The sequence below is a fragment of the Pipra filicauda genome, unplaced genomic scaffold (genome assembly GCF_003945595.2).
Source record: "Pipra filicauda isolate LSUMZ 115617 unplaced genomic scaffold, ASM394559v2 scaffold8_size5757611_pilon, whole genome shotgun sequence".
Classification (NCBI taxonomy): Eukaryota; Metazoa; Chordata; class Aves; order Passeriformes; family Pipridae; genus Pipra; species Pipra filicauda.
Window position 1 is genome coordinate 3,622,381 of NW_024105087.1, and position 226,371 is coordinate 3,848,751.

The window sequence follows — 226,371 nt, forward strand, 5'->3', positions numbered from 1 at the left end:
CCGCGCAGCGCCGCGCCCGGGGCCCGCGGGGAGCGGGGGCACCGTCCCCTCTTGCCCCGCCGGGGCGCGCGTGTGTCGGTGCGTGTGCCCGCGCGTGTGCCCGCCCGCCGGGGCTGTGCGGGGGTGTGCGCGGGTGTCCCTGCCCGCCCGCGGGCGCGCCGGGAGCGCCGCCGCCGCTGCCCTTTGATCCCGGCGTTAGTGTTAGTTAGGGGCCGGCAGGAGCGCGGGGCGCAGCTCTCGGCACCGCCGCGCCAGCCCCCTCGCCCCGGCACGGCGCCCGCCCGCCCGCCGGGAAACACATCCCCGGCCGCTGAGGGATACTGCGACCGGGGACAAGCCAGGTGCACGACCGGGTTGCGGGGGGGGGGGGGTGGGTAGGGGGGGTGGGGGGTGGGGGGGAGAGGAAAAGAAAGAGAGAGAAGGGGGAGAGGGAGCCCTTCGCGGTGGCTCCGGGAAAACCGGCTTCAAGCCCCCTTTCCCCCGGCGAAGAGGGGAAAACCCGCCCCGGTTAGCAGCTCCCCCGGGGGCCCCGGCTTTGTGCCCGTCCGTGCCCCCCCCTCCCGGTCTTATTTGATCTCCCGTTAAACCAAGGAGGAGAATGTGAAAAAAGGGGGAAAATGCCCAGGAGGAAGCAGGAGCAGCCCAAGCGCCTCTCTTCACGTAAGTGCCCCCTCTTTTTGCCATTTTCTCCTTCCTCCTCTCCCCGTCTCCTTCCCCTCTGCAGCCGCCTCCGTCGTTTCGTGCATTAGTTTAGGGTTACAGAGGTGAAACTGACAAAGACACAGCCTGGGTTATTCCTCTTTTAGGTCTGAGCTAAGGCAGCCATGTTGGTGATGAACAGCCTTGTGCCCTTTTAATTTTTCCTCTCTCTCCTTTCCCCCCTTCTTTCTTCGCGTCTCTCGCCCTTTCCTCCCTCTCCCTCCCCTCGCCCGTGATTGTGCATTTGTGCTGAGGGTGGGGGGGCGGGGGGGGCGGTGTGGGTTTCTCTTTGGGGCCGGAGGGAGGGGGGGGTCTGTTTTATTGGGGTGGGGAGGGGGGCTAAACACCGGAGGGGAGGGCGGCGAGAGGGGAAGCGGCTGCTGGCGTCTTGTGCGGAACCAGCCGAGAGGTCCGTCCCCGGCTAAAGGTTGCGGCGGGGCTGGGCGGCCCGGGAGCGGGGCGCAGGCGGGCAGCGGCCGCGGAGGGGGCCGGCGGGGGCACCCGCACCGACCCCGGGGCCACTCCGGAGGGGGCCGCGGCCGCCGGCGGCGGCGTGGGAGGGGGCGGCGGGGAGGCAGACCGTGGCAGGCGAGGTCCCTGCAGAGCAGGGAGAGGAGGCGGCGGCGGGCTCCGGGCTCCTCCTGGCCGCAGTGAAATGAAGGGTCAGGCGAACCAGGCGAGACTCAGGCTCCGGCGGCGCTGCCCCAGACGAGAGCAGCAGAGCACAGGGCTAAAGTGCATCCGATCCTCCGCCCGCGGGCACCCCCTGCGCTTACACACACACAGACACACACACACACATACAGACACACACACATCCTCTGACACGGCTCACCCTGCCCTGCTGGCTCCCTCCTCCCTCCCTGCCTCTTTTCTCCCCTCTTTGCAAAACAGTTAACTTTTCTGCCGCTCGCTCTCCACCCTCTCCTCGTATTCAGCGCTCGGCAGCTATTGAGAGGGAGGCGGAGGGGAAGGGAAGAGACCTAAAAATACCCTGCCCCTGCGTGGCCCCAGGGCTGGTTTAAGGAGAGCGGGGGGTGGATGGAGGGGTCATTTGCCTGTTTGTCTGTCCCCGGCACATCTGCTCGGAGCGTGCCTGCGGCCCTTCCGCGCCGTGCTCGGGGCAGGGCGAGGGCTGAGCCGCCGGTGCCGGAGCCGGGCTCGGTCACCGGGAGTTCACCGGGGCGGCTCCTGCCCCTGCCCGCGGGGCGCCGCTGCGGGCGGAGCGCGGCGCGTCCCCCGCCCCGCTCTGCGGGCGGAGGGGCCGGGGCAGCGCTCCCAGCGCCCTTCCAGCGCCGGGATGGGGGTGTCGGCGAGGGGGGGCGCCGGGCTGGGGGCGAGGCGGGGGGGCGGCACTTGCAGCCCCGCAGATATTTGTCACTCCTTTCCCTTTCCTCCCGAGTCGAGTCAAAAGGGCTTGAGTTGCGGTGGGCTTTGCTTGTGGGGGGATTGATGTTTGGGTTTTTGGGCGGGGAGGTTATTCCCCCGTCTCCCCCATCCCTTCCTATTGCCGTTTGCCCCCGCGTAGCCCTTCGGCGGAGGAGCCGAGCCGGTAACGCCGATTCCCCGCGCAGAGCGCGGCTGGCACGGCTCGGCTGGGCTCGGCTCGGCTCGGGGGGGGGCAGCGGGAGCTCGGCGCCCGCCTCTGCAGCGCCCCGGCCCCGGCGCGGCGGGCGGGGGCAGGGGCCAAGCCCGGGCGCGCAGGGCCGTGCGCGGCCGTGGAGGGGCGGTGATGGGGAGGGAGGTGGGGGGGGAACCGGCTCGGCAGGAGCCCCGCGGGGGCTCTCGGGGCGGGCGGAGGCGGCGGGGCCGCGCCGGGCTGGCGGCTGACCTTGCCCTCGCCCCCGCCCCGGCGCTGCCCTCCGCCCGCCCCTGGGGCTGACATCAAACCTGGGCTCCATCTTGGCTCGCCCGGGCGCGCCGCGGATGAGGCGGCGGAGGGGGCTCCGCTCGGCCCCGGGGGCTCCGCTCGGCCCCGCGGCCCCGGCCCCGCGCTGCCCCCGCCACCGGGTTGCGGCTGCGGCCGCCCGCGGCCCCGACCTCCTGACCGCCGCGCCGGGGGAAGCCACGGCTTTTTTTGGGCCGACGAACAATTGCCTTCATTGTGCGAATAGAGTTCGGCGTGTGTTGCTGTTTTTTTTTTTTTTTTTAAATTACACGGCCTAATCTGTACTTCTTTCGGATTAATTTTTTTAGTTCAGTTCACTGGAGGAGTTTGGGTGGGTTGTTTTTTTTTTTTTTTCTGGTGTGTGATACGCAAACACACCGTATGTCCCACGTGAACGCTACTTTTCGGTGGGATTTATTTATTTTAATTTCTTTTGCAACTGAATCAAAAAGCTGTTATTTGACAATAATAACACTTCAGGTCACTCAGAATAATAGTGTTCTAGATTCAGCAAATGCCTTGGAATTCAGTGTACAGATGCTGTAAATAGTGATCAGGGATCTTACTTTGGGGTTTAGGGGGGGGGTTTGTGGTTTTTTAGGGGGGTTTTGTTGTTGTTTTAGCAACATGTTGCTTTAATGGATGCTCAGTGTAAAAACCATTTTTATTCCACAGTTCTCGCTGGTTTTAGCAATACATTTCTTAGCGGGACAGAGTGCATATTTCACCTTGAAGTATTAACAGTGGCAGAACTGTAAAGTGCACCACGGGCATCCCAAAAGAAGCTGGCTAATGCTGTGCTCAACCTTAACTCTGCCCCATTGAGGGCATCGCTGTTGTGATTCACTCCTGAGTTACGTGACAGGTTGCTGCTGGTTCCTGAATGGTCTCCAGTACACCTAAGCGATGTAGCACCTTACTGAAACTCCCTGTGGTATTTTGGATTCTGTTGCAGTTGTTTGGGAAAATAAATAGTCAGATGTTGATACACAGAATAATTTACCAGTGTTACAGTGTAACTGAGCAAATGTAACTTGGTCTGGCAAGTCCTTGTCAACTCTAGTACGGCTTGAGTAGGAAGCTGTGTTCTCAGGATTTCTAGGCCTTAATTAGTTTCTTATAAATTGTTATGTACCCTGAAATGCACCTGAGGAACACTATCAGGCTGCTTGCAGTGATAGTACGGAGCTGCTGGTGACCCAGACCCTGATTTTATACTTCTGTCCATTGACTTCACTGGACAGCCCTCATGTAAATTTAGAGGTAATTCCACATGAGAAGACTGCACTGCCAAAACACACACCATGGTGAAGAAGTCCTCTGTGCAAGAGTTTGCTAGAGATGTATGAGGCTGCTCCGAGAGTTTAGTTCATTTTCAAGGGAGTTGCTGGATACTGACGCTTCAGTGTTTGAAGGAAGAGAAGGATTGATATAATTAGATGCAATAATAGTGTGTTTTGGTGGCATCTGCTTAAAAGGGCAGAGTTAAGGTTGAGCTTTCAGTCATTGCAGTTGTTTACAACATAATTTAGTTTGGAAGGGTCCTTTAGAGGTCGTCTGGCCTAGCCCCCTGCTCGAAGCAGGGTGAACCTCAGGGTTCAGTCAGATGGATGGGCCCTTTGAGACTCCAATATTTACATGTATTGTAAGTGGAGTTTTCATGTGTAAAGAAGTCAGTTTTAGGGAACTGTTTAGCCACATATGGCAGCAGAATGTCCTCACGCTCTGTGAAATAAAAAGGAAAGTGCATCCTTCTTAATTTAAGATACAAAGGAATGAGGAAAGGATTTTAGGAGTTCCTGGATAGACAATGGCTCATTCATATCCAAACTAAATACTACAGCAGTGTAGACTCAGTTTAAAATGACAGAGTTAGGTCTATAGCTTACAAGTTTGCCCAGTACACATTTGTCCTATGATTATTTTTGGATGTGACTACCTTGGACAAGTCAATTCATTTGCACTGGAATGTTTAAAGGAATTTTGCTCATTCCTGTGTGTACGTGTGTTGGAGGTTTTTCCCTCCCATTCAGCCACTTCAGCACTTAAATACTTGTTTCTCATTTATTGAATTAGCATAAGAATCTTTAAAAATACATGTATAAATACAACTTTACCTTGTTTTTATTCTCCTTGTTGCTTCACTTTCCATTCTACCTCAGACTATTATTTTCTTTACTGAAAATTCCTGAAAGTCTGTTACCTTTGAACTGCTCCATGTGACTTGAAAGAGCTCAGCCTGAAAAGTAGAAGTTTTGGGAAGTCTTGAGGCACTCGAGTAAATGTTTAAGATCTAGATCACTACATTGCCTTAAGTGTAGCAATCGATACTCCTTGGGGTTTGATTCTGTCTGGGAGGCTTGTCAGCAATGCAATTTGTGAATGAATGCCACAATTCTATTTATTCAGAGCTTGCATTTGTTACAGAGTAGCAGATGCTACACTGAGAAGTTTGAACTCCTGCTAGTTTCTGAGGAATGCTTTTAATGTAGGACAAACTGCAGTGGAATTTTCTGTTAGATTTATTTTGTTAAAGAAGGAGATGTGGAATTGATACAACATTAGTTTCAATATCAAAAGCTAGATAAGTGATAATAAGGGGGCATAACTCTTCTTGCTTTCGTGGTCAGGTGCAGTGTTAGATGTTCCAGATACCCTGTTGAAGTGTTAGCTCTTTCTATACAGTAAAAAACCACTTGAACTCTGTGAAGCTTTTTATTATATTGGTTTTTTATTGCTCGATTATATCATCAGAGGACAAAGAAAATACTGTCAAACAAGTAAATTAATAGTGATTTAGAGCTTCCTTCTTTTTTATTTCTGTAGCTTGCTTCATTTGATACTTTCTGATAGCAAGAGAGGAAGTGTGTTGGATAGGTTTTTCAAAAGACTTCCCAATGTCAGGAAAGCCTTTACTGTCATTTAGCATTAAAGAGTTGCCTCCAAGACAAAATACTTTTGCCAGGAACAGGAATCTTTCTCTTTTAAATGATTTTATTACTTTACTAGCACACATTGCATGTTTAAGGGGAAGTTTTTATTTGTCCTTCTAACATATTTACTATTTTTAACCTCTTAACCACTGCAGGTATCATGATCTAGCACGTAGTCGACAAGAGGATCCATGTGGGGAGAATTATTGTTATTAGTAGTATGATTAGGTTAATAACACCTCTCAAATGAACAGCAGCCTTTTGGTGGATTGAGTAACATTCCCATTATTCCATCTGAGGATATTGTTCTTACTTTGTCCCTGTTGTGCTAGTGAAGTTGTCCCAAACTTCTCAGAAATACCGTCTCCCTTCATGGTGATCCTGTCTGATGTGTAAAGTCTCTGTCTCCTTAAATTTGCTTGCTAATTTTCTTTTTTATTACGCAAACTAAGTCAGTCTTATAAGAATCATTCAGTCATAAATGTCTACAGCAAATCAATGGTAGACTATGTTTTAGTGTTGTCTGATAGTACAAAATATAAATAAATCACACTGGAGGATAGATTGGACACCAAAAAGTTAGTGTTGTGCTTATTAAACTGGTTTAGTCTTTAGGTTCTTATGAATTAGATTTTAGAGAGGGTAGGGGTGCCAAAGATTTAAAACAAAACTGCAAACTTTTTAGTTGACCAAACAGGAAAACCTGCAGGTAGAGCAGTGGAATGGGAAATGTAAGAACATGCAGACAGAAAGAATTTTTACTTTTAAAATGGATGAAGAAGAGGATGACTTAATCTTTGTAACAGAGGAATTGTTGCCTTTTTCATATGTAAGAAGGCAGGAGTAGGAGGAATTAAGTTTAGAAAAAAAAGAAGGAAGAAGAGGAGCCAGGAGGAGCTGGCTGTTCAAAGTGAAGTATTAGTAATTTCCTATAATTTAATCAGACCAGATCCCAGAGCAAGATAATGAGAGCATGACCTACAAAAGAGGACTTTTTGGAAGTTAAAAGGTTTTCTAACATGAAGCATCACAAGGCATGTGATTTGTCATGGAGCACTGTATAGAGGACTCTTTTTTTTCTTTCACATTGCAAAGAAATCATGATACAGACATAAGTTCAGATGGTTAGGAAATGCTAATATGGGTTGTGCCTGGAATCCTTTTACTGTTACAGCTGTTAAAGTGCTCCAGAGTGATGCTCGAAAAGTGTATCTTCTCAATAATATTTTGTCTTCACTTCTAGTACACCATTTTTTGTTGCCTAGTTTGCCATTCATGGTATTTGTATCATTTGGGTTTATGCATACAAAACCCTTGAGGATGTATGAAGGCTAAAGTATCATGTACCTTACAAAAATAATAATATGCAAGATATCTGGACTACAAAGTTACCAGCAGCATGTAATAGGATCCAGTTTTCATGGGGGTGGGGGAGTTCTCTTCCTTTCTCTATCTTTCTGCTCCTCAAAGAAAAGTTTTATTTTTGTTCTACTTTAAGTGTTCTCTCTCAAGAACAGTAAATGCTATGGGATGATATGGCCATGAAGGATAATAAATTACATTGGGCTGAAGGAAAAAAAAACCAACCAACCTCTAAAAGGTGGATAATATCCCTTTCTCCAAGGATTTTCTTTTTAAAATGTTGATTCATACTTCTTTTGAAAGGATGCATGCTGCAGGGTTCAGGCAGCATTGATGGGTGCAACTATACACTGCATTGTGGCTACTTTAATGAAGGATTCAGCATCTTGTAACCCATAAACTCACATGAGAACTTGCCTTTTAGTTTTTCCTCTTCTCCAGACTAACTTAGGGTCACAATTATGGCAGTGTTATGCTCCCAAAAACAATTTCTCTTTTCCTCACATATCTTCAGTAGCATTTACAGCCTGGTGTCCTCCTTGGTCTAGATGACAAATATTCTCAACCCGAACTTGTCAGCTTAGTAGTTAGCTCTGTTCCTTAAAATTTTTTCTGCTTTTCAAGGGGTTTCCTTGTTTGTGGTGTAATTATACTGAGTAGTAGAATTCCAAGTTAAGCCTAACAGTAAGACAAGCCTGTTCCATTTTGCAGGTTAAAAATTCACATGGAGTACAAGTTTGGGTAATTTGGAATGACAAAAGAGTTATGGCTTTTGAGAAACATGCAGTAAAGGTAGAAAAACTGGGCTGCATAAATAATCCTTTTCCTTGTTCTTTTCAGTACTTTGGCAACAGGATTGGAAGTAGAGGGGAAAGAGCGAGTAGTGCTGATAGCACAGTAGATAGTTTTTATGCAAGACTGATGATTTAGTTGCTGTTTAGAATAAATTCCATTAAAAATTAAAGGGTTACCAAGTGGTAGAGGTCTCGTCATGAGTAGTATAATCAGCAGAAAATGAAATTAGGTTCCAAACATCTGCACTGTTTTGTTTCTTTTGTTAGGGATGCTCTCACTAGGGTAGAAATAAAATTTTTGAAGCAACTCAAAGCCAAACTGCTGTCATCATCCCTTTGAATTCTGCATGGTCCTACCTCTAGGGATTCCCTTTCTCAGGAAGGGCTTATAGCTCTTCTGGCCCTCATCTGGGGTTTACTGCCTGGATGTGGTTTCCCTCTATGGCGGGGCTTTCTGTGCAGGTACAAAGAATTCTTCCCTGCATGGTCCCAAGTTTTATGTGAAAGTTTCTCTAAGGGAGAAGATTTGGCACAAGCTTGCTTTAAAATTACAACTTCCTGTTCTGAATGAATGTTTTGGACGTATCATGAATATTGGTGCCTGTTAGATTTTGTAAGATGCTGTATCAGGGCAAGTAACTTATAGAAAAGTGCATTAAAACAACTGATGGTTTTAATAAGTGTGTATTTAGCTTAATGAGTAATCCCCATGTGTGTCTGCAATGGACATTCTTTGCAAGCTTCTATACTTCACTTGACTGGTGTAGTCATACAAATAATTACTCATCTCGAAAATTAAAATACAAACACACACCACCAGCTGATCGTTACCTAGAGTGAAAAGTAAGGAACTGAGAGAGTGGCAGGCAAGTGTATCTAGATAGCAGGTGGTGGTGTAGCTGTGTTTGCTTGCTTTCCTGAAGCACAGCCAGAGTCTCTTGCTTTATAAACCACTGTGCCAAGTCTAGACCTGGTAACTAACGACTGAGGACCCATTCCTTTATGTGTTTGGAGCAGAACTTCCTCTTATCTACCCCTGTATTTCTAGGACTTTGAGCCCGTGAAGAGCCCTTCTCAGGCACCAGTGTAAGCATAACAGCCTAGAGCTGCTCTAATTTCTGCTACCCCCAGGCTCTCACCCTGCTCCTTGTTCTGGGAAGGAAAGGCTGACATAATCCTTTTGTCAATTCTGCGTTGCCAAAGGGAGTTCTTTGCACAGTGAATAACTCTGCAGGGGGCTCTTCTGCCCACCTTGAGGTACTTGAACATTGCCCATAACGCCTAAATAGACTTCATCATAATTGTTTATATTGTCTTCCTGCACAGTGCTGTGCCACATTGAGATAACAAAGCAAGCTCTAAATAAGCTACCTTGTGTATGGGAGGCCGTTATCACAGCAGTCTACCCAGGTTAATTCAGCTCTACTACTTGTGGGTATACTCAAGCTGGCTCAGGTATCACTACACAGCACTGCGTTATTTAGTAGAGACATGCTCTCATGAGAATCAGAGTTGTTGTCTTTGAAGGCATTTATTGGCCTGCACAAAAAAAGTGTTGGTAAAGCTCACAAGAGTTTCCATCTGAGAAATGCACTTTGGGAAAATAAAATCAAATCCCACTGCCATTGTCACACTTGTTTGTTTGTTCAGCAGAAAGAGCCAGGAATGGAATGGACATGAACGTGAAACTTCCACTTTGCTTCTAGCTATTCCTTTACGTCTGAATTTTAGGTGGATTTTTAGGCAGAATGTCAAAACTGGTTACTGCCATTTATGCTGTGTCTGTGCCCTAAGTAGCCACAGCATTAGTTTCTTGTACCAGGAGCTTGGCACAGAATCCTAGATTTCTTTAAAATAAGATTTGAGGAATGCCTACTTCTTGTTCAGTGCTTGCATGTTAATTATGTGACCTCTGACTTCTTAATGTTGAAAGCTGAGGCAGTGCCTAAAACTGTGTGCCTGGAATTGAGGAGTGCCTGTTCCACATGGTCTGCTTCTGTGTGTTCGCCTACCACTAGGAGAAGCATCCTAATCCTCTCTTATTTGGCTTCGCTTGTTAACCCCAAGCAATCCTCTCAGGGACACAGAAAGCAGCTGTCTTTGGTAGCAAACACAGCACGACAAAACAAACACTTCTTGAAGCTTCCCTTAGATACGTTACCATAATATCATGCATGTGGGAGGAATTAGAAACACAGAGAATATAATTTGCCATGTTTTAATCTGACTTCAGGAGAGAGGGAAAAAATTAAATTATAGGGAAGTAGATTCCCATGGCATGTACAGGAAGGAATAATTTCAGTATCTGAAACCTAAACCTTTTGTTTCTGAACCAGTTGGAAAGCTAATGAGCATCAGCACTTCAGGCAGAATATAATGGTAAATGAGGAGCACGTTATTTACCAAAAGTAGAGCAGAAGCTGCTTATAGCAAAAGTAAACAGAAACTAGTCAAAACTATAAGAGATCTTAGTTAAAGCAGGTACACTGGTCTGTTATTACCTGCTGTGGTTGAACATTGCCATACATACAGTTTGTGAGCTCTTCCCTTTGCTTTGTGACCCCTTGATAGGAGTTGTAAACTCAATAGGGATAATTACAGGCACTGTTGATCTGAGGTTTCCCACGTTTTGGGGTTTTTTTGCCAGCTACGTATTAAGGTGACAGGGATTTCTAGTTGACTTTTTTTAATTTATTGATCCCTGAAACAACTTTAATAAATGTGTTCTAAAGCAACACTTCCATATATTTTAAAAGTCCTTTCCTAAGAGTCAGTATTTTGAGTGCTTACTGTGGGTTTTTCTCTTTCTGTATGTTAATAAAAGGTAAAGAAAGTTCACAGCATTTGCTTTCACACTACCTTTCTGAGTTCAATATTTAGAATGATTTAAGATGACCTCACTGAGTTCCACTTAACATTATTTTTAAGATTGAACTTAATGTTTATTATCAGGAAAGGGCCATCTTTGCAGCTTTCCTTTGATCTCCCTTGTGCTGTTAGGGTAATGCAAATGTTACAGAAGTTGCCTTGGCCTTCCCAGACCAGGATTCTTATTGCATGGGAGTGGGGGATGTTTCTAGGGGAGAAATAATACTGTTATTTCATACATCTTCATAGCACTAAAACTTAGAATAGCCTATGAATCAGAGATGGAAAGAGTTAGAGATGAAGCCATGGCTGGAACGCATTCAGATCTAGTTATTGCTGGTTAACAGCCATTTCCAGCTGCTGTTGGTAAGCCAGTGTCCAGGCTCTGTCTAGGTTAGAAAACACAAGGGAGAATCAGAGCGCATCCTTTGCCAAATACTCACATGCCACACAGGAGAGAATGTGGCCCTACACATAAACTGAAGTGTTTGGATTATTGAATATGTAGCAGTAGTGATTCTTCCCAATCGAGCAGAATGAAATGCTTTTGCCGGAATGCCACGGGGACCGTTGGGAAGGTGAGATGTCTTATTCATGCTCAGAGAAGGAAATAATGAGCTAACCAAAAAAATCAGAGTATGCATAGGTCAGGGTGTACAACACCACATCATCTCATCAAGGTAGGCAAATATAACCAGTTCTTTGACAGTTTTTCAAGCTCTAATATGTCCTTTATATGGAGAGCAGACAGCCAGACTCCTGCAGGAATAAAGAGACAGAGATAGAGATGCTGTGCTTGTCTTCCTTCCTTAGAAGCTACTTGGGTTAACTTCGTGCTGGGGAGGTGAAACCCACCCTTTGGCCAGCAAGAATTTTTCTCATGCTGTTTTACTGGTGCTGTGAGCTGTATCTGTGTTCAGTTTTTGTGTCCAAGAGCTCTAGACTGCAATGACAGAGCTGTTGGGGTTATATGATGATTGTGGGGATGTCTGGAGCCTTGGCAGCGTAGTTTACAGACATGAGATCTCTGGCATTTTGAGTGCTTGTTTGGGTGGTTGGTTTTTGGTTTTTTAACGTGTGGCTCAACAGGGAGTTTTCTTTAGAGAATCTTCACACCTATCAGCAGAGCTTCACACACAGCCTTTTTCAGCTTTAATTCTCGTGTAGGACTGCTACACTGATGAGGACTAGTTTTCTTCTGTCTCTCTGTCTATTTCTTCAAAACCACTTGTGGTGTAATCACTGCTTTTATCACTGATGATTTTTCTCTTTTTCACCTTTTGCCAGTCAATATTTATGATAAGTTTTCTATACCAGCTGAAGAAGATTGGTCAGGAAAGGTAGGAAAGTGGAGAAATAGTCATTTTTCATTTTGTTAATATCAGTGCTTTATCAGTGTCACTCCCTGAAGACTACTGGCGGTTTCAGAAGTTAATAGAATGAGAAGTTATTTGGAACTGGTTCAAGAGAAGACACAGCATGCCTTTAAGCACTGGAGAGAAGAGGAAAAGTGAAGGTTGCCATTTGTATTATCCTCAACATTGATGGCCTGGCTCAGGAAATTAGAGACAGTAGTCATGGAGAAAGCAGCTCAAAAATACCATGTTCTTCTGTAGGGCTTCTGATTGCTCTTTCAGCTGAATGTCTCCTGAAGTTCTCTTTTCTACAGTAGTACTTAGACATCAGGAAGTAGTTAGACATCAGAAAGAGACAAGGAAATATTGTTTTCTCCACCTTTGTTGGTTATGTATATTGCTTAGGAGTATGAGCCAGGGATTCAACCTGCTGTCCCAGGCACCTGTGACCCAACAGAAAAATAGTTTCAGCCTGAAACAGAGCCTGTATTCTAATTAGGTCCTGTAGGAAAGATACACCTAGCAGTTTCTCGAGGAAACTGAGGTAGTAGTTATTGAGGTTGTTTGAGCATCTGTAGAGCAGTTTTCCCTCAGGATGATGCTACAGGGGGAACAGAAGTAAGTAGGGAGAAAGTTGGAAAGCATGCTCCTTGAAATGACTGGATGTGTTCTGGTGCTGCTGTATGTTTTTGCAGTGCTGCTGAAAACTTCTAATAGAGCTTTTCTCAAGTATTGGAGCTATGCTAGGCTTACATTAGTCTGCCTCTGTACAAACCCTGGTGGGAGTTTACCACCTCTCAATTCCAAACTTTGACTATGCCTTTGAAGAGATACAGGAAACCAGATCTATTGCATGGTCCATTGTGTTTAATAACTTCTGTGTGTAGAGGAAGAAGAATGATATATAATTGTACTTCTGGTTTCAGTGTCTGTATTAGGTATTTTCTCTTCTCCTGTTCTGGAAATCTCTTACCAGTGAGAGAGGAAGCATGGAAAGTGAAATTTTACCTGAGCTCACATGCATCTACCTTGCCGTAGATTTAATATTCCATTTTTAGCCCAGATCAGCCCACTGGCAAGGATGATAGCCTGTGGTTTTTCCACACTCTCCTGCCACCTGCGAGCATTGGACTGTTCTTTAGATTCCCACCAGGAACACTGAAGCAGCTCTGCCTTGAAGATAAAGTCAGTAACTGCAGGTCTTTAATAGTATTTGTTTGTCTTACCTTCCTCTGGTACATTAATGATTTCTTCCTACTTTATAATGTGTAGGGAGCACGTGGCTTGGGGAGGAAGGTGGTTTGGACCTCATAGGAGATGCTGAGAGGAGACTGGGAACCTCATGCCCTGTGTACATGCTCAGCCATGCAAGGAGTAGCGATGGAGAGACAGCAGGTGCTCTTGCTGTGGCATTCAGGTGGGCTGAGGGAGCACCGAGGGTCGTACACAGAGCAAGAGTAAATGTGGAGACAGCAACCTCGAACAGTGACAGCAAGGGAGCTTTATTTTCTGGAGCTATCACTTTGCTGTTTAGAAACCTTTTTTAAATAAGCCTGTTGTAATCTTGTTTATAGTAATTAAGGATTTGTTAGTAATTTAAATAGTTGGTTTTGGCAATGTGCAGGTCGTCTTCTCACACGTACTGGTAATGTCAAGTTGAAAACATTTACACAAGGATAAAAGTCAAGGAAGCAGGTAATTGACTGATTTATCAACCTTAGCAGACAATTTTTTCTGATACATGATGGTGGCTATGGTAAATTTACTCTGGATTGCCTAAGGGCATGATACTATATGGTGTGCACAACACACCAGGGCAGCTCTTTGAAATGAATGGGTGAAGGAGTGGGTAATCAGCCAGTGTGGTTTTGGTGCCTTGATTAGCCTCTTGGTCAATGGTTCGTCCTGTAGGAAAGTTGGGAATTGCTCTGCACAGCACAGCACAGCTCAGAACACAGGTGATTGTGGCTTTTTTCTGGAGCTTTTAGATCAATTTTAATCTTTCAGGTAATGGGAACTTCTTGTATACTTATGGTTATCCCCAAGCCATAATAATGAATTACAGTAGTGATCAGTAAGTTATTTTCATTGCAAATTGTTTGTATGCAACAAAGCATACATGTTTGAATACTTTTCTCACTTTTTTTGCCAGCTGAATTGACACTTGCAGCTTCTCATCCGCTTCCTTTCCAACTGTAAGGGTTACTAAAATCACGTTGCTGTGGTGACCCTGTCAATTTTGAATGACTAACCACAATAAAACGAGTTGCATATATTGAGGGTTAATCAGTGTTACAATAGTCTACAGCATAAACTTTATTCTTGGCTGCTGTAAATTGTGAGGAATATATGAGGATTTCCATGCCTCCTTTTTTACTGTTGGGGTTGTGACTGCCGAGGCTTGCAGTGCATTTCAGTGAATGAAGATGTGTTTTGTTGCAGTAAAGAGTTGCGACAGCTATCACTGCAGCCAGTTCTGGGGAGGTGGCAGGTCAGGTGCAGGCCTTAATTAAGATGAATTGTTTGCTGATGAAGGCACTCAGTAAGAATAGGCAGTTTATAGACGTAGCTCAAGACCAGAGAACACAGGTATGCAAAACACCAATTTTGTTACCAAGTTAAATGAAGATTAATAAGCAAAGCTTTCTCACATTTTTTGATACCTAGATCATACAAAATGTGATGTAAAAACCTGTACTATTCATAATTACTTCAGTTTTGGTATGGAGGTTTCTTTTCTTGGGTAGATCTTGCTACATAAAAGCGATACCGTTAAGGGTGCTTCTCCCAGTTTTCCTCCAGTGCTTACCAAAGCTTTGTGGATACCACTGGCAGCCAAGAAGAATATAATCATTTTAAAATACCTTGAGCCATGGAGTCAATAAATAGATTCTCTAAGCATGTCTTATACTTACCCTTCGTTTTGGAGACTGATCATCACAGCACCAAAAAGCTTTGTAGGGTACGCAGAAAACTTCCTCTGGTCTTACTTGAGCCATTTGAGGGAGAGGCTTACCTCTCTGAAATGGATAAATTTCCTTTATTTCTGAGCCTTTTATTCCAGGTCATAGGTCAAGTTTTTGTCTAATTCCATAACCATTCACATTTGCCCACCTCTTTTCTTGAACTCCATTACGTTTTAAGGGATGATAGTTGTAAAGAACTGAGGTTGTTATTCTGCTTTTTTTGTTTTAGATATATTAATAACATTTTCTCAAGCAGAACTGTCCAAGTGAATGGATCTTGTCTTCCATAACACCTCAACAGAACTGTATGATGATAGATTGAGAGTGTTGAGTTACTTCCTCGCTTGAACTCATTCAGATTGTCTAATCTGATAATGGGTGTCCTTCCTTCTATCTCTTTTTTGTTTGTAAGTCAGGGAGAATTGCAACCTGTGATTTTGTAAGGGAAAAAAAAAAAGAGAAATTCTGTGTGTTGATGTCTTCTGCCTCAAATATACAATAGAAAACTATGACCGAGAACCGGACTACTACAAAGCACGTAGCCATTTGGAAATGAGTAACTGAGCCTCTGGTTTGCAAATAGACTATGTTTAAGATAAGGTAGTTTTGTGTTTCTGCTTAGAATTTCCTAATAGAGACACTAGTTCTGTGTTCCATAAGCAACTTCTCAAAGAAGGTTTCATTAATGACCAGCCAAGGGAATAAAATCTCATTCATGGAGTTAAATGTTATTGAATGATGGCTTTAAAATATTATGGATTTCTATAGTGAACATTGGCATTCAAGTGATTATCTCCCAGAATAATTTGATCTAGCGTGGAAACTAAATTTCCTTATTTAGGGATTTTGTGGTTGTAGCCAGCTTTTCCAAATTGTTAGCTTGAATTGTTTGGTGTTTCATTTCTAGTGAAGGCCCATGTTGGGAAATTTCAGGATATTTTCCCTCCTTTGTGAGGTAGGCTGACATGATAGGTCTTGTCTCTGTTATGAGGAGATATGCTAAGGATAATGGAAGCTTTGAGAATGGTGTTTAGCTCTTCTTATTTTGGCGGTGCCAGCATCCCTGTTACCTTTTGTGATTTGATATTTTCCCATTGCAAAAACCTATTGCCTTAGACATCTCTCTAGAGTGAAACAAATGAACAAGCAAAGTAAATTTTGGCTAGCTAAAAGTAATTTTAAGGAGGTTTTGTAGTTCCTTATACCTAAGAAAAGGTAGACCTTCCAGTTGCTGTACGGAACTTAACACGTAAGTGAGCCCACAATAATAAATGTGCACTGATGCAAATGATATACTGCCATTCCAGGTGCAGTGTAGACTGTGTGTAGACTGAGATAGTTCAATTTGAACCATCAAAGATTGTTAAAGCTGTTCCCCATTTCCACCAGAACTGTGGGAATAACAGTTGAGCTCCTGAATATATAGTTTGTCCTCAAATTTATAATAATCTGTGAGAGTATTAAACTGATATCATAGCTGGGTTTAAAAGACCAAGAGAAGCCTGAAATGCCTGATAAGGGACTTCAATCTGCCTCAGAAGTTGCTGTCTAAAAAAGTATTTGGTTTTATAGCAAATAGTTTATCATCCTCTCTGTTTACATTGGGCAGAAGAGGTGTATTCCTTTGAAATGTTAATGTACAGACTTCAGGTTTTCAGTTGGCCACATTCCTTTAGTGTATAAATCAGTCCGATCACTATCTTGTGCTTTACGAAACATGTGCCCAGCCTCAGTTGTAGGTTATTACAGGATATTTGTGAGGGCCTGTGGAAGAAACTTTCAATAAGTCTGGCTGTGGTATTTTACTCAGTCTCCATAAAACTGTTACAAGAACATTGGTAACATAAAATATGTTTTGTAAGGAACATGATTTTCTATTGTTTTACTGACACTTTGTGTGTTTTATGAACCTGTCTTGGGGCTACTAGCCAGCCTTTGCAGCATAAGCTGGCTTTAGAAATATTTGTTTCTTCTGAAAACCTCAATCATAAAAATCAACTGTCTTTGTCTACCTTCTCTCCAGTTATTTGAGGTGTTGATCACAGAATCAGAGAATGGGTAAGGTTGGAAGGAACCACAGTGGGTCATCTGGTCCAGCCTCCCTGCTCAAGCAGGGTCATCCCAGAGCACATGGCACAGGATTGTGTCCAGACAGTTCTTGAATATCTCCAGTGAGGGAGACTCCACAGCCTCCCTGGGCAATCTGTTCCAGTACGTGGTCACCCACACAGTAAAGAAGTTCTTCCTCATATTCCAGTGGAACTTCCTGTGCATCAGTTTCTGCCCGTTGCCTCTTGTCTTATTGCTTGGTACCGCTAAGAAAAGCCTGGGTCCATCCTCTTGGCACCCTCCCTTCATATAGTAGTATATATTGATGAGGACCCCTCTCAGTTGTCTCTTCTCAAGGCTGAACAGGCCCAGCTCCCTCAGCCTTTCCTCCTACGAGATGCCCCAGTCTGTTCATCACCTTTGTAACCCTCCACTAGACCCGGTCCAAGAAATCTATGTCTCTCTTATCCCGAGGAGCACAGAACTGCACACAGTATTCCAGAAGCAACCTCACTAGGGCTGAGTAGAGTGGCAGGATTGCCTGCCTGGTGAACAAGTCGGGTCAAGACAGCTGATGAAAGCTTTTTGTGTAGGATGCTATTCTGTGGTATGCCGCTTGAGAAACGGTCTTCAGAAGTATTCCCCTCCTCTAAGGCCATGTGTGTTCCATTCTGTTTCATGCACACACCACGAGTACTTCGGATCACTGAGCCTCAAACTGCGGCAAAATCCAGCTATAACCAAGTAATTAGAAATTATAGTGAGGCATATTATACATGTTATATACATGTATACATATTATATATATATAAATATACATATTATACATATTATACATGTATTCTAATACACATATACTATTTATGTGTAACATTGTTATTTATTACTTTATAAGTCATCCTGCTCTGCCCACCTACTTTTCATGGTTGCTGATTACTGGGACTCACTGTAAAGGTCTATAGAACTTTTCTTCTGCCAGGAAGATGCTGCCAGCCAATTCGAGAGAAGACTTTTTTTAATTAGTATCAGAGTCTGTGGGGGCCAGCCCAGCTGCAGGTATCCCAGATAAGGCTTCTAAAGCAGTCTAAAGCATCATATTGTGGCCATCCTGACTGCATGGGCCAACTCTTCCCTGAGAGGTGTAGTATGTTGTCAAGGTTTGGGATGGGAGAGAGAATCCTCTGGTGTTTTTCACTGACAAGACATGATATACTTTGCACCCCACAAGACCAAAGGAGATAGGTGGCTCAGATTATTCACTCCTCCTGTTTTCTCGTTCCTGCCTCCTTTACATCAATTTTCTGATGATTTTTTGACAGAGTGAGTAGTTTTCTGCCAGATTAGTGAGTTGAAATTCTTTAATTCTTGGCTCATCAAGCAGTCAAACAACAGAGCCAATCTAAGAGAGGGCACAGGACCACTTCTTCTCTCAGTCTTGAGCTTTTGATACCTCAGTATTCTCACTGCACTGTAAGGTGATGCCTATTCCTTTGGTGCTTAAAATCTCTGAGTCCCAGTGGAAGTGACACTCCTCAAACACTAATCCCGTTGCTACTAACTATAACCTCTTGTCTAGAACAGAAGAATAGGTAATCTTTCTTGGAGGCAATATGTCAAACATCCATCGTTCTAGGAGTTATCTTTTGAACTTGTTTTGGGGGGAGGTCAGAGTTGTTGTCACCATAAGGCCCTATCTTGTGGTCTGTCAGCCAGCCCTGAGAATCTTCATCAGGTCGTGACAGCTCTTCTCAGGAGAAACCGTGTACTTCTGTCCTCTTCCGTGGATACTTGCTGGTAAAAGATGGATCTTTTTGGCAGCTAATGAAACCCACTTGACACATTTATTCTGGGCCTTGTGGTTGAAAGTAGAAGGCCACTGCCTCTGTTTCCCATCTACCATAAAATTCCTCTCCTTTGAGGGACAGGAAATAAAGACAGTTTTATGTTATCTGTGATAAGCATTTTCAGTAATCTGTCCTGATTCCCTTGTTCCTTGGAAGAGTCCATCACACCTGAATTCTACCTTTGAAAGGAAACTGAGATGCTGTACATTCATTTTGATATTCTATGACTGTCTAGCAGTTGACAAACCTGAATGCACGATACTTGTGCGCATTCAGTTGTTTGTGCACATAGGCAAAACATCTGGAAGAGTTCTAGTTACTGAAGGGTAATTAATGTTCTCTAATCTTGTCCATTTTGCAGTTGTCTTTCAAAAAAGCAGTACTAGAGAAATTGTTAGGTGAATATTATGGGGCTTTCTTGTACATGGATTTTTTTCAAAGTCATTTAAGTTAGGGATAAAAGCAGAGAATATATGCCCTGTCTTTAAAAACTGTGCCTTGCTTTTCTCCTCCCCTCCTTCCCTCCAGTTAGGAAAATTATTATCTTAGAAGATGTGGAGATGAAATACAGAGTCCTACCTAGGGCTTCTTTCCCTATCTAATTGTGTGAGTATTTTCACACAACTTAAACACAGGGGAGAAGGACAGAACAGAAGAGCTGTGGCTCTTTGGCAGTTCCTTCTTGCAGCCGTGCTGCTCTCTCTAGGTCAGCCTGCAGCAGAGAAATTTGGTTCAAGCACCAGCAACACTGCTAAACCATTTTGTGAGGAGGTCAAGAGTTGAACAATCATCCCGTTGATAAGGGAGCGAGCCAGAAATTCCATTCAAAGAGGACAGTGACTTCCTGTGCTGCTTACCTATTATAGGTCACAGAAATCATGAAGGGAAAATGGGGGACCAAGGGCACTCTAGCACATGACTGTTTATATAACTGTGACTTTGAAGTTTTATTTGCTGCTGTAGATATATTAAAAGGAGTTAAGGCAGGCCTTTGTGTCTTTATTAAAATCATGATTTTCTAGTAAGCATCCCTATGGGAAAATCAACGTAGCTGCTGCACTGGATATACACTCTAATCAAGTGTGGCTGTAAGTGCTTTTTAGAGGTGGAGGCTGTGGGGTGTTGGTGCACAGCGTGCCCAGCTTTTTGGAGGTAGTCCTACTACACACGCATCTGCATGGTCTGTTGGATGTGGGAACCCACAAAAGTTGTTCAGCCCAAAGAAATTACATGCACCGTTTTTTATTTGAAATGCTTAAAGATCAGTCTGAATACCAAAAGGGTAGTTTGTAGGCAGGCAGCTAGACTCAGCAATTTATATAGGATACCACAGAATAGACTTCCCAGATACAACTGTCATTTTTGGACCTGTGCCTTCTGGTTTCTATAGTACCTGATTGTGAAATCAGCAAGGGTTTATGTGCAGCTGACAGCCAGAGAAAATGTGAATTAGAAAGTGATGTGTTATTAGCAAGTGGTCTCTTGTAATTATTTTTTACCATTGCTAAAGTGATGCACTTACACAGTGTAGATAATTTATCTGAAGGTATCTATTGTATTCAGTCTTTAGCTCCTTCATTCTTTTCTCCTGTGTATTATCTGGTCTGCGCTAAATTCTGAGTGTGACACTTTTGTGGCTGATAGTCCTCATGAAAGGTGCTGTTTGCAGTTAGGACGTTGAGTTCCTCTCCTAATTTCATCCTGGAGCTTCTCTATTATGTCTTTTTCTTTCCTGGTTCCCCTGAAACTGTTCTGCCCAGGGTGACTAGCAACCAGTCTCTGGCAAATGTCAAGGCTTCTGTACCAGTGATACTTACTGGATTTGGCTGAAGTGAGGATCCTTCTGTATTCCAGTTCTAGAGGGTGTAAGTTGGCTGACTGTTGCAGAGGTAAGATGGAGACATTGTGAGCCTGTGTTAAACTTGAATGTACACCCATCATGTGTCAGAAAACTTGTTTTGTTTGGAGATGATGCTGATGGTAACAATCATGATGGAACCTGGGCTACAGCACCTGTAAAGAGAGGGTATTCTGATATGGACTGCCAGGAGAGTGAATTTTAGCCTGTGGCTTGATTCCCTAATCCTCATTTGAGAGTTCTGAGAAAGCAACCAGGAAGGAATAGAACATGACAACCCATCCTGGAGGCCAAATATGAACATACCAGTTTACTATTTGTCTCACCTCTATCTTGTCCGTGACTAGTTAAAACCTGTTACAGTTGTCCATGCCTTCTTGGTCACTGACTGTTCTTTCTCTTCATTCATTCATTCCACTTTTCTTGCTGTCACTGATAAAAGTCACATGAGACTAAGTCCTAGGTTGCTCAAGTGTTGTCTCTGCCTTGGTTTTGATGCATTTGCCTATTTTCTTGGCCTTAAACTGATTGCTCAACCGAGTCGGTGTTTCCTGAGAACTCCTTTTGGATGGCTTACTGCTTCATTTAAGTTTAATGTGTTCTTTTAAATTCTTTAGGTATCTTTGCAGAGCTCCTCAGTTCCCTAGTGTAAACCTATCACTTAATCCAAGCTCTTTCAGTAGGCCTAGGTACAGTGTTTAGTATAAAATAATACAGAGAATGATTTATGGTAAGTGTTAGAGATGGAATGATAGAGCTGTTGGGGCAGCAAATTAGGAAGATGACCTGTGGTCAAATAGACAGCAAATGCAATTGTAATTTTAAGTTTAGATTGACACAAACTTGAATGATGATATCTGAAATCCTTATGTAGATGAAGACAATTGATATCAATAAATATGAGTTTTGGCTCTCCTGTATCTTTAAATCCTGGTCCTGTAGACTCCCAGTTTTTCCTTGAAATGTAACTGTTGAAAAAAGGGCAATTTTGCTTAATTTATCTCATCAGCAATTTTCCTGTGTGCATTTCTTTGAAATTATTCAACTTCTACCTACTTTTGTATTTGCTTTAATTTTCATTCTGTAATCCCATCATTTCAGTTTTCATATGTTTCATATCACTGTAGCATATGGATTTCTGTATTGAAGTTCTTTAATTTACTCATTACAGTGAATGATTAAAGTGGAATTTTGTTCCACTTAGCGTGAAAATTCAGTCTCTTTGGGGTGGGTTCCTTAGCCATAGCCTCTTCTCAGATAATTCCTGGTGGTCCAAATGGTGTTCTTTCCATCATGTTTTCACTACCCGTGTCTGTTGCTCTGTGCCATGATTTGAAGGCTCTTCCCTTTTCTGTAGATCTAGCCTGCTACGTTCATATTTCTCCACTCCAAGACCTACAAAGTGGAGTTTGTGGATCATTTCACACTTGCCTCTTTCAGGAATGGCAGGTGTACATTACCTTGGGTAACAGTTAAAGTTTCCAGCATTTGAATTGGGTGGCTCAGTGTATAAATCAACAAACATGTTTGTCTTTTTCAGTTTTCAGATGTAAGTAGTTTGAGCAAGTTAATATTTACATTTCTATTGGCACCAGGGTCAGATTCTAATCAGCACTCTAAATAAAAGGGCACATGGTCACAAAGTGAAATAACACACTTTGGGATCAATAAGATTTGTCTGTCAGACTGATCTCTTGCAGAGGAAAATGAACTTCTCTGTATTTGATAACAAGCAGATGAGTTGGCAAGCAAGGGAAACTGGCACTTCTTCAAACAGTGCTTCTGCACACACTTGTGGCTTTGCCAGAGATGGATATTGGGCTACATCAGTGGCAGCAGTCACCCAACAGTACTTTGGTGCCTTTTGTCATTGCTGACAGGAGTGGAAAACACTTTTGTGAGGCTCCGGGGTGCTGTGTGATGTGATAGTCCCAAAACATGCAGACATCTGTAACTTCCATTAGCCTCTGCCAGTGGCAAAAGGTTTGGGAAGCAGTTCTCCTTCCAGAACTGCTGTGGAAATCAGGAAAAAGCAGCATTTGCAAGTCTTGACTCTTGTATCATGTTGAGAAGAGGCAAGCTGTTGAGCAGTTCCTTGGTAAAAGCTGGTGAGATTCCCAGCCAGGTCTTGTTCCAAAGGAAGTCAGTGAGAATTTGCCTCTAACTCTGAAGTACCTTTTCCTGCTTTACAACTTCCATGTTGTTTCTTACCCATGTTTAGCATTTCAAGCTGCAATAGAAATGAAATGCCAGTAGCTTAAAGTAATTCTGTAATAATGAACTGTAGTGTGTTTATGGTGGAGAGAAGAAATTTAAATGTGATATTACATTTCTATTCCTATCTTTCAAGGACTCTCACTGGAGCTCTATAGCTGTGTTGTGAGAAAAGGGAAAAACATGACATTTGGGTCTTCTGCCACAGATGTGAAATACAGCTGATGTTTCTTGCCAGACATGTGGAGGTTGCCTCCTGTTTCAGACAAACCTGGTCTGGGTGACCCATGAACCCTCTGTGTTGAGGGAAAGTTTCATATAATTTGAATTCATAAGGAAGCTGGTGGATTGGGATGATTTCTCCTGGAGTTCTCAAGCTTGTTCAAACTCACAGGCTCACAAGTCAATGTGAATTAAAATTCTACCCTGAAGGCCTTGAATGGCAACTTCGCTTAGAAATTAAATTGCCAGGCTTCAACATTACGCTTCTAAATCAATTCACTGCTGTTTGAAAGGAGAGTTGACTGAGCTCATGATAAGACCCTGATGCTGGCTTTTTCAGCATTAACCTTACAGCCTTAAAATACAGTGGGCTTGATACTGCAGCAACTGGGAATTACTAAGAAGTGGAAAATTAGAACTGTGTCAGCAGTTAGAGGTCTGGTTTCTGGGCACAGAAAGAAACTGCACTGGTGAGGAAGAAAAGTATCCAGCTGGCTTTTGGGATAGTGATGCTGCAAAGGAAATTTGCCTTTTATTATAGAGACTGCATGGAGCCTTGAGAGGGCTTGAGTGGTTACAGGTAGATTAGCAACAGGAGAGGGAGCTCTCACTGCGTTCCCAAAGAGGAGGGAAATTCTGGGCTTGGGAGCAGGCCTTGATGAAGAGTCCTGCGCTCCTGCTGCTCCCTGTCAATACCATGTTGGCGGCTACTCTTTCATATAGGCAAGACCAGTGGAGAATGTGCTTGTCTGAAAAAAAAAGGCAACCCGTGTCCTGTTCCCACATCTCTCCAGCTGTTCTTCCCCCCTCCCTTTGTACCATTAACTTAAAATACCAGTGTCCTGTTCTTCAGCTACTGTGAGTGTTCTCTGAGATGTCAGCTTTAGAGAGGAGGAATAGTAATGTTCCACATATATTCTCACTATCTTTTGTAGTAGGAGCAAGAACTGGTGCAGGTGAGAATGAAGAATTCCTTTCCAGTGCAAGCAGAATGAGCAAAATTGAGATATTGGTAAAATAGTGTCATTTAACTGGTATTTTAAAGACTGGTTGCAACTAGGAAGCTTATAAACACTAAGAAATTGAGGTACGTGGCAAGGAACAGAGAAGTTTGGGGGGTTAGTAAGCTGTAGATTTCTCTAAAACCAAAATCTACCTCCTCTTGTGTTCATTTACACTTAAATATCTCTCAAACTAATGTTTGAATGGCTTTCTGAGTGAAGGGGAATGCAATTCTCCCTATTCGTGGATGGGAAGTAGAGACACAGTGAGTAGGTTTTGCAGGGGAGAGGAGGGATTGTTTCAACACAGACATGCAATGTTAGTGGTAGGAAGCAGGCTTGCCCTGGTTCAGAAGTGGTGTCAGCTCTAGGTTGTGTCCCAGAGGATGTGCCCTGCACTTGGTGTATCAGTTCAGACAAAGTGCCAGCAAGATGCTTTTCTGGCTTCCAGTCCAGAACTTGTTTGCATCTGGGATGAGTGAACAGATCTCTCATCTCAGTGCTCCCAGCTGTACAGATATGTTCAAGTTACTTTTTAATGTTCACAGGGTGAAGAGTGAATACATTCAGTTCTCCTTTGACCTACATAAGTGCTGGTTCAACTGGTTAGCATCTATCTTTATTGGAATGGACATGGTACTGGCCTTTATGCACATGTTATTGTAAATCTTGCTGTGCCTATGATGCTAACTTTGACAATATCAAAAAAATTTAGGCAAGTGCTTGGGGTTTTACTTGGCTTTTGTTTGTTTGGAATAGGGAAGATGCTAATCCTCTTCTGCTTGAATTACTAATCAAAGGTAACCAAGTAGGTTGACTGTGGGCTCTTAAAATATTGCGTGAATTTTTCTCCAGAGGGTTTTGAGTAAAAGAAACTTTCTCTGAGAGACTGTTCTTTATATTCTCTATAACACCAAATAAATCTTTGCTTTCAGAGTGTATGTTGGTATCTCTATACTCATGATACATTTGGTTGGGGTTTTCCTCCTTAAATTCGTTGTATCAAAGCAATAACATAAATCTAAGTTTTTATTCATCAGCTTCTCTCCAAGTTTTGTAATTTGCTAGAATTAAATTGGGAATCTGGGAATAATATATGATCATAGATACAGTGCGTATCATGCAGGCTTATTTCCAGAATGTCAGTAGAGAGTTATACTAAATACTTTTGTTTTATATGATTGCAAAGATTCTTTTGTAGCTTGGGACATTGAGTCTAAAAGCAAGAAATGTGAGAGGTATCTGGCAAGAGAAGATAACACGAATTTAATTCTAGCATTGCTGCTGTTCTTTACTACGTTCTGATTGGTCAGGAAGATCTGCAAAAAGAGTCTTGGTCACGACTGTATGACTTTGAATACCTGTCAGGGAGAAGAGCAATCCAGGGTCACAGTGCTTTAAACACTGGCAGTTGGGTCTCAGGAGAGGCTGGATGTGTTGCAGTTACCGGAGTGGAGAAAATGTAACTTAACTGCAGTGAGACCAATATTTTTTTTCTTTCTTTTCAGCTAAACTAAGTTCAGTTTAGGTTGGTCTTTAAAGATTTATTAGACAGTGGCAAACAAATGACAAGCAGGTAGTGTTTGTATAAGACGACACTGTGTGTATGATACTCCTTTCCCAAATAGTTGGAAAGCTTCAGCCCTGCATTCATGTATTAGTCATTTCAGCTATTCAGGAATGAACTGTGGATTATCAGTACACATATTTTCTTTTAGATAGGGGTCACTGCAGGACTGGGCTGAGATTTGAGTAGCTGCACACCTGATCTGCTTTTGAAGGTGCACCTGTGCTAGCTGTACAAATATACAAGCACTTGTGTATTTTTGGACCTGAGAAATCCCTGCTTTATACCAGAGAGTTCATAATATTTGGCAGGATGTACGGACTATGCCAGTAAAGAATTATTTGTGATATGTGAATATATATTATGTTTATATGTATTGTTGCAGTTTTAGCTGTTTTAGTTATGCTGTCTGAAAGATGACAAGCTTGTCATGATTTTGGCTTCTAAGAAAGATTTATTCATTTTCAAAAAACATTTTATGTGGTCACTCAGTCCAGGCTGATTCCAAGCCCGGGCACTTTAGGGGGGTGTTCTGTGACTGTTCAGGAGGGTCATGCAAAGGTCAAGCATGCTTCATTCTAAGAAACTGTTTTACAAGGCAGAGGTCAGGCATGCTTCGTGCTAGGAAACTATTTTACGCAGATTTGGGAATAATACTGTTGTTCGTGGTTCCACACAGATGGTACCAGACAGGAAGAAGTGGAAGGGGAACTCAGTGAAGAAGAACGCTGGTTTGGAAATTCTTCAGAAACTCCTTCAGAAGCATCATATGGAGAAGTCCAGGAGAACTTTAAGTTGTCTCTCGAGGACAGAATCCAAGAGCAGTCCACTTCCCCGGATACCTCTTTGGGAAGTGCAACGCCGAGCAGCAACACAGCGGAGCTGGGATCCATTGAAAATGAGGCACTAAGAGACACGTTACAGAGCAAAGAGCACCTTTCTCCTGATGTGTCATCTCTGTGTGAAGAAGAACCTCCTGGTCCAAATAAGCCACTGAGCAGTAACCTGAGGCGGCTCCTGGAGGCTGGCTCCCTCAAGCTGGATGCCGCTGTTACAGTCAATGGCAGAGTTGAGTCCCCCGTAAACCTCGGCTCGAACGTCTCCTTCTCTCCACCTGCTCATCACGCCCAGCAGCTGAGTGTTCTTGCCAGAAAGCTCGCTGAGAAACAGGAACAAAGTGACCAATACAATGCAAGCAGTCACTTTATATGGAATCAAGGTAAGTGGTTGCCAAACTCAACCACCACCTGTGGTTTGTCCCCTGATTCAGCTATCCTGAAACTGAAAGCCGCAGCCAATGCCGTTCTGCAGGACAAATCTTTTTCGAGGACTGAAGACCCTATAAGATTTGAATCCTTTTCCTCACCTTTCAGTTCTCAGTCAGCCAGCTCCACGTTAGCAGCTTTATCTAAGAAAGTGAGTGAAAGAAGCATGACTCCTGGGCAGGAGCACCCGCCTCCGGCAAGTTCTTTCCTTTCTCTGGCTTCCATGACCTCTTCAGCTGCCCTTCTCAAGGAGGTTGCTGCAAGGGCTGCAGGCACCCTCTTGGCTGAGAAGAAGAAGTCGCTGGTTCCTGAGGATCCCCTGCAGCTTTCGGAGATGAAACAAGAGAAAGCAACTCCGCCACAGTCTTTGGAATTATTGTTACTACCAGTCCCTAAGGGAAGAGCATCCAAAACCGCTAGTACAGGTATGAATACAATTTGAGCCACTAAGTAGAATGTATTTGTTTTGCTATAGGCTTCTATAACATCTCTTCAATGGGTCTGGATTTGGTTTGATTCCATGTCTTATGAGAATAAGAAATAGATACTTTAGGTGAACAATAGAAAAGCTTTTTAAGATACCACTTTGAGACCAAGCTGTCACAAATTTTTCCATATTTGAAAGATAGGAGTGTACAGTTCAGTACTTTTTTTCTCTTTTATTCCGTACAATAGTATTTTCTTCTCTTACCAAGTTTAGAATAAGTCCACAAAACATTTAATAGAGAAGATCAAAGAATCCCTGTTAGGGAGCTCACAGTATCAGTGAGCATGTACAAAACTAGTGCTTTTGAAATACTGGACAAGGGAGAATTCTCCCTCCTGCTGTCTCTGTCACAAATGGACTTTTGTATAATCGCTTACTACCCTGTCCTAATTTACCAGAGTATATTATTATGTTGCCACTTTTCATTAAATTTTTTTTACAACCCTTTGTTGTTAACAAGCAAACCCCAACTAAACTGCATTTCTCTAATTTGCTCAACAAGAACCATTTTACACTTCTGACTTCCCTCCACCAGTTCCAGCTGTTGACGGTCAAGGAATGAGGCTCATAGGGAAGAAGAAGAAGAAACTCTCTGGGTAACAAAAGCTTTAAAGAACTGACAAGCCATGCAGGGGAATTTAAATGATCCATCTTCAAACTAAGGAATAATAATTTTTCTTTCATCTCTTTCTATAAAAAGTTCCCATCATGGATTCATATTTCTGGTAGAACATATGACTTCAAGTCATCAGTGTTCTCCCTGGGGTGGATTTCTGCTGCAAAGGGAGAAGAAGCGTGGCAGCCATCTTCACCAGATGCACAATGTGGTTTAGTATATTAGAGCTTTGTCAGGAATACTAGCTTGGCTGTGCAAGTGTAGCAAGGCAGTGTACAGGTATGAAGCCTGACATGGATGTTACATAATTGCACTGCCTTCTCTCTTGACCTAACCTTTTTCTTTAGGGGTATTATGAGGTCTGATCTGTCCCTGTGCAGCTCAGGTCAAAACTCATAGGATAGAAGCTATTGGATGGACAGCAATGCTCATCCCTCCCTTGAAAGAGAGGAGGGAGGGATGCAATAAGTTGCAGCCAGAACCAGTTTTTTACTCTGTGTTACATGTGTTCTGCAAATGCTTTGCTGGTGTGCTTTGCCAAGGCCATTAAAGTGGCAAACTATTCTTGGCATGGATCTAGCCTAAGGTTTTCATTAGTTTAGATGAAGTCCTTTTTGGACTAGCATAAGCTAAACCAGTAAAAGGTCCTTTCATGTGGGAATAGGAGTACCCACGCTGGCTACACCAGTGTGAAAGTAGTCATTAATTTAATGTAACTCTCCCCACAAAGACTGGCCTTCATATAAGAAAGGCAGCAATGTATAGAAAGGAAGTAAGGTTAAAATTTATTTGAAGCTCTTACTTTATTTCCTGCAAGGGGAAAAAGTTGTTCACATCATAAGTTTTTACTGGGGAAAAGTACATGGTTGTAGTAAAACCCAGGCTCTGTGTTTGACCAAAAAACTGGGATTTGTCTGTGCACCTTGTACTAGGGGAGTGCTCTGTTACCGATGTGCCTGTTAAGTACTGGCACTGTACAAACTAGCTCTGATGCAGCAAATTTCAAGAAACTATTCTCTTTGCTGAAGGCCCAAGCATACTGTGCTGGTAGAAGATAACAATGGGGGCTGATTGCCTCAGGTCCTTGGTAACCAAGGAACAACTGCTTATTTTTTATGATATATGGGACCAGTATCCCAAGGGGAAGGGTGTTTCCTTTCAGTTCATACGCACTGGGCCAACACCAGTTGACATCCAAGAAAACTCTAACATTTCATAACATTTCTGAAAGTTCATTTTCTGATATGCTTTTAAGTTTTTCCTTCCTAAATAGTTAACTGACTGAAAATAAAAAACAAGCTGTTGGTTAGCATATCTGGATGTTGATTATGGTAAGCCCGACTCCTCCCTCAGCCATGGAGAAATACATCTTGTGAAAAGAGGTCACTGTTTAGTGACCTTTGGTTGAAGACTTCACTTTTGTAAAAGTTGAGTAAAGCGGCTGAATGCGTATATTTGCCATGAAAATAAATGTCATGCATTCCTGATTCCTTTTGCGCACAGAACCTTATGGCACTAAACCCAAAAAATAGTATTTAATCTTATAGTGCTTTATCTTTTTGTGTCTGTCTGGTTGCTCCTTGAGACTTTTTTTTTTATCTTGTTCCCAGAGAGAAACATCTTTTCCCAGTAGGCATAGCTTGAGTGGTCTTTTTTTTCCCCCTCTCATACTTTGAACTTCTAATGCACTGATGAGTTTGCTTTACTGTTATGAATCTGATTCACTTACCCACCAGCAACATCTAGCTTTGGTTATGAGATCAATACTCAGTGAGATTAATTAGATGTCGACAAGTAAGGAACAGCAAAGATGGAGGCTATTTAAAGAGGAATAAGTTAATAACAAGGGTATGCCTGCTGCTCTTTTGTCCACCACGTTGAGCTATTTGCTCAGAATTATTTCAGGCAAAAAGCTGGAGTCATGGCTTATCCGAGTGTAATTGCCTCTGAAATGGCATGTCAGGTTTGGTCAACCTAATCATTAAGTGCATTTTTTTTTTTTGTAGTGAAGTGGTACAGAGAAGACTAACTTTTATATCAATCGGTTAATGTTGCCAATTTTATAAACTGCTCACACCTTTGGGATGAAATTTAAAAAGAAGTGTGGAATCTCTATTCTGATTGTTTTTGAAGGACCGTGGGTGGCAGACCTTTATTTTACTGACTGAGTGCTTGTTTGGTGTAACTTTTTGCCTGTGGTGCTTGCAATTTTGTTCCCGAAACTTCTTTGGGAAGCACTGACTGATTCTCTCCTCACTGGAATAACTCTTTCCAACCAAATGGCACTGTGTGATATAAAATAGACATCAATATAAATGAAGGGAAGCTGAAGCCCATGTTTTTTTTATTCTGAGCTTTATGCAGTATAGTATAGAGCTAACGCGGTTCAGCTTCGGAGCGCATTGGCATAATTCCTGTGTAATGCTAATTGTTAGTTATCACTGGAATCACATGCATTCATCCCAGTTCTTTGTATATTTTGTAATGTGCTAAACCACTGATCCATCTTGTTTGCCGACTTATTTTTAAGGGGGTCAGAAAGAGGTAATACCTTGTAACACATTTCTTTTCTGGGTGATAACCAGAGGCTGGAGAAAAGATGTGGTAGAAGAAAAAGAAGTGATAGGTAAAAATGCTACCCATTAATTTTTTTTCTGTGGTTTGTCTTTCTCCTGCCTTTTGTGAGGAAGTAAAAATGTTTAAAAACTGAAACACAAGTAATTATAGCATTGGTTTTGTCTTACTCTTTAGAGGTGCAGAGAGGAGAACAATTTGATATGTTAAGTACGATAGAATATTTCACAAGGAGAATTTCTGAACTTGTAATAGTGCACACTGACATTGTGTCCTTTTTCTGTACTTACATAATGACTACCTAATCAGTTGAACTACAGTGGTTTTGTTTCCCACTTAATAGCAAGAATTATATTTTAGGATGTGACAGATCTTTCTGGGGGTTTTTATCACTTAGTTCCTCATCGAGGGAATTTGATGTTTGCTATATCCTTATCAGTAGAAAAAGACCCTGATAATAATGAAATTAAATAGTCTGAGGGAATTTTTGAATAGCAATATGCACATTGCTGAGCTCTGAATCTTGTCTTTTAAAGTGAGGAAAAAGGCGTCCAATTCCTCTGTAATAGTAGGACCTTTCTTTATAATAAAGAAGGGGAAACCATGGTGAGAAGATGGATGGATGGTTGGTTGTGCAAAGTCAACCACGAGGAATTTCTCTTTCCTTTCAACTTATGACTAACCATATTTGCCTGATCGATGCCACCAAATCCTTTCCTTATCTTAGGTGAACTGGGCAGTAAAGTCAAGTGCAGACATTTAGGAAGGCAGATTTAAAGCCCTGGCAATTAGAGGAGCAGAAGAAAACCTACGACCCGAAGACCTTTGATGGCTGACATAGCAGCAGTATCTGCTCAAGCCATAACTAAACAATTTCAGCAGCAGGGCTTCTGAAGTCATTCGCTTCTGGTGTTAAATGTATCTGATATGCAATACCAGCATGCTTTTCAGTGAAGCTGTGGATTCTCCTATGCTTTATATCCTGCTTTCCTGCTGGCTGACCATCAGATATGGAAATGGATCATTTTTTAACAGTTAAGCATATTTTCCATACCCTACTACAGCCAGCCTTTGATAGGAAATGAAGCTGCAAAGTGATGATTATAAGAGGCATTCATCTCAGTTCAGTTAAATTATAAAGAACATTAGGACCAGGTGAGGTAGAGTAGCATCCTCTACTGATTAGTGAAAGGATGTTTGGGGCATTAACCTTTATAAATTACGGTGACCTTTCTTAGAGGGATAATAACTAGATAAAGGGGAAGAGGCATATGCGACGGGGAGGAACTGAAATTTCTGGTACCCGTTGTTGTTTAACTAATATGTCTCTTTACAGATGAAACTCTAGCATTGAAAAATGATATCTTGACTATGTTTGCAAGGGAAAAGTATTTGCCAAGTGGCTGTAAAGGATCCTCTCTTTTTCTTCCCCCTTCTGCTAAGCCTCAGAAGAGGAAGGGGGAAAACCTTTCCAGTGTCCGATCTGTGGTTTGGTTATCAAGAGGAAGAGTTACTGGAAACGGCACATGGTGATTCACACAGGTTTGAAGAGTCATCAGTGCCCACTCTGTCCATTTCGCTGTGCACGCAAGGACAATCTCAAGTCACACATGAAGGTAAGAGAAGTGTTTTCTGACAACCAAAGTACTCGAAACATCAGTCAAAAAATGATGGTATAACAAACCTATTTCATTTGCATTTACAAGAACAAAATTTCCTTAGTTGTACTATGAATTATGCCTTTATTTAAGCAAAGAGGCCATAAAAAGATAAAGAAATAACTTTTATTCCCATGCTTGCCTTTCCGTTTTATGCAATGTGGAAAACTGCCTTGAGTTATGTCAACTTGGTGCAGCACAAGCTGTCTGTGACTGACTCACTTCTGGACCTGGAACCACCAGATGCAGGGGTGTTGGGTTGGGATGTGGCACGCAATCACATCAGTGCTGCTTTTCAGGATGCCAGCTAGTAACTCTGCGTGCCATTGCATCACACTAAGTGGGCAAACCAACTTGGCCAGCTCTAACAGAAAACTCCATTGCTTTCTACAGACAGGCCTGCAGTATTAACTTTTTTCTTGTTGTGGGTTTTAACTGCGGGCAGCTCAGCAGTGAATCATCCGAACCAAAATGAACGACAGATTATTCTGTAATGTTTTGTTTTCAAGTGTTTCCATTAAGTTTAGAGTGTACTCTTAACTCAGCCTAAGTTTCAGGCTCAAACTGAAGATGACCTTTTGAAGGAATCTGTATCTGTGTTGATACAGAAAAATATAAAAATGTAAAGAAACTCGGTGTCTGCTTAGCTGAAGTACTACATGGTTGCAACATAAAGAATGCCAGGTCTTGCAAGCCATATAATATGCTTGATGAAGTAAAAATGATGCCTGTCCTATTAGCCCTTCAATGAAGAAGCTGAAGTTCAAAAAAATTTCCCTTGTTAATGAAGTTGAGTTTTATAGTAATAGTAAAATGGTTTATTATAATTAGCATTTTATCTGTTTTAGACAAATGTGTGTAACAGACACTGGTGTGAAGGGGGACAGAAATACCTGTGCAGGTTTCTTAGAGGCTATTGCAGAATCTGAACTCACTAGAGAGGAGTCTGACCTTCCTTACACTCAAGTAACTATTCACTTCAGTTTAAGTTATTCAGATTCCACTGATCACAACAGCAGATCTTACCGTGGTTTAGGTCATTGCTGGGTCTGAAATCATCCCTCTAAAGTCTGAAGGCTCATTCCTTAACACTTTAACTGTGAATCAGTGCACTACTCCCAGGCATCCTTGGTGTATCATGCTAATCCTTGTCAAGTAGGCTTGGTGTTTATGGCTCTTTCTTTTAGGACTTGGTGTTCTGTGTTGACTAGAGGGCACAGATGGCTATCCTAAGTAGAAGATGAATGGATAGAATGGGAACACAGCATGAAAAGAAAGTGTTTTGGTTTGGGTTTTTTTTTTGTTGTTGTCATTTTGGGTTTTTTTTATTGTTTTCAGCTGTTGACAGCCTGCACAAAAGCATGCATCACCTACAAGCTTGCTATTCCCTGCCAAAGACCTGTTGTTTTCCCCTGCTTTGTAAAGGACATCCCTGCAGAGATACAGATACTTGTTCTCTGCTTTTTTTTGCCTTTTTGGCAAAAATTGTTTGCAGATTGAGGGCCTATCCCTTCCTTTATGGCATGGTGATTTCCACAGGTGGTCACTGGTAGGACATTGGAGAAAACTGGGGGCTTTTTCACTGTCTCTGTGTGCTCTCAGATTGGTGGCTCTCTGAGGCCTTTGTGCTCCTTTCTGCTCCCCTACCAACATTAATCCTTTCATTAACTGAGCCTGCATCAGCTTAAAACAGACCTCATTGTACAGCCATGTAACATGTAGTGTTAATTATTTGGTAATATGGAAATTATGACCAAGTAGTGCTCAGTTAGAAAACACTGAGGTCAGAATCAGGCCCAAAGCTGCTTGACTCGATGTAAGATTACAACCTCCTTTAGCCTTACTGTGAAGGCAATATCTGAAGTCTCCTCAGTCAATGCAGTCCAGTCATGCAGGTCATGATGGAGTTGGGAGTCTTCTTCTGGTAAAACTGCTCCCTATTTGAGATGAAAGTAATTGTCTTTAAAAACTATGTGGTCTGCATTTTCATTTTGTCCTTGTTATAGTCTCATGGATAGATGTAAAGAATCACAAGGACAACAGTCTGAAAGTTTTATGTTTCACCTTAATGTCAATCAGTTTCATACACACTTTCTCAATTGACTAGGCCATTTGTAAAAATATTTTCTATCACATCAAAATTGAAGCAGGTGAATGAGGTAAGGATGTGTTAGTCATGTGTCCAGAAGTGACAGACATAATTTGAGGGTTTTTTGGTGGAAGTATAAATAATTGATAAGCAAATTAAAAATAAAAAGTACCAGATTTCTTTTTCATTATAAAACAGTGCTCCTTTTGAATCTGTGTGTATATGAGATGATAATACCTGGCACATATATAAGCCAACAGCGTTCAAAATGGAATGAATACACATCAGAAATGGTACAGCACAGCTGGGAGCTACTTAGGATGGAGTGTTCTGGTTATGCCAGTAGGTTGTTTCGGTTGTCTTCATTGTCTTACTATCCTTTGGGAACCACCTGGCCTATCTCCTTCCTGGCAGGCAACTTGTGAAGGCAGAGCTGCTTCCAGCTCTCCAGCCCTGTCTCCCTCCCCATGAGGCAACTGTGGCTACAAGTGAAGACGCATTTTTCAAAACTAAAAATGCTACTCAAAATTAAGGTACTGGGTTGGTGTTTGTTGTTCATTATAAGCCAATTTTTTTATTCCAGAATGCTATCACAAATCAAGCTTTTTTCCTTTAGTGCTGCTCTTCAGTTTTCATGTTTTATGCTCTATTGATAAAGGATGACAGGCAAAACCTGTTGAGGTGTTCTTCCCAGCTGCAGTCCTCAAAAAAAGTCTAGTTGTCTTATCTGTCTTTCTTCCTAGGCAGCATAGGCAAGAGTTTGAACCACCTCGTCTTTTTTCTAGGTTCTTCTTAGGTATTCTCCTTGAAACTGATTATTCAGTGATTTAATTTCCATGAGTGGTTTGTGCGAGTCCATATGGGCCTTCCTTACTGTCTGTATCTTTAGGTTAATGACAATAGCTACATAATATAAATACTGTGTAATTTCATGGTAATTATAACATATCTAACTGACTGACCCAGAATACAACGTTGCCAATGTTTTTGGTGTCTTGTCACCTGCTATAGAGAAAATCTTAATAGAGAGCTGGAATGATTCCAGCCCTGACCCATATTCGGATCTACATGTGCTACCCACCACGCTGATGGAGCATTCTTCCAGCAGGGGCACTTTGCCAGAACCAACTCACAATTGGAGGCGAGGAAGTGAAAGGCACAAGAAGGGAAACAGAAGGAAGGTTTCCACACAGACACACAAGGAACAAGGGTGGCTGAGTAGCCTGCCTTTTAAGGCACGCAGTGTTATCTGTAATTGTCATATTGTGTTTAGATTCCACTGTGATAGGCACCTTAGAAAAATCCTAAAATAGACACAGTACAGAATTTTATTAGTCTGTTTTGGAGGCAAATTATAGTGCACGCATAACCACAAGTTCTGGCCCTTATTCCCAGGAATCTTGAGGGGAGCATCTCAGGACCCAATTCTGGTATCATAGTGTGGTTTCCAGGGATTCTGAGAATACTGAGCTGAAAATGAAGCTGGAAAAAATGAATGGGTAACTCAGAGAGGTGTCTTGTCCAAGCAGGCCACAAGTATTGTACTTGAGTTCTTCTCTCTGTTTATCTAAATATATATTCAGTTGGAATATGTTTTCTTCTTGAGAGAGTGAGTATCTTATGGACTTTTTCTGCAGAAAGCAATGGAAAGTTGTCGTGCAGTTCAGCGAGATGTGTTCAGACTTTTCTGTTTTTCCTGGTAGGGATTAAATTTACCTCAGAGCAATACTGCAAGCACCAGTCAGACTTTGGCCAGTTTGTGTCTTTGGATCATGCACATACCTTCCTCAGCAATTGGTGGACAGATAGGCTGTGAGATCATACAGATATGTTCCAAGAAAGCAACAGGATATTAGCCTGAGCACTTGGAAGGGGGAATGAGGAAGAGGAGCATATGGCCAAAACCAATATCTATAAATGTTCCTTGTGCTGCTATATAGACCTAAGGCAGAAATGGGTGAGCTAGCCTTTCTAGCAGAGGAAAAGAAGTTTAGCATTGTGAACACATGCTGAAGCATGATGGTATGACAGCAAACGAGGAAAGAGAAGATGAAGCTTAGCAGAAAAGTTAGATGCAGTGGTAGGCAGGTCATGTGATGCTCAACCACAGGATTTTCCTGCATTTGTTGCTTATGAAGAGGGACCATGTGGTGAGGTCTCAGATTGATGCTCCTGTGTAATATGAAGAGGGTTATAATCAGCTTCTCAGTTAGGGAGAGGCTACATGACAGTGGGAATCAGGAAAGGCCCTGAAGAATGTAGCCAGGTGCTCACTGCCCCTTCCTGATTTGTAGGTGCTCACTGCCCCTTTTCCCCTTTTTGTTCCTCAGCTAGTGTCAGACAACTGAATAAGCATTCCTAATCCATTTTTGTGAAGTATAGGACAAGTTATTTTAAAGCATCTTCACCATATTGGGAGAGGAAGTTGACTGTGTTTTATGAGTGCTTTTTTAGTTTGATTTAAGTTACGCTTAAAGAGCCCTGGGAGCCACCTGTGATTCCATCAGCTGAGGGGAGGCAATACAAACTTGCACAGCTTTTCAACATGTTAAATCTTTGCCCAGAGTCTCAGACAGGTGCCAAAAGTGACTTCAAGTATTTCCTTTTTAATCTTGTTACTTTTTGCATATGAGAAAAGGATAAGACAGGATATGCATTGATACCTTAAATCTCTAAGGAAAAAAAATACTGTTTTTTGAACACCTAGTCCAGTCTAGCACTGCAGAGAGGCTTTTTTTTCCCTCCCCTTTGCTTTCAAGCGAAGCAAAGAAGTAGTTTCAAAAAGAAAATACTATATAAATAACGTGTGTGTCCTGAGGGGAAGGATCATATCAAAACTAACACCATAGCACTAAACTTTTGAAAATACAATACTTTAAAAATTAGGGAACTTGTCAGAAAATAGCATGAAATGAAAGAGCAGAGGGCACATGATAGATGCAAAATGGAAAGTGTAATCGAATGCAGTTGCAGAAGGTGGCATTTTACTAAAAGAGAGTTAAAACAAAAACAAACCCAGAAAAAAAACAGTACATAGGCAGGTATGACTGACTGGCTAGGATGTAGTAGCTTTTGATTGTAGTAGTTGCTTAAACAGCTGCCCCTCATGGAAATGTTAATCCTCTTGAAAGTTGGTGAGAAAAACAAAACTTACAGGAGGCAAAGAAAGAAGTGATAATTAGGTCACAGAAAGTAAATAAAGAGTGAATAGCCAGAAGCAAATATAGCAGTGAATAGATTCAGCAGCCCAACCACCTTATGGTCTGCTCTTGCTTAGGAATGAAAGTTCTCAAAAAAAAAATTCCTCTTACTCTGAGTATTTTTAAAATAATAATTAAAAAACCCTGTTAAATCCCACAAAAGAAAGGTGAATGCCTTTGTCTCATAACTAGAAGGGAGAGTTTGTGGAAAGCATTACCCCAGTTTTAAGGAAGGGGAAAAGAAAAGTTCTACCACAGCAATACTACAAAATTGCAGGACGTGCCTATGTCACTGTATTGCTCATCCCTACTCCCTGGTGTATCCTGTTGGGTGGGATCACATGTATTTGTGACTGTGGTACATCTATATGGCTGGTGAATCACCAGGGATGTTAATTTTAAGTATGAAAAGATGACCTAGGAAACGTCTTATTATGATACCAGAAAAGTTAGTATGTCAACAAAAAATGTAACAGAAAAGATCCCAATACAGTGCTACAAATGATGTGGTACGATAGGGACATGTGGTTTCTGTAAAAGAAAATCATGTGTTCTTATACTAAGATGTTTTGAGCATGTCAGGAGAATCATGAACTTAAGAATCAGTTGAAATTTATTTGGTCTATAAAAAAGCCTTTGGCAAAGCTTCTCACAGAGAAGCTGCCAAATAAATTAAGCAATATGATGTACTATGGCAAATTAGAAATCCACCAAGAGACAGTAAAACAAAGGGTAGGAAGGAATTAGCAATTTTAAGCATGACAAAAGGCTAACAGAGGGGTGTTCCATTACTAAAAGTGGAATTGTGCATATTTTAACAAATGTGATCTGCACAAAATGATGACTGTGGGTAAGAAAATTGTAGATGATACAACCTTATGTGCACGAATCAAGATTAGAAAAGGCAAAGATTGAAAGGGAAAAAAAAAGATTGACTGACTGATAAGCAAGGGGGCAAATGAAGTTATTGTTGACGAATACAAGGTACTGTACCTTGGAAACCAGAGTCTAATAATGCACCTGGCTGTCTGATATAATGAACTGTAAATGCTCAGGAAAAATATCTGGATATCATTGTAGACAGTTCAATGAAAACCTTTTCTTGACATGCACAGGAGTAGTTAAAAAGTACACTAAATATTTCAGTGTCTGGAGAATAAAACAGAAGTAACACTGAAAATATGACAATGCCATTATTACCATATGGTATGCTGCCACTTCTGGTCACTGCATCAAAAGAGACATATCAGAAATAGAAGGGATTTTAAAAGTTGGCAGTGAAAATTATTAGTGGGTTAGCAAAGAAAGAACTCCCTTTGAAGAAAGAAGCTGAAAAGAATGGGACTGCCAGGAGGGTAAGAGAGGTGTGATCAAAGGTGGGAGGTGTGATAAGAATAATGCATGTGATAGAGAAGAAGAATCCAATTGCCTCTTTTTTTCTTTCTTGTAATTTGAGAATGAGGAGGTAGAAAGAGAAACTGAAAGAAACAAAACTTAAAAACTGTGACCAATGGATTACTTGTATCGAAGTCCTCAAACCAGCCTGAAGTTTGTAAGCACTGTATAGTTTTGTTGAAAAGATCGAGCACACGCTGAAATAACTGTAGAAACACAAAATATCATTTGAGAGTTGGCAGACTGTAGGGTTAATAAAGATAATAGAAGTACTTTGCCCAGACAAGGAGAACATCCGTAGTTAAAGGAAATAAACTCAGAAGCCAGAAGCCTGTAAGTGTTTCCGACATAAGTCAAACAGTAGTTTTATGGGATTTTGAAAGAAGCATTCTCTATGAGCAGGTTGTGCACTGTGGTTTGTTGCAGTGTAATTCAGAGAGATCCAAATCTGGCAGCAGCTGGGCTCAGACTGGGACTTTGGGGAAAACCTGCCAGCTGCACTCTTGTCTCCTCCTGCCTGTGATTCTTGCAGGAATGGCCTATTTGAGTCTAAAGAAGACATCTGATGGTTTGAGTAGCATTAACACAGTGTAAGAGCCATTCTCTGTCTCATGGAGGGAGAAGGCAGCTCTTTGGACTGCAACATTGTGTGGCCTAGATCTTCCCTGTGGCTTTCTGTGTAGCTCTACGGGGTTTCTTGTTTTTCATTCTGCAGCAAGTAGTTACTGCCTTGACTTTTCCCTCCAAATAGCATAGAATGGCCAATTCTTGGCTCTTTCAACTGCTGTTGAATTAGAAAATAAGGGACAGTTTTTTCTTTAGAGGGACTTTCGCTTCGGTTTCTAATAGTGTTCAAATTTTTAAATGAAAAATATTATGTATTTTTGAAAATAAAATAATAAAAATATGTTAAAATCTTCTGGTGGCAGTGGACTTTGGACATTGTAGGCTAAATATTGGGCTTGATGTTTTTTCATATGTTTTTTGTTTTCTAGATCTAAAATTTTTCCTTTCAATACGAAAATATTTGGGCTTGAATTCTGTCGCTCCTTCGGCTGCAAGTTATAAACGTACTTTGTTTTATGAGAAATCCATACATTTTTTCAGCTGTTACTCTCTTTGGGCAGGAAAAAAATCCAAATGAAATGAATCAGTCACTCCTATTTTCATCCATTCTCAAAAGATATTGCAGGGGTGGCATGCCATACTCCCAAGAAGAGTAGGTGGGCTCCCACATTGACTCAGCCTTCTGAAGGCATCGTATTGATGATAGTGATAAGGGCCTCTAGAAGAAGTGGTTAAATATGTAGGCAGGGAAATGTTGATTGAAGGGGATCCTGGAGAGAAATCCTGACACAGAATCTCAGTGGGTGTAAGAGATAGAGTTGCCATGGTGAGAGTGCTTGCTACCATCAGTACATCTTGGTGCTCTTCATGAAGAGTGCTGTGAATACTAACTGCTGTGCTTACAGACCATCCTGTTTCCAGTAGTGTAGACAGGCAATCTGCTTGGCATTTCCATTGTAACCTGTTAATATTTAGGATTTATTGTGCTGCTATTCTTCTGTGAGGTTGCTTTAAATCTGTTAGGTTACCATTAGCTTCTCTCTTCTTTTTTTTTTTTTTTTTTTTTTTTTGTTGTCAGGTGCAGTTATAAGATTCCAGAATTACTTTGTCTGTAAATGTCATGCTTATAAAATACTGAGAATGTCATTCTGTGAAACAGCTGGCCAAGAGAAGTTCTCTCTTGCTGTGTGTTTGTCTAGTACTATTCTCTGGAGCCCTGGAAGAATTGCTGAATGAAAAGTTATACAGCACTAGTGAAATGTGTCTTCCCTGAATGCAAAAAGCACAAAAAGAGGGACATCTCCCAGCTTCATGTTTTAGCAGACCAGAATTGAGGTCTTGTGTATGTAGAGCTAGGGAATCCTGGATTGTGACCGAATTCCTCTTACTACACAGAAAATTAACTGGGCCAAGTCTACAACCATGGGAAACTCCAGCCTGAATTTTGTCAGGGCTGTGTTTGGGAAATGCTACTGTAACCCCAGAGCTCTGCAGTGTCTGCACTAGGACTCTTGGGATGTAGATCTCAGCTCTGCAGGAAACTGGAAAGTGCCGAAAGCCTTAGCTAAAGCTGGGTTTTCTAAGCTCCCTGGTGTAGAGCTGAGCTTTGATTACAGCTGGAACTCTCAGGGCTTTTGGACTCCCAAATTGTAGCAGCAAGTCTTGGATCCCTGGCACAGCTGGCTGCTACTGAGCCAAGCCCAGGGAGCAAGGGAAAGAGTGCCACTCAGTAGGGTAGGGGAATCACGCCTCGTTTGCCAAGAGTTCATTAAACCTTTCCATGTTTCAGGTGAAATATTTTGCTTACAACAAATTGCCATTTTCCAACAGAAATCTGTCTCACTGAAATGTTTCCAACCAACTCGAGTCACAAGTGAAAGCTCAGTCTGGTGCCAGTTTGCCCTGATCACATGTTCATCAATTAGTAAGGAGCAAATGTATATATTTGCCAGTCTTTTTGCAGAGACTAGCCCAGAATGCCAGTGTCAGGATTTCAAATTTATTTGTGAAGTCACAGTGAAAAAACTTTTCAATAGAACTGCTGCTATTACTCTGGGCTCAGTTGTTCCTTCCCTGTAACGAGTACTGTATTAAACAAAAAATTGTATAATTATATGTGTGTAATTTATATAGTTTGAGTGTGTCTGCTCATGTAATGTGTTAGCCATTACATATGGGTGGATGGAGTTCTCTTTAAAAGGTAATCAGGATCAAACCTAGTACCTAGGATACTAGGCATTGTGTTCATACTGGAGCATGCAGGCTCTGTGAGAAAGAGCCTGCAGTCAGAGTATGAGGACAGTAAGATTAACTGTGATTCTTAATAGACTGTTAGAATAAATTGCAAACACCCTATTTTATGTTTGTATTTTATCATAACAGAGCTGTTTATTTTCTGGTAGAATTAATTTGCAGCAAACTATTTCAGTAACTCCTTGGTATTGCCAGGTGCTGTGTTTTTACCCTAATGATACATAAATCAATGAAAGACATTGCTATGCAGGTTGGTTTGGTTTTTTTGTTGGGTTGCTCTGAACAATTTTTATTTGTGAGGTTGCAAAGAATGATGTGGTTTTTTTTAATCAAGAAAGCTACTAGTTACAGTTTGGAAGTCTTTATGTACTGACAGGTAATCAGGATCTGGTTGTAAGGACTGTTTGATCCAAAGCAGACTTCATCATTTCCAAGCTGCAAAAACAGATGTTCCTGATTTTTCTGTTTTCAGTTGAGCCTGATGTTTGTGTTCTTTGACTTACATGTGAAAGAATCCTACTGTTCTTAGTGCCTGACTGCTTTCCAAGTGCTCACAATGAAGAGTTGACTCATTAGTTAGCATCATCTTTTTTATTTAAAATAGCATGAAAAATGTAGAGTTGAGATTTCTACAATGCTATTAATATGTTTTGCTTAACACATGCTTTTATATCTTTCACCTCTTGAACCAGGTTCATCAGCACCAAGACAGGGGTGAGACCTTTCAATGCCAGCTTTGCCCTTTTACCTCCTCCCGCCACTTCAGCCTGAAACTCCATATGCGTTGCCATCAACATTTCCTCAGGACAGAATCTAAAGTGAAGGAGGAAATACCAGAAACTGAGGTGAAGGGATCACCACAGCTAAACAGTGACTCCTGCCCGGGACCACAGAGGGAAGGAGGTGGACCTGACCTCACGGGATCAGCATCTGTATCTAAAACACCTGATGTGGCTGGGCAGCCTGGTGGGGGTGTTCCACCTTTACTAGTGAAAGAAGAGCCCAAAGACGACAGTGGTGTCTCCGCTGCACCTTTTGCTCTTAGCACTGTTGACAGAGCCCCCAACAACACAAAGCTGAAAGACTCCTCTGACTTTGTGGCCAACACAGCATCGGCACTATTCAGCCAAGACATCTCTGTCAAGATGGCATCAGATTTTCTTATGAAGCTGTCAGGTAATTGAGCAGCAAGCAGCAGCATCAGCTGCTCCTTCACGGGCTAAGAAACACTTTGCCTTGGGTTTGCTAAGTCAAAGAATTGCAAGGAGGGTAACCTTTTAGCTTCTTAACCTAAAATTTCTTGTTTCTTTTGATAGGAGAGGTGCATGACGGGGGGAGGAGGGGAAACAGTGAGAAAAGAGAGTGATTTTGCTGTTCAGTTGCTGGGATTGGGAGTCAGATCTTTTTATCCAGGCTTTGAAGTTCATTGACGATTACCTTGGCAAATCTCATTTGGTGTGTTTTTAAGGTATGCTCAATACCTGCAGTTCTGGTTTGAAATCACACTGGTTTGAATATTCAGCTAAGTTCTCTACCTTTACACCCCTGTTAAAAAGGACCAATAAAGTACTGGTCACCTTCCTTTCAGAGTAGTATTTGAGGTCTAAGTATAAATACGTATGAAGTATGAGTGTTATTGCATTTCTTGGTTATTAACACTTTTTTTAAAAGGGTGGTCCCTGATTCATGAACAGCTTTTAATTTTTTTATTATTTTAATTGAAATCCCTTTCTAATGCAAAGCATGTGTTTACCGGTTTTTTTACTGCCAGATTATTGCTGAATGATATTCATATGTGAGACTCTGAAGTGGAGGATGTGTTTAGGGTGAATCTATTGTATTTTATGTGCTCTTCTATTGATATGACTGAATACTTCAGGATTGTCGATATGCTGGGGAGGTGCTCTATACCAAAGTTTTTCAAAATTGGCCTTGAATTTTTAAAGAGAAAGAAGTCAGGAAAATGTTACTGAAGAAACTTCTGTTTCACAAGGAGATGTCAGTTCCTAGGGCAAGTTTTAGACTTTGGAGATAGAAGATAATCTTGTCAATAGAGAATGATTAGTCACCTTCCTCTTTTAAATGGAAAGTAAGTTACATTTTAGCAAATTTTATTGTCACGTAAACTAAGGAATTAAGTCTGTCTTAATGCCATTGCCTTGGTGGAACCACAGCCATTTATGGTGAGGCTTGCAGTCCTCATCTGTCCAGACTTTTATACCTCTGGGATCACAGTTCTGTGAGGAATTGAGTACAATGGGTAAACACAAAAAATCAAGACTGAGGCTTCACAGAGCCAAGCTGGAAAACAGAAAAGAGCTAAGGGCAATCAGGAGTTGAATTGGGCTGGCACAAATGTTTTGCTGTGTGGGTTGGAAGAAGCCATAGAACCCGCCCTTTAAAAAAAATTAATAATCCATTGATATAATTTATTGCTATGACTAACAAAAAGCGGGCAGGATGAGTCTGTTTTGATTTGCTTGTACATTTTTTTTACTTGAGTTTCAAATTTGGCCTCTATGTGAAATCCATTTCGCATTGTCTAAGAGCTGTCCCACACATGGGGTTGTTCTGATGTCAATCTTTAGATTTGGGTTGCTGTGCACGAAGTGGCTCCTGCACATCAGCAGTACTGACCTGGAGATGGTAGTGCTCATGATGGCTGCATGTAGCAGAAAGCAGGAGGGGGGGGGGAAAGCCTGAAAGCTGAGAAAACATACAACATTTTGATGTGCTGCTTTTCGTGTAGCAGTTGATGGGAAGCTGTTTACAGTTTGGCAGACGGTCGTGTTTTCAATGTCTGATCTATTGGCATCAGAAAAAGGACACATAATGTACGTTATTCATGCAAAAGGCCTATGCAGTTATTTTATGGTGACTTACTAAAGGTCTTCAAACCTGACTTGTATGCACTGTTACCTAGCAACATGTTATAAAGTCACTGGGGGAGCGAGATGTATGTGTAATTTTGTATGTCCGCATATTTGGATTAAAATGTGCTGCCAGTCACCAAGTTTGGTACGGAAGAAGAGCAACGTCTAAAGGAAAGGAATTTCTTTTCTTCTGAGATTTATTTTGTTACATACGTTTACTGCGTGCTTTCCTCCATATAGTGTGCATAAATTTAGAGGAGAAGTAATTCTCTTTTAGCAAGTTGGCTAAGTATTAGCTGCATTTTAACAGTTTGCTGTGCTGAACGAAGTTCCTTTGAGTGATTTCTTTATTACCACAGTCTTGTTAGGCCCATCACAGCTTCAATTATTTGCCCTACCTTTCCAATGATATAAATCTTTTGACATCTCAAATTGTATATGCCAATTGTAACAGCCAGCACAGATTTGTGAGACCAAATTATGTCAAAACAATCTAATTTTCTTCTCTGACAGGCCTTGTGGCTAAGAAAGAAGCAGTAGATGGATACACAGACTTTTAGAATTTGGCGTTTATTCATATTGAATATTGATGGTTTAAATGAACGTTTATTTTTGCTTGCCAATGCTTATTGCTCCTCTTCTTGGAGGGGGCCTGTTGGTTCTCATTTCTGTGCAGTTTCAGCCTCTGCTTTTTCTAAGTGTGTGACTCAGAGGAGCGCTTGTCTCCCCTCAGACCTGAGTTCCAGTTTCCAAAAGTTTAACTGGCACACCGAGGGTGAAAGACGGTGCAAAATTGGTGTTTATTAAGTGTTGGGAATTTTAAAACTGAATCTTAATAAGCATGTGTATAATCTTGACACTCAGTATTATTTCTGAGTGTACAGTGCAGCACCTCTCTAGTCTAGATGAAGTGGATGTCAGATGGTTGGAAAACAGTACACTGAAAGTAGTCCACAATCAAAAGAGAAGAGTTGCAATCAAAAGAGATCTGTGAAAAATGTGCAACTGTTCAACAACCAGTTGCACAAAACACGAGACCAGGAACAACTATCTAGGTAGCAGTTCTGTGGGAAAGGAACAGGAGTTAACAGCATCATACTGGTGCTAAAAAGGGCATAATTGTACTGGGGTACAATAGAGAAATAGCCTCGAAGAAGGGGGAAACAGTCCTGTTCTTCTCAGTCTTGCTGAAGCCCAAGGTTTTGGCACTATAGCTTATAAAGAGTGCAGATAGATAGAAAGATTTAAAAGGATACAGTGGAAATGACTGGGAGGTTTAGAAAACATGTCCAATGAGGAGAGCTAAAAGGGAGTAGACTGTGAAGCCCATAGAGAAGACTAAGGAGAGTCATTAATGACCCTTTAATGCATTAAAATGTTTGTCATAGGGAGAAGGAAATAATCTGTTGATGATTCATCATAGAACCATAGAATTAGTTGGGTTGGAAAAGACCTTAAAGATAACCTAGTCCCAACCCCTGTGCCATGGGGCAGGGACACCTCCCACCAGACCACATTTCTCAAAGCCCCATCCAATGTGGCCTTGAAAACTGCCAGGGATGGGGCATCCATAACTTCTCTGGGCAACCTGTTCCAGTGCCTCAGCACCCTCACAGTAAAGAATTTCTTCTGTATATTGAACCTAAATTTCCCCTCTTTCCATTTGAACCTGTTACTCCTTGTCCTGTCACTACAGTTCCTGATGAACAGTCCCTCTCTGACTTCCCTGTAGACAGATGTATGCAGATGATGTCTATCCACGCATATCCACCAATGCTTAGCCCTGTCATAGAAGGCCACCAAATTTGTCAGGCATTATTTTTCCCTTAGTTAAGCTATGTGGGTTTGACAGTTATCACCTCTTTGTTTCCTATGTGCCTTAGCACAGTTTCCAGGAGAATGGAAATTATTGTAATTAATCATAAAATCATAGTTAGGACAAAAATTAAGAGGATTATATTATATTGCTGTAAGTTTTAAGTTAGCATTAGGAAAGTCTTTCCACAGTTAAGCTATTTAAACCTCTGGGATAGTTTGGCTGGAGAGACTGAGGCATCTCTGCCACTGGACAAATTTAAAAACATGTTCAGAACAGGTTAGGGGAGCTTTAGATTTAAAGAGGTTGAGAAATACTGGTGTGGGTGACCTGTTGAGACCCCTTCATCCCCAATTCTGTGCCATTGCTTGCCAGAAAGATATGTAATTACATGTTTTATGAAATAAGGCATAACACAAATCACCAAATGTAAACCTAAAAGTTAAAACAAATCTTGAATTTTTTTTTTCCAGATTCCATTCTCCAGGTCCTAGTTTAAATTAGGAGAGGCTTTCAAATTCACAGGAAATTTAAAAGAGTTCTCTGAAATTTTATTTAAATTTGTTTGTAAAGGGAATTAGCAGATGACTGAACATATAAACAGAGGAATATTTGAGCATGGACATGTTTTTACGTTCAAATCTTCCCTCTCCTATTTCAGTAGAACTGCTTACATGGCTTTAAGTTGCCCGAGTACTTTGCGGTATCAGTGCTTTGCCAGAATGTTTTCTTCCCCCAGTCCATTAATTCCATATTGAAACTTTGTAACAGCATTCATATCTTAATTTGAAGAGTATTTGCTTTTCCTGTTTTGAAGGTTTCAGTGGCAGACATTATACAACCCATCTCTTTAAATACTGATGTCCTTCCACCCACTTTTAAGGCTTGGGGTTTTTTTGTAATAAAAAAGTGTCTTTCACAATGATCCAAATTACAATGGCCAGTGTACCCTAGTGGTGTTATTATTGTGCCTGTGTTATGTGCTGCAGTTACTTTTAACATTTGAAAATAAATGAATCCCAACAAAATGAATGGGATTCTTGCACTATTGCTCTCAAAGGGATTCTGTGTGGAAACAGTAATTGTAACACATACTTCACTGCTGGCCTCTCTCCCCCACCACTCTGTGTTAAACAAGTGTATTACTCTGGAAAGCATGTCTCTTCATCTTTTGAAGTGTTATCAAGTGGGCCCTGCTTCTGGCATTCTTTTTATGTTCCCCAAGTTACTCACGTGGAAGAACTTTAAAAAAGAGAGGAAGAAGGAGCTAACATGCTGAGGGTTTGGGGCTGGCCACGTTAAACAAACGAGAAAATATGTTTTCTCCCGAAGTCATATCTGCTGTCACTGTCTTGTGAGAAGTCAAATCTTTATTTTGGAAAACCATGCCACTGTGGGACTTTGGTGACTGTCCAAAGTATTGGGACTTTGCATTCTTGTTTTATTAGCTGATTCCATTAATGGAATAATGAAAGAGTAAGACATCAGACAGCTACATACAACGTATTAGTAGTTAAGCTAAGTAATCACTTGGATTATTTGTCCTGTTTGGCTCTTGAAAATTGCTGCATTCCTGAAAGGTAACACAAGTAATTTGAAATGTTTTAGCATTTGCCACTGATAGTACTGAACTGACTGGCTTGAACTCTTCAAAGAGCTCTTTTTAATAAAATAAAAGCATGTCCAATAAAATTGTCGTAATTGATGTATTTGTGTTGCAAGTTCCAAAGAAAAGACTACTGCCTATATTTAGGTTTCATAGTTTATGCCAGAATGTAAAATTTCAATTAGAATATGTAAGTGCACAGGACTGGCAATTGTTGAGCCATGTCCTTAATTTAAAAATACTGTGAATTCCAAAAAGCTGCTGTCAATGCAAATACTTCTGATGTCATGAAGATCTCTCTTTGAAGTGTGTCTCCAGATTCACATTTGAATAATTTCCATATAGACCTTTAATTAAAAATAAAATTGTGAAGGGGCAATAGCGCAACTACTTGCAACTTGGACAAATAAAAGCTTGTACTAAACTTTGCTACTGATATATCACCACCCTTATAATCTCTTTTCACTCTTACACTTGGAGTATAAGACTAGACTAGACTGATGGCTCTTTTGCTTCCGTGATTACACCATTACTCTGGGCAGAAGTCCGAGCTCATGAGCCTTTCTCTCACATCTATCCAAAATGGGAATTGAAAACACTGTTAGTTCAATTATCTCTGATTGTTTGTCAGTCTCCTGGTGTTTCTCGCCTCTGTTTCTGTTCCTTTGTAGAGAGAAGACATTTCCATATTGCAAGCAATTCTTTCCTATCAGCAAGATTTCCCTTTGCTCCTTTCACTGTCCTCCATCTCTTTTCTCCAGCTTTCCCAGAATTTTACCTATTCTGCTGCTGTTTTGATTTTTACCTGGAAAGGAGAAGATGGGCTGGCAGAGATTACAACCTTATTTAGCCTGTGGGACTTTAGCTGTATAACAGACATCTTGGGGCATGGAGGGATGTGAGGTCCTACAGGTGCCTTAGCAATTTGCCTAATTCCACCATTGGTCATTCTCCAATACTGTGTCTCATTTTGCTTGACTCCAGCTCCCTAAATACAGAGCAGCTTTAGAGAAAATCAGGATAGTTAGCTGCCCTATTCTTAACCCCTGCTTACAATTTTTAACATACTTAAGCAAGATGGTTTGGAAGATCTCGTATTTTAAGTGCTCTCTGGAAGCCCAGGGGTATCAAGTCACGGCATCATTGTATTTATGATTGCCTATTCTGACATTCCACTGCATTGATAAAAAGAAACTTTGTAATGCTGAGCACCCTTGAGTCATAAGTAGCTTTTTCATTGATAATACCCATCCTGTTCCTTATAGCGCTATAGGTTACTTTGTTTGGCTGAGGGCAGAGTAGAGGGCTTTAAAACTGAGGTGTTTTAGAATTCCCAGGAGGGTTAGGTAACATGAGGTGCTCTGGCACAGATTAATGCTCCAGGGCAGAAGGTGCTAAAAAGAGCCCAGCTAGACTGGCCTGCTAGAACAGTATTTCTCCTTTTGGGCTGCTTAGTGTATACAGCCTCTGTGTTTAATAAGTTGAGCATAATATATCAGCCTAATTGGATTTTAGTCTGGAGATTCTCTAACAAGTTCCAATTCCATAGATTTTTCTTGCAAAATAATTCTTTCACCGGTGGCTGCTTCTGCAGTTTGTACCCCTTCCTCAGTTCTTGAATGTCATCAAATATGAGCCATAGTCTCCATGCAGAATTCCAACACCCACCTGCACATTTCAATTACTAGAAAAAAACCAGTAGATGACCCAAGTTATACCCTTTATTGACCACAGCTGCCTTCAGGATGATGTGATGCTCACTGTCGCGGGCCTGTGTCTTCCAAATACTGCAGAACTGATCTGTCAAAGGTCCTTGGTTTCTCTTAACCACCCCAACTCACAACTTACCATCTGGAATGGAAGGCTTTTTGTCATTCAGATTCTCTAACTCCAGTAAGACCTGGATAAAACACTGCCCTTTCTTCCTCAGGTAGAAGTCATGCCATGGTTCTTTTGCCATACTGGCTCTGAGGAAAATCTCAAGGAGACAGTTCAATTTGCAGTACCTTTGGAATGTGTCCTCAGTTTCCCTTTTCCCTCAGCCATGACTGCCCTGCTCTCTCATCTGTGTAGCTGTAGTCAGGCATCACTGGTAAAATAACATGATGGTGCACACACATTTTCCTCACAATTCCTTTTGATCCAGACTGTATAGATGCTTTACCTTATGGCCTCTATTGTGTGGCAGCATTTTTGTTGTGGATGCTGTTTTCTTTCTCATGTTCTTCGCTCAGACAGATGGAATAGTGACCAACTCCGTGCTGATTGTGACTTGTAATACTGAGCTTGCAGTAATCAGCCCATTTTTGCTCTTTCAATTATAAACGTTTTGAGCATTTAGAATCCTTGTAAGTGGACTGATGCAGTTAGCAGCTTCTATCAGAGTGTTTCAGATTAGTGGCAGATGCCCAAAGCTTTTCTTGTGGCATTTGGCAGTTTGAGGAAAGTGGTGTAACTTTCATCGTCTACTTTTGCCAAATGACTCAAATGATTCCAGTTGCCAGGAAGATAAAAATCAGCAGTCTGGAATATTCTTTGATCTATGTTTTTTCTGGATATGGAATGGAACAAATGGAGCATTATCAACCCTGCTTGAGAGACTCCTGCCTGTTGGTTGCATTTGCTGGGTGGGTTTGTTTTTTTAACTTGCTATGTATTTCAAAATTAAATTGCTGGGTTTTTTGGATTCAGTCTGCAGGCAACACATCCTTCATTCTGTTCTCATTGCTGTTCAGAATGAATGTAAATTAAATACAAGTTTAAGTATTTGTATGTGTATCCATTTTTGTATGTAGATAGAAGATACTGTTCCTTCTGGGGAGTAATAATTTTGTCATTCACATTACTTTATTAGACTTCAACATAATCTTTTTAGTTCTTGTCTAGTTCTAATTTTTTTAAACATTCCTCAGTCATGGTTTTTTTTAAAAAACTGGTCATAGTAAACTTTTATTTCTCTTATTTGCAATGTTTTTTCTTACATCTGTTTAGTGTTTTGCCTAATATGACTAGTGGATGCATCATAGTTGCTATATCCCATGTGTTAGCAATTTTGTCCATAGTTGTGGATCCAAGATGGGAGAGAGGCAAGAGTGGTGGGGACTTTTGTTGCTTAGGGGCTTATTTGTTTTTTTTTGTTTTGTGTGGTGTTTAGTTTTCCCTCTAGTTTTAATGTATGGATCTGATAGACTGGACAACATCCCCTTTCTTTACATGTCCTTCTATTTTAGATTTCCCTTACATTAGAACCTACTTTAGAACAAAAACCCTATTAATTGTAGCCATTGGGTTGAAACTGACCCAGTAGTTGTCTGATTTTGTTTTTATTTTCTGGAGGAAGAAAAATGAGGCTCAGTGATTTATCTACAATTAAAATGTTTAATCTACAATTAAAATGTTTGATTTTTCGAAAACATGGTCAATTCAAGGAATGTGCTGCCGGTTAATTAAAGAAATAAAACTTTCCTAATTTATTCATTCCCTCTTCTGTCCAAAACAAAGCAGCTAGAGTAGGCAGAATCAGGAACATAGTTAGGAACAATAGTCTGGGATTCTTTTCCCCTTCATATAGTACTGCCAAATGCACATCTTCAGAGCTTCCTCTGGACTGTGGGACCCTGACCTTGTTTTGTATTTCTCATAGGTGACACACATAGGTGACAGTGTACATATCTCACGAAGAGCTCACTTAGATTGTCTGCTGCCGTGCTGGTAGACTTGTTATCAACATAGTTGTATCCTTGTTATCCTGGGTGATGGCTCAAAAGTGTGAGGAAGCCGTGGCTTAGAGCAGCACGTGCTGTCACAGGAGAGCTCATGTATGGGGTAGGGAAAGGGGGACATAGGAAAGGACGGAAAGTTGGTGTTCAAGTCATTCTGGATGTGTCACTATCACTAAATTATTTAAACTCTGCTATAATCTACCTTGAATTTCTGCTTCTCTGAGCTATTAAAGCTTGGCTTTGTCTTAGGAGGGTTTGAAGATGCTCTTTATGGATGGGATGAAGAGCATAGAGGCACCACTTTACACTTGCCCTTGAATCGGGTCAAGTTGGCTGCTGAGTTGTGTCGTGGTGATAAGAGATTTTAATAAATGCTAATTTCTTCCAAAAGCACCCCTTTTGATCCTCCTTCCCGTGGCAGAATAATCCAGTAAGCATTTGCCACTGCACATTATAGTGCTTGACTCTTGAAAAAAGTTCCTAGTTTAAGTCTGTGATATTATGTGAGTTCTGTTACAGTGATTGTATTTGTGTGTGGATGTTTTTACATTGTTCTAAAGCTGTCTTATAATGGACCATAATGTATTGTTGTAAACTTACACTGATCTGCGTATGTGAGTTTAATATCACCTCTGTATTTTAAATGGTAAGAGAGTATGCTGACCTGGTCTATAGTACTTCCTCTACCTGGTTCATTTTCTGCCCTGATTCATGGGCAGAGACAAGGCTGGATCCACAGGTTAATGATTGTTCTCACTGGGTTGTATTTATCTCCTCACTTGGACTTCTTTTATTTTCTGGGACAGTTCAAAATTCAAAATTTTTATTCAGAATTTAAATTCAAAAGATATTTTATTTTCCTCCATGTTCTCTGAAAGTTTAGGAAGAATGCTTCCTATCAGGTGCTCTCAGATCCTGGTGGAGGTATTTTTTGTATCAGTAGCAGCTGCAGTGGCATGACTTAAAAGTGAAGGAAAGCAGAAGGTAATTTGGTGTGGAAGGTTTGGGTCTTTTTTTTGGTGACCATTCATCACCCCAGGTCAAACCCCAGAATAGACTGAGGCCTGGATAAAGAAGATAGATGAAATTCTTTTGTTAGTACCTTGGTAAAGCTAAGATTGAATTGAGAGCTTTAACCTGTATTTTTATGGGTTAAAGCATGCTTTAATGGTTCATATTTCTGCTTTTGCTCTTTCTTTTTTTTTTTTTAAATAAGGGGGAAATGCAATTCTTAATACTGGTAAAAGTGCCTATAGGTCATGTTAAAAATTACACATATGAGGTAATTTCATTTCTGAAGCAGTGAATAGAACCAATGTGTATGTACATGTTGCTTATGTGTATGCTCTTTATACCACTTGCTTTAATGCTGTTCTTTGGTAATGGCTTGCCAGCCAACAAGAAAGGAGGAAAATCAAACAACTCTGCAATATAAACTGAAAAAATGTGTTGTGTTATAGGGTAATATAGTAGCTTTAAAAATTATTTAAAAAAAAAAACAAAACCAAAAACAAACAACAACAACAAACAAAAAAAAATGCAAACACCAGAAAACCACAAAAAATGGACTGTGTGAAAATGAACAAAGCTTAAAGTAACAAATGTAAGTGTCTAGCTCTGATAAAGATGGGAATTGCACCTCATATTTTAGGGTTCACGTCTCTGGGAAATGCTGAGCACTTCACAGTGGGATGCAGGAATTCAGGTTCTCTAGGAGTCGCATTTTGGGGGAACTGCTGAGAAAGAGAATATCTGAGGAAATAAGGCAGAAGAGTGAGGAGACTGAGAGTAGGTAAGAAGTAGTGAAGTGGAGAAGAAAGTAGACCAAGGGCTTAAGCAGGTAAATGTTGCCAGGTTTTGCTGGGTTGATTTGATGTGTTAGTTCCTTGCCCCTTCAGTCGGATGTTATCATCCCTGTGATATGCCAGGCTTTCCCTGTCCATGTAATGGGTTTGTATAACAAACAGATCTCTGCATCAGGCAGTGATGCACGTGGGCTTCTAATGCCCCCATATGAGGGGCAGCTGGGTGTACATCCATCTTCCATGGTCCAAGTGAGATTTGACAGAGATCATAGGCAAGAGACATGAGGGTAGTCAGGGGATTGCCATATGGAAGGAGGAAGATATGTAAGAGAAATAGTAAGGTGAGTTATGAGAGAGCTTGCTTACAAAGATAACAAAATGGGGACAGTGCTCTATCTTTCATGTTTGTGGAGACAGAATTTTTGAGAGGTGGGAAAGATGTAAACTCGTCGAAGTTTATGGCACTGAACATGTCATCTGGTGTGTTACTGGGAATTCAAAGTGATATTTTGATTGAGAAAAAGTCACTAAGAGACAGGGAAGAAGTATCTCTTCATGGTTAAACATACAAAATTACAAGAAGAGCTGCTGAAATTTAGTGCAACTTCCTTAGCCTTCTGCTTGTTTTGCGGTCTGCCCGTGAATTCATATTGCTTGGGCTTGGAAGTGTTGTTTAAGAGCTGGAATTGGTTTTATCTGTTCAGCCAAATGCAGTGCAAAGGATCTACTGTTGTCGAGGGCTATTGGAAAGACCCTTCAAGAGCAACATTGCTCAGTGTGTAGATTTTAAACAGCACCCCAAGGTCTCTGTACCCTTCTCTGTGGAGCTGCTTACATGGAGTATTTGAATGGATTATTTTAAACTTACTCTCTTTCTTTCTATGCATATAGAACTTGAAACAGTGCGGAACTGTCTTCTGAAAATCCCTCTGCTCCCTTTTTTAACGTAACAACTTTTAGGACCTAAGAATTTGCTGTCTTTTCCCTTTTACCCCCCTCTTAGATTTTGTATCTTTCTACTCTTCATCTCTTGCCTCTTTTCCGTGCTCTAAGAACTTAATATGTCATACCCATGGGCTTTGCCAAATTTACTCCGCATAAGGTGAAATGATATTTTAAATTTCCACCAAGCCTATAGAAGACCTACAAACCAGGGGACCAGGGAAGTGCTTTTAGGAGGAGAAGGGGCAAAAAAATAAGACGAGCAGATGTTTTCATGAGCTTTGGTACATGCAGTTTTTGTGTTCCAGAACTGCCCCTTTGTACAAAAGGTGCAGAAGTTTGTTTGCCCCTTGAAGCATCTTTGAACAGTTTGACATGCCTGCTTCCAGTACCTGCTCTAGCACTTCTCAGGTTATGGTTTCTTCCTGTTACTAGCTGCTCCAGGATTATACATTACCTGAAGTCTCACTTCTTTCCTTCTCTTGACAGCTGCAAATCAAAAAGAGCCTTTGACTCCTAATTTTAAAGTGAAAGAGGAGCCTAAGGATGAGGAAGCTGCAAGTTCAGCCGTGTCTCAGTCCAGCTATGTGTTCAGCCAAGAATCTGAAGCCTCAGCTCCAAACATCCCTGAGGAGAAACTCAAGCCACAGGAAGCACAGGCAAATGTGATGAGGCAGGACATGTCAGTCAAGGCAGCGTCTGAGCTCCTCATGAAGCTCTCAGGTAGATATTTAATTTAATAATATTGAACTTCTTAACTGTTTTTTTTCATGTGTGCTAACAGGGTTACCTTGCAAGGAGGTACGTTTAGCTTTAGTAGCAAGTCAAGGAACAATTGAAAAGGCCTGTCTGCACAGTTGCACTTACATAAAGCATGTTGGTCTGTCACTATAGTATCCAATTATCTCTGTTCTGTTTTTCAAATTAATGACTATGGAATAAGTCAAAAGAAATGATACCTTAAAGCTTTCAGATGCTATAATTTTTAAAATGTACAAAACATGTTAATACCAATTTATTCACGTGTCACTTCATTAACACTTCATTATAAGAGTGTGTGTCTGTACTGAACTGTACCTGACAGAGCTTTATAAAACATGACTTTTAAAGCCTTTTATTTCTTCTGACAGTATCTTGTACTCAAAATGACAAGATACACTGTTAAAAAAATGATATAAACTGAGACAGCTTTCTGCATTTAGTGAGCACACTTGAACTTGCCTACATTGCCTTAGTGATACATCCTACTGCCAGACAAGTAGACAGTGTGCATGTGTACACACAGAGGTAATGTTAAAGCTGGAGGGAGTCAAATAATGTGTGTTCTGCTAATTATGCTTTATGTAACTGTCAGAATCGAGGTTTAAATTTAAGGGAAAGTAAAAGGGTTGAATTATTGCTGCTGGGAACAGGTTAAGTGAATGACAAAAAAGGCTTTGAACTTCTGACAGATCAATGTTTAGGACCAAGACATGACAGTCAGCCTAGCAATTTGGGTTTGTACTTCCACACCTGAACTGCATCTGTTAGTTTTTAAGTCAGAATTCTCGAAAACTTATTATGCCAAAGTCATGCAAGAAGTGCAAGTGGAAATGCTTACAAGTTTAGTAACTTCTGAGATCCCTGTCAAACCTACCTGAAATTATTTGTCTTGATTAGATCCTGTAAACATTGAATTTGGACTCAAATTTATATTTGAAAGACTCCGACTGACCAGGATCTCCCCAATAAAACATGTAATTAATTCACTCCTGTTCATACCTGCACACTTTAATTTGAAGAATTTGCATCATCGATTTGTAACCCTTTTGTATTAATGGTTCAAAAAATACTTTCCAAGTACAAAAGTTGATCAGAGCAGAAGTTTCCAGACTTTTCACAGACTCCCAAATAGTAAACATTTGGTTATTGCTAAAGTTCACTGTTGCTGCTGGTAACTGGTTTGAGTGTGGTGTTTTGGTAACAAAACTTTGCAGCTTAAGGAATGCTAACCTGTGACTCCATTTTGCTTGGTGCATATAAATTTAGGTAACTATTTTTATAAAGAAAGAGCTCAGTAACTTAACGTTTTCTTGGGTACTTCAGAGACATAAAGGTTCTGGGTTGTACATCTTGAATTCAGCATTTGGAGGCTGTGTTCGAATAGGTTTATTACTGACTATTATGTTAGAATATTTATGCCTTAAATATCTGTTTGTATGAGTGAAATCTTGCATGTATAAAATATTGATCAAGTCTTCAGTCCCTTCTGTTGGGACCTCCCAGACTTCAAAGGCTGTAGGAAGAAATACACTGCTGTGACATTTCTCTTACAATCTCTTAGTGACTGAGCAGTTTTTGCTGGCAGTGGGCTTTTTGGTGAATCTGTAGGTTAGAAGGTGAAGAATGACTAGGATTTACTGAGTCAGTGTTGCTGCAGGTGGTATTCCTGCATCAGCCAGTGGGTGGGGTTACACCAAGTTTATCACATACAGTTTTTCAATTTCCACTGAATTACCTGAAATACTGAATTACCATATAAGGCAGAAACTATAAAGGAGGTAAATACTAAGATACAATTTAATGTAGGACAAATATATGAAGAAAATCTAAAATGAATAGCCTCTTCAGTGTTTTGGTTTTTGGGGTTATTTAATCTTTATCTGGTCGAATACTCGCAGGTCACTGTTGACTTCTCACCTTATCTTAAGCAATTCTGTGGCCTGGTTTTGGTGATTTAAAACTTAAACAATTAAGCCACTTCTTCGTAGAATGCTTTTGGTTGGAAAGGACCTTAAAGATCACAGAAATATTTAGGCTGGAAAAGACAACCAAGATCATCCACTCCAACCATTGACTGATCACCACCTTGTCATCTGGACCATGGCACTAGGTGCCATGTCCAGTTGTTTTTTGAACACCTCCAGGGATGGTGACTCCACCTCCTTGGGCAGCCTGTTCCAATGTTTGACAACCCTATCCATGAAGGAATTCTTCCTGATGTCCAACCTGAACCTCCCCTTTGTTATTTTCACTTTCTACTGTGTAATACTAATTACAGAAACCTGCACCACATACAAAGTCAGCAAGGGATTTCCAGCATAATAGCATTTTGCTTTCTGCATTCCTGATGTATATGCTGCCGTTATCCTCTGAGCAAGAGTATTGCTGATTGTTTCAGCCCCAGGGGAGCCTCTTGGGATTTAGGCATAGACCTTGCTCTCTCCTCCATGTAAAAATATGCTGGTTTATATTTTTCACTGGGAAATCTATTTTCCCAAGATGTGTTGCCAGCTCTTAGCTCTACAGTGTAGTGGAAGGGCTTTCTAGCTCTGGATCCTAATTTGGTTTACTGGATACTGTAAAGTAGACTTCAAATCACCAGCGCCTGTAATGGAGGGACTTGTCAGCCACTCAAAGTATTCTAAAGTTAGGAAAAGTTAGAAAAATAAACTTACTTTACTGTAGTAGAACATCAACAGAACATTTGTTAGTTGTCATTGTAGAAGTAGATGCAGAGAAACAAGAAAATCACACACAGTTGTCTATTTTAGTTCTACCACACATGGCTCTCTCATTCAAGCTAAAGGGCTTTTGGGACACTTACAGGCTTCTAGCAACACACAACCAGTGTTTAGTTTCAGGCCCTTACCTCACATATTACTTTGGTGTAGTTGGACATGCTATGCCCTTTTATACCATCTTTTTCTCTACTGTGTTCCAATTGGATTCAGGTCTTCTACCCCACAATTCACAGACTTGCTACCTAATCACCTGATACCTACTCACACTTCTTCCAAAGGATTATCCAAGCTAAGAAGGCTAATGTCTCTTGAGCAGGTGTAGGCAGAACCCATTTCCACCCAGACAGTCAGAACAAAACTTCCCAATAGCTGAACTACTATTTAAAAGTAAATCAAATGCCCATTTGAAAGAAATGGTATTTGGGGATTAGCAGGCAAAGTTTGAGCCTCAGTGCTGACTTTCAACCTACATTTTACAGAAGAAAATAAAATGACTAGTAAATGATATCTATGAGTGTACAAAGGTGAGCTGTGAATTGTCTGTTACTAAGTCTTGACTGAGACTAGAGCCAATGGTAAGGAAATAGATTTGAGGAGATAGTGGAGTGGGGCAAATTGCTCTCATCTCTGTTTGGAAGGGTGCCATCCCTGCAAGTTTTTGAATTCCTTATATTAAACATTGCATAAAATCAATTATAAGAAATGAAAGTAATATATTTCAGATACATCTGTTTTCTACATTCTTACCAGTTCTCTTTCATGGAAAAGCTAATTTATTTCTTAAAATGTTTAATGAAGTGGTGTACCCGGCGATACCTGGTCAGTTTTATACACTCAGTCTTGTAAATTGAAAGGTAGGTTTCAGAGGAGACTGAAATTTAAAATAAATATTTGCATTTACGTGCCAGTGTTTGAGCCTAAAAGTTCATTTTCTGTTGAGTTGTGCTGCTAATGTGTTTGGGGCATGTATTAGCTTTCAGAAGCATAGAGTGTTTTGCCTTCTTGTCCGAAAATGAATGCATAGGTGGAAGTGTATAAAATAGATATTAGGAAGAAATTCTTTACAGAGAGGGTAGTCAGGCATTGGACTGGGCTGCCCAGGGAGGTGGTGGATTCACCATCCCTGGAGGTTTTTAAGATGAGACTGGATGTGGCACTGAGTGCCATGGTCTGGTAACCACGGCGGTAGTGGATCGATCAAGGGTTGGACTTGGTGATCTCAGAGGTCCCTTCCAACCTGGCTGATTCTATGTTTCTGTGAAAATCTATTGCAGGTACTAGCACTTCGTGAATAGTATTTTACCCTCGTGCCTTGAACTTGACATTAGGATGTCCCTGTCTTTCCTACAATTTTGTCTGAATTACATTTGCCTTTAGTTCAGATGAATACATTTCACAAATAGGACATATTTTGCATTTCAGCAGTAACTCGGCTTGTTTTCCTCCTCTCTTTTTTCAGTTGGTCAATTCCCCCTGTATTGCACATATCCTTGTTATCACTAGCAAATGCATGACCTTTGTGCTATTTAGGATTTTCTGTACTTCAGTCCTCAGGTCACACAGTGCTGCTTGTAGTAGACCGGTACCAACAATATGTCTTAATTTTGGGTTATCAACAGATGCAATTAGTGCATGTTTACTTCATGACCTCAACACACAAAGTAAAATGTTGCCTACAATTGATTCCAAAAGCATTCTTGATCAATTCCATTTATTATCACCTAATTATATGACAGTTCCTCTTTCAGCACAACTGGTTATTACCAGGGGGGTGGGGTGGGGAGTGTTTGCCTTTTTTTGATTAAGCCATTATCTACTTGAAAGTGTTTATGCTGATTTCCTGTTTCATGCCTTGTAGTTAATTTTTTTGACACTATATCATATATTTAACTGAAATCACGGGGATTAGAACTTCTATTTAAAAAGAATAAGACGAAGGAAAAAGAATGATAGTACAATTCTATATAAGATGAAGGCCAGAACACCTTAATGCCATGCCCATCCCAGAAAATGACACATGGTGCATTAGGCCACAGTGAGTTGAAGGACTGTCTGAGAAGTATCTGTCAAAACAGCACAGAATTCCAGAGGAACTAAATAACAGTATGACTTTTAAAAGTCTGCTAACCAGGGAACGCTATCAGAGACAGAGAAAGTAACCTTGCTACATATTTCTTTTTCATGAATTTGGGGACTGTTAAGGGAAGTGCTCGTGTGGAGTTAGGCTGTTGTCTTTGGAGATGGCCATTGTCGGTTCCTGGGAAGAGTCTCTGCACCTGGATTGCAGGAGAGCTGTCAAGAGTGCTTTCATCCCTGCTTAGAAAGCCTTGATAATGGGCAGTGGAGAGAAAATACAGGGAAGTCTTTTGTTCCTTGGTCTCATTAGGAAGATCTGGGCAGCAGCAGGTGGTTCTGTAGAAGCCCAGAAAAGTAAGCGTGGAAGTGTGTGATTCAAAATAAGACTGTCTTTTGATGAAACTAGAGAAATGGCAAACCATGGCAAGTCACATTACCGGATTAAATCCTGCTACTGGCCAAGTGATTGCTGTTGGTTTTGGGAGGCTTTTTTTTTGTGATTTTGGTTTTGGTTTTTTTTTTTTAACCAACAGAAACGTGAAATTGATGGTGAATGGTCAGAGCAAAGCTGTGTTTTCACTACTGTATGGGCTAGGATACAAGTTTCTAGATAGTTAGATTTGTTATTCAATGTGTTACGTTTCAGATTTTTTTTTTCAAGATTTTGAGACCCTCCTGCCAGTGCTGTACCACGTGAAGTTTGTATCAGGCCACAGAATGTTCATTCAGTTTAATAGGCTTTTCCATGACATCTGTATAACATAATCCCAAAAGTACTCAACTAGTAATGGATTCTTACCTGTTGATGGGTTTTACCATGTTCATGACAACATTGCTGTTTAAACCCAAAAGCAGGAAAACTGTGAAAAAATACTGCTCTTTCACAGGAAAAGTATAGGCTGGGAAGTATGGAAGTCTACAAAGTCTAAATTGTTTTTTTTTTTAATCCTATAGGTCTTAAAAAATCCACAAAACAAGTATCACAGAAAAACAAGCATAACAAAGCTGAGCTTTTATTTCAGTAGATGCTATACTGTGCTTTTAAGTTACTGCAATTCATCTTCCTTTTTTCCACATCAAGGTAGTGGGAGTGGCCACAGAGCTATGAAAAGTGGGCATGTGAGTTTTGTTCAGTGTCAGGTGATTGTGGATGCACAGGGTTTGCAAAGGCCTCTTGAAGTCCCCCCTTGCCTTTGGAGAGTCAGCATGTAAAGACAGGATAACTGGAACTAGGCTCCCTGCAAAGGTACAGCTTGCTGCAGAATACTGGACTAGAGTTCTCTTGAACTGTGAGACTGGGATATATTGGAACATGTTGTAAAATAAGAATTCACTGCACATGTAGACTTTTTATCAAATTCTTCTTGAACTGTTTTGAGGAGTCAGCCGTGTTCTGCAAGTAAGGGTCTTGCAGGTAAGCACCATAATTGTACCATTTAAATTGAAAGAGCAGCAGATGTGTATCACGACTCTAATTAGTCTATTGCTTTAATTTGCTCCTTTTTTTTTTTCCTTGGCTTGTATATCTGTGAAACAGCTTGTAGCTGCAAAATTCTGTAACATGGGAGTTCAGAGGTTCCACTTTAACAAATACAAGCCATTTTATGATTATTTTTTTAACGACGGATCCTGTTACATTGATTCATTGACATTGTCTTATATAAAACAGCAGTTTGAAAAAAACATACTAGCAAAATAAAGCGTCAGGCACAGCGCCCTAGGGAACGTCAGATGTTACTTGTTGTGTCTCTGTAGCAGAACCTTCAGGGCTTGCCAACTGTTCCCTACCTCTGAGGTTTTATTTAAGCTGTTTTAGGGCATGTTTATTTCTAGCAAATCAGAACAATTAGCATAACAAAATGCCTGATTCTCCGTACTGAAAGCTTTTGAAGACGGTACAAGTTGACCCACTAGTTACCCCTGTCTGCTTCATTGTGGAAACTAGTACATGAGTCCAATTTATGAGGCATATGGGAGAGGCTTTCTTTTCTAAGTTGATTCATAAAGTTGATTTGTAAAGCTCATAGGCATTTCAGCAAATATGAGCAACTTAGAACTTTAGTTGCAGGATAAAGTTTTAAATAAAATGGTGAGGAGAAGCGTGAATGATTTAGCAAGTATTCATTTGATTTCAGCAATGGAAAGTCATTGGACAGCTGTTGTATCAGCAAAAGCCATATTTACTTGCATGAATTGTGGGGTTTTTTTTCTGAAATCTGTGCACTTGCTTTTGACTTTCATCTCAAAGGGAAAAGCAGACTGTGCTGCATTAGAAGAGCGTGTTCAGTGTGTCCTCTCTAGAAGAGGTGAGTGGTCACAGACTATCACAGAATGATCTGGGTTGGAATAGACCTTTAAAGGTCATCAAGTTCAACCCCCCAGCAAAGGGCAGGGACATCTTCAACCAGATCAGGTTGCTCAGAGTCCTATCCAACCTGACCTCGAATGTCTCCAGGGATGGGGCATCCACCACCTCTCTGGGCAACCCATTCCCATGTTTCATCAGTCATAATGTAAAAAATTCCTTCCTTATATCTAGTCTGAATCTACACTCTTTTAGTTTAAAAACATTACCCCTTTCCTGTCACAGCAGGCCCTGCTAAATAGTCTGTCCTCATCTTTCTTACAAGCCCACTGTAAGTACTGAAAAGTTGCTATGAGGTCTCGCCAGAGCCTTCTCTTCTCCAGGGTAAACAACCCCAGCTCTCCCAGCCTGTCTTCACAGGAGAGGTGTTCCAACCTTCTGACCAGGTCCATGTCTTTCCTGTGCAGGGAGGCATTGAGGGAACTGAACCTGTTCAGTCAGGCAAAGGGGAACTAAAGGCTAATCTAATCACAGCCTGCACCTACTTGAAGGAAACTTAGAAAAGCAGTGGAGTCAAACTCTTCTCCCTAGTGCAGATGGTAAAGAAAGGGGTGACAGCTGCCAGCTGCAGCTTGGAAAGTTCAGAGTGGACTAGAGAAAAATTTCTAGTGCTGCATTAGAAGTGTTACCCAAGGATGCTGTAGCTTTCCCTTCCTTGGAGATTTTGAAAGTTCAGCAAGATAAACCTGCAGCTGACCTAGTACTGAAGGTTCATGAATTAATTTAGTTTGGAGGGGACTTCCAGGGTTCATCTAATCCAGACTTTTGCTCAAAGCACATCCAACAACAGCAGGTTGCCGAGGGTCTTACTAAGTTTTGAACGTGTTCAAGAAAGGAGAACCCAACCTTTCTCAGCAATGTAGGCCAGTATTTCACTGTCCCAATAGTGATTTTTTTTTTCTTGTATGTACAGACAGAATTCCCCATGTTCCAACTTGTCTGTCAATTCATACTATCACTGTGCACTTCTGAGAGAAGCCTGACTCTATCTTCTCTTTACCTTCTCTTTATACCTTAGAGAGTTGTTGACAGCAGTAAATGTCCCCTTTAATGTTGTTTTCTTAAGGCTGAACAAGCCCAGTTCGCTTAGCTGTTCTACTCTTATGTCTTGCAGCAGCCCTCTAACTGTCTTGGTGACCTTCCACTGATCTGGGATATCAGTGTCTGTCCTGTACTGAGGACCCTCAAATTGGACACAGCACTCTAAACGCAGCCCCATAAGTGCAGAACAGAGGGCAAGAATCTCCTCCCTCTACCTGGTGGCTACAGATTTCTTATGTGTCCTGGAATATGGTTGGCCTTGGTTGCCACAAGGACACTTTGCTGACTTGTGCACACTTTGGGTTGGATGTGGTAGTCTGAACTCTGAGAGAAGTAGCTTTAATAAGCTCTTTCTAAAACTTGCCAGCTTCTGTCTTAGGCTGTACAGGGGTGTTGTGTAAGACTAAATTTCAGAGGTGCTCTTACTGCTGCACCTTATTGAGGTGACACTGTCAGACCTTCAGGGATGAATGCTGTACCCTGAACTTTTAGGTAGCACAAGTATTGCTCAATGTTTCTGTTGTGTTCGGCTTTTTTTTTTTTTGTTAGCAGGTACCCCTACTTTGTGATTCCTTGCTCTTCCTCCTGGAACAAGCCTGCCCAGTACTCCATTTTTCACAGCTGATGTGGAAAATTGTCTCACTCAATGTGAATAGGATGAAGTTCATTAAGGCTTTTATAAATCAGCTGATTAAAAGTTATACTGCTCTGTAAAGAAATAGCATCTCTGTGGCTTGATGAAAGCACATCCATGCATAAAATAACTTATTTTGTTAAGGTGGTTTTGTTAACAGCAAAAGTTAACAGCAGAAAAAGACATAGTGGGTGATTTATTTCATCTTTTGCCGGATGAACTGTCCCAGCACTGCTGTACTGTTGTTTGGAGCTTCATCCAGGTTAGTTTTGATTGAGTAGCAGACCATGTTTAGAAGATCATGGTCTGGATACTCCAGAACTACTTGTGTCTTTATACCCCACTGATTTTTCCTAGGAATTACAAGTCTGTGCTATTATAAAAATTAGACATGAAGGAAAAAAAAAGGCTATCATATACTAACTTTGTATTCTGATACATTGCAGATTATTTAACCTAGCTCATTTAGTATGTCTGCTATGAAAGTCAAAGATATCATGATGTTCTTTATTTGAACCAGAAGACCTTTTGGTGTACCTGTCCTTCACTTGAAAAACTTTAGCTGCACTTTGACCATGTGAGATACCTACGTAAGGAAATAAGTGGTGTCACTTCATTCCACACATGAACAGTCTGTAACACAGACTGGAACATAATCTTCAAGAAGTTATAGTTTGACTGCCTGTATGGCGAGATGGGTATGGGCATAACCTTAATTACAGTCTTTACCAGCACGGAATCTAGCACAGTGGGGTTTTATGCCTGTGATTGCTGCTCGTGGGACAGACTGACTGTGTTTCCCTTTCATTAGCTCTTGTAAAATTATCAGAAACCCCCCTTCAATCTTCTCTGTGTGTGTTTGCTTTTGGGAATCGGAGTATGACAGAATTCACATTTGGCAGTCATTCTGTCCCATCAGAAGGGTACAGCTGGGAAGATAAAGGTCAAAGGAAATGATCAAATATGTAGATTCAGTGAGGGCCTTGTGAATGCTCACTGATGATGAGGGAGAGAAGGTCACCGGTATTGCTTGACTCTTGCCTTAGTTGGGGTCGTATCAGTTTGTCTGATACAAAAGCATTTGCAGTGCAGGGAATTAAACTGTGTGGAACAGGAACAGAAATAGAAAGAATATTTTAAAAGCAGAGAGGGCAGCAGAGGTCAGCTTACTCTGCACCTAAATTTGGCAGCTGGGTGCAGAGCTCAGTCTGTCAGACATCTAAAGAACTCATTTGTTTGCGGAGTTACCTGAGCTTTTGATTGACAGCGTTACCTGATGTGTTCCTTTGCTGTTCTGTGTTCACTTTCAATGCACAGCATGCTATTTTTACACTTTTGAACACAGATGCAATGTTCTGTGGTTTTGTAATAAGGGACTAATGGAAGCTTTAAATAAAATAAAGAAAAATAAAAAATCTGTTTAACAGTACAAAAAAAAGGGCATTATATGTTATTTCTACCTATAAAAATTTCTGAAGTCTGAAATGTATCTGTGGATAGTAGATGGTAAAGATTTTTATCAATGTTTATGTGTTTCTTTTAAAGGTCAAGAAATGTCATAAGAAAAGATTGAAAGCACTTCATGTAAATTGTTCCTGGAGTGTACCCAAGTGGCTCTTATCTCCTGGGTTCTTTTTTTTTTTTTTAAGAGCTGTAGGAAGTAATAACACTTTTTCTCTATACCAGGAATTCAAGAAGGATAAACCAGGGTAATGAAGAGGGACTTGGTGACACATATCAGTTTAATTTTAGATAGAATGCTTATGCCTTCATGATAAAGGGATTCTGTTCATCTATCACTAGAGAATAAAAGATGACACCAACTGGTTGACTAGCTTGAGGGGATAACCAAACCGTGTTTTGGTACCTCTGAGATTCATTGTAACATTGAGTAATTGAAAACAAAAGGCCTGGTGGTGTTTGAAACTTTCACACTTAAATTAAGATCTGTGCAGCTGACACAGTCATATGTGAGTTAGAGAGGATAGGAAAAACAGAGCAGCAACAGATTAATTGATCAGGTGAAGTTAGTGGAAACCCACCCCCACCCTCCTTACTGACCTGAAGTCAGTAATGCTGCTTGTGTTTAGGCTTTTTCTTACCAACCAGTACTCTTTTTTTTTTTTTCTTTTTAATATCAGAGCCTTCAAAGTAGTAAAATTTGACAGATGACAAAGAAACTTCCATTTGAGAAAACTCATTGTGCAGAGTGCCTCCCTCCCTCAGTGACCTGATGCTCTCGGGGTGGCCAGCCCCTGTCTGCACCAGTTAACATGTTGGCCCATGGTCATAGAGCTGATCACATCTCCCCAATCTGGACAAGGGCCAGACTGTGCTCTCACTTACTAATCCACTCAGCATCCAAGCCCTCTGCTTCCCTGGCTCTGTGTGCTGCAGTGTGTCTGTCCCTGCCCTCTACTGTGGCCTCTTTTCCTGGGTGCCTTTTCCTCCTGGCTCGGGAAGTTTGAGTAATTCAGACTTTCCCTTTCCTCCAACTGTGGAGGCTACGCAAGTGACCATTTAGTGCTAATCATGAGTGAAAAGAAGCGGATTTTCCTGAAGGTTTTCACTATTTCAGCTAGTACCAGAAGTATGTGTACATGTTTAGGCAAAATTAATAAATCCCATATACAATTTCGTCGTAATGTTTCCTTATCTGAATGTACCTCCTGGTATTTAATTGTGTTCATGCATTTATTTATTTTCTTGATTCTCCAGGCATATTGCCTTTCTTAGGCTACCTGTTTCTGGAGTTTCTGGTCAGCATCCAGCCAGCAGAGGCAACACATACTTGGACAGTTCTGCTATGGTACCAAGTGTCCTTTTAGGAGTGCTCTGAATGAAAATCATTAGAAAAAAAATAATCATCTTTCTCTGAAACTAAATTGAGAATAAATTCTGTGGGTTTTCATTGTCCCTTTTCACAACAGAAAGTCTGAATCAAAAGGGCTGTATAGGTATTTGGGGTGTGGTAGACAAATTACCTTGGAGCCTTGATTTTGAGGTTTCAGAGCTTTTACTCTGAAGAAAAAATTATCACTTTCTTTGCAGCCAAACCAGAGAATTCAGCAACACCCAAGGAATCTCAAGTGTAGAAAGTGAACTACAAATTGGCTTCTAGAATATGGTTTTGTTTGCTAGACTTGAGACACTGGAGAGGAAAGTAAGGAGGGAGGGGAGAATATGGACTTACGAAAACTGGTCATTAAGTTAATGGATCCTGTAATGTATGAAGGAATATCTATCAGACTTTAGAAAAACATGAGCCCCAGAATACACCTCTTATCTTGAAAGCATATGCAGGTATAAGAAATAGGGTCTTCACATAGTTGTCTGGAATTTTCCATAAAAGAGAAAGAGAGAGGAAAAGCAGCAGATTAAGTTTCCTCCTCCAATCCTGTCACCATACCAATACTTCTGACTATCTGTGCTGGTACTTCTGCTGATAAAGAGTAATTTAGAGTTTGGAAGAGGTCTTCAGTGCCCACCTTAGGAGAGCTGGTGTGTAGTTGCAACTCCATTTATTAAATAGAAATGAAGCTTCACGAACTGCTGTGTGATCACACAGTATTCATAGAAAGTGATACAACTCTCATGTTTACAAATATGCAACTGTTTTCTGCTCTCTAGTTTGAAAAATTATTTTCAAGAGATTGCTTCTATTTATAAGTGCCAGAAGAATACTGAGGCAGTCAGCTGCTTGCTTCTCTTACCATTTGCAGTGATATGGTATACAAATTATAACTTTGTAATTGTGATTCCTGCTTCGAGTGCTCTGAAAAATTGTAGCCTAATTAAATAATTGTGGTGGTTGTTTGTTGTTTTTTTCTTTAAATACATATTTGCAGCTGAGAGTTTCAAGGAAACCCAGATGGTAAAGATAAAGGAAGAACCAATGGAAGTTGACATTCATGAGTCGCAGGCTTCAGCGTCCCCCAGCCAACCCAGCCAAAATGTTGGCTACAGCACTTTATTAGGGAGAGACATTAGTGAACGGATACAGAAGGCACCAGAAGGCCGTGTGCTCCCAGAAAGAAATCTATTCAGCCAAGATATATCAGTGAAGATGGCATCTGAGCTGCTCTTCCAGTTATCAGGTAAAAGCAATGGAACTAATCAGTTAGTTGAATTTAAAGAACGAAACGAGACTTCTGTATTAACCATTACAGTGCTATGAAAGTGTGAGATCACTAAGGCTGAAAAGTAATGGGAATTAGAGCCCTTCTGCCCTCCCATTTGAAATACAGAAGCCTTGCCAAGTGTCCCCCATAATCAGCATATGCTTTAAAGCACTGTGCCAGTCAGCTCAGGTTCACAGCATTTGAACTGAGTTGGAAAAGCCGGAGTTCAACTCCTGTATTTTTGTAAGCTAATTAAGTCATTTGTGATGACTGGTTTGATCCAGGCCTTGGACTACAGGGAAACCTATACTCCAAGTATAGGCAGTTACTGGCCTAAATGGCCAGTGGCTGCAGGAGGCATTGCTCCTGGGTCTGCACTGTCCAATTCTCTTGGCAGAGAAGGTGAAGCTCAGCTATCACACAAAGGCAGTGGTACCAGCACTCTGTTTAATGAACACTTGTATTGCACACTTTGCATGGAGCACTAACACCGATATATGAAACTGAAAAAATGTGTTGGGCGTTAGTTTAAATAAAGTCATACCCGTTCTCTAATCATGCTTGAACCATTTGCCCTAAACTACTCTGGGTTATGCTGTTATCTGAAAGCATTAAAATAGTTCGGATGAGTAAAATCTGACAGGGGAATATATGTTACATGCTAATCACAGAAAAACACATATGTTCCTCTGCAGAAAAGGTGAGCAAAGAGCACAACCACAATAAAGACAACACCATCAGAACTACAGCCAGGTAAGTACAGTCCATTGTTATTTGCAAAGCTGTTCTGTAGATAGCATTGCTTCATTTTGCCTCATGAACTCAAATGTGTCTGTCTCCTGCAAATGTGACCTGATACTATAAATGTAAGATATTTTCATGAGTAACGTAACCTATATCTGAAAAATTACAACTACAGAGCTGATTGCTTAGAGTTAAAGCACTTTGGGCCAAAATGCATGTTCTCCTCTGATGAAGTATTTACACATCATTTCAAGAATTATTTATTCTATTTTTTTTAACAAAAACTGAAACTTAAAAGAAACTGCATGGTATGTGCAGTGCTTGAGTGCAGACCAAGCTGATAACTGGATTTTAAGACATGGACCAATGTAAGAAGAGGTGATTTTGATTGTCTACTGCCAAACTTGATTTCTTTAGAAAAATTTCGGTTTAGTATTTCTGTCATCTCAATACGTTCTAGGGATGACTTTTTAAAAGCAAGACCGTACTATCAAAACATTTGTTAAAGATTGTTAAAGGTTGTTAAAGATTCCAGTCACATTAACACGATTTAAATTATCCAGGAATTAAAAACATGATCCAATTGTAGCATGTGCTGTTAAAGAAATATGCACTTAACAGTGCCGTGGCTGGGAACAAGCCCATGAGTTGTCTACATGTATGTGAGCTGCAAGGTGAGGTGTCTCTGTGGGAGTATTCAAAGCTCATGCAATAAGTGGTAGCTGGAATTGTTAGAGACTTAGGTGCCCATGATGAGGAGCAGGCAGGAATTGGTACGGATACATTTCTTTCCTACCTGAAAGTTCCCTAATTATTTTGGATGGGTTGGAAACTGAGCACACTGAAGTGACAAAGAATTCCTTCAAAGATAGAGTCGGATTTTCAGTGCCTCTGCAGCCCCTTCTACAGAAGTTCCCAGAGTGTTCAGTGCCTGCTAACTTTAAACAACCTTGTCCAGACAGAATTGAAAAGCATTTCAGTTGCAAAGAAAAGATCTCTAAAATATATTGTCCCTAAATTTCTAGGCCTATCACATTCATTCATGGTAGCTGCAATAAATAAATAATTTGTTTTTAATAAACTGACCAACTCAGTAAATGTACATCAGGGACTTTTTTATGTTACAAGTTGAAAGATAATGAAATTGAGCATTTAGCTTCTGGTCATAGTGAATGCTTCCCATATTTGCTAGTTTGGGAATTTGTGGGATACTCAGCCTGCATAGCATTTCTGTGACTACTTAAAAAGCATAAGCTTGAGATACAAATGGAGATAAATGCACATATTGTCCAACTGCTCATTAACCATCCAGTGTGCATTGCAGAGAAGGGGTGACAAATAGTTGAAAATAGATTTCAGTGTCCCATGATGTTACCAGCAGGACTGGTGTGAGAATCCAGAACTACTTTTGGATCTATCAAAGATAATTCAAATTGGTAGGGTTGAGGACAGCTCAAGGATAACTTCCCCTTCTTCTGGCTGCCGGCTTTTAAGAGGGTAGCAGAGTTGGCTGTTGTCAAACTTGTGCTGAGTTTTACTGAGATGTCCTTATAATGGCTGCTACCTATCAGGGCACAAAATGCTGAGTGCCTGCTTCTGTTTTTCTGAGTGCTTTTCTTATCTCGCCTATTTATCAACAGAAGAAGACATGAATGAGGTGAGCTTCTAAAGGGGAAGTGAGTCAGTCTACTAGCTCCTGCTAGTTCAAACAGATTGACTTGAAAGACCTTGCCAAAAAAAACCCCACCCAAACCCAAACAGCTGGAAGTCTTTACTGGTGAGGGTATGACGCCTTCTCAAAAATAGAATGTGATGGAGCAGCCAGTGGAGGATAGAGGCACTTGGACTGCATTAGGAAAACATGTGGTGTTGCAGTTTGGCTCACCAACCCACATCTGGAGTAATGACAAAAAGGCATTTGAATCACAATTGCTGTGTGAAATTTGCTGACAGCTGCAGAGAGCCAAGGTGAGGTCAGTGTTGTCCACTTGTAAGTAACTGGGGAGCAGAAAGATTAAACTGTGTCATTGGTGAGTCTTAAATCAGCAAAACCCAGCAAGATGGGGTACACAGGCACTTTTTGCTGTCTTATTCCTTATTAACATTTCTAACTGTCACCTATCTGTTGCTGTTCCTCCTGTGAGTATTCCTGGACTTTGTGAGCACATACTTCCATATGACTTTGCTTAAGCAGCCGAAACTGGCAAGGATTCCTCACAGTTCAATGGCTGAGTGAGATGGTAGAGCCTGCCATCTGTGATAAGAAGACAAAGTGGAGAAGCAAAAGTGATGTGGAAGTGAGTACGCCAGCGTAAGATGCCAAGATAAGTTTCTTTCATCTAGAGAACTGTGTAGCCATGAAACTGGAAAAGTGCAGCCAGAGGAAAAAAAAATCCTAAAGCTTAATCTTCATCAGAAAGGACTTTGCACAGTGATTGAGAACAATTTATGTTATTTCTTACTATGAAGCAGGAGCTCCTCCCTCCATACTTTGCACTGGAAATTGGGGGACATATCTGCTGAAATAGAAATAATAATAGGGCCAACAGTGAAGAGACTCAGCTGCCATTCTAGAGGAAGGCAGAAAAGAGGTATCCAAGGATGGTTCTGTAACTCACCAGAGGCCGATGGCGGAGAGGGAAATCCTTGGGATATGCCACCATGCAACCTTCTACAGCAACCTGCTCATGATATATGGCCTAGCCTGAAATAGATAAGCCCTGCGTCATCCATTTTGCTTAGAACCAGCAATGAGCAGTGTCCCAGTGACTGAATCTCAGGCACAAACAGGACAGCCAAGAAGGAAACCTGAGTGGATTACAAGATTTTGAAGAGTTACAATAGTAATAAAACATTTTTTATTGATGTTTTTCTTTCAAATCATTATTAAACCAGTGAGAGGAATGTTGCAATAAATCGTGCCATATTTTTATACAGTGTCAGTCTGTTTCGTATTATGTCACCCCTGAGTGGGAGTGTGAGTCTTGGAAGAAGTTAAGTTTTGCACATATGGGTTGGAGCCGTTTTGTTTTATCCTGTTCACTTGTTTTCTTGAGTATTATGCATTGTTCAGCTATCAGCATACACTGAGCTGTTCAGGTCTGGGGCAACTTCGTGCCTTACCCTTCAGCACAACCTAACGTTGACTGTTCGCAGTTACTGTCCAAAAAGACTTAATGAGAAAGTAAACAATGTGATTGCCAGAAGTGTTTCATGATCAAGTTAACTAATCATCAACTTTCCCAAAGGCAGATGAAATCTGACTGAGAATACAAGTGACTTGGTGGAGAACACGTTGTTCCCCCTCTGCAGAAAAACTGCATAAGGGACAACATAGGCAAGTGCCATTATTGAGGCAGACACCTTGGGTATCTGGACTGGTAGGGTCAACTTGGTTGGTGCTGCTGGTATGTACTTTCTGAGTCTGGGCTACCCACTGTGCAATGGTTCATAAGACCTCGTAGTATGTTCTTTATCCCGAAAAAGTTCTTGGATTTTGTTACTGAATAAGAACAGGCTGCAGAAATGATCTGGCCTCCTGCCTTGAACCTTTAGAACACACTACTATACACCAGCCTGTTAAGGATTCTCTATGTGAGAGAGATCAGATTTAACGTAATTCTCACTTTGAAGAAATTGATAGCTTGCATGCAGATGGAATACACTGCCTTAGAAAACAGTTTTCCAAGAAATACTGTCATTTTCCGTTTTTATTTTTTTATGTACCTCTTCCCTATGTCTGTCTGTACTGTAGACAAGAAATTCTTATTTCTGTTGCAATCTTTAATTGAGTAGAAAACAAATACTTCAACAGAAATGCCATTTCACTATTGAAATTAACTTTTTCCTGACTATTAAATAAAATCAAAGCAAGATATGCTTTTTGGAATCAAGTAGCTGATAATTTTTGTAGTTAATACTCTTTGGGAAGTACCCATTCATTTAGGTTATATGAATTGTTTCCTGCTGTAAAAATTAAACTCAGGGAGTTAATTTCGTTCGTGGAATGCCGTGTCAGAATAGAGCTATTAAGCATCTTAACCTAAAATTTGAAAAGTTTTTTGCTTTAAAGATAACTTCTGTATGCCTCAGATTATTAAATAATATTTTTTACCTTTTCTGATTGCCTTCTCCAGATATGACAGTATAAATTTTTGAAGTGTTAATTTTAATGATCCATATTGAATTGTGATATATAGCAAATCTAAGATGTTGAAATGCAGCTAAAAGACTTTTGTGAGGACTTCAGTTTTCACTCTGAGGTGCAATTTTACTAAAGCATTCTGCTTCTCCACAACTTGCCTCATGGTCTGCCTATTTTTCAGCATGAATTCTGTAAATGAGACAGGGCTTTTAATAAGGTGGTATTTGTTATAACATTAAGATGCTGGGGTCAAAAGTCGTATTTACTTCTTCTGTTAACTGCTGTTTTCTTTAAAAAAAGGCATCTTGTTTTTTCCTATAGCCCTTTCTTTTCTGAAGACACATTTAGACAATCACCATTCACTTCCAACTCAAAAGATCTCCTGCCTAATGAAACTACTCTTCATGGAAGGACGTCTGCGTCAGGTCAGACACCTTTTTCTTTCATTACTTCCAGTTAATGTATCTTTTTAAAATTTTCTTACTGTAAACTCCACCACCTGACCAATGCTCTTAAAATGTAGTTCGCTTGTCAAAAGGCAACTATCTCTCCATAAGTGCTTATTATTAAAAAGAAAAAAGTTAAATATTGCTGAAGCATTTGCACTAATAGTCTTTAGGCTACTATTTCTATGAATTGTGAATAGTCTGTAACAGATTTAACTCAACAGTACCAACAGAGGTTGGGGGGGGGGTGGGTTGTGTGTGTGTATCCCCAATGTGAAGGAACTGTACTGATGTCGAATTCCTGTCTGCTCTTCTCCTGTTCCTGGCCATTTCCATCTCTCAGAGTACAGATGAAATGTTTGTAGTACATGTACCAGGGTGGCTGAGCTTGGCAATACAATTTTCCTGCCTTTAGCAGTAATTTAGAACCTTTCTGGAAGGATGTGGAGTTCTTCAAATGTACTGAAAAGCCTCAGTACATTATCTGTGGGTACGTTCCCATGGATCTTCTGAACTAGTTGACAGGCATTTTATGTCCAGATGTAGCTTGGGATTTATTCTGCATTAAAATGGAAAATATAGGCATGTAACAGTACTATTCAAGGTCGCACTGAACACATGCAAAAACTTGATACGTGCCTTTACTGTCCTGTTGCAAAATAACTCGTTTGCTAGTTCACTGCTATCTCTTCTTAAATTAATAGCTCTCGGGTTCTAAAGGTCAGTAATTACACAGTCAGCCATAGGGGGGGTTATTCACCTTTTCTTAGCAATCAATAAAGTTTTGGGCACGTTACTGCTAATTTTCAGCTATAGACTGTCATTTAATTTACAACTTAACAGACCCTTCATTTTTTTTAATGCTTGAATAGTCATTTGACAGCTTGTGAAGTGGCAGATGAGGGTAAGAGCTAGATGCTGTCTAAGGGTAAATATGCATAGCACGAAGAAAAAAATTTGTAGCATAAGGACAAGGGTCTTCAGGCTAGCTGCAGACACAGTTCTGAAAGGAAGTAGTGGATTTTTTAACTCTAGGTGAGGAGAACCAGATCGGGTGTGGTGCTTTTAAGTATTAAAATATAAACCAGGTTAGCACTTCAATCCTGGCTTTTGACCTTGGCATAGCATGGAATATTCATATGCCCATATGCCCATATGAAAGATGAGAACTCATAGACTCCTCAGGCAGTGCTCGATACCTCAGAGGACGTGGCCTCTAGCAGCAATAGTCTTACATCATACCAAGATGAATGCAATTTTAATTCTCTCTAAGACTTCATTTTAAGTGAGGCTGCTAGAACTGTGGATGGGTTTTGGTGACATGTTTGATCTTCTGCTTAAAAGATGTAAAGTATCTAGTTGGTTAGATCGTCCTGGAGTGTCAGAATGGCTTCTGAGGAACCGGGTTTTTGTATGCTTATGTTGCTCCACAATCTGTTCTATGGAATATAAGTATTACCTTGATAGGTCTGTGTATTATAACACATTGTGGTGATAAGACTCTTGATATATAATAGGAGCATGTATATTGAAAATTTTTAAAATGCCAATGGTTTTTTCTGCATTTTTATTTTTGGAACAACTCCATCGTTCCAAATATGTTGGTTTTTTCTCAGCTTCATAACAAATTCTTGGACCTGAAGTGCACCTTCACAGTAGCACCAAGAATGTGATTTAAATTTTTAATCGGTTATAACTATGATATTCATGTAAAAGAACAGCAGAATACACTCAGGTAAATTTCCTACTAGTGTCAACCTTGCAAGAAGAAATAGCACGGAAGAAACGTTATCTCTTAAAAGAGCAGCATAAAGGAAAAGTAACAAAGAACTGTAAAAGGTCTTACAGAAAACGCTGTGAAAATGTGCATGCGGTCTCCCATGGAAAAGTGCTTTCAGTTGGGTTGGGTTACTTTGTCCTTGAAACAGGACAGTAAGAAGCAGAAAAGAACAGCACAAGAAAATGACAGGAAATGCCAAGTTCAGTGTCACCTTCAAGCCATCAACTAAAATCCAAGCAGATTAACTGCTGATGGCCAAGAGTGTTCATTAAGCAGTGTCCATGTCAAACAGTGCGACTCCTGCTCCTGTCACCACATCCAGCAGAGTCTGGTGCACAAGTCTGGGTCCTGAGCTGCTGCTCTGTGCTGGCTCTCTGCAGCCAGCCTTGGCTCAGGCAGGCAGAGTGGCGCAGGGAAGGCTGTCCTGCTACTTGGTCTGGGTGGCCTTGGTGGAACCCCGTGTACACGATGCTTCTTTTCAAGCAAGGCACCACTATGGGCGGTTGTATCCCCAGACTCCTGCCAGCTTTCTGTCTGCAGACTTTTTTGCACCCTAGCTGCAGAGGAATTGGGAAAAGTGACAGGAACATAGGACAGTAAGATATTTCATGTATCACATTCAATTCTTTTCTGTAATAGGTAGCATTATGCAATCTTATTCATTACCAAGCTCCATCTTAAACCCCGTTGCCCTTATATTTGTATGAGGGTGCCGTTTCAGAAGCTCATTCTTTGAAGAGCTGGGACCATTCTCTTTTCAGCCTAAATTTATTCACAGCAAGTTCTGCTTTTGTTGTTTCACCAGTGCTGTCCTTCAGCTTTGATAATTCTCCCTTGTGATGTTCACCACCTCATGTGCCATCTTGCCTTCCTCTAATCCTATCTTCATCTTGGAAAAGTAAGCCAGCCAGTGTCTTTTAGTCTCTTTTAGTATGATAGGGTTTCCATTTCCTAGCCTATTTCTGCCTCTGTTTAGGGAAACTTATTTCTGCAAATATGATTAGTCAGAACTATATATGCTCTTTCATAGGAGGTTTTACCAGTGACTTTTTCAGTGACATGCAATCTTCTATATGTGTATTAGAAATGCCTCTCCTTTGTAACTAGAACATGCCGATGACTCTCTTGCTAATCAAATAGTAACATGTTTTTTCTTTCCTTTATAATTTCAGTTGATGATTTCAGCATGCAACAGAAATTCCTGTTCCTATATTCTAGGCATATGACCTTGTAATCTGAATTGTTTCACTTGTTACTCTAGCTCTCAAGATTATTTCTTTAATACTGTGAAATCTCTGCATATTGATATTGCTTTCATTAATGCAATTCTGCTTCGGGTTTTTTGTGTTAAAGCTATTAAAGAGTATTTTTGAGTACAGTGGGTACAAAGTTCAGTCCTTGAGATTTAAGCTTAGTGGCCTCCTCTGTGCAAACCACTTCCCTTCATAGCCAATTTTATAAGAAAATTGCAACATTGTGTATTTAAGTGGAAAAGCACTCTTTGTAGGGCATTAAGTATATAAGATCCCCAAGGAGTACAAAATAATTAGGAAAGATTATTAAAAGATGTGTGAAAGTAATGCAGTGATCAGAGCATTTAGTGGAGAGAAAAAAAAAAAAACAACCCCAAAAAAAAAAACCCCAAAAAACCCAAAAAACCCCCACTAAATAACTAATGATATATTGATGGATTTGGCCTGAAATAAAGGTGAAGTACTCCTGATCAGTAGCAGTATCACAGGCAGGAAAGTCAATTCTCATGGGTAAGCTGTTAGGTCTGGTACCCAAGGAAATAACAGTGAAATCTCCAACAGCTGTCAGAAAGGGACTCATCGGACCCATAGAAGTCATGGTATCTCCCTGATAATCTGTGGTGAATTCCTAATACTCTGAGAAGGGAAGAAAGTTGTTTCCTATAGTCTATAGATGTGGGGAATTGCTCCCCTTACTTTTTCAGGTATTTTGTATGTTAATAACACATTTCTGTCCAAATAAGCTCACTTTTACTCAAAAATGGAAATAAAATAGTTTTGATGTCCACATTAATCAAACTCACTTTGCTCAAAAATTACCATAGTATCAAAGTAATATCTAATACAAAGCCATATCCAAAACAATTCAATAATTTCAGCTGTCCCCTGTAAGAATAGCAAAATGGCCTTTTCTACCCTAGCAAAAGTGAGGGAGAAGAAATTAATATTTTCATTTCAAACAGTCACTTTAAAAGGACACTTTATCTTCTGTTTTATAAGACTCTTCTTTTGACAGAATAGAGTTTGGTTTTATGTCAGACTATCCAGTTCAGTTCAGATCACTAGATAAATTAAAAACCTGATCTTATGCTGATGTTCCTGACCCTTAGCCAATCTTTAATGTGTTTTAATAGTTTTCCACTATGTCATTGACTTCTGCAAATCAAACCTGCCTTCATGAAATCCAGATGAGTGATATTCCCTACTCCATTTCTGTCTGGTTCATTAATATTGGTGAAAACTCTAGCCATGGGTTTTTGAGAATATTTTTTCTCCATGTATATCTGTGTGTCACATAATATTTCATTATTTTCTCTCCTGTTCACCAAAGACCTGGTATTCTCCTTCATGTACACTGACAGTGCTAAATATTGAAACAATCCCATCTGTAGTGGATTAAATTTAAAACAAAAAAAAAAACAAAAAACAAACAACATCTTTTTGTGTAAATTTACTACTACTTGCAAAACTGTAATTTTGATGGTCATAAATGAATTTCACATGGCTAAAATAAACTTTTGGAACTGGAGGATATAGGATTTGGGGAGTTGTAGTCCATAAATAGCCCTCGTTTATTAAATTTTGCCACAGCTAAATTTACTGGTGGTGTTTGTTTCAATAAAACAAAGCCAGTAAATCTTCTGTGCTCTAGTACCTTTCTGAAATGCATCAGAGCCTCCTCTGTCATGTGTGTCCACACTCTTTACTGACCTGTAAGATGACAGATAGGCCATTCTTCTTATTCAGAAATGTCCAGAATCAGTAGCACGATACTTAGTTCAGTAGAAATCTGGAAACATAGCGCAGAAGTTTTGGGATTTTGGTACTGTCAGTTGTTCTTTCATGGAATTAGTGACATTTTCCCATCTTTATGCTTACTGAACTGGGGTAATATGTGTAACAAAGTTTCCAGTATTTTCAGAACTACATGCTATTCAGCACACCTTTCTCCTGTTCATACTCACACCATCCTTTTCACTTAGAGGTGAACACCTGCCTGCTCCCAAGGCCTCCTCTTTGCACATTCTCCAGCACAGCAGTACTAACATCTGTGTGGCCACATTGTCAGCCAGATCAGGGGAAGCAGTGAGCTAATCTCCTGGGTTTTTTTCCTGAGAATTTGTGGGAGTGTTGGGGTGTGAGCAGAGCAAAGGCAAGGCTGTACCTTTTGGCCATGTGAAATTTCAGCATTTGTGTGAGACTGATGTGTCTGTGACTAAACTTAATCTTTACTTTCTTCTGTTAGTGTAGTTGGAAAATACCTCCTGATGGTTTAGAGTTTGAATCATTTATCACTTGAATGTGATAAATAGTCAAGCTGGTGATGTTGTGCAGATACCACGTTATTTAATATGAGTTTGCATGTGTCTTCCTGCCTAATTCCTTTTTAAAGATGCTTTAAAGTCAATATGACTTTATTGAGTATAAGATTAGAGTGAATCCAGCCACAGTTTCCATTTCTTCCCATGTTGCTGGTGATAGTTACCTTTTTTGGTCTCTTTTAGCCTGCTGCTAGACTTTCTCCTTTTAACTTAACCTTACAATGTCCCCGAGACCACTGTAACCACACAGCAGAAATGAAGGGACAGCTTGAGGGTTCAATTTCTGTGTAGGGGACTGTTGCCACTTCTGTCACCCTGGAAAATGTCCTTAGGTCTTAGGGGACTGTGAATCACACAAACCTTGAGGATTTCTGCTAAAGTGATCAGATGAAATGTTGGCATTTAAATTGCCCTTGTGTAGCTTCCCAGCTATGCACCCATGGAGTTAATTAGAATGATTCACACCTTCTTATAGTTGTTTGCTTACATCTGCCAAAAAAGCTTCTAACCTCACATTGTGAGTAATCCTCTGTTTACTGTAGGAAGACTTTCTTCGCAGTCCTAAATGGTAGAATTTGTAAAGGAAAGCTAGGGTTTAAGAGTATGATTACAAGCAATTGATTTCTAATTCATTCAGGACAGCAGAACCTGCAGAATATTATTTTTGAGAGAATCACAGAATGGTTGAGGTACGAAGTCTAGTTCCACCACTTCCTCACAGCAGTTAGCTTGTTGCTCAAGGCTATGTCCAGTCAGGTTTTGAATATCTCCAGGAATGGAGACTCTGGGCAACCTGTGTTTGACCTCGCTCACCATAAAAAAAAGTGTTTTCTTATGTTTAAATGGAATTTTCTGTGTTTTAATTTATGTCCCTGCCTCCTCTTCACTGTCATCACTAAGAAGAGCCTGACTTTACCTTCTTAGTCCCCCCACATCAGGTATACATACAGGTTGGAAAGATACCACCAAGTCACCTTTTTTCCAGGCCAAACAGCCCTAGCTCTCTCAGGCTATCCTTGTATGACAGATTCTCCATTTCTTTAATCATATTTGCCAGACTTCAGACTTCTTTGAAAGTCTAAAAGAATATTTCCAGTTCTTGGCAGTTGTTTCTGTCCCTGTGATGGAACAGCAATTTTTATTGCCAGTGTAGTTGCAAAGGGGGAGTGCACATGCATGTGAATTGGCTTACAAAGTGATTTTTTTTTTCCCCTCTTGCTTATAAGCATAAGCATTATTAGTGCTTATGATCATTTTATTTGCTTTCAGTTTTGGTCTGAGTTATGAGCTCTGCCCACCCAAGACATTAGATATCCCCTTCATTTTCCTGGTGATGAGAGTGCCTGACCCCTATTGGCTTCCTGACAGGGTGGAAAAGTGAGAGTGGCACTTAATTCACTCCTGAGGCATGTTCCATCAGGCACTTGGTCCTGCTGTTCCTTTCTATCTTGGTATTTCTGTGAAATGTGCTCCGTGGAAGCGGCACTGGAGGTAGATGCCACACAGTCGTCACTGCCCAGAGAGCACAATGGTAGGTTCTCTCAGTCCTCAAAAGAGACCTTTTAATTTTATTCTTCTTCTGGTACTTGTCTTGGCTTAAGATTCAACCAGATACTCTTCTTTTTCTGTATGTGTTTGCACGGGTGTGCATGTGTATGTATGTTTGTGTAAAAATCCATGCAGATGCATGAAAAAAGAGTATTGGAGAGATGTCCCTCTGACAAATCCAACCTGTGTGACAGCCGAAGCTGATGGATGGAAAGTTTTTGTGACAGAGTGGCAGATTGATTTGAGTAACTGATTTTAGTTCCTCATCTCTAACATCCAATTTACTTTAATTCTTCACACAAAGAGAATGTCCTGTGGGTACACATTGACTGGTGGACACTCTGTGCTCTCTAGAAGACTGTGAGCCATTGTGGTGGCTCTCTGCAGTCTGATAGCAAGAGACAGATAGCTGGTGAGTTGTGGAAAGTGATTCTAGGAAGGTAAAATAGTTGGACTGCTCTAGAAGTGGGCTGTGCTTGGCACAGTTCTCCAAAGCAAGACAGATTTTGCAGAATTTGTTCAACATAATTCAGTGCTAAACTGCATGATAGCAGTTCTGGCTCTAGCATGTTTTTTATCTGTCGCATCCTGTCTTCAGATTCCCATGACTGTCTGCCTGGGTGCAGCCTTCCCTCTCTGTGCACCCAGCTGCCTTGACAACCACTCGGCACCACAGCCATCGAGCAGAGGGTTCCAAATTCCCGGTTCATTTCATGGGATCATAACCACACATTGGCTGCAACTGATTACAGCATTGCGTTTCCTTTGCAGCTTTTTCTGGGTCTGCTGCCAAGCAGGTTTGCATCTCGTGCATGTGTGTTGCAGATCTGTGGCACAGTAATAGAGACTATGTCCTGAGCAGCCACACAGTTTTCATAACTAGCGAAGTCCCTCTCAGAACGGAAAATATTATTACACAGAACAAACCACTTCAAAGCATCAAACGGCCTCTTGCTCCAGCATGCACGGTGTGTTCTCTGGCTAAAATAGAAGTGAAATGTGCAGCATGTGCATAGTTGTTCGTGCCTTAGGTTTTTTTCAGCAATCAGTATTTATTGGCCATTCCCACAGCAACTGAGGGGAATGTGATCAGATCCTTCTGAGGAACCTGTGAAACTCCCGGTCAGTTGGCCAGTCTCTCTCTTGGTGAAGCACAGGCTAAATAGCAGGGCTTTGCATGAATTGCTGTGGGCATATGGAGTTTGCTGCACTAATTATTTTGCCAATTGTTTACAGGGCCTTCAAGATGAAAGGCGTTAATTAGTACAAATAGAAAGACACACATTCAGGTCCATGTCTAATGGCTGCCTCGAAAGGCACTTGACATCTGTCTGAAAACTTGTGTTTCTTGTGTTATTATGGGCTGCCTCTATGCAGGATAAATTTTATTTTCCCTCTAATACTGTGCAGTCTTCTCATACAGACAAAAATACTAATTTTTTATTTCATTTCCCTTTTGTGTTTGTTCCTCCTAAAGCACAATCAACTTATGGTAAAGGACAGAAAAACAAAGTAATTTCACTCAAAACAAATACCTTCTGGTTTCATTTAGAATAAACCCAAACTAGACCCCCTTCATTAAACCCAGCAAACCAAAAGCTGTTGAGAAATATCACCAGCATGAAATCCAAACCAAAATGACCAAAGTTAACAGTTTCATCCCATGTGACAAATAAAACTTAGCATTTGAATTTTTTTACCCTTTCAAACAGCAGATTTTGGCATTTCTTATCATTTTTTGATAAGTTTTCTGAATCTCTAATAGTTACTCAATAGCAAGTGACATTTTAAAAAGTAAAATAATTGTTGCTATAAATATTTGTAAATATATAACACAAGTGGAGGTCAAATTTGAGAAGGGTTTCCTGAGCAGCTACACTCATCCAAAGTACTCATTGGGAAATGTGGGATTTTTGTCTACCATGTATTTCTTCTGGGAAGTGAATTTGGGACAACTCAGGGCTGTCCAGCAAGTTCTTGGGACCTGTGTTTTGATGCAGGTGACAGAAGATAATTTGGGACAAGAATGACCACGAAGTGGGGTTTAGGAAAGGAAGAGGGGAAAACAGCAAAATAACACATTGGCTTCAGGAAGGACAACTGTAACCAGCTTGGAGATTTGTACGGAAAGAAGTCTTAACAACAGCTAATGACCTCTTGAGTTGAATGAGGCTTTGGGGGCTGCCTCCCACAACATGCTCATGGTAAACAGGGAAACCAAGGGTAGGCACAACTGTAACTATGTGGTTAAGTGTAGCTGTCAAACCCTAGGGACCACATGCAGCTCTGAAAGAGTCTGTGCTCGCTCTGGTATTCATCATTCCTTTTATTGATGTTGTGGTTGATGGAAGAGAAGGCCTGTTTATTAAATGTCTGGGTGACACCATGCACAGACGTGCCATAAGCACTTCAGAGGACAGAACTAGAGTTCAGTCTTACCTTGAGGAACTGAAGAAACAGCCTGAAAAATAGCAGCCAATGCAGTGAGGACAAACTCTTGTGCCTGGGGGAATGGGGAGTGTCACAAAGAAAGGGGAGGGATGAAAGCCCTTAAGTGCAACTTAAGGGAGGGATGTGGATTAGTCTTGGTCAGACACTGTGTGTAAAACTGACATTGTAGGCATTGCAGAAAGGGCAAACATCCGGCTGAGATGTTGGGAATGTAAGGCAGACTTGGTCATTCTGCTCTGCAGCTGGAGCCCTGAGTTCAATTTTGGGCTCTGTAATCCAAGAACAATGTGGAGAACAGCAGTGGTCAGAGGTTTAGAAAACATAAGCTGTGCACAGAGGTTTAAGAGTTTTGCCAATTTATTTAGTCTGGAGAAGAAAAGAGGGGAGACATGATAATGGCATTCAGATATGTAAAATGACAGCTTTGAGAGGAAAATAATAAACCTTGCCTGTGTTAATGTGAGCAGAATAAGGAATAACAGACTTAAATGACAGCAGAGGAGATTGAAGTTAAACACCAAGTAAAATTTTCTAGCAATGGGATGGTTTTGCACTGGCACAAATGTTACAGGAAGCTGTGGAGCCCCTGTCATGGGAGAGTTTTTAAAATAATGTTAGACAAGCAGCTGTCGGGACTGATGGGTAAGTCTGGTGTGCGGCTGGTGTGTCTCCAGGCGAGGGAGAGACAACCTGGCCTCCTGAGGACCCTTCCAGCTCTAATTCTGTGATATCAATTCAGTAGCAAAGGTATAATGGTGATTAAATAACCTCTTCAGAGAGACTTGATAGATGAGGTATTTGGTTTATAGATACTCAGCATGCTGTGTTTTAGACTCTGCGTCTTATTCAAACCCATCTCTAGTTTCATAACCTCTTTTGTCTTTCTTAATATCAGAATCTTTTGTAAACTTGAACATCAGCATCGAATCAGACTGTTTCCTGAATATGAAACTTTTCCAAATGCAAGATCAACATGAAATAGAAAGACGGGTTTTAAAATTACTTTTCTTGCTCTGCAAAAGAAATCGGAACACATCACTCCTGACATTTCTTTTTAGAGTTACCTTGGGATTCTCCAGACCTCACCTATCTTGCCTTGTACAAGTTTGTCTTCTATAACATTTGTCTGCCTAAGAGTAAATTAGATATAGAATTCATTAGCTATTTGGACAGATGGATAAATGGATATAATGACTTTTGTTTAAAAATAATCTAAGCAAAGCTGAGGACAAGTTTGGGGTTTTTTCTTCTACAGCATGATTTCAATCAGAGTAAAAATTTGCCCTAAGTTGTTGCTGGGTGTTTTAGTTGAATTTGGGGCAGTCGTGGTGCTCACTGGTGCCCTGAAAATGCAACCCAAGCAGATGGGAGAATTATGCAGAAAGAAAGGATGTTTTGCAGGGATGGATGTGCTGGTGATAGGAGAGAGAGCAAGGAGAGATGTGAATATCTAAAAAGAGTGAGTTAAGGGCTCCAAGGCAATGGCAGATTCACTGCTTATCACTCAGGGAATCTGCAATAAAAGCAGTAAGAATGTTTTCTTTCACAGCAGCAACCATAAGCAGCTTGCTGAAACAGGTAAAGGTGGATCTGGCCAAATGTTTGTAGTTACTTGTTCATCTTGTGTTAATTCTTTCATGTGAGTACAGTCGGCTCAGGAAGAGGGACTCTGTCTGCATTTGGAGCTTTGTTTTCTATTCCCCCCTCTGAGGTTTCTGGTCATCAGCTTCCTCCAGTACAGAAGCTTTCGCATCACTAAAAAAAGATGCAGAAGGCTGGAAAGAAAACAAGGAAAATTTTTAAATGCCTCATAATGGTCCTAACTGTTTGAGTGATTTTTAAAAGGGTTTCTTGGAACTGTGTCCTAAGCAGAATTGTAGGAAAGAAATTAAAAAGGTAGAAACCTATTGGCCTTATGGAAATGAATTAATTTTGGTTTAAAAATAACAATAGGAGCAAATTATCCTTTCATAAGTTCATATGAACTCAGTGTTGTAGCACCCAAAAAAAAAAGTGTTACAAGCAGTGTAAATGCTTGAGATAAATGTGAGGGCCACCTGCTTGGGAGTGAATTAGAGAGAACTTACCTAAGTCCATTATGGTACATCTTACTGTTGTCAGGAAGATACTTTCAGGAGGAAATGAAATAAAGTATATTATGCAAAAATAACAGAGAACATATTACCACGTTTTTCTCTCAATTTGATGTCATAGTGTACATGGTGTAAAAATATTTTCCAATAAATGACTGCAATATTATTGCAACTTTAGGTTCCTTAAAAATCTGCAACTCCAGCCACCTTGCACAGAATTTACATACTCATTTAAGTTTTGAACTGGGGATTTTCTCTCTTCTTGGTTGTTTCTTAAGTTTTGAGCTTAAGAAAACAGGTGACAAAAGCAAATTTCAGAGCTTTGTAATGCAGATGAAGGTTATCACAAGCTGGGTGGTTTGCTCAGAAGTTGACTGTTGTAACAGCTAAGTTAAAATAGGTGTGAGTTTTGCCACAAAGGTGGAAGGTGGGGAGTGGCTTTTGAAGTCAGTGTGTCCCAGTCTTGTCTTTGCCCTGACTTCCATCACCCTGCTTCTGACTGTCCATTTTTGAGCAATGGGCCCAGTCTTAGCAGTGCAGTGGGCTTCACTGTTCTCCCGTGTTTCTCTATGAAGTCGACTTTTTATGAATGTCCATCTTTCAACTGTTTTTATTCTTTTCCCAAACTCCAACATCTGTATCACTTCTTGGTGACCTTTTCAAGCGTTGTTGTCTATGGTTCTGCAATTGGAATACTTATGTGCACAATATTATTGTTTCTTTTTGTGGGCAGTGCAAGCTCTTTTATTGAAATATTTCCAACTTGCATGGCTGCTGTTTTTAGAAAGAGCAGCTTAAATGCTACTGATACATAAAATCACTTGGGTTCTATTTTCTTCCATATCAAGGATTTTTAAATTATCATAACATTACTGCTTTTTACCATGCTCTGTAGTAATGTTAAATATTTGCAAAGCCTTTGAGATAAAAATAAGAGCATTAAGTGGTAAAGTTTTTTATTTGGAAAGGAGATTTTCTCTGCTTCCTCTGTGGAGTTGTTCTGTCATTCAGACTGATTATGTACTGATTTGTGGGGAATATAGAAAAATTTTGTGGCAAGAAAGCAATTGCTTATCTCAGTTAATAGTGGATGAGTCTGCTCTCAGTGAAAGATATATCCCAAACTAAGACCAGACAGGATGCTGTGATGCAGGTGGTGACAAATGAAGACTGCAGGACCAGTCAGGATCACTGATGTCTTAGCTAAGTTGCGAGACATATCTTCCTAGGGAACCACAGTATCTGGAAGGATTCCACTGTTTATTTTAACTGACTTACTAGAAATAAGAATTCTGGTCCTACAAATAAAACCTTTGTGGAAGTAACTTGAAAAGGGAGTAAGATACATAGTATTTGAAGCACTGCAATTTTGTATAGTCAATATATTTTTGAGCTTGGGAATCTTTCACAGGCTCTCTGCAAACAAGCTTGCAACAGAGCCTTAATTACATATTTCATAAAAGAAGTTCTCAATTTTTAAATACGGTGTGCTTGCCAGAGGTGATAGATGAGCATGTAAAGGGACGGCCCCAAAGCAATAAAATGCATCTTTGATGATGGGAATACTGCAGAAAGTAGGAAGACAGTATAATAACATAGATAAATGCAGACAGAAGGAGGAAAGAAAATTTCTTTGAGCAAATAAATGTTTTTAAAGCAATGTTTGTGTGGTTGTCTGACCTTAATACCTTGTTTCTGAATAAATAATTTTTTGAACTTCTTGTCTTTTAGATGTAACAAAGCAGAAATAACCTTACAAATGGAACAAGCTTTTGTGACATTCCTTTAGAGCTGCATGCAGTCCTATTTACCTCTTGGGTAAACATGGGGTACTCGAAAGATCACAGAGGACAGGCGAGCAGCAATTCATGTCAGGCTGGTAGTAACCAAAAGTTAACTGATGACTGTTCAATGTCCCAAGTCTTTCAAAGCAAAGTGAGATGCTTTGCATCTGCATATTAGTGTTCATTCTCTTGCCATGAGCTCATAGAAACCTGGTTACTTTGTTCAGCACTGTTTCTTAGTCAGTTTATTAATATTCTGGCTTGGTAAAATTTTTTAGGTACGTTCTTCCATGGGAGCTTCCTTCTGCACCTTGTACTCTTCGCATCAAGTTTTGTCCTCTGGAGGATGAGGAGGGAGCTACCACACACTTCCTCTCCTCTTTTTTTGTATCATCTGTCATCTGCCTTTTCCTAGTTCAGAGTTTAGCCATCTCTCCCTCTTAGCTCTCAACCTCACACTGGGTTCTGTCACCAGAGCTTCTGGACATCTGACTTGTTTTCTTCATCACATTTGGCTTGCAAGCAGGATTTATTGAAAATATTCTAACACTGCTCTCTATTTTCACAGGATTTCTGTTCATTTAATTTTCAGAATTATTTACCTGATATCTTCTTGACCCTCTATGTGGTGTCAAGCTGTTTGAATAACCCAAAATACAACTATGACATACACTTCCAGAAGAATGGAGAGAAAATGAATTTCAACCTTCCTTGTTATGACTTACCAGCACCTCTCACTTCCATCTCTTTAAAGAATACTTATTGCAAAGGACAATCAGTTTATATCTGTAGGATTCCATCTGACCATAAGGAACCACCCTTGTGGATTTTGTTGCTTCCAAGGTCTATGGGAGGTGTGAAGATAAAACATAGAAGCAGCTGTTTAAGTGAGTTATAGGGTGTGAGAGCAGACAGTAAACCAGCAAAGGTTATAAATATAATTTTATCTTCTTCGAATGACACTTGAGCATACTTTTTGTTTGTTTTCCTAGCTTTATCTTTTTCACTTAAATAGTAGTTCCATTCTTTCCATTGTTAGTATAAGGATAGAAAGTTAGGCGTGGCATTGAAAAGCAGATTAAAACATAATGTAGGATCAAACACTGTGAAGCAGTAATTGAAAAATACATAAGCTAAGTAAAAGAAAATAAGTAAACAAAGTACCACATATCAGAGTCCAAAGTCAGTCCCTGGGGACTTTTTGTGCCTGACAGCCACTAGCAGTCACAAGGCTGCATTGGTGACTCCAAACAGTTACTTATGTATTCAGGTCACACTTTGTCCTCTTCTTCAGTTACAGCTTCAACCAGATATGGTATCCTTCTCCAAGCATATCTTGACAAAAGACAGGGTAAAGACTTGTCAGAAGGGGTGGTTATACACTCTCCATATTTATATTACCAGTTTGAGGAGAAGAGGAAAAAAGAATCACTGAATGTGAAAATTGAAAATAAGTGTGTGTGTGTGCAGTTATGCCCAACAGCTTAGGAAAGGGGGAAATAGTAACTCTTTCAAGCTGCTGTGCTTTGTTTGCCAGAAATTAATCTATTTGGAGGGCCAAGAGGAGGGACAGAACAATATTTCTGCAACTTATGTCCACATTGTCCTCACCTCAGGGAAAACACAGGTGGTGACGTCAAGTCCTGGCAGTTCCTAACCCCTTCTTGGACAATCAGCCTTACACAGCTGATTAGGAATCAGCCTTACTCATTAGGAAGCTGACTTAGGGTTAGTAGGGAAATGACACCAGGTGATGCAGAAGGGTAGGAAAGGTATCCATAAAGATCTATTTCACTATATTTAATTAAATTTTACGTAAAAGTCTTACTTCTTAACAATTCCATGCAAAATTATATCAAAATAATTCTATCACTAGCCTGTAATATACTGAGTTTCTTTTCTGTCTTTCTGTTTCTTTTTAGTGATGTACTGGAGAACTTGGAGGCCTTTCATTTTACTAAGCATATTTTGTTTTAAACTCCAAAACCCATACAGAAATGCAGTCTATTACTTAATAGACTTAATATTACTTTATAAGTTCAATATTATTTTGTCATGTGTGCTTTTTTAACAGAGAAGGTTTGAAATTTAAAGCAGAAATCAAGTCCTTTTTTGTTTGGCTGGTTTTGTTTTCCTCTTTATTTTAGGATAGGGATGTCATGGTGAAAGATGGATTTCTAAGAGACATCTCTCACAGTGGTGATTTATTATTTAACTTTAGTTGGTCCCAGTCTGTCTTCTTCCTGGCCAGTGTAAGATATTCTTAAAGGATGACGATGCTGACTGTCTTGGTAGAAGGCTTTGGGATGCACAAACCTTTGGAACACTGTGCACAAACCAGTGTTACGGTCTCAGAGTCACTGGACCTGTCCTCACTTCACAGAAAACACCATTCCCCAGCATTAATTAGAGACAGAGCCCAAGGACTGAATGTGGAGGTTGGCTCCCGTGATATTGCAGGTCACTGGCGAGGTCAGTTGCTGGGCATGTTCTGGGAAGATTTCTAGACCACTGTATGGACACAGAGCTCCAGTTTCCAGGCTGCAGACAAAGCTGCCCAGAGGGTAAGATGGGTGGAAGTAGGTGGTTTTTCTTGGAGCTGAGAAGTCTCTCACAGAGTGCTGAGGCTCCTCTTGCAACAGACACCAACTCTCGTTTGCCATGAACAAGCTAAGAACCTTGCTGAACAGAAAAGGCACTTTGCTACAGGGAGAATAGTTGGTCAAAAGAGAAGAAAGGAGCACTGTAGTTAAGGACTCCAGGAATAAATCTTTAAAGTAAACAAAAGAACTTTCAAAACACCTACAGTATCCTCTTTTCATCAGTGAAAAATATGCAGCAGTTTTGCAAGGGACTAGCTTTCACCAGCTCAAGGTAATCAGAAAACTGCTATTTTTCCAGCTTCCCGTGAGCTTCCCAGAACAATCTATCATAGAGAAGAGGATATTTTATTTCTTTTTCTTAAAATATAAAAGAGGGCTGATGACTTATGCTGAAATGAATTGTTAAGAGACTTATTTACTTAATTGAGCTTGCTTGTTTGGTATGTCTCCCAATTAATTCATTTTTGTTGTGACCATATTGAAGCAACCTACACCCTTGCGACCTTCTCTTGTAATTATTACTATTTTCCTCTTTTGAAGCACTGTTTTGATTATGTACTCAAAAATCTCCACTAAAATATCTGTAGCATTAGCACAGAGATTTTTCCATTGTTTGGAACTCAAGGATAGTAACAAAAAGAATCGTTCTTTATTGAAGTTCTTGGAGGTTATGGGTCACTTAAAGCCCTCAGGGGATGGGGGGTGTCTTTCTTTTTAATTTCACAAAATCACTATTTTGAATAGGCAGAGCTTGTTTTCTAGCTAGAAATTCTTTTAAGAAAAATATGTTGTTGGTTGGTAGCACTCAGAGGTGCCTCACAATTCCTCTGGTGTGAATATTGTACATATTTCAGGGTCACAGGAGAATGTAACAGCAGCAGAAAAGGGGCTGGCAAGTATGACCATCCTGAAATTTGCTGAGATTGCTATGTGGACTCTCTGCCCCAAATGAGGCATTGTTTTTATTATTGCTTAAATTAAATACAGTATTTGACAGCTCTTTGCCTAAACCACAGTGGAGGCATCTGGACAGCTCTCTGTGAAGGAGAGGCTCTTTCAGTCATGGCAGTCACATTTGCAGTGGTGAGAGACTGTAAATGAGGGTTTACTGATACAAGGGAGATGTTTATCCCTCAGTGCTTCGTTGGATGAAGATTTTGCTGGTTTGTGCCAGCCTCCACAACAAGTAAATTACGCTCAATAAGCTGTTTTTGGACTCCTGACCCCAGCTCCTTTCCCTCACCCAGTTTAAATGAAAATCCCAGACAAGTGTTTTTCCTCCATCATGGCCTGTGCACGTGCACTGATGGAGATAGTTCTGGGCAGTGATCCCACTGGCGGTGTCAGTTTGGAGGAGGGTGCTCTGCATGTGGCAACTTTCATTCCAGTGGAACTGGAAGGTCTTTTACCAGAAGCAGGTTTTACAACAAGCCCCCTTGCCACTGGCTGCTGTGTTTGGAAAGCTGCAGAGTGCCCCTGTGGTTTTGTGCACCTCCTACAACAGCAGTCCCTTCTCCTCAGGCAACAGGATTCTTGCACAGAGTATTTTTTTGCTCAAGACTTGCTGATACTGTTTCTCTGACTGATTTAAGTAGTTCCACTGCTTTCCCTAGTCTCTGTCTGCTCTCTGCTCTCTTCTGTCCAAATGGAAACTGGCCACGCTTTCAACTTCTTGAAGCACTGTGTACCTTTTTTCCTTTTCCTCATTCTCAGCCCTTTTCTCTCTACTTCCTTACAGAGTGCCTTTATATCTGTGCTTTATGCTCTGTGGAGTTTCTTTTTTTTTGTATTGCAGACTCTCTCTGTTGCTGAAACAATTAAAATCACTTCTTTAAAGATAATGGCTCGCTCTGAGTTGCAGTTTTTCAGTAGATGGCCCTCTAAGCTGCTGGGGATTTTGATGCCTGAGGACAGCAGGTGCTGGGTAGAGCTTGCCTAGGATGCCAACCACACACTGATGTGCTGTCTTCTTTTTTTAATGTTTTTCTGAGCAGTCTTCTGGTCTTCAGTGACAGACTGCTCATGTACATGTCCATGTGACACTTAAGGACCTGGCAGTGTTAGGCTAATGGTTGGACTCAATGATCTTGGAAGTCTTTTCCAACCTAAATGATTCTATAATTCTATGGAGCAAAAATTACTGCGTCAGTAGAAAAGAAACAGTCTGGAAATCTTCCTTCAACCATGACTAATAATCCAGTGTAAAAAAATCTCAGACCAAGCCTTCTTCATGCACCAGGCAAAGGTGGGTGACTGGAAAAGACAAAGCAGTGGTCTTTCCACAAAAGCATAATTAGAGTTTAATAATTAGAGTTTAATAATTAGAGTTTAACCTCGCTCACTCTTGACTTTCTCTCTTTACGTAATCTGGTTCAACTCTTTGACTATGCCTGTGTCCAGAGCACTTTGGCTAAGCATTCTGCTTTAGAGTATGTATGAAAGGTGCTGTATGAAAGATTCATTTCTTTTCCATCATTGGGAGTTTCCTTTTTGCGTGAACTCATGTGCCAGATCACACAGCATGCAGCCAAAGAGTTGCATTTTACGTGACACCTACAGGGCTCTACTGAATGAAAGCTGCAGGTCTTCAGCGTTCTTAAGACAGAACTTTATGTGTTTTTTGGCATAGAAACGGAAAAGCTGGGGCTGGAGGTGGGAAATGGATTGCCGTCTTGGAAATTTAACGACCAGCTCTTTCCCTGCGACGTGTGTGGAAAAGTGTTTGGTCGACAGCAGACTCTGTCCCGGCATCTCTCACTGCACACAGGTGAGCCAACGCTTTTTGGTTGTTCCAGCACTGAGGAATTCTGTGTGTTCATCACTGTTTGTTTAAGGGGAAGAGAAAGAAGGTAAGCAGAAGAGTGTGTGAGCCATCCCTGGCTCCTCACACTTAGAGCAGAACCAAGAGCAGTACCAGGACAGAATGTCAGAGTGGTATTTAGGGAGTTAAATGACATTCTATTTCTTTGCATTCTGTTTGTAATTTATCCTTTCAAAATGTGTATATTTGAGTTTGTTCAGGTTCCAGTACACCAGACTGTAGATACCAACTGGTTAACCAAGCCTGGAGTTTTGAAGAGAAGGCACACAGCTTTTTATAGGGACAGGTTTGGGGTTTTTTTTGGACAGACACATCATTCACCTGATGAGCTTTTTAAATGTCACTGAAGAAAAGATTTGGCCATGGTGTTTCAGACCTGTGAAACTGAAAGGATTTAATGTCTCATTCATCTTTGCTCCCATCCTACAGTCCTCAGAGGAACAGGGGCTGGTTCTGCCCTGTATCAACTTTCTTAAAGTGAATCAGCTTCAAATCAACTGAGACAAACAGAGCTTATATACAGAAGATGCACTCTGACAGCCTGATGAGGTGCACAGCACAAAATAAGACTTGAAAGCAATTTCCTATGTACTGCTGAAAAATACTGTTGGTATAATGCCAGTGTATGTTGTGCCATCTAGTACAGCCGTGCTGAGAAGGTTCAGATGCTCTGTTCCATGACCTCTTGGGGTTTTCTTGGTCCCAAGCTGCTCTACTGAATGCCTCTCCCCTAGCACTTGTAGCACTATATTTCAAATTTAGAGCAGCAGATTCTCAGAGGAAAAGGTTGTAAAAGGTGATGTAATGTTTGGTTATTTTAATCAACTCTCCGCAAAATACAGCCTGGCACACATACAAAAACTGTGCTGCCAGGTCTTAGAAATGTTTAATGTAAAATAAAAAAAAAATAATTAAATTGTGAAGCATCAGAAACTCATGATGAATTTAATTTTTTTAACTGTTCTTTAAATGAGGTTTTTTCATTAGTTTATGTTTGGAACTGGACTAATGATACAGTGTTACCTTTCCTCCCCTTTAAAGTTAAATTAAAGGATCATTTTCATTGCCTCTCAGTATCACCTTAGATTTTAATACAAAATCATGAACTGTCAGTGATCACTGCAAGTGATCACATGGGCAACCTCAACAATTACTAAGCCCCAAAATCATATAAGCATGCTAGGTAAAGCAAGTAGTTTGAGACTATTGACCTGTTTCTCCACTGGCTTTGCTGCAGCTCTCAGAGCAGCAGTTGCCCCAGTTTTCCAGTTTATAAAGTTTTATATTATCTGACTACAAATGGTAGAGCAAATTAAAAAAACTAGCCCCAAACTGCCTTCAAATCACTTTTTTTCTGAGTAATTGCTGTGAACTCCTATAAGCTTTTAAAATGTCGAGCTTCCAAAGTACCTCATCCCGAAAGCTGCTCGGAGAAACCCAAAGGAATGCGTGCTCGGTTACTGGCAGCTTTAAAAGCAGCTGGCTCCAAAAACGAGGTGCACATTTAGGGGTTTCTCTCTTCTTTTTCAGAAGAGAGAAAATACAAATGCCACTTGTGCCCCTATGCTGCTAAGTGCCGTGCTAACCTGAACCAGCACCTGACTGTGCATTCCGTGAAGTTGGTGAGCACAGACACCGAGGACATCGTCAGCGCTGTCACGTCCGAAGGCAGCGACGGGAAGAAGCACCCGTATTACTACAGGTGAGGACCCAGGCAAGGGCTGGGCACCAGACACTCTTATCTGCCTGCTCAGGGCACATTACAGGGCCACCCTTCTGGTGCTGCAGGGTAGAACCGTGATGGAAGTATTTGTCTTGCCCTCACCCGGCTTAGGCTGAGCAGCAAAAACCTTGCTGGCTGCCTTGTGCTGTTTGACTTGGCTGGCCATTGGGAAGGACTCTGGGCTTTGGCGTGGGGTTGGTTTTTTCAAGTGGCTTTGTGAGGCAGCTGGGCTCTTCAAAGTGTCTTTAACTCTTTATGCAGTGTTCATTTAAGTTTTGTGTTTGGAAACACCCTGTTGTGTACACAGATTCACGGATTCTGAGCCAGCAGTGTGCCCAGGTGGCCAAGAAGGCCAATGGCATCCTGGCCTGTATCAGGAACAGTGTGGCCAGCAGAACCAGGGAAGTGATTCTTCCCCTGTACTCAGCACTGCTGAGGCCACACCTCAAGTACTGTATTCAGTTCTGGGCCCCTCAGTTCAGGAAGGATATTGAGGTGCTGGAGCAGGTCCAGAGAAGAGCAACGAGGCTGGTGAAGGGACTGGAGCACAAGTCCGATGAGGAGAGGCTGAGGGAGCTGGGGTTGTTCAGCCTGGAGAAGAGGAGGCTCAGGGGAGACCTCATCACTCTCTACAACTCCCTGATTAGGAGGTTGTAGCCAGGTGGGGGTTGGTCTTTTCTCCCAGGCAACCAGCAGTAGGACAAGAGGGCATGGTCTTAAGCTGTGCCAGGGGAGGTTTAGGTTGGATATTAGGAAAAAAGTTTTACAGAGAGGGTAATCAGGCATTGGAATGGGCTGCCCAGGGAAGTGGTGGATTCTCCATCCCTGGAGGTTTTTAAGATGAGACCGGATGTGGCACTGAGTGCCATGGTCTAGCAACCACAGTGGTAGTGGATCAAGGGTTGGACTTGATGATCTCAGAGGTCTTTTCCAACCCAGCTGATTCCATGATTCTATGATTCTATGAAATTTAAAGCACTGTGCTTCCAGTTGCCTCTGACAGCTCCCTTGTTTTCAGTCAAATCTATGAAATCAATTAAAGTATAATAAGAATTGTTATATCAATATCCAGATTTCCTCCATTTGCTGGAGGTATATACATTCAGTGACCAACATGGCCAAAGAAAGAAAACATCTAGGAGAATTTGCCTGAAAAATTAAAAGGAACTGCCTGGAGAAAATGGATATTTAGACATTCTCCTTGTTGCATGTGCACTGATGTGCACTCTGCAAACTGTGATGTGCACTCTAGTGGCCAAGCAGATTACCAAATCACTCTTACTTTTAGTCAACGTGCCAAGAGCAGATTTAATTACAAAATCATAGAAGTAAGAAATAAATGAGACCTGCTGGATTAGATTATCTAGTCCTTCCCCCTGGGAAAGCAAAATAGTGCCCTAGAGTATATGCCTTTTTTAATCTTTTTTGGCTTGCTTTAAATGTTAATGGCCTAATCAAAGCAAGAGGAGGACTCTGCAAAAAAAGTTAAATTAAAGGGTCCTTCCCATTGCCTCTCAGTATCACTCTGTTTATGTGCTGGCTGCAAAATCTGTATCCCTCCTAATTATTCGCATAGCTGATGACTGCTGTTTTCCAGTCAAGCATAAGAAATGTTTGAACCCATTTTTACTTGCTTACACTGAAACTGCCAGGCAGTTTTGCACAAGATCCCAGTTTGGCATGGGAACCATTCCAGGGCTTGAAAATCACTCCTGGAGTGTGCAGCAAGCTCTGCGTTTGTCAGTGTATCAGCTGTACTAAACATCTTGGCAAAGCTGCAATGCCTCTTATTGCCCAAAGGAACCAGCTAGGTGATGCACAGCATCTGGAATCTGTAGTTTTTAATTAACTTTATGATTATTTAGCATCATTATAGCATGTACAGGATTGTTGCATTGTGCCTGCCCTTAATCACGTTGGCATGGCCATCAGTTCAAAGGCAGTTCAGCAGACAAAAGAATTTTGCAGTGAACATTCAACAGTGAGGAAGAGCAGAAATCCGTGCAGTGAGTTTTCTCTGGCAAATTCGGGGAAGGGCAACACGCTTCTGTTTGTGGTTTGTTTTTTAATGTTTCTTACTCACTCTTGAGTTCCCTTCTGCCTGCAGCTGTCATGTGTGTGGGTTTGAGACGGAGATGAATGTCCAGTTTGTCAGTCATATGTCCCTCCACGTGGATAAAGAGCAGTGGATGTTCTCCATTTGCTGCACAGCATGCGATTTTGTCACTATGGAAGAGGCAGATATGAAGGCTCATGTCAACAACAAGCACACAGGTGATGATCCCTCTCTCCCAGCTGCAGTGATCTCTCTCTTCCTTGCTTTTTAGATGCAACCTTTACACTTCCCATTAGCACTCTGCTTTCACTGAAATGCTTGCTAATTAAGGCCTGATCTCTCAAATTTGAAGTGAATTGGACTCCAGCCAGGCAAATAATCTGGTAGTGCAGATCAAATTTCAAGTTTAGTGAAATAAATGAAGGACTACTTAGCCCTTCTTCTTCCTATTCCCCTTATCCCCCAAATCTCCTTCCCTGTTGGAGTCAGCATACTTCATTTGTTTTTCTGACTGGTTTACTATTTCATCAAAATCCTGGTTTGACTTCTGTGATGATAAGGTCACTTTGAGTGCTAACTGTGCATACCTGGCTGTAAGTCTGAAATAAACATTATGCTGAGCTTTGCTCTTGGGTGTGTTTACCCCCACAGTCCGTCAGTTTGGAATTTCACACTGATGTTTAGTTGACACTGTGATTCAACAATACCATAAATGTAACTTTATATTAAATAACAGAACAACTCGTGTTCTTTCCCTGGTCCTGTTCACTTAATAGCCAAGGATAAGAGCAATAGCAGTTTTCCAATGGGCTCCATATGCTTAGTCCAACTAATGAAGTCTGGCATAATTTAAGGAGAAGAAAATTAGAATCCTTTTAATTAATATCTCTTATAACACCAGGCAAAAGCATTTTGCTGCCACAAACTACTCACAGTTGTGTTTACAATACTGAACCTGAACTGCATCCAGCACAACTTTTCCATTGCTAAATTGCTTTTCCTGTCCTACCAGGAGTAAAATTGGGAAAACGGAGGGGTGGAGAAAGAGAAGGGAGAGAAGAATGCAATTGGTTGTGTTCAAAGATACGTAAGTTAAATGTAACTACAGAAATACAAACTACTAGAAAGCTCTCAAGGGATTTTATGCCAGCACAGCTCTCAGCACTACCCCACTTCATATATAGGAATTCAAAGCAAATGAGAAAGGCCACCCATAGCCACGTGAAAAGCTTGCATCAGAGCTCAAAACTGAGCTGTACTCTACTGTATTTTCCTGTCATGGCTACAAGATTTGAACTGCTACTTGTCTTTTGAAGAAAAGCAAAAAGCCCTTCACCCTGCCCAACTGAGCCATTCAACTGGTGATTCAGCCAAATGCTCACACATATGGCAAATACAGAGGAAAAATAGAAAGGATTTTCTGGGTCACTTGACTCCAGTCCCTTATCCTGTGATGTTACCAGGTCATAAATGGACTGTTTGTCAGGATGTTGGCATATGTTTTCAAAGAAGTGTACTTGTTTTAAACAAACTACTTCTATGGACAGGCAGCTGTAGACTTTCCTGCATTAAAGATTAGGGACCTTTTTAAAATTTCTGATTATCAGTAAGACACACACTGGAATACATGTACATTGTGCTTGTGCCAAAACTGCTCTTTATCTGAAACAGCAGTCCACCTCTCCCTCCCTCCTTCCACAGTATTTATTCCCTTAGTATATTTATGGAGAACAACCCTCTCCCCTCTAAATGTACATTGAGCCTTTTCTTATATGAAACACAGTTTTCTCGCTGTACCAATCCCTCACTGCATATGTTCTTGTTAGAACCCCTGCTCTTGACATGTGCAATCACAGCTGTACATGGTGAAATGAAATAAGTAGTGGTGGCAGTGTAAAACAGCCAGCAACTATTGGAAATAGCTCACACAATAACATTCCGTGATCATATTTTCCTTCCTTGAAGGCTCCCCAACACTGATTGCTCATATTCATCCCATGTTCTGCTCAGATTCTTCTTTTGTTTTCCTTGACTGTTTCCGACTTAAGCACTTCTCATTTGTAGCAAAAATTCTTGTTACTGGCCCTTCAGGTCATAACCTTGTACTCTGTGCCATTAAATTTCATTCCATTTCTATTACTCTGGTCCCCAAGGTCAGTGAATCTTTTCTGAATGATATCCTATCCCCCTCCCTATTGGCAGCTCGGGTCATCAGATTTCATTAGTGCATTCCTACATTTTTATCGTAAAGGTGCCACTCATAAGTTTAAAGTTAGGCACATAGGTGCTGGTGTTTGCAGAGGCCTTGATCAGGGGACTATATCACATAGAGAATTTGAAGGTTTAGTAAACACAGCTCTGATTGAAGCAAGACATGGGTGGGAGGTAATAATTTACCCATCCTTGCCTTGCTGGCTTATGTCAGTTCTCATATGACAACTCTCACTCTTGTTCACTTCTGGTGTGTGACAGGGTTTGGGATTTGAACTTTATACATTTATTGCATACATAAGGATGCTCTGATGGCCTTTATCTCCGGGTCCAGTTAAATAACATTGTCTTCAATTATCTTCAGTAAGAGATCCTAATAAAAACAAGTAAATCTCGAGACCACACAGGTATCTCTTACAATGATTGCTGAGGATGCTCTTCACTACAAGGAGTGAGATTATTCTCCATTACCCTTCCTCCCAAATTTACCCATTGGACCCACATGAACAGAAAGGTAGGGGAAGTTTAGCTTGGACAAGTAGCTAAACTGCTTTCTGCATCCCAAAACTACAGAAGTTCTATTTCCTTTCTAAGTGACAAGTTCTTCATTGGTTTTGAACTCAGAGTAATCAAAGTGTTTTCTTGGGATTTTTTTTGGTCTGGTACTGAGGTAGAGTTGCATGATCCCTTCCCACTACCATTACAGGCAAACTCAATTGTAGAATAAACTGAGAGATGTATTGTGGTTAAAGTGCTAATAAAAAGGAAGGAGGCCCAACAATGATTTTTTTAATCAGCTCAATTAATTTCCGCCTTGTTTTATAAGCGTGTTTGAATTAACTTTAAATATAAATACTTCCTGGAATTTAAAACAGGATCACAGAAATTCTGTCTAATCTGCTGAAGCAGCTATTGCTCCTTATTTGTGTTTTTCAGCTGAAGAGAGGAAGACACCCAGTGAATCTAACAGTCCATCTTCATCTTCGCTGTCAGCACTGAGCGACTCTGCCAACAGCAAAGAAGATGCAGATATAACCCCAAAAAACAAGGGGTCAAACAACCTGCTAGTCATTTCTGTAGTGCCTGGTAGTCAGACCTCAGTGAACGCTGAAGAGAAGTCAGAGAAAGGTAAAACACTGTTTAACAAATGCAAACTGTCCCCTTCTATGCAGTCAATCTGGCCACAATGTCAGGGATGCCTTTTCCTGTTCTATTTTTCAGGCTTTGAATGTGTTTTCTGTAACTTTGTCTGCAAAACAAAAAATATGTTTGAGCGTCACCTGCAAATCCACCTGATCACACGGATGTTCGAGTGTGACGTGTGCCACAAGTTCATGAAGACACCTGAACAATTACTGGAGCACAAGAAATGCCACACTGTCCCCACCGGTGGGCTCAAGTAAGGAAAGCAAGTACACAAACTTTTACTGTGTTAAGCATCTCTAATTCTGTGGGGATAGGACAAAAGGAAGTCAATTAGAAAGGGTTGGTTAACTGATAATTCAGATCTGGGGCTTCCTTTTATTTAATGAACCATGCCCTGTCCTTTAGGCTTGCATCATTAGAGCAGATTGGTAACCTACTATCCACTGGTGTTTTGGAGCTGTAACAAACTGTGGTCCTTTCCCTTTTCATGTCAAAGAGGAGACAGTATGTGATGGACCCTATAGAGAATGAGGCACAGGTTTTGGCAGACCAAGGGGTTTTTTTTATTAGAGCAAAGGCAAGCACACAGCACAGGCTCTGTTCTGCACCTGGCTCAAAAGAGACTAAACCCTGTAGTCTCTGCATCTAGCTACCAAGTTACAACCTTAAAGGTTATAACCTTTGTATACTCTAATGCAAAATCATTTCTCTCCAGGAATGAATAACTTTGATGCTTTCTGCTTTGGTTTACATGCCCCAGAATAATCATTGTTGGATAAATTAACCTGTAACCAGTAATACAGTCTTTTGAGAAAAAAGCCCTTTGGTTTTGGCTACAGTAGTGTACTTTAAGGTCTTACTGGTGCAGAGCAGTGTTTCTAGAGAATGTGACCTTATGTCAAAGTCAGACCCCTGAGGGAAGGAGCGACTGCTGGGGCCATATGCTTGCTCTCTGTGGGCAGGCAATGTGATGTTATGAAAGAGGCACATCCCTGGTCTCTGTTTGTTCCAGCTGCTGCAGGAAAAAAGGCTGGGACCACTTGGAGCCCAGCTAGGGCTCAGCACAGGGCTCCCAGCTTCTGTTGCTCTTGCTAAGCAGACTGATGTTCTCAGTGCACTGTAGCTGTGCCGTGACGAGCACACCACGTTTAACAATACCGCGCGCGGCTCTATCGGTTTGTGCTGCAGCTTTTGAAAACTGGTTCTGTTTGCCAGGCAGCGTCTGGTCTCCAGCTCAGTAGTTCCATAAACTGAGATCTGCGGTCACTTGAGATGTGATGACTGAATCTGGGAAGAAGACCAGATTGAGAAACAAGTAATGTGCCAGAACGAGGGGATGTCTGTCTTGGACATACAGACCAGTTGTCTAATGCACATTTGATTTAAGCTGCACAAAATCTGTTCTATTTACCAAGGAAAAACCATGACCTATGACTCAAGTCTTCCTGACAGAATGTGCTTTTTAGTCTACATAAGTTATTCCTGCCCAATTCAAGTAATAATCAGTTGCCTTGAAAGCTGCACCTAAGAAAAAGCTCTGGTTTATTTTTTTTTAAGGCATCCAGAAGAGCCTGAAGAGATCTAAGTAAATTGTATTTTTCTGTCTCCTGTTTGCTGTGGGGGAAGAGAAAAAAACATGATTCTTCCAGCTCCAGGTCAAAATCTGAGATTCTGATCCAGAGAGCACCCAGCCCAGGAGAGGTATGTGTGCATAGACAGCCAAGTCCTCTGTTGCAATAGAGCTAATCACAGTAGAAGCCTACAATGCCAGGCTCCCTCTCTGGATCAGAGTACTTGATGTGCCTCAGGAGAAGTGTCCAGATGTTTTAGTATCGGTTTTGTCCTCCTGTATTACTCACTTTCCTCAAAAGTCTCTCGATTAGCTTATAGATTAATATTAAACCTGTATGTGCAACCAGCTGTAGCAAGGAAAAGACACCCGGAGAGAGAGGAACTCATCTTAGAAAGTATCCAGAATGCTAAAACGCGATTAGCGGACCTCCTAAGCAGTGAATGCGGATCTGTGGCAGCTGTAAGACTGTAAGCCAGGTGCCTTAATTGTGTCTTCTTATCCAGTCCTGCTCTTTCAGTTCAATCTGAAAGGCTGTGTGCTTGGTTTAACGGGGCAGAGATCCCTGGCAGTTAGTTGTCCTCTCAGCTACACAAAGCAAAAGCGGGTGTGTTTCAGGTTTGTTGGTGTCCAGGCTTGTTCAGCGTGCAGCTCAGGCTTCTTTCCAAGCTTACACAATTCCCTCCTCTAGCCTTCCAGGCCCTTCCTGGTTCAGGAACTGGGGTGAGGCCCTTTGCCATGTCCATCCTGGGCCGGATGCTTGCTGCTGTGAGTAAGCAGAACCCACATCCTGTTCCTGCACAGGAACGATTCCTGCCATGGCAGAGGCGGCTGTAGGCAAACACTGCCAAACACACGCCCCTTTGAGCGTGCCTAGCTCATGTCTCAGAAATGGGAATCCCTACAAATCCTCATAACAGCCTGGCTTTCAGCTGCTCCTAGCAGGATACCCAGCAAACTTACTGTTGAAGGTCACATAAAAGGAATTTCCTAAGCTTTTGCTGTACGTGTGGTATTACAAGTTTATTCCATCTTTACTTAAACAGCTGCTTTCATACTCATCTGTAAACACTCACTTTAAACCACTTCTTAATGGAAAAAATGGCCAAAGTGACTCCGTGCAAACACTAGGAATGTCGTTACACAAAGTACCTGTGCATCAGTCACCCATTCTGCACTACCCGGCCTGCTTTGCAGAATCTTCCCCATCAAGGTAAGCCAGAAGGTTAAAGGGATGCTGCTTCAGAGTGAATCAGTGTTTTCCTAGGAAAACTCTACTGCCATTAAATGGGCAAAACCCCTTTAAGTAGTGTCTAGGCAAACCAAGTATTGGAAAGAGGCTTCACAGGGAGAACTAAGTGCCTTTGTCTCCTCTTTAGTAGGTCAGAGAGGGGCTGAGTGACAGGGTTAAACCAGGGATGTAGGTCTTCAAGCTGAGTGACTTCTCTCTTCTCTGTCCCTGCCTTTCCTTGCTGTGTTGCCAGGTGCCCATTCTGCATCTACTCCACAAACCGCCCCGCAGCGATGGAGTGCCACCTGAAGACTCACTACAAGATGGAGTACAAGTGTCGGATCTGCCAGACAGTGAAAGCAAATCAGCTGGAGCTGGAGATGCACATCCGGGAACACCGCCTTGGCAACCATTACAAGTGTGACCAGTGTGGGTACCTGTCCAAGACGGCCAACAAGCTGATCGAGCACGTGCGTGTCCACACCGGCGAGCGCCCTTTTCACTGTGACCAGTGCAGCTACAGCTGCAAACGCAAAGACAATCTCAACTTGCACAAGAAACTGAAGCATGCTCCACGCCAGACTTTCAGCTGCGACGAGTGCCTGTTCAAGACTACCCACCCTTTTGTCTTCAGCCGCCACGTGAAGAAGCACCAGAACGGGGACTGCTCCGAAGAGGAGAAGAAGGGCCAGTATTCAACCTCCAAGGAAGCCAGTCCTCTCCTACCGGTGAACAGCTCCAGAAACCTTCTGTCACCCCTCTCAGTTATGTCTGCCTCCCAGGCTCTGCAAACAGTCGCTATGTCAGCTGCACAGGGCAGCGGGGCAGAGCCGAACTTGGCAGTGAAAGCCTTGGCCGTCAACGGCACTTCCCTGTGCTTTGATAAATACTGGAACTCAGAGTTTGCCCACCTTATTCCTTTAACAATGTTTTTCCCCAAAAACCACTACGATCTCACATTCCATCCACCCCGACCTCAGACTGCACCGGGAGGTACCTCTTCACCTAAACACTCCTTCCTTGCCTACCTTGGACTAACAGAAAGGGCAGAAACTGTCTGAGGGCAGTTGCATTCTGTACCAAAAATACCCCAACAAACCCAGCAGGTATACATGGCTGCAAAACGTAGACCGAAGAGGTAACGAACACTTGTACTATATCGTTAGTAAGGTTTAGCAAATGGCTCTGTGTATATACTTATTGCATTGACATGAAAGCTGCTTTATTAAATCTCCAAGAGGTGACCTACTGCATACTTCTACCTTCAGAGGCATGTTCCCAGTACTCTTATCTAAGAAACTATTTTGTCTTGTTAAGCTGAAAAAAAAAGAGTGTCCTTAATGGCAATCAGCACTTGTAAGATTACATATTGATGCATTTTATTTTTTGGGCTTTGTGTGCGTGCGGGTGCGTGAAAAGAGAGTCTGCCTGTAGTGTGCCATGACATTGCTTTTGCACATCCCTTGGATGGGCTTATTTAATTATTATTCTTTTCCCCCTTTTCACACACTCGCTCCCTCCCTTCCCCCTGTTTCCCCCTGAACTGTGGAGTTGTGGAAGAAGCAATTGTTTGGGTCGGGGTGGGGGGCGGAATTGGTATATTATTTCAGTGCTGTTTGCAGCTTCCTTTAGTTGTTTGATGCCTTGTACTCAGTTGTCAAGGTTTGAGGATTTGGGGTAGAACTGACGAGGAAAAGGTTGCTTTCAGCACTGCAGGATGAGAGTATGACAATGAAAACCATGCGTATGTACACACATACACACAGCAGGCCCAATTCTTAACTGCTACACAGGTGTGACAAACACCTGCATCTGGGCTATAACATACATCTTTTGTTTTAAAAGGGCATATAAATATTATATATATATATATATATATATATATACTGTATTATGCAGTGGTTACCTTTTAGTTTGCAGGAACAACTTGTATAACTAGAATTCTATGGTGGGAAAAAAATCCAACAAGGGGATTTAAAAAAGGGTATGGATAAATTCTGGGTATAAATACTCAGACTAAAAAAAAAAAAGGCAGTTTTGCACAGTGCTTTAGTCTTGCACTAGTTTGTTTCTCACTTGCAAAAAAAAGAAAAAAAGAAAAAACAAATTGTGGGCTGAAGGTAATAAGACTGCTTATTTGAAAAGGTACCAGTAACTTCTTTAAAATATAAAGCTATAAAAAGACGCTTTTGGAACCATACAGTTCTCTTTTATACCCTCAGTATTTCAATTGTACTTGCAAATTTGACAGTCCTCTTGCTACCCTCCATGTCATTGGTAATATTTTATTCCTTTTTGTTAATGGCAGATAGAGTGTACACTGCTAGGAAGCTAACTTTGTACTTATTTAATCCTCCTACTTGTGATCATTAAAATGACATGTTATATGTAGCACTTTATTGCAGGAAGAAGCGAATGCGGATTGGTTGTATAACCTTCGTTAATCTCAAAATGCCAAGAGTGATCTTAATTTAAGAGCAGCTAACTGACTGTTAATTGATTTGTGCCCCTTACACAACATAATGTGCCGGAAGAAAGACTGGGATTAAAAACACTCTGCATTAAAATTGGAGGTATAAAATGTGAAGCATTTCAAAATTATCGTATGACTTACAGGAATGCCTTCTTACTCAATTATTGTTTTCCACGGTGTCTCTTGGATTTGGATCTCACTGTCTTTTACCAGGTATTAGAAGTGTCCAACCTAGCTTTTGCTAGAGTCCCCTCACTGTCCCTTGGCCAAGCCACTGTAGGAGGTGCCCTGAGTCACATCTGTCATGCTATCTACCCACCCTCGTGCTGCCCTGAAGGAACTTCTCCGGCAGGTTGTTGTGGGATGGGGGGATCCAACAACCCCTTGTTTGTGACAGCAGTACAGCAACGCCCTAGTTCAGGAAGGCATTTCTTGTCCACAAGGGCTCTTAGCCATATGCACAACTAGAAACGTAACTCAATCTTCATTAGTTCTTAAATGAAGCTTGTGTAGAAACTTTTTGGATGCAAAACTTGCATCACTTAACCTATTTGCAAGATTCCTACATCTATTTTGTATTGAGATGGCCAAACATTCTCCACTGTCATGACCAAGTTCCTCCTGTTTGGGGAGGACACCCTAATCTGTGCACTCCTGTTAACATACTGGAAGCTATTTACAAGGGGGAAATATCTAAAATCATAGCAGCTTATCATTTGGAAATATTAATTCCAGGACAGAGAAGTCTCACCAGTTTATTTACATTCCAGCAGGCAGTTTTGGTTCCAACAAGCATGTGGCGGTTCTGTCTGCACAGTACAGAAAACCCATCTGCTCCAAAGTATGTATAAACCTTTGTAAACAACCGTGCTTTACTCCATCATAACTCCTGGTAACACCTCTCCAGGAGTAGAGACAAAATAGAAAATACCGTATTAGTAAATACTCAAAGCATAAAAAGTGTAATATCTCTGCAGCATGAAATCTGCAATCTGCATCCAGAAACTATACCAGTTCTGTAAAACACACTCCACGCGTGTATCTCTGACCTCATCGCAGAAAAGCAAACACTCAAAAATCAAAAAAGCTTGTTTGTCAAACTGACAGGTAAAGTACACCTGTCCAGGAGGAAGTAGGAATATTAGTAGGACACTTTATATAAACCAAAAGGCAGTTTAAATAGGGCTGGAACTTCCAGGAATGAGCTGTCAGCGTGCACGTGTCACCAGTGTTCCACTGTACCGGTATCTGACATGGTAATGTTTAGTGTACCTGGGAAATTTGTTTAGCACTTTGGAAAGGATAAATTAATTCTTTCTGGCAAGTTATAGAAGTTTTCTTTGTAAGGAAAAGTGTGTTAGGAGGTTTTTATTTTTTTAAGAAAATAAATACACTATTTATCAGAGCTCATGCATATTAAAATAATTTGTTTGCAGTTCAAGGCTAAAGAAAGGAATGTTCTCCAGAGGTTCCCCCTACTGATTAATGACCAACAGTTCTGATAAATTCCCCCCACCATAAAGGTAATTTCATACTGGTTTTCACTATGCATTCTTTAATGAGAGCTAGCGTGTTTTTCCATTCAGTAATTCAGTTAAAGTTCTCAGCACTTTTTTCTTTCTTCTGTCCTTTTTTTTTTTTACTTGTTGTATTATGTTCAAATATCATTCTGTCAAGGTTTGTGTACATTAATAAAAATTTGTATTGTATAAAGCTTTTTGCATTATAAGGCTGTACAGGGTCATTTTGACAGTAACTGGTATATTTCTTTGCATCTTATGTTGCATTGCCAATTTCTAGTGTATCCAGTTTGGAAGTACAATATACTCTAATTAAAAAGGTTGGCTATATTCTTGTTTCCTTTTGGTTTTCCTTCCTCTCTTTTTTTTTTTCCACCCTAAGTATATTTAGAGTTGATTTGGAGGCAGGGAGAAAGGATTCTCCAACAAGGCAAGACGATATGAAGAAAAAAGGGAAGATGTTATCAATGATTGAAATTGAAAAATTGGTTACCACTACTGATGAAGAAATATGGCAAATAGTCCTAGGATGGCTACGGGACTTCACCTTGTGGGCTCTGCGCTTGTACCAACCCTCTAGGTCGATTCTGCAAGGGGGATAATGCCTCTGCTGAGCACTCTAATCAGACATGCAGTTCATAAAAATCAGATCCTTAAGCACTAGTTCAGTGAACCTGGCCTTGTTTGGGAGTGGCCCCAATGAAATCAGGAAAACTCCTTCCTTAAAGAGGAGCTATGCAGTGAATAAAAGAACATGGTGCGCTAAAATATTGTAGTGAAAATCTATTTTTTTAAATTGTAAAAACATCATGTACTCATCAGCATTGTAGAAAAGCCTATTTTTTTACCAAAGATTAATGAAATAACTAAAATGCACAGAGGACACTAAGGAAGGAAACCCTGAGAGCGGAACAATTTCCAAGAAGCAAAGGTATAATCAGTCCACTGAAAAAAAAAAAGATACTCAACTTCCTAAAAGGAAGTTGGACTATTTAAATACTAACCAAGGAAAAAAATAATCTGGGTATTCATTAGATAAAAATTATCCTCAGATAAATTAATGTAAACATGAAATACATGTGGAGTGCTCTTGCCCTCAGTTAGGGCAGTGTTAAGGCCTAAGCAACTGAAAAATGGTTATTTCTACTGAGGCATGGATACTAATTTTTAGGGCCTCTATCAGTACCTTGTACATGGTGCTGTTAACAGCTTGGGAGTTGAAATCCACTGCTCCTTTTTGCTGGAGACTATGTAGGTGAAGGAAAAGCTTGGACATTGGGTTGGGAGGTCATGGTCAACCAGAGGCGCCTCTCTCTCTCCTCTCGGACTATATCTGTAATAGAAAATATACAGTGATACTCTATGTAGAGTTTTTTGCACTAGGCATAAATAGTTATCCTAGCAACTAAAAGACAATCATGCAAATCATGCCCAGAACAGCTGTGGATGCCCCATCCTTGGAAGTGTTCGAGGCCAAGCTGGATGGGGCTCTGAGCAACCTGGTCTAATGGAAGGTGTCCCTGCCCACGGCAGTGGGGTTGGAACTGGATCTTTAAGGTCCCTTCCAACCCAAACCATTCTATGATTCTATGAAGAAGTGGCTTAATTGTTTAATTAAGTTCTAAATCACCAAAACCAGACAGCAGAATTACTTAAGATAAGCTGCAAGGGGGGTGAATTATCTGACTGAATTATCCTGACTGCCTAAGTAGTCAGTGAGCAGTTAAGTGCAAGTCGTGTTGTAGCTCCAGCCCTAGAGTCTTATGATAAACTTTTGCTTAAAAGCTCAGGCCCGATCTCAACCAAAACATAAACCATCCACCTGCAATCAGCCTCTCCAGCTTCATAATCTGACAGAAAACCCCTACATGCACCCAAATAGGGGTACTAGTGTCACATGCTGATGTGCCATAAAGAGCCACTGTCCTTTGCAGCAGGTGGCTGTAACATGCCTGTAGACCTGCACGATTTTAATCAATTAACTCTCCCTTAGTATGTCTTTTCTGATACATATACCAATAGACAAATGTGATTACAGAAAACATCTCAGGTGGCACTGATCCTTTCAGGAAAAGAAGAAGTGCTCTGTTTTCATTCTGAATGTATGTACATTTTTAATATGTCATATATGTTTTCAAAAAGTAATTAACTTAAAATTGACATGTTTTTCAAGCAGAATTATTTCTTACAATTGTACACATGCCATAGTCATCATGAGCCCAGCAGAACAAGGCTTAAGAGGGACTTTGAGGGAAAAAAAAAACAAAGTAATGAACCTACAATTTTCTGTAACGCTTCACTGTAGAGGGATTTTCTACAGTAGAGGGGATGGCACCATTTATGCAGAGCCATGTTTTAAGATACACATTGTGTTAAAAGCACATCAGTTATGCTCCTAACAGACAGACATCTCCATTATATCACCCACCATCATATCTGCTGCTAATTGGCCTCCTTGTTGACAAGTCTCAGCGGCAAGGTTAAGTACTGGCTGTAAAAGCAATCTCGCCTCTTGCCCGAAGGGTCAGAGCTCAGGCAGACGGTGCAGGAGCCTGCTCGGCCTCTTCCCTGCTATATATTTTCTGAGAGCTAATAAAACACCAGTGCAATCACTCCTACCCGGAGGTCTGCCAGCCTCTACGGTGTCTGTGGAGCTGCAGCAATTGGTGTGTCATCACAGAGGCACTCGAGTCGCCTGCAAGGGAAAAGGCATCGTCTTTTGCACCAAAGTTTTAGTAACTCCCAGGGAGGCACTCAAAAAATCCCTGAAGTGACAGTTAACATTGAACATGTGGCAGCCAAGGCCTGAGCATCCAGCAGGAGCCCCCAGAAAAGGGATGGGTGTTGGGTTTAGTGTCCCATGCCCCATGAAGAGTCTTCAAGGCGACTTGTCTTGACCAAACACAAATCCACTAAGTGCTTTTAAAAACCTTCTCCCTAAAATGCTGGTGAGGGGTTGCAAGGAGCAGCCTGCTGTCTCTTTCCCTGGATGAGTGCTCCAGCTGGAGTAGGGCATTGCTGGCATCAGGCCAGTCAGGGTGAACTCAGACGGCACACATGCCTTGGCAGACCCAGGCTGAGTTAACAGGTTACACCAGAGTTCTACTTGGCTGTTGGGCTCCTTGCACAGCCCTTGGGAATGTAACACTATGTATCCTAGGAAGCCATCCAGTTGCCTGATACCAGGCAATACATCAGAAATGCAGCTGCTGGGCTTCCACATGTGCACGACAGCTGTCTTTGACCAACCTGGCAGATTTACATGTATGACTGACCAATTTAAAATAGAAAAGAAAAAAAAGGAAAAGGTAACTTAGAGCTGGAGTTGAGCAGTAGCAGGGGTGGGGGGGACAGACCAACTGGAAATGTTTCATTAAGTTTAAAAGAAAAGGAAAACAAAACAACCCCCCAAAAACCCCAACAATTTCGCAGCAGAAGAGCACAAAGTGATAGTCTGGCATCTTTTTTGTGGCCTGTGGAAGCCCCTGCAGCCTATTTCCCTACTTTAAAATGGGAGAGGGCTTTCCATGCTAGGAGGTGGCTTTGCTTTGTTTTGGTTTGCCTTTTTTTTTTTAATTGTTTCATTTCCCTTCCCCTTAACCATGATTAAAATGCAACATATGACACAACTCTGAAGAAAAAAAAACACCAAACAAAAACCACGCAAAACCCCCAGCTAATGAAAAAAGACTTCAAGTTCCTGTACTATCCTCTGCTGTTTGCATTTAGTTCTGCTCTACTTTACTTTTCAGACCTCTACTTTCTATCACATACCTTTTTATATCCAGCACTTCTCAGGCAGCATTTCACTGGAAGTGTAAACTTTGGATTGTTACTCTTCTGGGAAGGTGCCTGTTTAAATAAAGAAGAGAAAAATGCTCTCTCACTGAGCCCCTAGACCTTCCTGCCAATGTTTGCAGCACAGCCTAAAGTGACCAAAACCAAAAATAGGCCTCACTTTCTGGCTGGTCAAAAAACCATCAGATTCTTTCTTGATTCTTTCCCTGTTATTTAAGACTGGAATGTTCATTCACACGCCAGACCGAAGAATTTGTTTTTTAACAGATTTAACAGGAAGCCAGTTGGGAGGGTCAAAGCTGTAACTAATGTGCTCACACATAGTTGAGTAGGACTGTGGAACCATAAATTGCAGGACTGCAGGAAGGAATAGGAGCATGTTTTCCTGGTTTGCTCTCACTGCCTCCTTAAGCGCATTGCCACAAATAATCACATGAGCCTGGTCTAGCCCCTTCTCAGGAAAGGCACCTCCACACCACCACACAGCTCACCCTCTGTAGTGTCATGCACACAGAGCTTGCCTGGGGACTGAGAGCAAGTGCTCCTTGAGAAGAAAGCAAAAAGTCATTTGGCTTCCTTGTAGGACTAACTTCTCTAAAACCCTGTGAGGAGTATAATGCAGAATTTCTTGATAGAACCAGCAAAATAAATTATGACAAACTATACATGTCTTGTACTCCTTGAGTGCAGGGATCAAAACTTTTCTGATATCTAGACTTTCAGTACACAGTGTACAATTGCATTCCATCACAGTTAGAAGCAGTAGTTGTTTTAGCAATAAAATCACATAATCTTTTCTTCCTGAAACTGTGAAAAAATTTAAATGGTATGAGACTATAAGTAAAGTTGCAGGAGAGCTCCTTTCATCGGTATGATTCTGAAATAATATGCATACATTGGTGGCTGTCACTCATTCCAGTGACACTTTTAAAATGTACCAGAATAGCTCTATTCACAGGTGTTACCAGAGCAATGCCCATTTGCACCCTTAATATTTAGTAAGGGAGCATTAAGACTTCATGTTTTTATACTTATAGCTACCTACTTTTAATGGGACTGCGTACCTAGAACTTAATGAAAAAATCTAAATATAATGTCAATGTGATTTAAAAATATGCACTGCATCTTTTAAGTTGACATTTCAATTAAAAATAAATAAGATCCAGTTAAATGGTGATACTGTGCTAAGATTGCATTTTTACCAGTCAAGTTTTATTCTTACTCAAAGTGACAGATTTCTCTAAGATAGAGTCAGGAAGTTCAGTCCTCTGGCCACTCAAACCAGGAAAATATAATCAAGGGGGCATTTAAACACTTCCCAAAATTGGGGCATCACATTTTACGGATAAATGTATTTCATAGAATCATTAAGGTTGGAAAAGACCTCCAAGATCAAGTCTAACCATCAACCAAACACCACCACATCAACTAAACCATAGCAATAAGTGCCATCTCCAGTCGTTTCTTGAACACTTCCAGAGATGGAACTACCTTTCAGGTAGTTGTAGAGAGCAATAACGGCTCCCCTGACCTCCTTTTCTCCAAACTAAACAACCTCAGCTCCCTCAGCTGCTCCTCATAGGACTTACCCTGCAGACCCTTTCCCAGTCCCATTGCCCTTCTCTGGACACGCTCCAGCACCTCAGTATCTTTCCTGCAGTGAGAGTAGCTTGGTTAGCTCTTCCACCAGCTCCCTCAGAACCCCTGGATGAATCCCATCTGGTCCTGTAGACCTGTGAGTGTCTAAGTGGCACAGCAGGTAACTAAATCTAAGACTGGAATGTCTTAAGACCCCCCTCCTGGATTGCAGGGGGTCTATTCTGCTCCCCATCCCTCTCTACCAACTCAGGGGGTGGCTGCCCTGGGGATAACCAGTCTTTCTGTTGAGGACTCAGGCAAAGAAGGCATAAAGTACCTCAGCATTTTCCTCATTCTTGGTTACAATGTTCCCCTCCACATCCAATAAAGGATGGAGATTTTCCTTGGATCTCCTTTTGTTGTTAACGTATTTATAAAAACATTTTTTATTATATTTCACAGCAGTGGCCAGATTGAGTTCTAGCTGAGCTTTCACCTTTCTAATTTTCTCTCTACGTGACTTAACAACACCCTTGTACCCTTTTCTGAGTTGTCTGCCCCATCTTCCAAAGGTCATAAATTCTTTTTTTTCCCTCCCCAAGTTCCAGTAAAAGCTCCCTATTCAACCAGGCTGATGGTCTTCCCCGTCGTCACGTTGTTACTTTCCTGTGGATAGTCTATTAAAGCTAATAACTGCATATTAAATTTTAATTCACATCCAATTTTAACAGGAAAGCAATGCCACATGCCCTGCAAAAGTTTATTGTACACATCTACACGTGTGTACCTACCGTCTAAAGCTCTTCCAAGTACCTGCTTTAACTTGGTTGCAGCAGCTCTGCTTTACGACAGTGAGCCGACCCGTGTGCTCAGTTCAACTTGTGTAACAAGGAATTAAATAGGGATAAAAGCATCCAATCATGTTTTCTTCTAAGAGCTATTTGGTTAATTAAGGTCCCTTTGCTGCTGCCATAGTAATCACATCTGACATATCCCTAACGAGACTGCACGAGACGTAAGTACTTTATGACACAGAGGGAGGACTGAGTTGTTGTCACCAACTCTGGTCTTTTCTTTAAAACTACTCATATCTTCAGCACCTTGTTGTTCCACAAGTTACACGTAACCCCAGTATGTAAGAAGTACTTTGTTTGCTGCAGTCATACACGAAATTACCCCACACTGCTTGCGCTGCAAACACAGCTCCTGATTAGCCTTCCCCAAGCTATTTTATGGGTGCCTTGAGCCGGATGGTCCCACTCCGTTTGCTCTCACCACAAGTATGGAGAGGCCACTCCATACTTGTGAACATCACTGTCATCCTCCTCTGGCCCTCTCCACTTACATGAAAAGCTCATTCTGCTCACAGTTCACCTCCACGACTGGTAAAAGGGTTGACCCTGCTAGATGAACCCATTCATTTCTCAATTCCAACCAGTATCCTGTTCTCAGGGTAAATGCTACTGACTAAACTTCAGGAGAAAGAATAATTTAAAAAAAAATAAATAAAATCCATAAATTGGGATTTCTCAGAGGTTTCTTCCAGTAGAATGTTTTGCTGTCACAGACAAGCTTTAAAAGACACAGGAATTTCCTCGGTTGTGGCTCCTGACAATAAGCACTACTGCCCATCTTTTAACCGACTGCCCTTGGATTTGGTTCCCAAATTCCTGTACACAGAGAGTTTTTCTTGAGCAATCTGTAGAAACTGGACATTTTCCATCAGGATTTTTGATTCTGTCACTGTAACAAGCCAGTTCCTCAACTTTTATATTTCCAATTGGCAGCACAAGTCACATAAGTGTTGTCATTAGTTTTTTGTCACCTAATCAATAACTTGTCAAGATCCAAGCTCTCATTTGGTGGCAGATACTTCAAGAATCCTCCACATTTAGAGAGTCAAAACAGAACAGGTGGGGTATGTTGCTGTACAGTTCAGAAAATGTTTCCCATTTAACTTTTTTAGTTTCCTGGGCTAGTCTAAGAGAGAAACAAAGACGCCTAACTTTTAATGACCAAATGAAAATAAAGATCACCTAAAACTGTCACTGGCAGCCAAGGAAAGGCCAGGACTCTGAAGTATCCAGTGGGAATGTTTCCTAGCTGCCCTAGGCCTGCACGGTTCAAAGCTTGCTCTTGGCACTGCCAAATGACCAGGGACTACCTCCTCCCAAGTCATCTGCCAATTCATGACAGGTCAAAAACTCAAAAGAAATCCCTTAGCTCTGCAGCTCTTTGTAGAAACCTCAAAAAGAAAGGCTATTTACCTCTAATTCCTCTGAGATCTCCTGTCTGTATCTATGTTGACATTGAATTTACTGTGCAAACACTGAAAGCCAGAGAACTTCCACCCCAGCAGAAGTGCACATACCTTGTCTCCTCTTGCTCTATTCTTTCTGTGGGTGTGTCCAGTTTCTCACTTGTAACAAGTTGCAATGTCCTAACAAACTCAGATCAATTATCTTGCTTCCCCAGTAAGACTGCCAAGTCCCTCACATCTTCTCATCACAGGCTTTCTGAGGGGGACTTTCTGAAGACTTCTTTCCTGTTAACAAAAAAAAAAAAAAAAAAAGGGGGAAAAGCACCTGCAACATCCAATAGCACAAATAATATTGTTAGTCAAGTGAAATCTGAAATCTTATAGCATCCCGAGGAAGCATTCAACTTGCCTTGTTTACTCTTCCTTCTTGGCAATAAACAGGACAACCAATGAAGAAAGTTACCCTCAAGGAAAGATTCCCTGCCACCTCTTTCAAAGGTCTTTGAAAGATCTCCTGGGAAGGTGGGAAACCTCCTACCCACAGACACAGGCCAGACTGCTGCTAAGCAGAGGAAGAAAGTCTCACCCTTTTCAACTCCAGCAGGCAGTCTGGGACACTGGGCAGAGACAGTCCAAGATAAGGCAGCAGCCTGTCCACACACCAGCATCTGCCCACACCCATACATCTTGAGGCTTTCTTGGTAATTAGCAGTTTCTCTTACTAATGGACAATCAAGCGTGTGCTGGAGGCCATCCAGTCTTTGGCTCATTAAAGGGAGGACCTGAGATTGGCAATAAAACTCCCTAGGAGATTCTAATCAAAGACCTGCAGGAGGGTCTGAAACCAACCCTTTCTCACCAGCAAGCTCAATGTGGCTGTGCCCTGACAGAGCCTGCAAGTTGTTTTGGACATGAGCGGCGTCAGAAAATAGAATAATGCAGCTTAACTAGGAAACAGGTATTGCATCCTCCATGTCTCACAGGTTGGCCCTGAAGTAAAGGAAGTGTTTTTTCTTAATTTATAAGGCATGGAAGTTAACCTCAAGGTACTTCCAGTTCCAAATATGGTTCTTTTTTCCTGATAATGATCAAAGAGTGCACTGTAATTCAAACCCACATCCTGGAAAGGCGAACAGCAGACAGCCACACCAACTGCTCAGGGCGCCTGCTTCCAGTGATCTACCCTCCTCCTTGCAGATGTCAGAAGTATATATATGAAGAAATAATGTCAGAAGATGAACACGTTCTGTGAGTAATTATCCATCCTCATCCCCTGCCTGCACATCTTGTTTTGTCTGTGCTGCCACTGTAGCATATACACCCTCAACTATACATGATTTCTTTAACTCAAAACATGAATTAATGCAAGCACACTAAATACCACGGTATGGTGACTTTTTTAACACATTAAAAATAAAAACTATTTTCTTTCTTTCTTGCAGGAAGAAACAGCAGACAACCCATGTCAGCAGCCAAATTAAAAAAAAATCTTTCTGAACAAAAGGTGCTCTTTTCTAGAGACTTGGGCTCAGTCATCACCTCCAGATCTAATGGACTGCAGCTTCTTCAGCTTTTGGGAAATACAATTTGGCAGTCTGCAGAGGAAGATTTATTTTTATTTACACACATCTATAAATAAAGACTGCATACTGTAGCATCAGCCAGTCAGATGCACGATAGAAGTTCACCTTCTTTTGAAGAGAAACACTCAGGATTATAGTGTGGATCCTTTTCTGACTGCAGCTGAAAAATGCACCTTCCCTTATCTACCAGTGGTGAAGAGGACTGCACCTGTCAGGTGCCTCTCACTGCCAGGACTGCAGCCTGCCCTCTCAGGCAGAAGCCAGAAGACAGTGATGCAAAGATACTGAGGGGAAGGAAATGAAAGAGAAGAGCTTTGCAAAAGTGGGACTTTGCCCTTAGTAATTAAAAGTAGCATGGATTTCAAACCAGCTCTAACAACTTTCCATCTACAGACAGAAGGAAGGAAAAGGGGAACAATTCACTGTCAAAAAGATTGTAGAGATACACCTTCATGAGAATCTTAAAGTATGAGCAAAAGGAAGTCTTGAGGGATGGATAGTTTTAGCAAGGTCAAACCATGTAAACAAAAGATATCAAGGAAAAAAAACCCAGGGAGGTGGGGGGGAGCGGAAAGGGTCCAAATGGATTTAAATCTATTTTGGGCTACAGAAAACAGGTTTGCTGACTAAGCGCAATGCCTTGAACTACTTAACCACAAACAAGCCTCTTGAAAAACAGTTATGTCCATAAAGTTATTCACACAACAGCTGCGACTCCTAATTTTTCCAGCCCTGTATCTTCTCCAGCTACAAAACATTTTATATCCCCAGTAGTTCTTGCCGATCGCAAAGCAGTGAAAAAGCCCTTGTCAAAAACAAATCAGAAGTGCAGAACCTCGAAGGAATTGGACCAGAGACAATCAATTTAGAATTCTGCTCACCATTTTGTTTAGCACATTCTCCCTGGTTCTGAGTAGCCCAATATGCTTCTGAAGGACCATGGAGCAGTTTCACATATCGAGGAGGGTAAAAAAAAGATGGTAACAAGTGGTTGTTCTTTTTACCTTCGCTGTAAATCTGAGGATAACACACAGGGCACCACATCAATGCCAAACAAGTGCAGGCAGATATACAGTGTGCTGCTTGCCCTGATCAAGCCACAGAGCAGCAGGAAAAAAATAAGGCTCTCTGGCAAGACATAAAAATACTCAAATCTGTTGTAAGTAGAAGTCCAGTTTTAAGGAGGTCTGAACTCTCCTAACTCCAGAAAAACATCACCACTACCTAGACAGAGTAAGCCAACCCACAGATCCCAAACAGCCCTATAGCAGATGCAGATTTCAGCTGGTAATGTGAGCAGCATTTTGAGGAGCAGTGTGGGGCAAGAATGCTATTCACCAAGACTGGGAAAAAAACCCCACACATTCAAATCAGCTCAAACTGAATCTTTGATAGAGGCAACATGATAGTTGTATCTTGGTGAGGTTTTAGAGAGAAATAAAGAATTTCTGAGGAAGTACAACTACCCCCATGTAAACTATCCAGGAACATAAAGTTTACACAGTAGGCAATCTAATCACCCATGCTGTGATTGCTTTGCTTTAAGTCCAGAAGACTGGGTGAGGGACCACAAAATCTATGGGTTGTTTAATGTCATGCTTGGTGTTAAAATACTATACGTTTTGACAGATGAGGAAAGCTGAGGACTGACAGCTATTTCCCTAACTCTTGGACAGGATTCATAAAAAGAGGCACCACAAAGTCATCTGATGCCAGAAAATACAAACCACACAGACCTTGAAACCTCCCTTTCTGCCAAAAGAACTCAAGCTTTGCACTGCCCAGGAGCATGAACTGACTCTCTCTCTCTCTAAAGGGATCATTTGTCTCTTCTTTTATAGGATGTTTTAGTCAGGTCTCTCTAGAGTCCCCTAGTAAGGGAGGCAGATGTACTCAGTACTCAATGCTGAAATTATGGAGCCATCAACATTTGCCATGAATTATTTGGCATCAATCACAAGAGACTTTTTTCTCTCTCTCTCTCCTTGAAAGTACAGTTTTTCCTATGTGGGACTGTTTGACTATATCTGGCTGACTTGATCATTAGGAAAAATGATCACAGGATGTCTGATCAAGCACCAAACAATAACATTTACAATTCAATCTCTGATCAGTCAACTTTGTTCATGAAAACTCAACTGTGGTTTAAAAAAACAAAACAAAACAAAACAAAACAAAACAAACAAACAAACAAAAACAACAAAAAACAAACCTCAAAAACTCTGAGTCCACTAGAAAATAGTTAAACAGATTAATTAGTAAAAAAAAAAACCAAACAAAAACCACCACCAACAACAAAACCACAAAAACCATCCCACAATTCAGTACCAATAACAAACTAGATAGGGAACATCTACATTGTTTTTTCAAAGCAATAATTATTATGACTGCACTTCTGAGAATCAAACAGAGCAAACTCTCCAGTGTTTTGACCTCCAGAAGGTCATGTTCACAAGTCAGTGACCATAAGAGCCAAGCTGGCATTCCCATGCCCACAACAACAGATCCGATTACTTCAACCAACATGCATTAAAAAGCAAATGCAGCACATAAAGCTCCCATTGTTTCCTTAATTCAAATACATATATCCACAGAAACAAAGAGGAGAGAACAGCACCCTTGCCATTTCTGTATCTTACACGTGCTCTGCTTCTTTACTTTCCTTACATATTTTGTTTTCCACCTTTTCTTCCCCTTGTATTTACCTGTTTGGAAACACTTACTCCACCCGAACTCAAACCAAAACGGGGCTGAGTACATTGATTTGATACCTATTTGCTTTGTGAATGTTGTTCTTTTCACCATTATTCACTGCAATTCTTCAGATTTGGCTAAGACAAAATACCATTTTGTTCCTCTCTCAATTGTAGATGCAGATCCAGGTGCTCGGTAAAAAAATAAATTTGTTTATACTTACTACTTTTGAATTTGCTGAATAACCTAGCAGTTCAAATAATTCATTTTGAGAAGAAACAGAAATCTTCAGTATGTACATTGCTGAAGTAATAAAGTTCAAAGGGGATCAAGAGCATTTTATAACAAGCAGATTAAGATAAAAATTTACAAGATCCAACAATAACTACCAAATATCCTATCCCCAAGGTCACTTGAGGAATGGCTGGGACCAAATCTCAATGAAAACCCCTTCACAAGTATTCAGCATCCTCTACCCTGTCCCACTGGGTGGGGACTGGGTTTGCCTTCCTCCCTGGAAGGCCTAAGACCATCACCAAATCTGGCAGCTCTGTGGGCTCCCGTGCTTGCACCTCAGCTCCTGCAGTGCCCAGGTATGACAGCGCTGCCTGTGTCTCACACAACACAGGGACAATGTTGCCACCAAAATCCTCCATCACCTCCGTATTCTCCTTGGGCAGGCAGAGGAGCTGTGCTGACCTGAAAGGGGAGCTGAATGTGCAGCTTAATGTGGCTGCTAATCGGGAGGCTATTTATGCCTACTTTGTAAATGTCCCTATTTACTTTAAATAAAGCTGTGTTAGAAGAGCCAAAACAAAAATACCTCTCCGGAGTGTAGTAGACAAAACTTACTGTGAAAGTGATATTGCTGCAGAAAAATATGATGTAGCCCGTTTTGCAAGGTTGCTAAATTATGTATTATTAAGGGCAGTACACAGTGACCTATTAATACATCTAGAGCCCTTTGTTACCCTATTATCAATAACAAACCTTCTGTACTATTTTGGGAAATGACCTTTCTCCACAGCATGGTGTAGCATGAGCCGGGAACCTCCTGGGCTGTAATTCCAGCCCCACCATTGACTTGCTGCATGATGAGGAAAAGTTGCTTTAACCTCCCAGGTGCTGTTTCTTTTTCTGTACAGTTGTTGTGACACTCACCTACCTCTGAGTTCAGTGGACTGCCTTACTCAGTTCAAATATTTGAGCAGAGCTCTGAGGATGCAAAATGCCAGATCAGCGTGACACGTTGCTACAGCTGCTTAAGGATTTTAACACAATAGAAATTCAGCTGCAGCTGGAAGAACATACTGTGCAGAGCTACAAGATTCCTCTTTCACAGGTGAGAACTTACAGCCACCAGCTTTAGGCTACAAGTCACCACCAAGTAACATTTAACTTGTCACAGTGATTTCAGCTACAGAGTTTCTCAACACACAAGAAAGAAAATCTCAGTACTTGTTGACACCTCCACGGCAGCAGAATTCAGGGTAATGTTAACAATCCACATAATGGCAAAGGATACACCTAAAATAACAGCATACAGAGACCATAGGATGAGAATTACTGGGACAAGTGGAACACACAGTGGATACTCAGTTGATGCAGACTGGGACATTTCAAATGTCAAAAAAATAAAAGTTGGGTTATAGGAAGTTAGAGATTAAAAAAATAGAGCAGAGATTGTAACAACACCAGCTCTTTCTCTCTCTCTCTCTAAGTAAATAAAAGTCATGACTAAATGAAGTCATTCTGAAAACATGAATTATTTCATATGCATATTTCATTTGCTTTGCCAGAATATTCCCAGGCTTGAACCCCTCAAATTGCAGTAACAGGTGGGAAACATTTACAAATTACAGGAACGTGCATAAGCACACAGTAAAACTATAGGAAGGCTATATTCCCAACTTAGAATAAACCAATCACATAAGTCTTTTCTGAGGGGCAGAGATCAATTTGTTTTCAACATCTCAGTTCTCTCCTGCCTCACTACAAAAGAAAAGTCTAAATACCAAGAGTATTTGAGAGTTGTCTAATAACTCTCTTTAATAATTTCACCAACGGCTTCCAAATAAAATTTACTTTGTGGTTTGAAACCCATCCTGCTGGAGGAAATTCCATTCCTCCAGTCCTTTGTAATTGACAGCACAACTCAAATTCCTAAATCTGCATCCCTAATTCTTCAGAAATAAAGTGAGTTTCCCAGCATGGAAAGACTTAACCTGAAAGCCACAACACTGCACCCATATTTATGTGAAGAAGTTCCCAGGGTGAACACTATTCTTCCATCACGATGATCCTCACATGCCCTCAAAAACTCCTTAATTATTATTTAAAAAGCACTTTGTTTTAGAGACAGATAGTAATATATTTGACATGGGTGTCCAAGCATGGCATGATTCAAGTTTTATAAGAATTAAATTATTGCAGTTATTGAAATCTATGTTTGATTTTAATATTTCATATGTCTCTACTGACAGATTTCCTTTATTGATCCTAATTAGCAGTGCTCAGAGACAGCTTTTTCAGGTTCTTCAGACTGAACTATGGCAAAATTTTAGACCTGGACTATGGATACATGGATATACAGAAAACAAAGGGCAGGAAAACGCATTTCTTAGTGGTTGAGTATAAATGTTAGGAAACAAAAGGGGCATTCCCTCTCCTGGGCAGAAAGCTCTGACTGAGAGGAACACCTTGATGTGAACACAGAGGTCCTGATGGCCACTTTTGCTGCTAAAACTTATTCTTGCAACATCTTGGATTTTTTTTTTTTTTTTAAACTCACGTACTTCATCGAAAAAAGTTGAAATTCCATCCATGGCCCGAGATCAGCGCGGGATGAAAGGCCAAGGAGGCCTTTTACCAGCGCATTCCAGCCCGCCTTGAGGCGGGGCACCGGCATCCTGGAGGCAGCGGAGGTACCGCGGCGAAGGGCCGAGCGCTGCTATACAGCACCATCTAAGGGCTCTCTACAGGTACTGCTGAGGGGACCTATGGGCTGAGCCCTATGGACTGCGGCTGAGATCCAGGCACGGGAATGCGGCTCCTCCCAGCCGGGCTCCCGGTCACACTCGCTGCCCTCACACCGCTGCCGTCACAGCAAAAAGCTCTGAGCAATTGATTCCACCACTGCTTCATCAAGAACCATCTAGAAAATTAAGTTACCCAGAAGCTGGCTGAGGAATAATTTTCAGAATAACAGGATTTATCTGTGGCACCGGTAGCAATTTGCTTCTCTCTTTGGCAACGTCTCAGAGCACAAACAAAGTGGTTTATTATTAACACTCTAGATTTAGGCACAGGAGGAGAGAAAATGTTATGGCTTTTAGATTTGGAAACTAAAAACCAAGACTATCCTTAATTCTATCCAGCTTGCGCAATATTTAAATATCTGTTTCAGGTTTTCAATGCAAAATTCTTTTTCTTCATAATTTATACAAGCCTTTCTCATAAAAATCTCTTCTTATGGGGTGATTTTGTCATGCAGTCTATATGAGGAAATGCCACACTAGCCTGAGGATCCCCTTAGCCCAGCCTTAATCTCTAAGAGGAACCAAGAGAGAAAAAAGAAAAATTATGAAACCAAAAGCATTCAAACTGTCCCTCAGAAATGTCTTTGCACTTCAGATTCAAATGTTCAGAAACGTTAGATGATAGCTATCCAGACCAGACTAATGCACAGGATCTGTGCGTGTCTCCACAGCAATGTTTTCTAAGATGAAAGAACTGGTAGTGGGCCGAACAGGATTATTTTAATGACCCCGTTTTCCCTCTGAAATTTCCTGTTTCATTGCATATGAAATTTACCACCCCAAAAATGGAAAACTGACTCATCTAATGGGACAAAACTCAGCCACAGCCTGTGTTCCAGGACCCTTATTCAATCATGTGTAAGGCACGGGCTCAAATGCTGACCTTTCCTGACCTTGGGGTGTGGAGGGTCAGTAGCATTTCTAATATAAGAAAGTGCACAGCAAGGAATTGAGTGGGGTGGAAATGGGTGTGTGGAGCAGCGTCTTCCAGCTAAACTGAAAGCCACGTGCATTTTGCAAGACATGAAACCAGGACTTTCAACACATGATAGTTCAAAATAACTCGAATAATAATCCAAATACCAAAATAGTCTCGGTACAGAAATAAAGCATTCAGTGGCTTTTAAGTTGTCCTAGTGCTGTACAGCGGACATGGTCTGCCCAGTTGTTGCAGATGTGGAAATGACAGCACCAAAGAGTCCCACAGTAAAGACTTTTTCACTTATAAGAGAATGCCACATTCTAACAGATAGTGAAAAGGAAAACCAAAGGATAACAGTATTTGAATTTACTTACAGTTTGAAACATTCATTTTCAAATCTGCTCAGGTTCTATTTCCACTGCATGCAGAAAGAACCAGTCAGGTTATAAGTGCTACATCACAGCACTTAAAAACAACAAAAAGGGTTTTTTTACTTTTACTGAAACTGTTTTTGATCTGTAGCTCTTGTCCTATGTTCCCTACTTCTGTAAATCAGAAGTTAAGAACATGGCTTCAGTTACTTGTTTTGAGTCCTGCAGATATCAAATATTAGCAGCTGCTGTTCAGTGAAGACAGACAAATCATATTCACAGCTCAAAATAAAGAAATCCTGTTTTGGTGAACAGTTTGCTCTGTTCAGCAAGCAAGGGTGTGAAAAGTCATTCCTCTTAGTTCAGTTAGACTAACAATATACAGTTTGGAATTAAGGTGAAACAAGCAACTTACTCTTTGCACTTATTTTACAGGCTCTGCCAGATTTGATCAGACAAAAACCACACATTCGGTGCAGATCCCTAATCATTTTCAAACACATTCAATAACCCTCCTAGTTCAGCTTGTGAAATCCCTTCTAAAAGATGTAAACCAGGAAATTCTTAGCACCCTAATTTCCTTTTCCTCTATGGATTATTTTCCCTACCCTAAAATACTTGGAAAGCTTCTCTAAATAAGAATAAACCTTACTGTGACGGCCGAAGTCTGTTTCTCCTTCCATGAGAGGAGGGTCTGACACCACGGTCTGAGAATCGGCTCAGCTCTTTTTCCCGAAAAACAGCAGGATACACCTTAGCATGGTTGACTTGTCTCTAAACTTCTCATCCTCCACATCTTCCTAGGATGGTGCCTGCTTTATTCTAAGATTTGATGAGAGAGAGAAGGAAGACCAGAGGGCAAAGGTAACAAAGAGGTCAAGAAGAGACGGTTTCCCTCAGACACTGCTAACAGACACCGAGCAACAGTTTCACACGACTTCAGAACCCCTTGTTCCCTGCTGGTGATCTCTGTCCAAGCCTGGGTTCACCGAGGTTACAGGAAAAGAAAAGGTTGTACTTTTGTTGATCAACGCTGCTAGGCAACGAGCAACGAGCCATAAAAAAAAACCCCTGACATTACTCCTGTCTTCTGCTGGTGGCAATTAGAGAACTGCAAACGGGATCGCAGATTCAGGGCCGAGAGGAACCCGCTTTCGTGTGGCTGCGTAACGCTACGGGCCACGCAGTCCACGGAGCATCTTCTCATTATACACACATTGCACATCCCCAGCCATTGCAGTCCGCACAGTGCAGGCCAGCCCAGCCATCTGAAGTTGTAAGAGCCTTGGGGTTCTAACAGGTTATAATCTTTAGGTTGTAGTAGTCACTTGCAATTGAAGAAACAGAGCAAAAATTGTGTTAATCCCTGATTAACCTCATGAATATTTGGGTAACGTTAAAAGGTGCGTAAGTAAAGCCTTTTTTAGGCTACTCTACCAGTGGAAGAGAAGAAAGAGAAAATGAAGACATAGTAACATACAGCAGGAACTCACTCTGCCATAGTATTTTAAGGAAAAAGACAGGAACCTCATCACGCATTCGGAAAAGTGAAAATTTTGACTTCTTTCTTACATGTAAACTATCATTTATGCAAACTACAAGAACTTCTAACTATTCTCCACTTAGCCCAAAATCACAAACAAACCCACCCAGTTCCAACAAGTGTCACATCAGACTGGTCCCATGGAACATACAAATCCTTAGAAGAATCATAGAATCATAGAATCGATTGGGTTGGAAAAGACCTCCGAGATCATCGAGTCCAACCATTGGTCCAAATCCAGTCCATTTACTAGATCATGGCACTCAGTGCCACGTCCAATCTGCGTTTAAAAATCTCCAGGGACAGTGAATCCACCACCTCTCTGGGCAGCCCATTCCAATGCCTGATTAAGAAAGGGAATTGAATTTATAACTTTTGTAAGCCTCACACAGCAAATGCTCTGGATCACACCATTTTCTGTGACTTGCCAGTGAATTATTCAAGATAATTCTTATGCTCCCATGGGAGGAAAGAGAAAAATAGACATTCTTCTGGCTGCTCCATAACATACCTTCTCCACACACTGCCATCTGTGTCAGCTCCCCTTTTCCTTGCTTGTTCACCAGCTGAACCATACCTTGTTATGGCAGCAGGGAATGGAGTATGTCATCTTTCCATTCTAAATACGTACTAATTGCTTATGAATTTTCAATTTTGAAATTTTTATTCTCAATCCACAAGTTTGGTTAATGTTCTATCATGAGGCAGGTGGATTATTTTTAAATAAACTGTAAGGAATATAACCATGGAACATCTGAACTAGTTTTTGGAAGAGGAATCCTGTTGCTAGACAACCTGTGAACTGATGATTGTCCAAATCATAAGTTCCAGGAAATATAAACATACTGATTTTTCTTTAAATACAATGTTTTATCAACTTCTGTTCAATCATTCCTCAAATTATGTTTGAGACTAGTCCAGCAGGAATACTTACACTAAGTTCTGTAAAAACGTTTCTCATTTTAACTCATGGATAATGTTACCTATTGACTGTGCATCCAAGGGGGGAGCAACGGAGCACTCCAAGGAAGGAAAAGTAAAAGGGAAATAAGTATGTTTACACCAGTAGAAAGTGAGTCAGTTATTGAATAATCTTGCCACATTATTTTAAGAAAGAAACCTTTGAGAAGGGAACTGCATATGGTTAAAAAAAAAAAGGTTCGTTAGTATTCTTTAGCTTTGCTCAACTCCCATCCCCAAAAATCTCAAGAGCCACAAGTAGCCAACACACTGCAGATTTCACTAATATAGAAACAACATATATGAGGAGAACATAAAGACTGAAAAGTATGCAGAACAAGAAGTAATGCATTTACAAAAGGAGAGGGCAAATTAGATATGAAAGAAAAGTTTTTTATTACTTAAAGCAGGACATTACAACAGAACAGTAGTCAAGAAGGGGTCACTGGGTCCTGTCGCTGAAAACAGAGAGATTAGATATGAAGGGAATAAGTCACACTAAGAGCATGAACTTGCTAAGAGCATTTTTTCAACCTTAAGTAACGTGGCTGTAAATATACATGGGGCTCAGAGTAAAAAGACTATTGAACTGTAACCCTTATACCCCACTGACCTGTTTCAGAGTCCTGGGTAAATCACTTGATCTCATCACACTTGTTTTTTCCAGCTGTGAAACACGAGCAAATTCTATTACACAGGGACCTGAGGAAAAGTTTCACTCTTACAGAAAAGTGTAAGACTCCATAGGAGATGAGTTCATGTATTTGAACAGTTTATTCCTTACCTCCCATTTGTCTAACAAAAATTGTCCCAATTTGTCTAACAGTTTATCATACTTTCAGCTACAAACTTAATCTTGCTATTGTTTTCTCATAAAGTTATATTATTTTCCCATACTATTCTGCAGTAGCTGTGGTTTTAAATGTTAACATGAGAGCAACTTAACAACTCTACAAACTAGGAATATGTCAACATCCTACTCAACAGATTTGTTTACTATCGTTTTAAGAAGCCTGTTTACTCGAATGACAATATTTTAATGCATTTTAGCCAACTTAATCCCACAGAGCTAAAAATAATGAGCTGGAAATGCTCTTCCCTATCTTGGGAAATACCAAATTGTTTACTGAGTTGTAGCCTACCAGCTAAAGCTGTGCAGCCCTTCTGAAGACAATGCATTTCCCCAGCCTGTGAGGGCATGAACAGAAGTGCACAATTAATTGAACAGCTGTTGACTCCAAAACATGGCACAGCAAAATTTTACAAGCTGTATCAGGGTATTTCTGTGTCTACTGAGGCACGAGGCACAAGCATAAAGAAGGCAAATCTGATTTTCATTTAATGTTCTGCTTTAAGAGGAAAATGCATTTGAAAGAACCTGCTTAAGCCATTGAACTGTCTTCTGCTAAGAGTTCGTTAGTAAATTAGAGATATTTTAAAGGAAGCAACAAAACGAGAAAATAATGATGGCCCATGGCTTGAGTGCATCAACAGACCTGCAACCAGAAAACAAATACTGAAGAAGTGGCAAAACATTTTCTGCTTAAGCAGCTGTCATTTAAACAAAGCTGCAGGTTCTATTTTACTTGCTTGGCAGCTCATGTATAACAGACAAGGAAAACAGCAGTCCCTGACAGAAGCAGCAGTAATGACAATAATAAGGGTTTGATCTAACAGACAAACACAAATGAGGTCACCTCAAAAACTGCCACCTGAAACAAATGGACTATCTAAAAGTTGTGAACTCACCAGTTAAAATGCTGCTGCTGCTCTCATTAATTCATTTTCCACCTGACTGTCATTTCTTCTACTAGGTACCATAAAATACAGTCAATATCTAAAGCTGAAAGGACAGGAGACATTACTTTTGGTTTGGGGCACTCTCTGTCATATTCAATAGAGGCTGTTTAAATGAAAAAGAAACTATAAGCACTACATTTCTTTCACAACTCAGCATGGTCATAATGTGCTTCTGCCTGTGCTTCTGCCACTCCCTCTATTCCATTCCCTCAGCTGCTTCTATGTAACCAACTCCAGAACGCCAAATTACGGATTGAGAAATAAGAATAAGGGGTCAGGGCTCTGAAGTTCTGACAATTTATGTGGTGGAAACCACTAATACCAGCTACACCAGTGCAAGACTTCTTAGCCAAGAAATGCCTGAGCTGTATGCCCCACAAAACACCACAGTGCCCTTCATTAGTATTTCACTGTAAACATACATGGGAATCATTACTTTTAGGCTTTTAATGAGTACTTTTAATTTGCCTTGCAGTTTGCTTTTTACTTTCTAGTCATACCTTGTATATTTAGAATAAAAATATATGGACTATTATATAGACACCATCATAAAATGGTAAAAATAACTGGAATACTAGCATCAAGGATAGAGGTTTCTTCTGCATTGTGTAATTTGTGCCACTTTGAAAACCAAATGAAACAAAATCCTCAGCATTTTCAGAAATCATTCATCTTTTCTGACAACTGCCAAATTATGCCTATGAAGGAATCAAAATTCTGAAGCCCAGAGGCCTAGCAGGAAAAAGTAAACTCAGTTGGGAGCACAGTATAAAAGCTGGGATAAGGGGAAAGAAGAGAAAAAAATACTTTGGGGGGAAAAAATATTAAGGAAAAAAGAGGACCTAAGTAAACCAATTCACTGCTATGCTGGAATTGGGTTGCTACAAGGCAAACAGGTGAAAGTGAGCTAAAGACATCATACCTTTTACGTACAAGTTAAGAAAATAAAAACTATGAAAATCACCACTTTCAATGTATGTTTTAAAAAGTTAATTCACCTAAGCAACAATAGACTCACACACTCTCATATTTTACTGTTTTTTCAGTCAGGTCTCCAAAACTCAGCACTTTTCCACTTCATCCTTCACATTTAGTAGGTGCCAGATGAGCTCTGCTTTCTAGATCACGGCTTAGGGAAATGCTTCCTCCAGATTTTTCTCAAAGAAAAATGAAAAATAAAAGTGTTTTTGGTTGTAAGCAGTCATGTCTTCTGCGAGAGAGGAAAAAAATACCAAAAACACAGCTGGCCATTTTGTCTAAATCCAGAAAACGTAAATCAGATCAAAAAACCTCAAACCATTATTTCTAGAGATCTATTATTCTAGTATAAAGACATATGCTATTAAAACATCATGGGTAACATTTGTTCCATCTGATGTCTGCATTTAAAAAAAGTCTGTCTAACTAAATTTTGCTTTTGCATTAAAATATCTATTTTGGGATGGTTAAAATTCCCTTCTCCTTGTGTACAGTGTATAATAACTAACTATAGCTTCCAACAGGGACTAAACACCACTATGTTCCATTTATATGCACACAATTTATTTAAAACTAAGACTGTGGTCAAGTGCTGTCAGGCAGTCCAATGTTCTTGCTGTCACTCAAGGTGAGGAAATTAAAAAATGCAATCCATTCTGGCAACAGCTGATGCTATATTAGAAAAAATACATTGGAAAGCTGCAGTGTCAACTGTTCCTAAGATGACCCCATAACCAGAATACTCTCACACCCTCCCAAAACCAGTCACATTTTCACATGGGCATCCATTTCCTATCAACAGATCGATGGTGTATACAAATAGAAGATCTGGGCTTGTGCTTTTTTTCCAATACAGTCTGTAGTAATCTCTGAGTGAGTGTTGGGATTTGTCATGATCATCCCATATACAGAATCCAGTGGTATTCTTTTGCAGAGTAGTGGCTAGGTATTCCATTAATGTCTGCTGTAGTAAAACATTTGAATCCACACATAGAAAAAGCGTATTTAATGTTCATGTTTACATAAAGCACTTATCAGGAACAGAGTAAGAAAATAATGCTTAGAGACTATCTTTGAATGCTTTCAGTAGCAGGTCAGCTGCCAGTCCAGGAGACAAGACTCCACTAAGAACCTTTTCTTCTAGAAGTGGAATCTTATCCTTGACCGCCAAGTGACTCCGGAAATGTTCCAACATGTTTTCCTGGATGAGATTCCACATCCACACTTTCTGCTGTTTCCGTCGTTTGGCAATCAACTCACCGCTCGTGAGCATGAGGTCACGGAACTCGGTCATTTTATCCCACATGTCCGAGATACCTTCTCCAGTTTTGGCAGAGATGCGCATTACCTGTTGGATTCAGAGGAATCTTTAAAGCCAAGGAACTACTGGGCTTGAGGGTTCAATTACTGCACCAGGTAAATTCCGTGAAAATTAGGAAACGCAAGCTTCACTCAACACGCTCACTTCACGAGGCTCTGGTGGTTCTGTGGGGTTTTTTTGAAAAGATATCTCAAAATTTGGATTCTACCAACTATAACTGGACCCTGAGATCCACAGTATTTGGGATTAATAAGCCTTGTCCAACTGCTTGTATAATGAGAATAATTTTTAATGAGACCTTAAGCTAAAAGGTACATTATTGCTTTTTAACTTACACGTAGAGTTGAAATACATATTCTGGTAGCTATTCTTTTGCACTTAAAGTATGTCAAAAATGAGGTATTTTGACTATTTTTTTGGCCTCAACTTTCCAGACTAGGAATTAATTTTGCCAATAATATTTCAGATATCTAACACAGTCTTTTAAATGGAACAGTCTGGGTTTTTTGAAGTCTCTGCCTCTTTCCCCCACTTACAAAAGGACAGCTAAACCTCAGGCAGCCCAACTGATTTAACCTTAATTCAATGGGTCAATTTTAATACCAGGGTAGAGCAAACCTGGTTTATAGATACATGTACATAAATAAAGGAAGTGAGAGTGTGTGCCTGTGCTTATTCTATAGACACACATTAAAAATTAGTACAGAATCTTCTCCTTTATAATTTACCATAACCTTTTAATAGATGAAATACAGCATCAAAACTGGAGACCCAGGGGATGAGAACTCCAATAATCTAGACATTGCATACACAAGTAGACAAAGTTCTTGCCCAAGAACTTTCATTCTGTGAGCAATGAAAAAATATTAAAGCAAAGGGAACATAAGTACTAGTGAAAGAACAAAGATAACCACAGGCTTCAGAGTTACAAATGATGGAGAAATGGCCAATGGGACATTTTAAGATATGCACAGTTTACAAAAAGCAAGTAAAGTTTGTACCACTACTGATGTTAGTAATAGGTCTGCCAGTGCTGAGATTGTAGCTCAGGACAGAACTCACGGGAAGGAGGACTGGCTTTGCACAGTGTTTCATGTGGCACACCTTGAGATCAGAGGTGACACACAAACAGCAGCAATCAGCTCTCCAGCACAGTGTAAAACTAAACAACCAACCAAAATTTTTTTTATAAAAGAGCCCAGGGAGACTAGTACAGCTAGATGAGAGGATACCAATCCTAACTCATTCAGTATTTTTTTCCGGGGGGGGGGGAAAAATAATGAAAAAAGCCAAATGCACCAACAAAACCCAAACAAAACAAAGGCATACCCAAACTGACACACAAACCACAGGGAAGTACACAAACCTTTGGTCTCCAAACCTTCGAACGCTTGCGAAGCAGCTTCATAGCACTGATGTACTCAGCCTGTATTCTCCGTGCAGCCACAACTAAATCACCATCAGCTTTATTTATAGCAACCAGATCTGCCATCTCAATTATACCTCGCTTGATACCCTAAGTGGAACATGGAGAGAAATCAGGAACACCCAGAAAGACTGTGACATGCTGATTTATCACAAAAAGCAGGTCAAAATGCTAGTTCAGTTTCTAGTGGCTCTGACTGACTTTGGTGTGTGTACATGTGTGTGTATGTGCCAGTCAAGCAAGAGTAGTACCAACACCCTCTGTCATTACTAGTTATTATATTACTCTACTTTGACACAAGAACACTACATATGGACATCAGAGTTCACATGTAAACCTATTTCATGTGCTGAGACTCAGGTTTACCCAAAACATGACCAAGTTTGCAAAACTATTTATATTCATTTCTGTTTTCCTATAATGCAAAAACCACTCCCAAAAATGTTATGTAACTAGTAATTACGTCAAAGGTATGTCACAGAGTATCAAAATTTTACATCCTAATACTTCCAAAATCAGGGGAGCATATTGGATCTTAGCTGTGCAATAAATTGATGACACTGAAAATACTTTGATACTAGCAGTGTAACGGACTATTGATGTGGACTTTCTGCACAGATACTGCATCTTGAATTAAGTTTCTCTTTCTAGTCCTAGGTAATACTCAATAAGAGAAACTGAGAAATACCTGTAATTCATCTCCACCTGCAGGTGGTAGCAGTAATATAAACATATCAACCATATCAGCCACAGCAAATTCTGACTGTCCCACACCTAAAAAATTAAATTCACACTTCACCATTTATTGCAAACTTTCAATCACATTCATGACAATAATTATTACAGATCCCAGCACTGCACCACAAACAAATCCCACTAACAAAACAAAGATGACAGAAAACACAACAGTTTTGTAAAAGACAAAGATCAGAAAATAGACAGAATGGGCATTCGTGTTCAACCAGTGACCACGTATGAAACAAACTCAAGGATGAAAGCATGCAATTAGGAACACACCTTATTTAGATATCACAACAGGACAGTTAAAAGGAAGCCCTAAACACATACCTACAGTTTCCACAAGAACAACATCGTAGCCTCCTCCTTCACACAGCAGAATGGCTTCATTTGTGGTCCTTGTTACACCTCCCAGTGTCCCACTGGTTGGAGATGGTCTGATGTAAGCATTCATGTCTCTTGACAACTCAGTCATCCGTGTTTTATCACCCAACAGAGAACCTTAAACATGTAATGTTAAATTATTTCGGAAGTGCAACACAGCCAAACTTCCCCTTCTCCCTCCCACCAATAAATGAGCAGGAAAAGATAGACCTTTTGGGCTAAGTCAGTCAAACAGGAATATCCCAGCAACAGCTGGTCAAGACTTTGCTGAGGACTAGGAAGTTATGGCCTGGTTCTTCCACCTATCAGAAGCTGGAGAGGCCTGATAAGCAGACCCTATTGCTATCAAATACAAAGAATTTGTTCCAGATCAGAATTAATTCCACACCTCCTGAATGGCTTTTTGAGGCCTACACACACCAGGCCACACAACCAAATATTTGCTGTTTCTGTCTAAAGGAACAAATATCTGCATTATGATTCTGATACATCTTGATGGTGGATTTTTTTGTTGTAAGAAATCTGACATAAATCTATTTGAACAAATTGTGCATCAGCCTCAGCAAGATCTATGCACACAACGCACATTCCAAAAGATGAGGGATGCTCAATTCTTTCAACTGGTGCAGTCTTGCTATCATATTTTGCTATTCTGATGCATCCTGAATGCATGCACTCAAGAATACGGTCTGTCTTAGGCCAGGTCATTGCAATGCTGAAGTTTTTTGTCTTTATAAATAGTTACGCATCACAGCATCTTCTGTAACAGCACAGAAGCTGAAAAAACTAATGATGTTCCCTGGAAGCTGCCCATCAGAAAAAGATCAGAATCAAGATTCTATATTTATGTCAGGAATACCATGAATCAAGCATGGTCAGCTTATAATTCCCCTACGATCTTTTATTTATTGAAAGTGACACGTTACAGCCACGCAGCTTCAAAGAAATTCAAATTCAAAAAAAAAAAACCTGTAAGGCTGAACATTCCAACAGTGGAAAAGAGGAAATGTCACAAAGTTAGGAGACTGATACCTCTTTCCCAATTTCATATCAAATGAGGAAAAAAATGAAAACCTGATACATTCAATATTTTTCTCCATTTGGCCCAAAGAGATACTCCTATAGTTGACAAGGTATTGGAAACCAGACTCAAACTTTAATTCACACTCACCACCACTTGTACTAGAGGAAGGGTCTACAGCCAGCACAGACACTTTGTGTTTTCTTTCTGTAAGCATTTTCCCAAAGCACTCTATGAAAGTCGATTTCCCAGCACCAGGAGGACCAGACAACCCTAAATAATCATATTAAAAAGGAAAAAACATTTTGTTAATCAAATGAATAATATATCACATGAACACCATCAACATCTAAGTTGATAACAACTCTAACACAATATCACAGCGAAGGCAAATAGAAGATATGTCAAAACTGTTACACCACCTAAGCAGTTGTAATTCACTCAAAATACACCATCTTGATTCACCCAACACAGCAGCCCTCACTTCACTACCCTTAATCCCACCCACACTAACATAACATTATCCAGACATATTTACTTCCCTCCAAATAAATTTACTTACACTGACTTACCTTTCAGAACTTTCAAGACATTTCATCCTAAAACTGCGTTTTTCAGATGTACTGACATTTATAAAAGAAACACTGTAAAAGCAAAAGCCCTTACCTTGCAGAGCTGTTACTTCAAAAAATGAGGCCATTTACTTGGGTGTCAAAGCTCACAAACTAAGATTAGCACCAAACTTTTCTTACTCCCACACCCAAGTTCTTATTCTTACTACCTTGGTAAAGATGATACAAGAAATGAGCTGGGCATGACATACATTAGTAGCCCATCTCTTAGCAAGGGGAAAATATTTCAGAGCTTCCAAGAGAATCAGGTGCAAGTCTCTTTCAGCTGAAAAGTAGGCTGCTTTAAAGGAAGGTCACAAAACAGGAAAGTACATGTTTTGTCTTTTGTAAATCGAAAAAGGGATTCAAGAAAACCCCTTCTTTGCAGAAAGATCAGGTCTGCTTGACTACATCCTTTCTTGTCTAGGTGTAGATGATATCTGAATCAATCTGCAAACCACCTAACGTTTCAGCTTATAACAGTTAAAAAAAACACCCCACATAACACACCCCCAAGATGCAACAATAATTTCTAATGCTTTTTCAAAAGCATCTTTCAGATCAAGCCATAATTGATGACTGGACAACAGAAGTGATCTAATTGGTTACAAACCCCACAAAACCAACAATCCAAGACTACAGACCACAAATGATAGTGATAATGAAAGGTGAGAACTGCAATTCCACGTAAGCAACTACTAGACAGATATAAAAGGACTAACCCACTCTAAAGGCAAGTGGTTTTCCTTGATTTAATTTTTCTTGTTCCCTGTGGTAGGATAATACCTTCTGAAGAAGCACCTGGGCTACTTTCTTCTTCCTACTCTGAGTTGATTCTACAAGTGTAATGGCTTCGGCTAAACAGGCTCTATGACCCTGGATTAGTCCATTGTAAAGTCTGTCTACGAGTCTTTGTTCTCTGTCAGAAAGTCCCTCTATTTGCTGCTCAGCTTGTTGACAGAGCTCTCTCCTCAAACCATTCGATGAACACATCCATTCTGTACGACAGTGGTGCACTGATGCAAGAGATCCAATGCACAGAAAATCGGCTCTGGAAACGAAGTTCATGAAGTAAGTTCTTCTGGAGAAATAACGAGGGAATCCCATCAGCAAAGAGGGGATCCTCATCTTGTTTGGAATTAAAAAGTACCAGAGGTATCAGTTCACTTCTGTTTGCAGACGCCCTAAAGAGAAAGAGAAACATTTTTACTTTCTTCAAAGCACTTGTAAGGACTCAAATGAAACCTGTCTACACAGGTGACCAGCAGCTTTTATTTTACCCGTACCTACTGTCTTGAATAAAGATAGTTCCCTTTTCCCGCTAAAAAGACACGACGAAAAGTAGCCACACAGCTTTCAATAGCGCGTCCTCTCTTTATTATCATACTCAGTAAAATATTACCTTTATTAAAAAAGCAGACACGTAAACAGCAGTTTTAAATAAGGCAGCATCTGAGCGCCGCAAATCCAGGCACAGAACAACCCTCGTGCTCCCCGAAATCGCTGTATGTCCCACTCTCACGGCTGCAGGGCTGTTTTTAACAATTGTTCGGGACGAGGGGTTTTTGGCCGGAAAAAAAAAAAAGGAGGGAGGGGGGACGGGGTTGGGGCTCAGGCACAAGAACGTTTAGGACTAAACCCAAGGAGCTGAAGCCTCCCGGAGGATCCCGGGCAGCCCCGGCCCCGCAGCCGCTCCATCGCCGCGGCCCGGGCGCGACCGCTGAGGGGGATGAGGGTGCGGGAAAATCCCCCGCTCCCCGCCATTCCCGGATTCCCGGCACCTACCACGGTCCGCCCCGCTCCGCCCCGGGAAGTGACGCCCTCAGGCTGAGCCGGAACCCGCTGTCCGGGCAGGGAACGGGGGGAGGGACGGGGGGGTCCCGAAAGGAGAGGAGCTTTTCCTCTCCCTACCACCACCTTCCCCACACCATCCTCCTCGCCCTGCAAAGCCGGGTTTCAAGTCCTCAGGTCTCAGTTCTGGCCATTCCATGAGCACAAAGACTTCCCCGCCGATGGAGCCACAGTCCCTCTGCCCCGGCCTTTCAAGGAAGGGTGTTGCAAACCCTAATTTCTTTCCTGAGATCTTAGAAATGTCCGCTTTGGGTGTGTGCGTGGCGATTTACTCTTCCCCTCGTTTCATTTCAGATAGCAGCAAAGGAGAAGAAATGCTTAAACCCCCACCTGTCCTTATTACATCATATTTATTTTCAGTCTTCGTTCTTGCAAGTTAAACCTGTTTTTTTAAAATTTCCTGCCATGGAATGTTGGTTTATTGCGGGGTGGGGTTTGTTTTACTTTTTTAAAACTGTTATTATTTCCTCCCGTCATCTTACAACCCCTTTTCCGCCCATCTCCTTGTTAAAGTAGACACATTTATTCCCAGAAAACGTAAATGCACGGAATTCTCCTGGCTGAGCTGTTCCCAGTGCCTTGCAGTCTTACATCACACCAGACCCGTGCACAGTTCTCATCACACGGGCAGTGCAAGTGATGCACTGTATAAAATAGCAAAAGTTTTATTCTTTACAGCTGAATGCACGATTTAATCTCATTGTTTTTATTCTGGTCCAGAAGATTATCATACCCAGAGAACTGAACTCTCTTCAGAGCTGAGAAAACGTGCAATTTTGTGTCCCTATCAGCATGTGATGGAACCACAGCAAACAAGAAGTCCCATTTGAAAACAGCCTTGTGAAGTCTATTTAACCAGATCTTTATTCATCAGTTAGCATGTATCACTATAATCTCTTCACTAAATAAGCTTTCTAAGGCTCTCTGTTTCAAGTGCTGTGCTTAAACCTAGGTAGCACACCCCCGTTATTATTTTAATAACAGCAGCAACAACAACAAAAAAAGCCATTCTGCTATGGCTTAATTGATCCTGTAGTTTATTCCACTTTGTGGACTTTCATCTTCAATAATTTGTCATTGACCTAGATGAATGGATATGCATTTCATCAATACTGAAGAGGAGAGTGGATTGTTCAGTTCTCTGTCTATGATAACCTTGTGGACTGGAATAATAGGAATGAGATTAAATTGCGCATTCAGCAGTTCAGAACAAAACTTCTGCTATTTTATACAGCCCATCAGTTGCACTGCCAATCTGATATGACCACAAACAAGCATGTATGTGCTCTAGAGCAGTCTTGCTGCAAGAACGGTTTTCAAGACTTTGCACACTGGTGAAGTCTGGAAATTCGAGTCATCTCTCTTTTTTTCCCCCCTTTCCTCTCAACTCAGATTAATAAGTTTGCTTTTCTCCAGTCAGAGACTAGAGTTTCCAAATATCAGATACGATAGGAAGACTTCCTGTTGCATTATCAATTACACACACCCCTTCTTTCAATATTCTGGAAAAGAGATTACACAGGTCTCCTAGAACTGTGCACTCTCCTACCACCTCTGATTTTATGTTTCCCCTATGATCTTTTAAGGTATGTGACTGAACATGCTCTTTTTTTGTGTGTCTTTAATACACACAGCCCAATGAATTTTGGTCAGATTCACTGTATTTGTGCTTTCTGATCTCCAGCATACAAACTGCTCTAGGCTCATGTATTCTATGCATTCGGCATTAATTTACTTAACATTGTAGCTGAAGTATTCAGGAGGGTAATTCAGTAGCTTTCCACATCATGCTCTGTTTCTCCTCTTATTCTTTTAAATGATCTTTCAAATGTATGTGTGTATGTGTGTGTTTGTTGGTTTGGAAGCTTTTTTAATTTCAAATTCAACTCATCTTCCTTTGTGTTCTCTATGCTTCTTTTCCCCAGGGGTGTCAGAGGAATAAAAGTGTGCACCCCGTAGTCATTCCATCACCATCTGCAAACCTGTCCAAGATTTAAGGAAAATTGTCTGGTTTAACCTCCTTGCTGCAAGTTTACCCCAGATGTTAAATAAAAGAGTACTGCTGGTAACTCGTGAAATGGCAATCTTCCTTCTGAGCCAATACTAAATCAAACATCCTACAAGGTGTTATAAAGTATTGTGCCATGAACTACAGGTGCAGGGAGGCACAAGTATTCAGACAAAATGTGCAACTGAATCCCAGTCATCATAAAATAATAGAAAAAGGCCCTTCTGTAACTTCTTACATCAGAAATAGTATTAGCATTAACATCTCTGCCAAATTCAACCATGCAGATTTACATTCCATCCAACTGACTTCCCCTTGCAGTTTTAGATGGATTCATTCGTTCTCCCTTTCTCTGGCAGCACTCTGATTTCCTTGCTCTGTTCCCCTCCTCTTTAAGCAGCCCCAAAGTAATCTTTGTGCACATAATTACCACAACAATATTTAATTATAGGCATAGACATTTCTTTACAGCTATGTGCTGTAAAGGCAAATACAAAACTAACAAATCTCTGTGATCTAAATGAAATTACAACAGGACAAATAACTGATGAAATTAAATAAAGAGGACCAGCTTGAAACTCACCAGCTTTTTCCTGAACATGTAAAGATGTACTTTTGTTAGGAATTCCCTATTGATCCTGCTCTCTGTATGTTAAAAGGTCCAGCATGCCTACGATCCCTACTGGTTGTGAGTTATGAAATTTGTGTCACAAGAAAAAATTATTATTTCTTAGAGATGGGATTTTATTTCATCAGTTCTTTCTACCCCCAGGATTGGGGTTTAAGAAGGCTCTGCCATGCACCTGAATCCCTTGCTCTATTATGCTATATTACAAAATGAACTTCTCATTGAGGAATACGAATTCACTGGCAATTCCTACACTGACTTCTCACATTGCACTTCCAGTGTAACACCTGGTGGTCTTCACTCTCTTTTTCCTCCAACATTTCTCCACTCTGCTTCTAGTAAGTCCGCCCTCCTCACTTGCAAATGCACGTTCTTGGCTAGTATGACTGGACTAATGGCCTTATTACAAAATATACAAGTATTTTATTACAAGCAATCCAAGGGGGGGGGGGAGGGAAACAAACCCAAGAGATTCGTACAGCAGTACAGCCAGAGCAACAAACAAGTGGCAATTTGCAGCAAGAGTTAAATCCTACCTGCATATCAGGTTTAGCTAAGTTGCAGAATAACTACAGTCCTTGCTATGGTACAAACTGAAGCTATAGTCCTTTCCTGCAGAGGACAACCCTCAATTCATTTCAGTTTTCACACAAGCAGAGAAGATCGGTCCAACCTCCTCTTTACAGCAAAATGCTGAGCAAGGTAACAGCTGATTACAGCCTTCCTTTCAAGAAGAAAGCACTAGCCTTTCAAGAGCAGTCTTAGCATTTTAGACAAAATATACCTTCTCTGTCATCTTAAAAGATGTGAAATAAAAACAAAAGGAAGTATATTCACAGGTGAATGTCTGCTGTTTAAATACAACTTGAGCCCAGACCTCAGATTTGCAATCGTGACTCAGGCAAGAAAACGGCACAAAAAAAGTTCATCTCCCCAAAGACTCACCGACAGCTACACAAACAGATGTTTGCTGCCTACAGGCATCCTAAGGTTTTACTACAAAAAGGCCAGGACAGAGCAGCAAGTCAGCTCCCTGGCTAGGTCTGGAGACAAGAGCCTTACCACAGCTTCCCAGGTTCAGCCACCTACAAAAGTGGGAAGGCTCCAACAGGTGAGTGGATTTGCTGTACTCGTGCTGGTGAGGAGCCATGAGAGCTCACAGAGCTGCTCGAGAGCCTGGAAAAACAAACTTGCTTTTTGAGCTTTGGCTGAGACCTACAAGAGAGAATCTGAAGAAAGAAGAGGAAAAATTAATCTTAAATAACTGTGGTTTATACTTGTGTAATATTTTTATAAACAAGGGAGCTGAAGTTTCTTCACAAAACCTTAGAGCAGTGACTTTAACATTTTCTTGTTGGTATCAACTGAGCTATAATGGCACATTAGTGAGAAATTATATAATTACAGAAAAGTTTTCTATGGCTTACGCACAAGTTTTTTATATGAAGGGGACAGGTAAAAACATATTTTCTTTTAAAAGCAATTATCTTTTCTGCAAATGTTGACATTCCTTTGGGAAAAAAATTACTGTATGGGCAGAAAAAAACCCAAACATTATTCATATAAGTCTACTGGTTGTGAAAGCAAGTTAAATAATGTTCTCCACAGCTGATTCATTGTTAAAATTATAAACCTGGAAGAGCAACTCACTTGCCAGTAAAATAATATATTTTTTTCTTTCAATTGGCTTAAAGACTATGTTTTTCTCCATGGCCACCAATGACTCATGATATCAAAATATTTCTCATGTAGCTGAAAAGGAAATCATTAATTGCCTCCTCCTGGTTCTTTTCAATACAGCAATGAAACCATAGCAAGTATATTAGTAAACATAAGAGGCATAATACAATCTGACACTTGACTTTGCCAACCCACCTGCATTCCCAGCTACTTTTTGCTTGATTGCTGCAATTTTTAAGTTCTGTAGTTGACAAAGCCCTGAGCAGAGGACCGAGACTTTCAAGTGACTAAATACAATCCTCCTTCCCTCTACCCCAGGGTGCTAAAAATTTATTAGGTCAGAATGAACTTAGCACAGTCTTACACAGCAAAAAGTGAATACCTTAAAGTTCCCAAGGTGAAGCAAGGAATGGTGAATGCTTAACTCAGTTTATCATTGTAGACAATATGAATATTAAGAGTAAATACATAATCTTTCATGCATTCAAATGTTTTTCCCTGCATCTCCAACAGCATCGATGCTCAGAGGTCTTTGTCTGAACATCCCTAAGCTGAGTGTCTCACCAGCAGGTGAAAACCACAATTGGTGGAAGTGAGGTAGTGGGTAGAGTTATCCATAGGAACATAACATTGCAGCAAAACATATCAAGACACTTTCTGTTTCAGGATGACATGGCCAAGATGAAAAGGAAGACCAAGCCCATCTGATAGCGAGGATTCAAAACTGAGAAATAGGAAAACCTAAGTGTTTCCAGCTGGGACCAAAGCCGTGGTATGCACAGGGAAGCCTGTTTCTGGCAGTCCACCTAAGTGCCTCAAACATGAGGCTCCTGTTTATCACACTGGATATTTCTGTTTCTCTGGTATGTATGTATGTGCATACATGTTGTGTTTGCATGTTTGCTCTCCGATATGCCCACAAAAGCAAGACTTTGGTCTTCTTATAATGCAAAATTGTGTAGTGATTTCAATGTCCCATTTTTTTTCCAGGCAGTGGAAGCGGGAGTGAAAACGACAAAGAGGAAAAATTCTGCCAGGATTTAATGTTATATTATCAACACATCCAGAAACATAGCAAAACAACATTGTAAAAGGCTGGCAAACTAACTTAGAAAGGGCTTGTTAAAAAGCATGTTGGATCATATTGTGTGTCATTGCTTTATACCACAAAGGAAACACCTTTATGCTAGTACAACTCTATTTACAAAGCTTAGCCTAATGCTACAGGACGTTGTACCATAGAATTAAAATGAAAGAGGAATCCTTAAATAAGGTAAAAAGCCAAGAAAAAAAACCCAAAGTCCAAGCACAAAAGAAATTTACAATCATAACTGATGCAGTTGCATGGGGAAAATTAGCATACAGAATATGAAAAGAAGTAAAATATTTGTTTCTAGGAACAGCAAACAGAGGTCTAGAAGGGAAATTGGGAATCTTTTTATCCAGAAATTGGTATTTTCATCTCAATACTTTCCAGATTAGGTCCATGTTTAGAAAAGAATTCTATGTTCAAATAGCAACATCTCGATATAACACTATATTACATTCCAAGAAGCAAAGATGTTCCACCAGCCTTTCCCCCACACACTGGCGGTTAGCCATTTATTTGTTCTCTGAAAACTAGTGTTCAGTACATAGAAATAAAATTGAGAAAAAGTTCGTGTGACTCCCGCCGTCAGGATCACTTACTTCTTTCGGCCAGAAGGGGAAGCCAGCGCACTCTGTTTTTGTCACACCGCCCGGCTGTATCCTGAACACAGAGGAAGTCGGTCTTAGTTCATGGTCGCAACCGTAAATCTGCCCTGTTGGGTCACGGCAGACTTTTAACCGCCTAGGGAACTTAAACACATCGAACATTTATTCAGAGTGCATTCAGTAGGCTTCAGAATGTAAAAAATACAAAAGTCACGCCTTTGCCAGCAGGAATTCTGTCTCGGTTTTTTTTTTTTTGGAGAGTTACTCACAGAAAACGAGCAGCAAGTGTCCATAACCCTATTTTGGAGCCCTTTACAGCAAGTTTCTGACTTTTGCTCTTGCCCTCTCTCTGGTCGCTGCAGTAAGTCAGGGATCTCTGTGTAACATAGGGCTTACACAGGAATTCCATGTTATTTCCCACCTAAACCAGAAACAAGATACAAAGCATAAATTTTAACTGGTAATTCTGCCACTGTGCTAAGACACTTATTCAGAGTATGAGTGTGGGAAACAAACTGAAAACTTCAAATGAGAGGTATGAGGAGTTGCCTTGTTGAATTAATCAATATTAAGGGACTTTATGTTTTGTTGTTGAGAATGAAGACAAGAAATCTGCAGTACTCACACCTCAGATGACTTGTGGTCATCAGCATCCTTCATCCTTTTCAGACCTGATTTGTCTGTATTTACTTGATGTTTTGTGATTTTAGTAGAGAAGGATACAGACTGAACAACTGAGGTGTTTTTTTTTCTGATCAGCTCTTCCATTTCAGTTCCTCAGCATTAAAAAACTGTTTATTTGATTTAAGCTAATCTATCAGATGTGTTAGATTAGGCCTTTCTCATGGTGCTGTAGAAAGAAACACCAGCAGTCAGATGCCAAAAGCTGTATCTAGGTCTGTCCAAAATGTCTTGTTTTATATGTCTATGTGTCTCTAGTCTGGCCTAGACTCAGACTTTCTGCCCATTTCTGGGCAGAAACTTCCAGGAATGCTCCACTTCCAGGAATGCTCCAACTCTCATCTCACTGCTCAGCCAGAGGCAGACTATTCAAACCATCAATGGATGAAACATTAAAAAAAGAACAGAGGAACCCCCAAATATACAGCTGTGTTACATAGATATAATATATATACCCCCCCCCATACCTTGTCCTTATTTGCCACATATTCCAAGAGAATATATCCCTAGTGCTGTTTCCTTCCCATGTAACAAGACTGATACTAGAACACCATAAACAGATGTTGAGTACTTCAATCAGGATGCAGCACCAACAGTGGAGGTCTGACAGAAGGACTTAGATGCCCATTAGATCTTAAAAATTACCTAAAAGGATGAGATAAGCAAAAAAATTGGTAGTGTTGCATTAAAAGTATTCTAGAAGGCCTTCTGTGTTCCAGTGTCTCCTTCCCATCACCATTCCTTTCTGCTGATGACTTTTTGTACCAACTTATTCTAAAAGAGACAGAGTAGAGACAGTAAGGATTAAAACAGAAGTTACTTGCAGAATGAGAAATTTGCTGGGAAGATCTTGATTTTGTTTTTATAAAAGCTTCTCATATTTTATACCAAACACTGGAATATGAAGATATTTTTGCTAAAGAGCAACATCTTTAACAAAAAAAACCAAAAAACGACAACAATTAAAAAAACACGAACAAAACCAACCAAACAAACCAACAAAACCCCCCACAAACCCAAGCACAAAAACCCGAACAAAACCAAAACCAATTCACAGCACCAAATCAAAAAAAGACCAAGAAAATCGGAGCTCAAGTCAGAGCTGTCAGCTCCTAAGACACATTTCAGAATCACATCAATGGCATTTCACCTCCTCTGTGCTACTGTTCAACTGAAGGAAAAGTAAGCAGTCATTCAAATCCACACTCACATGAGCTGGTGCTCTGGAAAAACAGCATTTCATGAGTTAAGGCCTCATGATCTGTCCATCTAAATATGGAAATTCTGATGTCATCGCCTTAGAGTGAATCCATTCTTGTAACTAAGCCTATGACAAGAATAAAAATGGCATCAACAATCTGTTCTAATGACACTGTTTGTATCATTTCCAATTACAAAAGTAACATTTCTCCAAAGTCATTAGTGCCCTGCCATTATAGCTGTCACCGCTTCTCCAGTCTTGCTACTCTGAGAGCAAAGACTCTGGGTAGGTTCCTCTTAGGAACATTGATAAGCTTCAGGAAAAGCTCTTTTCCAGATGGTTTTGTATGTGGCATTAATACTCCAGCATTCTCAATGACAGTTAAATGCTATTAGAAGAACACACTCCCCAGCAGAACATTAGGGTGGCTGTGCAAATCATTAAATTTTTTTAGCTGCAACTCATCTTCATTTTAACTACACAGACATACGGAACAAGGAGAAGAGGAGAAAAATATCCTTGCCTGTTTTATATTAAATCAGGATGTCTGAATAGATACAAAAATATATTCAAGTGACGAAGGGATCCTCAGCATCTCTGACAGAATTCAGTTTTTCAATATTCGGACCAAGCCCTAAACACTCAATCACAGCACACAGCAGGAAAGCATCCAAGAAAGTATTGAGGACACCTGTGCTATTCCCAATATGCATTTTTCTAACCTGTCATTGACAATCTCCAATGACCAATTCTCCAAAACCTATCCAGGTAACTTGTTAGTGTTTTACTATCTTTACTCACACAAATTTCTTCCCCTGCCCCAATAGTAAACTAAATTTTATTCTCTGCAATTTAAGCTTGCTATTTCTTGTCCTATCCCCCATGGAGTAGGAAAAAAAAAAAAGATTGAACTCTTCTTCCTCAGAGTAGCTTTCTATGCATGTTTCAAAACAAACCTCCCAGTCTGACCTTTTCAGTTAATTTTAAATCATATTTATTTACCATTATATTTTAGAACAAAACTTGAAATAAATAATGATAGTAACACAGGGAGAACAGTGAGCAGGCAGTTTTCCTCCCTTGATTCTGCCACAGTGCACATAAGCATTCTTAGATTACTTACTGATGACTGCAGTGTCTCAGAAGCTCAGACAACAGGGCAGCATGTACTTCAGCAAAGGTTACTTCTGAAAAGTTTATGGTCAGCCTTTCTGGAAGAAGACTACAAATACAGACCTAATGCTAGCTATCTAACCACATACTCTCTTAATTCATACATTCTAAGTAACAAAGACCACATTTTAAAGTCTGACCTGTAAAAGAAAGCTCTTTTAGTTCCTTGTGATCTAAGAAAAAGATGACAGCACATGCATTTTTTCCCACTGAAATAAGAGGAAACAAAAACCGCCCAACTTTTGCCTCCCTTCTTCACTTTAATGCAACTGTTGAAGGGTGTCATCCCCTCTCTTTTTTTTTTTTTTTAAAACTGTGACTCTCAGGTGCTTCTTGGGTAAATATTTCAACTCTTATTTAGGAAAGAACAGTGAATACTTGAACAAACAAACAAACAAAAAAACCCAAAAAACCAAACCACAACACTTTTAGGAGGTTTAGTTTAAAAATGTACCAGAAAAACAGTCAAAAAAGAAGAGACAAGAACAAAAAGAAAAATAGTTTAATCCAAAGGAATTATCTTTTCAGTTAGCTTAACTAATCTTTTCTGAGGACTAATCTGGACATTCCCCATGAGCAATGTTCAGGAGATATAAAATTTAAGATTTTTAGCTCAATTATGTAAGAGTCCTGGAATTAGGCTGACTTTTTCACAGAATCATTGCTCATTCTCACAAGTGCTTTGTGAAAACATCATGAGATGATGAATGCCTCCAGATTCCCAGGAAAATATGATGGAAATCCTCTGTGTTTCTAGTGGAGGGACAGTCACTAAAGGCCAATGCAAGAGACATTTTATATAAAATACATAGACATTGCTACAAAGCAAGGCCATTTGGCCAGGCACCCATCCTACTAAAAATGTTTGAAAATCGCAGACTGGAAATGATGTTGCAAAATGCAGTTCTGAGATGTATTAAGAGAAGTGTTACAATGAAGAAAGGAAGTCACCATTTCACTTTACCCAGCTCTCCACTTGATAACTTTGAAGCACTGATGAGGCCTCAAATCAACTACAGCGCTCAGTCTCAGGGTCCCTACTAGAAGGGGAAGGAACCCAGAGGAAAACTTCACCAAGTACATTTAAAAGTGAGGAAAAACAAAGACCTTAAAAATGAGGTTACTGACAAGAGGAGAACTGGAAGAGCAGGGGATGGAGTGGGAACATATCTTTCTTCAAGGCATATGGTGTCATGCAGATGACAGTGAATGATTTGCTGCATCACCGTCAAAAGCAGACTAAGAAATAATCACTTCAATTTGTAGAAAGGCAAATTTAAACCAAATAACAGATGAAACATTCTAACTACAAGAGTGATTAATAACTGGAACGGGGTACCCAGGGAAACTGCAAAATACCTTCTATTTGAATTTACCTAATCCCTCTATGAAGTCCTTCTGACCATACCATATACCACCTGATAGCATTCATGATGCAGCCAGCCCATCACCTGACTGGGATTTACTGCACTTCTGCATATGCATAACATGTATGAGGCTCAAATACACTTCAAATGCAGCATTCCTAAAAGAATTTCTCTCAAATCTTTATGCACCCGAAGTGGTGTTTCAGTTTTTCAAAGTTATTTTCCCTCCCCTCATAGCCCTCAGGCTTTTAGACTGATCTTTTCAGAGGCTGAAATTCATAATTCATCTGAAGAACACAGCATCTGTTCCAGTGTGACATCTCCCCCTGTTGCTGGGTCAGCTTTCGCCAGAGGGAAGCCACATGGAGCAAGTCCCTCCAGATTTTTCCCTTTCCTCCCATAAAACCTACAGAGGAAGAATTCATTTGGGGGATGTGGCAGGGAAGGAAGTGAAGCAGATCCCTGTACTCCCCCTCTCCAGATATCAGGACTCCAATTTCTGACCTCTTTTCATCTAGCTTTCCAGGAAAAGCAAAACAAAGCCCCAGCAAAAACCAAACACAAAAAACCCTCAAACCCACAAAAGATCATCACTTAAGCACATCTGATGAGACAAAATAAAGTGATGCACCCCAAGCTTGTGCATTTACACTGTGTGTTTCCAAACAGTTGTACCACACAAATATTACTTTCAACCTAGCCGGGGTTGGATTCTACACACTATGCATGCCTCATTTTGTCAGACGCCACAGTCTCTCAACTTTAATTTCTTAACCCCTCCTACATTATCACTGAGAGGTGTTACAGTATATCTAAAGAGTATAAGCACCTATGGAGCAAAAGAACTTCAGGACCACATGAAGGCCTAAGCTCTGTGCAACTGATGTGCCAGTTAGCAGCCACTGGGTACTGTAGTTTTGCGACTGAGCTCCACTTTTCTGGTACAATTAAATGCACAACAAACCCATATTGAGCAAAATATCACTATTTTCTATTCTCAACCGTGCCTTAAAAATTAGGGTCTTATAGAATTTGCCTTCTCTAAAGAAAAGGAATGTAACAATATTTCCAATCGCATAGTTTTTACCTTAGTAGCAAAACAGCAAAACAGCAAAGGTTAACCATGTCAGACTTGCAGTCTGGAAGCTGCACTCCCAACAACCCACAAAAATAAACAGGATACTTAAAAATGCCCAACAACAAAAACCAGAAATCAAAAATACCCCACGTGCAACTGCTTGTTTTTCCAGGTATACACTAAATATCTTCACATGGTATCATATCAGCTCGTACTCTACTCTCAGTAATGAACCTGTTTACTACACTCTCAAAACCTCCTTAAGCACTCAGAGGAAGAAAGGTTGAGGAAAGAGGCATCAGGCTGCAAGGAACGAGAGGTAGGAACTTCACAAGGAGCCTTCTCGTTCTGCATTTGAAAAACTAAAACCAGACACAGAATTTAATCCATAGATTATACCTTTGAATATAGGGAAATTAAAAGTGCCTAATTATTTTATATGCCCAAAGAGGATATCATCAGTCAATTGTTACAATACATGGTATTCTTTTTGAGGAAGTTAGGCCAGCTTTTACTGACATACTAGCCAGCACTTAAAAGTACATTGCATTCCACCACAACAACGATGTCTTTAATAATATTTGCCGCCTCTCTAGTTTTTACTACTTATTGTCATCAGAAGCTTCAGATGATCAGAGAAACCTCAACCCTGCTTCCAGTGGTGCAGGTTCCATCCCTGCTCCTGTGTAAACACCAACCTTCACACGTGCAGGCTTTCACCCACAACTCCTGTACGTAAAACATTCGTGTCTCGGATTGATTTTAGGAAAAGACTTAAAAAAGTAAGGCACCATCTGGTATCTACACGTTCATCCACCATGTGGAAACCAGTTACAATCACGTTTTCCAAACTTGCATGGCACTGAAAGGTTACCATATGGAGATGACTAACAGTGTTATTTGGATTAGGCCTTCAGTTCCACCCAGTCCCCTACAAGGGCTGTTTCCTGTTTATGTGACAGGCCATATCACATTTTTCAGGCGTGCCATATACGGTTGTAGAAATAATGAATTTTGACTGGCCTTCTTGTATAAACCACCCGTGTGAGGCCATGGTAATTCCCAGTGTAAGGAGAGAAAGTAACATTTTACAAAACACAAGGGTGGAAAAAGAGCATGAAAAAAAAAAAAAAACAGAGGAAAGGCCACATCCTCCACTTCATCCACCTTATTATTGAAGGAACAACAGTGCAAGAGCACCCAGACAACGAAAATAAACACCACACACAATGAGATCACTCATAGCACCATCAGGCGATCCTTTCCCCCCACTCTAGTCCAACACAATGCCCACATGCAAGACAGCCTCCATGCATGCTCAGCTGTGGAGTTCCAGGTCTGACCATGTTTGGGATCGTTTCATGTAATGGCACTGCCATACCCCAGTCACCCCCTCACTGCTGCTGGCACAGAAAGCACAGGGAATGCCCCTTTCTCCAGTGATGGTTGGAAAACCTGGCTGTGAACACACTCTCTTGGTACTTCCTCAGCCAGCCACCCTTCCTCTACCTGCTCTTCAGCAGTTCAGCTCCCCAGCTACATCAGTGTCACCACTGCTGCTCCCTTGGCTCCTCCCTGACAAGGCAGTCACTGACACGGGGCTGGCTTGTGTTTGTTTCTTAGGGTAACTGGGGCAGAAAAGGGAGAGAAATAAGACTAAGACCAGCTTGCAGTTCTCTTCATTTCCCTAACCAGCTTTGCTTATCCTAAAAGCAACACCATATCTGTGTTCTATCGAAGGGGCAGTGGCATATTGGGGATGGGGGAATCAGAGGCCACAGCAGTAAATTTCCCTCTAAAAGAAGGTCAGGAGCCCTCCCTTGCCACTGTTTTTTTGCTTTGCCTCTGTTGATAACTCACAATAGGGATTACTCTGGGACTTGCATGGTGCTAACAGATCCCCTGAGGCAGAACAGATGGCCCCTTGCTGAAAGTATGTGCTGCTGAATCAGGGTCCTCCAACTTGAGGCTCCCACTTCAAGGTGAGAGCTTAAACTGCCATATGTGCCCATGCAAACGTTAAGATATCTCAGTGCTTTTCTTAGACCTGTTTTGAAGATGATAAATTTCTAGAAAGTTTTGATTGTAAGCTTCCTTCTACCAATGTGAGCTCATCAAATTCAACTGAAGCATTATTGCTGTATCTGCTCAAATTTGCTCCTGTGACTTGGGGAAATCACAGGAACATTTAAAGCAATGACGTGATTCCTGAAAGACCAAGCGTGGCAAAAAACTGGTTGGCCACAATGCCCAGAATATATTCTGAATTAAGAGCCGTATCAGTCTTCAGTAGGGGTACAAAGAAATCCCACACCCCAATTAAAAACAACCCCATGAAAGAGTATTTACAGAGCTGCTCTCTTGGCACAAGATAAAAATCCAACTCCTGGACTCATAAGTCTTCAGAGCATGCAGATCAAGGTAGCTTCTTTCTGTGCTGCTTTAGAAAACAGCGTGGACCAAATCCAACAGACACAGGGATCAAGCTGTGTTTGAGAGGTTTGTAAAGTCTGTTTGTAGTCAAACCATTGCCCGAGTCATGTTCGAAATGAAGCCATGCTTGGATCCAGTTTCTAAACAGTGCTGTTGCCAGCACTATGGCCTATGGTGATTTTGACTTGAGGAGACTGGTCCACAAGCTTGAAGGAATATCTGATGGGACAGCAGCCATCTTTCAGTCTCCACATATATATCTGAAAACACTCAGGATTACCAGTCCCTAAAGTATCAACAGAAGGCAGAAGTGAAGGGCTCAGAGATGAGACAGACCCTGCTCTCCTGCCAAGAACCAAGCGCTCCAAAAAAATAGTGAAGTGTTACTGCAGCACTACACACATCAAGTCTCATTCTCTGCTTGTGCTAAGCTCGACTCAGTAATCTAAAGGAACAGAAAACCAAAGTTATCATACAAGAAAGAGTGAGGGAAAGGGAAGTTAGGCACACCATTTTTCTTCATATAAAAGAATGTTTTTATGTGTTACAGGGATACTGGGGAAAGAAAGAAGCTGCAATAGGAAAACTAGAGGATCCTTACAATGGCAGGCTGAGCTTTTCCCACCATGTCTAAGCAAGTGACCTCTCCACTTAAATCAAACTCTTTGAGCAAAGAAAGCCTGTTTTGCATGTGCAGAGTCCCCTCTGTAACACAATTCTAGCTCATTTTACATTTACTACAGTACAGAGTTTTATCACTGCTATGAGATATCTTTACTCCTGTCTACAATCTGAAGCAAGTGAAGGTGCTTACTTCTTCAAAATTTAACTACAACAGCCTCCTCTGAGCTTTATGGATTTAAAGTCTCAGATGAGCTGGCAGGATCATAAAGAGACGATACGGATTTTTCAACTCATACCTTAGGAGCAGGATGAAAAAGGGAAGTCACAAACCAATTCCTAAGAAAAAACTATCAATCTGCAGCCACTAGAATAAAAAAATTCCTGAAAGATGACTGAATCAATTCCAGGCAGCTCACAGCACATGAAGGCACACAGACATGTGACCTGTGGTGGCACAGGGACAGGAACAGCACCTCCTGAGGGTGGCAGCCCCTGGCAACAAGGACCACTTCAGCCAGCCCACACATATCAGTGGCCCCTGCCAAGGAGAGACAGCTACAGCTACACAGATTCATTTTGTCCCTCTGAGCAAGTCACCAAGGCAAGCGGAGAGTACGGAAGCTTCATTTCATAAACCAGACAAGTTATTTATTCTGGAGCCTGTTGGGAGAGAGAGAGATGACAAGAATGAGTGCCAGGCTTGCCTGTAGAGCTGAAGGCAGCAGTCAGGGAACACGACCACTAAATAGAAAGCCTGAGCACACTGGCTGACAAATTCTATCACTTCAGTCAGATGCAAAACAAGTGACATAATACTGCAGAGAGGAGAGAAGAGAATCTTAAATCAGTAAAAAAACTTTAAAGCAGTAAACCCAAGCAAAAGTGAAATCCAATAGCACAAACCTGTATATCTTCTTCTTCTTCTTCCTCTTCCAAAGAAGATTTAACACAGCAGGGGTTGAAAAAGTGGTTCCTGTGAAGCATGTATATCTTTATGGGTGGCTTCCAGTGCCTACAGCAACCTATGATTCTTTACCTGCCTTTGGCAGGCATCCTGTAGAGGGTTTTCTGTCTGACTGAAACATCCAGCATCCAGCAGGCATAAGAAAAGAATGAGAGAAAAAGCTACTTGCAAAGAGTTCAAAAAAATAAAGAAAGTCATCAAGAACATAGAAGTCAGGGAGGGGGTCTTAGGGAACAGAGAAGATGCTAGATCCCCTAAAGGATAACATGACAAGGGTGTCTCTCTTCGTTAAGTCAAGGGCAGAAAGGAACAGAGGAAAAGAAGAGCCATTTTCCCTTCCTTTCTGTACACAATTACAAACTTATTTGAAGAAATGAACTGTGAGATGATGCATGTAAAAAATATATTGCTCTATCATGACTGGTGATGGAAGAGTTATGTTGTATATTTAGGCAAACATCCAGAAAAAGGTGACTGCTAGTTCACGGTTATGAATCATGAATCCCAAGAGCAGGATAAGAGGCTACAATGTGCTTCACAGAACAAACCAGCAGCAATTAATAAAGAGAGCATCAAAACACAGCCAACTTCCAAAATGTCGATCAAATGCTTAACATGTGGCAAGACAAAGGAAAAATCAAGAAGACAGGCACACCAAGGAAGGTCCATATAAATTTCAGACCTCTCTGCGCTGATTTATTGTCTTCAAGAAATGATACTCATAGAACTACATTCATTGAGGCTAGAAAAGACAACTACAGTTGTGAAAACATAGCTATGGTAGCAAGAGAAGTGATTTAGAAAGCAAATGGCTTTAACAAAGTAGATAGCAATAGCAGGTCAGCAAGCATTAGAAGATCAGGTCCATGACTCTGTTACAGGATCTGTTAAAACATGAATTATTTCTCTCCATACCTTCCTAAAACCACACAGGTAACCATGACTACCTCTCTTAGTTTTCAACAAATCTTTTAAGGGTTCACCAGAGACTTTTAAATGGTTAAAAAGTCATCTCCACCTGGGGAGAATTATTTTATTTCCAGCACTGAAAAGCCAAAGCAGACATTTCAAAACATGTTCAGCTCCATGGCATTATTTGTCTCCACTTGTACTGTTCACTGCTTTTCCTCAATACTTTTTCTAAACAGTTATCCATGCCTTTCAGTTTCTCCTAACAGGGACTTGCCTTGGCTTTTCAAGGAGTGTCTTCTGTATTCAACTCTTTTGTTCAGAAGACTAAACCAAGGAAACTATGGGGAAATAAAACCAAATAAGCAGCAGGAACTCACCTGGTTACAGAGCTGACACTGTAGGCTCTGTCCAAGTTTCTAGCTCTCATCGTTCTCTGTTTTGTAAGAGGTCAGTGAGAAACACTTTTCCTTCTGTCTTGTCCTTTGCCTTTTCCAGCTTTCTGACTCCAGCTATCCCAAGTGGGGCAGATCAATAAGAAAACTTGTTCAAATTGCTCCAAAAATCTTCACAAGAGCATCAAGCTAGCAGTTGCTTCCTCCCAGGTAACTTCTGCCCTGCCTCCTGTGTTTCTGGCTACTAGTCTGTTGTGGTTTAATCTCAGCTGGTAACTAAGCACCACACAGCTGCTCACTCACCCCAGGTGGGGTGAAGGAGAGAATTGGGAGGGTAAGAGTGAGAAAACTTGTAGGTTGAGATAAAGACAGTTTCATAAGTAAAGCAAAAGTCGCACACACAAGCAAGGCGAAACAAGGAATTCATTCCCTGCATCCCATCCCCAGAACAGCAGGGTCTCATCACGCATAGCAGTGACTTTGGAAGACAATCACCATCACTCCAAATGTCCCCTCCTTCCGTCTTTTTCCCCGTTCTACACTCTGAGCATGAGACCATGTGGTCTGGGATATCCCTTGGGTCAGGCAGGGTCAGCCATCCCAGCTGTGTCCCCTCCCAACTCCCTGCAGCCTCCTTGCTGGTGGGGTGGGGTGAGAGGCAGAAAAGGCCTTGACTGTGTAAGCCCTGCTCAGCAGTAACAAAAACATCCCTGCTCTATCAACACTGTTTTTAGCAAAAATCCAAAACACAGCCCCATACCAGCATTGTGAAAAGAAATTATCTCTACCCCAGCCAAAACCACAACAGAGTCTCAGGTGCTATTCCAATCCGCTCATCCTGTTTAATAAAGTACAGCTGAGATACTCTGGGCCATCACATGAAGGTGCACTTTTGCCTTGCCCCTAACGTCTCCACACCCCAACCAAAAAGCTGGCTAACAGATAAAGAAAATATTATGTATGCAGCATTTCAACAGTATCAATAAAATAGAAAAACTGACAACAATTTTTAGGAACTTACAAAAACTGGGATCTTGCCGGTCCCAGTTAATTCAGATTACCATTGAAAATTTCTGAGGTACTGCAGAGAGAGTATTTTCTAATTTTAATCTCCATTTAGGAAAAACAGAGAGGCATTACAGCCCAAAACTCAAAAGACAGTAACATTCAAAGCAGTCAGAACATAAAATAGTCTTTTCTTATTCCAAAGCTATTTCAAAGTTTACCAGGATCATCCAAACATGAAAACATCCAAATAGAAACGCTCTTGAGACTTGCATGATGGATGGTTATAGCACTAATTAAAAGAAGTCACTACCTCACAGCTGCATTCCAACAAAAGGAATGAAACTGGTTGGGAGTCAATGTAGCAGGGGCTGAGCACAGAAAAGACAGAGACAGTGACTGAGCAGCAAAAGGCATTCTTTTGCTTTTTGGTCATCTTTAAATTTTCTTTATTTTAAAGAGTTACATTTGTGCTATGACTGACTCGTTACGAAAAAGATATGTTAAACTGAATCTAAAAAAATAAAATAGCTGTTCTTGGAATTTAAAAATACAAAAAAGTCAATAACCAAGTCCTCCTTAATCGGGAACTCAAACATCGTGGATTTTTTTTCCCCTTAGCAGGGGAAGAAATGTGAATTTTAAAAATGTATACTAAGTTGAGAGAAAGAGAGAAAGAAAGAGAGAGAGAAAGAGAGAAGGAGAGAGAGAAAGAAAGAGAGAAAGAAAGAAAGAGGGATTGCCTCATTCTCCAAAAAGGGCTATTACTCCTTGCGGTGACACACACACGTACGTCTGGCTGAACACACATTCATCTCTGCTGCTCAGCTGTCCCTCATGCTCCTGTGAGCGCTCCATGGTCCACTTTAGCCAAGCACAGGCACTGGAACTCTGGTCAACCCCCAGTCTCTCCAACTCCATAATCCCAGCACCTGACAGACACTTTCCAGCTGCAGTGGGACAGTCCTTCCCTCACCCCTCCCCAGAGCAAAAGCAGAAGCGTGGAGAAAGCTCAGCTCAGCATGTCTTCATTTTTTGTTGTTCCTCCTCAGGACTATATCTTTATCTGGTTTGTTAAGAGTCTACTAAGAAGTGGACAAGACAAGGTTTTAATCAAATGTAAGCAGTAACAACAGGTTTTATTCAAAACTTCCAGTAAAGAGGACCCACTAGTTTTGGAATAAAGATACTTAAAAGTACTACAGCTTATGTGAATATAAAAGATCAAAGAGAAGAAAATAAACCAAGTAGTAAAAAAAAATAAAAATTAAAAATATATATATATTTTTTAAGTTTGAAATAGACCCATATGGTGATACTGAAGTCCTCCAAACAATTAACAGTTACTAGATTTGGCAAAACAAGGTTCTCTTACAAAATTAAAAGCCTACTTCTGTTACATAAACTGTATAAAACTGCTCAATAGTTAAAGAGCATTCTGTACAATTTTGTCTTGAAATACACAAAGCTGCAGCCTTCAAACTGCAGCGATTAATAATTTTGTCCTCTTCATGGGTAAAAGAAACTTTGCAGTTGTTTTGGGGGAAAACGAAGAGGCAAAAATAGTCAGAATTAACAAGATGAAGCCACCATAAAAACAAAATGCACAGCAAAATTCAGACCTCAGTTTAAACTAGCACGCTATGTTTACAATATATTCTACATTTCAGTTGTCATTTTCCCCTCCCACTCCCACCTCCCCCCATTCAAATATTCCTAATTCCTTTACGGTCTAAATCTAATTAATTTCTAAACTTTCAAATACACCATACATACACTTAGCAAAAAACATACCTGACATTCTTACAGCAGTATGGTCAGGACACAGTTTCAAAGATAGTACACAGTTATTGAGATTAAGCCTTATGAATTTTACTTTTAAAGAGAACAGCAACCATCAGTTCAGACAAATGTTTTTAAGATGTCCTGAGGAGAGCCTGCAAAGAGCAGGCTTCACCAACATCGGCTCTTAGCTCCAGAGGACACAGGGGAAAACACGGATGTAAGGAAGGAGAACCTCAAGAGCGCCAGCTAAAGGAAGATCCTTCGGGAACTCGGTCCCACGGGCTGTGATCCCGGCTCGGTCGTCCCTGTTGTACTAAGGCCAGCAAGTCAACTTTGCCACAGTAAGTTACAACGTAAACTAACGTTCTTTATACCAACAGTATGTCAAAGGGGTTTATTTATCTTGTTTTCTGAATCCAACAGTTGGTCACAGAAGTCAAGTATTTTCATGGCTCTTATTCAGCTGTTGCCAGTTCAGGGGAGAAAAAATAAATGTGTGTGTGTCTGACTCATACGTCTTTCAAGTACATGCAAGGCTCAACTGCTTCCAAAATGCAGGAGTTTGGGACCTTTTAAGACACTGAAGAAATAGGATTATGAGGAGAGCCCATCTGAGTAAGTACTTTATCCAGCCACTGGAGGGGACCATGAAGATGTATCTCTATCCAGCATGGAGTGCTCGTTACATCCTGGCGATGATACTCAGCTCCCCAACCCTGGAAACAGAATCATAAGTGGGGAAAGAAAAAAAATCACCTTGTTTTATAATATTAAATATGTGAGAAGCATCCTTCTTTCTTAACAAGTTATCTTTCAAGTGTCATTATCAGCAGGGTAGCATAACATCCTTGATGCATCAACTTTTATCACAGTTCAACAAACAAATCAAAAGCTAAAAAAAGTAATAAATGTGGTGAAAGTATCGTTTTGAGATCTCTTGATCTCTTGGAATGGAAGTCTTTAAAGTCTTAAAGACATAATCTGTGGCAGTGCAAAATGTCACCATAGATCACTGCCAGCTGCCTCAGGTCCTAGGAAAGGCTCTGAAAAGGGGGGTAATAAAGTCTTCTCTGCCAAGACCAAAACCAGAACAAATTGGGGGGAAATGCTGCCAAACAGATCACCAAATTAAAAAATGAGGTCTAAGAGTGATGTGGAAGTGGGGATGAGGCATCTGTCTGACAAGAACCAAAGTGTCATTCTCTGGATGAACATAGTAAACTGAGCGGTGAAGTCAGAAACGCTACTCCTTGGAGAAAGAGGGCATGGTCATTGCCCACGTGTTTCTCAAGTTAAGACAAGTAGGTTTTGTTTCAGCTCATACCTGATTCAGTTACAGTAATTACCAAAGATATAAAGAGATATTTAAACAGCATTCAAAATTGTTTTGTAAGTAGTTTTGGGGGCAGGTCTGGAGACAAGGCTATGACATCCACAGATACAGTTTGCTCTGCTCTGTATCAACCCCTAATGAAGGGATTACCCAGCTCCCAACAGAGGTGGCAGCAGCTCTGAACACTGTGCAGTGCAACACCCCATACACAGGAGGTTCTGTTTGACTGTTCAGGCAGCACCGCCGTACAGCTCTGTAGGATGTTGAGCTATAAACAACCTATTCCATTTTAGGAATCAGATGTGTCTTAACACATCTGAAAGTTTCCATCCTCCTATCATGAAGAGCACTTCAGCATATTATCACCTTAATTCAATTACTTCCATGTGTATGACCAGCCCTTTTATATCAGTACCTGTGCTGACACTCAAAACATCAGCCACATCACAAATCGTGACCTTGCATGCCCTCCTACAATAGAAAGGTTATTATTCCAAACAATTACTGCAGCTCCCAATCTGGGAGCTGCTGATCAATATTTAGAGGACTTATGGGAAGAAACACCTTCTTCAAGTCACCCCAAGCTTTCAGAGTATGTGTGTCAGATGGATTTCTCTCCACAAATACAACTTCATTTCTCTAAGATCTGTCTTACACTTAACGAGCTTTCCATATGTAAAATTCAACAGCTTTTAACAGGTTGATGGAGGGAGTTACTGGACCATTCAAAGTCACCACACTATGAAACAATAATTTATTCTGCTTATGAAATAATCTCAAGGAAATTTTCACATACCTTTACAAAACTCATACGGAGGGTGCACATCTTAGTAAGCTCGTAAACTGTCTCAAAGCCGTGGTTCACGGACTGAGCCAAAAGCTGAGCAAACTCTTGATTATTGAAAATCTTCAAACTGCAGCCACTGGGGATTTTGCAGACCGTGGTGGGATGGAACCCATGATGGTAGTTGCAGTTCCGACTTTGCACAAAAATACTGCTGTCACTGAGACACTCAGCATAGACTTCCCCACCAACATAATAGAGATGGACACCTGGGAGGAGAAGGTTTAGACAAATTCACACTGTGCATCTGTTTTTCATGCTCTTTCTCCACAGAGATAGGGTTTCTGCTTAAAGAGATAAACATTAACTGCATATCAAACATTATCTGTCTTTAAACTTGATTTTTACTCTTCTGTTTCATCAGCAGGAGATTTGGAAGGAGGGTATTTTATATATGTATATAAAAGAGGAATCAACATGTTGTATATTCAACAATAAACTAGCAAGCACTGTAGTTCTGATGCACTGCACTGGATGCACTACATTGGATGGCTTGAACTTTTTCTCACTATATTTATGTAGAACAATAATTGGGAATGCAAGCAGAGAGAGCAGAAACCAAATTATTGCATAATATGTAGATACTAAAGCAGCCCCAAGCTGGATTCTCTGGAAAAGTCTTTAATGATAATTTGGGTAGCAGGAGTTTTGTCAGCTAGCTTTAATTCCAGAAAGCTAGGGGGAAAAGGAAAATGGCCTTTATATTCCTCAGACATATCTGCCAAATGAGGGTACACACCAATTTTACAGTCCTTTCCCCTTCTAGAGCCTACTGCCTCACCTGTTATCAATGGCAGCAAAGCCCCAGAAAAGCAACATACAGAGGACCTTTGTGTCAGTAGGAGTCAATGCCAAAGGCTTTGAGAAAGCAAGAAAATTCACCTTCTGTGTTTAAAAACGGTTTATTTGCTATTTAAACCTTTCACCTCCCACAATGTCACAAATCACAGAGGTGAACACACAGAATTAAAACACTCAACTGCACTCTGGTAAGAAAGCCTTGACTGTGCTCTGTCATGGAAGATTTTGCCGCTGATTATGTGTGTACCTGTGTGGGTACACATATACTCCCACCTGATCTGCAAAAACATTTATGGCTATGTCTTCAAGTCTGGGATTTACTCCTCCTTCCTCAAAGACAAACTGCTCTGCATCATCATCACTTGTACACATTGACTCATTCAACGGCATCCGTGTCTCTTCCACACCCTGCTGCGGTACGGACGCAGTTAAGTGCTTCAGCAGAACTCTGCTTGCAGCTGGGTTACTTTTAACAGGAAAAAAATGAATGAGGTGTTAAATAAATACCCTGATACTCGGTAAGATGGATGGGGAGGAAAAGAAGGAAGAAGTATTAGCACTTGAGTGGGAGAGCACAGGTGTGATGCACTGCTGAGAGCTGCACCAGTTCTCGTCTAGAGGAAAGCTCTACGCACTGAGAGCTCAGACTCAAGGAAAGGACCTGACTGTTCTCTTCAGTTTCAGTTCCTTCCTCCTCTGAGGAAGATACTTCATGAATTGGCACTTACAACATCCAACCCACTGTTTGGGCATGCTGAACCCTCAACTGTCTCAGAAAATTTAGAGTTTACTAATAACATAAATACCTAAAAAATTTGCCTGGCAGGAATGGCAGGGGGCGATTTCAGTTTTGCCTGTCATTTGCATGACAGGTGAGTTCTCAGAAAAGAGGACTGTATTAGTCAGGCATAAAACAGAAGCTTTTCTCTTTTGCAAGACACTGCCACAACCATAGAAGGGAAGCACAAAATTCTCACTGAAAGAATCACCAGCCTGTGAAAAATGCATTTGGAATAAACTGTTCTAGGAGGTTGTCTCCCAAAACATGTTAGGATAGCTAATTTATGTTGGAACTAAGGATAGCTAAAAAATTTGGTGCCAAGAACCACAGTTTGCACTTCCATATACACCAATAATCAAGATAAATCAAGACAGTTCATTAGACAAACTGCCTTACCCTCTCTAATTAAGATTTTGATAGCCTTCAGGCAATTATAAAATTGATTAAGGGTAAAAGCTTCCTGTAATTACACACCAGGTAAGAACAATAGTTTGTTTATAAGGCTAGGCCAGAAAATTATATGTTTACTGACACAAGCACTTATCCCACATACTAGGGAAGACCAGCTTGCTCTGGAGACAAGTGGCCCAGGTTGTCCTGACTAAGGGAAACGCCCCCTGCCCTACTCCAAAATGGACACGAAGATCCAGAGCTCACCTTTGCCAATGTGCCGCCTGGTGTTCTCGATGGTGGAGTTGCGGTTAACGTTGGAGAGCAGCCCCAGGCAAAACCTGTTCTTGTTGTTGGAAGGATCAGTGAAGCCATCCACCAGGATGCTGGTGGAAGAAGCGTGGAATGCCTCCCCGACGCGGTTGTTCAGCTCATAGTAGACAATGGAGCACCAGTGCTTCGGCTCCTCGTAAGCAACTGCCTGGACATCTGTACAGCAACAATGGAAATGTTACAGTCTAACAGTGCTGGAATACAGGCTTGAGGTGTAAAGAGTCATCACCCTGCAGGTTTTGGCTGAAGATCACTGAAAGATGAGTTGGATAAGCAACTGCAGCTAAATGAGGGCTCCTCTATCTTCAGTCGCTTTTGAACTTTTCATAGCCACGTACATATAGTAGAATAATTTCAACTCAAGACTGAAAAGGGACAAAGGTTGGTACTAGATGTGAGCAGAAAAGTGCAGGAAGCTCCTGGGCACATACCAAGCAGTGCCCCACTATCCTTGTCCTATCTTCTTGCAACATGCTATGGTGCAATTCCACACAGCAGAGAAATGCTGCAACTTACAGCCCAGCTTTCTTTCCAATTTAGTAGATGAACTTCTAATTCAGTTCATTTTATACTCTACTAACAAATGAAAAGTCCCCTCTTTGCTTACTGCAAAGCTGTATAGTAACAGGGAGAAACAGCATCACACAATTGCACCAAAGACCATTTCTAACTTCAGGTATAAAGAAGCATAACAAGGCAGCTTAAATATACAGTCAGCAGGTCAATCTTTCAGCACTCAGAGTGTGCCCAAATCTTTCTCCTGGGCTTTTTGGGGGAATGGTAGGAAACTTCAAAAATGTAAGAGAGGTTGATATTTGTCTGCAGAACATGCATAAAGCACATCTGCAATATGAACAGATACTGCTGGGGATTGGAGGCTGAACAGGGCATAACACACAGATCCTGGCAGTTACACTGGGCTGGAGAGCAGATGAAATGGAGGAAGATATTATTTAATGAGGACTTTTCATTCATCAACTGCTACCAAATGCAAAATCCCAACTGTTCATCACCAAAAGAATTACTTGTTGAATGACAGCAAGGATTCCTCAGAATGGGGTTTTTCAGACACTAGTAACAAGAAGCTCCTCCTCAGCAGCTCCTAACTGAAGCTGGGAATTGTGCAGGGAATTACTGGTTCATTTCACGTGGAGGTCTTGAAGCAACACTTGTGACTGTGCACGGGGAACAATTTCTCCAGATGATACCAAAGGTCCTTACCAAAAAGTTTCCCAGTGGGTGTCCAACAACAGCATGGGCTTCTTCAGATATCTCCACCCATTCTTTAAGGTGCCAAATACAGCTACAAATTAGAGAAATGCCTCCAAATAAAATGAGGCTAGTGAAGGGATGTGGTTGCTTTATGTGGTTTCTTTTGAATGAAGGATACTATATCACTACTAAGCAAGCAAAGTTGGACTTGCTGCTAAGATACCAACTTTGCAGATACCAACTACAGGTAAAAGTGCTAAAATGAAAATCAGACTGGTATTATGGGAAAACTTGTATTTCTGGCCAGAGATTTCCTTCTCCCAGCTCCAAGTATTTACAAAAGTTAGCCAACTACGATCAGTGTTCATATCTTCCTCTGTTCACAGATCACATCTCTGTGAGTTTCTGTTACATGCAAAACAAAAAAAACCAGAAGTCCCCCTCAAAAACCAGCAGTACATCATAGATACAAAAGGTGGCAAAATAATCAAAAGCAGGATAACACATCCTACATCACTGTGCAAAACTTCTGAGTACAGTGTTTACTGGTAATAACTTGCTTGAAACACTGGTTTTAAGCTTATCTTTCTCGACATTCTGGCACTTTCTATCCCTTCACATCACCAAAAAAAAACCCAACAAAAAAACCCCCACCACAATAAAAAAGAATAAAAATCAGTCATGTATTATTAGTAAGAGGTTACTACACTTTTAATTCCCATAAAGGTGCCAGTGATTATCAAAGCTGCAGCTTTGCCCCAGTTCTCAAAGTCAGGAAGAAATCTTGCCAGCTGGCCATTCTTACAGAATTAATCATATCTCTCTCACACAGATTTCATACTGACTTCCTCACATTTGCTTTAAGTCATGCAGAGCAGGTGCGTTTAGTCTCTCTATTCCCAGCATGGGCCAACAATGGAAATTACCCAATTTCATTGACAGGATGCAGCTTGTTAAATCAAATCTCTTAAGACTAACAAATCACCATAAAGAACAAGCTCCTAAAAAGTTTGCAGCACAAACGGTGCAGTAAGTTCACAGCAAAAACTCTTCTTTCACAACCTGCAGCAGATTTTTTTTAGAGTACTACAGTAACAGCTTACATATATGAATAATAAACATGAGAAGGTATAAAAAAGGCTGGTGGTTTTTTTTAATGAAGGGACAGAGATGAAAATCCATTCTACTAAACTACTAGGAAGGGATAATGCTAATAGACACAATTTTTATTTTGAAACGGTTGAATGCTGAAAAGCAAGAAGAAAAATGTAAACCTTTTTCTCTTTATCAACTCTCATGTAATGGAGGAATTCCATGGTAGTTGTGCATACTGGGAGAGGGACACATATGCAAAGGTTTGCAGTTAGACCCCAAATTCCTGAAAAACTATTCATACACACACAGAGTGTATTGGATCAGCAAAAAGTGGAAATGCTACAGATGAGGTTTATCACGTGTAAAGCTTATTCCAAGCAGAGAGTAAATAGGTTAACACAAAAGCTATCCAAATTGTTCTAAGAGGGCAAATATACTTCCTGAAACCAGACATTAAGAGGAGCAGAAAACAAGTACCAAAAAAAAAAAAAAAGGAACAAAAAATTCCAAACCACCACAGTTAAATTGTTCATATGCTTGTGATCTTGATAATCATTCTGGCACAGCATTCCAGCTTGCTGCTCTTTCTTGGCATGAGCCACAACTGTGTAAGCTCATGTGTTCTCTAAAGGGGCCATTTCTCCCAACGTGATGAATGCACTAAATCCTTTACTCAGCAGTCACGGCTGGCTGCGAAGGCTTTAAAGAGCAATGTGTAAAAAGATGTCTCTGTCACAGTACATAAAGCAATAGGGTTTTTTTTTTAAGTACAGATTTTTAAAGTCTGTAGCAGTGCCACACCTAGGGCAGACAACTCTGCATTCTGAACCAAGAGTTATCACTGCATGACTCAAAGATGAAAGAAAAATGGGAAGAGAGAGTGGAACAAAATGAAATACAAAAAAATTCAAATGCCCTTATAACCAGGAGAAGGGTAACTTATTAAAAGCAGAGCATACTCTTCAAGGACTGAAGTTTAGAATTCAGGACAAAAACATAACAAAAAAGCACAATTTTATAAGATGTACTCCCTCAGAGGAAAAAATACAGATATTCCAGTTGCCCATGTAACATGTCTCTGGGCATTTACAAAACTGACAGTATTAGCATCCATCCTCTGATCAAGTCTCTGCTTGGAGAGCTATCCTTGACTATATCTACTGCCATCCAGAATTCAGTAGGCTTTATATAGCATCAACTGTATTGTTCCAATAAATCAATGTAATCATAGGAAAAAAAGAGCTTCCCTTCCTTGCCCGTGTGTAAGCTCAGTATCACGTGCAGAAACGTGCAGTATCATAGGAATTCTTTCTGTTCAGAGATTAGTGGAAATTCCCAACAGAAAACATAAAATTACTTTAGCCATTGAGTTGGTTGGGAGTAAGAAAGTAATAAACCTCATATATTTTACATTTTTAAAGAGTCATGGGATTAGCTTCCTGTCATAAATAAATATTTACATTTATAAATAATCACCGGCTTCATTATTTCATCCCTTACAACAACATAAAAAAATTACATGGCTGGGTTTTTTCTTTCCTACAGATAAAAATTTCCATGAACAACGTCCATCCAAAATTACAACTCAGTTATCACTGCTAAGCTCTGAAGGTTCTTCACTCTTAAGAAGCGAAGCAGCAAACAAGAAGGGAGAAGTGTTTACCTCCTCTGTGTATGTCAGGGGGAATTGCAGGTGCCATCATGTTGGTATCCATCGGCTGGGAGGTATCGTGTGTCATCTGATCTTCCGGAGGCAGGTAAGCAGGAGGGGGAGTATCAGCTAAATATAGAAAAGGCAGAGATACACGAGTCCTTTCCTCTCTTCAAAGAATATCTACATATCCACATAAACAGTTTTAGCCTGGAAATGCTTCCAGCCTGACTCAGCTATAAACTTCCACCCACCAGAAATCTGAAAAAGCAATCATGGACTTTGAATCAGGAAAGCAAAGAATTACTGTGCATATTAATCACAACTGTGGTAAAAACAAGTCACTTCATCCCCACTTAAAGCCACAAAAGAAAGCTCAGCTGTGTTTCCAGCCCATGATTTTGCAGGTTGAAAGTGTCATACAGACATTAAGGCAGAAAGAGGTCTCAGGACCCAGCCACAAGTAGATATCAATTATGGTAAATGTGAACAGCAGTTGGAACAGAAAACTTTCAATATGAACTTTTCTGTTTCCAACACAATTCCACCAGCAAAGTATGCAAACATCCCAGATATATCCAGGGCCTTATCATTGTCAGTTCAGAGTATTAGCTCTGTTTCCCTAGGCTGGGAAGAGTAGAAAGTGTTCAGGAACCCAAATTCTACAGAAGCAGCTGTCTGGGTCTGGGATTTACTTGTCGGTAGCTCTGCACGGTCCCATTCAGAACTGAATCACTAGCACAAACCTAACCCATGTACAGTGACTGTACTCACTAACATACTGCCTTCAGCCCTCTTTGAAGCGTCCCAGCCAGGTACTCAACACTGCCCTTCAGCTGCATATCCCACTTCTGGGAAAGCTTCCCAAAAGGTTTCTTAGAAGCTACAAGAAGCTGCCAATGTCACCATTTCCCAATACACCAGGAGACTCTCTCCTCCAAATCAACTGTACAGAGGTACATGCAAGAGAGAGAAACCCTTGCTTGTGCTGCAGAAGCTGAGATTAGGTTACCACTGTGCTATCTGGTGAACACGGCTGCTGCTCATCCCACATTTACTTCCATTACTGAGAGTATGGATTGCAAACCACCACAGCAAATAATCACAGGGGCCTCCAAAACTCTGAAAACTAAATTAGCATCAACAAAAGGCAGGAGAATGCTTTGTAAGTTTGGGGGTTTTTTTTGTGGAGTGGTGGTTTTGTTTGTTTGGGGGTTTTTTTAATGTATTTTTTAAGAAAAGAAATGTTCATGAAATTTATTAACTACTTATTGTTTAGAAGGTATTTTGTTGAGAGCTTTACATCTAATGCTGGCAGGTACTTTGCTAATTCCCTTGCTTCAATACCCTCAGTTGGATGAGAAAGCAGCAGAGAAGGACAGAGATGACAACAGGGCTGCATTAAAAGCTTAACAGACTGCACTTGATTTTGAGTCTCATGTTTTACTAAGCCTTAATGGTTTGTGTGTGTGCAAACATAATGTGAGTGATGCACAAGATTCTAAGGCCACAGGCAACAAATTAGCTAGTATCTAGAAAGTTTTCAAGATCTCTGGATAACTGCTTTCCTTCTCTTTTTTTTTTTTTTATTTCCCAAAAGTCAGCCACTTTCCTCATTAATGCAAGGCGGACAACTGTATCCATCCTTGACGGACATCAAGGACATCAGTGTCCTGACCTCTCCTCTAATTCAGTTTCTTCACTGCAGCTGCTGACATTATGGGCATGTGGACAGAACAGACCCTCAAAGATCAAGTGAACTTCCACAGGCCAGCATTCAGGAAGAGCTTGTTAGGTCTTTATCTCTGCTGGAAGAGCCCCAACCACACCAATCGTATTAAAAAATAATAATAATTTAAAAAAAAAAAAAAGACAGCTCTTTTCATGGCAATTTCTCACATTTTTTAGAAAAGCCAATACAAACTCCTTTCTTTCAGCCTCTGCAAATTCAGTAGTCTTCAATCGGGAGAGGGAAATTTGAAAGAGAAGCAACTATCAACATCAGAAATCCATGGAAGTTAATTTCATGTAATAGGAAACAGATTTTCACAAGTCTGCTGCTTTGTTTACACATGCCCTCCCTCAGCCCCTGAAGAAAACAGGCAAACAACATCAGTAAGCATTTGTACTGAGTCCTTCCCCCAGCATTTAAATCAAGAAATCTGCCACAAACTGCATCTGCAGTATTTTTATCAACCCCCATGTAAAGACCAAAAAAAGACAGTTTCACAGAATTTTCTACAGACACCAGTGAACAAAGAAAGGTTGTTATTTCTCTGAGTTTAGCTAGCAAAACAGCCTGAAGATTTCTTTTAAGGGCTTGTTTTTCAGCTGAAGTATACTTGCATCTTGAAATTACATCACTGTGTGAAGAAATTGTTATCAAGTAGCAATAACATGATCACCTTGGGAAATATCCTTTTTCTGCAGAACTAAAGCTTTGTGCTGAAGGTATGATGATCTCTCTCTTAAGCAAGTGATCTCTAGCATTACACTTCTGGTGCATTAAACACACTAAGCTTTGTGGGCTAAACTGCTGAACTGGTCCCCAAAACATTTTGGATCCCTCTCCCCACCCCACAAGAGTTTTACTGTAGTGGTTTGACTGTGTTTGAAAGAGGCATAATATTAAAACAGAGATTATACAGTCTTTATTACCTTACATCTCTCAGCTTGCCATTGAACACAAGAGTTAGCTGATAATTTGGTATTAATAAGCAAAAAAGCCATGATACCAGTGATGTCCAACCACCTTCTCCCTTCTCAAGGGGAACAAAAGTTGAAACTATACCTGGCATCTGGAAAGGACTTCCTGGGTCTGAGCTGGCTGGAGAATGTGGATAGGTGCTACTGCTGCTTCCAGGAGAGTTTGGATAGCTGCTGTTGGGCGAGTGGGGGAACGGGTGGCTATTGGGTTGCTGAAAAGAGTCCGGGAAAGTAGCGTTGTGCGGCATGTGGGGCTCGTTCTGTCCCAGGTTGCGGAATTGCGCCAAGAGGCTGTGCTGGGGGTTGTACTCACTGTGCCTTGGAACCAGCACTGGAGGAAGGACTGGAAAGGGAGAAACAGAGAAAAGCCACAGTGTTAGAGACTCAGTTCTGAAGGCTATATAGGGGAAAAAAAATCCCACATTCTTCCTCCCCTACGGCACATTCACATCTGTCTTAAAAACAAGGTAGTCAAATCTAGGGGCACATGTCTAAGCAAGAGCTCTTCCTTACATCCGGTTACTGCATAGCTCGAATTCATAGCGATCGTGCTGGATACCTGCTCTGCCAGATGGGAGCTTGTTTGCACAGAGGGCCAGCGAAGAAGAGCCAAGATACAAACCACAGTTCTGTGTTCCAGTTTTACTCGCACGAAGAAGTGCTGGGAAGTGAGCGCGTTACAGGGCTGACACGATCCCGCTGATCACATAATGGCCCATAACCCAAACCCTTGTTAATAAGAACAGGTATTTTTTTTCTCAAGACAATACTAACAGGCCTTGAACTCGGTCTGGTCCCAACAGCTGTAATTTTATTTTTAACCTGGACTATGTTCTTACAAGTCACTATTAAAAGGGTTATTAACTCTTCAAGTCAGTTTACAAAGTGCGCAATTTAAACAAAACTATGTAGTTCAGAAGAACCAACTGAGCAGCAACTGAGCTGCAACTGTATGCTACTGTGGGATCAGAGAAACATCAGAAGCTGCTAGTCTCACCACACTTCAGAAGCCTTCTCACCAGCGGAGAAACAAAGGTCTCTTTTAAACTAGGAATATGAACATGATACCAGATACACTAAGATAAAAGAATCAACTCTTTTTCCAGTGCCTCAGCTTCTATCCTTGAATGCCTCACAGCAAAGTCCAAGCTAACCGGAGGATTAAAAGCTAGAGATTTCTGGGTGACAGGGAGAAGAGGAGAGGCAAGGGCTGGGAGAGGGAGATCCATGCACAAAGTAGTGGAAGAGAAATAAAAAAGCTATTCCTCTTCATATCTTCACTCTTTGGCAACTCTGTTTCCCAACTCCTTGGCTGAGCAGGACTGGAAGAAATCCCCCCTGGATAGCCTGCCTTCAAGGGAGGGTGCCAAAAAACCAACAAAAACCAGGAAAAGCAAGCCAAAGCTACCATCCTCTCTCCCCGAGACTCCTGCCATGGCCCCAACACCTGGGCATGCAGAAGAAGAACAGGAGCATTTATACACAACAAGCCTCTACAGACATAACTATCACTCAGATTAAGATGTTTTGGAGACAACTGCTTCATTAAAAGGCTGAATTGCAAACTAAATTACCAACTAAAAAAAAAAAACCCCAAAACACAAAACAAATCCCAACATTTTCTTGACAAGAGAAACAGGTTCTTCCAGGACACTGGGGCATCTTTACTCTTCCAGCACTTTGCTATTACAGAAGCATTTAGATATTTACTTAAGTGTCCTGAAGCCCAAGAACATCAGGATACTGCTCTACACATAAGCTAGGTCTGAGGTCTAGATCCATGTTTAAAATTGATACAAATGTATGCCACACAGAAAACTCACTCTCTATTCCTAAAATCACAGATTAACTAAAAAAAAAAAGGAGCGGGTTTCCCTTGCTCTTTCTTTCTGCATATGCCTAAGAGAGAAATTAAGCCACCATTTTTGCCTGCTAGTGGCATTAATGCATGAGAAGTCAGGTCCCAGAAACCTTTATTGAACATACACTTAAAAAAACCCAGCCCTCCCTACTGCAATTAAGGCTGCCCGTTAAGAGTCAGAAGGAGGTTTCAAAGACTTAATCTGATGTCTCCATTTCTAAGAACAATTTCACTGAGATTCCAACAGGACAAGCTGCATCTCCCTCAGCTGAGCAGACCCTTTCTTGCCTCCAACACAACTATTCTCATATGCCACTGGAAAAGGCCATTAAAAAAAAAAGTTACCCAACATTCAGGTGGACATCACAAATCCCCTGATTCACAACATGTCAAAGCCAAGCTCTCTGAACATTAGGGTCTCTCAGAATTACACTTTTTCTGTTAAACCTAGCAGTCTTTTTGCAGCTAGGTCAAGCACTATTTAATCACCATAGTCAACATTTGCTGGGCTAATAAATTAGCCAGTGAAAAAAGCAACAATGAGATCATGTGTTAAAATGTATTTTCCTTTTCCTGTCTTTATGATTCCTCCTTACTTTTCCAAGCATTAAAAACACAGCTTTCCTATCTCTTCCTTTCCTATGGATGAAGGTCAAACCATTAACTTTTCTGAAGTTAATTTGTACAGAAAGTACATCACCTACCTTTCCCATCCTCTACCTCATATTAAACAATGACACACATGACATCAGAGGAAGCCACATGATTTACAGCATTTTAAAATAGCAGGAGAACAGGATATTTTCTGTATGTTTTCTGTAATTAAATTAATGCAGTGCCAGGTTTTCCCAAGGTATATATACATGTTTTCTCCTGTTGGGCAGAACCGCTGGAGAAGTTTAGAAGGACTTGAAATAAAAACAAGTCTCCTCTTCCCAAGTCTCCTCCTTGCCGACCTATGCTTTTTGTCCAACTACTTCAACCTCCAATGATTAAATGCCAACTTCTTCAAAACACACACAGAAAAGAGGGAAGGGGGGAAAAGAATACAACTGGTATTGATACAGCACAAATAGGCTCAAAAATATCATTGTAGAATTTACTTTGAGTGCTGCCCCTAATTCACATCCTCCCTGCACACACACAACTTTAAACAAGGAGGAAAAAGCCCTGAAAGGCCACATCAGCTGGGACAGAGACTACAGTGCTCCAGTTAGTCCAACTCCAAGGCAGTCACTCACTGCCATACCCTGATCTCTCTGCAGCTCACAGGCTTTTTTGCGGGGAAGCTGCTCCTACTGGAGTCACAAAGGAGTTAATTTGAGTGCTGTTCACTCAGGAGTGAAGACATGAGCAGGGGCTGGGCCCTTCCCGAGTATGGAAGGCAGCCAGGAGTTCAAACCATAAAGGGGGATGCACACCCCTCTTGCTCCCCTCACCCCTGTGCAAGGCACTGAGCTTCTGGTCAGGTTGCAGACCTCAGCCATATGGAATAACAAATTACTGAGGCTCAGTACAGCAAGGGAGGAGGCTGATCTCTGCTGCAGCTGCCAGCTCCAGGAAGAGGTATAACTGAAGGGGAGAAAGCATGAGAGAGTTACTCAGTGCTAAGCCAGCACACCTGTTGCTATAAAATAGTGAAGCAGTGCACATCTTTTGCCGTGCAGATCTCTGCAGGATGTGCCTCTAACCATTTGCAGACACAAGGTCTCCCTTCCTCTTTACCCTCTTCACCGGAAGGGAACACAGATATAATAAAAAGAAATTAATTTTTTTTTTAATTATCATCAGTAGGGATGCATACATTTAAAGGAAACATATTATTGAATACACTGTTGTCTTAAAAAGCTACTGCAACAGATTTGCAAACTCAACCTCATTAAAATTAATGGAGTAGAACCACAAGTCATCCGACAGCTTGATTTCTGTAATTCTTCAAACACCGGATTAAAAGGTTTTATATGCTACACTGTGGCTAAATTTTGCTCCCAACCTTCTCTGTCAATGTGGACTTGGATTTGAGAGTTAATACATGATTACAAGCAGTACTATTACTAGTAAAAAAGAGGAAGATAAACCACGTGGAAGCCAGGATGGGTATGTTTGTGGAACTGTAGCTGAGATCCCGTGCCTGTCAAGACAGCCTGGGAATTGGGTAGCTTGTTTTTGCCATGCAAATATTACCAAGTATGCCTGCACCAAACAAGCAGAGCTGTGTTAAAGAAATTAGAGCTACAGGGCAATTTCACCCACAGGGCTATTTCATCTAAGAGCCAAAAATGCCAAAAATATAGAAGATAGACCTAGGACAACCTGGCTGTTCAGATAAGTGTTCTGACTAACCACACCAAGGAAGAAATTCTTTTATGAAAATGTAATAGTGGCCTTTGAAGAAAGCTACTGATCTCTACTCTTTTTATCTCCAGCATGTCACCCTGCTCTTCTGCAGAAAACTAACAGGTGTGCTGTCCTAAAAGTCAAGATTTCCTTGGTTTTCTTTTTTGTTGTTCTATTTTCACATTCCAGAGATAATGATTTTAGCAAACAGAGAAAGTCTCCAATTTATGAATATAACTTCTTTTTTTAAAAGTTCCTCTATGAAAAAACCTCAAACCAATCCAAAGGACCTGCTGTACTTTCAGAGTAGCACATTTTCTATCCATATGGGTTTTGATTGTTTTACACAAGCCCAGGTGACAGCTAGCTTCCCTCAAGGGCTCATTTTTTCCACCCCCTTTGCATGTTATGTGAAGATCTCTTTTTCCATGTATAGAAATTGAAAGACCAAATAATAAAATACAAGGGGCCCCATATAAGAAAGCAGACCTCGATCATCTTTCCTTGCCAAAGTAGATTCTACTTCTGTAAAAATTTTATTCATAAAATTTAAAAAAAAAAAGGAAAAATATAACCAATTGCTGCAGCACTTTTTGCTCTTAAAAATCATGATGACTTGGTTGACATATATTCTGTAAAAGGGTTTGTCCCACAACAGGGCCCTTGGTGCTAATGAAGACCTGACAGCACTACCATTAGACAATGCACTTAGATTTCCAAGCATCATATAGCTGCATTTTCATAGGAACTTATGCAAAGCCATGTATGATTTGCTAGAAAACTAAAACTGCAAGTTGGGAAGGAGGAAAATCCTTACACACTAGCTCACGCTATCTGGAAATGGGTATAAAAACATGGTCAGAGGAGGAACTTGTGGTGTGTACTCCATGCTCTAGAGAGAAAATCCTGCAAAGACACAGTTGTAAGAAAAAATGAAGAATTAGGAGAAGGGAAAAAAACCCCAAAACCAAACAACAAAAGCCAGCAGCTGTGTTAAACTAACAAATTTCAACCCTCCTGAAGACTCCTAGCTTCATTTCCTGCCTTTGAGGTCACAGCAGCTGAAGCTGGCTGTGGCATCCTGATGAGCTCTCCAGTCCCACGGTGGGAACAGAGCAGGTACCAGCATATGCTCAGCTGAACGTGCTTAGTTTTGCTTGCTGTCTGCAGCACTAGAGAGTCACTGAAGCATGCTGACTGCAAGGGCTTGCCAAGATCTTGCTTGTAAACAGTAAAACACCATGCAGAAAAAAAAGTTTTAATGTCATCGCGTTTTCTCATGTTGCCTAAAACAAAACCTGGCAAAACTGGTTATTCTTTGACCAGACGACAAGTTCTCATATACAAAGACTACACTTAGGATAGAGTTTATAAAATAAAAAATTAGTAAGAATTGTGTCAAAAGCAATCTCTGAGGATCAAACTACTTTATGCTGTTCCAATAACACCTTGGCTGTGGTATCACAGCTTTGCTTTGTTGTTTTCTCAGAAGGAGAAATTCCAGTCTTTCAGACTTTTGCTCCAAACCTCTGTTATAGTAATTGCACGTGAATAGGCTCAATAACAGCTATTCAGCAACCTGTGTTTGGGTGACAGGTGGACAAACATGCCAAAGTTTCTATTCCAGGAGAAAGCCGAGAGCTGTCTTGTTTTCTCAACTCTTAATTTTATTTTGCAGTTTCAGGAGACCCCACAGCCTGATCTGTCCTTTTACATAGTTACAACTGAAGACTGTATTTAAAAAAAAGGCAAAACAGTTGTTACTTTACTGACATTACTTTTACATCAGACATCTGGTCTAAATGCATTTGGCAAGCAATATTAGTACATTTCCTGCATTACAATATTCAGCTAACATTAGATTTTATTTGCGGATGCTCTGATAAGCTAACGTTTTGATTAAACTGACATTTGTCAAGGTCAGGTTCAGAATTTAGTACTAATTGTATGCACATTAGTGAAGGAGTCCCTGTAAGCAGATTTGGTGGAGAAGCAGTCCTGATACGGGAGGAAGTCACAGTGATAGTGTATATTAACTCAGACATTTACACAGACCAGAGTTCAAATTACCTGTACGAAAGCCACAGTCACCATCCTACTGAGGAGGTTAAAACTTGGGAGTCTGGTCTTTCAAGTCAGAAGAAACATCTGTGTCTGGTTAATTTTAAAGAAAGAAAACACACACAAAAAAGGGACAAAAACATATCTTTCTTGACAAGTTTTATCCCTTTATTGTTGCTTATTTTTCTGACACGTGGTGAGGTTAGACAAGGAAAGCCCTGCTGTTGGACCATTCTCTCCTTTCACCTCCCCATTTCAATTCCTCTCCCCCAGGTCAGCTCGGGTGGGGAATTTTAGAACTGAATTCTGCAAAGCCAAAATGAAGGAAGTTTTATACTGCTTGCCAAGCAAACTGACAGTTGCTTTTGCTATTTCGGGAAACCATCCTATAATTGTGCCCACCTGTTGTAGCAATGCTATTTTTAAAGTCACACCCAAGAGCGGCGTTACACGGCCCTACAGCAAAACCTCTCAGCAATCACACTCTGCTCCCTGACCCCCAGCCGAAAGAGGTACAGAAATCCTGCTACAGGAATCACACAGGAACAAGGATTTTTCTAACTTGGTTCTACATATTAACCCTGAAGGGATGCACCGATTTTGCCCTCCCTTACTCCACTGGAGCAGCTTCCCTTTCATCTGTCCCTCTTCCCTTTTCTTCAGGATGCCTGGCACTGCCAACATTATCCTCTAACAGGCCTGGTGCCGTGGGAGCCATGCCAGCAGCTGCTCCTGGGCCATCACAGCTCTTCCACCTGACTGGAAACAGCACGGAGGCTCTCACACTGTCTCCTCCCTTTGCCCAGGTACTGGGGGGTGGGAGCCACTGAGCAAGCCCAGGACCCCAAAACACCCAGCCAGGCAAGCTCATGGTCCCAAAGGGATTTGTCACTCACTCCCAGATTTTCTCTGCTGGCTCCAAACTTGCTCAGGACAGACTTGCAGCACCTGAAAATTGACAGTCCCGGGAGCTGTGTTTGAACCCTGCCGCTTGCCGAAAGCAGCATCGGTGATCCAACAGGTGACTTCAGGTCTGAAGTGCAGTGGGAGTACACCATGGTGGGTTTTTAAAGATCCTCTTCTGAATTTCCCCCATCTAGGCACCGTTTGGGAATATTATTTTTATGTGTCATGATCCTAGGGGGATGAGATGGGGATGACTAAATGACCCGTTTCATTTTTCAGTAAAGTACACCTAGAGAGCGAGTGCTCACAATTATGACCAGACCAATCAAACACCTATGTGATTTCAAATGGTATTAGAAAGCTCCATTAAGCATGCTTTACTGCTCTTTCACTGAGGACCAGAACTGCAGTGCTGGACAGGGGAATATTCAAGGACCACATGAGTTTAAATCTGCCTCATCCAGGATTTCCACCATTTCAAATTTCTTTCTGCACCCCTGGTGCCTGCAGTAGGTGTGCTGCCTTACAGAGAAACACTTAAGAGCAAAGAGCAGAGGAGATCAAAGACAAATATGAAAATAATCAGGTTAAAGTTATAGGCAGGGAGTCCACACCAAGAGCAAAAACAGCATAACACACCTACCACTCTCCTCAGAGCCTGGGGACCTGGCCTGTTCTTGTGGCAAAAAGCAGCTGTACACATAGGTAAAATGTTTCTGGCCAAAAACCAAGCTTGCTGAAGCTGATACACACTTTGAATTAATGGTTATAATGGAGAGGAACATCACAATCTTGAGGCAGAATTCAAAATTCAACTGTTATTTGTCTTCATCACGAAAAAGCAACCACTGCTTGCCCCCTGGTTTGGGAGGAACAATGGCACCACCAGCTTCATAAAGCCCCTCAATGTAGAGCAGTCTGCAGCCAGCTCTCTGAAGAAAGAAGCTTAACTGAGGAAAGTTATCCAGTCTTTTTTATCTACACCTTATTGCAAAAGAAAAAAAAAATGGACCACTGTAGTTGTTTTCTGCCTCCAAGTGTCTGCACTAAGGGGCTGGTCAACCCATCCAGAATATGTCAGATCATCTGCTTCTGGACTGACCAGTTTTAGTACCCCCAGCACTTCAGGTTTCAAGCACAGCAGGGCATCTGTAAGCACCTCCAGAAATGAGTATCGAAAAGTTAACCACTGCATTTCCCAAGGCAGGTTTAAGCTCATCCAGATCAATAAAGAACAAGTTTCTCCCAAGCCTGACCCCTGAGAAGGTATCAGCAGCCTCTGGACACTCTCAGGAGACAACATGTGGGGTGGGGGTAACCATTTAGAGAAACACTCTGCACCTTTAACCATTTCCACACATTAAACATAAAAGAGAAGTTAATTCCTCTTTTGCCTCCTTTGTAACATATTATAAATTCAAAAACTAGCAGGCTGATGGGCAAGGACGCTTAGTAGAGGCAAACACAATTCTGTATCACATGGAACAGAGGGGAGCTGGTGTTCACTGTTTAAGAAAATTAAATATTCAGTTTCTCCATTTTCCTTCTTTCCTTTTAGCTAAGGCAAAAGAACTGAACCTCCTCCCCTATAGCCACATCAGAGGTGTCATTTATTATTATTATTTTTAATAGCAGTGTCAGTTTAAGCACCTTTTCATCCTCCCTGTTCCCTATGCCATTCCTTTTGTTTTGCAGTTAGAACAAACAGAATCCAGGCTTAAAAATAGAAATTTGTCCCCCCTGGATTCTGGATGACATCTTTCATCTGATCCCACAGACATAACTGAGGACAGAGGCAAGAACAGAGGCTGTGTCTCCACAGAAACCTAAGGATAAAAGAAGGGAAGGAAGTGTCTCAGGAAGGACTTCCCAATGTCAGTTCACAGATTCTCCTGCAAAACCTGAGAGGTCATTCATGGCCTTTTCAGGGAGATGAGAAACATCGTGTCTGGTTTTTCCTCACAGCCTCTATGTATGCTGTACACCTAATTATTTCTCAAGTCTTGATCATAATTAAGGATAGTCCCAACAGGTATCTCTAAACCCAAAACTAAAACTGAGGAGAAAAGGCAGATTCAGCCAAGCAAGCACACCAGTTCAGCTAAGCATGCCAGTTTTTAAAAGGCACCAAATTCAGACCTTGCCCTCCTTAATTAAAAGCTCTGCTTTGCCTTGCCAAGGGAGAAATCTGACAAGCCATTAACTACCCTGCTCCAGAAGTAATTCTGCACACAAGGGGCGTAGGGAACAGCAGTGAGCTACTGTAACACATGAGGAGATATTTCTTCCTGGCACTCGAGGACAAGGTTGCATTCCTAATCCCAGCAAAAAGAGTCTCTACTTTCTCCTCGTGTTTCCTTCCACCTCCACTCCTTCCCAGATGTCCTCCTCAGGGCTGTGTTGGTACAGATGTTCCCGCAGGCAGGAGGCAAGCCCCTGTGCTGCTCTGATCAGCCTGAAAGATAACACAGCAGGGGAGGGAAAAAGTGACTGTGATCCAGTTCAGCACAAGGCCACGCAAACAGCTGTGCTGGCACAACACAGTGAGCAGGAGCGCTCCGCAAATCTCAGCACAGAGTCTCCATCTCCTGAGGGGCAGCTCGCTGATTCCAGGCTGAACAAGTGTCACAGTGTCACAGCAAGGCCACCCTTCCTCACCTCCAGCTTGTGCCCCCATCTGACTCCACAGAGAGTGAGCTGAGGGCAGTGAGCTTGCCAAGTTAGCCATGCCAAAGAGTAGTTTTCTGTCTGTTTAGTTTTCCTGATCAACTCTCTGCAGGATCAGACAGGCACCCGTGCCTGTGCAGAGCCTCCTGGACAAGTTAGCCATGAGTATGGTCCCATCATGTCACAGCCACGCGCCTGCCAGGTCCCATGTTCTCCGTGTGCGAGGACAGCGGCACAGCCAATGCTCAGGGACACCAGGAGATTCCCTGTTTGAGACTGCTGATAGTTTTCTCCCTTCTCTCACAGTTTACAACCAGCTCCTATCTAGCCTGGCCAACAGAAAAATCTCATTTGGATTCAAGTGTAGCTTTGTAGCTAGCAGACACACCACAGTGTGCCAATTTTCATGTTTTCCAAGCTTATCTTCTCAAGCTAAACATTGAGGATACAATAAGGAATCAAGGCAGAAAATCCAGGCATGCCTCTGGCACTGTGAAAACTGAGACACATTCATAGTACTGATTTCCCAACAAAGACCATTACCTGACTTCATGTAGTTGAGGATTTACCACTAATCCACACCTCAAAACTCACAACACAGAAACAAATCACATGACAATCAGCAGAAGAGTGAAAGTACAGATGCCATCCTGTGTATGGATCATACATATCAGCTCACCAGTAACTGGTTCTGCACAGAACAGTTAAATACAGACCACGCTGTCACTTACAGACGCAATTTCATGATGTACCTTGCACACAAAACACGTATCGCACACAATCTGAGCTTCTGATTTCACTTTGTGAAGAGAAAGTACATTTCTAACCCTTCTGCGATGATAGCCTTGGAAACACAAACCTTGGTATCTGTCCACAGTCCACAGACTGCTGTAAATGGTGACTCATGCATGAGTTCCCACCACCCATTAATCTCAAAGCACAAGCACTTACGCAGCAATAATGGTGTTTTAATGTCCTGGCAAAAACGGGGAAAAACGGTTTGCAGAATCTGGGAGTGACTGTCAGGAAACAAAGATAAAGACCACGCTTGGAGAACAGCAAGAACAAGGAAGGGACAGGAAAAAAGAAGTCAGAAGTTACGAAGCATAGCTCTCCAAGCCAAATGGGAGTTCAGCTACCACCTGTTTCCAAAAGCCATGTTTTCCCATTCATCTCCATGCAATATCCCTCATAACAATGGCAGATCTGTGGCTGACTAAATACAAAACCCTCCTACATTACACACCCAGCCAGAGACCTCAGTAAAACCACAGTGGGCTTCACCCCCACTGTGGCACTTTGGCAAGGTGTTACAGGTTTAAGATGTAACCTCAGCACATATATGACACTGCACCTCCAGAGCCCGGTGTAACGGGGCACCCAGGCACAAGGGAACACTCACTCCTGGTCAGCAGATACCTCCAGAATATTTTAAGTGGTTAGAGCAGCACTTTGAGCTTGTGAAAGACTAAATATTTCTGTCAGCTCTGTCAAACTGACTACAGCCCTAATGCTTGCAAGAAAACTGCCCAGTTCCCTATTAGGCAATTGACCAAGAATAGCTGGTTTTTCCTGAAGAAGGGTACTCTCTGGACAAAAAGAGAAGCATTTTGTTTCTACTGTCTCCAACTTGATTAAGCCACTGTTTCAGATTTTTTTTTCCCAGTTACATGAGCAAAGAGATTTTTATCTCATCCAACACAACTGAAGAGCAATCCAGAATTTGGGTTTACAGTTCGTAACCTTTTGCTCACTTTCCCAAATACAAAACACTCATAAGATAACTTAACACCCCAACCCCAGCTTTCCAACCCCTTAAACTACTTGGTAGCACTCAGCTAAAATGTATATTTTAGTCAGACACCTCTTGAAAGTTCTATTTTTCTCTTGCATAACTCATTGAAGTGGACATATGAATGTGAACATAATCTGAAGCTGCACTAGGGGAGGTTTAGGTTGCACATTAGGAGGGATTTCTTCCCCAATAAAGGATTGTTAAGCATTGGAATGGGCTGTCCAGGGAGGTGGTGGAGTCACTGTCTGTGAGGGTCTTTAAGAAAAGACTGGATGTGACACTTAGTGGCCTAGTTGACATGGTGGTGGTTCAGTCATAGGTTGGACTCGATGATCTCAGAGGTCTTTTCCAATCTAATAAATTCTGTGATTTTGTGATTCTTTGAAGCGACAGGATATTTAAAAATACTTGTTTTTTAATATGGTATAAATGGTCCAAATGAGAATGTTCTCAAACTCAGTAATTGTTTTCAATATTAAACCAAAATTAGTTAGAACGTGCAATTTAGCATTACAGTAAGAGCCCAGTTGTTGCTCAGTCTGACAGAAGTAGATGTCTTTCAGGAATCCTAATTTTCAGTGTTTTGGAATACTGAATGTAAGCAACTAATGCAGACATATGCAGACAGCTAGCAGTAAAAGGACATGACTGTTTTACTATTCCACTTCTACTTAAAATCAAATTGTTAAGAATTTTCCTCAATTTCAAATTTTTAAGGGAACTGTTTTTCCAGTACTGAGTACCTTTGTTCAAGTTTTTGCTGCATAAATACATACATTATGGGTATTGCCCCTGCCATTCACATGATTTCCAAGTTAAAACTAACACACCAAAGGGAAATATTTAGCATCAAGATATGCACTGTGCACTGTAGATCCAAGACAAATGCCATTTCCATTCACAGAAAAACAATTTTGCAATAACCTTATTTCCACCACAGTTCTGTGTGTCCTGGCCACTCTACACAAAGCTTCACAGTTTATGAAATGCCTAACAGTGATGGACTTCCCACTTTTAAACCAGGAAAGTCCACCCATGCCTGCAGTGCATTTCTACAACTCTACACCCTCACAAACAGCAGGAGACTTGGAGACTAGTGACGATACATCCAAGCACAGCTCATCTTAGCCCCTGGAAGTATTCCCTGATAATAAGCTTGCACTAAGTAAAATTAAGCACAGAAGTATCAAAAAGAGGTTTGGCCTTTGAGGAGGAGGCAGAGAGAGTGGATTGCACCTTAAAAACAAAAGAAGCGAGGCAGAGGGTAGCAGGTAAGCAAACTGCGCGTGCAGAACAGCTGATAGTAAAATTTCACATAAAATTAAACAGGGCTATCAAAGCTTTAAACTGAAGGGGTTATATTCTGCTGTCTAAATTCAAAGTCTTTCCAAAAGGCAACAATTGTGGGAGATTCTAAATACAGTATTATTTTCTGGGGGATGAAGAAACAAAAGTGATAAAGTGAAATAATAATTTGGAAATACTACCAGTACTGCTGCTGCTATAATGGCAGAACGGTTTTTGTGCACAGACTGCAATTAATCCTTTTTGGTTACCTTGCAATGTTTCATATAAATTCATTGATCTGCACAGTCCAGTAAACAACAAATTAATTGAGGGATAGTGGGCACCCAGATGATACCAGGCATATACTAAGACTATACCTCTGTACAGTGATAAAACATTTACACAAGTGAGGCATTCGCCACGTGAAAGGGAGAACTGTTCATTAATGCTTCCATCCAGATAAAGTGCAGAGGAAGAATCTGACATGTGCAAACAGCCACTTTTGCTTATTCAGGCTGATGAGTCACATGATTAATTGCCACACTTCGCATTGTTCAGATAAGGTGTAAAGGCACAAACAAGGAAGAACCTACCAGGACTCTCTACCCGCTTGTAGTGGTAGGGATTGATGCAAACCTCCTTCTGTTTTGAGCCGAAGGGAAACTCGCAGCATTCCAGTGGTTTCAGTTCGTGGTGGCTCTGCAGGTCCGGCCAGCGCCACACTCTGCAGTAAATGACATGCGGGAGCCCCTTCCGGTGCGACACCTGGAGCCTGCCGTCCAAGGAACGAGGAATTGTCACACAGTTGCTGGGCTGACCAGGACAGCTTAATGCTTTTTCCAGCTCCTCCATAGCACCTTTCTTCTTCTTCAGTTTTTTCACTAAGGCATCAACAGCTTTCTCTGCCCATTTTTCTTCTTCGTCCCCTTGCTTCCATCCCAACAGCCTCTTCACTGCTGGGCTGGTGAAGGAGAATAAACTTGTCACATTCATGGTGATCCCACTGTGTTGATGCCACAGAACCAAACAGGAGAGACTGTCCTGTTCTTCTACCACCACCAGGGTACAGCAGACTGTGTCAGTAGTCAAAAACAGCCTGTATCAAATAATTCCGGTCCTTTCTCCTTTTCAATCCTCCAGTCCCAGGAAGGCAGTGCTGACATCCCCCCTTGATGGACGTGACCTTCTCATTCTTCTAAATTCTTCTGGTGGACAACCTGCAGGAGAACATCAGAGGGAGAGAAAAAAAGGATTTTACCTTTTAAGTTATCATACAGCAGTTAAAAACATCCCCCAACTCAACCCAACCCACAAGAGTGGTGTGACCAAAAACCAACCAACACCAAAACAACCAGTAACAAAGTGTTGACAGCCTCCAGAACTGGATTTGAGGCACATCTGATGAAGACTTAAGCAGCAGGGTCTGCTGCTGAACCCTGTATATCCCTCTCTCCAAAACAGCCCCGAATAAATGATGTGATGACCCTGGAAAATAATGACGCATTATAAACAAAACCAAAAGAGGTTGAGGGGGAGGTTTAGTAAGAGGAGAGGGTAAAGGGTGAAGGTACAGGGTGAGACAAGTCCCCATCAGCTCAGCTCCCTCATCCAGTTTGCTCTGTGGCCTCAGTGAGTTTTGTGCCACATAGCAAGGGGGACAGCAAGTGTTTTTGCCAGCTCCAAACAACACTTTTCTTGGTGCCCAAGCAGGGCATCAGCTAGTACTGTGAGAAGCTCCATAGAAAAAGCCAGAACACAAGAAGACACGACTGTATTCTGACACACACTCCATAAAAGGGCAAGAATCCTATATGAAAAATGTCGTCCACATTAAATCTCGCCTAAAACAGTCCCTTAATTTCATTTTTCCCTGTTAAGCGGGAAGGGCATTCCCCTCTGCCTGTCAGCTGTTGCAGCCTTTACCAGCGAAACATCCCAAGGAACCAGTGCAAGATCACTAGTGCTTTTTTTATTATTTATTTTAGAGAGCAGATGGAAGCAATATGCCCCAAGAGCAATGTGCTACCCAGCTCTCTCCAAACTGCCAGTCATGCAGTTCAAAAATCACTGCACTAGACTTGAGCATAGCAGGATCTGAAACAAAAACAGTGCAGTTTCACCTCTGACTTACTTTGGGGAACAAAGAAAATAAAAAAAAGAAAGAATGAAACTAGAAAGATCCTTGCCCTCATCTCACATGAGAAAAAAAACTGGATGTCCCCATCCCACCAAACAGCCCTCACAGCTCACAAGCAGACTGTGAGGGAATGCTATCATGGACTTCACCAATTACATCCTGACCCTTCCTGTTGCAATGTCTGCCTGATGTTCTCAAGGACACGCGAAGGAGTGGGAAGGACGAGAAGTCCTGATAAGAGGATTTTAGACAGCACAGTGGTCCTTGAGCTGGGAGATGTGGAACGGGACTGAAGTGATGGTGAAGAGGGGGAGGAATTCCACACAGGAAGAAGTCCCTGCTGTGAGCAGCAAGTTTTGTACTTGCCCACGCTGGAAGCAGGCAAAAGGCTCTGCCAGGGCAAGTAGAAGAGACCCAGCAGTGGCAGGGAGGGGAAAATGAGACAAAGAGCACTACAGCACTCATTTTCAAATAGATAGACAAGACAGGAAACATATCCTGGACTGGATACCCACAGGTTGCAGAGGAAGGGGGAAGGGGAAAAGGATATGAATGTTTTCGTTGCCATCAGAACGACATAAAAAACCCCAACCAAGCAGCAACCTATACACACAGAGAATAGAAAGTGTCAGCACACCCACCTCAGACAGGATTTCATAGTTACACTAAGAAATTATTGCAGAACTTAAAATTGCGAATGCTATGGCACACTTACTCTCCTGACTGTCATGCATTGTAATGGTTTCATAGTATACCACTATATTTGAAGCACTTTAAGCTGAAAACCATCTACTTGGTTCAAATTAATTTGTCATTAAAACAGTTATCTAATTGCAGAGATTCAGTTTTATTGGGCTCAATATATAAACTACATTTATGTGAATAATGATTATGGACTGAGACACAGGCCATGTCTACCTGCGCTTCATACTGGTACTTCCCATTTTTTATGCTAAGAATTGTACTTGAAATAACACTGTCAATGCAATGGAAGATTTGCATGAGCCTACAGCAAATTTAAGAATTTGTTTTGTTACCTGAGCATGAGCCATACTGTTAAATAAGTTGAAACTCCATTACTGTCATTGACTGTACTCCAGGTATACTTTATCCTTACATGCACTGTAAAGTACTCAATTAAAGGGCTGTGCTAATCTAAGAACTGAATTACCAGAACTTCAGTGTATGTGCTTTAAATATGTTTGTAAGTAACTGAGTTATTCTCAACTCATATATACTCTGTATCTTAATCAATATTCTAAATATAATTTTTCACTATTTTTCAAACAAAAGATACAAGTTCCACACACAAAAGTTACAAGTTCCCGTAGTATATCACCAAGTAAAGCTTTCTACTTCACCTCCATCCAAATGAAAATCTTAAAAAAAGATTCAAAAGGCTTGAGTTAAAGGTCTAGTAAAGAAGAAAGTACGAAATTTAAATTTCGACCCAAACTTATTTCAACATTTATGTTTGCAGATGTGGTTCTACCTAGGCCTGACCCATTTTCACCAAGCTGTGAAAAAGGAAAAGTCCCATCTATTAAGACTGTATGTTTATATCAGTGCCTGAAAACACAACCCTAAAACGAGCTCTGCAAAGACTAAGAGGACATTTAGACGCAGCCCCAAGAAGTCAGACCAAAGATTTTTCCAAAGTCTTTGGATCAAATCCTGCAACACACAAACGTCCCACTCCCACGATCAGGCGCTCCAAAACACACTCCACCATCACCATCAAAGGTATTATCTCAACAGCTGGCACCTCTGTGGCAACAACTGCTGGGAGCACGAGGAGCAGCATTAGCTCGCAGGGTAGGCTTGGAAGCAACACAGCTCAGCAGGACCCAGCCGGCCACCAGCCTCCAGCCCAGAGACTCCTGCCGAAGTCCCGCCTGCCCCAACAAAGCCTGAGCCCGCTCCAAGCCCTGAACAAGGCACGAGATAAGGAAAGGGGGAGAAAACTCACAGGCTGCTGTACACTAGTCACACTAAGCTCCAATACCGGTAGTAAGCTAAAAAAGAAGAAAAAAAAAATAGAGAAAGCAATGTATGTGGAGATTTTCGTTTCCAAGAAGCAGAGAGCCCGTCCGCAGGGCTGAGCCCTTGCCAGTACATTCCGTTTCCCTTTCTGCCACACTTGGTTTCTGCACTGCATCATTTCCTGTATTACTTCTGCACAAAGTGGTCTTATCAGCTGGAAGTGCAAAATAAAGATTAAACCACGAGTCAGCAGATGACACAGTCTGCGTCCTTCTTCCCCAAATACACTTGCATGTTCTGGGAAAGTGGGAGTTAGTATTTCCAATAGCTGAGTGACCACCGGCCCTTGAAGGGTATGTTTATTCACAAGGTAGGGACAAAACAGAAACTTAAGCCAAATGACAGGACGCTCTCCAAAAGGCAGCCTGGAATCAGTTTAGAGGAAATTGAGTTGTTACCCACTTATCAGTCACACTTTACACATCAAAACCCATGCACTTTTTATTATGTGTTCTGTCTGCTGATGGATGAGTTGGAATCAACAAATTTCTTTTAAATCCCAATGCTGCTTTATTTGTCTTCCTTCATTGCTGTGCAGCGTTTAAAGATTTGTGTCATCTTTGGACTAACTTACAAACCTGCACAAAGCTTATGAGAAGCCTATAAAAAATAAGTGAACATTTTATATATATATATATATATATAGACACATGTTTAGCCTGCTTTATACTTAAACAAACACATTTAGGCAAAATGCTTAAGACTGAAATTCTATTTTTCTAGCCCTCAAAACTCGGTCATCAACATTAAGCAGACAGTAAAATATTCAATGAGACTGTTTTTGAATTCCCACAGAAGATCCCATAGGAAACTGTCCCACTTTGCATAAATGACTGTTTTTAGTGGGTGGAGAAAAGGTTAGGACAATTAGATGATCCTCTCCCAGAGGGGTGGAGGGGGAGCAAAACAACTTCTAGCCCAAGTTTCAGGCAAACAAGTGGCTCTAACTCTTCTACTAATTTCATTATTTGTATTACAGGCTCAGTGATGCAGGCAAAAAGGATCCTATTAAATATTCCTAATATATGCTTAATACAGTTAGACATAAAAAGGGGCAGGAACCACAGCGAAGAGAATCTACATAATTGTTAATAGGGAAAACCATCTAGTCTATGACTACATTTTAAAAATTCAATTTATCTTATTTTAGTCAACATACCTCCTCCCAGTGTCCATTACTTAGTAACAATATAAAGAAATAAAAAGCAGAGAGATTTTAATCTGCTTCTTTAAAAATATTTAGTAATTAATTTACCTGCTCCGAAAGACACATATTTTCAGCAACTCATGCATTCAGTACAATATTCAGAACATTAGGGGAAAAAAAAAAGAAAAAAACAACAGATTTTGGCAGAGAAGCCAGGGAGCTATCACTTTATTCCTGCAAGAACTATTTCCTTGTATTACTAAAAAGCATGCAGTCTAAGCAGTTGTAATGCTAGAATGTGTAACAACATATTGTGCATTAACTTCCTCTAGCTCCCTATTCTTGGAGCAAGCAGCAAAAAGTTTCGATTTCTTTCTTCAAGTAATGTGACTTGTAAAACAAGAAGTCCAAAGTCTTCTGCTGAATTACCCTGTTTTTAATCAACAAGTTCTTTCTTTGCACCTCCTTATGGCAGGAGATCAGATATTGCTCAGCTTGGAAAAATGCACTGAAACCTGGTAGAAACCTCAGTGACATTACAATATACATGTAAAAAGAAAACAAGTTTCATTTCAGAGTGCTGTAGAGCTCATTAGAGAGTTTATATAGAACCTGAACTTGTAGTTCTGAAAAGCACAAGCAGAAAAAGAAAAAAAAAATTAACTCTTTTATATGCCTTCTCGGCATGGTAGAAAGAATTCCAGAAAAAATATGCAATCCTGTGTTAATTTCTGATATATAACATATTATTTGAGGAAAGAGGAGCACATTGGGTGTTGAAAATACTTCATTATACCTAACAGAGTAGGCAGCTTTTTTCCTGACACTGCATTAGACTCCCTTACTTAGGCCCAGCAAGAGCAGGGAGGATACCTCCCACCTGTTCTGCCAAGTAACCTGTGTCTTGGATCCTGAGACAGCCCAAAACACCCAGTCTGTCCAGCCTCCTCTTGGGCCACCACTCATGCTATTTGGCTGAGGGATTGCCCTTCCAAGAAAACCTCCCACATATCATTGTACAGCCCACAGAGAAAATCCTGTCAGATACCTACACCCACCCTTTTTTAGTCCAGGGGGTGGTGGGAGGGTAGGAGTGTCACACAAAGAGCAGGGACTGCAGTGACTGCAACAGCAGCCCCAGCAGTTTCTCGTAAGAAATAATCTGTTCTCAATGGGGCTGTGACATTTGCTTTAAGAGGAAGGACTTGAACAAGTTCTGACTTATTGGGTAAGTCAAATCAAATCCATGAGTTCTGAGTGTGAAACAAAAAGCAGATGCACCGCTCGCTCAAAATGAAACTGCAGGGGCAATGTAGAGTTTACCAATGGAGGGGAGGAGGGCAACAGTGACCCAAAAAAACAAAACCCCTACTGCTTTTTTAGTCCAGAGCATGAAGGAATAACCTCATACCATCAGTATCTGCCAGCTCCTTCCCAGTGCTCACCACAGTTCAAACCAAGAACACAGTGTTCGGCCAGTTTTGACACTGAACCACAGAGTTTCTTCCTCTCGCCTCCCCACTCAGCTCCGGGCAGACAAGGCCCTGATCCCTGCCCTTGAAGTCTCAATTATCACCATTACAAGAGTAAAACAATTGCAAATTCTTGCAGGTTTTCTGGACTTGAAGTTATCAGATCTGAAAGACTTTACGAACTTCACTGTTGCTTCTCCAGAAAAAATACCCGTTTTCCATACACATTAGAAACCAAATCCTGCGTTACAACACAATTAAAATGGCATAAAAACTTTCTGAGGAAATATATAATTGTGAGAAAAGCACACAGTAAAGTTGCTTTCCCAGTTTTGACACACATGCATCATCAATTAAATTTGCCCTTTTCCTGGTTAGGAACATTTCTTCCCAATGCCTTTGCAACTGTTTTGACATATTGAAAACCATACTCCTGAGAACAAATTTGAACACCACATCTTGCATGAGTTTTATCTACACCTTCATTAAAATACAGCTCCACCTTGTTTACAAGAACCAACACCAACAAGCCTCTTAAGCGATCACCAGCTCCTCAAATCCTGCCTTTTTCACCAGGGATGAGAAATGGTAGATTTCTCTGGCACTGCTGAATTTCACTCATTCCTGCATTCAGATGCACCTGAGATTCCACAAAATCACAAACCACCAGTTCTTCCTTTAAAAAAGCCTGCTGGTCTCCTCATCATCCTTATTTGACTTGCCAAGACTACACATAAAAACTAAAACCAAGTTTGCCAAGATACTGGAAGCTAGATAAGCCTGGTGCACACCAGGGCTAGTAGAAGAAGGATAGATGAAAACATACACCCAGGTGTGCACAAATCCCTTCTGGTGTCGGAAAGCAGTTGGACTGAATCGGATGAGCTTTCAAAGATTATCTCTAAAACCGCAACTTAGTATTTTAACTGAAGTCAGGAAGGAACTGTAACTTGATGATTCAGTCAAAACTCTGGCACAGATGGGATTGCAAAACTATGAACTTCACTAAAATAACCTATAAGATGAATACAATGCTGTGAACCACAAAACTTACCAGAATAGTTTTCATGATGTGTTTTTTTTCCCTAAATGCTATGAAGGAGGAGATTCTTAATTTTTCACTCTCTCCAAGCTGAAGGCCTCTTAAAGAAATCCTCAAATTATGACAAAACATTCAAAAGAAAAACATATCCAAACAAACAAGCTGTCAAGAGACAGAATGGATTACGAGTCATCACAGTGGGTATTTCATTGTGCATCTTTGGGGCAGGTTTCTCAATTTCACTTTTGCTCTATCCACATGTTGTCCCACCAGGAACTAGGAGCACTCTGGAGTGCAGGAGCAGCCAAGGACCTCAGTCAGCATCATTAGATGACACAGACCAAATCCTGAAAAATGCAGAAGAACCTATAAGACCAGTCCAGAGCACTGGCTATAGCTTTGTGAACATGGGATATCCACAAGGATGACAGGACTAGTCCAGCTATTAAAATTAAGTTGGAAGTCCTTATATAAAAGGTCAAAAAGCTGGGGGAAACAGATTTTTTCCCCCCCTTTCATCATAAAACTCCTATGGAACTCCCTTTTTCCACAAAGACCATTCCCTTTCCTGACTTTTTGAACTGTCTTTAGAAAACAGGTGTTGTTTACAACAATAACAAACACACATCTGTGTGGGTGTGTTAATACACACAAAGGCAGGATAACTGAAACCTCTTCCTATATTTAGATCTGTCTGGTCAGCTCTAATTGCATAATTTAATCAAAACCCTCTCCAACGGAAACACATCCATATTCATCACAGGCATCAAAGGAAACATCTTTACAAACTATATCCTTTTACAAACCAACACATGGTCCCACGCCACTTGTCCAATTGTTGAATTCCTCCTTTGGGAAGGGCACGGAATTTTATTTCTTTTTATCAGCTGAAAAAAGCATTTCCCTCCAATTCATCAGCACAGGGCGGGAGGAACTTCCTTCACAGGTGAGATGGGGAAAATTTACTGACATGTCACTTTCAGGGATTTTTGTTTTTTAAAAGTAGTTATAACGGACATCTGCAGCACAAAGGAAAACCTTTAAAACAAAAAATAAGAAAAATGCCCATCACCACTCAGGCATCAAAATTTTTGAGTAAAAGCTCATAAAATGCAAGATGTGTTTTGTCTTCGGAGAACGGCACAGTCTAGCACAGACTGCATGAATTTAGAAAGGAGTTTGTCAGCCCCAGCCAGAGCAGTGCTACAACAGGGTGTTTTTTGAGGGAACCCCATCAAATGCACTCCAGTTACGCTAAGCTAAGGCAAGTCACTGCACCTCCAAATGATTCATTTTACCAATACAGTTACATCAGCTGCATTAAACCACTTCTAAAGACTGTGACCCGGACCTCATTTATCAGAGATTAAGTAAAGATGTTAAATGACAGCCCAAGATCCCCAGCTTTAAAGCGGAATCTTCTACAAAAGCAAGAGATGACAAAAAGTGAGAAGAAAAATTACTTATTTATTAATGAAAGAACTTCTGGGTCAAGCCTCAGCAAAGCAGAACAAACTGATGAAAATTAAACCAAAAAGGGAATGTCACTAAATTAAATAAATATTTTCACAGATTAGTCCCCCATACACCTGAAACAAGAACACCTCTTCAGTTTGCCAATATTGAAGACATTTCAATGCATTTTATGAGATTCATGCTTTACTTTTTTTAAAGGATTCCTCTATCTTTCCTGGTCTTTGTCTTATTTGCAAAAAACTAAGGAGCTATTTTTTGCCTTTACATGACCTTTAAAACACTGAATCTTCTTCATGTCTTTAAAATGTCTTTAAAATCCTAGATTTTGGGAAGTGTCCTGCAATTCACAACTACCATTCTGGACAGAGAAAGTGTTTAAAGATGACACAGCTTTCCAAGCCAAGTTTATACAATGCAGAAACAAACACCAATATTTGCCAGATTTTCACTGCCCAATGAAACATTATTTAGCTACAGCATGCCATTAGTGTCCTTCTGAAAACTGGGACTGGACTTCAGATGACACAAACTCCAGTGTGCTCCAGGTCCTCAGGACACTGAGCAGCAGCTGCAGGACCACATCAGCATATACTTCCTGGCAGTATCTTGGTACTTATCAAGACACCCAAACTCACAAATGGAGGGAGACAAGATCACAGTGTTTACAGATGCCCCTTCAGCTTACACACAGGACAGTTAAACTCTTGAAAGATTGCAATTTACAGGCAAATAGAAATTTATAGGGATCCTCATGAGATCAGGTCAAGGAAACCTTGATTTCATGTTTAAAATACAGCAGCAAACACAGAGGAGAGGTTGATCAAGGCCTCTACCAGCACGTGAGGTACAAGTCTGAGCTTGCCTACACTAAGAACTTGAATGGCCTTCAACTACGCCCCAATATAATCCCAGGATGGGGTACAATTTCACCAATTTTCAAACCTATACTTGTGGGGAATAAAGCTATTGATGCACAATTACAAAGACACGGTCTCACTTTTACAAATGTTTTCATCCAATTACTCTACGGGCCCAAAGGAACAACTCTTGGTTCAACTGAAGGCCAGGCATTAAGGATCACTAGCTTTCCTCTGGACCAGCAGGCACACTTGGAAGAAAACAAGCATCACATATTATTGTGGTTGGAAGCCAACAACCTTCCAGATGACAATCAGTTCACCAGTGAAGTCTAACAGCTCCGTTCTCAAGCATTTTGATCCAAAGAAGTTTACTGACTGCAGCTGAATTTGCTGTCGGTGCAGCTCTGTCCTGCCATACCTAAGCCTGTAAAACCTTGTCTGCAGAAAGAATATTGTCATGGAGAGCGCTGAGCTGCTGCTCAGGAGACACAGCTCCCTTTCCCTTTGGTCACACCACTTCCTCACATAACAAAACTCTTGAAAGGTACTGACTAAGAGGCAAGTATTAGACAAAAAAAGCCAGAGAGGTGGCCGCCAGCACAAAGTGTTTGCTGGCAGGATGGCACCAAGACCTTTCTGTAAAACCACATGCTGTTAGCCCAAGCAACACCACCATGCCACCAAGTCACTCGGCCCTGAGCAAGAGCCCATGACCACTGCAGTGAGGGGACAGAGGGCAAAGGCACTGTGGCTGAGACTGGGGCATGTGCCAGGGCTACCGCTCTCACCACAGCCAAGGAAACACGTCTCCTAACCACTGCCCACAGGGAACGGGCCAAGCATAGGCCCAGAAGTCACAGACACACTTTTCCCCTTCCGAAAGGGCAAAACAAGGGTGCACACATCCGTGAGGAGCCAGAGAGATCCAAAAAACTGTGGGATGAGGCAAAAGCAGCTGTCACAACCCTGTGCCAGAACATCTGCAGAATCTCACGTCAAACTGTTTTCTCATATGCCAGAGATCAAGGCTTTGGAGCATTTTGTACAAAGGCTTCAATCCACAGATAGAAACTGATAGTTAATACAGCAGTTGGGAACAGCATAGCTTGAAAGGAAGTGGGAGATATCCTCCTACATTGCTTACTGGGAATACGGAAGTTTTACAACACAAGAAAAAGGCTGTAATCTATCTGTCTGATCCCCTGGTTATCTCCAAGCTTTTTATGATTTTTGGAAGAGCAATCAAGCCACATAAAGAATTACTCACTACCCTTTCCTTATCTACAATTTTTTTTTTTTTTATGAACAGAGCCTTTGTGATTCTGCATATGGAAACAAGGCAACTTATTACTCACTGCACCCTAATTTTCCAAGAGCAGTTTGAAGTTTCAAAATTCAGGTTTGGCAAAGTTGCAGCATTGCAACCTTGCAGCTGAGACACCAAAATACAGCATTTCCCAAAGAAACCATGCTCTGCAAGGTCAGCAGCAGGATAGCTAAAACAGCTATAATGCTTCCCAAATTTTCCACTGCTGCATGCTACTGAACAGTCATAGCTGTCCTACTACAGAGGACGGACAGAAGGACTCCAAAGTCACAAAGTGAGACTGCAAGGGTGAACTTCCAGGACTTGCAGCTTTCCAAGACTACTTACTTTTAGGCTAAAAGCCGGTGTACAGAAAGAACACACCAAGATTTCAGACTCCTTGTCTTTAAGTCATTAAAGTAGATGCCTTTAATTCTGGGGATGAAACCAGTACTCTCCAGCTGCCGAGATAACAAGCCTTTAGGCTCAAACAACCTTGACTGCTGGCTGGCCTGGAACACTGAGAGCCCTTGTGTCCCAAGTCAGGGGAAGCAAAAAGATAGGCAAAGGTGTGATGGAAAAAAAGTCAGAAATATGAGATTTCAGCCAAAGCAGCCTGGTACCAGAACTCCAAGTTCTCAGCCACTCCCGGTTCACAAACCACAGGAGATGCATCGGGTCTGACCATGAACAAGAGTCATAGTTGATAAACTTAGTGGGGACAAGGGCAAAGGGAACAGTCATTCAGTAAACTGTACTAAATAGCCTTGGAGTATTTATGCCAGTTATGGTGATGTTTTCTTTACAGAACAAAAAATTTCAAAGAAGCCTGTAGCCAAGCCAGAGGAAAAAAATTTTTCAAAAATTGCAGTTGGCCTCCCAGATTCTGGATAGTTCCTCAGTGGAGAGGAGGGCTACAAGGGAATTCAGCGAGTACCTTGCTCCAGCACTACCACTAGGGAAATACCTAAAGTTTGTACTTTAAATATGTAGATAGTCTAATTCCTTGAAGTTGAGAAATAGAAAGATGAAAAAACAAGAAAGGTTTTTAAACACGTTTACCATATGCTGTCAAAACAAATGCTTTCTTAGTTTCCTTTGAGAAAAGTGGATTGAAAGCCAAAAATTCGAAAGAGATTTATGCAGTGGTGCTGAACCCAGGAAAGCTGTAAGCAGTGCATTGGCTCATGGCATGTATCAGCTTCAGGTGCCCTAGTTGTCTTCACTGGCAGTGATTTCTGGTAAACCCCAGTCTGCTTTTACGGAACAGTTTTTAATGGGTTTAATATTTACCTTTTCTCTGGTTTCTTGATAATGCTGCTAACAGTACACGGTCTGCCAGTTGTTTCAAGTTATTTCATCCTCTAAAGAGCAAAATAAACTTTCTACTACTAAGAAGTTAAACTTGGAGGACACTTCTTTTCCTCATGAGGAAGAACATTTGTCCTGTCTCACACGGTGCACTAGGTGTGCTCTGCTCATACGGTTGCATTAAACTAGAAAAACATTTCTAACACAGCTTGCAGCTTATACCAGCAAAACAGCACTTGATTAGAAAAGCTTGTTTAAGTGTTGCTGCCCATCCATCCTCCCTCACCCCCCATAAAATACACTGTATCATTAATCACTGTCGTTTTGCTGCCAATATAACTACACTGGGGCTTTGTGACTGACGTAACTCTTGGCAGTCTAACCTCACCATGCTAATCACCAACGTAAGTATCTGGGAAAAAAACCTGTAAATTAGACCTTTCCTTGGCAAGAGTATTAAGGAAGTCTTCATCTGGGAGTCCTGCAGCACTCTTTTATAACTGGCTACCTTGGCCCACAAGCAGATGAGCAGCCTCACAAGCTCGCTCCCACCCAAAGACAAAAGGTTTCCCTTTAGTCCCATGTGCCAGCCTCAGTACTCCAACATAATTTCCCCTCTATTTGTCAGTCAATTCCCCTTCCTAACCTGGTAAAAACAACATCAACCAAAAAAACGTTCTGCGGGATTAGCTCAGAGCAGGATGAGCACTGAAGTCAGCCCACCAGCAAACACAAAGAAATCATGGCTGGGGTTGAGAGAAACCCAACTGTTAAGAGTCCTCTCTATCTTGTGGAGCTGCCACCCCTGAATTTTAGATGATATCCAGGTCAAAGATTAGCTCACACTCAGACACGAGTACTTCAGCTGATCTGCAAAACCTGGTCTCATTTCTGAAGCCAGGAGCTCTGACTTGGCCAGTTCTGAATAACCAAACACTCCAGCAAGCACTCCAACCCCCCCTCTGCCACCACTGCCTTCTGCTCTAGTAACTAGACAGCAGACTTTGGAAAAAAGAAGAGTGATTTCATATCCATCTATCCAAAAATACCACACACTGCAGAGTTTTAAGCTGAGAGCATTTTTAAAATATTTCCCAGATGAAATAAAATACAACACATTACAGAAACTGTAATTACATTATCTTAAGTTTTTAAGCTAATAAAGACAAAGACTTTTCCTTTGGCCACTACATCCAAGTGAAAGCACTTAACACTGACACTAGCTAGCACGGATAATAAAGGGCCTGTTATTAAATATGCCAGACTGTAAAGCCAGCAGCGGGCAAAAGTGCAAAACGGGAAACTGTAATAGTCGAGATGTTAACCTATAGGTAAGCCAGGTTTTCCAAGCCATTCAGCCAGGTCAAACTTCACATTTTTCAAATAACTGTAGTTAGTCACTGCATTCACCAGGTAGTTAGCAGAACAATTAGGACAAAGACATAACCATTGTCTTTTTTATCTACCTCTCTATATCTCTCTATCTCTCTCCTTGGTGATAAAAAGGCAGAAGTGTCTGACAAGAGGAAAGATTGTGTGAAGAAAGATGAAATTCTGGTCCTGAACGTTGGAGATTCATGATAAGACCTCAGCAGAGCCACTCAAGTTGGGTCTACGCCTCACTCACCTCCCTCTTCCTTCCCTGTGCAGGGAAGCACATGCTTTAAACGTGTTTGAGATTCCTGAAAGACCACACATTTGAAATTAAACCAGTGTAAACCCATTACACATATAACAATCCCTGAAGCCATCATGTGGTCAGGCCTCTGAGGTTTAGATAAATTTCAAACCTACTTTCTTCGCTTTTGTGACAAAACAACAGTGCAGTTGTCATATAACTGGAAAAATAGAGGAGTCACCCGGATACAGTCCTGGGCAACCTACGTGGCCATGACTGAGCTGAGGGCTGGACCAAATGACCTGCAGGGGTCCCTTCCAATCTGAACCATACCTTGATTCTGTGAAGTTCTCTAAAGAACCACCTGCCAATCGTTTGGAAACAAGAATTTGGTTCACATCAGAAAAGCAACTGGTTCAAGAAAACTGGATAGAACTCTGCTTGCCTCAGCACAACTACAAAATCACATCAAGTGCTACCGGGCTAGGGAATGAGCTCTATTTGCTGTGTATAGGCAGAGGCATAAGAAAACTTGCTTTTTCCCCTGATTTTGATCACTTCAAAGAATCCAGAAGCCTTCTGAGTTGCATCACTCTTCCTTCCTTCATGCCTGTACCCTTGAAGTCCAACTTCATGTACAGCTCCGTTACACTAAAATGCAAGTCCTCATCACTGTCACCTTGCTTCACAAACAGCTCTGGGAAGAAGCCACTTTTCCATCCCCCTTTTCACTGCTTGGGAGCTACTGAAAGATTCTGATCTACAGAGGTTCCCATACCATGCTCATCACTATAGCACCAGATACCTTCAGCAACCATGGCTAACCCCTGTCATGTTCACGTACTGTTTGTCTCCCAGCCTATCTGCAAAGGCCAGGTGGATTATTTTATCGTACAGGGAGTAAGGTCAACAGAAAAAAAAAAATTAATCAGACAAGGTGTAATTATACTAACCTAAATAAAGCCCTTCCTAGGTTAAAATAAAACCAAACCTGCCTTCCTGGAAGTATATTTCAGCCAAGAAACCATAACAGTGGTAAAATATGTCAAATTTCACAACAGAGCATTTGGATATCAGGAGAAAGACCCTTTGTCCAATAGGACTATGTTTTACTGATAAGCCATTAGTAACTTTGCAGGACCTGTGAGCAGCATCTACATTCAAAAGCAGGTGCTGGCAGCCTAACTTGAAAGTAACTTTCTTGTTTCATGTAAGACAGCTCAGAAAACCTTGAAAAAAAACCAACTGGCCAATAGTGAGCAAGAGTGTTCTGCCAACCTTTTTGTCCTACCAAAACACTGGCAGAGTTTGTTTTGTAACATCTTGGGAGGGCTAGAAAGAAAAGGGCAAGGAGTTAAAAAACAACAAAGAATAAAAAACCCCAATCTGTACGTTTTTTGCTATTCCTCAGCTTTATAAATTACAGGGACACCACAGAGAATTAAATCATCAACCAAAAGAGCAGGAGATGTCAGTTCTACACCACTTTCCACCCTTTCTCTTACACACACTACCACATTTGTCTTGAGAAAATTTCTGAGAGCCCTCTCTTCCCTGCCTCAGAAAATACAGTGAGTTACAAGCCACATACTTTGTTCCTCAACAGGTCAGTTGAATTACTAGTAAGATACATGTAAGACAACAAGGGCACTTGATTAAGTTCTCCCACATCAACATTCAAATGCAACCTAACAGATACAAAGGTGTAATATATTGGCAGAATGAAGTCAAATATGCAGCTTATTAAGAGCATCTGACCGAACTGCAGATGTTTCCTCCTCCTCTCATCCTTAGGAACACATTTCAGTGGAAGCCACAATTTGTTGCAACGTGATTCTCCAGTTACGTACCTCATCTTTAGCCAAAACTGATTTTATGCTTTTAAGCATTTAAACAGCATTTATTTATTTATATATGAACAGTTATTACATACACAAACCTTGACAAATTTACAGGTTCTTCTTAACTACATATAAGTTCTCCTTTGTCTGATCCAAATAATTTAACTTTCAACAGTGGCTATTATTTTAGGTATTCACATGTGCACATATAGCATACCTATCCACTCTGAATAATCCTACATACTTTAGGATATCTTAAAGAATCCAAGTTCTACTCAGGGATGAAATCTGTACTGAGAGGACATATTTTCAGCTTCCCCTCAAACAGTAGTTCCAAGTACTGAAAGAAGGTCCGTCAGTCAAATCTGGAGGGCAGACGTGATTATGACACCCGTGCTGGGGACAGACACGAGGAGACAGCAAAAACTCTCATGATTCTGTCTACAATCACTTCAGCATCGTAAAAATTTTTAATGGATATCTTATTTCCATGTTCCCCGATATTGGATTGATAGTCACTTTGATCTGGATTGGCATTTTAATGATTTTAATGACAAAAACTTGCAAGTTATATACTTCTGAATACCACTAAGTGCTATAATTCAGACTGTCTGTACCGACTTACTCAGACAGGCTCATCTGCTGCCATGTTGGGAAGAGTGTTCCCTTTTTAAGTACAAAAATATGAAATAATGCTTCAGAAATCACTGGTGAACCACATTAATGATTTGCTTACATGCCAAGTCAACATAATAGTTGGTTTTGGATGATACTGCTTTGAACAGTGCCTAAATATAATGATTTATATAAAGGCATGTTTAAAAATAATTTGTTTTCCTCCTTGTACTCTAGACTTTGCCTGTGCATGCTAGGGAAAGGGTGGGGGAAGAACTAAATGAGGAAGGCTGGTGACATCTGTTCTAGTATCACTCTCCCAAGTGGATAACCTATATGAAAATAAAAGTGACATATAGTCCAAAATCATTACAGAGCTACAACAGAATAACTGAATTGTGCAAGTGTCCAGAATAGCTCTACTGGTCAGGTTCTCTGCACTGGTAAGTCTAGAAGGGGGAAAAAAAGCTTCAACTCTTGATCTGAACTCAGATTCTACAGAGTCTCCCAAGACAGCAGTCACCAGGAGAGTACAACTGAGCAAAAAAAACCCTACTTGCAGAAAACCCTTTCTCATCCAATGCCAGCTCAGTCCAGCTTCTGTGCCACACACACAGGACAGCTGCCAGGGCTGGCACTGTGGTCACACAGCCCCACAACCCTTCCATCAGAGTAATCCTAATGCCAAAGTACCCAATCCACATCCTCCAAATAAAAGAAATAACGAAAATGGACCCATCTCCACAGCTCAGCCGAGTTCAGCACTACCTGCATCGAACACTTGACTTCAAAGGGGCTAATTAGGAGTAGTGTGTTCAACCTTTGTTCCTACTGAATTAGGAGGAACTTTCAATGCCAACAGATGCAGGCATCAAATGGATGCAGGGAGAGATCCTGTACAATCTGGGTTCACTCTAGAAAACATTTTTATTCCTTGAAATTAGCCTATTTTATTAAATGCTTGCCTTCTCTATACCTTTAAAAAACAAAAGTGTCCCCCACTCAAATACAGGGCGAACCAAAAAGCTTCTGTAATGCAAATGAACATTTGTCTGAGGAGCAGGATAGGGATCTTTGTGGCAGCCATTAGCCAGCCAAGAGCATCCTCCTCCTCACCTCTGAGTCCACCCTCTGCAATGCCCTTCACAAGAGGTACAATCTAACATTATCTCCGGTTATTTTGAATCCTGAAAAATAGAAACATTTTAACAGAAATAGTTACACACCAGCCTGCAGGGACAAAACTCTATAAATTAAAAAGCATAAATTTAAAATAACCTCTTTCCCATCCCAAGCAAAAACCTCTGTTCTAATAGACAAATTCTCTGTGCTGTTCTACAGTTATACCATCATGGCTTGAGCATAACAGCTCGAGAATTGCAAGATAGCTGTGTAGATGAGCCTTTAGGTCACCAGCATTTCAAGCCTCACTTGCCAACTTGGGATTTATGTTTCAAACTCGAATTTTCCATTCAGTTAATTTCAAAGATAAATTTCTAGGAACTGCATATCATCTTTTAATTATTGACTGGTATGCGTTCAATTTTTTGCTATACACAGAAGAAAGGCCAGTGAAGAATACTAGTCTGCTGTTACTACTGGGAAATCAGTTAAGTCTTTAAGGGCAGAACAGACCCTTCCCCACTCTGAAAGCACAACTGGGTGAGTTTGTCATGAAAATCTAAACCAGAAATTAAAAAAAAAAAAAAAAAAAAAAAAAAAAAAAAAAAAACCAAAAAACCAAAAAAACCCCAAAACCAAAAACCAAAAAAAAACCAAAAACCTACAGGTCGGCAGAATCACTTCATTAACCATAAAGCAATTTGTGCAATCTGACTTTCATTTTCACAGATTTTATGGCTCTCTCTTCAACAAGGTGGTTTCTTCATCTGCACTGACAGAGCAGAAGACAGCTCCACATCCACATTTTGTAAGACACTGCACTCAAAAGTGAGCTTTAATTCTCTTACCTGCCACTCAGAAAGCACCTCAGCTAAAGCACAAGCTGTTGAGATGCAACTGAACCTGGAGATTAATGGATCTCTTACCACTAGTGGCCATCTATTTTCTCTGCTTCTCTTGTATGCCTCGATTTTTCTTTTTTTAACTTACATTTGTGACTAAAAATAAGATATGTTTCTTTCTTGGCTGGGAGAAGCTCAGGAGATTGAATGTAGAGTTCACATCAATTCAGGTATAAGGAGTTGGTTTAACCACTGATAAATGCAAAACTCTCAAATCCCCAAGATTTGAGAGCACACTGACTAGCAGAAAGGAGGGGGAAAAAGGAGTTTTTTCAGGATTTTTCCCACAAAACTTCACAGTGATTTTACCAGTAGAAACAGCAAGACCTAAGATGCTTAATATTTAATAAACATTTTACTACCTGTGGCATGCTACTTTCTAAGGCACTTAGAGAGAAACACAAATCTGAAACCACAGTTGCCTTCACTAAAGAAAAGTAGAATGAGCTATGCCAAGCCATATTCAAAATTACAGTGTCTGTTCTAAAATAAGTTTGGTCATATAGTTCAAGATAGGACTAAAATGCTCTGTCTTATACAAGAACTCAAATCTGCAGGAACATTTCAACAGTAAATTACAAACTTCAGTAGGATAAAAATACTAGGGGAAAAAAAAAAAGCCCAAACAATTGGCTTGTTTGGCTGTTTGTCCCGTGGATATCTGACAGCACAGTCTGCAGGTAAAGTCTAGCTGATTCTGAGGCTTGAGAAAGGATATATAAAATTCAGAGATTCACTCACAACCACTTCCCCACGCACACATCTCGAAGCTGCACATGCCTTCATCTATTTCAGTTCCTAATGGCTGCAAGGAAGAGGTTAAGAGTCAACCTAAACTGGTTCAGCATTTTCCCACAAGCTTTAATTTCAACTACTCTTTGCATAACTTAAATAAAAAACACGGTGCTGTCTTTATTTGATTCTTAAACCACCCGTATCTGAAGCACAATGGGACATGTCACAGACACTTGCTTCACTGCCCTCATAATATGGTTTAATTATGATGACCGAACTAACAGGCTCACATCATAGACTTTTACAGGTTGACCCTGTGTCATCCTGATGTATCATTTTGCACCAGTTCAGTGCTGTAAATCAATTTAAGATCTCCAGCAGGTTGAAAAGGCTGGTAATGATGCTTTCTCTGCAATCTCTGGGGACTCCACATTATACACAACTTACATTATTTATAAAGCTGAGATGATGCCTCCATTAGGCCTGTAAGACTACTCAAATGAGTTTTTATTTTACACACACAACTTGGGCTTCATAGAACACTGGCTATATGTAATATCCAGTGCATTCATGCTTCAATTTAAAAAAAAATTAAAAGTCATAACCTCTTCATTTTTAAAATCTTTATACCAAGCAAAGAAACTCATAGTTTAATCTGATTAATTTCTCAGTACTCAGAAACACAAGTAGCACTTTAATTAACCTTTGTATTGCTTTTCTTCACGTCCAACTCTTTACTCTGTGTTCAAACTACAGAGGAAAAACAAACACTAAACTCATCAGCTTTCAAATATTTGATTGATAGTTAATATTATACCAAAACAGAAAGATCTCCATCTGTTTATTCAGTCACTTTTCTCGAATGTATTGGATCATCACATCTTCAAGGGTACACGAAAAAGCAAGCTGAACAGGACAGAGTAGGAAAAAATGTATTTGATTACATATCCAGTGGTAATGGGGTCAAAACAGATGCAAGGACAAATCCCTACCCTTGGGGTAACCTGATCATGCCTTGAACTGATCCTTTCTGGTAGCTGTGGAAGGCCTCTGGATCACCCAAATCAAGGGAAATTTCTCTCTACCACCTACTTACAGTCTGAAGTAAATTGCAAGATTTCATCCCTAAGACCACAGCAAGTACTTCAAAAAGGGCCAGATATCCTTCATTTTCACACTGATGCTTTTCCAGTCACAGTAATGAAACAAGCACTCAAAACTTGCAGTAAAATCCAATGAGAACCTCTAAAAAGCTTCATAGCACTGCTCTCTGGTTCAATGGGAAAATTAAATGAGTATTAATCAGCTGCAACTAACAAACTCATGTCCCATAATTCAGCAGAGTAATTACTGACAAGTAAAAGAAAAAATTAAGTCAATCTTAGGTTCTCTCACATGATTTGCTCCTATTGTTTGACAGGACAAGGTGCACACAGTCAGCCACATGAAGACCGACAGAATTACAGACACACGCCTGCAAAGAAAAGTGTTCTCTGTGGGCTGGGTAGCTTCAGTTTTTACTCTTATTCTTGAATGCTGCTTAAAAACACATGTAACTATTGGAGGTGAAAAAATTAAACAAGTTTTCTTTGACTTCTCCTCTGTGTGCAAAACAGATTCAAACTATCAGCTATGACAGCTCTTTCCTAAGCATATTAGTTTCAAGACACTGTATCTTTAAGCACTGACATCCATTAAACACTGACATATTTCAGTCAATGATCTTTTCCATTTGCCTGTATCTGAAATACACATCTACTTTTAGTCCTCTCCATCTGGATCCAACAATACTGCTTTTATAAACCCCTGTTTATAATACTTCCCCAAATAAAACTGTTACCCTTTTCGACATGCAGTGAGCATCATTTTATCCTAAAATACACCAAAATAATAACTGATTTTCAGAATAAGTTCTAATTATTCAGATACTGTAAAATCAAACTGTAAGGTCCTACCACATATCTTCTTCAGATTATTCTACTAACAAAAGAGCAATCACAGCAACCCTGCTTCGGGCAGAACTCCCTCTGACTTCGGTTTATATAAAAAAAAAAATAGTATCTGGCCCAGATCCTTTCGAACGCATGACTAAATATTTCCACGCCAGTAAATCTTAATAAGCTCTAAAGATCTATATTCAGGATAAGATTATTTGGCTGTACAAGCATATGAAGAAACTATACTGAGGAGGGGGAAAATCTCAAGCATCCAAACCCTTTAACAGTGAGAAGAAAAAAAAAATTAAGTGAACTTTCCTTGACCTCTAAGCACAGATTTGTCATTAAAGAAGAAAGAAGGGAAGGGGGGGTGGGGCGGGAAAGAGGGACGGGGCTGCGGAACGAATAAGGAAGGGGGGAGGGGAGGAAGGGGGGAAAAAAAAAAAAAAAAAAAAAAAAAAGATAAATTAAAGGGAGAGGGACGCGGCTGGGCCGAAGCGGGAGGCGAAGGGCTGTTCCCGCACACACAAAGGCGGCCCCTGCCCCGGCCGGCCGGGGCTCCGCCGCGTCCCCGGGGGCGCACAATGGGGCCGGGAACGGGAACGGGGAGGAGGAGGAGGAGAACGGCGGCTTCCCGGCGGGGAAAGGCTGTGCCTCCCGGCGGGCCCGGCGTGGCACCTACCGCCGAAGTTGGAGCCGGGAGCGGTGCCCCCCGGGCCGCCGCAGGGACGCCATCATGCCGGGCAGGGAGGAGAGCGGAGGGCAGCGCTGCCGAGGAGCCGCTCCCGCGCCGCGGTCCTGCCCCCGGGCCGGGGACCACCCGGGGGAGGGAGGGAGGGAGGGAGCAGAAGCGGGAGGAGGAGGAGGAGGATGCGCGGGCACGGCGGGCAGCGAGCGGGGAGAGGCGCGGGGGGGACGCGAAGTTGTTACCGGCTGGCGGGCGGTGACGGGCGGCTCCGCGCCGGAAGCGGGAGCGGGATGGATGTGGCCCGGCTGGCGTCAGGCGGCCTGAGCCGCCCCGCGCCGCTCACCGGCACACGCACACGCACACACATACAGACACAGACACACACCACACACACACACACGCACCGGCCCGGCCAGGGATCCTCCCCAAATTCCCGCCCCCGCCGCCGCGCCGCCGGGTCCCGCTGGGAGCGCTGCGCCCGCCGCCGCCGAGCGGCCCCGGCCGGGAGCTCGGGCTGCTGGGCTCCGCTGACTCCCAGACCGTCCCGATGTCCGAGCGCCCTCGGGCACCTCCTCAGGGGTTTAAAAAGCGCTGCTGTACGGCTGGAGCGAGGCTGGGGAGCTCCGGCAGCGGCAGATGTTGTCAGACTCTCAGTTAAAGTCAATTCCTGATCGAACTGGATTATGTCCTGCCTCTTGCCGCAGGTGATTCAGTCCTCACTTGGTCTATTCTTAATACTGAAGTAATTGCTGTAATACCTCCCCCAGTGACGGAGCAGTCTCTATCCCCATGTATTTTACACGTGGACGTCCTCCTGCCCGTAGGTACTAATGCTGCACTTACGCCTCATTCACGCGAGGAAACCTGTTGCAGAGGCTTCTTGTGCAACCAGATCCACGATAATGAAGCCTCACGCCGCTGTCCCTCTGAAATGAACTTGAACTCGTTTGAGTCTGTGAGTGTGTGCTCCCGAGTGGACCTGGCTGAAAGTTTGCAGCGCACATGAGGATCGGCGAGTCTCTCCTGCCTGCCGTGTTTGCAGGAATCTGTACAGTAGTCAGATAAGTGTTGCACAAGTAAGATTGAACTGAAACTCATTATTTAACAAATACTTTGGCTTTTACCCAGTCATCATTCCTGGAAGGAGGTATGAAGCAACAAGTGCAAGATGTTTCTGTACGTGGCAAAATATTATGATACGCCTATACTGGCATAGTTACATTTCTATACTTAAGCCAGTAAATTTTCACATGTATATGCAGTTCTAGGTATGCTTTTAACATCATTTTAAAAACCAGCAACACTGAGGCCCAGAGGACTTAAGGCCTTGAGAGTTTTACCAGATGAACAGTGGTCCTGGACTTGCCTACCCGGGTGCATTGTGAGTCTGAAGACACAGAACTGGAATGACTTGCACAAAGTCACAGAAGGAGCATGACAGCAGCAGTAAAAAACACCAAGTTTTATGCCTGTGGGGGTATCAGTGTTTCTAACTTCGTAATCTAAAATTCATCCATTTCTTTGACACATACATACTACATAAATTGCAAGCAAGTGAATTGTACTATGTTCTTAGGTATTATGGTACAATACAAGGGTAGTGAGGAACTCCCATACAGAATGATGCTATAGTATTGATGGGAAAGCCTGGAATAAAATTAATACTTTACTGTTTAAGTTTTGAATCTTAAATGATTCAAGATGGGTGAACTTTGGTAATCATATTTAACTTGTATTTTGTGCTTGCACTGTATGCAATTACAGTTAGCAAGTGAGTTTTTCTTTTTATGTGCAGTCATACACAGATCCAGTGCAGCACTGGGCTGCAGACATAAATGGTAAAATTCATCTCAAGACAAACTAAAAGGTCTTCAAATTTTGGCAGTGTAGTCAAGATATTTGCAAGCAAGGTACAGAAGAAACATGAGACTGCTATTGGTTTTTGAACTGTGGCAGTGCTTAATCCAGGGCTGAGTGTCCTGGATGAAGAGTGGTGGATGTAGCAGTAGTATCTGCCCCAAGAGCTTGGCAGTCTCAGTGATCCAGTGTCACATAGAGAAATACATGGAAAAGGCCTTACCTGTACCCGAGGTCTGCTCTGCTCTGCTCTGCTTTGACTTGGTGGGCACAAGCTCCATCCACTGGATCCTGGTTGCTCGAGTATCCACTCAATTCATGATTCACACTAAACAGATATGACAAGAAGATAATTAGGGAAGCACTGCAGTTTGTCAGGTGTCTTGTTAGAACCACGTTTTTACTGCTTTTGTTGTTGTTAGGGTTGACTGGTTGGTTCGCTTTGGCATGAGAGAATTAAATTATTTTCTAGTTATGCTGAGGCTTGGGGAAGATCACATTAATATGCTCCTTTACCTAAAAAGGGCTATAAAACAGCCTAGTATAGCCTTTCACTGATGTTTTATAACCAGAGGGGTTGTTCTGGAGAGAGCTGGTTAGAACTGGCTTCAGACAGATCAGTGGTGTGAGAAGACCAGAGGACAAGCAGAAACAGTGTGCCATGGTCAGCTCTGCCTCGGGGCTTCCCTGGCCGGGCTGGTTTGGTACACAGCTGAGTCAAAACTTGTAGTGTGCCACCTGCTTTAGGATGTCCAACTCACAGCTAACTGTCCAAACTCATCACTCTGTGGGTGAGTAGTATCAGTGGCTTGTACATTCACCACTTTTAACTCCATTGGCTACTTTTAATGTACACTGTATCATTAGCATCTTCCTAGCTTTTCTGAGTAATACGAGAAAACTGAAAAAAAGGGAGAGCAGAGAGGCATGTGCACTTGGGTATCAACCTTGATGCTACTCCTACAACAGTGCTCCTCCTCTGCCTTGGGCTGAATAATTGTGATATCTCATGAGGTAACAGAGAAATTGGGGTTTTTTTCTACTTTTACTCTTCAGCTACATTCAGACTGGTGCAAGGAAAACAGGCCGTGAGGCTGGGGCAATGAAGAAAGAGAAGAACCATTTCGTCTATAAACAGCCTGACTTTTCATCAGATTAGATGTACAATCTGATGATACTATCAGTCATAAGGCCTGTGAACCTAAATTTTAATGGAGCTGGGGCACTTACGCAGATAAATGTCTAATAAGATTCTCAAAGGAAACTTTAATCTCATAGACGCTCTCTAACATCTCACCAAGCACCTGCCCAATCACCTTTAAAATCTGTGTCTCAGATTATCAGAAGGCAGAGTGCTAAAAGACGTTCATTACTCTGTGTATTTTATACCATTGTATTAAGTAACAAGTATTTTAGAAATTCTAATACTGCTAATACTACTATTAACTTTCAATCTTCCTCTAAAATCCAAGTTTGTATGTAGATTATGATTTGGTGTTTCTTGTTAACCTCAGCTAGTTTTCATCTGCCTTATTCAGGAGGTTCCAGGGATGGAGAGTGCCTTCTGGAGACAGTTTAGCTCCAAAGTCAGTAACTTTATGTACACCTTTATGTACACCAGGTTTCTGCCAGGAATTAGAGCTTCATGGTTAATTAAATTGTATTACACACACAACTTATTATTTACATTAAAATCACTGGACTAATTTTCTTTTTAGCTGTTACAGTGTTGCCCTAGTGTGAGAAAATACCAACAATATTTTCAGACAAAAGAGGCAGTCCTGTCAAGAAGAGCTTTCTAAGGATACTGGATTTCGTTATTTACTTCTTTCCTGGGCTGGCTGGTAAAATGTATCAACTTCTTCATGACTTGTCTGCTTCATCTTTGAATAGGTGAGGTACTAAACAAGCCTCCCACCTCAGCATTATTAAAATAGGATATGCAGACTGTTCAGCAACTACACAAATCTGTTTGGGAAAGATGCCTCAGGCAGAAGACAGCACGTGGGAGAAGGTAAGGAGCATTTTTAGGAGGTCATCATAACTGTGCAGCACTGCATATGGTTTTCCAAACCCATGTGGATACAAGGACCTGTCTAGCCACAGTAGCAGAGTTCAGAGCTGACTTCCGCTGTCGAGAAAGACACTTGGGTTTGAGCTGGTTTAAATACCTCAGTCCTGCACCACAGCTGAAGTGGTACAGTGGCATGGGCTGACTGAACTCTGGCCTCCAGAGGTAGATGGAATGGGGCAGCAAAATGACAGCAGCAGCAGAGCTAGTCAGCAAAATGCTGTCCCCACTAAAGAGGGGCAGGTGGCCCTCCTGTCCCTTCCCACTCCCTGCTCCCCAGCAGCAGAAGTGCAGCAGCCTCAGCAGCCCCAAGGCCCTGCCCAGGGCTGCCTGAGTGGGGCTGAGCACAGAGGCCCATCACCAGCACTTTAGTGGGGATGCAGAACCATCAGGGCAATGGTGCCTTGAGCTGTGTAAGGAGGCTGGTGCTTGGGAAAACTGTTCTGGTGCTGTGCTCACAAAAGTGACTTCTGCATCCCTCAGCAGAAACCAAAGTAAGATGTTTTATGGGAGAAATTGATCTGTCTGTGTCCTTGAGTGCCAAGATTCATTTTTCCCTCATGGAAAGAAGAGAAGCTTTGAGCTGGCGCTGTGTAGGTTACGCAAAAAAAAAAAGGAACTAAGCTGTGAAAGGCCTTGATGACAGAAATTGTGACATGAGGGCTCTCTATACTCCTGCTGTGGCATGTTTGGCCATTTTCTAGTGAACCCTTCATGAGTTTGTCTCTGTAGGGTCAAACATCTTAGTTTTCTGACTCACTGTCATATGCAAAAGAGCAAAGAACCCGTTTCACTCTTAGAAGTTCTTCCTAAACTGGCCCACCATGTTTAAGTGGAATTCATATAGAATAAATGTGGAACAGATAATTTTACAAGGTTGTTATGTGTATTTCCCTCTGCTATGTTAAATAAGGCTTCTGCTGTAAATCTCTCTGCAGATACTAGAATGGTCTTTGATCAGACTGAGTAGTCGTTCATCTTTTCCACCCTTGAGATGTTGAGAATCACACCAAAATTCATTACTTTCTCAAGATTAATGTACCCAGCCAAAGCTGCCAACAACCTCATTAAAAGTTATGAATCCGAAAGGTTTGGGCTGAAATAAAGTATTAAGCAGGGCACTCCCTTATCTCCTTTATTGGTTGTTTTCTTAGTAGGCTCTGCTGTAAGGACTTTGCTCCAGCAACATTACATTTCTGGTAAAGAAGGGAGGTTGCACTCTCTTCTGACAGCTAATTATGTGCTGCCATGAAGCACAGTATTCCAGCCCACTGTACTGCACCACTGTTGTACTTTCTAGAAATTCTCCCTTCGGATCTTGCCTGCATCCATGTAGAAGCTTTGAAAGGTAGTTTCACTTTCTCCTGCCTATCGCCTCAGCAAGAGATAATGGACTCGGTGTAATCAAACAGTATTGGTTCTTTTAAAATTAAATTTCTCTTCAGTCATTCAGCTTAAAAATATTTACATAACTGGAATAACCTAGCTCTGCTACTGGTTTCTTGGAAGACACCGCTAAGATTAATCTTATCTCCCATTTTAATTACTGTTTTCAAGTTCTTACAGTCCTTGTCCCAGTTACATCTTGTTGCGAAAACCACCAGAGAATGATATATTAAAATTTATTCAGACAGGTGGCAGAGACAAAATTAAAGCTAATAACTCTATGAGAAAAGAAATCAAAGGTGGTTTGGCAATCCTGAGGTGTTATTACTTGGTCACTCAGTTGCACGGGCTGTACAAGCAGTGCACTAATGCCTGGGCTGTGTGAGTGGCTGTGTGAGTGGCTGTGTGCCACAGCTTGCTGTGTGGCACTTGGGACTGCCATGGCCACACAGCTCCACTCCCATTCATGAGCCTTGGAGCAGGACTGGATTGTGGCAATGGGTGACAGCTGGGCAAACCATGGTAATTATCTGGATACAGGGTTCTATCTCCCTCTTTATACCCAAAGAGAAGACAACTGTATTACATCACTGGAAGACTAACAACATGACACAGAGTACATCTAAATGCAGTCCTTTACTTCCTAGTTTTGTTGCTATTTTGTGACAAAATACTCAGTCCATTTTATATAAGGAATAAAAACATTAAAGAAAAGGCTCCGTGTCTTATTTTTATTTCCCATATAAATGGTGCTTATCTTGAGTAAATTCGAAACCCCTTTTGAATTTTTCAAAACTGGTGCAAGTCCAAGTCGCATTGCCTGAGTTCAGTATCATTCTTGGCTGGATAAGTCAGTAGTAAAAGAGTCCCACCCTCCCTCCTCCAGGACGGCTGCTCATCCCTAATCCCATGTCACCCACCCCCTTTGTGCTGGCACAGTTGTTGGTGCAGCTGCGAGCTGAACAGACCCAGGGAACTCAGATGGCTGGAGAAAGCAAATGTTGCAGGGGCCAAGCTCCTTTTTAATTTGGATCGTTTTCCTGATCTGGCTCATTGTGTGGCTGTCCAAATCCTTGTGCTGATCTTGTGCAGGGGCAGGACTGAGTGAGGAGAAAGGGCAAAACTTATCTTTTTGATTGTGGTGTTGGCTTCAGCCAGTTTAAGGTGGTTATGAAACTGTGATAGACTAAGCAAGCTTCTTTTTAACCAAGGAAAAATCCTTTCATTTTGAGCATAACTGCAAACGTGGTTTTAGGAGAACTGCACTAACCACAGGAGCAGGGCTCACTGGTGAATAACAGGAGACAAGGAGAAACTGTAAAAGGACTGGGAAATTCAGGGAGCTGATGTCTTCACTGCATATTAGAAAAGGCAGTGTGGGACACTGCATTATGTGGTAGAAAGAAAAAAACCCATTGCCCTTCTGCTGTTCATGAACCAACAGAGGCCAAAGAATTGCAAGGATCCCACCAAAAATTATTAATCGACTCTTCAAAAGGCAGAATTATGCTCAGATGGCTTAAAAGAAGCCTATACCTGAGCACTGGGTATGCCTGCATTCCCTTTTTTTTTTCTTACCTGTATTCTCCAGAGCTTTCCTTTGCTCTTTGCTTAAGGTGTGGAAGCAACTGAACTTTGGAGAGTAAGTAAATCAGTATTTAATTAGTCATCACAAGGCAATGGGCTCTTGTGAGTTCTCGACAACAAACAGCCCTGACAATAAATGTACATGTGTTAGATTAGTTTTCATTTGCACTTTCAGGAGGAAATTACCTTGTAGCTTTCAGACAACCTGGCAGTCACTCCAAGTGTTGCAAAAGCTTGCCCGCGTGACAAAAGCATTTACACCAATTTTAAATGCCACTATTTTCTTGCTTGACCTAAAGTAGCCAAATTTTTAAAGAACAGCTTTGAGCATCTTTTAAAGGACACCCCTTCTGCACTTCATACACTGTTACAAAAATCACATCTGTAAATTCTCTCTATAAGGAAAAACTGAAAAAAAAATTAAACTCTTTAAAGTTGCAACCAATCGAAATTAGTGTTGCTAGTATAATCTTAGTTAAGCGCTCCTTGTGTTTCCTGGTACCTGTCTTTAGTTGTGTGCTCATATATGTTCCCTCCCAAAAACCCCTGTCTTATTCAGTGAACTGAACAAACAGTGGCCAAATAATGGAGAGTTATCTTGTTTTCTCCACAGGTTCGTGCTGCAGCCATTATGAACGCTGGTTTTGCAATATTTAGTTACAAAACTAAGACTGACTTACAATTCATAGCTCATCTCTTGACACAAAATTCATCTTTCTTATCCCTGCCAACTTTAATCTCTCTTCCTGAGTGGACAGGAGCACTAGAGCTTCTAAAAAAAAAAAAAAAAGTTGTCTAGTATTTTCAGCCCTGACAAATAAATTCATTGGGTTTTATCCTGTTTTCAAAAATACTTAAATTGTTTTGCTGACATTTTCTACATATACTCTGCCTGAAGCACACACCACGGACAATTAACATTTGATGGTGTTCTAAACACATAAAATCAATATAGTCTCAATGTGGGAAGTATTGGGCAACCTGAATTAAAAGGGTTGATCTCAGTCCACTAATAACATACCTTAAAGGACCAAAGCATGCTACACACATCCAGAGATTCTGCTGCTGTTGGAGCTGCCAGAGAGAAGGGAAAGGAACCCTACATCTTGGGGAACCCTACAGCTACCCACCCTGCTACTGTGCCTAATGCCTTCAGCACCCAGAAGACAGCCCTGATAGACCACATACACTGGCCAGAGAGCGGCCAGATGGAGGATTACAATTTATGGCCTGCAGTTAGACAGGCTTGCACTGTGATCTAATCAAATCTTGAATAAAATAGGTCAAGGTTGGTCAGTGTTCAGATGAGAAACGCTCTAGGGAAAACACGGATACTGTAAGAAACAGTTTAGGATTCAGATTTAGGATTCATCTGACAAAAATCCTAAGGCATGGTCCCGGTTTTAGGCTAGATTCCCAGACGTCTGAGGTACCCAAACAGGTCCCTGGTCTGTTATGGAGAAGGGGCACTGTACTGCTGGAACCACATTTCTCATTTTTCAGACGAGAAATAAAATTACAGTCATGCCTTGTGATTAATTAAATAAATCATTCTTGTCTTTGCTTGTGGACATGACATTTTCAGAGGCAACGTAAATGGAGAAAAGGAGCTTGTTTGGTTTCTGTGATCCTAGTACAACCTGCTAGCCTTCTCTCTGCAAAATTCCATTTTCAAGCTTTTCAATACTAGGGCACCAAAAGCAAGAAATTTAAATTCCTTTAAGACTGCAAACATCATGAGAACTTTCTAGCAAGACACATGCAAAATAAAGCAAATTATATAATCTGTCGCTTTGCAGACACATTCCTTTTCCTTTACACTGATATTTCCCATCCATTCACACTCCCACCTAACAATCTTTACCTCAACTAATTTCCCCAGACGCTGTTCTAATGTGGTTTCATCTTTATGATAATTTTAAGCTCCTTGGTTCAAATTCTGAATCTTTTTCTTTGCCTGAAAAAAACAGTACGATAGTAGAATTTTATTATGCTCAAAAAACATGCAAATTTTTGTCTCCAAATAATCAAAGATGATGACAACTATGCTGCTTGGGAAATTAATCAAACTGAAATTTAGCCAGGACACTGATATGACATGACTGGCTCAACGGAAACATGGTTGTGAGTATTCTGGTACTTTCAAGCAGTCAGGACTCACTTTGCTCTCCAGTCACCCTCTCAGCAGAACACCTCCTGCCTGCTGTTTGGTGCAGGATGCTGCAGAGTGAATGCAAAGGCCAAAATGAATTTATAAACCTTGCATTCTCTCTATGAGTGTACTGCTCGGATGCATCAGTTTATCAGTCTCCAAAAGAATTAATCTTTTTTTTAGGTTGAAAAGCATCCACATATTATGTGCTTTGTTTTGATTTTTGTTCTTCTCTGCTTTATGGTCAGTCATCTTTGATGAAAGTGAATCAGAGGAGCAATGCCTGCCTTATCGTTGATTTGTGGTGTATAATCATGTTAGAGACAGATCACTGGTCTCCTCCTTACTACAGTGCCATTTGTAACAGACAATTATCCCTGCGTGGTGCAGTTGTCAGGATCTAGTGATTGTAAATGCTCGTTATCAGCACGGAGACAGCTAAATGTGGTGTGTTTCTCTTTAAATCTGATTTGATTTTCCAGAGCTGTCTGTCATCCTGGAAGTTCTTCCTACTGCAGCTCACTTTTCAATCTACTCCAAGGTCCTTTTGATGTGAAACACATGGGGCAGAGTCTGGGTACTGCTCCCACCTGCTCCAGGGAAAGACTATGGTCCGGGGAAAGGAACAGCAGCCTGCCTACACTGGGAAATCTCCAGCCATTGCACTGTGTTGAAAAAAGCCCCACCAATGGCAGCAACCATGTACAAATGCCAAAATAAAGGGCAAGGGGGAGTTGAATACAGTGCCACTGCCTACAGAAAGGAAACGTACCAAAACGCTCTAGTTGGTTTTAAAATCAGGTGGAGAAGATGCAAAGAGTTCTAAGTCTTGATGACCTCAGTTCTACAATTTGCCACTAATTAGTTCTACAATAAATAACTGAGAACAAAACAAGGAGTGACAGACTAGGTCAGCCAGTGGTTTTCCAATCCTTTCTCTTGTCTTTCCTACTGGGGCCTTTATGCGATAATTTTTGATCGTGTATACGCTATCTTTTAATAGTAATCAGGAATGAAATTGCGTGTGTTATACACCATAGTGTATAACATACAAACATACACTGAAACACTGCACTTGCTCTTTGATCCTGCAAACCATGGGAAGAGCAGCTGATATTTGTGCAGCTCCTTCTGGTGGGCATACACCTGGCTTAATCTTTTCCCTGCCAACCGTCTCCCTGACTCCTGCTGTCCTAACCCAGTAAGCCCCACATTTGTTTCTCCTCGGTCTCTTTCTGCAGCTTACCTTGTGTTTAAGCTCCATGACTCTTTTTCTCCTCTGTGTATTTACCTCCCTGGTCTCACCCCTAACATGTTGTTCGTTCTCTTCCTGCTTCCCACACAATGAAGATCTCATTAATTGCTTCAAAGGAGTATCTTATTTACTCCATTTATATTTTAAGTGTGTAAAAACCTGAAAATGCAATGGCTTTGAGTTCCCCAGTCCTCCACTAAGCAAGGAAAATGTGACCTTAATCTACCAATACACTTCTGTGAGGAGAACCCAAAATACCTGTTGGGGAATACCTGCTTTACTCTGGTGGATCTTAACCAGGAGCAGATAACCATCAGAGTGCAGCAGTAATGCTCACTCACACCCCTCATACTAGGACTCGTGAGACACAGAAAGGGCGGGAAGTTGCCTTAAGCCTGTTAGTAAACCCACTGCTCCTGAAAGCAGCAGTCTGGGCCTTTGTAGGACTCCAACAGCATCTATGTCCAGAAGCAAAGAACAGTATCCTCTGAGGTTTTTTTTCTGAAGTTAACTATTTCTTTTCAGAGCGATGCACATATACACAGCTTGCTGAAGAAAGATTTCTGGAAGCCTTGAATATCCTATCACTCCCAAATGCCTCATTCCTCCTTAAAATCCATCAGGCTTCCTCGGAGCACATAGAATGGGTACTTTGAGGATTCCTGGATATGTTACACATTTCTGTATCCAGGCAATTGCACATACCCCGATTGAGCTTAACACGTGTCATAAGCAGTCAGTCAACACTGAGAAACTGCTCTGAAACACTATCAGTTTGCTGAGAAAACTGTGGTGTACAGCTCCCACATCAGCAAGCTGTCTGGAATTGTTTTGCATTCTGCTTGCTAGGATTTGCCATTTGAGTTTATCTTGGGGGGGTGTGTGTGTGTCTTTTTTCCTTTTGAAACTCATCAGCTCAGTGGCTACCAAGAGCTCATATGCTGCAAAAAGGCCATTTAGAAGCACTGTATGTTATTACATCACTGGGGATCTGGAAAATGCTACATCAGTGTCCTCACATTAATAAACTGGATAGTGAAACATCCCAAATCCAGACCGCTCGCTCCACCAACATGCATTATTAAGGTATACAAGCTATCAAGAAGAGAGTACCCTGCAGGTATGCAGGTGTTGCTTATGCAGGGGTGGGGCACAGCTCGGCAACAGCGTTGAGGAAAGGAGGCCAAGTCTTTTAAAGGGACCGCACTCCTCTTACCGGTAAAAGAGCAAAACCCATTAGTTAGTAAGTCGGTTTTTTTGTCCATTAGAGGGATTTCCAGAGGTAGGAATGCTGAAGTTCTCCTCACGCCATTAGTCTTTATTTCACTTGTGATAAGTGCTTTAATCAGCAGGTACATATTTACCAAGCAGTGGGGAGCTGGGAGGACTTCAGCCCTTTCATCCGGCTGGGCCAGAGGAGCGTGCATTCCATAGCTTTCCTCCCATCCCTGCGTGGATTAGCACTGTGTTCAACCCCCAACACCCACTCCCCCCCAAATTGTATGAAGGTTAGAAAAAAAAATGCCAGCCTAATTCTCACTTATTGGCCATGCATACAGAGGCACACATGCAGCACACACCTTGCTGACAGAACTTTCTTCCACTTATTGTAAAGGAAAGTGATGTTAACCTTCTGGCACCAACCTGTAGGAAAGCAGACTCTGTTCCACAGTCTTACCAGCAGATCTTGTGAGCCCAGAGCCTTGCTTTCAGCAAGACAGACGTGATAAAATCTTCCCTCTTTCTTCAATAACATGACTAATAAATGTAGAAATTCCTTTCTCCTCTCTCCCTTTGCCAATACCTGTTCTTATCTCTGGTTCTTCCTTAGACATAATTTCAAACATGAAAGACATGTCTATACTATGAACAGGCAACCTTAGTTCTGGCATGAGATCCATGGCACGCTGCATCTTAGTGCGAGAGAGCTGAAGCTTAATACCTGGCATCTCCAAAACACGGTAACTGGAATTTCTGCTGCTGCATCTCTGCTTGCCTGGTGAGATCCTGTGCCTGGGGTTAGGTTAGAGATGCTCTGCCTTGTGAAGGCAGCATCAGGCTCCACTACAAATTTCTTTCCAAAGCAGGTGCACAGCTGAAAAAACACGGCAAGCATTTATGAAATGAGTTCGCCATTAGACACTACATCCAGTAAGTATCCATCGTGAAGCCTTCCTGGAATTTTGGCAGCATTTCCAAGAGATCATCTGCAAATTGCTAGAGATGAGTATTACATGCGTGCTGCAGGCAATAAATAAGAATGATTTTAAGGGGCAGTGTATACTGACAAAGTAACACCTCTCAGAATAGAATCCAACCACTGCCATAAGCAGTAGAGACACACTACTAAAACAGAGGAGGACCCAGGGAGTGTCTTAAATGTATGTCTAGTAGCACAAATACTAGATAAACAACAAAAGCCAATGAATGCAAAAGGCTACAACCCTATCAAACCCACCCAGTTAACATGCAAGTTTATTGTTACTAAAGGTCATGGTAACCATACCTTAAGCACCCAGAATACTCCCAGACTCCTGGATGTGCAACCCAGCTACATTACAGCTTTGTATTTGAGTGAGACATACACATCCATCAGGCTCCCACTTTGTCTTTTACTACGGGGAGAGAAACACAGGCACAGCAGCTGAGAGGGAACCATGGCATGCTCTGGCCAGGCCCCTGGTCTAGACTGCTGGGAAGCCAATAACACAATTGTAATTCAAGGCATTTTTACTTTAGCAACTTTTATTTACTATTTGCTCAACACCACATGGCAGCTTTCTATCAAGGGACCGTTTAAGAGTTAAGCTAACTAAAGTTTCTTAAGACCTGAATCTAAATCAGTGGAAATCGATGGGAATTGTTCCAGTGACTTTTATAGAGATCAGATCCTTTAGGATTGATGGATATCTCAATTTTAGAATTATGCTCTCTTTTTTCAAGGTATCTTAGGGCTTTCTGGGGGGTTAAATTTTTCATTGCAAAAAAAGTAAATACTTTGGTATTGTGTAGTATGTACTGATGACCCAAACCAAGATGACCAGACTCGCTGAATTATAAAAAATAACAGTCTCCTCGTATTTTTTCCTCAGATCTGAATTTTGCAAAAACAAGCTTTTTTTTTTTTTTCCTGAGACCATATGACTTTTTCTTTTAATTTCCAATACAAGTGGCTACAAGGAAGAAAAAAATCCTCTTGCTCTCTCTTAAGTGCAAACACTAAACCTTTGTGCATATGGAGGAAAACCTGCAGGCAAAATTGACAAGTAGCAGAAATAAAGTGGCTATTTCCAAAAGCCAGGCGTGAACACCACAATACTGTGTGTTGTGACACAAATAGAATCATAGAAAGGTTTGTGTTGGAAGGGATCTTTAAAGGTCATCTACTCCAATCCCTCCCCCCCAGTGATCAGGGACATCTTCAGCTAGAATAAGTTGCTCAGAGCCCTCCCCAACCTGACTTTGAACGTTTCCAGGGATGGGACATTTTCCACCTCTCCAAAGGGCAATCCATTCCAGTGTTTTACCATTCTCATCATAAAAAAATATCTTCCTCATATCTAATCTGGACCTACCCTCTTTTAGTTTAAAACCATTGTATGGTATTTCTGTGCCATGTGAGGGAAGCGTTAGGACATATGTTACAGAGACATGTATTTTTCTCAAGGTATAACTCATTTCTGTGTAATAATACCAAGGAGAACTGCAGTGCTGGTACCATTCTTAGCCTGCTTCAATATTTTATGACATTTCTTTTGCAACTCTTTTCCAAACCTAAATCAGTTCCTTTCCAAATGAATTCCTTTTGCTCTGCTCCTAAATTCAATAAGATCATTTGGTGGGATACTGTCCTAATCTGACAGATTGATCTGACATTGGACAATTGTGTATGTGGGGCAATCTTTTGTAGGTACAACTAAACAACATATTTTGTGCAGGTGAAGGCAGGCTGCCTGTTCTTTTTCAACACCCAGTGATGTTTGACAAAAGTGGAAAGACTCCTGCTAAACTCAGAACGATGCCAGAGAGACTTTAAGACTTTTGAATGACCTTTACTAACCTAGAATCTTTTAAAATATACTTAAAAAGTTAAAACTAGCATTCTTTATGGGAAGGGCAATTGTCCAAGGTAAATGAGGTCAGTTTGTAGTTTAAAAATAGCTTTTAAAACTGCATGGTTATCCAGCCCACCTCGAATTTTAAAGCATTAGGCAACCACGTTACCCTATTGTGAATGACCACTAGCTAATGCCAACTGACTATGAAGCAGCTCTTTTATTTTGTACTATCTGTTTATATTATACAGAGTTCAGCTTGTGGTTCTGCCAAACCTGGGGTCATAGCAGAATGGGAATTTGGTAAGAGGTTTAGACAGATCAAAGGGAAGAGGAGACATGAACATTCAGAATTTGGCCATTGGCAAAAGAAAAACAGAAGTTTTTTCTGTTGAGTGTTCTGCTCAGAAGAGCATGAACAGATGAAGGTAGAAAAGAAACAGTCTTTGCAGACTCTCATAGATATAAGATATCATAAAGCCTTGAAATTCTGCTGTCTTGAAACTTTTTTAACCTACTCTTTCTTTTGTCTGTGAATCAAGACTACTCCCCTTGCCCAGGAAAAGCAACTGTATGCTAGAAGAGGCCACAGATGGGGAAACAGTTTGATCAATGTGGGAGAGATCAGTGCAAAATAAGTGAGATATATTATGCCATCACAAAATGGTGTGTCTGGAAGGAAAGTTTTGAGCATAAATTAGTATTGACCTTAGCCAGAACAACTTGCTCTCTTCAACATCTGCAGCTGCGTGGTTACTAGGGATTTATCTGGCATCATACGCTTTTTCACATCTGTCTACTAAATCAGAGATAGAAATACAAAAATCTAGCACAAAGGGACATTATATGGATTTGTGACACTCCCAGAGGGACTTGGAGTCTTTAAACTAACAAAGATATTACAATGGGACGCAGGTATAATATTGGACTAACATTGTGTCTGCTCCATTGTGCAGTGGAAAAACTATATCTATTTTCCTCCAATGAGCTCTCTGAAACTTCCAAACATGGATAAAGAGAACTACAGTATATGAGACAATAAGTTTGGCATACATACATGAAACCTCATACTTCTGGGATGAGCAAAATGAATAATCTCAATTTATATTAATTGCCTTACAATGCCACGTGTGAGGGAAAGCAACAGTGGGAACAGATTGAGAGAGGACAGGGAGATTCACAGTTTAGCTCAGACAGTATTTTCATCATTCTTCATTTTCAACATCACCAGAGACTTCCAAAGACTAAACTGTGTGAAGCCTTAGTAGAAGTAGGTATGACAGGGTTATTCACAAGGAGTAACAACATTTTTCAGCATGTTACATGTGAGTTAGTGAAATGACTGGTATGTTGTATTTTCCCTGCCTGCATCATCTCAGGTTATGTTATGGTCCAGTCTAAATGACAAGGTGATGAAATTGCATAGGTGTAACATGCCTTCATTTCAGCAGCAGGCATGACACAAAGTACTAAAATCCCTAAAGTATAACAGTCTTGAATAATATGTTTCTAAATTTTCAGGTGTCAGTGAGGTATTTGTATGTTATTGCCCCATGCTTGTAAAATATGGGAGTTGTTATTAAATTATGTTCTGAGCTTTAATAAAAAAGCTCAACCAAATAAAAATGCAATAACTTTTGCCCTCATTTTGAACAGTGGAACTTTTAATTCATTAAAAAATTGTGTTCTTTTTTTATCTTTGTAGTAGTACCAAACTACATTTTAGGTTAAAAAGAAAAAAAAAAGTGCAATTTCAAATGGGCAGTGCAAATTGATGCAATTTGAATGTACTAAGAGATTTAAGAACACAAAGCCATAAATATGTAACCAATACCGAACAAACGTGTATGCATGCACAGACATAAACAAACAAAATAGTCTAATTTATAGTCATTAGGCAAGATGAAGAAATTCTCTGTGATTTCCTTTGGAGAGCCACCAACATAACTTGTACCTTACAGTAACGGAATAATAGAATCACAGAAATCACAGAGTCATAGAAAGGCTTGGGTTGGAAGGGACCTTAAGGATGATCCAGTTCCAATTCTCCTGCCATGGGGAGGGATGCCACCCACCAGACCAGGTTACTTAAAGCCACATCCAACATGGGGACCTCGAACGCTTCCAGGGATGGGGCATCCACAGCTGCTCTGGGCAACCTGTGCAAGTGCCTCACTACTTTCTGAGTAAAGAAGTTTTTCCTAACATCTAATCTAAATATCTTTTCTTTTAGTTTAAAACCATTTCCCCTTGTCCAAATAATGTTTTCATACAGGAAAGAGAACAGAGAAGGGGATTGTAGACACAAGCTAAGCAAAAGTAGTGGTAACAGATGTTAAGAGTAATACAGATACTCCTTATGTGGCAGAAAACGATTGAATTTACTTTCTGCTGGAATAGCATAACAGAGCAGCTCGGACAAACATCAGCACTAGTGCAAAAGAAGGGCTGCAGCAGCAAGCCCTTAGATGACTGAAAAAAGAGCTGCTGCTCTGAAGGATATACTTTTTAAATAGCTCTAATACCATGCAGGACATTATGTTCATCATTATCATTAGCAATGTGGTAATATGGGCTTATCTCTTGGTATTTCTTTCTTTAGTGAAAAAGTTCTTCTCTTCTTGCTTTTCCCAAAGATGGACTTGTCCCAAAGATGTTCTGTTCCTAAACGCATTTTATAGTGTGCTAGAAGTCTGTGTACATGGCCAACCTGGCTCAAGCTGACACTAAATGAAATGCTCATGGAATGAATCTTTTGGATTTGGGTTTACTTGCCCCAAGTTTTAACTGACTTATAATAAAGTTCTTCCATGTTATTTCGTATATCTATATCTCTGACTGTCATAAAATACATCTTTAAATTACCCTGTGATTCCAAGGGTTAATTTGAAAAAATGCACATTCAGTTCATGGAGCACATTACTCAGAGCAAGGGAACACAGAACTGTAATTACAGCACACATGAAAAAAAATTACAAGCTTAAAGTGAATTCAAATTTTAAAGTTCATTTTCTTCATCCTTTTTCTTGACCCTTCTTCTTTCCCCGTGAACACTGAAGCTGCTTTTGTATAAATGTATACAGAAAGCAAATTTCAGTGTCCTGGAGGGATTGCGGCAGAATCTCCATTTATTTTCACATGCAAAGATAGGTAGGATAGAAAAACATAACTGCACATCAAAATAGTATACCTAGCCAATAACAGTCAGCTAAAGACTGGAATAAAATAAATAATAAAGGGCTTTATAAATGTACCTAAATGTGCATGAAATGCAGGAAAGGTGTTGTAATGTGGCAAAGTGATGGGTTTTTTCTGTAACAGAACAGAAGTTATCCTAAATATGTATCAACAAGGCCACGGCTGCTGTGGGGTTTCCCTGAACATGGTGTTTGGTGGCAGGCTTAGTGTACCTCTGCTTTTGCTCACACCCTCTGCATCACCACTTTTTCTTTCTCACTGCAGCCCAGCAGGACATCCCTGCAGGTTACAGCCATACAGATGTTCCTTTCAGGGGCCCAGCTGTCATCCCATTCCTCTTCCAAGCCCACCACCTCATTCTTACCCTCTGCTGCCTCCTCAGTCACGCAATGACAACTTTGGGGGGCAGTTTATCGGGGCTATTTTTAAGCCGAAGTGTGCCTGTGTGTTCAGCTCTGCAGCTGATGTGTGGGCTACATTCACATCATCAGTCCAGCTTTTCCATTTTTGGCTCTATGCTCCTCAGTCTTGTGTAATCTAAAATTCAAGCTTTTAAACTTCATCCATTACAGCCAACGCTAAAACACATCCAGCAACCTCTTAATATCTACAAAGTCCTTTCAAGTAAATCCAGCATTTCTTGAGAAGTTAAATCTGGTTGTTTTGTGATGATTTGGAACTGAAAACAGACAGCCTGGGTAACTGGAACTTAAAAATGCAAAATCGGCAGTGAATCCAGTTTAGCTTTTGGCATTGTATTGTGTTTGTCTCAGCAGTAATAACAGTTATTATGTTCTAAAACAAATATCTAGCAAACAAACAGGTCAGATGTTTTTCAAAAAGCGAAAGCCAGTGTATTTTTTTCCACTTGTTTGACAAGGTGATTCATTTGCACACTCCTTACTAAATCACAGGGTGATTTTAATAAAAGGAGAAATCTAGGATGCCTGAGATGGGTAACTGGGTCAAGTTACCCTTTGGAAAAAGTTAGTGAACAAAATGTGAAACAGAGGAATCCACAGCCTTTACCCTCTGAGCTTCATGCAAATATGCTCTGGAAAGCTGGTATGTCTCATTTTCTAGGGCTTAACCACAGTAGCAGGCCTCCAGGGATGTACTTTCACTAACACCTTAAGCAGCCTCTGCTGCTGGAATAAAACCCCACGGTCTTTTCCCTCCACTCCCATACCCTGCCCCTTTGCCACTCATCTGTAAAGCTGATCTTGGTTGAAGCTGAGCAATGGTTTTGTTGGTTTGGCTTTGACGCCTGGCACAGCTCATCAGCTGGCTGTGCAAATGCTGGTGCTGGCACAAGGAGGGAGGTGGTGGGGAAGCAAAAAACAAGAGCTACGTGGGACTGCAGCAGGGTTAGCTCTGCTTGCAGCTAGAAGGTGCAGCCAAACCAATTTAATAGCTTGCCGCTGCCAAAACCATCGGTCCCACACCCTCCTTCCCCTCTCCTCTACACCTGTCTGCAGCTGTGGAGCCAGGTCCTTCTTGCTTCTACATCCCTAAAGTCTCTCCTTGCAGAGAGCCAGCTCAGTTCATTAAACCATGGGACCACTGTTGTCACGTTTTAACTGCACAGAGCTGGAATGGCTTCCTGAAGGATGAGAGGAATACAGAGCCAGGGCAAGAGAAGAGTATGGAGTGCATGGCCAGCAGCAGGCAGGCAGGCTGAGGAGGAGGACAGAAGAACCACCCCCTTTCAGCAGCAATGACCTGTTAGTTTGGCCCAACTGGATCTTCTAACTTCACTCTTGCACTGATTTGGGCAGCAGTGCTGGCTTAGGTCAGCTAAAAGTGTTGTGAAACAACATCCTATGTCCCATTTCAGCCATGCAGGTAAACAAGACTTCACATACCTACAGTTAAGAATATGCTGATATACATTTTGCATTAAAGCCTTATCTCAGGAGCCACATATAATTTCACAGGAAGCCCAACAAATGGCCTTCAGAGAAATTTACTGATCTGCATTTCAAAACTGTGGACCATTATGCCAGTAGTAGTTCTCTCCTGAATTATAGCTTTAAGCACTTGCTATTGATTTAAATTTTGAACTAGTTTGTTTTGATTCAAAACATCATTACACCTACAACTTCATTTGTGTTGAATTACTGTCCAAGCCTTCACATAAATTACTTCATCAGCTTGCCAGAGGTCCCAAGGCTGTGGTTCCCCGTGCAGACACTGAGGCTGCAGGAACTCCCAGCATCCCTCTTCTGTTTGTCCTGACCTCAAGCTGCTGCATCCTGTTCCTTCAGCTTTGCCACTTTGTGAGGCTATGCTGCAAAGTGGATAACCAAACTCAGGCACAATAAAAATATTCCAGCTGCCCCCTTTTATTTTTGGGGGGAGGGAATGCCTCAGGCTGTAGTTTCAGCAGAAATACTGGCTTATTGTGCAGCTGAACACCATAATTCCCCCCTGCATACACATAGTTTATACCTGTCCACATTTTACTTACAGCACCCACTGTGCTGGCAATGGGAATAAAGGACCTAAGCAAGCTGTAATGTGGTCTGGGAAAGAAGCAGAACTAAAGGCACTTAATTCCCTTCCCTGGTTCACAGCAAAGGTACATAGGTAGTATGACATGCTGATATGATTAAGGCCATAGTTAAACAGTTATGTGTAGACATTTTGCTTACAGAGATCCCCACTGTTCCTTTCTCTTCCTCCCATCCTTCGCACATTCCCATCCTTGAGCTTCTTCTTGCATTGTGCCAGAAAACAGGCAATTTGATTTCTATGTTAAAGTCTATAATGTCAGGTGGGTCTAAGAAACAGAAAATCTCTATCCACTTTGTTATTTATGCAAGCATTTTGTATTTTTACACAAGTCAAGGTTGAAAACAGTCCCAAAGCTCACCCAAACAGTTACAAAACAATCAGTGGCATCCAAATCTGTAGTGACATTCTAAAAAAAAATCATCCAGCATAGAATAGAAAAGCTACTGAGCAAGAGTGAAGCACTCTCTTCGCTAACAACAGGCACAACAGGCTGTCCTGGGTGCCCCAGGCATTATTGGCTTTGGCAGAGCAGACCATGCCAGATCCAAACCAGTTAAACTGGCTCCAGAGCACTAGAGGAGCCCAAAGGCAGGTAGTTGTTCACCTGAGTGGGACGGATACAGAAGCTGCAAATAGCGTCAGAGGTTTTTTTCCCAGTGCTGTTGTTATTTTTGATTACCAGGGTCGCTGAGCTGACAGGTATGACCGGGAAGTGTGTGAGCTGTGGAGAAGACACTTCTGCCACATCCATATATTCCAGCCCTGGTGAAATGTGCACAGTGGTAGGTGGCACTGGTCTGTCCACAGCCACTGTGATAGCCACTGCACTATGCCAATGAGTTGGTCAACAATGTTATGACAGTGCATATTAGGTGAAGGGATTGCAGTTATCTTAGGAACGCTGCTGGCTATGTCGTGTCTGTGATAGTTTTGCTGATGATGAAATAGGGTTCCTGGTCTGATAAGGAAGAGGTGGGGCACGTAATTAACCAACCAAGTAGCTGGGAGCAAGTCCTGGGGTATTTGTGTAATGGTTCCTTGGGTGGACTGTACTTGTTTGGGAGAGACAATTTCTGCTCTGTATTGAACAAACAGTAAAGATAATTTACATGTCAACACCGTTAACTATTTCAGCAGTAGGGAGGAGATAAAGTCACAGATCTGCTCAATTAACTGTGAGCAATGTCTCATTTTGGTGCCACAGTTAAATGATATTTGGAGTTACCTTGATTTCTGTGTTTCCCAAGAAAGAAGTTCAGTGCAATTCAAAACATATTCAAGCCAAATCTAGATGCCTGGGGAAGCAAAGCAGAAACACAACCTACTGCCTTTTCATGACCCATGTGAAGAGGGTTCATTTTGGGAGTGGGTCTTAAAATAGAACCATCAACTCGTCTGTCGACTCCACTGCCGTCAGAACAGCTTTGCTTTGTTAAACCTTCCTAAAACATTCAGCACCTATGAGGAAATGAAGTTCATAGCTCCCCGCTGCTGCTCACCTAGACTGCCCGCTCTTCTCCCAGCAGCATGACTACTCTGTTTACCTGCTGCTCTCCTCAGATCTTGTCAGACCCGTTTCCTGAGCCAGTTCAAATCACTAATCTAGGAGAAAAGGGATTCAGGTAAAAAAAGGAGGTGTCTAGTCTTTTACTGGGAAAGTGGTCTCTACAAAGAATGTAACAGCATGCCACATATATCAGAAACAATTCAAAGGTGGGGGCAGAACACGCATTTGAGAGTGATGGAAGTGTGGAGTTAGTCTGTAATAATTATCTTTCTACTGTGCAGAGCCCATTAAGATTTAAGGTTCTCCCTTTTGTTTATATCACCTGCCCAAAACTAGTTCTGCCTTTAGTTCAATAATAGGGTGGTTATTTTATTATTTGTTGGCGAGTGAACTCTAACATGGTCTAAATCTCTGCTACAGACGAGGCAGAGCCCACACAAAAGATGCTATTAGAGAGTGATGGGTGATGGTGGGAAAAGCAATCTGAATATTCAAAAGAAACTGATGTCAGTAAGAAGGAAAGATTTTGAGAAACTTGGAAATATTCTAATCTAGTCACTGTGGAAGAGTAATTTAGGGTCATAAATTATACTGATTCACAGAACTATGTGGATTTTGTAGCAACATTGGCATAAAGTATTCTGCTCCTGCCACTGACTTTTACACCCACAGCACAGTAGCCCACTGAGGCAGGTGGGACATATGGTGTGTTTTAAAGACCACAAATGCAGGTCTTGTCAGGTATTCCAAAAAGCTGCATTTGTTCACTGAGCCGCTTCACAGGAATGGGGGTGTATTTCCTAACCACTTTGCATCACAAAAAGACAACCTTGCAATCAAGACGAAGTCATCACTAGTGTTAGACAGCAGGTCACAGTGGTGCATTGCTTACATGAAAGGTTTTATGTCAAAGTACTTTAAGATGACCAAACATAATTTCTGGGGAAACAAAACCACAGAATATTGGTTCTTCTGTCCCTACCTAGCCAGAGAGATGTTCCACTTGTCAGTTAAGGTAGCTACAGACCAGTGGTTTCTTTACCTCCAGCCTTGCTTTCCAAAACAGTCTTTGCCTGCTGCCGAGGCAAGAGGAAAAAAGAAGTTCAAGGCTGATACAAACTTTAAGTAACAACCAGTTCAGCTGGGGGAAACTTTCCAACTCCTATTTGCTTTTAAAAAGTATTGTTCACATTTTCAGTGCTTTTGTCATCCTTCTTTGTTCCGTTCCTGTTTATTTGTACCTCCACTTTCTTGCCTGCCCCAACCCAGGTGTTCCAGTTCCTCAAGTGAAACAGTGCACGCTTTCTGTTCTCCCTGCGCCAAGTCTTTGCACGAAAAAATATATAACAAAGTGTGTGCAGGTTTCATCCAGGCAAAGCTCTTCAAATCCTGTTGCCCATGTTACAGCAGGGGCCCCTAGCACCTCTAGCTGGTTCTCTGCACTCCTCAGAGCCTCATCAAAGCACTGCCTCCGGGGGTCTTCCCCTCATTTCCCTAATACCTGCATCTTCTGCTTGCTAAGGCACCTCCTGAGACAACTGGCTCTTGCCCCACAGCCTTGCCCTTCGTAGCTCCCATCCAGAGCTGCCAGTGTCCAAACTGCTGAGCCTGCGCTCTGGCACAAAAGGAAGCACCACCAGGCCTCCAGCACCACGGCAGCAGCTTGGCTCACCCTGGGCCAGGAGAGGGAAGAGCACAGAGGAGGAGGTTGAGAGGGAAGAGCACAGAGGAGGAGGTTGCAGGTTTTCGTGTGCACTAAAGGCAGCCCAGCTCCAGCTGCAACCCTTCTTCCCATTCATCTCTTTTCCAACCACCCTGAGGGTGGGGGGTAGAAATGCGAAACCCTTCGCAAAACTGCCAGAAAAAGAAATTTTTGAGTAGGAGGTAGGAAGTAGGGAGTTGGAGAATGAGAGAGTGAAAATGAGGAGGGACAGAATATTCGCAGCCTTCCTGCATCCTTGTCTGGGGAGCCACTCTTTCCCACCCTGTCCAACGTGACCATCTGCTGGCATCACAGGCAGAGTAACAACAGAGCTTTGTGTTTACCATTTTAACATGATACTTAATGTTTCTCACCATTTTCTCTGACTGCAGCCACTTGAAAGCAAAGGCTTTTCCTGTAAGCCATGTTATATCCCAATTTCAACTTACTATGCTATCTACTGTGATACGCTCTCCAGTCAGCTGCCTTTCCCTCTTCTCTTTTCCCACTTCTCTTTCCCCCGCTCCCAGGACATGCATATTATTTTCTCTCCCTCTTTAAAGCTTCCTTAAATATTAGTTAGGCCTCCCTGGGGAGGTGATACCCTCACCCAACACAAGTGCAAGACTAAAATACACATAAGATCAATGTCCTGCTGGGAATATGCATTGTTGCCCTTAGGGAGACAGTGGCCTGGCACTTAAAAGATGTCTATGAGATTTGTTATCACTTTGTCATAATCATTTCCCTTTTCTTAGCAGAAGAATGTCCTTTTAAAATGGCCCCAAGTCAGAATTAAAAAAATGAAATGGGAATATTACGGAGTTTTCACTAAGCTAGCAAAACAATAATTCTGTGCTGGGTAAGTCAAATGGAAATCACCCACCTGGAAAAGACAATTGTTTCTGAAAAGTCAAGAGAAATACTCCTTTTAAAAATAAATGCTATCTACTGAACACATCTTTGATACAAACTCAATAAATTTAAGGGAATCAGACCCCTGTATTTCTTCACAGTTTAGGGGAGAGATGCTACCACAAGATTTGAGACTATAAAGGTGAATGCCAGGAAAGGTATCAGTAATTAATCTTCCTTCCTTTTCTCTCACATTACAATATACCCTATTTCTTCTGTGTCAGCTATCTTTGCGATGCTGACAACAAACTTTTCCCTTGGTTATATTTACCAGCTCCTGTAGAACATTAACAAAATGTCACGCTTTTTCTGAGAACACCGCTAACAGTTAATTACTCACGATAACCACTAAACGATTGAAGTGTTTGCTTTACTAGGCTCTACAAGATACATTTTAAATGCCTCAGGATAAGCTAGTTGCAATGAGAAGTTTGTTGTTTGTTTTGGGTTTGTTTTTTTTTTCCAAACAATTCTACAGTTTGGATGCTGTGGTATGCAATTAGGCAGATAGGTTTAGCCTGGTGAACATGAAAAATCTGAACAGATTATTCCCATTTCCCCCACAAATCTACTTTTAAAACAAAGAACTATGGATATATTTCTTGTTAGAAATAGTGGATATTAACTTAAAAAAACCCTTTGTAAGTCAAAATGAATAGTATATGCCCCTATTTTTCCAGCCCTATGTGCAATATTTTTCACGCCATGACTGCCATTAGCATTGCTAGAGAGCACAAAATTCTTCTGTGTCCTGTAGAAAGTTACCCTCGTGGGGCAACACTTCACAACCCTTATTCTGTGAGTCACTAGTCCCACCCTACAAGACATCTGTCCCACTGAGATCAGAGGTGTAAGACAAGCTTGGCTCTCCTTTACGTTAAAGACAAAACCTACATCAAAATTGCCAACTCCTTACTGTTATAGTTCAAAATGTATTTCCAAGTCTGTCTATTGATGTTATAAAATGTTCACAGTATATAATAATATTTCCTGTAATATCTATCAGACAAACTTTAATCATTTCTTAACCTGAGGAGCCTTGTGCCTGCCTTCCTAAATTTATCAAAACTCACACACATCCTCATCAGTTGCTATTCCTGTTTTTAAATGCAAAAACTGAAGTAGAAAGACCAAATGATTTGCCCACAATTATTCATTAAATCAATTGTAGAGCTGGTGTTGGAAAATCAGACCTTCCTGGGTCCCAA

General features: G+C 41.2%; 3 protein-coding genes and 1 long non-coding RNA gene across 12 annotated transcripts; 1 reads left to right on the forward strand and 3 right to left on the reverse strand.

Annotated features, from left to right (window-relative positions):
* Positions 1-461: 461 nt before the first annotated feature.
* ZNF827 (zinc finger protein 827) lies at positions 462-106,476 on the forward strand. Of its 6 annotated transcripts, none has more exons than XR_005567158.1 (15): positions 462-660; positions 26,300-27,310; positions 32,006-32,178; positions 42,417-42,900; positions 54,978-55,211; positions 67,956-68,204; positions 68,924-68,981; positions 73,438-73,541; positions 92,025-92,162; positions 93,747-93,918; positions 96,047-96,213; positions 99,143-99,334; positions 99,428-99,605; positions 100,910-101,053; positions 102,407-102,482. XR_005567158.1 is itself a non-coding variant. In XM_039391017.1 (14 exons), exons 1-13 carry the CDS (start codon positions 618-620, stop codon positions 99,607-99,609), a joined length of 3,207 nt encoding a protein of 1,068 aa, XP_039246951.1. In that variant the 5' UTR covers positions 462-617; the 3' UTR covers positions 99,610-99,614; positions 102,407-102,820. The 6 variants fall into 6 exon arrangements, 4 of the variants coding, with proteins under 4 accessions (XP_039246951.1, XP_039246952.1, XP_027576867.1 ...); XR_005567157.1 differs by lacking the exon at positions 102,407-102,482 and adding an exon at positions 101,969-102,053; XM_039391017.1 differs by lacking the exon at positions 100,910-101,053 and having other exon boundaries at positions 99,428-99,614; positions 102,407-102,820.
* An 862-nt stretch (positions 106,477-107,338) lies between these two features.
* Positions 107,339-123,382, reverse strand: LOC113987933. The gene is made up of 5 exons (XR_005567168.1): positions 123,043-123,382; positions 113,894-114,067; positions 109,921-109,998; positions 108,766-108,841; positions 107,339-107,479 (listed from the first exon to the last, which is right to left on the reverse strand). It is a non-coding gene; the product is annotated as an uncharacterized LOC113987933 (long non-coding RNA).
* A 1,888-nt stretch (positions 123,383-125,270) lies between these two features.
* Positions 125,271-134,910, reverse strand: MMAA (metabolism of cobalamin associated A). 2 transcript variants are annotated; one of them, XM_027721088.2, is made up of 7 exons: positions 134,575-134,910; positions 133,895-134,356; positions 132,712-132,834; positions 131,487-131,657; positions 131,107-131,192; positions 130,359-130,508; positions 125,271-129,019 (listed from the first exon to the last, which is right to left on the reverse strand). In XM_027721088.2, exons 2-7 carry the CDS (start codon positions 134,298-134,300, stop codon positions 128,732-128,734), a joined length of 1,224 nt encoding a protein of 407 aa, XP_027576889.1. In that variant the 5' UTR covers positions 134,301-134,356; positions 134,575-134,910; the 3' UTR covers positions 125,271-128,731. The 2 variants fall into 2 exon arrangements, with proteins under 2 accessions (XP_027576889.1, XP_027576892.1); XM_027721091.2 differs by lacking the exon at positions 134,575-134,910 and adding an exon at positions 134,459-134,555.
* Positions 134,911-153,971: 19,061 nt separating this feature from the next.
* SMAD1 (SMAD family member 1) lies at positions 153,972-201,478 on the reverse strand. 3 transcript variants are annotated; one of them, XM_027721085.2, is made up of 7 exons: positions 201,366-201,478; positions 179,303-179,926; positions 165,881-166,138; positions 163,102-163,218; positions 159,066-159,287; positions 156,779-157,035; positions 153,972-155,365 (listed from the first exon to the last, which is right to left on the reverse strand). In XM_027721085.2, exons 2-7 carry the CDS (start codon positions 179,700-179,702, stop codon positions 155,222-155,224), a joined length of 1,398 nt encoding a protein of 465 aa, XP_027576886.1. In that variant the 5' UTR covers positions 179,703-179,926; positions 201,366-201,478; the 3' UTR covers positions 153,972-155,221. The 3 variants fall into 3 exon arrangements, with proteins under 3 accessions (XP_027576886.1, XP_027576883.1, XP_027576881.1); XM_027721082.2 differs by lacking the exon at positions 201,366-201,478 and adding an exon at positions 201,204-201,341; XM_027721080.2 differs by lacking the exon at positions 201,366-201,478 and adding an exon at positions 200,956-201,109.
* Positions 201,479-226,371: the final 24,893 nt, after the last annotated feature.

Bases quoted from the DNA above. Each gene is read 5' to 3' on its own strand.
- ZNF827 (XM_027721066.2), top strand. From the start codon at position 618: ATGCCCAGGAGGAAGCAGGAGCAGCCCAAGCGCCTCTCTTCAC. The intron at 92,163-93,746 runs GTGAGCCAACGC...CTTCTTTTTCAG, and splicing joins GCATCTCTCACTGCACACAG to AAGAGAGAAAATACAAATGC. The intron at 99,335-99,427 runs GTAAAACACTGT...TCTATTTTTCAG, and splicing joins TGAAGAGAAGTCAGAGAAAG to GCTTTGAATGTGTTTTCTGT.
- MMAA (XM_027721088.2), bottom strand. From the start codon at position 134,300: ATGAGGATCCCCTCTTTGCTGATGGGATTCCCTCGTTATTTCTCCAGA. The intron at 130,509-131,106 runs GTATTTCTCAGT...TGTTCCACTTAG, and splicing joins CAGGTGGAGATGAATTACAG to GGTATCAAGCGAGGTATAAT. The intron at 129,020-130,358 runs GTTTGTGTACTT...TGAATCCAACAG, and splicing joins CGAAGGTTTGGAGACCAAAG to GTAATGCGCATCTCTGCCAA.
- SMAD1 (XM_027721085.2), bottom strand. From the start codon at position 179,702: ATGAATGTGACAAGTTTATTCTCCTTCACCAGCCCAGCAGTGAAGAGG. The intron at 166,139-179,302 runs GTAGGTTCTTCC...CTCCCTTTCCAG, and splicing joins CAAGCGGGTAGAGAGTCCTG to TCCTTCCTCCAGTGCTGGTT. The intron at 163,219-165,880 runs GTATAGTTTCAA...TTCTATATTTAG, and splicing joins AAGTCCTTTCCAGATGCCAG to CTGATACTCCCCCTCCTGCT.